Genomic DNA, 288,358 nt, shown 5'->3' with positions numbered 1-288,358 from the left:
CAGTGAGATGCTCAAAACAAGGGAGAGATGGGAGAGGACAGAATCTCTGAAGAGATCTCTTCCCAGAGCCTTACCCGAACTTGATTAAGCAGCTTGACCTTCCTATAGAGGGCACTGTTGATGTCCTGCACATTGAAGAGTGGATCATTCCAAATCTTGGTAAGCAGGTCCTTTGAGAAGTTGCTGACGTAGTACTTACTGAAGTCCCATTTACGCAGGATGCGACTAGGGATGACCCCCTGGGCATTCCCATGGCAGCACTGGCAGAAGTACTTGCCCAGATATTCACAGTACCGAAGCCGCTTGATGTAGTCTGAGGAACAGGGAGGCCAAGGTAGACAGCAACAGGAAAACTAGGCCTCATAGCTAACTCAGAGTGGGGTCTTTGGTGGGAGGGAGGGTGGAAGAAGAACGAAATCACACCCTGAAGGTTTCCACGAATCTAGCCTGTAGGGATTGGGTTAAAATTTCTAGCTTTCTTCTTCATCACAGTCCTTTAAACAACCATGTCTTACAGACTGCTAGGGTTTACCCAGTTCCTCGCCCATTCCTGTCTTTCTTCTTCCCTGGATCCTGGGAGAAGAGCAGGGTGGGCAGAAGATACTCACCAGGGTCTGTTCTGATGCCGCACCCCGCACAGCGGTAATTCTGCTTGGCCACAGCAATTTTTCTCCTGTGGGAAGAAGGAAGGAGTCAGGGCTCTTAGCTAGGGTATCTTGAGTGCCTTCGCAGCAACAGCTGGGAGACACTAGCACTGGGCTTTCACTTGCCAAGAGTAGATTACAGAGAGGAGAATCTGCTTATTGGTGGGTTTGTGACCCAATTACCAGAGGGACTCACAAGGACCCTCCTGGGGAACTTTTAGAAAGGGGTGCCTACAGCCTTCCTATCAGGAAATAGGATCAAAGAGCAATAACACTCAATACTAAATAGTGAAAAAACATAGTAGGGATCATCCAAAACCACTGAAATGAAGATGAAGGTCAAGGTCAATGATCTCATTAAAAGAATTACTCTGGGTAGGAACCAGAGCTAGTGACTAGTGTCCCTCATCGACCTCTTGAAAGAATGAGATTCCAGAGAGGCCAGAATCTTGTCCCATGTAAATAAGGGAATAGATGAAGCCTTTCAGCACTATAGTTGACAGGGCCATATTGAAAAGGGTGAAAGAGCTCTCTGGCAAACAAATCACTGGTGCCTTATGCAACAAGTGGTCGCCGGTCACTTACGTGGGGGCAGGATGGATATTAAAGATGATCTGGGGACGGGGCGGGGCCCACTCCAGATTCCCTCGAACTCTGATGCGTAGCTTGTAGATGTCAGCATGCTGCCCATCATCTGGCGAGATGGGCAATGAATCAGGGATGGGCAGGAGCTGGAAGAGAGGGACAAGAGTGACCCAGAGGGGAGCCACAAAACAAAGTCATCCCTCCCTCGCTGGTTAATCAACAAGAATATATTAAGTCCCTACTACCTGCAAGAAACTGCGCTAGAAAATAGAAAGACAAATATGAAACTGTCCCTGCCCTCTCGGGCTCACAATCTATCCCATATATTTTGCTGGTGAACAAACGCGATGCCTGAAAGAAGCCTCAGTAACAACCACGGCAACTTAAAGTAATCTTAGCTTTCTTTCTGATTCCATCCTGTCCTTGCCCTGAGTCTGACCTAGCCACTCTTTCTGAGCCAAATCACTTGTTCTCGGGCACAATTTCCCAACAATCTCCCAAGAACATCTCTCTGCTACTAAAATTCTGAGATTGTCATTGAGGGGTAACAGCAGCCTAATGAAAGGAGATCTTTAGGGGGCCAATCCAGGTTCCATGACTTGTTTAGGGCCAGATCTAGCTTTAGCCTAGGATCAGGGGTATTAATTTTTTTTATTTTAACTATCATTGTCAAAGGTGATTCCTTCAGTGATCTGTTAAAATTTATGGCCTCCTCCTCAGAAAAATGTTTTTAAATACATAACATAAAATATAAGATCACAGAGGCAACCAATTTTGCTGAAATAGTTATTAAAATATTTTAAAAGAAGTTTACAGATACCAGGTTAAAAACCCCTGGTCTGGAGTACGTAGGAAAGGTAAGTCAATCCTAGGGATGTGAGGGGAAATAGGGATGGGACTGGATTTGCTATGGAATGAACATAAAGCCCAAGACTGACCCCAAACTCAGTTGGCCTCTCTTTGAATGAATTTGAAAAAATGTCCTGCATCTTATTGACACTCTGCTTTTCTTCCTATGAATGAGAGGAGACTAGGATTAGGGTCAAGATTCACCGTGTGGAAACCTATCTAGCATCCCCAAAGCAAAACCCCAAAAGAGAAAAAGTCTATTCTGGGGTGAAGAGTCCATCCCAGCAAGCCGGCCCCCGACTCCCTCACCAACACAGCTGAGGGACAAGAGAGGAGAAGGCAGGAGTTTTACTGCTCAGTCTATGTAGCCTATGAATAGCAGAGTCAGGGACACTGAAGCCACCTTTTTCCATATCAAAGTGATGGAAAAACCCTGGGCAAGGAGCATGGCTCTATACCCCAGGGCCTGGGAGGAGAAAGGAGAAATGTCACTGTGAGGCAGCCTTGTAGAAAGGCCTGAAGCAGTACAGAAAAGGGTGACTGGAGTGGGAGAGGGATCTTTACCTTCTGGGGGGCATCGTGTTCAGGAACCAACCACTCGAACTCTGAGGCCGCTGGGAGCTGCATCCCTTCAAACTGCTTCAGGAGCCCCATGGCCACTGCCTCAGCTGAGGTGGAATGCAGAAAACAGTGCGAGCTGATGGGGAGAACAAGACAGAAAAGAGAAAGGGAAGGCTGAGCCCTCAGGAAGGAGAACGGCCTGGAGGGCCAGACCTCTCACTCCAGCTGCAGTCAATTATTTGGTGTTTTTTTTTAATTTAATTTCTCTTTTTACCCTAACTGGAGGCAAAGAGTTACTTAAGTAAGTTTCAACTGATTTTCTTGAATTCTCATTTTCATATTCAGAAACTAAGATCCCCTACTTCCTCAGTTGCGATCTAATGGATGGGGTGGAAGAAAGCACACTGGCCTTGGCTTCAAATCCCCTTTATCATGTAATCATGTAACTCTTAAGAAGGGCTACCCTTAGTTCAAGTAGGAGCTATACTAAGCCTTTGTGCTCCTCAGAACAGAATCCTAGAATCTTAAGGAAAGAGAAGGGGTGGAGTAATCACTTATATGGTGCCAATTGTGTGTCAGGTACAATGCTAAACTCTCTGCAAATAGTATCTCCTTGGATCCTAGAAGTCTCCACACCCTTCCTCACACCCTGCACCCTGTAGCTGCTGCTTTAATGCCTCCAAGCTCACCATTCTAGAACAGAACCAAGCAGATGCCTGGTCTTAAATCCTGGAGGCAGCCAAGTATCTCCAGTATCTCAAGAAATCTGATTATTTCTCCTTGTGCCTCAGGAGAGGAGATTTTTTTTTTTTTTAAACCAGGGAAAACACTTACAAGGACTCTGAAGAAAGGTGGGATCTGTTGCTGGAGTTTGTGCTCCTCCTGATGTCAGCGTCTGAATGAAAACAAAAGAAAGTAAATGATCTGAAATAAGCAATCACTATAAGCCATCGAGGCACTCTGCAGGGGAAAACTATGCTGCCTTCTATGGGGGTCAAGTGGAGTCACAAAGGGGAGAGAGGTTCAGTGCCGTTCCAGGCATAGCCCATGGCTCAGCGGTCACAGGTGACTCCATCAGGTGAGCATTAGGCTGAGGCAGCACCAAGGGTGACAGAGGTATTAAGGACTCACACAAACACATATTAAAAATTCAGTGGGAAAAAAACAAGAAAAGAGAATAAGCTAAAGAAGCAGCCTAACAGGGATAGTGTCACACCACTGCCAGGTCAAAAGCAGCAAGAAACAATCACATTTAACCAAATTCTGCTCAGAATTGTCCCTGCCCCACCACTGTTCTGGTACTGCCCCAGGGAAGACTGAGATGTCTGTCTCAAGGATCACAGAGGCAGATTAGGACTTTGGGTGTGAGTATGTGTGTATTGGGTGAGATCCTCAAAGAAAAAAAGCTTTGAAACAGGGAGCACAGACATTTCTCTAGGGTTCTATAAATCACCAAAAAAAAAAAAAAAAATACTGAGAAAGAGCTGGAAGGAGGTAAAGTAGTATATGTAGTCCTTTCTAGAGCTCTTAGGGTTAAGTTAGTGAGGAGTTGATAAATTTTTTTTACCCTCATTTTTGGGGGTAAATTTCCAGTATCATCAATTACCCCATATATTTACTATTGAGATCTGAAGGACAGGAAAAGAAGACCAAGCAAAGGCTATTCAGGTAGACTACCCAGAAGCCTCTACTTACATCACTATTTTTGTTCGTTGCAAAAGACAGCTCAAAACTTACCAACCCCTGATGAACTCTTGACTATTCCCCTGTTTTCTATTCCCTTAGCATTATTGTCACTTTATGTTTATTGATGTAGTATCTAAGTGTATACACGTGTAACATGGAGAATTGTTCAAGTTATGGATCTCTGGCAAGAGTTTCAAAAGGCAGATGGCCTTTGGAGCATGTCCTTCACGTATATTAGCCAGATCATTCCCCTCTCCCCTGAAACTGGGGTTAAGTAACTTGCCCAGGGTCACATAGGTAGGAAGTGTTAAGTGTCTGAGACCAGATTTGAACTCTGGTCCTCCTGAATTCAAGGCTGGTAGCTCTATCCACTGCGCCACCTAGCTGCTCCCTAGGCAGATCATTTTTAATCAAGTAATTTCCTGACAAATTCACAGATTCAGAATAGAAAGAGTCCTTAAAAGATGATTTAGTCTGAATCTGACATTTTACAGTAAGAAATTTAAAGTTCAAAAGGTAAACTATCTTCCCTAAGATCAAAAAAGATAATTAAAGAGCCAGGACTCAAAATTAAAGCCTCTGAACCCACATCAATCAATGCTTTCCCCTCTATAGCACACTGAAGGAAATCTAAAGAATCTTTTGTAACACAGAGAGTTGGCCAAGCTTTAAAGTTTTTAGGTCCCCAGGATATAAGAAAAGAAGGGAGATAAGGTAGTGTGGAAGAAATGGAAGAGAGATTGCTGTATTTAAAAAAAAAAAAAAAAAAAAAAAAAAAAGAAAGAAAAAAAAGAAAATGCTCAGGCAATTAGTTCTCTTCAAGGTAAGGAGAAAATGTGACAGTACAAGTAGGAAAGGTGCCTGAAATTTTGAACATCCTTAGTCACAAAATGTTACATCTGTCAAACTTGGATGATTCAATGTGAGTGCTCAAAAGTGCTACTGTGGGGAGCAATGATTCCTCCAGAATAGCTTCTCAAGCAATGAAAGTCAATACCACGCAGGAATTTGGGGATTCTCATTTCCAAACCTCCTCACTTTTTTCTGCCAAGTCAGGTGTAATAAAGAAGAAAACCTAACAGAACTCACAACTGCCTCGACATTCACAGAAGATGATTCCATAGAACAGACTACAACAATTAGCTTAGAAGAAGAGATATTCTTGATATGTGGCTTACTGAATTGGGAGACCCTAATCAAGTGTGAGGGAGAGAGAGGAAGGAAGTTAGAGAAAATTTATAAATTCTCAAGGATTTAAATTCTAAAATAAATTAAATCTTTAAAAAGAATTTTTTCCTCTGAACAATAAGGAAAAGAAATGTAGCTACTAAAAGGGGAATGCAAGGATGTCAGAAGAAACATGGTAAAGCATCTTAGCTGATGACAAGTGTCAGAAAGACCAAATAAGGCCCAGTTTTTCATTAAACCCTAAACAAAGTAAAAAAGAGACTAAAGCTATAATAAAAAGTAAGACCTATTAGATGCAAGGTAAGTTAGTTCTATTCTACTATTTAAGAAAGACTAGACTAATTAAATAGTGATAGATAATATTTAAGGATGAATGAGAAAGATGCCTAACTACTGCATTTCTATATTGCTTCTAACTGCATATAGTAATTTATATAAAAGTAATTTGTGATAGTGCTTAATATGCATTCTTAGCAAAAAAAAAAAAAAGAAAAAAGAAAAAAGAAAGTATTCTTAGCTTTCAATTATAAGGACTCTATGGAAAAATGTGATCTACCTTCAAGTGGTTAGCTCCTGTGAATAACTAGTGGTTTGGCCTAATGGCTTCACTTTTTGCCTGGTAAGAGCCAATCCCTAAGTATATGCAAATTAACATAGGGTACTCAAGTTTGATCTCCCACCATATCACTTTACTATAAACTTTCCACCTAGATAGCACTGTGGTTAAATTATAAATCTGACTTCTCATCTCCAATTTCCCTCCTACATTCACCATTTATTTTGGAATTTTCAGAACAAGAAAGAATCAGAGAACCACAAGATGAATGAAGGAGACTGTGGAGGCAATGAGTTCAATAAGGATCATTTTCTGTGGCTTCCATTTACAGGTTTCTGACTAGTTCCCCAAGAAGCCCTATCATTCTCTAGAACACTGGGATGGAACTACAATAATCAAAGGGCACACATACGTGCTAGAGACATACATAAACACACACAGAGAACATTCTTAACACAGGCTACCTGAAAACAATGAAGCCATGGACACTGACAGTCCGTTCTTTGACGTATGAATCAGGTTAGACCCATCACTACCATCTGTGTAACAACGGTAACAAAATGGTGCACTTCAGTGCTCAGGTCACAGAAAGGAGAAGTAACAGAGTGAAGGCAAGACTGGAGCCCACTATTTTCTGGGTGCTGGGATTTAACTCTTCATTTTTACATCCCCAAATCAAACTCTGATCTTCCCTGGGAGGCTGAGATCAATTCCAGAGAGTAGGCAGCCATCAGAGCTCACAGAATATTTTTATTCCACTTCTCCAAACCCAGCTGAAGGCATGTTTCCTATGGCAAGGTGATAGCTATCACCCCAGTTGACCCACAAATGCTCTATTTTTTTGCCAACTGAAAGAAACTGAGCCTGACCAGCAGCAGCCCCTGGGCAACTGTACCAGATTAGTTCAGTATTCATAAAAAATTCTTCCCTCCAAGGGGACCATCTGTCATCTTACGGTAATTTAAGCCTTGATGTTAGCAGGTAGATTCAAGGTCATAAAGCTATATTCATGTCTGCACTGTGAGAGAAAATACCATGGCACAAAGCTATGACAGCAATTAACAGTTCATGAGACTTAAATGGTTTCATGGGCTTGAAGGAAAAATGGAAGGATCCTTAAGCATCTTCCATGAAAAGAACTAAAAATGGGTTTGTGTGCTTCTATGTATAGGAACTTCCAAGTTACCTAAGATATTTTGAGCACTAAGTCAACTTCCAAGCTGTTTCTACATCTGGAAATCTGCAGCAGGAAATGAGTTCCCTAAACTGGCATGAACAGCATCCCATAGTCTCTGAGAATGATAGCAAACAAGCTATGGTGAAAAATTTTAGACATAGCTAGTTTGCTATAAGGGAATATGTTTGTTTCTTTTTAAAGTAAGTGCCTACCTAGGGTAGGTTTCTGGGGCTTCTGTGGGGAAGAAAACAATGTAAATTTGTGTGTAAATAGTGTAACATTTTTTACCTTGGATCTCAAATTCATCGACTTCGTCAGTGGAGCCAGAGTCAGAAAGTCGTGCTGAATCACGTGAGCTGAACTGGGAGCCACTGGAAGTGACCAGAAAGCCTGTTTTCAAGGTGAGAGAAAGCAGTTAACAGGATTGCCCCAGGCCCTTATGACCCAGCAATGGAAGAAAAAGAACAAGTAAGGCTATGAGGCCCTAAGGATAGGACATGATAGGAACTCAAAAGAGGTATCAAGTGAAACCCTAACTGATGAACAGGAGTAATTTCCAGACTTATTAGGTCCAGTCCAACATCCTGGGTCATGTAGGAACAAAGGAAAGGAGAAAGTGGAGAGGCAGACAGACTAGCCCTGGCAGGAGTATGAGTTCAGGAGGTCCCAAAGAACCAGACTAAAGCAGGGCAAAAAAGGACTGGACCGTGGAGACTCACTTCCATGCTCAGTCTCCTGGTAGGCAGGGAGGAGGTTCTTGGTACGGATCTGCTGTCGCCGAAGACGGATTTTTTGTTTTAGCTCTTGGATCTCTTTATCACTGTCATCCTCTTCTTCCTCATCTAGGTGTTGGTTCATCATATTGCACTTCATTAGTTCAATGGCAGCAATCAGGGACTCTGAGATGCTAAAGTGGGCATTTTCCTAGGACAGGAAGATACCAAGGGAAGGTTACTTGGTGACGAGGCAGAGATGTTGAAGGTGTCATCAATTAAACCTTACAAATTTGGTGTCCTCAGACGTTCACTGCTTCGCCTCCTCACTCTCTGGAGAAGCTACCAGAGGAGGGCTAACTGCCAGAAAACTTCTCTGCCCTCCTGGCTGAGCCACCATGCTTTATCTCATTGCAAAGCAGCTTCCTTTCCTCGGGTTCTCCAATGCCCACCTCTTCTCGCACCCCTTTTGGCAGAAATAAAAGTCATGACCTGAGGTCCTTTCCTTGTCATCTAGGGCCTGCCTACATGCACAGCGGCGTCTTCCCATAGTCTTATACAAACAAGAGTGACTATTGTTGTTCTATGATTTGTATCAATGTACTTAGGAAGAAGCATGTCTGGAAAGAGCATTTTTAAGTGAGAAATCAAGTGACCAGATGGCACATGCAGCTCCTCACAGGGACAACGGATTTCAAAAGAATGGGGACAAACTACTGGGATTCAGGGAAAAAGGCTCCCTTGGCTGTTCCCAGAGCCAGACTTAAGCTACCTTCTGTTTGTGAGGGGTAAAACAGGGAGCTGCGGGTGAGGACCAAAGCCAGCCTTTTCCACCTCCCCGTTAGCCCCCGAGCCTCTTTACCTTCTCCAGGTCTGCACAGCTACCAAAATCCTGTTCGGACAGGTAGCTGATGAGGGATTGTCCTTCTGAAGGCCTTCGGAACATGCCTTCCCCTGAGCATAGGTACTGATTACCATCTGGGAAAGAACAATGCAGAGAGGGGGTCAGCTTTGAATGGGGACATAACTCACTGGGGCCTTCAAAGAAGGAAGCCTCTGTCACAGCAAAGATGCTCCTCCCAGGCTTCCCCAGCCAACAGAACCAAGCTGGAGGGAACATATTTCTATCTCCCGTGGGAACATGCTAATTTAAGGAAGTCCAATTCACCAAAACTCCTGGTAGCTAAGTTTGGTGAGACCACAGAAGCCAATAAGACCTCACAGAGTGCCCCAGAAGCCTGCACCTGCACCAGCAGACTCCTACCCCCAGTTCCTTTGCAAAGAATCAGAAAAAGGCTCTGGGGCTAGCCCTGCTGCCTCTAGGCGCTTCTAGGCAAAGCAGGCCTGCCCTCTCTTCACCAAGGCCTCCACAAGGACATCTTCAAGGTCCCACTGACTCTGTGGGAGATCTCGGCCATCCCATCTAGATCCCCAGATAGCCACACAAGGGCTGACAGAGGGTGAGGAGGAAAATATCAAGGAGGAGAAGAAAGGAAAGTAATAGAACCGTGTGACTTACAGCACCAGAGCTAGGAACAGCGAAAGGGAAAGTTTGTCCTGTACAATATGTACCTTCTACAGAGCTGAGCTATTCTAGAGCACAGGGGTTCGGTGCAAAAGCAGGGCAATGAAGCCAGAAAACAAGATCTCCCCTCACCTCCCCCCACTCACTTACCATACTCCATGTCCACAGAGCTGGGGGTGCTGCCTTCCCTGTTTTGTCCAGAGGAGGAGATAGGTGCATTCAGCTTTGAGCTATCATTTCTGGATTCTGATAGGAGCCAGCACATCAGGGTGGGGGAGGGGGGGAGAGAAAAAGGAGTGAACAGGGGAAAACTTACCCCTTTCAACTTTAGAATGTAAGCCTTTAAGGAGTGTCCACTCCTACTTCTCTTGAGAAAAAAGGGAGACTTCATGCTAACTGGGAACAGTTCAGGAGTGTGGAAAGGAGACATGAAGCCAAGTCAAGTGGGCTCCAACAGTAAGAAGAGAAGGTAGTGGGAGTGGACAAGAATGTGAGAAACAAGCAAATCAAACGAGGTTTATGAATCAGTTGTCTCACTGTCTTTTTCTTCCTCACACAAAGTTTGTTTCTAGGAGATTTCCTGCTAAGGGTCAGAATCATTCATCTCACTAAAATGTCAGAAACGGGGTTACCCAGATAGCCACAAGATTGTCTCAGTATACACAGGAAGAAAAAAAAAAAAGCCTTTTTTTTTGCCCAAGGGGATAAATGATTGCTAGAAAAACCATTCTAATTTATGTCAATTGTCTTCCAATAATGACCACTCCCCCCACCAAAAAAAAAGAAAAAAAGAAAAAAAAAAAAGGCCATCCTCAACATCCTCAACTTAGGACAAATGCCTTCAGAAGTCATCATATTAATGACAAAAAAGGCAAACCTACTCAAAAATATCCCATTTTTCCTGAATGTTAGATAGCAAAATCACAAGAAGGTCTGCACTGGCCACTCAATTTTATTTTATACAATTGGATCTGGACTGAAAATTTAACACATGCAAATTAAACCCATTCCTGGCCTGGGTTACAGAATCAAGCAGCCACCTTAAAGGCAATACCACCAAGTAGTCAAGGAAAAAGCAAGACAGCTATGACTGGAAATACCAAGTGAAAGAGATAGGACTGGTTGTACCCAGTCTTATCAGAGTTGTGACAGAAGCTGGTTATTTCTTGTCCAGGAATAAAAGGGTTATGGGGAGCCTAGGGACTGAATGCCAAGAAAGGAGGTTCTGGTGTTCTACAAAGGTTGTCAGGGACATTGGACCCTGAGATTGGGAGGAATTGAGATTAACAAGTGGTTCATTAGCAAAGTGGGAATTAGCAGTAGAGTGAAACACATTGATTGATTCATTTTATGACTCAATTCTGGGGCTAGCTCACATTCCTTTCTATTCAATTGTGGGTCTAGTCCAATTTCCATCCTATGAGAATATTTTATTCAATTGTGGAGATAGGGAAAAAACCTTATTTTACTGTTTCTACCCATCTCTCATGGTTGAGAATCTAGACTATATCTCCTTCTTAGAGACCCTTAAATTAGAATGACCTAGGTGTACTGATGAAAACCCAGTCAGATCCTAAGATTTATGCAAGGAGTTTTCTCACCATTTTATATATATATATATATAAATATAAAAAACAACTTATATTTCTTATCTGAAAACAGGCCCTGTACTGATTAATCAGTTATTATTTCCATGTTCCCTTGATTGAATATAGACACTTTGTGAGGTTGGACACCTCCTTTGCTGGTTTCAGAGAATTGTGCCTTTCCTCTCTCAACCTGGAAAGTGCCTGAGTTTTTTTCCAATTAGAAATCAGATTATCTACTTTTGTATTCTGATTGCTTTTTTAGATCTTATTTAACTGTTTTTAATGTATTAAAAACATCTATATCTCCCTGTATTTGGATCCAGTGCTAAAGCTGAGAAAGCTATTCATCCTGATTTATGCTCAAAAGCTTAGGCATTTATTTCCTCAGTCATTAAATCTCTCACCCACAACAGTTACTAAGAGAAAAGGTGAATAAGGGGTAAATGATAGCCAACTCTGTTCTTTGACAAAGGACATCAACTTGTCAGCTGTTCTACTAATGGCCGGTTAACTCTCACATGGTCAGCTGAGGCCTTGGTGTACTGTTTCAACTTTGAGCTCTAAATATATTAGTCAGGTTATGTGTGTCCCTGACCCCAAACACCAGAGTAAGGAGAGAATGGCAAAGCCAGTAGTGTGTAATAAAGACATGTTGCTGAGGTCAAGACTAGATAATTATTCATTGGTCTCTTGTGCCCAGGTAGTAATGGAGTGGAACATCCAGTGACCCAGAAATTACAGAATTTTCAGTTGGACTGCATCAACCTACAATGTTGTGGAAAAAATTCCTCTCTGATATCATAAGCAGGTAATAATTGTTACTATCAGAGTAATAATCTGATAGTAACAGAGTAGTAATCCATTCTACAAATGAATAAGCTATTAGAAGTAAGAGTTTCTTTTCTAAGATGAGTTAAAAGTCTGACTTCTTGTAATTTTCATCCTTAATTTTGTTTTCTAGAACAACATAGAAAAAGGGCAATGTCTTCTTTAAATAAAAAGCAACTATCATATTTCCACCTAATCTCTTTCTTCCCCTTTGAATTTGTTTTTTATTTTTTTTAATTAATATATGCCATATGCTCTCCCTCCCTCCCCACCCCTCTCTTTGAGAAGGCAAACAATTTGATATAGGTAATACATGTGTAGTCATGAGAAGATGTTTCCATATTATGACCCCTTTTTTTCAACCATTCTTTTCATTCCTTTCCATCTCTTTTGTCAGTGCCTCCCTTTAAAATGTAGTATCTAAGCTTGAATAGAAATTACTGACACAATTTTAATGTTTATTCAACAACCACTTAAGAAACCATATAAATAAGCCTTATTTCACTGAAAAAATGCAGTTGTTGAAATTAAAAGGAAAAAAAAAAAGATTCCACAGACTATGGACAGTAATGGAAAATGGAAGGGCAAAAGAAGTGGGTGTGGTAAAGAACATGCAGCACACGTTCCTGGGTCATAGGAAGGAAAATACAAACTGGTGTTAATTCAAGAAACAGTATGATTTGGTATTAGCCTGAGAAATTGTGTCACCCAATCCATCATAAAGTCTCTGGATGATATATTTCTCAATTTTAATGGGAAAAGTCACACAGATAATTTGATTTCTCTTCCTAGAAGTTTCCAAGATTCTGAACCACTTAACTTTGGCAGAGATGCTTTAAGGGTCAAGCCAGTTTTGGTATCAAGCCTCCTGGTTTCCCTTACTTCCCTCAAGACTCTACTCCCATCTAACCTTTTGCAAATCATCTTTCCCTATCCTCTGAAGCTATCTATCTTGTACATAAAACAGTGTTTACCCACCATGAGGTACTCTGAAGACAGGGAGTGTGTTTTTTTCTTGTATTCCCCAGAACTTAGACTGAGTGCCTGAAATGTAGTAAATGCTTAATAAAAGTTTTAATAGAACACCAAAGATGCCTCCAAACTAAGCAGATTTGATTTAACACCAGAATGTAAAGGGAGGCTCTGAGTCAAGCCAAATAAATGGTTGCAGTTGAGAAGGAAGAGAAAAAATTAGAACTGGTTCCCAAACCTGCAATAGGATCTTCAACTATAACGGCGATATTCCTGAGGCCTTCTGTAGGCAGAGAGAAAGGAAAGCAGAAAGAATAGAGACAATCATGAGAGTGAGAAAGAGAGCAAGAGAGAGCGAGAGCAAGAGAGCGAGAGAGCGAGAGCGAGAGCGAGAGCGAGAGCGCGCGCGCGCGCGCGAGAGAGAGAGAGAGAGAGAGAGAGAGAGAGAGAGAGAGAGAGAGAGAGAAGGGCGGGACGAGAACGCAGGCAAGCAAGCACTTTTTTTACTTACCATATACCATCTTTCAACATCTCAGGGAAATATCCTACTCTGCCAGTGAAGCCCTCCCTGGCTCCCTTTTCTAATATTGTTTCTGCAATTTTGTGCTCCTCTCTATGGATTCAGAAATAGGGGGCAGAGGAAAGTATATGACTGCAGGCCAACGAGCAAGAGCAAGCCAGGTACCAGGGAGTAGCAGGAATTCTGTTACAGAGGGCCCGACCCAGCTGCTCTTGGGGCTGTCACCAGGGGCTAAGCAGAACAGAGACTTTGTTTTCAGCCTTTTTCTTAGACATCTCCAGATCAGCCAAATTAACAACGTGGTCAAAGGCGATCACTGTATGTGTGGGCAGCTGAGGATGAAGTCCCCAGCTCCTAACCTCCAAGAAACAAACCTTTAAGATCTGTAGGAATATCACCAGAAACCAAATATAGCCCCAGCAGCTGGTCAGGGCTCTCCTCCTGTCCTTTCTTTTCTAAATGGGGACCTTCTCCCCCCAAGGCTAGTTTCAAGCACCAAAGGTTCACATCAGCTTTTTGAGTTTGTGAGAATGCCATTGCAATGAACCCCACTACAGGGCCTCTAGACATCTATACAGCCGGGGGAGGAAGAGGATGGTGCACATGGCAATCCCCATTTCCCTGGTGCCATACGGCCTGTACATGAGGAAGGTCTAGGAAGCCAGTACCCTTGTGCCCCACTGCTACCCAAACAGAACTAATAATGTATCCAGCCCCTTCAGTTCCATTTACTAGGTCACAAAGGTTTCCCCCACTCCTAACATCTTTACCCTCTATTGTCCAGCAACAAACCCCAATGTCTCATTGGACTGTTTTCAAAGCAGCATTCTGTGATAAACTGCCTGAACAAAGGAAATTTTGGAATCAGGAATTTAATGAAATTATTCTTAAAATGCATGGATGTAGTTTCTCTGATTTTAAGAGGCTGGGGAGGGGGTGACTTAAAATTCTAAAGGAATCCTTTTAATTCTAATAGCCATGAACTCTAGCTTCTCTAATACTCAAGATCAAGTGAAGAGAATCAATTTAGAAATAATGATTAAAGAAAGAGAATGATAAATTTCTTTTTCTTTTGCTTTTTTTCTGGGGGGGGAGGGCAACTGGGGTTAAGTGACTTGCCCAGGATCACACACCTTACAAATAAGTGTTAAGTGTCTGAGGCTGCATTTGAATTCAGGTCCTCCTGACTCCAGAGTCAGAGCTCTATCCACTATGCCATCTAGCTGTTCTGGGAACAAACATTTTCAAAGAACCAGATAAGCAGGAAAACCTTCCTTTGCCCAGCAGCACATGGACTTTGTTTACAGAACCATCAGCAATAAGGAGCCCCCTTTCTCATCTCCAGACCCGTGGCTACCACCCATCTCTATGTCACCTCAATCCAAGTGAGCATCCTGAATGAATCACCCTTACCTTGGACTTTCCTAGAAGTTAGATTGGTGTCAGAGTGTGAGCGGGTATGGCTCTTCTTGGCTCCACCAGAGACAGCCAGTGTTTGGCCCTCTGAAAAGCTGGACCTCTGCAGGACCCCCAGCACCTGGCCCTGACCAACTCCCTCTTGCTCGCCCACAGAGGAGGCCCGAGAATTGGCTTTCTGGGAGCTGCTGGAAGAGAATAAGTTAGAACTGCTGCTCTTGGAGTTGCTGCTGTTACTCTGACAGCTGGAGGCACGGGCTCGACTGCCCAAGTTGCCAATGGCTAAGTATTCAGGCCCGTCGTTGACATCACTTTGAGGGTCGTCCTGGCTGCCGGTCCATGGCTCCTCACTGGGGCTGGTCAGGGCACTGGAGCTCATGTCGTTTGAGGAGAGCGGTGAATCCCTGGCCGATGCAGAGGCTGCAGGAGAAGGGAGGCCCTGCAAGGACTGTTCCCCTGCCAGGACCGCTGGCTCTTTGCTTTCTTGAGGTTTCCGAGGAAGGCCAGAGAGGGAGAAGGAAGTGGGTCTTCTGTCTAAGATAACAAAGAAAAGAGGCAAAGGGTAGCTTGGAATCACACGGTAATTATAAAGAATGCTCATACAACCAACAGAACCGGACAATCCACTTGTATTTATATAAGATGCAGTATGCGCCCAACCCTGTGCTAAATATGTAAGCCTGGAGAAGACAGAGCATAGTGAACCTATGGAGCTAGAAGAAACCGTACAGATCACTGAGGAACTCCTCATTATAAAGGGGCACTGGAAGCCCAGCAGGTTTAAGTGCTGTGCCCGGTGCCACATACATCATAAGGGCAGAACAGAATTCATACTTAGATCCTGACTTTGAATCCAGAGCTCTTTCCACTATACCATGGAAGAGAGAAACTTCATAGGATGAAAATCATTTTTAAAAAATCCTTCTTAGGCATGCAAGCAATAAAGCCAGGAAGATTTTAAAAGAAAACTTTCTTTTCGCTATTTTTCTCTATCCTGCTTATCTTGGGCTGCTCTGGAAGATGGAGCTTTAAACACCCTAATCACAAGTCACACACTCTCCCCCATTTTATGTCCCCCAGAGTAGGGGGAGCTGGGATCACTCCCTCCCCCCTCCTCACCTGTGATGGCGATGGGGGTAGATTGGTAGGGGCCAGAGAAGGAGCCAAAGTAACATTGCTGGGTATACTTGGCAGGAGGGGTGTTGGATGAGCCAGGCAGTGCTGTCAGACTCTGGCTTTTGGTCATCAGCAGGGGGGTCTCGTGCTTCCTGGCAAACTGAAAGGAAATAAGAGTCCTAAAGGATGAGGACCACGCACAGACCCAGCAGCTGGCTGCTGCTGCAACCTGAGCTTGTCATCAAGCCCCTCCATTCAGCAGGCTGGGGAACCATAAGCTTTCTAGTGGTCAGGTCAGGAGTGTCAGATCAAGAGGGAGGCCAAGGCCCTGATTAACTAGAGCCAGCCTAATGTTCTCAATCCTCAAAGGGTAAAACTTATCATGTGTAACACCAGGTTATGCAAGGAACCAGTGGCCCCCCTCCTTCATTCCTACTATGGATGCAGTACTAATTCCACCTAGGCTTTAGCAGTACTTTGTTCAGAGGGGAGACTTTATAGCATCCTAATGTTTCTTCTTAAATAGAAATCAATCCTTCAAAATGCAAAGAGAGACGCCAAACTAATCCCACCCATAAAGCCTACCTGATGACATTTCTATTTTCCAAAACAGAGTGGGGGAGAGAATGGAGTTTTACCATTGGGCCCCACCTCCTGAACCCCTCAATGAAAGCAGGCGGCAGTAGTACCCCCACAGCCTCTCACCATGGAGGCATCGATCTGAGCCAGGAGCCGAGGATTATTCTGTTCTACTGCCTCCAGGCACTGCAGCATGGCTGCCACATGAGCACTGCTCAGCAGGAAAGCAGCATCTGCAGAGAAAGGCAGCCCACATTTAGGAAACATCTTTGGTCGCCCCACTTCCTTGTGAGCAGGGAAGAGGGGCAGGAAGCCACTAACTAGACAGGAAAAGACTATGGAACAAAGTCAACTTGTAAAGTGATAGCGGGGAATCAAGAACAGATGCATGAAAGACTAGTAATCAGAGGGATGTGTGCATGAAAGAGAGAGAGGGAGGAGAGAGAGATAGAGAAGGAGAGACAGAAAGAGAGAAAGACAGAGAGACAGAGACAGAAAGTGAGAAGGCATAAGGGCAAAACACTGGCCCTGTTGTATAAGATGTGGAGCAAAGAAAGAGGGAGAGCTGGCCACCCTGCTCTGACATGGAGACAGGGGAAGCACTATCTTGGAGATGACAAAGTGCACTTTGCAAGGCTCAGCGAGGGGCCCAGGAAGGAAAGGCTCTCTGGCTTCTGCCTACCTGTGTAGAATTTCCTGATGTACTGTCTGTCCTCCAGCAAGGGCCGCAGCTGAGCAGACAGGCAGTGGAACTGCAGGCTGTGCTGCAGCCACAGCTCTGCAACGGCCTGGTCCCTCACACCGTCTGGGTTTGGCTGGCCATTCTCATACAGGCTGATAAACTGAGAGACAGACAGCAGGCATGTGTATGTGTTAGGGCTGAAAGCCTTATCTATCATCACAGAAAGGCCAAGGGCCATCAGAACCCAAATGAGGGAGAAAGGGCATGGCCCTCCCCCCTTGTCCTTGGATCAATGAACAGGGGAGGGAGTAAGGAGGACCATTGGGAGTCCTTCTGGCTCTACCATTTTCAGTTTGTGAAATCTCCTAATGGGGAGGCCCCTCTACCATTGCTCTGAAATTTCTAGTCTCCAGGGAAGCACTCATCCGGGACTGCCCAGCCAGAACCTATCAGAGCTAAGACTTGAACGTGAGCCTTCCTGATTCTGAGATCAGCTTCTCCACTGGATCTTTCTTTTTGCACCTAACAGGTGCTTAATAAAATGTCTGCTGATTTGCACTGACTGACTTGCCAATGCCATGGATCTGGGAGCAATAACCAATGTCAGAACCCAAAGAAATATTACGAGGCTGGAAGAATGGGCAAAATTGAAAGCTGGGATGGCTGAGACAGGAACATCTCTGATAAATGACAGATTACAGTCAGCAAAAACGACCAGAGAAGGGAAAAGCAGTTAAGACTAGATAACCAGTTCCAGAAGAGAAAAGGCTTATAATTGTACCTATGTAGCTTGGCAGCATACCCCCTCTCCCATTTTGCCCCTGAGAAAAGTCTAAGTCAGTGGACTAACTCACATGGTTGACAGTGCTGGATAGCCCCTGCAAAGAAAGAACACCCTAGGAGGATGTTTCAGAAATATTAGGAGAAAGAGATAATGGAATTCCAGTCAGGAGCACCAGAGCTTAAGAGCACAAGAGCAGGGGGCAGCTAGGTGGCACAGTAGATAGAGCATCAGCCTTGAATTCAGGAGGACCCAAGTTCAAATCTGGTCTCAGACACTTAACACTTCCTAGCTGTGTGACCCTGGGCAAGTCACTTAACCACAGCCTCAGGGGAAAAAAAAAGAGCACAAGAGCAGATAGGGTTCTGGCTTCTCTTCAAAAGGATCAGGGCCATGTTTAACTTTGGACCAAGGAAAATGTTAGGGATTTCATCTCTGCTTCATCTCTGCTATTATTCTACTACTATAATCAGCAGCTTATGCTCAAATAAATGGGCCGGAGGATAATGACACAGTCACAGCCAAGTATATAGCCCACCTGGGACTAGGCAAAGGGAACCTCTAAGAACCTGCCATTTCCTCTCTTCCTAGTGCCACTTTCCCTTAGAGCCAAATTCTACTCTAATGCTTTTCTTGTCCCTTCTTTCCTGATGTTTCAGACAAGCTGCTGCCAGCAGCCCTGCATTCCACAATGTATACTCTCTACGCACAAACTATGTTCTAACATAGGACACAGGGCCACAGTTTTCAAGCTAAAAGGGATCATTTAATCCCACTCTTTGTTTCAGAGAAAAGAAGACTTTTTTTTCCCCATAGCTCTCTATAATTATTCATAATTGACTGCACTTGAATGATTCACAGGACCACAGGTTTGGAGTCATCAGAAAAACGAGAGGTCACACATGTGAAACCTTTCACTTGTACTGCTCAAAATTAAAACAGCCACTCTCCCCCTGTTTTCCTAACCCAGTTTTTCTCTAGGAAATAGGCACCATCTCACCCTATTTAGTTAATAAGAACTCTGCCCCCAACATACCTCCTTCTTTACACACATCCACTCACTCCCCTACTTAGGGCAAACCTGAATAATAATATTTTACCTCCAGCATGCCCAAACATCTCCCTCAAACCCATGTCTTACCTTTTCCACATGAAGGGCCGAATGAGGGCTGAGCCACCGAATGTCCTTCACAAATTGCCAGTAATCATTCTGTTGGCAGCATACCTGTCCAGGGAACACACACAGTAAGTATAACCTTCATTTGTATCACTAAGGACACCTTGTGTTACACCTTAGGTACATATATCTGCTTTTAAAAGGTTATTCTCAGATGTGATGGCCAGCACCAGACTAAAAGCCAAAGAAAGATGAGATTCAGTGAATCCAAGCCACCAAAGGCAGTACAAAATTTTTCTTGGGTCTGGGAGAATTGCCTTTATGGGTCAGCAGTCCAAAATCCAATAATCTTGTTATGGGAAAGGAATATGTTGTCCCTGGTGCCTTCTCCCTACTTGGCAGCATGCAGTCAGGTTTCTGGCATTTGTCCCTGGCCAGAAGCGGACAGGCGGAGACCTACCTTGGGAATTTGTTCCCTTTCCCTGCACTGCTGCCAGATGACTTTGAATAACATAACTTGGCTCCTTTGTGCTATGGTTTCTTCTTTTAAGAAGAGGAAAAAAATATGTTAGGAAATCCTGCTTATTCTATCTTGACTAATTCCCTCTGGTACCTCTGCCTAGGATACTTCTCATCTATGTTACTGAGGACAGTTTGTTTTGTTTTGTTTTTTAATTTTTTTTTTTTTTGCTCATTTATTGACCATGAAAATATTCTCAAAATTTAACATTCAATGCTGCCACCTACACAGGTAAAGCATAAAATGAACATTCATATGAGTTTCATAAGTTGTGTCTAGGAAAACATTTGAAATTATTAAAAACTCTGTCATGACATGGTCAAACAAGGAAAAATTCTGGTTAATCAAATCTGAAATTGAATGACATTTTTTAAACAAAGGATTAAAATACATTACACCATAAAACCTTTCATAGTTAAAATCACAACACAAACCACTTCAAGATATTACTATGCCTTGGAGTTATTTTTTTTTCATTTTTAAAAATTTATTAAAGCTTTTTATTTACAAACATATGCATGGGTAATTTTTCAGCATTGATCTTTGCAAAACTTTCTGTTCCAAATCTTTCCCTACTTTCTCCCCTAGATGGCAGGTAGTCCAATACATGTTAAATATATTAAAATACATGTTAAACATGTATTGATCAATCTCCCATCTAGGGGAGGGAATGGGAAGAAGGAGGGAAAAATTGGAACAAAAGGTTTGGCAATTGTCAGTGCTGAAAAATTACCCATGCATATAACTTGTAAATAAAAAGCTATAATAAAAAAAGAAATAAAAGAAAAAATATATATGTTAAATATTTATATATTTATTTATACAATTATCTTGCTGCACAAGAAAAATCAGATCTAGAAAGAAAAAAAAAAACGTGAGAAGGAAAACAAAATGAAGCAAACATCAACAGAAAGCATGAAAAAGCTATGTTGTGATCCACACTCAGTTCCCATAGTCCTCTCTCTGGATGTAGATGGCTCTCTTCATCACTGAACAATTGGAACTGATTTGAATCACCTCATTGTTGAAGAGAGCCAAGACAGTTTCTTTGGAAGAAAGAAAAGGAAAAGGAGGAAAAAGAAACCAAGGATTCTAAGATTGACCTTTAAGCAATTAGTGCTTCTCCCGAAAGACTCCTCTCTCCCCTTGAGAGTACAATGGAAGCTCAAGCAGGATGTATCACTGCTTTCCTTCCCTCTCCAGGCTAAAAGCTTAATGCCCAGAACAGTTTTCTGATGATATAGCAACTTGAAGAAATTTGAAAGCCTTAGTATTGAGTGAGATAAAAGGGGGAAACAAAACTTCTCCCCTCCTCTCCCCTAGATAGCAGGTAATCCAATACATATTAAATATGTTAAAATATATGGGGAACAAAACTCTTGATAAGAGAACTTGAAAAGGAATATGAAACATCAGTAAGCTGGCCTATATCTTGCAGAAAAAGTTTCCCTTCTTGGACTATACTTGTTATATTTTGTGTCTAAAAAGATGACATACTTTTGCTCCTTTTACCACCACAATGATTTTAGGGAAAAAAATTTTTTTTTAATGAAATGACATCTGTTTCTCAATGTGTAGACAAAGTGACTTCAAACATATTATTAACAACGGTAAAAAGCAATGCTAATGTTCTACATTACCCACGTCATTTTCAATAGATCTTTTCATACGTAGTACTTTACTAGTAAACATTAATCTCTTGGGATGTCTCCTTCCCCTGCTTCAAATGGTGAAAGAGGAGGCAGAAAGAGGAGAAGATGGTCTTCTTTTAGGGATCCATTGCAGTTGTGCCTCTCACTCACAGTGGCACTCCTCACAGACTTGCTGGGTATTCTAATTATTCCCCTGGGAAACACCCACATGGCTTTTATTAGGCTTGACTGAGTGAGCCAGCAACTGACCTGCTGGCCTATGAGAGCATCCATGAGTCACTACTGCAGCCAGATGGACAAACTCCTTCCCTTGAATAGTGTGACTACCCTTCTAGTTTCTTGTACTTAGTTCATCACTCTCTTGAGCCCAAACACACCCTGCCACGGAGCCTCCTCTGCAGCAATTTCTGAACCCCAGGTGTCCTGCTTCCAAGAAGCTGACAAGCACTACAACTTCCATCACAACTTCAAGGATTGTGGGATTTGTAAATGACAGATGTTAAACATACACTGAGTCCAAACCTTCTTACTGTACAAAAGGAAACTGCAACTGAGAGAGAGGATGGCTCTCCCTCACCTCTGCCAAAGGTCACACAAGTCAGGATGAGAGTCCAGATGCAAACCGAGGTCTTACTTCTCTGTGTCCAGGTTTCTCCCGGCCCTCAAGCTTCTTCTATTACACCTCCCTAGGTTCCTTCCCTCCATTACACCTCAGAGAAGAACTGATCGCTTTCACCTGACCAAACCAGACATGCAATTTCCATGGAAAGGCACTTATTCTTTTAGATCTCCACAAGATGTCCTTGGCATCTTTGTTAATGATGTCATAGTAGTCTTTCAATTTCCAGTGAGAACATCTACACACATATATCACATTTACTTATTTTGAAATAATTTGTAAATGAGGGCAAGTAATTTAAAAAGTACTGAAGTAAATAATTTTGTAAAATGAAATCTTTATTTTATCCTCTAATCTGAGAGCTATGTGAATTAAAATGGGCTTTAAGTCCAATGAACTGGGTATCATGTCACTACTTGAGAGGAGAAAGGCAAAGGGAGATCTAGCAAGAATTAACCAAAGGAGTCTGGATCCTGCTTTTTGAGTGCTACACTACTGGCTCTCTCTCTCTCTCGCTCTATTTTTTTTTTCTTTTTTTACTTCCTTTCTTTCTTTTTTCTTTTTCTTTTTTTTTTTTTTTTTTTTTTTTGGCTGAGGCAATTGGGGCTAAATGACTTGCCCAGTGTTAACATAGCTAGGAAGCATTAAGTGTCTGAGACTAGATTTGAACTCAGGTCCTCCTGACTTCACGGCTGGTGCTTTATCCACTGTGCCACTTGGCTGCCTCTACATTGTTGACTCTCAGTAGTAAAACATAGACTCTGAATCAAAAGATCTGGATCAAATGTTAATTCTGGCTCTAGCACTCACTGTGTGACCTTGGACACTCCACCTAATCTCTCTGGACTTCAGTTTACTTACCTATAATGAATGTATCAAACTAGATCATGTCTGAAATCTAGTCCCTCCAGACTTTTACCTGTGCTAGATAGTCTAGGGCCCCTTGTTCTTAAGAAAGACCTGTCCTAAATAAAATTGTTAAGTAAAAAACAACGTGGTATATCTCAAGATTTCATGATAATCACAGCAACCACTTAAAATGTTTCTTGAGAAGTAGTTTATAGAGAGAGCTTAAAGCACCTATGGAAGTTGTTTAGTTCAGAAACAGCAGAGAAATACCTAAGATTCCTCTCTCTCTAGCCTTTATTTGCTTATCTGTGAAGTCAGGAGATAAATATTATGTTATCATGTGATGGTAGTGAAAAGTCAGAAAATTCAACATTTAACTGCAACAATATGTTCTGAGGGATTTACACAAAGCATTTCAATTTCTTTGCCCTCTACCCCTAAATATTTCCCTTAACTACTGATGCTTTTCTCTGAAATTCAACCATTAGAAAGCCACCCACCTGTTTCCGAAGTTCTGATACTAATTAAAATGCAAAGAACCCTGGAAATTAAAGGACCTAAAATGCAAATTATTTCAACCGATCTTTTAAAAAATGATAGTTAATGAAAATTGAGTGGGGAATAAGGAAATTGAGTGGGGAATGGCTGATTAAGTTATGGTATATGATGTAACAGAATATTATTGATCTATAAGAAATGATGATCAGGATGATTTCAGAAAAGCCTAGAAAGACTTTATATGAACAGATGCCAAGTGAAGTGAGTAGAATCAAAAGAACATTGTATATACAACAAGTTTATGTGATGATCACGTGATCATTTGGCTCTTTTCAATGATGATTCAAGGCAATCCCAATAAATTTGTGATGGAGCCATTTACATCCAGAGAGAGAACTACAGAAACTGAACATGGATCAAAGCATAGTATTTCCATCTTTTTTTGTTGATGGTAGTCTGTATTTGCTTGGTTTTTCTTTCTTGTGTTTTTTCCCTTTTGATCTGATTTTTCTTGTGTAACATGACAAATATGGAAATATGTTCATGAGAATTGCATATGTTTAAGCTATACTGGATTGCTTGTTGTCTTTGGAAGGTGAGAGAGGGAGAAAAATTTGGAACACCAAGTTTTGCAAAGGTAAATGTTGAAAATTATCTTTGCATGTATTTGTAAAAATTAAATATTATTAAAATTTTTTAAAAATAAAAACAAAAAATAAGTAATAAATAAATGATATTTAAGAACAAGTTTTAATAGAGAAGAGTGCAGGCCTTGTGGCCTCTCAGATAGCAATATAAAACCATCATGTTCTAGAGTGAAGATGGAGATTGGGAGAAAGGAGAAAGAAGAATCTTAAGAAATGGAAGGACATCAAAGGCTACTATTTCTTAGAAGGATATGGAGGTATGTGTGTAGGAGGAAGAACAAGGTGTACTTTGTTCTCAGATCTGGACTTGGGATTTCATTGGTATTAGGGAAGTAAGGAAACTTTCTCTCCCAATGCAAATTTATGCCTATTCAACAACTTACAAATCTTATTGAGTTGCTTAGGCACTGAAAGATTCAGTGATTTAAATATAGATTCTCCTCTCAGGCCTCTATCCACTTCATCTTGGGGGGGGCCTCCCTTTCACTTTACAAATTTTGCCTAGGACTGGTCCCCCTGAGAAGAACGGTATATAAACAAGGCTTTCTGCCAAGCATGATAGAGAAATCACTATATTATCTAACTTCAAAATTTGAGGTGTGAATAAAAGAAAATGAACTCAGTGACAGTTTATCTTTAGGGGAAAAAAGTGGAACTGAAAACTTTTCTCCAAAAATCAACTGAAAATTGATAAACTGATAAAGAAAAGTGTAAGGGCCCTTTACATGGGCGGCGCCACAGCGCAACGGGAGATTGAGTAACCCAGGAAGTATTCTCTGTGGATATTAGGACTGCCCTGTGGGTAGGATCTTGGCCACATTGAGATAGCTTCATAATGGGTGACTCTCTTGCTGATTGTCTGTGTGTGTGACCTCACAGGCCCTTTATAAGCCCACTGCAGGCAGCAGTCGCTCTCTTTAACCTGGCGCTCTTTAACCTGGTTCCCTAACCTGGGGTAGCCAAGCCAAGCTGATGGATAGCTGAGAGGTAAGGAGTTTGGTAATGAACACGTGGGTCTTCTGACCAGGTGTTCACTAGGGAACCAACAAGTCAGGGCATTATGTGAGTGGGTATAATAAAGGCTTTTAAGATTACACATAGTTGTTCTTGAGCGTGCTACTGGTTATTAAACTACAGATTCAAGAGATTGTGGCCAGAGACCTTTGAAGGCCTCAGAGGCGGCGAGCCGGGTAGAGCTGACACTGCAAAGGTCAGTGGTCAAAAGTACTCTGTTGGGCCTAGGACAGACTAGTAATTGTAACTGCCAGGAGGGCATGTTACAGAAAAGTTTCCTGAGATCTTATGCACAGCAACAAGAAGATTATATGCTGATTAATTCTTATGGATGTGGCTCTCTTCAACAATGAGATGATTCAAACCAGTTTCAATGATCTTAAGATGAAGAGAACCATCTATAACCAGAAAGAGGACTGTGGGAACTGAGTGTAGATCACAACATAACATTCTCACTTTTTTTGTTGTTTGCTTGCATTTCATTTTCTTTCTCACTTTTTTTCCTGTTTGATTTTTCTTATGCAACAAGAAATATATATGTATGTATGCATATATTGGATTTAACATGTATTTCTACCATGTTTAACATATATTACAGTACTTGCCATCTGGGGGGAGGTGAGGAAATTGGAAGTCAAGGTTTTTGCAAGGATTAATGTTATCCACGCATGTTTTGAAAATTTAAAAAAAAAAAAAAAAAAAAAAAAAAAAAAAAGATCCTTGGAAAGTTAAACTATATTGTAACTATGCCAAAGGACCCAATAACATTTCTAAGAACTCTCTGAGGGTAATCTCCAGAGCAACCCTTTGGATTCTAATTACAGCATTTTCAGTCCATACTCTAGCTGCCTTGCCAGAAGAAATGCCAACAATTCACAGAGCTAATTTTTCCCTTTACTAGCTGGAAAACAATGTAGGTTCCTCAATTTGGAGAAGAAACTCAATATTCCAATTGACTAAGAATCAAGGAAAGAATCTAGGATTCTAAGATAAGAAGGCATTCTCAAATAATATTAAATCAACTCATCATTCAGTTCAATAAGATTGGTTCGAGGGCAAAAAAGGGAAAAATTTTTCAAATTGGATACAACCATAATCTAATCAGGATTTTGTCCAAGTCAAGGGCCAACTCTACCATATTTTTGTTTTGTATTTTTATTGTAGCAATCTCTTTGCTATGTATTTTTTAGGGAAAAAAAATACAGCTTTGAATTGAAGGATCTCCTGAACATAATTAACTAATTTCCTGGTACCCAGATTCATTGGCTTGTTTGGCCCTTTTCTCCCAACTCACTTATAATGTAACTCATTTTCCCTTCTTCCCAATGATTACTTTTGTGTAGCTCATAAACAAGAAGGGTCTTGGCGTACCTGGTCATGGATGAGCCCATGGTAAAGGATGCCCTTCATATCTCTGCAAAGTCGCTCCAAGCCTCCATATTTGGACCAGACATTGGGATTGTTGGCCGACACCAAACCCTCCACAGTAGTCTTCAAATTACTCAGTAACTGCCAGTGTTCCCTCCTGCAATGACATCAAACATACTATAAGTAAGCTTCAACATGCCATTAGCTTGTTACTTCAAGGCCAACAATGGACCAGGGTGCCTCATCTTGTCCCATATCCTGTTACTATTTCTGCTGCTAATGTGGTAGGGCCATGCTTCAACATGATTAGGTTTGTATCAAACCCTAGGACAGTGGTCCTCAAACTTTTTATATAGGGGGCCAGTTCACTGTCCTTCAGACTGGTGGAGGGCCGGACTACAGGAAAAACAAAAGCTCACACTCTGGCCCCTCAGCCCATTTGTCATAACCCGACGGGTCACATAAATGTCCTCAGTGGGCCACATCTGGCCTGTGGGCTGTAGTTTGAGAACCCCTGCCCTAGGAGGATGACTATAATGGTAAATTCATGTCTGCAAGGGCTTCAAGCTTTCTAAAAACATTCATATTCTGATGATCCTGACAATAACCTAACCACATGGGTGATTCAAAAGATGGACATTTATCAGGCATTTGTTAAAAGCAAGACACTAGAAATTCAAAGAGAGATACAGATAAAGCTGTTGCTCTCAAGAAGTTTATTATCTGACAATAATACAAGTACACAAAAATTATGACAGGGAACGACAAGAATACAAAGAATAAGTCCAAGAAAATTGATGATAAAAAATGTGAGAAGAGCCCACTTTTACCTTGAAGGCCAAGGCAGGCTTCAGAAAAAACAGTGCCAGTGACAGGCCTTGGGGGGGGACTTGAGTAAACAAACGAGAGTTTAGACAGGAGAGGAAAAAAATACATTCCAGGTGCAAGAGATACTGGGAGCAAAGAGATAGGAGGGTGCACATGTGACTCAGATGTAAGGTATGTAATGTTCATAAGGCTGACTAGGATGGGTCGTGAAGGGCCTTAATGGTCTGGAGCAGGAAGTTATACTTTATTTGATAAGTTACAGCCCTATATCAATAATAGGTCTTGGCATTCAACAACAAATCTCTAATAGAGGCAACTACACATCATTTGAAATAATTAGGGTCACAAATACTTCCTCAGACTCAAAGAAAATAAGCTAACACCTGCTGTGTTTCCCACTGAGGCAGTTAGGTAGATAAAGCACCAGGGGAGTCAAGAAGACTTATCTTCCTGAGTTCAGACATTAGCTGTGTGACCCTGGACAAATCGCTTCACCCAGTCTGCCTCAGTTTCCTGCCTCAGAGTTTTGCCAAGAAGACCCCAAATGGGGCCACAAAGACTTGGGCAAAACTAAAACAAAGGCAGAAGTTTGCAGTGCTGTGCTATAATGCGGTAGAGGATACAAAAATTCAGCAAATGATTATTTATGCCCCTATGTGTTTACCTTAGTTAGACTAGCAAGAATAAAACCGTAATTCTCTCTTCTCAAGGGGCTTAAAAGGTAGTTGGGGAAATACACTTTGACCTGTCTGGAATGCCCATATCTTCCACAGGTCCTCCTGAGGATCTTCCCAAGGACCTGAAGAAGCAGGTTATCCAGTGGTGACCCCTCCATACCACGCCTCCTTTCCTAATGCTTCCTCAATGAGAGCTGTAATTACTGCTACTGTAGAAGTCATCCAAGCCTAAGCCCACCAAACTACCTATGGATCTTGAATTTTTAGGGACAGATCTGTAATCAGGGAGCATCCTCCAAAGATTGACTTTCATGATCTTTCTCCTAGGGCACAGTTAGAACCATTAAAAGTACATTCATAGTTCCTTTTTTTTAACCTATACCTTTTCTTTTGTTAATCTGTCTGACCCATAAAACTTCCTCCCCAGCCCAATAAGTAGTTTCGATTTATTTTCTAAAATATTACAGTTTAATGTGCCAGCCAATGAGACAACTCTGTTCTGGACCCTCAGCAAGACATATTCCATGCCAGTGACAAACATCTGTTTTATGCCTTTCCTGTTATTAACAATCAGAGATCCTCAAAAAGAATTCTCTCTGTGGTTGCACATGTCAAGGAAATTGAGAGACTACTTGTGGGGGGGAAGGCCTTTGAAACTATTTCCCTTTATCAAGTCAAGTCAAATGTCTTGTGGCAATTAACATGTAATAAATTGGGACCATGTTAAAACAGAGGCAAGGATGGAATATAATTAAGATCAGTCAACAAGCATTCATTAAGGCTTACTGGCATACTTCAAGCATTAAAGAATTCTGAAGAAAGGAGAGCAACATATTCCAGAGCAGGGCTTCTCAAATTTTTTGTATTTGTGATCCATTTTTGCCTCCAAATTTTTATATGACCCCTGTAAAATCTGAGCTGAGGTGTTTCTGTTAAGTATTCATGCATGTGCAGCACAAAGTGCCCAGTGTTCATAAGCAAGACTTGCATGATGCATCATGGGCAAACACAGACACACACACCTCAAATTCATTATGCATTTGATTTGTAGTTACTTTTTGGCCATAAAGTTCTGAACCCTTTACTGTTGCCAATTCTTTCATGACCCCCATATTTAGTTATAAGACCCCATGGGGGTCACAATTTACAGAAAAAAAAGAAAAAAATTAGCCTCTGTCCTGAAGGAGCTAATATTCAAAAGTAGGAAAAATGTACATAACTAGGTAAATTAAAAATATAGAGAGTAAATGAAGATTGCCGACAGAAGGTATTAGCAGTTAGAGAAATTTGGAAAGGTCTTCTGGAGAGGGTAAGATTTGAGCAAAGTGTTGAAGGAAGCTAAGAAATGGAGGGGAAATGGAGCATTCTGAACATGGAGTGAAGAGACAGAGTCAGGAAGACAGGAAGAGCATTCTGTGTATGGGGGATGTAGAAGACCCTTACCCAAAATGACTACTCAGAAATCACTCAAAATAGAAAGCAGAAAGGTCATTTATTATAACTCCAGAGGATGAGCTGTTCTATCAGGAGATAAGAAAGAGAAAGCTCATGGTAAGAGGGCTAAAGAAGGAGTAAAGATACACAACTTTTATAAGAGATTACATCACAAGTAAGAGAGCATTGAGAAGCATGGGGGTTATTGCTATCTGGAGAGACTGGAATGGAAGGTTTCTGTTTTCCCAAGATCACCTAAAAATCAGGCCTTCAGGCTCAGATATAGCTGGCCAAGGCTCAAGTACATATGAGCCTGCACATATTATACAGGTCATAGGGGGAACACTATTTCTGTGTTCCATTTTCATTATTTCTATGAAAATAAAATACAGAAAAAGAATTCACACATTCCTGTAAGTTCTTGACCTTAACTCTCTATTCCACACATGTGTGAGGAACAGCAAGCAGGCCAGTGTTGGGTCATAAAAGGTTATAGAGGGGAGCAAAGGCTGGGCAGGAAGGAAGCAGTTATATTATGAAGAAGCTTTAAACTAGCCAAACACAGGGCTGGAGCAAAAAAGGATTTAATGGATCTCAATAAGCAGTAAAGTTGGAGGAAGGTTGGAGTCCAGAACTTGGGAGACAAAGGGGCCAGTTTGAAGGCTATTACAATAGTCCAGAGGAGAGGCAATGAGGGTCCAAACTAGGCTGGTGGCTATGAGGAGAGATAAAGAAGCATCTGAAAGATTCTTAGAAGGTATCAGTGACAAGGCCTGTCAAAGGATGCATGTGTGGGGACAGCAAAATGTTCAGACTCCGAGACTTCAAGTCAAGGAACTCTGAAAGTTATAGGAAAGTTGGGAAGGGAAGGGGAAAATAATGAGGGTTTTTTTGGACATGTTGAACTGTTATCCAATCAAAATAGCCACAAGGTAGTTGGATATGCCAAAATGGACCTGAGGGGAGAGCTAGAGCTGAATATATAGGCCTGGGAATCATCTTCATTGAGATAACAATTAAATCCATGGGACCTGATCATGGAACATCACCAAATGAGATAATATGGGGGATAGGGAGAAGTGGGGAAGAGGAGAGAAGCTATAACATGGGACTGGCTTTAACATTTTGGAAGAAGATCCTGCAAAGGAAAGTGTATCAGACAGATTTAAAAAAAAAACAAACCACACACACAAAAAAAAACAAAAAAAAAAAGAAGAAAGCTATCACAAAACCTAGAGGGGAGAGAGCATCCAGTAAAAAGTGGTCAATACAATTCTCAGATGATGAAATTGAAACTATTTCCACTCATATGAGAGAGTGTTCCAAATCACTACTGATCAGAGAAATGCACATTAAGACAACTCTGAGATACCACTACACACCTGTCAGATTGGCTAAAATGACAGGAACAAATAATGATGAATGTTGGAGGGGATGTGGGAAAACTGGGACACTGATACATTGTTGGTGGAGTTGTGAAAGAATCCAGCCATTCTGGAGAGCAATTTGGAACTATACCCAAAAAGTTGTCAAACTGTGCATACCTTTTGACCCAGCATTGCTGTTATTGGGATTATATCCCAAAGAAATACTAAAGAGTGGAAAGGGACCTGTATGTGCCAAAATGTTTGTGGCAGCTCTTTTTGTAGTAGCTAGAAACTGGAAGTTGAATGGATGTCCATCAATTGGAGAATGGTTGGGTAAATTGTGGTATATGAAGGTTATGGAATATTATTGCTCTGTAAGAAATGACCAGCAGGAAGAATACAGAGAGGCTTGGAGAGACTTAAATCAACTGTTGCTGAGTGAAATGAGCAGAACCAGAAGATCACTATACACTTCAACAACAATACTGTATGAAGATGTATTCTGATGGAAGTGGAAATCTTCAACATAAAGAGGATCCAACTCACTTCCAGTTGATCAATGATGGACAGAAATAACTATACCCAGAGAAGGAACACTGGGAAGCGAATGTAAATTGTTAGCACTACTGTCTATCTACCCAGGTTACTTATACCTTCGGAAGCTAATAATTAATGTGCAACAAGAAAATGGTATTTACACACATATATTGTATCTAGGTTATATTGTAACACATGTAAAATGTATGGGATTACCTGCCATCGGGGGGAGTGAGTGGAGGGAGGGAGGGGATAATTTGGAAAAATGAATTAAAAAAAAAAAAAAAGTGGTCAATAGTATAAAATGCTGCGAAGAAGTGGGGAAGGATGAAGACTGAGAACAAATCACTAGATTTGGTGATGAAGATCATTAATAACTTTGGAAAGGACAGCTGAATAAGCCAGACTGCAGAGGGTTTAGAGGGGAATGAAAGGAGAGTGAAACACCCAGTGTAGATACCTTTCTAGGAGTCAAACTATAAGCTGCAAGGCTGGTCTGAGCAAATTAGGCCTTTTCCTCAGAAGGACAAAAAGAACTTCAAGACAAAACAAACATACAAAAGGCTGCTGGAATAAGACAGATAGTCTTCACCCAAGGAATCTTCTTATTTTCTCTGTACATTTTCATCTAGTTTACTCATATAGTCACCTGACAGAAGTGATAGAGTCAAAATGTGGAATGGGACGTATTTTTGCACATGACCAAGGTGAGTGTTTGTTTTGCCTACTATTCATATTTAGTACAAAGTTTTGCTCCACTTCACTAATCCATTTTGGGTAAGGGAAGTGGGAAAGGAAAGAAAATGTTCATTGAAAAAAAATATTAAATTTAATTTTTAAAAAGTGCATGGGGTTTTCTTACCTGAAATTGGTTTTTTTTCCCCCTTTTGTATATGAAAAGTAGTGCTACCCCAACACATTAAGTCCTCTTGGATCCTGCCTCAAGTTTTGGGAAGGACAGGTTTTCTTGGGACTACCATGTGGATTTGGGGTAGTCTGGTGAAGTTAAGTACATGTATCTTCTGTGTAAGGGTGGTCTTCCAGTGGTTTGTATACTGTTACAAATTTTAAAAATGGAGGCTGTGCTTCTAAGTTCCTTATGATCTACAAAAAAGATCAACTCAAGGCTTTTCTTATGAAATTTATTTCAAAAAAGAGAACCATTAGATTTTTCTGACAATAAAAGAGAAATCTGGAATACTTCTTCCCCAAGGGAAGTATTCCTATAATGCCTATCAAATTTCTTTTTAAATGAGCCACAAGAAGTAACAACATGATTTTTAAAATATTAGTCCACACTTCTTAAAAATCCCATATCAAACATTCTCATCCTCATCCATCCTCCCTTCTTCCCTCTCTCTCTCTTTCTCTTTCCCCCACTTTCTTTCCCTCTTGCTCTTTCTCATAGAACATAAGTGCTTCCCAGTAAATATCTCATCTGGTACACAAATTGTTTCATAAATTTAGATTCTGGGAATGCAGTGTGAGTTCACATTTGATGCTGAGCCATTATTTTAACAAGAAAAAATTGTGCACAAGAAAAAGTTTCAACTTATAAAAGATCAAGTTGGAAATACTGGAAAGAAAGGGGAAAAAAAATTTCTCAGCAGTAGATTTCTCTAGAAAGGAAAGGTAGACAAGGAGAGGAGCAATATAGGACAAAGGGAGAATGAGTAAGTTTGTTCTTAAAGCAACTCTCACTTCCTCCTTTGTGGCATCTGGAAGAGATATTCATTCTGACTGGTGATATGGGCACACTATGACTTCATTATTTGCTAATGCTGACAGACCCTGAGAAAACTGGGCTGGCAGGTTCTTCTGCATTGTGATAAGAGCTGGAAGAAGGGGCAGTGATTCTCAAGTAAGTACCTGAAGCCTTGGCCAGATCCCAGAGGCTCAGGTGAACCTCTTCACTACAGCACCATTAACACCATGTGCCACTTGTATCCTCACTCCATTCCAGATTTATGGCACTCAAGCTGCCAGGCAAAGCCCTTGTCACTAATAGTCCCATAGTCCCAAGGCCATTTTGCCTAGAAGCAGAGAAGCCCCCAAGCCTTGTCTTCTTATAACCATCTATTTTCTTATTAATCAAACGACCCCCAAGCTCTTTCTAAAGCATTTTACAAGATTATGGAGACTATCTTTGCAGGCCTGCTTCTGTGTCACAATTCAAAGAATAGTGGTGATGGGCTAGCAACTCTAATGCTTAAGGTTTTTCCTTTAGCATACCCCTGCACTCTGCAAGGACTTACATCAGACTTGTTTCCTTATGTATCTCTTTGGATTATGGTCTTTATTTACAGTCAATTAAGTAAAAATTACTCAAATCCTAATACTAAAAACTAAAATAGGTTAGAACCAAACTTATTAAGTCAAGAGCACTAAAGAGGATTTATTACCTGAGAAGATGGAATATTTTTAAAAGTTATGTTATTTAATTTAATTGTTATGAAAATCTACCTAACAGATTAAATTCATCTACTGGCCCTAGTTCTGCAAATCTCTTCTGGCATGGTACAGAATCATCCTGTCAAAATGTCTGAAGTCAGTGATTGTGTTCATCTATTACATTTCCTTTTATTTGCTCTTTTCTGCTTCAGCCTAAACAAATCCAGATAATTTTAATGCTAAACATTCTTCTGTTTGATGGTTCTCTCACCATCCTATCCTGCCTGGTTCTCTCTAACTTTGGATATATCAACTCAGTCACTATCTATACCTTTAAAAATATACTGTACACTTCTGGCAGTAAAAAAACCCAAAAAACAACTAAAAATACATCAATTGGGGAATGACCAAAGTATGGCCTGTGAAGATAATAGATTATTATTACACTGTAAAAAAGGATATAAGGAATTTAAAGAAACTTATATGAAGTAATGAAGGATAATAATGGAAGAAAAAAACAATATACAAATTTAAAATAATAATGAAGACAACTGAATTCAAATTAAATTACATGGACCAATCTAAGAACAGATGATAAAAACATATTTCTTTCTTCTCAAGAAAGGTGGTGAATTTGGAATGTAGGTAACTATATATTATCAAGCTAACTAAATACTTCTGTTTTGTTGGAATTTTCCATCATTATAAAGGATACATCTTTGGGAGTCATTATGTGGGGAAATTACTATCATATAAAACACAAAAAGGCCAAATCACCCAAAAACATCTAAGGGAATGGCTATGAAGAAAATTCCTAAACAGAAACAAATAAACAAGCAAAAAAAGGAGAGATCACAAAAGATAAAAACATTCTCGACTACACAAAATTTTAAAGTTTTTGCAAGCATCAAGTCATCAAATCAACAAGAACTCTAAAAGAAACAACAGAATGGAAAAAAAATATTTGCAGCAAATATCACAATAAAAGCATGTTCTCCAAAACATTAAACAGACTGATACAAATATATATCAAGAATTATTCCCCAAAGGATAAATAATCAAAGAATTTTGATGAGGTCCTTGGAAGCCAGACTACTCCCTGAAGCAAGCAGGGAAGAGTACTGATACGATTATCTTGCCCTTAGTTGGCCTTTTGTTCTAAAGTAAGGCTTTTGTTCCTGGCAAGGACAAAATCATTAGAAAGCCAAGTGACTTTAACCAAGGAGATTTTATTTTCCTTTAAAAGAACCTACAACACTTCACTAACTCAACTAACTTCTTTATGGGATTAGTTTACTTGCCAAGTGTCACAAGAAATAACTGTTTTTAGGTGTTCAATCAGTGTAATCCCCTGCTAAATTTCTTTTGTAGGAATTTAGCCAGTCTTGGGACATCCAGGGATTAGTTCAGGATTTACCATACCTTAATGGCATCTTCCCTCTGGGTAAATGTGAATTCTTCTAGGGATCTTAGCTCTTAGTTACTAAAACCCCTTTTCTTTGCTAAAAACTCCATATGAATTTAGCCCACTAAATCTTTGCCTCATGATTTGGAGAAGATCTAAGCCTACAAATTCTTACAAGACAACAGGGACACTTGCCTGAGATTTCCATATACTTTTGGGATCTAAAACCCTCTTTCCTCAACATTTGGTGGCAAATCAAATATGAATATCAATATCAATATGAATAAATAGTTCTCTAAAAAAGAATAGAATTGCAAATGCTAATTGATCAAATAAAATCATGCCCCAACTCATTAACAAGAAGAAAAATGCAAATTAAAATACAAGTATTCTTGATGAAGAGAGCCCCAAAACTCCTTGAAGGACAAATTCTCCTTGAACCCTACCACTATAAAGACCCCAGCTGAAAACAAACAGTTTCATTCTGTTATCTAGGTGGGGCTGGTTGAGTTCTGGATTGGAGAATTCCAACCCTATTCATGGAAGATTTTCTATTCAATTCCAGTTCAAGCTGAAACTCAGCTTGTAGATAAAAAGAGCCAACTTGGACCTCACTCCTTGCATAGGAGCTAATATGCCATGACAAGGAAACTCCCTGGCATATTAGAAAACTCTGCCCACTGGAATATTCTCTTTCAGCATTACCCTCTCTTTATCCTCATGAATTTCCCCAACGAGACTTTATACCTCTCGGCTGGGACCTTACTTTATATTTCTCTGTCAGGACACTAAGGAATTCAGCCTTTCTATTCATGCATAGCAAAGGCTGACTTCCCAATGCCAATAATAAACTTCTTTTACCAGTCTAGCTTTTCAGGTTTGTAAATTCCTTTATGAAAGACCTCTGCACTGCCAGAAGGTTCCCAAAACTCCCTACCCATGTGCTGAATCCTAAGGGAATTTAAGGGAGCCAAACCTCTTCATTTGGTTCCCTGAACCTGCCACTAGCCTTATCATTTAACTCCCTGACCACCAGGAACCCTAATCTCATCATTCTCACATCATAAAACTACGCTTAAAGGTTCAATTGCTCCAGATTTCAATTCAATTTGGAGTTAGAGAAGAAAAGGGAATAAAATGTCCATATTCTTTGACTAAGTAATAAGGGACAAACATTGCCCAAAGAAGTTAAGAAACAAAGGTCCAATAGCAGCATTCAGTGATATCAAAAAACTAGAAATAAAGGAGGTTATCACTGACAAAGAAAAAATATGGTATGAGAAATTTTTAACAGATATTTCCTTCAGTAAGAAAATAAAAACACGAGGAATTCAGAAACCTAGGAGATAATTTATTTGAACTATACAAAGTGAAATAAACTCAACTATAAATAATGTATGTAAATGAAAAGATTTTTCAAAGGAACCTCAACTTCCAATTAAAAAAAAGGAAAAAAATTCAATGAAAATCCTGTAGGCAGTAATAGATTACCATAAGTATACATTCAGGAATGGTCTTTGTATCAGGGGATTTTGTTTAATTATTATTATTATTATTATTATTTTGGTCTTTCAGAATGCTTTTTAGAGGAAGTGGAAAATGAAAGCATTCATTTATTACAAGTGCTAATATGGGGCTAAACACTGTGGGATGCAAATTCAAAAGTAAACCAGTACCTTACCCTAGAGGAGTTTCTATGCTAACAGGGTAACAAAAGGAGCAGCAAAGGGTGCAGGAGTGATTTCTAGAAGAAGCCGCAGGGATGGTCTATGGGAAGTATAGGAGTGGAGGTAAGGGGAATATATCTGGCAAGATAAGTTAGCTAGGACAGAATATTAAACATGGCTTTGATCAATATGTGTGGTACAGAAATGGTGAGGGGTAACCATAGGAAAAAAAAAAAAGCTGGAGAGATCTCTAGAAGCAAAGCAAAAGTTTATTGCACATTCTGGAGAGAAGGACGTCCCACCCTTCGAGCAGACAAAGGAAGAGAGGAAGCGCCTCCTGTGGGCAGGACAGCACCTTTAATCCCTAATGCAAAACACCCCCTCCCACCACTGACCCTCATCCTCATAGGCTGAGAGTCTCACATTCTAAACTCGAGAACTACCCACGAAATTGAACTTGACCAATAAGTACATAGTTGCCCATATTTGACTGAAATAGGGAGAAAATTGTGTCATGGGAGGATAGGAGGAAGGGGACTCAATTATGCCCTTGATTCAATCCTCAAAGTCCTTCAGGCCTACTCAAACTCTGAAATAGATGAAGCCTTACTCGATTTTCACACCTGTCTGGAAAGATCTCACCTCCTCTCATTCAATACAATGATCCTTGACAATTTCAAAAAACTTATATACATGCCACACAGCCCTGGAGGCAGAACTAATGAATTAAGTACAGACTAAGGGGTATCTCTTTTTTCAACCCCCACCCCACTTCCTCAACATGGCTAATATGGAAATGCTTTGCATGACTTCATATATATATTTCATGCTTCCTCAATGGATGGGAGAAGAGAATTTGAAAATTAAAATTAAAAATGTAAAAATAAAAGAAATATTAAACATGGCTTGGACAAGATATATAACTGCAGTATAAAAATTACAAAATGTTAAAATATAAAGGGTAGAACAAATTCAACACTGACATTTCTCCAGGAGGGAGGTCAAAAAGGATTTTAAAATAGCAGACTTTAAAGGAATCTACCAGATCTCCTTTAGGCAATGTTTTGTTGTTGTGGTTGTTGTTGTTTTAATTTTGCCCCCTACCCTGCTTTGCCTTCAGAGTTCACTAGAAAGAAATCTGGTAAAGTTTTCACTGCTGGGTTGGATGCTATTTTATCTCAACTGTAAGATATAGATATCAATAGGTATGTAGATATAGACATGACATAATTCCTTTTTTTTTTTTTTTTTTTTTGAGGCTGGAGTTAAGTGACTTGCCCAGGGTCACACAGCTAGGAAGTGTTAAGTGTCTGAGACCAGATTTGAACTCTGGTCCTCCTGACCTCAGGGCTAGTGTTCTATCTACTGCGCCACCTAGCTGCCCCGACATAATTTCTTAAGATCCAAATGAACCTTAAACCCAAACCACATGGGTTTTCATAGATTGGTCAACAATAAAGTTCATAGTTCTTTTCAAGAAAGAAGGACAAATACTCATCCTATACAGTAATAGGAGGGGAAAGAGGAAAGGAAAGGGGGAGGCTAATAGAAGGAAGGGAAGCAGTAAAAAAGAAAGGAAAGGGGGAGGCTAATAGAAGGAAGGGAAGCAGTAAAAAGGAAAAAAGATAAGAAGGGGGGTTGAAAAAAGGGATGATAGACTGGGGAAGGTGGTGGTCATAAGCAATACACTGGGAGAAAGGAGAGAGAAAAGCATAATTTGGGAAAAATAGATAGCAAGAAATACAGAATTAGTAATTAGAATTAGGAAATACCGAATTAGTAACTGTGTCAATTGAATGGGATGAACTCTAAATAGAATCTGATAGCTGACTGGATTAAAAGTCAGAACCCTACAATATGTTGTTTACAAGAAACACATTTGAAACAGCGATACATACAGAGTAGAGGTAAAAGGCTGGAACAGAATCTATTATGCTTCAGCTAAAGTTAAAAAAAATCAGGGAGAGCAAACCTGATCTCAGATCAAGCAAAAGCAAAAATAGTTCTAATTAAAAGAGATATAGAAGGAAACTATATCTTACTAAAGGCTCTCATAGATAATGAAAAAATATCAATATTAATCATATATTCACTAAATGGGACTGATTAGATGAACTTTTCTCAATATTGAGACTAAGTCACATGATCCCTATTCCCAGGTCTTGAACCCTAGGTTGCAGGAAGTCACATGATCTTAAACGTCAGATCCTCAAGAAGTTCCACCCACAGGAAGTGATATGAGTCACAGGAAGCAGACAACATTGGTCAAGGATCCTTTTAGTCTATCCAATGAAAAGGCTTAGTTCTTTTGCTTTTAAAATACAGGGCAAGGAAAAAGCTGGCCAGGTTCACAAGCACATGTTGGGAACACTCCCAGGTGTGCTAGGGCCTCTCCCTGCAGGGACTAAATAAATGCTTTCTCTTTGTACCTGATGATGTCTCTGATTAGTTAATGTGGGAAAGGGAGTTTTGCACCTGTCCCACAAAACACAAAGTGGTGTAGCATCCTAATTCTTAGAGAAGTTAAATGAGTTGCAAGAAGAAACAGCAAAACTATACTAGTGGAGGATCCCAACCTCCCTCTTCTTTTTTTTTTTTTTTAATTTTAATTTTATTTTATAATTATAACATTTTTTTGACAGTACATATGCATGGGTAATTTTTTACAACATTATCCCTTGCACTTACTTCTATTCAGATTTTTTCCCTTCCTCCCCCAACCCCCTCCCCCAGATGGCAAGCAGTCTTATATATGTTAAATATATTACAGTATATTCTAGATACAATATATGTGTGTAGAACTGAATTTTTTGTTGCACAGGAAGAATTGGATTCAGAAGGTAAAAATAACAGTTTACATTCATTTCCCAGTGTTCCTTTTCTGGATGTAGCTGATTCTGTCCATCATTAATCAATTGGAATTGGATTAGCTCTTCTCTATGTTGAAGAAATCCACTTCCATCAGCATACATCCTCATACAGTATCATTGTTGAAGTGTATAATGATCTTCTGGTTCTGCTCGTTTCACTCAGCATCAGTTGATGTAAATCTCTCCAAGCCTCTCTGTATTTCTCCTGTTGGTCATTTCTTATAGAACAATAATATTCCATAACATTCATATACCATAGTTTACCCAACCATTCTCCAACTGATGGACATCCATTCATCTTCCAGCTTCTAGCCACTATGAAAAGGGCTGCCACAAACATTTTGGTACATACAGGTCCCTTTCCCTTCTTTAGTAGTTCCTTGGGGTATAAGCCCAGTAGTAGTATGGCTGGGTCAAAGGGTATGCACATTTTGATAACTTTTTGGGCATAATTCCAGATTGCTCTCCAGAATGGTTGGATTCTTTCACAACTCCACCAACAACGCATCAGTGTCCCAATTTTCCCACAGCCCCTCCAACATTCATCGTTATTTGTTCCTGTCATCTTAGCCAATCTGACAGGTGTGTAATGATACCTCAGAGTTGTCTTAATTTGCATTTCTCTGATCAATAATGATTTGGAACACTCTTTCATATGAGTGGAAATAGTTTTAATTTCATCATCTGAAAATTGTCTGTTTATATCCTTTGACCATTTATCAATTGGAGAATGGCTTGATTTCTTATAAAGTCATATATTTTGGAGATGAAGCCTTTATCAGAACCTTTAACTGTAAAAATTTTTTCCCAATTTGTTACTTCCCTTCTAATCTTGTTTGCATTAGTTTTGTTTGTGTAGAAACTTTTTAATTTGGTGTAATCAAAATGTTCTATTTTGTGATCAATAATGGTCTCTAGTTCTCCCTTGGACACAAACTCCTTCCTCCTCCACAAGTCTGAGAGGTAAACCATCCCATGTTCCTCCAATTTATTTATGATTTCATTCTTTATGCCTAAATCTTGGACCCATTTTGATCTAATCTTAGTATGTGGTGTTAAATGTGGGTCCATGCCTAGTTTCTGCCATACTAATTTCCAGTTTTCCCAGCAGTTTTTGTCAAATAATGAATTCTTATCCCAAAATTTGGGATCTTTGGGTTTGTCAAACACTAGATTGCTATTTTTATTCACTATCTTGCCCTGTGAACCTAACCTATGCCACTGATCAACTAGTCTATTTCTTAGCCAATACCAAATGGTTTTGGTGACTGTTGCTTTATAATATCGCTTTAAATCAGGTACACTTAGACCACCTTCCTCTGACTTTTTTTTCATTAGTTCCCTTGCAATTCTCGACCTTTTATTCTTCCATATGAATTTTGTTGTTATTTTTTCTAGGTCATTAAAATAGTTTCTTGGTAGTCTGATTGGTATAGCACTAAATAAATAGATTAGTTTGGGGAGTATTGTCATCTTTATTATATTCGCTCGGCCTATCCAAGAACACTGAATGTCTTTCCAATTATTTAAATCTGACTTTATTTTTGTAGCAAGTGTTTTGTAATTTTGCTCATATAATTCCTGACTCTCCTTTGGTAGATATATTCCCAAATATTTTATACTATTGACTGTTATTTTGAATGGACCAACCTCCCTCTTCTAGAACTAGATAAATCTACCCACAAAATAAACAATAAAGAAGTTAAGGTTAATAGAAGTTTAGAAAAATTAGGTATGATAGACCGTTAGATAAATACACTTTTTTCTCAGCAGTACATGACATTTATACAAAACCGACCATGTATTAGGGCACAAAAACAGCACAATAAAATGCAAAAAGAGTAGCAGTAGTAAATACATCTTTTTAAAGGAAACTTTATATGACTAGATACTGACATCAATAAAATAGAGAAAGAGAAGAACAATGAATTGAGCATGCAACTAAAAAAGCTAGAAAAAGAATTAACCTCCCCCCCCCATTAAATACCCTATTAGAAATTTTGAAAATCAAAGGAGAGATTAATAAAATTGAAAGTAAGAAAACGATTAAACTAATAAAACTAAGAGTTGATGTTATGAAAAAAAAACCTAACAAAATAAACTTTTGGTTAATTTGATTAGAAAAAGGAAAGAAAACCAAATTACCAGTAAAAAAAATGAAAAGGATATGCTTACCACCAATGAAGAGGAAATTAAAGCAATAATTGGAATCTATTTTGCCCAAGTGTCTGCCAATGAACTTGATAATCCAAGTGAAATGGATGAATACTTAACAAAAATAAATTGCCCATGCTGAGTGAAATGAGCAGATCATTATATACTTCAACAACAATACTATATGATGATCAATTCTGACAGACGTGGCTCTCTTCAAAAATGATATGAACCAAAGCAGTTCCAATAGAGCAATAATGAACTGAACCAGCTACACTCAGAGAAAGAACTCTGGGAGATGACTATGAACCACTACATAGAATTCCCAATCCCTCTAATTTTGTCCGCTTGCATTTTGGATTTCCTTCACAGGCTAATTGTACACTATTTCAAAGTCCGATTCTTTTTGTACAGCAAAATAACTGTTTGGACATATATACATATACTGTATTTAACTTATTTAACATGTATTGGACAACCTGTCATCTGGGGGAATGGGTAGGGGGAAATTGGGAAAAGTTGGAACAAAAGGTTTTCAGTTGTCAATACTGAAAAATTACCCATGCATATATTGTAAATAAAAATCTATAATAAAAAATATAAATTTTAAAAAATGTATGTAATTGAAACAAATATTTCCATAACAAAGTACAATAAAAAAGATGATTGCATATAAAAAAATAGATTGCCCAGATTAACATATGAAAAAATAAATTGCTTAAATATCCCATTTTAGAAAAAGAAATTGAACAAGCTACTAATGAACTGCCTAGGAAAAAATTTCAGGGCTAGATGGATTTATTATAATATATATAATTATTATTTAAAATATTTTAATATATAATATAATAAATATAATAAAGTTACAATTCTAACTAAATTAATCTACTTATTTAGTGCCATACCAATCAAACTGCCAAGAAATTATAGTTAGAAAAAATAATAACAAAATTCATTTGGAAAAACAAAAACATCAAGAATTTCAAGGGAATCAATGAAAAAAAATGCAAATAAAAGTGGCTTAACTGGACCAGACCTAAAACTATTATAAAGCAACTATATTATAAAAAGGCAGTCATCAAAACTTATTTAGTACTGGCTAAGAAATAGAGTGGTAGATCAGTAGAATAGGTTAAATTCACAAGACACAACAGTCAAGGACTACAGAAATCTAGTGTTTGATAAAACCAACGACTCTACTCTAGAGTAAGAACTTAGTATTTGGCAAAAATTACTGAGAAAACTGGAAAATAGTATGGTAGAAACTTGGCATTGACCATTATCTAATAACCCCATACTGAGATAAGGTCAAAATGAGTTCATGATATAGACATAAAGGGTGATACAATAAGCAAATTAAGAGAAAAAAGGATAGTTTACCTCTCGGATCTGTAGAAAAGGAAGGAATTTGTGGCCAAAGAATTAGCTTTTTTATGGAATGCAAAATGGATAATTTTGATTACATTAAATTAGAAAGTTTTTTACAAACAAGATCTATGCAACCAAGATTAGAAGGGAAGTAGAAAGCTGCGGAAAAAAATTTATACCAGTGTATCTGAGGCATCTCTTTTTGTAAAGTGGCAAGAAACTGGAAACTGAGGGGATGCCCATTAGTTGGGGAATGGCTAAATAAGTTTGGTATATAAATGTTAAGGAATATTATTGCTCTGTAAGAAACGACCAGCAGGATGATTTCAGAGAGGCCTGGAGAGCCTTACATGAACTGATGCTAAGTGAAATGAGCAGAAGCAGGAAATCATCATACACAGCAATAATAATACTATGTGATGATCAATTCTGAAGGAATAGCTCTTTTCAACAATGAGATGATTCAGGCCATTTTCAATAGATTTGTGATGGGAGAGATCTATCTGCAGTCAGAGAGAGAACTATGGAGACTGAATATAGATTATTTGCTTGGGTTTTTTTTTTCTCATCTTTTTTTTCCTTTTACTTCTTCTTGATCTGATTTTTCTTATGCAGCATGACAAATATGGAAATAGGTTTAAAAGAACTTCATATGTTTAACCAATATTGGATTGCTTGCTGTCTATGGGAGGGGGTGAGAGAGAAGGAGGGAAAAAAATTGGAACATAAAAGTTTTGAAATGTTGAAAATCAGCTTTGCATGTATTTGGAAAAATAAAAAGCATTTTTAAAAAAAGAATGAAGAAAAAACAACAAGAAGTTCAACTGTGGCGAAAGAAAATGGTCTAGATAATTCTTTTATCTTTTGTTTCTGATCTAGGACACCAAAGAATAAGGACATTTTTTTTTTTTTTAATTTTTTTGCTGAGGTAATTAGGATTAAGTGGCACAGCTAGGAAATGTTAAGTGTCTGAAAACAAATTTGAACTTGGGTCCTCCTGAATTCAAGACTGGTACTCTATCCACTGCTCTGCCCTGAATAAGAATATATATAATATATATATATATATATATGTTTTTTTTAATTTTTAATTTTTTTTCTTTTCTAAGGCTGGGGTTAAGTGACTTGCCCAGGGATCACACAGCTAGGAAGTGTTAAGTGTCTGAGACCAGATTTGAACTCGGGTCTTCCTGAATTCAGGGCTGGTGCTCTAGCCACTGAGCCACTTAGCTGCCCTCAGGATATTTTTTAACAAGTCAGTTTGAGAGCTTTCCTTGAAACACCAAAATACAAATGACGTTCAATTATGGAGGGCTGGGAGCAAATGGAAGCTCCATAAAGAATTTTTAATAGTAAACAAGGGGATATAACCCCAGCCTCAAAAAAAAAAAAAAAAAAAAAAAAAAAAAGTAAACAAGGAAGGCTTTTGATTCAGACACCTAAAGATAAATTTGGGAAAGACAATAATGGTTTTCAATTTCTGAAGGCACTGAAAGTAGAAATAGAAGTAGAAAAACAAGCTAAAAACTGCTGTGTAACTGTTAAATGCAGTGAAAGATAAGACTTAAGCAATGCATTCCATTTCAATTAGGCCAAGCATTAAAATTTTGGAGAAAATGCACAACTAATTGACTTAAATGCCTCATGGCATCACTTTCAGTTATTTGTGCCTGGTGATAGCTTGGCAATGACCTTGATGTCTTTGATGTCTGACCATAATCTAAGCGCTCATATCTGCTTCAGAGAAATTATTCTCATCTTCACATTCCTCCAGGGAAGTCTTCACATGCTTGGGGTAGACATCCCCCTAACTCAGTGACAGATTTGAGGATTGTCAATTACCCTCAACCCTACTCAGCCCGCCTGCCAAGATGGTTTTACCAGGGTGTGACTGCTAAGCATCCTACAGTTTCTTGGAGTCACAGGCGAGAATTGGGTGCCAAATAGATATCAAAAGTAGATAAACAGTCCTGAAGAGGGCTCAGCAAATCATCATACCAGAGATGCTAGTTCTCCCTCCTCCACCCAATGTCTGACCAACCCATGAGCAAATAATATTTCTCCTATTTTTAGGTCTACATTTTTGCAGAGAGTGCTTTATAAAATTCTTGGGTGTGACTTAGTAGAATGCCCCCCAAATATTTTAAAGCTTCTATAGATACTTTGAATGGAATTTCTAAATATACCTACTGGGTTTTATTGGTAATATAAAAGAAATGCTCATAATTAACATGGATTTACTTCATATCCTATTGCATTGTTCAATTTAAAGTTTCAATTAATTTTTAATTGACTGGTAAATTAAGTAAACTTTCCTAACTACAAATGGCAATAATTTTATCAGTTTCTCTTTACCATAGCTAGCATTCTAGTACTATGCTAAATAATAATGGGCATCCTGACTTTACTCCTGATGTTCCTGAAGGGGGGCTCTAACTTTTCTCCATTATATATGTTTGCTCTTAATTTTAGCTAAGACTCTATTTGAATTATGAAAGAGATTAGGAGATTCTCTTTTTTTCCAATATTTTAAACAATTTGTATGATGTTAGAATTTACTGTTCTTTGACTAGAATTGAATGTTTGATAGAATTCACTTGCTAATCGACTCAGACTTGGAATTTTTTTCTTTGGGAATTCATTATTTTAGTCCCAAATTATATCAGTAGTAGTAAATGATGTAACTGATGTAGTCTACAATCAGGTTGAAGGGAAATGAGATAATATTTGTAAAGCACTATGAAAATAATAGCTAGTATTACTATTATTACAAATAGCAAAATAAGAATATGAAAATAATCCTCTCTCCCCTGCCCCCAAACAAAGGATTAAGACTCTCCAAATCAGTGGAACCGAGTTGCAGATATACTGAAGCTTGCCTAGAAACAATCTGGACAATGAAGATATTTCTATGTTATATAAGAGTGATGCTTCTGGGGAAAGATATGGGATTGTAGTGGGAAAGTATTCTTTAGAGAAACTGTAATTTTAGAAAGTGAAATAAAGATGAAATCACAAGAAGGAAGAATAACTTAGGAGAATTGAATCCTTATACAGTCACTCAGAAAATGGCAAAGAAATTTACTTCTACCCTAAGCTATGACCTGGCTCTTGGTCATTCTCTATTATTTGGAGGGTAATAGTTTACAGCTTTTTTTTTTTTTTTTTTTTTGCGACTAAAAATAATTACAGTGTAAATAACTGGTCAATCATCTTTAGACTGCTGAATCCTGGAGCAGAATACTCAAGAGCTGAGAAAAGATAGGCAAGAGAAAGTAAATTAGACTAAGAAAAAGCTGAAGCTAAAAAGGAAGTCAGTCACTCACTCTGCAGTCTCAGGTATACTAAACAGTAACATCACTATTCATTGACTGTACACCAATGTGGATGCTATACCAGAAAAAAGCAGAACATCTACTCTCCACCCACTTACTGTGGTCTAAGAGGGGACAGAAACTCTAAACTCCTTGAAAGAGAGATTCTCCTTCACCTTCTCTAAGATATCACCCCAGGAAACCAAGATAAAATGGTTTATCTAGGTGGGCTAATTTAGTCCAGAGCTGGAGAATTCCAACCCTACTGAATTAAAGAAAGACTCATTCAATTCTATTCAATTCCAGCTCAAGCTGAAACCCAGCCCCCAACAAGAACTGACCTCAGCTTGTAGCTAAGGCTTCTATTATAAAAGAGCCAATTTTAAATTTATTCCTTGCAGAGGACCTAACATGCCATGCTATGCCAAGGAAATCTCTGCCTGCTGGAATGAAATTCTCTTTCAGCGTTACCCTCTCTTAACTCTCTCACCTAAGACTTTATACCTCTCTGTTGGGATTTCTCTACTACAAACTTTACTTCTCTGCCAGGACTCCTCCACTACTTTGCTCTCCTGTCCGGACCTTGCCACTAAGGAATTCAGCCTTTCTATTCATGCATAGCAAAGGCTGACTTCCCAATGCCAATAATAAACTTTTTTTTTATCAGTCTAGCTTTTGGGGTTTGTAAATTCCTTTACAAAGGACCTCTGCGCCTCCAGAAAGGAAGGTTCCCACAACTCCCTACCTTGCACCTAATCCCAAGGGGATTTAGGGGAGCCAAATCTCTTCATTTGGTTCCCTGAACCCCAAACCTTCCACTAACCTCATCATTTAACTCCCTGACCACCAGGAACCCTAATCTCCCCTGAATCTAATCTCATCACTATGGCTCTCCTTCAAATTACAATTAAATTTCCTTGAGAAAGCCATCTACAACAGGCACTTCTACCTCCTTTCCTCATTCTCTACAATCAGACTGCAGCACAACTGGACCTGCTCTCTTCAAAGTCACCACACGAAATGTCTTCTACGTGACCCTTCTGAACTCTGAGGCGGCCTGACCATCCACCATCCTCGACTCCTTGATCATCTCCTTCTCCTGGGTTTTCTTAACAAGGCTTATCAGTGTGACCTATCATCTGGGTCTTACCACTAATCATGGATACCTCACAAAATTCTGCCCCAGGCCCTCTTCAGCCTTCTCATCACCTCTCAAAGTTCAATTACCATCCTAATGAGATAATTAGACTGTGAGCTCCTAGACAGCAGGGGATGCCTTGCTTGGCACCCAGAGCTTAGCACAAGGCTTGGCACTTAGTAGGTTCTTGATGAATGCTTGTTGAATGACTATTTTAGTATGCATAGTTCAAAAGTCTTTCAAAGACAGTAAAAAGAATGGGAAAAGCAGAAGAGCAGTTCATTCAGCAGTCTACGAGTGGAGGGTAGATTTTTATAGAGCAGGAAAGAGTTCTTAATCTTCTTAGAGAAGTTAGTGGAAATAAAGTGTTTATATATATATATATATATATATATATATATATATATATATATATTCCCCGCCCCCTCTAAATTCACAGACCCCTTAACATTCACAGACTTTTTGGGGATTCACATTTCTATGTTTAAAAGAATATCTGTTTTAGAAGGGAAAAGTAGGATTTTTTAATTTACTGGATTAAGTAACTCTATTCTATTTAAATCAATCATTCAATTAATAATCATTTATTAAGCTCCTATCAAGTATTTGGAAGGCAACAAGCAAACAACTTCCTATAAATAAGATAATATGCAGAATAAATTAGATTATCAACAGAAGGAAGGTTCTAGCAATTAAGGAGGCTGAGAAAGGCTTCTTGGAGAAGGTAGGATTTTAGCTGGGATTTGAAGGATGCCAGGTCAGAAGAAAACTATAGAGATAAACTGATAGATAGCTAGTGAAAACATAGCTGGATGGAGTGGCTTGTGAGAGGAACAGATTCTGAGGTTTCTGCCAACTCTGAGATTTCGTGAATTATGGTTTAAAAACAAGAGCTATGTATGTTTACAGTCATAGTTTCAGTTCCTGAATAAGTAATTTCCCAATTAAGTAACAAACACAGGCAGCTAGGGCCTGGAGTCAGGAAAACTCATTTTCCAGAATTCAAATTGGGCCTCAGATACTAACTGTATGTGACCCTGGGCAAGTCATTTACCCCCATTTGCCTCAGTTTCCACATCTGTAAAATGGGATGGAGAGGGAAATGGCAAGCCACTCCAGTGTCTGTGCCAAGAAAACCCAGATGGGGCTGTGAAAAGTCAGCCATGATTGAACACAACTACCACGGTAACATACTAATTAGATGGGTCTTTAATTTGGAGATGACTACTTAGAACCCCAACTTTCCAGTACTCCAGTCAGTAAATGAAGTGAATTATTTATGATTGAAATTTTTTCTGATAATGATAAGTCAAGGTCAAGGTACATTGCTCAGGCTTCTTAGATTCACAACAGCCCAGAGTAAAGTCAGAGAATACCAATCATGAATAACTCTCTGGGCAATTAGAATCAAATTGTGTCCTCAACAGGAACTACTTTTATGTTTTATTGTAAAGCTATGTTCTCCCAAATTATTTAAAAGTCTGTCCTTTTGTCCTATAGTAGGCAGTCTCCTTCCTGCTGGTCAGACATCATGTTGCCACTAAATTTCTTGAGTTCTTTATCTATGTATGCATGATTTGATTTCACTGGTATTCTTTAGGAGATGTAAAATCTATTACAGTACCACTTCACTCAAAGTGGTCGCTGATGCAAGCAAGCCAAGATGTGAAAGAAATGGCATCCCCTCTCAGTTTCTTTCATCCTAAATTATATAGGAGACTTTTTTTTTTTTAAATCCTTAACTGGTCACATTATACAGTGATAAAACTTCCATAATCCAAATCATATATAGATTTTAGATTAAGTGTGAAGTCCTTAGAACTGAAATGACATTACACAGGAATCACGTTCAGATATCCAGAGAAAACTGCTCACACCCCAAGAATTTTCTAAAAATTATCAAACAAATATAGAAATGAATATTGAAATAAACTTAGTATTCCCATAAACCAGTGAGGAGAAATTATTGGGGCAGCCAGAGAATGAGAAAGGAAGAGTGACCCTAGTCTACTATCTTTTTCCCATCTCCTCATCTGGTGAAGGACATTGGCCTTGCTAGCTTCAAAGGTTTTGAGTATGGTGAACTTCCCACTAGTCCCCTAGTATCACTGTCATATCAGCTGATGACAATATCGGAAAGCCAAGAACAAAGTAGATATAGATCCTCAATTTTACAAAGTGTTTAGAAATCCATGCCTAAGGGTGATTTTTTTAAATACTCATAAAAGAAAAGAAAGGATTTCCAAAAACTAGAAATTGTGAGCTACCTCCTTTGTCATGAAGTCTGAAACTACTTTCCCTTGAAGTCTGGTATAGATTTTAGAGGAAAGTATCACAGACTTTGGGGGGGATATTTTGTACCAATTGTATTTTATTGTACCATCTTGATAAATGCTTGTTTCTAAAAGTTACTTAAGACAGCTGAATAAAATGATTTTCTTTCCCTCTCCACAATTGAGATTAAGTGACTTGCCCAAGGTCACACAGTTAGTTTTAAGTGAGGCCAGATTTGAAGCCAGGTCCTCCTGGTGCTCTATTTAACTGCATCAACTAGCTGCCCCTGAAGAAAATGATTTTCAATTGATAATTTTGGGGAGAAGCATGGGAGGAGGGGAGGATTGACCTGATAAAATTAGAGAAGCTAATTCCTCGGGGCAATTACCCCTAGAAAAAGAGAAGAAGATAGTCTTATTCTGTCTGGGGAAACAAGACTTATCTGTGAAAGTGGGAGTTAGTCTAAGGACCCTGAAAGCTTATTAGGGTCATTAGGGCAAAGACATAGTTTTAAACAATACTACCTGTCTGTTCAGGAACTCTCCTAAGGAGAGCTGTGAGTATCATTTATCCCAGAATTTGGACTGAATGATAACTACTCAGATTAGAAATAGCAAAGGATTCTAAAAATAATAGGAGAGAGAAATCCATTACTAACTGTATAATCTGATAGCATTCAAGAGTTAAAAGTTAGGTTAATGTTAGGCTTACAATGCAATAAGTCATCATCTCAAAGTCACCAATCCAGAAAAGAAAGGCAGTAAGGAAATGCAAGGCAGGAATGAGTCACATAGGAGCCATCCTCCTAGCAGTACCCTGCAATGCCAAACTCCTCCCTGTTCCTAGGAATCTTGTGGCTCTCATAGGAATTTTATCAAAAACGTGTTGTCTTTCACACACAAAAATAAAAGCTACCAACCCATCATATAAGTGAATTAGCTGGGGTTTTGTTTTGTTTTGGCCCTGCTTGTACTAGATTTGTCCTGACTCATTTTTTTAAACTAAGTTTTCCCTTATGACTATGGGCAAACTTTTATTTGCAAGATAGGCAGATTTAACTAGAGAGGCAGTCTTTGGCCAGGACACCAGGTAGTTCTGAAATCTTTTTGGTCTCAAGATCACCTCTAACACTTTAAAAAATTATAGGGACTCCCTCCCAGCAAATCTTTACTTAAAGTGGGCTATTCCTAGAAATATTTACTTATTTGACATTAAAATAACATAGCATTATTATGAAAATAGTTTTGATTTCAAAGGTCTCCTAAAAGAATCTCAGGGACACTCCCCCTCCCAGGGCTGTGGAAGTTGTGGGTGAGTGGGAGAGATGGAGGTCCAGGACCATATCTGGAAAACCCTCATAGAATATAGTTAACTGAATGGATCAAAGCTTGCTCTCTTTGCTCTAAAAGAACTATTCACCTGAAAAGCCATGTATTAGCAATGATTTCAGTTGGATCTTCATTCTTTTATTATGACAACTACTCTGATGAAACTAGCATTGGAGTTTCTTGGCTAGGAGAAAAGCAACATGGGCAGAGAACCATGGGGAGAAAGACAACTGGCAATAACCCCATTGTCCTGAGCAGACAAGTTAGAGATTCAATACCTCCTATTCTTATTTCTCTAATAAAGCCTACATAACTACTAAATTGGATGTCCAAAGAAGGATGGTGAATATATTTTAATGGAGTAAAAAAATGGTAACTTGACTAATGTGCAGACCTAAGAGACCAGAATAATGATTGACAGATCAAGAGGAACTGAGATTTGGGTTTTCCCCGTAAAACATTTCAAGCATTTCACAGACACCTGGAGAAAAACAGAATAGCCTCAATATACAAAGGCAGCAACTCAACCACAGAAAAAAGAACTAAAATGTTCAGGAGTCATACAGGGTCCTTCTCTCACCAGTCCCCAAGCTAGCCCATTAAAAATAGATTTTTGAATGGAAATTGAAAGTTCTGGCAACCAAAACCCTGCATGAACGCACAACCAGGTGGCTGCTGGTTACTTTGGTGAGCTATTAAGCTTAAAACTGTACTTTGGGGACACGTTGTACCTGCACCGAGAGTTTAAATTGGTTTCTGATGGAAACATCAAGAGTCACAGACACACAAAATGCTCCTTTCCCTGCAGATTTTTTTTCTCCACATACTTTCCTCTCTGAGGCTTGGCGGAATAAGCAACACTGCTAATAGAAGCCTAATTTATAAAAGACAACACAAGACATTCATGGTCCATACTTCTATTTAGTCCCAGAACATTTCACAAGCTTACTTCTCATTAAGAATCACAACTGTCAGTGATCACTGCCCACACCGAAAATGCAGGACGTCTCTGTATGGGAAAGGAGCCCCCGCCCCAATCCCTCAGTAGCTGGCTGAGTCTCTGGGCCTCATCCATAAAATGAAGGATCAGATTTAGTAACCGATCCTGCCCGTCTGTAGGACCATTAACACAGTTTATTCACTGCTGCTCACTTATTTACAGAGTCTGTGGAAGAACTTCCGAAACTACTTCCACAAACAATACGCGGGCAATTATCCCACATTCAAAGAAGCCCAGGGATCCTGAAAAGCAGGTTGCTGGCTGAAGAGGCTTGACAGGCCCGGACCCCGGAAACCAGCAGCTGCGCTCCTCAGTGACAAACCTCAGCTCCCGCCGCTGACCGCTTCTCCAGCATCGCCCCCTCCCCTTCCCTTCCTGGGCCTCTTCCCCGCCTGCCGCACATTCCTCCGGTTACCTCCCCGGGAGCTCTGCCCTTTGCACCCAGAAAGTCCTCCATCCCACTCCGTCTATTGCCGAGGTAGCCGAGCTCAGGGTGGCTTTCACGACAGTCCGGCTCAGCCCTACTGTCATCGGTCAGCTGAGACAGCCAAACCTTAGAATGAGGGATGCTCTTCCCCAGGACTCTCCCGGAGCTACCTCCCGCCCCCACCCCATCTACCTTTTCCTCCTTTTCCTCCCAAACCTCCTTCGGGCAGCGCAATCCACCCCTATACCTTCTCCCCCACCCCCACCCCGGCTCCGCGGGTCTCCGCTCTACAGCATAGACCCCTGCCTTTGGCCGCCTCTGCCTGGCCCCTTCCTCCTCCCACCTGCTCTCCTCCTGCAGCGTCTCTCCGCAGCAGCTGATCTCCATTCCGGGGCCCTCGGGCCGCATCTGGCTGAGGCGTGGCCCCCTGCCCGCCCTCCGCCTCGCCTAGCTCTTAGTCCTGCAGAGCTCAGAAGATACTGCCGCTCCGAGGAAGGCCGGGCTTGCGGGAGAACCGGCGTCCAGCCCGCCGAGGTGGTGCTGACGCCGCGGCCGCTGTGTTGGTGGCTGACTGCGGTGCCCCGGCTTCCGTCACCGAGAACTACAACTCCCGGCACACCGCGCTGAAAAACTACCGCTCCCGGCATGCACTCCGGTAACGACTGGCCCGGGCCGCCAGCTGCGCAACCTGCTCCCTGCTTCTCTCCCTTATCGCTCGGTTCCCGGCATTCCGGACGGCGTCCATTCCGGGCCTTACACTAGGCTTAGACGAAAGTAGGCACAGATCCGTGGGCGCGCATCACCCTGTGACACCCTTCTCCCCGTCCGCGCTGTCTGCGCTGCTGCCTCACGGATGGGCGATCTCCCCGGCAGCGCCAGGCGCAGTCCGTTCTGGCCACCCGGGGAGTCCCTCCGAAGAGAACTTGCTCTGGCGCTGTGACCGCCGTGGGGTGGGGGTGGGGGGGCAGCACTCCCAGCCGTGGCGTGCCCTTCTCCTCTTACGGAGCCGCACGGTATCTCCGAGGAAGCCGAGGGCAGAGAGGGCAGGAGGCCCACAGACGCGCAGGGAAGAGAGCAACGTTTCAGTCCCTCCACTGAAACTGACCAGTTGTTCGGAGGAGATCGAGGCACAGGGATGCAACCTAAAAAAGGGATCGATTCTAGCTAAAGGCTAGGCCCTGGGCGTCCCGGAGCCTAGCAGGGCTGACGGGAGATACACGTCCCGCGACAGACTAATTAAAGGCTTCAGCCCAGCCGTGACGCAGCACAGATCAGGAGCCCAAAGAGAATAATAGGCTTGAATGGGGAAAAATCTTCATTAAGCCCTTATTAATTCGAAACGTTATGCTAAGAGCTAGAGGATGCCACGGTGCAAAGAGCGCCGGGCCTGGAAGATTCCAGTTCCTGAGTTCAAATGTGACCCAGATACTTTCTAGCCGTGTGACCCTGAGCAAGTCAATAACCCTAAATGCTTCCGTTAGCTATCTGTGGAACGAGTGGAGAAAACCCCCACAAGGGCGATAGGGCGACTGAGAAAACTGAACAAAAAAGCCAAGTACTGTAAATACAAATAAGAGAAAAGGAGCCTCTGCCCTTACATTTTAATTAGAAAATAGCATCCAAAGAGAAGTATTTGGCAATTCTCAAGGTTGATGAATGGAGCTACTAGGAGGACCTGGGAGATTGATCCACTTTCCAGTAGTATTGGCAGTATTGCTTTCCTCTCTGAGTTAACTTAACTCTTAGTGATCTTTTTTTTTTCCCCTGAGGCAGTTGGGGTTAAGTGACTTGCCCAGGGTCACACAGCCTGGAAGTGTTAAGTGTCAGATCAGATTTGAACTCGTGTCCTCCTGAATTCAGGGCCAGTGCTCTATTACATATCAATCATTCTACCATTCCTCCCTCTCCCTACACCCTCTCTCCCAGCAACTATCCTTCAGAATATTTAATCCTTTTAACTGAGGAGCTAACCCCTCCAGCCAAGCTGGAGCTGACTCCAGCCAAGATTCACTCTGTATCTCAGCTATCTTCATATCTGCCAGGTGGTTGGGCTATGGTATTCTCACCTCCCCATACCTTCCAAAATTGGAACCATGATCCAGGAAAAAGAGGAAAGGAGGAGAGAAGGAATGTACTAAATCCTGAATTACCTCTCCATTCCTTCCAAAATTGGAACTATAGTCCAATAAAGCAAGGAAAGGAAGAACAGTACTAAATCCTGAATTTAAGAGATGGAAATGAGGCATAAGAGACAGTTTGTGTGAAGGCAGAGATACAGGAGAGAGTATAGGGGAGAGACTGAACAGGCTTGAGAATATTTATAAGAAGCTGATTTGGCTGGAACAGCTAATAAAGAAGTGTGGTGTGAAACAAATCAGAAAAGTTAGGCCAGAACATGTTTATGGAGGGCTCTAAAGGCCAGGCTGGACAATTTGTTTTATTCTGGAAGCAAAATGCTATCACTGAAGATTCTGAGTACAAGATTAACATGGTCATTGCTGCTATTTGAAGGATTTAATTCTGCAGCTGTGTGAGGGATATTTGGAGAAGGAAGAAATTGGAAGCAGGGATAGTAATTATGAGGCTTTAGCCCCAGCAAAAAATGATGAGGGTTGCATAAGAGATTGTATAGCCTTAACAACTGGTGAAAATATGAGAAGCAAAATTGTGGACAAGGAGAATGGTGGAATCCACAGAAATAAGGAAATTCAGAAGAGGGGCAGGGTTGGGGGAATGCTAATGAGTTCTTTTCTGGATGTTAAACTTGAGATGCCAATGGATCTTCCAAATGGCAGGATTCAGTAGACAGATGACAGAATATCCATTAAAATACAAAGTCCTTGAGAATAGAGATTACTCATTCTGTATATTTGTATCCCCAGTGTTTATCACACTTTACCATACTGGCTTATAGTGGGTGCTTAATATTCAACAAAGCTAACCAAAAAGATAAGGCAGTACAGAGAGAATCAAGTAATGTCACTAAAACTAAAGGAGGATAAAATAGGTGGGCAGTCAGAAGCTGCTGAGGGGTCAAGGAGGATGAGAGCTGAGTAAACCAGGGCCGCTGCAGTCTCAATAAAATACAAGTCACTTGGGGGCTAGTCCAGTGGTTTAGACTTGTAAATGGAACTAAATGAGTCACTTATAGAATGTGTATTATTTTACAAGAGGAAGTTTCCTCAACAATAGAAAAGGCATGCAGCAATGAAGCACTGATTCATTTGGTCGCAGCTCCCTCCACAGGAAGAAGGAAACCGTAATCAGCTATTTCTTAGAGCAGCAGGAAGTGCACAGAGCCTGAGGAGCTCTAACAGCTTTTTCACAAGATTATTTTATTTTCACAACATTATTTTATTGATAGAAATAATAATTGCAGCATTCATATTGTCCTTTGAAATTTCTAAAGCATCTTATAAATATTATCTATTTTATCCTCCAAGTTAGATGTTTTATTATTTCCATTTTGCAGATAAGGAAACTAAAGCAGACAGACCAAATGAAATGCCCAGAGTCACACAACTACTCAGTAGCTGAGGCTACATTTGAATTCAGGTCTTCCTGATTCCAGATATAGTGCTTCATTCATTGAGCTTTAGTATTGTGAATTGCATTGAGGATTATTTCATTAGTTTTTAGGGGAAAAAACGATCCCAGGCTAAATGAAAATCCCAGTCTTAGTAGATATTGCTTCTGTTAAAAAGGGAGATATATGTGAGATGAAGGGTCCAAGATTATGCCTAGATTACAAATCTAAGGCATTGAAAGGACTTATGTTCAATAGAAAGAGGAAAGTTTGCTAGAAAGAAGGCTTGTTGTGCCACAATTCCCTTTTAATGTGCTGACCTAGTTTCCCTAATTGTCCTATTCAGTTACTCTGCTTCTTAATGCCCTCTTAATGTTTGATGGGATAAAGGTCTTTATCCATTTTAGACATCATTAGAATATCAGGAGCCTCTCCAGTACCTCCCATTATATCATCTTAGGTGCCTCCCCCCATTAGGCCATCCCTATCCAGGTACCTCCCCCATTATGTCATTGTTCTTGTTACCCTATAAAAGAATCTTGAATCTGACATTCCAGGCTGGATTCTTTGAGACTATAGTCTCATTCAGCCCTGGGACCAAACCATGGATCCATTTGGTCCCAGTAAATCTCTCCATTAAATAAATTATTAAATTATTCTCTAATCTCTGTCTTGCTTAGTTTCTCCAGTATTACATTTTGGAGGCCCCAACAAGATGTTAGAAAATGATCAGGATTAGAGATAAGAGACTTTCCTTTCTCTGCCTTGAGTCTGAGTGACTGGGGATCTGAATTCTTGGCCTGGAGAGGCTGCCCCCCCCCTCGAATTTTTTTTCCCCGAGCCTCTGGGAAAGAAAGCAGCTTCCAGCCACAACAGCCTGATGGTGGACACCCCCATTTTTGACACAGGAGAGTAAGTCTGTCTGGGTACCTATTCTATTCTGTTCTGTTCTGATTCCTAGAATTATGAAATGCCGACAGGCATAAATTCTGGGAGTAGGGTCTTCTGGACGCAGGAGACCCTACCTGGGTGTCTAAGACACATCTGTGTGCCAGTTGGCAAAACTCTGGGCATTCCAGAGTATAAATCTGGGTGTTTTTTTTTTAAAGACACCATCAGGTTAAAAAAACAAAAAACGGCTCCATTTGGATTATGGGAGGGAAGACTGGAGGCAACAACTTCCCTCAGGGCTATTCTTTCCAGATAGCCCCTGGTCTGAGTTAAATGTTGTGACTGTGCAATCTATGTGTGTTCTGTGTTCTGTATAATTTGTATGTTTTGCTAATTTAAGAGCTCTAAGTTTAAGAACAAATTTAGGAATTGGTTATTTCAATTTTGCAACTCTACTTCGTATTATTCTGAACTCCAGCTGGAGAAAACATTTGATTACGAATTTTAGGATGATTCTAAATTTGGGAAATAATTTTACTATTGCCTTTGCATGCCAGATTTTTTCTTCTGAGTATTCTTTCAGGCAGTTTTAAAATTGGGAAATAATTTGTTGCCTATGCAGGTTAGACTTAGTAATCTTTAAATATAACATCTTAAAAGAATAATAGCTTGTTAAAGAAGTTCTGTTAACTTGACTGAAAGGGGTCACATGTCTCTAATTAGGTAAACTATGTAGCAAAAAGGATATGACTTTTCTGAAGGCTCCAACTCTGATCAAGTTGGAGCTTAGGAGAAGTCCATTGGGAATAATGACCACATGAGGTCAGAAGGAGAAAAAGAAAAACTATGCTATTTCATTATTTTAAATTTGATAGAAAAGCAGTTTTATATTATTGGGAATTTAAAGCTGTATTTAGTTCAGAGTTTGTTACCTATAACATTGTAAGTTATACTTTAAACCCCACTGATTTCTGCTACTTTAAAGGTTGGGTGGGGTAGGGATCTTTTGTCTTCAAAGGTGAATATTTGAAATCGACCCCCACTGCTCTCTGCTACTTCAGCTATGGAAGTTAACCTGGGCTACAGTTTAGTTTGCCTTCCCTTCCCCCTGCCTCTTTGGAGGTGGAGTGGGGGAAGGGCAGCCATGTGGAATCCTTTCCTCCCCTTTCCCTCTAAACTGTTCCAGACTTTTAAAAAATTTTTATCAAGTTGTAGCTAATGGTTCTTGGCTAAAAGTAGCAAACTGATTTGTATAAATATAAGGTTATGTAAATATTTGTTTAGGATTTATCTGAAACTTTGGTTAATGGGATTTGTTACTGGAGGTTAAATTTCTTGAGTTTGTAATTAATGTCACTGCATTTTTTCCTCCTGTAACTTATTCCTATAATCAGAGCAGTGGTCAATAAGAAATTGTTAATGCAATTCAATTATGTCATACCTTGCTATTTCCAATCTGGTTATATGTTATACCTGGTTATCTGTAATCATTATACCCTAAATACTTGAGCAAATAAGTATTTAGTCTGGTCATCTATTAGTTACTAGATATTGTGTCTGAATATTCTTTTTTTTTTTTTTTTTTAAGGTTTATAACTAATGAGAGGCCACAATTTATAGCAGTCCTTGTGGACCACTCTTTCTATTTCAGACTGCTCTAACTTTTCTTTGTTAGATTTGGTTTTGTTTCTAGATTTGGTCAAATTACAGATATATTGACTTGCTTCTGGGATCTAGATCCGAGCTTTGATTGTCAGCATACCACCCTATATCCATCCCCCTCCCTGGACTGAGCATCTCCGCCCATCTTCAGCAGGAAGTAGTTTTTGAGAAAACCATCGACCCTGCTCCTGATGTAATTTGGACTGATAGGGAGGAGTGGGAAAGTGGCTGAATTGTTAAAATTTTAACTATTACTGTGTTTAGGACTTGGGATGGAAATTGTTAAACTTGTGTAACTATTGCTGTTATGTTTGAGGGATTTTTTAGTCTGTTATGTATAGGTATTTTGATTCACTCTTGGGATTTATATGTGGAATGGTTATTTGATAATTCCTTTCCATGAGGAAAAAAAAAAGGGAGAAAGACATAGGAAATTGGGGAAACTAGTGTATTTTCTTAGGCACTTCTGCCCTACCCACTATCTTACTAGTTCAGATTTAATTGGATGTCCTTTAAGTAGTCCTTTTCATTTTTTTTTTTTTTTTTTTTTTTTTTTTACTGCTTAAATTTACTGGATTTGCTGGTTATGCTTTAACTTTGAAATCCCTTATTCTGTTGAATTGCCCTGGAAGACTCAGTCTTGGGGATTATTTTTATTTATTTATCTATCTATCTATCTATTTATTCTAAGACTGGGGGTTAAGTGACTTTCCCAGGGTCACACAGCTAGGAAGTGTTATTTGGGGATTATTTTAAGAAACAACCAGTAATCAGACACCTGTCTTGAGACAGTCTCTCTGATCTGTTTCTCCACTCCTGTTACCCCAGGTCCTTAATTAGAATTTCAGCACACTTACTTACCTTTACTTAAAAGGACCTTGCAGGTTGGTATAAGGCCTCTAAAAGTTTGGGATTTGCCTGCCTTGGCCAACTGCATAATCTGCTCAGAAATCTGATCCTTTCTGCAGCCCTGTCTGTTCCTCTGGGCAGGACAGATGGAGCTACTTCAAGCCTCACCCTTCTCCCCTGGAATGGGTTGCCTTTCTTAGAATGGGCAGCACAACTGTCTTGAGCCCTGCTGCTCTGCAAGCAGAGGCTGAGTCAAATGCACAAATGAAAACAGACCTAACTCACAGTGAACTGTCCATGTGCTCCCCAACTACAGAGGACCTGACATGATTGCAATGAAGAGCTTTGTGTATTGCTCATTAATTCTGGGGTTATCAGGGACAGACTTGTCCTTGCCAGAAGTCCTTGCATTGTTCTAGCTTTATTTTGGTTTTTATTTGGTTTATTTACTTAAGATAGCATTGGTCAAAATTGTGGTGCTAAGACCTTCTAGAGGAAGGTAATTCAATGATTTGAATAATCTTAAGAGGGGGAATGTGGAAGGTTGTGCCACAATTCCCTTTTAATGTCCTGACCCAGTTTCCCTAATTGTCCTATTCAGTTACTCTGCTTCAGGCTATAGTCATTCTCTCTTAATGTTTGATGAGATAAAGGTCTTTATCCATTTTAGACATCATTAGAATATCAGGAGCCTCTCCAGTACCTCCCATTATATCATCTTAGGTGCCTCCCCCCATTAGGCCATCCCTATCCAGGTACCTCCCCCATTATGTCATTGTTCTTGTTACCCTATAAAAGAATCTTGAATCTGACATTCCAGGCTGGATTCTTTGAGACTATAGTCTCATTCAGCCCTGGAACCAAACCATGGATCCATTTGGTCCTAGTAAATCTCTCCATTAAATAAATTATTAAATTGTTCTCTAATCTCTATCTTGCTCAATTTCTCTAGTATTACAAGCTTAGGGGCAAAGATAATTAATCCAGATTTAGACATGTTGATTTTAAGATGAGACGTCAATCTTTTTTTTTTTTTTTTTTTTTTAATTGAAGCTTTTTCTTTTCAAAACATGTGCTAGGATAATTTTGCAATTGCCTATGAAAAATCTTGTGTTCCAATTTCCCCTTCCCTTTCCCTCCACCCCCTCCCCCTAGACGGCAAATAATCGAACATAGGGATATCAATCTTGAAAAGTTTAATAAGCAATTGGGGATACAGGACTGAAGTTCAGGGGAGAGACAGGCTAGACATATAGATCTGGAATTTATCTGCCTAGTAGAAAAAAAGGGAAAATGGTTATTTTGTGCTTCTGTGGATTCTTGATGTTTCAATAAGAAACCAAATATATATATAGGTACAGAATGTCCCAAATGTCTTTAGTACAGTTTTAAGCTTACGTAAGGTAGGTAACCAGAAGCTGTCAGTTGTATAAGTAAATGCAGAGATTTGATTGTCAGAACTTTTAGTTTCCATTCTAAAATCCATTCTTAATGTGCTAGTCTAGAGATTGTTAAGAGAGGGGGACATGTATGACTCTTGAACATTCTACTACTTTTTTCTGTGGGTTGAGTTGCTCCTTTTGTATATTAAGGCCATCTGTTGTTTTTTTTTTTCTGTTTTGTTTGTAAAATGCTTAAAATGTTTTACAAGGAAAAAAAAAATCTCAATTTCTCTTAATTTGTCAGTCATCATTATTCTGATCTTCTACTCCAGGTCAGGCACAAAGTCAAGTTACTAGTTTTTTACTCCAAAATATATTCTCTATATTTCTCTGAACAGCCAAGCTTAGTGATTATATGTTTTATTAAACCCAGGAGAGCTTTGAGATTACTAAGATAAAGTAAAGGGAAAAGAAAAGACGGCCAAGGGCAGATCTTTGAAGGACACTCACAGTGAGGGGGCATGATGTAGATGATGAATTGGCAAAGGAAACTGATAAAAGAGCAGTCAGACAGTACTCTTAGAAAAACTTGAGAGAGGGAGTATTCAAGAAAAGAGGGTGATCATCATTTTCAAATGCAGCAGATAGGTTGAGAAGAAATAGGACCAAGATTATGTGAACTATAGATTTAAGAAAATAAAGATTAAGTTAAAATTAAGTAAGAGTAATTTAAAAGTTAAGATGAGGGTTTGATATAGAATTTATTTTTTTCAGGCTAATCAAAAAAGCAAACATACCAATTATAATCTTGCACAAGGCAAAAAAAAAAAAAGTTTGACATAATTTGAAAAGATAAGCAAGAAAATTACATATATAAATATATATAAAGATGCACACATCTATATGTGTATTTCAGCTGTATATGGTCCTTTCCAAAAATAGACTATGTTCTAGGACATTTTAAAAAAATTATATATAAATGCAGGAAAGCAGAAATATTAAGGATTTCTTTTATTGACCACAATAAAATCAAGATGATAGTCAATAAAAAACTTCTTAAGAAGGGATTTGAACATAAAGGAAAACTACATCACTTAATCCTAAAAAACTGGTGGGGTCAAAAAACAAATCATAAAAATGATTAATTCAGTAAGAAAAATGACAACAGTGAATCTCTATGCCAAAATTTTTGGAATGAACCACAGCAATTTGAAGGGTAAAATATATATCTCCAAACACTTTTATTAACAAATGAGAGGGGGAAAAACCAGATCAATGATTTGGACATGCAAGTAAAACTACTGGAAAAGCAATTCATCTGGAGAAGTTAGATGTTATGGATAGACCTCTAGCCCTAAAGTCAGAAAGACTTTAGTTAAAATCCAGCCTCAGATACTTAACACTTCTTAGCTATGTGACCCTGGGTAAGTCACTTAACCCCAACTGCCTCACCAAAAATAAAGATTAAAAAAAAAAAAGAAAAAAGAAATTCAACTCATTAAAACACAACAACTAGATCCCAAAATAGAAATTCTAAAATATAAAGTTTTTAATATCAAAAATGAAAAAGAACTCATCACAGATAAAGAAGTAAAGGAAATATTTAGAAGTGATTTTACTTAGTTATATGCCAACAAGAAAAAATTACATAAACTGAATACTTAAAAATGTAAAATACTTAGCTTATTTGAACAAGAATCAAGAATTTAAATACCAATCTAAAGGAAAAAAATTGAATTATTCATAAATATAGAAAAACATCCCCATGATTAGATGGATTTATAAGTAAATTCTATTAAGCATTCAGGAATTATTAGTCTCAATATTAAATAAGCAGTTTGTAAAAATAAGAAAGGAAGAAATACTCCCAAATTTCTTTTATATTAAAAATACAGTCTTGATGCTTAAATCAAGGTGAGATAAAACAGAGAAAAAACTATAGGCCAATATGAATGCAAACATAAAATATTAAATATTGATAAAACCATTAAACAATAATTAAATTGCTAGAAAAGAGGTTTTAGTGACATATTAAGAAGATCATATACTTTGATCAAAGTGGATTTATACCAGGAATGGAGGATTAGTTCAAAACTAGGAAAATTATAAACACATCAGATCATATTAATAACAAAAAAATCACAATTAGATGAACAGATTACAAAATAGTTTGACAAAATCTAATACCTATTTTTGTTAAAAAAATGCTAAAAAGACTAATAATAATTGGTATCCTTAATATGGTAATCGGCTTGCATCTAAAACCAAGAATAAATATTATTTATTATGAAGAAATACTAGAGACCTTTCCAGTAAGATGAGAACTACGACAAAGGGTGCACTGCTAAAATTTTGACTTGAGATAGTCCTAATAATACTAGTGATAGCAATAAAATAATTTTATGGGATAAGCATAGGTAATAAGGAAATATGATCACTTTTTGCAGGTGATATTGTTAGAGATCATTAAAAATTCAATTAAAATGAATACAAGAAATTAATAACTTCAATAAAGGAATAGTATTCAAAGTTAGGCAGACTCAGTGACCCCAGGGTTCCTACTCCTATTTGTCAATCAGTGTTGAGGCTCTGATGGTTAAACTGTCAAACTAGTCTATAGTTTTTGTAGTCAGATAGTACCTGGTCGCCCTATTGGTCACTGTTAACTAGCATGTACCAGCAATTGGGGAAGAGTTAGATAAAATGTGGATCTATCAAATTGTCTCTATCTCAATCTCTTGCTGATCTCTACTGATCAGCCTACCAATATGTTGCTGCCTTGATATTTTTTCAATAAAATCCTTTTAATTATTTCTCCTTAATTTTATTTAATTAATTGGGGCAAAAAAACTGAACACAATTTTTTTCTTTTAACAACAGAATATAAAAATAAAACCTCTCAAATCATCAAGTTTTCTACATATCACCAACAAACCCCAGCAGAGATAAAAAAAAAGAAATCCTATTTGAAATTACTACAGAATATATAAAATATATAGGTGCAAATACTTACTAGCCAGGATCTTTGTCAAGAAAACTTCAAATGGGGTCACAAAGAGACTGAGCAATGTAAAATATCTAGTAGACCAAATACAAAGACACAAAGGAATCATATAAATACAATTACAAAATATTATTTACAGGAATAAAGGAAAATTTAAATAATTAGAGATTTATGGTTGAGTCATACTATCATAACACAAATGATAATGCAAAAATTAATTTATAAATTTAATGCCATGACAATCAACTTATCAAAATGTTACTTTATAGAAATAGGATAACAAATCATTTGGAGGAGCAAAGAACCAAGGTTCTCAAGAGAAAATGTGAAAAAAGTAGAAATTAAATAAGCATATTAGTATTACAGGTTGAGCTATACTTAAAAGCAATAATATTTAAACAATTTGGTACTGGCTAAAAACAAAATAAAAATTATATTTCCTCTGTGAAACAGATTAAGTACAAAAGAATCAGGAATAAAATAATAAACGTGATAGCATAAAAGCTAAACTAAAAACTACTAAGATTCACTATTCAACAAAAATTGATAAGAAAATTGAAAAGCATTTGGAAAGGAATTAGATTTAAATCAACATTTGACACCTTATGCTACAAAAAACTCCAAAGGAATACACAATCTAAACATTAAGGATAATATAAAGAGGAAGATAAAAGGAGATACCTTTTACAACTATGAATAAGGGAAATGTTCTTAACTATAATAAGGATAGAGAGAATAACAGGAGAGAGTTAACTTTGATTACATAAATCAAATTATACAAATCTTTTGCTAAAACAAAAACATGAAATTAGAATTACAGGAAAAACAATTAGGGGGAAATTTTTGTAGCAAATTTCTCAGAAAAAAATCTGATAACTATGATGTGAAAAAAATTAAACACACATATGGAATGGATACAAATGAATATTTATGTGCCAAGCAAGTACAGTGCCACATATTAAAATGGGCAAGAAATATATAGAAGATTCATAAGTTTCTTGTGCAATCTCCATTTTCTGACTTCCTTTGCTTTAGAAAATGTAGGTTAAAAAAAAAAAGGATTTAAAAAATGTGAATACTAAACAACAAATTCTGCAAGCAGCTAGGAAAGAAAACTTCAGCTTTGAAGTAACAAATTCAAACAGGGCTGAAAAGCATTGATTAAGCATTTCCTATCTGTCATGAACTCCTCTAAGCACTGGAAATAAAAATGGAAAATGTAAACACATATAGTCTCTACTCTCAAGAATCTTAACTTTCTGCTAGGCAGAGATTTCACATATGCAGGAAATGGTGTAATATCCAAGATGAACATTTTGGTTAGAAGTTACCAGGACATTGGGTGAAGCCATAAGAGAGTGAGTACATTGACATACTTTCTAGTAACAATGACAGAACTGATTTGATTATGATTCTAGAAGTAGAAAGGAGATTGGGCAAGATGGAAGGTAAAGGTCCCTGGGAGGTGATAAAAAAAAAAATAAAAATAAAAAACCAAATACCAACAAGGGCCACAGATCCAAAGTTTAAATCTTCAAGGTTATAGATTCTGTAGATGGTCAGGCATATGCTAAGGCAATTGGGGTTAAGTCATATAGCTAGGAAGTGTTAAGTGTCTGAAGTCAACTTTGAATTCAGGTCCTCCTGACTTCAGGGCTGGTGCTCTATCTACTGTGCCACCTAGCTGCCCCCAGCCAAACTTAAATAAACCTAAATTGAGGCAAAAAACAAAACAAAATAAAACAATGAATTGTGTACAAAACTTAAAAAAAACCCCTCAACTTAGAAAAGCAACAAACTATCGTTACAAAATGGAAATTCTGAAAATTAAAGAAATAAAATGAAAAATTAAAAACCTGCTAGACTAATAAAAATTGTCTTAATGACTAATAAAATATGAAAAGTTATGTTATAGTTAATTTGATTAAAAAAAGAATAAAATCAAATAATGAAATTAAACCAAAATAAATAACAAACATGGAAGAATCACAACTAATGACAAGGACACAAAAAATAATGTCTGAAAATATTTTGTCCATTTAAATATGAAAATTTAATGTAAAAATTTAAACAAAATTGATGAATATTTTTAAAAGCATGATATAAAACATCCAGAAAAGTAAAGATTGGAAAAAAACAACTTGAGAACTAGCCATAAATGAACTCTCAAAGAAAAATTCCAGGTGTAAATTGATTCAAATACAAATACAAAAATTAAAAATTAAAACAATTAATTCCCACATTATGAAACTTATTTGGAAACACTTCATATAAAAGCACTTTAATAAATTCCTTTGATTAGATAAATATGGTCCTGACTCTCAAATCAGGGAAATATGAATTGAAATAAAAAACTTAGATCGATACCTCTAGTGAATATTGAGGCAAAAAATTGAATAAAATATTAACAAAATGGCTAAAGCAGTCTATAAGACCATTCCTCATGATTAGGTTGGATTTATGCCTGAAATATAGGATTGAACATTAAGACAACTAGACACGTAATAGATGATTACTAATAAAATTATTACTAATATATTATTACTAATAATAATCACATGATTATACCAACATATACAAAAAAGGCTTTTGACAAAATACAAGATCATTTGTGTTAAAATTCATACACAAAAACATAAGAATAAAGAAGTTTTTCCTTAATGTGTTAAACAATCTCTATGGAAAACCAAGAATAAACCTTAACTGTCATAAATTCTAGAAACCTTTTCAATAACTCTATTTGTAAAGGCTAAAGATTGTCACTATTCCTTAATAGTTCTAGAAATATTAGTTAATAAAGTATTAAGATAACAAAAAGAAACTTAGAACATAATCATAGGTAAGGAGGAAACAAAATTATTACTACTGTAAATGATATGATGATCTACTTAGGGAACCCCAGAAATTCAACTGAAAATTAATCAAAATAATGAATAACTTCAGAAAAGTAATAGATCCGAGATAAACTCATAAACTCATTAGCTTTTCCTTATATTAGTAATAAAAACTCAGCAGGAAGATCTAAAAAAAATTGTATTCAAATTACTATGGCATGTATATAAAATATCTGGGAAATTAAATTGCTAAGTCATACAAAAATCATATGAATAAAATCACAAAATATTTTAGAGAAATAAAACTTAAATAATTGAAGATATATTTATTTCCACTATCTAAAAAATAATTATGCTCCCTAAAATAGTCTATAGATTTGGTATTATGCCAATCAAACCAAGAGGTTACTGATAGTCCTAGACCAAAGAATAATAAAATTCAGTTACAAGAGCCAAAGTTCAATATTCTCAAGAGGAAGAATGAAAAACGGGAATTAAGTAAACTTGCTAGTACCAGGTATGCTTAAAAACATACTTGTTACTGGTTAAACAAAAACAACAGAAAATTCATTGATAAAACAGATTAGGTGTCTAAAATTCAGAAACAATGGAACAGTAGGACAGAGTTTTAATCTATCCAAGGACAGAAACTGAGAACTTCAATAATTCAACAAAATATTCTGGGAAAATTAAAAATTAGTTTTAAAGTAGTAAGATTTCAATCACAACACCATACAATATGCTACAATAAACTCCATATATCTTGTGCAAGACTTAAGACACAAAAGGTTATATTCTCAACAAATTAGAAGGTAAAAGAAGATACCTTTCACAGCTATGAAAAAAGTCTTCTTGACTAAAGAAGAGATAGACATATAGGAGATAAGAATAGTAAAATTGAAAAGCCATTATAATGCAATTAGAATTAAAATTAAGAGGGAAAACAGTTAATTGAGAAAAAATCTTTGTAGCAAATTGATGTTTGATATTCAATTTACACAGGAAATTGATATATATGCATTAAATATAAGCAAGAATATATGTATGTATGTATGTTTGTATGTATATGAACCAGAATCAATCCCCAATAGATAAACTGACAAAAGTATAAGTAGGCAACTCTTTCTATTCTCCCAAAGTCACTAAACTAGATAATAAATTTTATCTTGTTAAATATAATACATTTTATTAATTTAGATTTGTTTTTATATTACTTACATTTCTCCCAATATTCCTCCTATCTCCTCCTTAAAACCATCCCACATTAAAAAAAAAAAAAAAAAAAAAAAAAAAAAAAAAGAATATTTCTAAAGAAAAAAGACAAGAAAAAACATTGAAAAAGCCTGGAAATATAATCAATGTTCTATACCTATGGCCCTCCCATATCTGCAAAGGAGTTAGAGGAGGTATTTTCTCATCTCTTCTTTAGGGCTATGCTTGTTCTTGATAACTGTGCAACCTTTACTTTCAATTGTTTAGCTAAGTGCAGATAATTAATCAATGTTTATTGATTGGCTGCAGCTATTCTTTCCATTGACATTGTTGTTATTGTGGGTGTGTACTCTTTTTGAAAATTTTTTTTTGCTGAGGCAGTTGGGGTCAAGTGACTTGCCTACGGTTACACAGCTAGGAAGTGTTAAGTGTCTGAGAGCAAATTTGAAATCAGTTCCTCCTGATTTCAGGGCTGATACTCTGTGCCATTTAGCTGCTTGCTATGATCTATTTCTAATCTACCTTTCTATCCTAGTTCTCAAAATCTTCAGATGGCTAGATGGCTCAGTGTATGAGGGAAACTCCTCTTCCTGAGTGTAAATCTGGTCTCAGACACTTCCTAGCTGTGTGACCTTGGGCAAGTCACTTAACCCTGCTTGCTCCTCTGTAAAATGAGCTGGGAAAGGAAAGGGCAAACCACCCCAATATATCTTTGCCAAGAAAATCCAAACTAGCATCACAAAAAGTTGGACATATCTGAACAATAAAAACAATAAAGATGTTTTTATTCTTTTCCCACTTTTTTTTTTTAATGCTCTTGTTTATCAAAGATGTATTCTGGAATTTGGGATATTACCTCAAATTAAAGAAAATTTATAACTAATTCTGTTTGACATGAATTTTACTTAACCCTACATATGTTGGATGGTTAAGTATAATAGTCACAAAACTAAAAAAACTTGCCTATCCTGTGAATTATCTTCACATTATCTTCAAAACATGACATGCCTTTAATGTACAAAGAACTTCATGAAACTAGCAGTTCTTGTGGAAATTGCATAAATGTGTCTCCCAAGGTTTTGCCAACTGAAATGCTTATTTAGTGTGTCATAATTTTCCATGGCAAAGATTTTTCTACCATAAGAAAAAAGAAAACAAAACAAAAACCAACCAAACAAAAAAAGAACTAATTCATTCTTATATCTGGGTTGCCTTCTATCCTTTCCATCCCCAAATGCTGTTCATTGTATAGAAGAGATAATCATACATATTCTTCTATCATTTAGTAATTATCTTGTCTGGCAGAATATAAATTCCTTGAGGATAGGGATTTCTTCACTGTTTTTGTTTTAGTATCTAATGCTTAGCACAGTGCCTGGCATACAGTAGGTTCTTATTAAATAATATTTTTTTGTTGAATGATGAGATCAAAATTTCTTTCAAAAAGAACTTGGAAAGAGATTAAAATGTAATCAAACATAATAATCTAAAGTAATATCGACATAACAGACATGGGACCTCTGTTCTGCATGAGGATCTACAAAGAATTTGTCAATCTACATTGTTTAGATAAGAATGATTACTTGATCAACAAGAATTTTCTATTGGTTTATCAGGCATATCACCATACAGGTAAGATATATTAAGCTATTATGGACTGAACATATCCTTAAATTCCTGTAACTCTCTTTGGATCTATCTAGTGAAAAAATTTTTGTGAACCTTAATGTATCACACAAATGTAAATCACAACAAGCATTCTTTCACAAAGTAATTTTCTTTTTTTCTTTTGGCTTTTCTAATGAGAAAAAATAATGATGCTCTAATTTACTGAAATCAGTAAGCATCTAATTCTCTTGGCAATTATATTTTTCCTTATAAATTTATAAAATGTCATTCTGATTTTTATGAATTGGTTTCTTGTGAGTTGGATTTGTGTGAATCAATTATACATACCTTGAGCACCACTTTAGACTCCTCCCTGTTATGATTCTTACTAGGTGCTAAGTCACTGAAATGAACAGAAACAAGTTATCTAATTTAGCATGGTTCAGTGTGACTGATCTGATCCTACAAGGAGATGTTATGGGCCAGAACTTGAAAGAAGGTACTAAGTGGAATTGAGGAGACAATGGCTAAATCTAGTTTAGCATTGATTTAATTCTACAACAATTAATGGTTTCCTAGTGATGTAATGATTGATGTATATACTCAGTGTACAGCAAGCATATAAGCAAGAAGCTCTCAGGGCCAGACCCACAAACCCACTCTTGGAGGCGAAGACAGATTCATTCCATTTTCCACATGTTTGCTGGTTGGAGGCTGAAGCTGGCAAGATTTGAAAGGCCTCCAGAAAACTAGCTGAGCCCCAAGTGAAGGAGATAAGATTTTGGAAGAGACAATAAAGGATTTGGACTTTTAATACCTGGCTGCACTTGTGATTACACTGAACTGAAACTAAGGCTGCTCCCAGAAGCTGCCCTAGGAACCTGCACCCAGAGAACATTACACTTTAGAGAAGAACACTACACCTCCCCCTACCAAATTTTCCTATGCTACAACTATCATAAGACAACAGTAATGATGATGAGCTATAATTAATTGCACTCCAGATTTATTACTTTATTCATAAGTAGTTAGTTCCTTAAGCCAAAAGGGAGCTGACACTGTAGGAAACGTTATTATTTTTTTTCAAACAAAATTCCCAGCAATAGTGCACCACTGAGAATAAAGAAAAAAGCACAGGCATAGCTAACACGTGCCCTGTTGATATTCTGGTGCTACCAAATCTAGCCATCTTCATTTGACACTACTGGGATTTTCAGATATCTATGTATTTCATAAGTAGATGTACCAGTTATTGCAAAAACAATCTATTGTAGGTGTGGACAATGGGAGATTTCTGTATGAACAAAATGCCAGTTTCCCTCCTCCCCCCTTTTACCTCAGGTACAAATGTTTGAGATTGTGATTTTCTTTTTTGACTCCAACTGCAATTTGGTTTGCTTGAATTTTACATACATACATATCTGTGTGTATATGAATATTTATGTGCGTGCATATGCATATATATATGTTTTAATCAGCTAAAATCTGCCTTCTCTCTCTCACACTCTTGAGAAAAATTTAAAAAAAATCTGTTATAAGCATGTATAATCAAACAAAACACATTTCTACACTGGCCACTGTCAAAAAAAAAAAAAAAGCTCTCATTTTGCATTCAGTCTTGTGCCTTTGCCTTTTTATCAGGATGTGTGAGACATGTTCCATCAGCAATCCTCTGGAATTGTAACAACTACATTTAGAATTGGGAAGAAATTTGAGCACATAAGAGCTATCATTTAAGATGCTATTTTGCAAAATGTTATAAGAATTCCATCAATTTATTATCCTCATTGATAATCACATCATCATTATTTTAATTATGGGGTCCCTAGAAGGAAAAGGGAAACGCTTGAAATTCATATCCCAAGGCTAATTAGAGGAAAACTGAAACTAAAACATTTGAATTTGCTTACCTTTCTCCCAAGAGACAATAAAGTCATTAAGACAGTCACTATTGCTGTGCGACATGCTACGAAATGGTCAGATGTAGGGTGGTCCAGAAATTCGAAGCTGTCACTACAACACAGGTGGTAGACGCTGAATAGTTGCAGGGAAACAACCCTGCAAGGAGAGAGAGGAGGGGAGAGGTGTGCTGGTCAGAGGTCTTTCTCTCAATCCTTTGAACTAGCTTAACCCGAGTCCCACCGTGGTCTAGCTCGGCACCTAGAAGCGGCTGCAATGCAATGCAGAGGTGCAGGCGTCTGGTTGCAGATGCCATTGACTAGGGAGGTCTTGCTGCAGCTGGAGGTACTAAAAGGAAATGAAAGCAACATTACACCAATAGTGCATGCAGTTCTAGGTGGGAAGACGCGGCCTTCCCCCGTTGGGGAGATCAGACGTCAACTCCTACGAGCTGAGGAACGACCTCCATATGACTTTTGGGATATTATCAGCAGCAGAAGCGCTTGCTATTTTTCCTACTGGCCAGTGGGGAGCGCCAGAAAAAAAAACCCGGAAACGGAGCCTCTCTTGCCCTGATTTCTTCTCGATGGTTTCCTCTCTTACGACTCCTCCCACCCCGCCACCCCGCCCCACCACCACTCCCCTACGCCGGGTGGGAGGGTAAGGACGCCACCGCGCTTGCGCGCTTCTTCTGCTTTACTTGTTTCAGTCTGTGGGAGGTGGCCGGATCGAGACGCAGGCCTTCCCCAGTGGCAAGTTCCTGTGAAGACACTTCAGAGCGATGAACGGGTTTGGCGTCGGGATGGCGGCCGCAGTGGCCACTCCGCCGCCGTTGAAGACCAGCAGCCACGAAAACCTCGATAAGATTGATATGTCTCTGGGTGAGGGGTCGGGCCGGACCAAATCGCGGGGCCGAGGGGGAAGCGGGTATTGACTGGGTGGAACCAAGTGCCCCAGTTTATGGGGGAAGGGGCGGTTGGATTGCCGGGTCGAACCAAGTACCGGGTTTGTGTAGAGCCGACGGGTCGGACCAAATGCAAGGTTAAAGTGGGGGAGACGGGTCGGGCCAGGGGATGATACCAAGTGTGGGTCGAAGGCGTGCGGACTTGTCCCGCTGGAGAGGTGCGGGGGTGGGGGGTGGGGAGTGAGTAGAAGACGCTGGAAAAGCAGCCGAACCTGAGGCTTTGGAGGGAAGGGGAGGGGCCACCCCCAGGGTGAACCTCCCCCAGCTTCCAGGGAAGCTTCCCCCCCTCCACCCTCCGCCCCTTTTCTCCCTCGCCCACTTTGTTTTGTGGGGTCACCTGGTGGTTTTTATCTAAACAAGGGACAGTTGCGGGTCGAGGGGGGCAGTTGAAGGGGTCCCTAGGAGCTGTGGGTCCGAGTGGAGCAGGAGCCCTTGCCTCAGAGGAGCCTTTCTCCTAGTCGGCGTTTTGACTCCACAAGTCCGGATGGAGTTATTGCTGTTCTGCCCCCCAACCCCCACCCTGAGCTGGAGGTGGCGGGGGTGGGATCTGGTACACTGAGAATTATCAGACCCCAAACGGAGGCGGGATACCTAAAACTTGGTTGTGTTGAATTGGAGAGTCGTTACAGAGACCCAGTTGTGTGGGTGCTGGGTTGGTAGTTGGTCCGGGGCTCTGGGTTTCGGGGGTGGGGGTGGAAAGGTATGCTTGCATTACTAGGGGAGGCTAATGCAAAGAGTATTTGTACTTGTGAAGTACAGAAAAACACGAGTTGGAATCTTTATTATTATTTTTTTAATGAATATATTAACATGTATAATTTTTTTATCCATATGTTGAGGTAATGGAATTACTGTAGCTCAAAAATAATTCGATTAGTAAAGCTAATCCTGTTTTTTAAAGTTTTGATCATTTGAGCCAACTAGATTATTATTATTTTTTGGCTGGATCATTTGGAGTTAAATGACTTGCCCAGGGTCACACAGCTAGGAAATGTTAAGTGTCTCAGGTCAGATTCGAGCTCAGTTCTTCCTGACTAAGGGGCTGGTGCTCTATCCACTGCACCACATAGTTGTCCCCAACTAAATTCTTTTTTAAGTCTAAATTGAAGACTGAGAATTCATACTATTGCTAGAGAAGAAATAGTTATCTTGTGAAGGGAATGTAGTGCTTCGACTCTACAGAAGTACTTTGACTTTCAGGAAAGGCATTTAAAATCTCAGCCTTAGTTTCCTCAAATTCAAAAAATCTCAACTTATACAAGAAGTCTTCCTATCCCCCTTAATGCTTGTGCCTTCCCTTTGTTGGTTATTTCTAATTTGTCCTGTAAAGGTATTGTTTTTATATGGTTGTTCTGGTGTTGTGTTCCTGATTAGCCAGAGTTTCTTTACAAGAGGGACTTTTTTTTTTTTTTTTTTTTTGGAGGGGGAGCTTTTGTATCCACCATTGCTTAGCACAAAGCTTGGCATATAATAGGTGCTTAATATATGCTTAATTTGATTCTTACATTCATTCATCTAGCTATAAGTCCATGATCCCATTATCTTTATTTTGCGGTCAGCCAACAAATGTACCAGTCCCTATCTAAGGGAATAAAAATAAGAGCAAAAAAACAAGACATAATTTGTTCTCTTGGAATCCCAAGTCTATGACAAGAAACCAAGTGAAAATAAATGTGTACAATGAATGTTTATGCAGAAGATAAATTGTAAATGATTTCCAAATTGGGGGAAGGCAGTAGTACTAAGGGGGATTCGAAAAAGGTTTTTCCTCTGAAACTACTCACTTCAGAGTATAAGAGAATTTTATGTTTGGCAGGGATTTGAATCTAGGTTCTCTCACACAGTAGGCTCTTTGCAATACACTGCTTTTGGCATATACTGTCACTGCTTTTCATGTGTACTATGCTTCACAGTGGCAGTTGTGAAGAAAGCTATTTGTAAATCTTTATATGTAATTTGTTCTGTAGAATCCTTAGAGGTGCCTTGGTAAGCTAATTCTTTAGATTCAGATTTAGATTTAGATTCAGGATGGTTTTAAGAATAGTTCTACAGTTTTTGTTATATTGAAAACATTTATTGAAATCAAATTGAATTTTAAAAACAACCTATATTTGTCAAGCTTACATACAGGCTTAAGGACAATATTTTTATAATTGTTCCAAGTCCAATAACACAATGAATTTCCCACAATAGTTATATTTTTTCTGATTATTTAAATTTTATTTTATTTATTATTATTATTATTTTGCTGAGGCAGTTGGGGTTAAGTGACTTGCCCAGGGTCACCCAGCTAGGAAGTCTTAAGTGTCTGAGGTCACATTTGAACTCAGGTCCTCCTGACTTCAAAAGTAAACACTTTTTTTTTTTTTTTTTTAACAACCATCCCTTTTACTTCTTGAATGCTTTTGTGTTATTTCATAAGTAATTAGGGAAAAATTGAAAAGTAATTACTGTTTAGTCCAGCATTGTGAAGCTAAGCTGTAGCTATAGCTCAGTCTTGCCTTCTCATTTTTCTTGCAGACTATATCATGAATGAACACTATAAAGTGTTCGTTGTATAGAATTATTTTTAGAAAAGATTTTATTGGTATTGATAAAGGTTTTTATTGGTAAAATTTATTTTTCACTCTAAATTTTTTTTTAACTTTGTATCCAGAAAGTAAATTCCTTGGTACAGCTAGATGGCTCAGTGAATAGAACATGGAACCTGAGGTCAGGAGTCAGGCCGAAAATATTTAACACTAGCTAGCTGTATGACCCTTGGCAAGTCACTTAAACCCAATTGCTTTGCTATTAAAAAAAAAATCCTTTTTTATGTTGTAGAATTGAGTTAGTTTGGGAACTTAGTTGATGGATAAACAGTGGTCAGAATTTTAAAATTTATCATTTTGTTCTGTATCTTATTATTGATCTGTAGTTTATTGTAGATTATTATCTGTAGATATTGTAGATTATTCTGTATCTTATTATTGATCCTTGTGCTGAAAATAATAGAATTGCTGTAACCCAACACCAATTTGATGAGTAAAGTTACTCCCTTTATAAGAATTTTGGTCATTGATTAAATTTAGTATTATGGAGTCCAAACTGATGACAGACTTACTGAGTAAGAATTAGTAGTATCTTGTGAAGAAAAACCAGTGCTTCCATTTAGTGGTGGTAGTTTACTTAACAATCCTAATGAATTGGAATCCTGTAACTGAGTTGGAAAAGATCTGAGGCTATTTAGGCTAACCCTTACTAAATCAATAATCTCCTAAAACATCCTTGATGAAATCATCCAGACTTCAAAACCTACCCAGATGAAAAATTAATGGTCCCTGATTAAATTGAAAATTACTCTTGGTGAAATTATTTGGTAATCTCCTAACTTACTCAGACTTTTAGCTTTTTATGGATTTATTTCTTAATAATTCTGAGAGGAATTATTGTTACCTTTTATATCAGAGAAAGTTGAGGTTCTGTTTAAGTGATTACCCAAAGTGAGTATATGACGGAAAGAAGTCTCTGACTTTTTTTTTTTTTTGATTGAATAGTATGCCTAGTTTTTAACAAAGTGATTTGATTAACAGTGGCTTTCATTCTAGACACAATGTAGTGAAATGTAGGCTAGATAAATTTTATGTTAAGATTAAAAGTTATTCTTACTAGATATGCCCTTGTGATAATTTTAAAAGTTATCTTTTTCTATATTTTATTGAGAATGTATTAACTAAGAGAATACATATCATCTGAGTCCTCTTATGTTTCTGTGAGTTTCTTTTATTGGATGTTTCAAAAAATTATGGTGCTATAGAGAAAAAGGCATTAATAATAATTTGCTAATCCCATTCATGGAGGCAGCCAAATAGCTTTGTGGATAGAAAACTGGGCCTGGAATCAGGAAAAATTGAGTTCAAATCTGGTCGACATTTCTCTGTGGTCTTGGACAAGTCACTTAACAGTATGGTCCATGGAATCACAAAGAGTGGGGCATAACTGAATAATAGCAACAAAGTTAAATTTACAGATGAGGCTGTTGTTTATCCTTTGTTTTACAAGAAGATGATGACATCAAGAAGGTGATGCTATGACTTACAAGTGAATTGGATTTAACTAAGGAGGGCTGTGTAAAAGTCACCAGCCTCACTTTCTCCTCCAGAGCCATCTGGGTCCAGTGGCAAGATACAGATGACGACCAGAGATGTCTGTGGATGCAGTGGGAGATTTTGTTTGGTCTTTACCAAGTCTGAGTTTGTTTGAGGCAGCACCCATTCAGTAATTAAGGATAGGTGAGAAAGGAGGCAGAGTATGACATTTTTTACCCTAGACATAGATGAGGCAAAACTAAGTGGATTCTCCAATCTAATTATTATCCCTTATAGGTATGTGTAAAGTTTTATACTTGGGTTGAAAAAAATCAGCTTTTGTAAGTATATAAGAAGAGGTTAGATAATAACAATTTATTTGGAAAATATGTGGGGATTTTGCTGGAAGTTTGATGAGAATCAATATTCTGTCCTTGGACACTTATATGGAATATTTCTCCCTTCAATTTTTAGAAGAACTTAGGGAAGAAAACAGAAAAAAACAAGAGTATCTGGGAGGGCTTTGAGATTCCAATGATTTAATAGGATCCTGTGCAATAGCTATAGATGTTTAGCTTCGAAAGAAAACAGAAGAACATAAACTGCTTTATGCTAAGAAGAGGAATTATATTTTTTCTGGGCCCAAGAGAGCCCTAGAACACTATGTGCAAATTACAAAAGGGAGGCACAATTATTTCTGATACAAACTTCTTAATAGAACTGTCCCCAAATTGGAATGAGCTCCAAAGGTAGTGGGATTGTATATTATTATAGAGAGAATTAAATTTTTGTTTTTGTTCTTGATTTGCTATGTTGAAGTTAGTAATTTCTCACTGGAAAATGTGGGAAAGTTGTGGAGATCTTATTTATAGTTACTGGTAACAATCTTCCACAGCTGTAGTTTGAAGTTTTTTTTAGTCCACCAAGTGGATTAATTAGAGCATTGTGCTGCTATTAGAAGAACTAGTTATGATTTTCCATGCAAGGGCCAGTTGGAAATGGCTTTTTAAGAGTAGGCTTAAGATTGTTATGAACATGGAGTGTGTTTTTTTACACTTAAATTGTATATTTTACTCTTCAAGCACAATTTGATAATTTAAGTCTAAATTGTGAAATTTGGGTAGGCAACCAATTTAAGTTGTAGGTAGTTTGCAAGACAATATGGATGATGAAATTTGTAAGATAGTCATTTCTAACCTTTGTGAATGTTTGGAATTAAGAACAATATACTTCACTTGGATTTTGCCAATAAAGATTTCATTAAATTATTTAATATCCATATTCATAAAAAAGAACCATATTAGCAGCTTAAGGTTCTATTAAAAAAGTGTTAATCTTACTTAACAAGGCAGAAAGCCTATTTTACATTAGGCCCTGTCTAAGTGTTTGCAAATATCTCATTTAATCCTTAAAACCAATCCAGGAGGTAAACACTATTATTGATTTCCAATTTCCAGTTAAGGTAATCATAAAAACAGATTAATTGTTTGAGAGTGAATTTGCTCCATCCACTGCACCATCTAGTTGCCTAAGGAGAATAGTTAGAGATAAGAAAGAGCAGTTTTTGAAAGATGACTGTTTAGTCACTAGCTCTAGTGTAAGGTGAATATATGAAAGAGATATACTATGTATAATAGGAATACAGATGATCAGAAAATCTTTGTCATTGATTTCAGTATCCTTTGCCTACCAAAACCTTTTTTTGAACTATAAGAAAGCAGTGAAATAGAAGCATTTTTCCATCTTCTTTTTCTCTTCCCTTACTGTCTCTTCAAATTTTCATCTCAAAATAGTTTTATTTAAGACCCAGCTAATGATCTTAAAGTAATTAGCCAATAAATTAAAACTTATATGATTTCTGTACTTCCTCACACACAGATGATATCATCAAATTGAACAAGAAGGAAGAAAGAAAGCAGAATTTTCCAAAATTAAATAGACGACTTAAACATACTGGTGCCCGGCAATTCAGGATGAGAGTAGCCAGATGGGGACTACAGCAGCAGACTGGTAAGTCTTGAAAAGAAACTGATTTTTTTTTTTTTTTTTTTTACAAATTCTAAAATCTGAATTCCTTTAACCTTTAAAAAGTTGTTGAGATGTACTTTGCCTTTTAACTCAGTTGCCACTACTAATATGCTCCAAGATAATGACAGGCCCTACTTGCACAAAAATATAGCACCACAAATAAAAGTTGAGGGAGGTTAACTGATAGAGAAATGGTCAAATAAACTTTTAAGTCATAAACATGGTATTGTTCCATAAGAAACTATGAACAGGGACAGCTAGGTGGCAGTGGATAGAGCACCAGCCCTGAAATCAGGAGGACCTGAGTTCAGATCTGGCCTCAGATATGTAACACTTTCCACTTGTGTGATCCTGGGCGGGCAAGTCACAACCACAATTACCTCAGCAAAGAAAGAAAGAAACTATAAACATAAAGAATTTGTCAAATCATACCAAGAAAACAGTATATATAGTGTTTATAATAATGTATATGGAAAGAGCAAAAAACCCAAAACTTTGTTTTAACGAAATAAATTTATTTAACAAAATAAATAATATAATAAGTAGTTAAAATAAAAATTCACACAAGTACTTTATAATCATCAGGCTCAAAAAGTGAGAAAATACAATTCTTTTTGCAAATGTGGTGTGGAGCATGGTATTTATCCAACTTAGTTGATATGTTGCTGAACTTTTTTTTCCCCTCTTTTTTCATTCTTTAGAAAAAAACTTGGACCATTTGGTAGATTCTGGGAAGAAGGATGTATTTGGAAACGTGATGCAGATTTTTAATTTTTTTTGAAATTGTTAATTATTATATTAGTTTCTTTTCTAAAAGTTTTTCTGTACAGCAAAGAAAATGAAAACAGCTTTTCTAAAGGGTACAGAAATTAACTGGAGTTCATCCTTTCAATTTATTGGGAGAAGAGAATGATAACCAAATCACAGAATTTAGTGCCAGAAAGGATTTTCAAGACCATTTCATTTTGTAAATGAGGAAATTTTAGCCTAGAAAAGTGATTATCGACGGCACATAACTAGTAATTGTCATAGCTGGGACAGAATCTCAAGCTTCTGACTCTTAATGCTCGGTACTTTTTGCTATATTACACTTCTGAGTAGGGAAGATTTCCTGAGTTTTATTGCTTTTAAATGAGAGAGCACTTTAAAGTTCTCAGCAGCACAGTGCTCAACAGACAAGCTTTAATAAATGCTTGTTCCTTTTTATTTTTTTTATGTAAAGCAACTGCAAAACTTAAAGGGTAAAAAGTAGTTACAATATGCATGGGAAAATGATAAAAATGAAAAAGGGTAAATTAGTGTATTTAGGGACATGTGACTAGGTAACACTAAAGTTTTTTTAGATAGGTCATTATGTCAACATATTATTTTTGACCATTGCACATAGCCTATTGGTCAGCTGTGTCAAACTCAAAGCCTGCAAAACTTCTAATGAAGCTGAAACCAGATTTAAAATGTGATTGGAAAATGTTTAGCAAAGTAGAGAATCTCTTACTATATGAATTTGATACTTTTGGTGTAGATATCTTTGTTGGATGACAAATAAGTTAACTTTTTCTGGTGTTTTAGAATGAATAGTAATTAAAATCACCAAAAGAAATTTCTAATGTGGTGCTTAGTTAAAGTGACAATGTTCCCAGAGTGTCCTTATTTATTCCTTAAGGTTTAAGCTCTGAACCTAGAGTTGAGAAGTCACTAAGGAGATCACATTATTTCCAAGGTTGCTGGGCAACAGAAAATTCCTTTCAGACTGGTAGAACAATTATAAAAATGTAGGTTTTGTTTGAATTGTTACTTTTAAAAAGAAAATCATACTCTTACCTCCTTCTAGCCATTCTTAGATGATGTTCATATACTTGAAAAAAATTTTTGTATTATAATTATTTTGTATATATTGACTAACAAGTCAATATGACTTGAAAGAGACTTGGTGATTTTAGTAGGCTTTGCTTTTCCTGTTTTTATGCTACAGTGAAATTTGCAGATTGAACCTTTGAGTTTTTCAGTAGCTTGATGATCTAATGGGTAACTCAATTGTCAAGAAAGAAGAAATAGAAAATAGCTGGTATATTAAGAATGAATCAGTTAAAAAAAAAAAAGCCAACTAACCAAAATCTTGTTAATATTATCAGAAGAATTTATTATAAAAATCTTTGCAAATCTTTTCCATTTTTAAAATCTTAACTATTGTCTTTTAATTGCATCCAAGCTTCCTTAAAATGTTTTTGTTTTTTAAGTTCTCTTTTTATTGAATGAATAAAAAAGTACAAAGAGGGATAGGTGCTCCCCTCAAGAAAAATTGTGGGGTTTTTAAAACATGTTTTAAAAATATTATCCACTCCTTACCTCTCTCTTCTTATCCTAACTTATAACAACAAAGTACAATTAGTTGGATAAAAAAATCCTTAGAATTCATAATTCCAACGCCTAATTTTATAGCACTTAAGTATTGCTGCTTTATTTAAATATATACTATTGCTTTATTGGCGAGTCAAGTTATACAGAATGCCAACATAAAATCAATTACTGAATAAAATAAATAAAAATCAATTTGATTTTTCTCAATTTGCTCAAACCTGATCTATTAATCAAGGTGAGGATTTTTTAAAAAGAAGGAAATGGATGGATACTCATCAACTCAAATTATATTCATTGCCTAAAAGTGATTAAAAAAAAAAAAAGAAATCAATTTTCCAAAAACAGACCAAATGAGCCTAGTACTATAAAAAATAATTGATTTCCTTGGCAAGGTGAGAAATGATAATGAAGGACAATGTTGATTTCAAATTTTTAACTTTTTACAGAAGATAGCTTAAGTTTTAGAAACCAGCTCATAAAAGTGAAAAGCAGTAGAAGAAAAAATATGTTAATTATATTCATTATGCATATGCTAAAGTATATATCTGAAAGTTTCTGCACCTATGAGAAACAATGACTTAAATAATTTTTAAAATCTTAGGAAGACTTATACAAACTGATTGGGAGAGGGGAGGAAACTAAGAGAACATAATATCTAACAACCACAATAATGTAAAGAAGAAATAACAATGAAAAAAATCAAGAGACTTATCATTGCAGTAATCTATTCCATTTTCTATATAATATTTCTGTTGATACCTCCTCTTAATCTCATCTCTGGGCCAATCATAATTCTTTTGTTGTTGTTATTGTTGCTAATTGTTTTGTTTTGTTTTTTTAATTTTATAATTATACATTTTTTGGACAGTATATATACAAGAGTAATTTTTTTATAACATTATTCCTTGTATTCATTTTTCCAGATTTTCCCCTCCCTCCCCTAGATGACAGGCAATCTCATACATTTTACATGTGTTACAGTATAACCTAGATACAATATATGTGTGTAAATCCAATTTTCTTGTTGCACGTTAAGTATTAGATTCCGAAGGCATAAGTAACCTGGGTAGAGACAGTAGTGCTAATAATTTACATTAATTTCCCAGTGTTCCTTCTCTGGGTGTAGTTGTTTCTGTTCATCATTGATCAACTGGAAGTGAGTTGGATCTTCTTTATGTTGAAGATATCCACTTCCATCAGAATACATCTTCATAAAGCATTGTTGTTGAAGTGTACAGCGATCTTCTGGTTCTGTTCATTTCACTCAGCATCAGTTCATGTAAGTCTCTCCAAACCTTTCTGAATTCATCCTGTTGGTCATTTCTTACAGAGCAATAATATTCCATATCCTTCATATACCATAATTTACCCAACCATTCTCCAATTGATGGACAACCATTCATCTTCCAGTTTCTAGCCACTACAAAAAGGGCTGCCACAAACATTTTGGCACATATATGTCCCTTTCCCCTCTTTAGTATTTCTTTGGGATATAAGCCCAGTAGTAGCACTGCTGGATCAAAGGGTATACACAGTTTGATAACTTTTTGGGCATAGTTCCAAATTGCTCTCCAGAATGGTTGGATTCTTTCACAGCTCCACCAACAATGTCCCAGTTTTCCCACATCCCCTCCAATATTCATCATTATCTTTTCCTGTCATCTTAGCCAATCTGACAGGTGTGTAGTGGTATCTCAGAGTTGTCTTAATTTGCATTTCTCTGATCAGTAGTGATTTGGAACCAATCATAATTCTTTCCCTTTTTTCTTATTTTATTTTTTAAATTAAGAACTGTCTGGCAGTCATCACAAACATGATTATTCTTATAAAATAGGAACAGCAAAAGAGAATTGCAAAAGAAACTGAATCAGGCGTAGCTAGATGGCGCAGTGGATAGAATACCAGCCCTGAAGTCAGCAGGAGGACCTGAGTTCAACTCTGTCCTTAAACACTCCTACCTGTGTGATGCCTCAGCAAAGAAAAAAAAAAAAGCTGAATCAAATTATGTGTAACTTTATAAAGTAAAGAACAAGCTAAATAATTCAAATGTTCTCCCATATGCCTATGTGTATTTCTGCATGCCCCCTTCCCTCTGTTTTATAAGTGGTTTATCATTTATTCAGGTGTTTTTTTTTGGGGGGGGGTGTTGAGCATTGCTGTTCTTCCCCCATAACAAAGAAGAAATTCAATGTCCCTTCCTTGTAACAAATAATATGGAAAAGCAAACCGTATTCATACATTGAGTGTTAGAAAATACATGTTGCATTCTAAATCTTTTGCCCATTACTTTTCTCAAGAGATGGAGATACAAATCATAAGTCTTTTAGAGTCATGGTGGTTTATTGAATTCATCATCATTCTTTTAATTCTTTCAAAACTGCTTTCTTTCAGGGGCATTTAGGTGGCAGAGTGGATAGAGCACCAGCCCTGAAGTCAGGAGGGATCTGAGTTCAAATTTGGCCTCAGACATATAACATTTCCTGCAGTGTGACCCTGGGCAAGTCACTTAACCCCAATTGCCTCAGCAAAAAAAACAAAATCAAAATTTCCTTTCTTTTACAATGGTGTTACTATATATAAATTGTTTTTTTCTGGTTTTGCTTATTCGTTTGGCATTAGTTTGTATAAATTTTCTCAGTTTTCTCATGATCTCTCCTTTTTATTGTTCCTTATAAAATAATATTACATTACATTAATATATGTAATAATTTAGACAATCAGTGGTTAGACCCCTTTGTTTTCGCACAAAAATGCTGCTATCATTTTGGGGAGATGGATATCATTCCACCTCTTATCTTTGATATCTTTGAGATATAATACTAGTAGTGGTGTGGCTGGGTCAAAGCCTATTCATAATTTACTTTTGACAAGTTTTGCTCCATTAACCGGATCATTTCATAGGTCCACCAGTAGTAAATTATCTGTGTCTTTCTAATAAACCTAGTTTAAAAAAAAAAAATCAAAAATCATTCTTTTAACATTATTTGTAGCCACTATAACCAGTCATTTTGCTTGTGAGCCTTGACCTGGAAATGATATTCTCTGTGGCTCAGTCAGAATTAGAATGAAATAACTTCTATGATTTGCACATACTACATTCGAAAATATGTATAAGCACCTACTGGATTCAAAATATCTAGGGTATATCTCAAAAAATAATACTGCCCTCAGTTTTTAAGAATATAATATTCTCTTGGGATGGTTATGACATGTACATCAGTAAGTATAATGAAAAGTAAGAAATTACAGGGGCAAAAGAAAGTATAAGGGCCTTGAGGGTGGGTACTATCTTTTTTTTTTTTTTTTTTTTAACATTTCATCTTAATATAAAACCTTACATGTGAGAAAACAATGATAATGTGTTGGAACGGAGAGATCCAGTCATTGCATGCTAAAAAATTTTGAAAAGGGAAATAAAATAATGCTTTCTCTCTGAGTTAATTGGGGAAGGCTATATGGAGGAAGTAGTCTTTGAGTTGAGTCTTAGGTGAAGATGGGATACAGCCTCCTGTATATTTTTTCTTCTATAATTGACATTTTTTTTGCTTTCATTTCATTTCATCTCATTAGGTTTTGGTAAAAATGGTTTGGGCCGAAGAGGAAGAACGGGTCCTGGAAAAAGACGTTCATATGGAGTTATCACTGGTCTGGCAGCTCGGAAAGCAAATGGGGTTCGTAAAGGAATCAACCCTATTAATCGACCACCTTTAAGTGAGAAGGTAGGGTGATGGTACTACTTTTAAAATAATAATGTCTCTCTTACACATACATTTGTCCTTATTCCTTTCCCATTTTGATTTGGAATTGATGTATACAAAACTAATATCTTAGTCCATATTAAAGTGCTTCAAAAGAAATATTGTTTTTGTTAATGTCAATAATGTGCACATAGTAGATAACCTTAGGATATATGTGTTTAAAATATTTAATATCTGGTGGCTATTTAGTGAGGAGTCTTTTTGAATTTGAAGAAGTTTAATCTTTAGATTCTTGGAATCCTTAGTTCATGTCTGGGATTATGTTTTAAGTTTTTTCCAACTTAGGAGAACCTGTTATATCTTGTGCTTCGACGATATGATACAGGTTCAAGAAGTTAAGTTCACGTCCTTACCAGGATTAGCATTGTGCCTAACATTTTTAATTTTTTTTTTTTTAATTAATTTATTTTTTTAAACATTTTTGACAGTACATATACATGATTACTTTTTTTTTTTTTATATATATATATATATATATTTTATAATATTATCCCTTGTATTCATTTTTCCAAATTACCCCCCTCCCTCTATTCCCTCCCCCCGACGACAGGCAATACCATACATTTTACATGTGTTACAATATAGTCTAGGTACAATACATGTGTGCGAATATCATTTTCTTGTTGCACAATAAACATTAGAATCCGAAGGTACATGCAACCTGGGCAGACAGATATTAGTGCTAACAATTTTCATTCCCCTCCCAGTGTTTCTTCTCTGGGTGCAGCTACCCCTGTCCATCATTGATCAACTGGAAGTGAGTTGGATCTTCTTTATGTTGAAGATTTCCACTTCCATCAGAATACATCCCCATACAGTATTGTTGTTGAAGTGTACAGTGATCTTCTGGTTCTGCTCATTTCACTCAGCATCAGTTGATTTAAGTCTCTCCAGGCCTCTCTATATTCCTCCTGCTGGTACATTTTTAATTTTTTACGGTATTGTTACATGTGCATCTACTTATAAAAATACCAAATAAGTACTCTCCCAGAAACTATTCACCAGTCTTTAAAACTAGAGATATCTTTTTAATGCAAACCTTAACTAATTTTTTTTTTTAACATTGGCCCTTTAAGTCTGTTTTTCAAAATTATTATAATGGATAAAAAAGATTATAGGAGTGCTCAAAATAATTTAAAAGAACACTTTCCCCCCACAATTTAATTTACCAGCTGTTTAAGTGCTTACAAATGTAATGTTTCTTAAAATAAATTATCAAAGAAACCCATTAACAACATTTTCTTTTCAAGTGTTGTTTTCCTGAAGGCTATAAATTAAAATACACACTGACAAAAAGGAAATCTTATTTAAACTTTTTGTTAACATTCATTTCCACTCTTCCAGTTAGTATTTTAGTGTAGTTTGACCCGAATGACTCTGGAGAGGAAAGTGGCATCACATTCCTGATGTCATGGTCATCTTCAAGAATGAAAGTCAAACAACAAGAAGCAATTTTACTGTTATAAAAATGAATGATTTAATTCACCCATGAATTAAATGAAAATAAAATTAATCTACTCTCTTGATCAACCTCACTTTTCCTCACTCTAAGCAACTGGGCAAATGGCTCTATTCAGTACTCTGTTTAGAATAGTGCTTTATCTGTAGTAGGTTTAAAACTGAAAAAGGTGAAAAACATACTTGCATTTCTAGTAAGCCAGTCTTAAAATAATAATTTTTTAATAGCTTTTTATTTACAAAACATGCATGGATAATTTTTCATCATAGATCCTTGCAAAACCTTCTGTTGCAACTTTTCCCCTCCTTCTTTCCACTCCCTCCCTCCCTTAGATAGCAGACAGAATAACTACATTCTTTATCTGGTCCATCATAGGATTTATTTTTATTTATTTATTTATTTATTTATTTATCTATTTACCTATTTATTTATTTATTTATTTATTTATTCCATCATAGGATTTAGAACTGGGACTAATCAGTTATAGAGGTTAGAATTTGTATTATTAGAATGCCTTCAGTTTTAATGAGTTTGGAATACTTTAGAATAAGAAGGAACTTTAAAGGCCCTGTTTGTTTTTTCGGCTTTTAAAACAAATTTAAATAAATGTTGTATTTTTCTTACCTTTGATATTTTATTTTACCTGCTTGATGTATCTATATAATGACTTTTGTCATCCTAATGTTTTGAATTATGGATTTTTTGGTATCATTTTTCTGATAAGTAAACATACTTTTCTTTTGAAGGAATTTTTTTTCATTTACTATTTGCAGTAGTAACAAAAACTTGTAGTTATCTAATTGAAACTTATTGTTCTAAAGACAAAAACTTATCTAGAAAAGAAATTCTCTGCTTGAGTCAGTCAAAAAAATCTTTGCTAGGCACTGTGAGATAGGAGATATTCATTTTTCTCAAGGAATATAAAATCAAGTAATTGTGTAATATAGCCTACTGGAAGAGAGATCAGTGAAGTTCTCTTAATTCCCTTGATCTTACCATCACTCCTAAGTATTTAATTACCATGTTTTAAGAACCCTGTAATTCTTTTATCCAGCCATATTCTTTTACCAGGCATTTCTCCTTATGCCTATATATTCTATTCTCCTAATTCTTCACTCTCTTGAACTACTCTTGAATCTTTTGAGCTCATGTCATGTTAGCAATCATAGAATTATCAAATCCCATCTTGGATTACTAGAAGATTCTTTGTTTCTATTCACAGGTTACTGAACATTGCTGGAGTTATGTCACACAATCACACTAACTGGGTTCATTGCAAATGTTATCTGATTTCCTTGTGCTCTTAATGCTGCAAGTCAGTCCTATTCCCTAGTCGATTTTCTCTCTTACCTTAGCACTTCAAAGCTTTCTTTTCTCTCTCCACTTCCCCTTCTCTTTACCCTCTGAACTTAGTATCTTGCTCATACTTAACAGCCATTCACTTCAAGATCTTGCTCTCTTCAATCCTTTTGTCTCACATTTCCTTATTGGCTCTTCCTTTAATCTGTGATGAAGAATTGGTCTTGACCTTTATCCTATGACAAGGTCAATTCATTATTATATTCCCTTAGTCCCAGGGCCCCCTCCCTCCTGCCCCCATCATGTGCAATAAATTGTTAATACTATCATTCCCTTTTCTCTTCTTCAAATGACTATCTCTTTTTCTACCATGTACAAAAATGTCCATATCTCCTATAGCCTTAAAAAATGCTTACTAGATGCTATTGTCCTATATCTCTCATCCCTCAGTTAAATGCCTTGAAAAATGTATCTATATCTTCCCCTCTTATTCCTAAACCCTTTTAGTTTAGCTTCTGACTTCATTGGGACTTAAAACTGTTTTTTCCAAAGTTATCAGCAATCTCGTTATTACCAGATTTAATGGCCTCTTCTCAACCTTCATCCTTGATTTCTGTGCATAATTTTATCCTCTTGATCACCTTGTCCTAGGTACTGTCTCCTTTTTGGGTTTTCTCATTTCTCCTTTTCATCTTCTTCACATTCTACTCCGGCTCTTTATTCGGATCTTGCTCATTAGTAAGGGCTCTCTACTGGCCTTTTCATTCCTATCTTTTCTCTGCTGTTTGTTGATCTTATCAGCTCCTTTACTTTCAGTTATCTTTATGTAGATAACGTGGTTGTTTATGTCCAGCCCTAGTTTCTTTTCTGAGTTTTAGTCTCACATCATGAATAGCTTATTTGACATTTTAAGCTGAGTGTCCCACAGACATTTCAAATGTAAAATGCCCCAAAGTGAACTTCTCTCTAAACCCATCACAATTCTTCTTGTGTGATCTTTTGTGTCTTCAGTCTTTTACCCCCTACATATACAGTTTTCAAACTTTGCCATTCCATCCATAATATCCCATGTCATGTCCTTTCCACTCACAAAGACACTACTCTACTTTTTTTAATGGAAACCTTTTAATTGGGTCTTCCTTCCTTAGGTTTCTCTCTAATCTAAACCATCTTATACATAGCTATAAAAATGATTTTCCTAATATATGTCTCTGACTATGTCATTCCCACTCCTCTCACTTTAATAAATTCCATTGGCTAGGTTCAAATATAAACTTCTTTCTTTGGCATATAAAGCTTTTTACAGCCTGGCCTCTTGCTGTGTTATCAATCTTACATTTTGCTCTCTCCATGCATTTGACAGTCTAGTCATATGGGCACACTTGCTCTTACTTTTGGGCAGTGTTCTGTCTTTCATGGTCATACACATTCCTTTGCATTGATTGTTCTTTTTGTTGGAAATACTGCTTCTTTTCACTTTCACCTTTTAGATACCATGTCTCTTCTTCAAAACTTAGCTGAAGCGTCATATTGTGCAACTTTTTCTTTTGGTTTCTTCCATTTGCTTAGTAACTTCCCTTTAAAAGTTACCTCATATTTATTTTATGAATCTTGACAATATCTTTCATGCTTTATTCCCTGTTATGATGTATATTCAGTATTTACTATTCTTAACATAGTGGTAACACTAAATAAATTTGCTAAGTAATTGAACTTAGCCCGATAAATTGGCTTAGTATAGTTGGAGAAGGGAATATTCTTGTCATAGAGAACATGGAGGCATGCATGAGTTTTGTGTATTAATAGAAAGATAAGAGACTAGTCATACAGCATATGCTGTGAAATACAATTAAAAAGGTACTACAGGCTCCTGATTTTGCTGCTCATGGTCCCAAATTTAATAAGTAGTAAAACTGGGCTTCCAATTCAACTCAGTTGAGACAAATTTCTGTATGGCCTTGGGAATGAGAAGGGGCATTAAAATTTGATAATTGCCATGTATAGTAAAGCACTTTTAAAAACATAGATGACAAGATGCAAAAGCAAAGGAAACCTCGCTTGGTAGCATTATTAAAGGATTAATCAAAATGAGGGGAGTCAGGAGTTAAGGGCAACTTTTAAATATAATTTTTTTTTTTAACTTAGAAGTATTCTTAATATTGTATTATTTCTGTGTGACTTCCTACATTATTTCATACATGAATATAACTTTGTTGTTTTTTTTCAAATTTAAGTAAAATAGATTTGATAAGTATTTTATTTGATAAGTTTTTAGAAACTTAAGTGTATTTAAAAATCTTAAGTATAAAATTAGTCAAATGCAAGCATTGGTCCAGTTGCTATCTGTGATATGTTAGAACTATGCGTTGCCCTTCATTAAGGATTCTTCATCCAGAACCCAGGAACTTACTACTTTTTTGTTGCTGTTGTTTGTTTGAGGTTTTTGTTTTTGTTTTGTTTTAGTATTTTGGTAACTTTCAATGTTTAGTTTCCTTTGTGATCCTATGAATTTTTGGTTTTTGCATTTAAAAACATGATAGAGGCCCACAGACATTACCAGATTGTCAAAGGGGACTTCATGACACAAAACTCATGTTCTAAAGAATGCATAATATAAAAGACATAAAGAAGCAAGCTAAATAGAGGGATTAATAACACTTTTATTTATGCCATGGGAAGTAAATGTTTTCTTTCTGACAGTTTTTAGGCATTTAATTTAATTAAACTTTAAGCATACTATAAACTTATTAAGAATTTAGGTTTTTTTTTTTTTTTTTTTTTTTTACCTGAAGAACAATCTTTACATACAGTATTTTCATTTTTTAAGATGTGTTTACATTTTTGTTTTTGCTAAGAGTGTTGGTTTTAGCTAATGTTGCCCCATACTACCTTCAGTTAAACATTTCTCAGCAATAGCTCATACTTTTATTCATTCCATTTGACATTCATTCAGCATTTATTTCAGCATCTTTGGACAGAGTTCTGTCTAAGGCCCTGGAAGTACTACAAATGTTAGGTGAAAAGGGGAGCTCTGTCTAGAGAGAAAAAAAAGGCAGAAAATATAAATAATTGTGTCCCATTATGATTTATATAATGATTACTTCACTTTTAACTTATATTAAATCTTATGCTCTTTTTATTATTCCCAGTGAAGAATACCTTCTATCTTATGGGTAAGAAACCATGTTAATCAGACTGTTGTTGTTATTTTTAAAGAACATGCAGCGATATTATCCAATGTTAAAAAGGAAGACAAACCTTCAGAGACAAAATGACATGCAGAGGAAGCCAATCCCAGTTCTCAGGAGGCCTAACCAGTTAAGCAGAAGGTGAGAGGTTTGAAGTAGACCATTTAATGTGCTCAATAAATGAAGATAATGCCATTGACCTACTAGTCAGTGTGCATGTGTTTTCATTGTGATTTTTTTTCCCTGGGAATATTGATAGATTTGTGTTAATCTGCACTCTTCCTAATGATTAAGCATTTGATAATGATAAGTATTTTCAAGACCACTAGCTGGGTGGTTTTGAATATGAATATCAAGCTAGCAGATATTTCATAATGAGATTGTTTTATCTAAACTTTAACATTCCTTAGTTCTAATGCATTTAATCTCCTAAAATTTGTGTTTTAAAGTATCATTCACCTTCCCTAAATATCTTGCCACTTAAAACTATAATCACAAAATCTATTATTCAGAAATGGGGTGAAAGGATTGATTTAGGCTGGAATCATTCTTCATAAAGCTGGACATAAAAGTTTTGGTTGACCTGAAGTTGTATTAGTTGACTGAATCTAATCATCATTGACTCATAGATTTATACCTCTAAGAAATCTTAGAGATCTAAGACAGTGCCCTATTTTATATATGAAAAAACTGAAACAGCTAAAATCCACAAAGATTAGAGTAGAGTGAATTTGAGCTGACACCCTGTGATTCCAAATCAACTTTTATTTCCACTTGACCACAGTAGTAGCTTTAAATTTAAATTTGTTCTTTTGACCATTTGCTCTCTGTAGAAACAAGGTGAAGAGGAGAAAAAGTCCAAATGTTCACTTGTTTGCAAATACTGTCTATTGAATCTTTATAGAAGTTAACCAGAATATCTTGGATTGTATAATTTGTTTTAATACATTGCTGCTAAAGTTGCAAGACAACCCAATTTGGCCCTCCTGGAGCTGTATGTGGAAGCCTATCCTTTTGTTTTGTGCACTTGAACATTTTTTCATCAGGATAAGGTTTTGTAATACCAAACCTCTTTGGAAACTAGATTTAAAAAAAAAAAATTGATATCTTTAAATAGTTAAAACAATGACAATAATTTCTGGATCTGTCTCCTCCTCCCAGGAGCTCTCCTGTACAATAAAGAAAAACATTTGCGCAAAAGCAGTGGGACACAGTGACTAGTTTGATAGCATATAAGGTATTACAAATTTGAAAATTTAAAAGGAATTTAGTGACCAACTAGTCCTATCCATACAAAAAAGGAACTCCTTTTGTAAAATATTCAACTAATTTTATTCCATGCCTTCATCCCTAGTCTACAGCAAGTTGAAATTATTACAAAAGAGAAACTTTTGAAATAAGACATTGTCAGATAAAGTAATAACTTACATTTATATAGCATCTAAATATTGACAAAGCACTTCAGTACAAATATTTTTATCCTCCTTTGATAGCTAAGGAAATTTGAGTATCAGAAAAGTTACATGACTTGCCCCAAATTAGCAAGTGAAGAGCTAGAGACAGATCCTAGTTTTCTGCCTCCTAGTTCCAGAAATGTTACATTTTTGGCCTGTTTTTCCTTACAACCACATACTACAAAGATTGTATATATATGAACATAGGATGAGTATTCCTCTATGTGGGTACTCATCTTCAAGATTTCTCTTTATATCTCTAGCACCTAACACAGCCGTGCACAAATTATTTGCATAGGCAGTGGCTTTTCATGATTTGTGCATGGCTGTGTTAATATTGGTTGTCCTTTAGCATTTTCTGGATTGGATCATTGACATTTAGAGGGAATGAACTCTCTTAGGTTAGCATAAATTCTAATCTACAACCTTGTTAAATTATAGGAAGAATCCTAGCTGTATAGTTGGTAAGCACTCTGCCGTTGTTCCCAATATAAAGTGAGTCATTGCATGTGTTTAGGACTTTTCAGAACATTTCCACATAAAGTATCTCATTTGATTATATTTAGCATGTGACACAATATGTTTAAAGTGAGAATGGTTAAGTAAGTTGTAAGGCCAGTGGATTTGAGAATTCAGTTTTCTACTTGCATGGAAAGATGAAAAAAATTCATTTATCCAGATGCAAATTGATATTCCCTGCTTGTCAATTTTTTTTTTTTAACTTCTTATTTTCAGAGCCAAGTAATCTTAAGTTTATAGCTGAGTCGGTAAACTGCTGTACTTTAGTACTTCTAAATTGAAGTTATTAGTTTTTGAATCATGATTTGAATTGTTTTGAAATTCATCTTGAAGTATATAAAGAAATATTTCAGGTTCATCTTTAGAGAACTATTTTGGTTTTGGTCTTTTTCTTTTGAACATCATTTGTTGAAGTTTTCACCTAAAAGTGTCTTAAGAACTTCATGGTAATGTGTTGTTGTTTTGTTTTGTTTTGTTTTGTTTTCTTTAAATAAATGTTACAGGAATAACGTCCCAGTAAATTTCACCAGGAGCGGGACTAAATTAAGTCAACAAAAAGATACACGCCAGGCAACCTTTCTTTTCAGAAGAGGCCTAAAGGTATGAATTAAGCTTGTCAATTTGAAGAGAAGACTATAAGCCACCAGTTATGCCAATTGTCATTTGGGTGTGTGATTTCATGTTGTAGTTGGAATAGTGCAAAAGAAGTGCTCTGGGAGTGGGAGAGCAGCACTCTCCACAAACATTTGTTCTTATCTGCCCTGCTTGCTTTGCTCTTAAAAAATTTCTTTTTCTGAAAACCTTTATTTCATTTTAATTTGTTTGCTAAGGGTGTAATAACACAAGTCCTCAGATCAAGAGGTCATGCTTAGAATCTACATTGCTTGAAATAGCTGAAGTTTTTTGGCTTGTTAATGATACTCTCTTCTTCCCTTCCCCACCCCCTATATTTATTCCATCACTGTGTTTTATACAAGAATAGTTGCTTTGCTTATTTTTTCAGGTTCAGGCCCAGGTGCACCCAGGACAACAGTTAGACAAACCAGCAGCAAAGAGAACTCGTCAGTAAGTTAGAATTTTACTTTAAAAATACATCAACTTAGCCACCAGAATGAGCTATATAGTGGTATTAAAGGAAATTAAAATGAAATGAAAGAACATTGGATAGTAGGTCTGTAATAGCTCCTGCTTAGTTTTTTGTTCTTCCCTACTCTCTTTTAAAATCTTTAGATTATATTCACTTAGAAAAGAAGCTGTAAAGATTGTAGACTAGAGTGATAGCTTCATTAGTCAAGTGTGTACAGAACTAAAACAGATTTTATAGATGAACCCATTTTTAGTTACTGTCAATAGGGATATACTACCATTTCTGTGCTGATAAAAAGACAATTCTACTTGTATTCTATTACTTAGAACATTACTTATGTATTTTATTACCATTATTACATAATTTAGTGGGAGTTCTTGGCCTCCAAAGTAAGGATTTCATGATGGTTTTGAATCAGTTTGATGGCATAATAGTAGACAATGGAATATAAAGGAGGACTCCTGGATTATAATCCCACTGCTCACACTGACTAGCAGTATGATTTTGAATAAATCATTTAAATTCCTTTTTTTTTTTTTTTTTTTTTTTTTTTTTAGAGATTTTCTTGTCTCAATAAAATAGGAATGAAAATTGTACTTGTCTGTCCTGTTTTCAAAATAGGTTCTTCCAAAGACATTGTATGGTGTCTCATTTCTTTTTATTTTGAGATAGGATTCTGAGATAATCTGACATAGTATGGTAGGGTTTTTAAAGTTGCTGCTGGGTGTTTCGCTAAACCTCATTAAAGCAACATTTTCCTCCTAGCCAGGGAAAATGGTACTTTATTGAAGCAATTTGAATTACAGTAATGAATTTGTCTTTAAGAAAGTCTAAAGTAACTCCTGCTAGCTTGTTTAATACATGTAGTTAGTTTTTTACTTTTCAATTGCATATTTACTTTATTGAAATTACAGTTTTGTACCAACTATTACATGAACAGATGATGTGTCATTTTCTAGTATATAGAGTTGGGGAGATAAAAACAGAATCAGACTTACACATTTAAATAATAGCTTATCCACATGTATATGTTTGTATATGTATGTGTACATGCAGTTAGTTAAGTGTAATCAAGTTTGTAAAATTGGAATGGCATGTGAAAATTGGTAATCCAGATTCTGATTAGTATTCTAATTAATTGTGTATGTATATCCATAAAATTGGAAACTAGAGGGGACAGCTAGGTGGCGCAGTGGATAGAGCACCAGTCCTGAATTCAGGAGAACCTGAGTTCAAATCTGGTTTCAGACACTTAACTCTTCTTGGCTATGTGACATTGGGCAAGTTACTTAATTTGCCCCAAGGAAAAAAAAATTGGAAACTCAAGTATATAAGATAATCACTAATATGAAATTCTTTTACATAATTAAATAAGACTGTTTTGGGAAATATAGGTAGATTATAGTCTTATATGATGTAATCCTCAGTCTTCAGAATTATTACTGGCTGATAGTAAATTACTTTTACAGAAGTCCCCTTCTGAAAAATTTTAGTATGGTAACTATCAAAGTGCATGATGTTCAGTGAGTACCTTTTCTTAATAGGGAGAGGATATATCATTGTTGCATGGAATAAGGGAGAGGGTACTTCATGAAAGAAGAGGAATTGCAAATGGGCCTTGAAAGAAGATTAAGATAGTATTTTTAAGGCATATTTAGTTAAAGAGTGATGAAAAGACTAATATGGCTAAAATACTGGGGAGAAAGAGATTGCAAATAATTTTATAATATTATTGTTAAATATATGTTACATATATGTAATATATATAATGATTATAGTAATAACTAGAAGTTGTAGAGATAAAATGAGATTGGTATTTCATCCAGCAAGTTAAAGGGAATTGTAGCTTTTTTAAAGTGGGACACTGTTTTGGAACAAATGTTATTTTAGGAAGATTGGTGGGATGGCAGAATGCTGTATGAATTGGAGTACGGTGGAGATTGAAGATATGAAGAATAATTATAGGAAGCCCTTGTAAGTAGTCCATGGCATTATAAATAGGAAAGAAAGAATTATAAAGAAAAAATTGATAAGATTTTAGTGGCAGATTATACATAGAGGAAGGTAGAGGTAAAAATGGAGAACCCTAAATCTACTTTGGGTTACTGGAAAAACTAGTGCAATTGAAAGACTGAAATTCACAAAATTAAAGTAATGTGGGAGTATTAATTTTCATATGGATTCCATAATTTCAATGAGGTATTTTCATGTATTTTAACTAGATGGCGAACTTCTACCACAAATGGAGGAATTTTGACTGTATCTATTGACAATCCTGGAGCACTTCATCCTTCAGTGTAAGTAAATTTTCTTCCCTTTATTTATTTATTTGGCTAGTAGAACTGTTTCATATTTAAGCCTGTAGAAGGTGAAATGCTTTTTAAAATGGAATCTTACCATTTAGTTTGCATAATCGTTTCACTTCATTTTTTAGTAAGTTATTTTTAGAGATTCAATGTTCTCAGTATTTAGGTTTCAGCAGAGGTGATCTGTGAGACCTAAATTGGTATCAGAATAGTAGTCAAACATTCTAATCCTAATATCACCTTGAATAGTTAGTTCTTCATTTTGTCTTTTTTGTATTCACAGATAATTAGAGTTTAGTAAAGCTTTTAACTGGAGTATTTTGTTTTTGATTGTTCACCTTAATGATTTAAAGTTGTCTCTTCAGTTTTCAGAACACATTGTCACTTCTTGTGAACTTACATGCCAGTGTTGTTTCAGCACTGTTATGAAATTCTTCAGGACCCTGAAAAGGGTACTTAATCTTATAATCTTTAAAGCTTGGACCACTTTCTAATCAGAGTAGCTTATTTACTCTATTCAGAAAATAATTAAAATATTTTCTTCTCCTTGTTTAGATATGTAGACTATATAGGTCTATTAAAAAAACTCAAGCAACCTATAAAATAAGAAATCCTCAGCTTGATAGTTTGAAACAAGTCAATTAAAATGCATCTTACTTTAGGATTCTTAAGATATGGAGCTTTTTTAAATATCTGCCTTTTGGCATAGAAATAAGAAGTAAAACAAACTGGCATGGACATGAATTCCTAATTGAAAGTTTTGTCCTAAGGAAGGCAAAGGTAAGCAGAAAGTTGTAGTTTTCTATTTTTTTGAAAATTTTATGAGTGAATCCTCACTGATTTAATCTTGAGAACATTAAATCACTTAGGGTGTTTTAATTTTTTCTAGTGTGGCTTCACTGGTTTGGAAACTTTCTTCATTTCAGTGTATATTGGCAATTCCATTAATAGAGTTACCTGGGAAACTGTTGGATTAAGTGACTTGCCCATAATCACTTAACTTTTTAACTGAATTGAACTTTTATCCTTCTGAGTCAAAAGCCTGCCATCTTTCCATTATTTCATTCTTCTCCTTATGGGACCATTACTGGGGAGAACTCAACAAGGTTAACTTTAATGGTTCTTGAAAATATTTCTCAAAATATTATTGTAGAAGCTAAACATTGAATATTTAGTCATAGTAATCAGAATTGTAATGAGTAACAAAAAATACTGCAAGTATATTGGAATTTATAACCCAATTAAGACATCTTATATGCAAAATTTTTCTTGTAGTTTTTATTAATGCTGTTGCACTAATTTAATTTTCACTTTGAAAAATGTTTTAATAGAGCTCAGAGACCTCGTTTAACTCGTACTCCTATACCTTCATTTCTGATGAAAAGGGATCACCCTGAAGAGAAAAAGATTCCTAAAGGAGTTCCCTTACAATTTGATATAAACAGTGTTGGAAAACAGGTAAATTTTATTATCTTTCTAGTGTAACAGCAGCAACATTTACAAAGTAAAATACTTTATACTTAGTAGGCATTTAATGTATTTTTTGTGTATTAGTAGCTCTTTTTCCTCTAGATTTTGGGAACATTTTTGTTGTTGTTTCCTTTATTTTTCTAGTTATAATCATTAATTTTTTAAAAATACACATTTTTTCACAAATCATGTTTGAAGAGAAAAATCTGAACAAAAGAAAGAAACCATGAAGGGGGGGGAGTAGAAAAGGGGGTGAAGCAGAAAATATAGCATGTGTTGATTTACATTTATTCTCCAGTTTTCTCTCTGGATGCAGATGGTGTTTTCTATCCAGTTTGCCTTGGATCACTCAACTACTGAGAAGAACCAAGTTTTTTTATAGTTCATCACAATCTTGCTGTTACTGTGTGCAATGTATTCCTGGTTCTGCTTGTTTTGCTCAGCATTAGTTCTTATACATCTCTCCAGGCCTTTCTAAAATCAGCTTGTTCATCATTTTTTATAGAATAATAATATTCCATTACTTTCTTACACCATAACTTCTTCAGCCATTCCCCAATTGATGGGCATGTACACATTTTCTAATTCTTTACTACTACAAAAAGGGCTACTACAAACATGTTTGCACATGTGGGTCCTTTTCTCTTTATGATTTCCCTGGGATACAAACCCAGTAATGGCACTGCTAGGTCAAAAGAATATGCGCTGTTGTATAGCCTTTTAGGCATAGTTCCAGATTGTTCTTCAGAATAGTTGGATTATTTCACAGTTCTACCAAAATGCATTAGAGTCCCAGTTTTTCCACATCCCCTCTAACATTTATCTTTTCCTGATATCTTAGCCAATCTAAGAGATGTAATGTGGTACTTCAGAGTTGTTTTAATTTACACTTCTCTAATCAAGAGTGATTTGAAAGGTTTTCAATTTTGCATTTCATAGTATTTTTGACTTCTTCTTTGGTCATAAATTCTTCCCTTCTCCAAAGATCTGATAGGTAAACTATCCCTTACTCTCCTAATTTGCTTATGGCATCACCCTTATCACCTTTGACCTTATTTTGATGTGAGGTGTGAGATGTAGGTCTATGCCAAGTTTCTGACATTTTTCAGTTTCCCTAGAAATTTTTGTGAAATAGTAAGTTCTTATCTCAGAAGTTGGAGTTTAGGAGTTTATCAGGTACTTAATTACTCTAGTATAAGATTGTGTGTGTGTATGCACGCGCGTGCATGCATGCATGTATGTATATATGTGTGTAGATTATTGTGTCATGTATATCTAACCTATTCCACTGATCCACTACTCTGTTTCTTAGCCAATACCAAATAGTTTTGATTACTACCACTTTATAGAGCTTCAGGTCTAATCCTTGGTGTGTGTTTTTTTTTTTTTTCCCCCATTAATTCCCTTGATATTCCAGATTTTGTTCTATCAGCTCAGCCTACCCATGACAATTGAAAATTTTCCAATTGTTTAGATTAGACTTTATTAGGTATATAGTTGTTTTGGCAGGTAGACACCTAAATATTTCATATTTATTTTGCTGGGCCTTTGGGGTTAAGTGACTTGCCTAGGATCACTCAGCTAGGAAGTGTTAAGTTTCCAACCAGATTTGAACTCTGCTACTCTCTCCACTGCACCACCTTGCTGCCCCTTCTACAGTTATTTTAAATGGAATTTCTTTTTCTGTCTCTTGCTGTTGGACTTTGTCAATAATATATAGAAATGGTGATGGGGTGTATACGAGTTGATTTTATATCCTGAAACTTTGCAAAAACTGTTGTTTCAAATAGGTTTTTGGATGATTCGCTAAGTATATCATCTTAACATTTGCAAAGAGTGAAAGTTTTATCTTTTCATTGCATCTTCCTAATTCCTTTAATTTCTTTTTCTTTTCATATTGCTATAGCTAACATTTCTAGTACAGTGTTGAATAATGGACATCTTTCTTTTCACCTTTGATGTTATTAGGAATACATCTGGCTTCTCTCCATTACAAATAATGCTTGTTGATGATTTTTTAGATAAATGCTGCTTAACATTTTAAGGAGGGGGCAGCTAGGTGGTGCAGTGGATAGAGTATCAGCCCTGAAATCAGGAGGAACTGAGTTAAAATCTGCTCTCAAACACTTAACAACTTCCTAGCTGTGTGACCCTGGGCAAGTCACTTAACGGGGGGGGGGGGGGGCGCACAAAAAAAAAAAAAACATTTTAAGGAAAACTTCCTTTATTCTTTTGCTCTTCAGTGTTTTTTAATAGAAATGGGTGCTGTATTTTGTTCAAACCTTTTTTCTGCATCTATTGAGATTATCATGATTTCTGTTATTCTGGTTATTGTGAAATGGTCAGTTGTGGAAATATTTTTCCTGATATTAAACCAGCCCTGCATTCCTGGTTGAAATCTCACTTTGACATAATATATTATCCTGCTGATAAGTTGTTATTTTTAAATTTCTGCATTAGTATTCATTAGGAAGATTGACCTGTATTTTTTTTTTTTTTTTCCTGTTTTGTCTTTTCTTGGTTTAGGTATCAATGGTGTATTTGTGTTATAGAAACAATAATTCCAAATTCCTTTCCAGTAAGCTTGCATAAATTCATAGTTAAATAATGATGTGTTACTATGCTTTTTTTCTATAGTTCTCTAACATTTATTTCTGTCTTTTGTCTCATTTACTACTTTGTTGAATATGTAAGGTGAAATTGCAGCTTTATTTTGATTTATATTTCTCTCAGAGCATCTTGAACGTGAGTTTTTAAAACTTATTTGACCATTTAACCATTGGAGAATAGTTCTTGGGTAATTGAAATCACCTATTTTTATAATCATTTCTATCCTATGTTAAGAATTCTTCTACAATTGCTGGAAAAACTCAAAAATATTTTAGGAAAAACTAGGATAAACATTTCATACAGTTTACCAAAATAATTAGGAAAAGATAAAACTTAGTTATAATTGTGACGGAACACTATTGTGATAGAAGAAATGATGAGTACGATGGTCTCAGGAAAACCTGGGAAGCCATGTATGAACTGATAAAAAGTAAAATGAGCAGACCCAGACGTATGTGGAACAACAATATTGTAATGTTAATCAATTGTGAAAGACTTAATAACTTTGATCCAAAAAAAATGATCTAACACAGTTCCAAAGGCCTTCTGATAAAAATGCTATTCACTTCCAGAGAGATCTGGGGCAGATTATAGCATATTTTTTAGAGTTTATTGTGGGGGTGGGGGGAACGGGGGAATTTGCAACAGGAATAATGTGGATGCTCAATTTAAAGAAATAGAATTCTAGCTCTGAATAGTATGTAATCTGGTACTAAGTGGGTTTGGGAGTTTTGTTTTTTTATGGTTTGATCATAAAAATTGTGTCATATCTATATATAAGAAACCTGAGGCCTGCAAGATTGCCCTCAAATTTTTACCATTTTGTCACAATTGGAAAGAATTTCTTTCCATTTGGGTAATTTATCTTCTTGGATTTATTAAACACCTAGGACCCCTTAGGTTATTAATATACTTGTATTTCACTCCCTTGTGCCCATGTTCTCAAAGTGACTTCAGGTCTTCTATATTTTTACCCTTTCTTCACCAGTATTTGTTCCACAATTTATTAGTTCTAAAGTGACACCTTCTTTAGATGGAGGTTCCCTTGTGAATTGTGGCACTGCCTCCCCTTTAAACAACTACTTGAAAAATCAGGTAGTAGATCCAGTATGGCTATAGCATATGCAATGGATTTGAGGGATGATTGATTTGGAATCAGGGGAAATAGTTGTTTTTCATCCTAAGCAAAAGATGATAAAAGCCTATATTTGGTAGTTATCAATGGGAATAGCAAAGAGGGGAAAGTTGTAAAAGATATTGTGAACATATTTAAAGGGTCTACTGAAATATGTAGCTGACTTGGAGAATTAATATACCATTTACAGCAATAGGTAAGACACTAATTTTGTCATTATAAATTTGTATTTACAAATTCTCCATCATAATGATAGTCTCTTTGTCCTGAGTCAAATTTTAATTGGATTAAAGTCAAGTTTTAATTTTTTTTTTTTTCCTTTTAGACAGGGATGACTTTAAATGAGCGATTTGGAATCCTGAAGGAACAAAGAATTGCTCTCACTCAGAACAAAGGAAGCCGCTTTGTGACTGTGGGATAGATCCTCTGTCAAAGGGACATTTGAGTGACAGCCACTTGTTTGAAAAGTTGAGTTGACAGAAGAAAGTGTGTCCCAGAAATTCCGTGGAATTTTGTTTCAATACTGACAAATCTAAATAACTCTTATTACTTTTACTTTGGAATAGTACTTTTTTTTTTTTTTTTTTTTTTTTTTTTTTTTTTAATTTATGAAGTAATCCCCTGAGAGAACACCAAGGAAATCCTGATCTATTCTTAAAGGTGTCCTTTTTGGTCTGACAGAAAATTCTACATGGACTTAATTGGGTGATAAAGGGGTAGCATAAAATAATAAAGGGCATTCTTCTTTGGTTCCTCATGTAACATACATACAAATAGAACTGTACAGGTTAACTATTTTTGCGATAGTGCTACTTGGTATCTTTTCTTTACCCATTCAGATTGCATAGACATGTCCATTGTAAATCTCTTTTTAAAAGAGGTATGAGTCTGTAATATTCTATTTCTTTTCTGATTGGCATTTGACGTGGAATGGATTTCATCGGCAGGGGTACCAAAAAATCTATCAAGAAATTCAGAATTTCAGTGTGTTTGCATGTGTGTATCTGAAACTTGTTATTTTCTTCCTTACTCGAAGTTTTTTTTAGGCAGTCAGTCCATAACAGAAGATAAATTTCCCAGTATGCCTTTTTACTTTTCTAGAATAAGTCTGTAGTGACTATATTTTAGCAAGAGATTTGACTCCCGGCATTAGTCTCAGTGTGTTTAAAGGTTGTAAATGCATGTGTGCATAATTACCTATAGTGACCTTGGGGGAGAATACTATAAAAATTTCACTTTTAAGTTTTTATCAAATGAAGGAAATGAAAAAGGAAATAATTCAATTAACGGCCAAAGAGAGAGATGGTGGGACTTGAAGCTTCACTGCTAGGTTGACCTATAGGCCTGAGACCTGTATCCATGACCAGGTATTCAAATCATATATTAAAATAGTTGGCATAAATTGAAAATACCTTGTTAAAAATCTCAGTGGTAAAGTTAACATCTGTAAAGTACTGAGCTCCCCCATCTGGGATGTTAAATTTTACATTCATTAAACACACTGGAAAAAATGTTGAAAGTGACCCCTTTTAAAAAAATAGCTTTGTAAACTTGAACTTGTCAGATAGGAAAAAAAGATAGTAAATAGGGGTTGCGCTGTAACCTTGTTTTATACTTGTGACCAACTTCATTTTAATGGAGTAATGTTGAGACATAGAAAGAAATGGTAATTTTATTTGGATTTTAAAGGGTCTATCTGCCGAGAATATATGCTTGAGAGATCCCTAAATAATTGTGTACCATGAGTGGTATGATGCCAAAATACAGAGGGAACATTTCATTTACAGGTCTTGTCATTTCTAAATCTTGACTTTTTTGATGTGCCACACCATTTTTTTTTTTTTTTTAATGGATAGGGATTTTAGATCACATTAAGACTTTATTTTCCTCCATCCCATCTCCTCAGTTTATTCTCCCTCCATCTCTTGCCCCTCTCTTAAGAAGCTAGTGATAGAAAGCTATTAATGCCATTTTGTTCATATGCCAAAGAAGTCAAGTATGAATGAAAATAACTTCCTGGTTTATACTGATAAAGAATTACAAGGATCACTCATGGAATCTAAAAGTAAATTAAAATTGTTTTCTGGCATTTATGCTTCTAATAGAGACTTGGGACCCATTTCAAATCATTTTCAGAAATACAAAGCTTATAATCAATCTAAGAATAATGGGATTTAAACTGAGGGTAGTCAAGCTTGATTGATGATTTTTCAAAAGAAATAACCAAAACATGAGTACATTTGCTACCATAATCTTTTGTAGAAAAGATTAAATGGAGAATAAAAATTATTTTTATTTTCCTATTATATCCAGCTTGGAAATGATTCTACAAAAGTAATGTAGATTGTGATGTTTTATTTTGAAATCCCTTATTGAATGTTGACATTAAGTATATCAAGCAATAGGACTGGTTTTGGTTTCTCAAGCTTTTGTCTTAATGCTTCCATAACATTATTCCACCTAAAGTTTTCCTTTTAAAAATTCAAATTTGCATTTGCTATAACTAAGTTGAAATTCTTTAGTATTGACTTTTAACAAACATTAGAAAATGGTCAGTTTTGTTAAGGGGAAAAAAAATCCCTTTGTTGGAATTTAAGCAGCTAATTGGTGTTAGTCATCCTGTTTCAGTGTATACAATTTCTATGTTCCAGGATGCAACATAAAATTCTTTTTGCATCAAGATCGATGCAAAACATTGATGCAATGCATCATGAAAAGAAAGTTTGTATTTAATGAGAAGGTGCTTTACACTGTACTTTTTGGTATTTTTTGGAAAAGTTATTACATTTGGAACTATTCTGAAGCTGTTAATTTTTTTTTTAAATAAAATGTTGCAGGTTTCACATGGTCTATTCCTAGTCATAAAGCTTGAAAATAACTTAATCTTTCAAACTATGTGGTCTTAATATGGTTTTTGTGAACAGGAATTGTATTATGGGAGGAGGGCTGCTTTAAATATTTTGACATACTAATTAAAATCAACTTGTGCATCTAGAAGCCCACCCTTTAAGCTGGACACCTTGCAGTAAAATTTTCCCCTTCAAAAAAAATTTCACTTCTGAAGAAGCCACCTTTTTATTTAGGACTGATAAACTATTTCTAGTGTCATTAAAAAAAATCTATTTAGGAATTTAAAAGCGGTTTGGTTTTATTGGATAAATAGCAATCCTCTTGAGTCTAGTCTTTCACATTTTGTGATGCTGATCTGAGCTCCTTAGAAAAGGAAATTTCAGAATCCTTGTTGATTTGCCTTGATTATGGCAGCCTCAGCTTATCTTCATGTCCCTCTATGTAGAAACTTTGTAAAACAGCTGAACTTGTATTGGTGATGGAAGTTGGAGAAAAGTGAGAACTATAGAAAATTCACTTATCTAATGGTCATAATGTTTATAATGTTTACTGTTTTAGGCACTCGGGGAATACAAAGAACATATAAGATAACAGAGGGCATTTCCAGTCTTTAAAACACTTACATTCTAGTGATGAGCAAAAGAAAAACAATTATAAAGTCATGCAAAGTAATGTGTGATTGTTAGAATAGTCTAGGGAGAGGATCACATGATGCCTTTGATTTTAGACAGGAAGACATGATAAAAATCACTGAATTTAGGAATCCTGACAAGTTGTGTGACATGACTTTATGAAAGTCACTCAACGTCTGAACTTCAGCCTATCCTTGAAAAATCCATTAAAAACATTTTTTAGGCAATCTACCATGTGGTGAGGTTGTGAGAGTACAATGATAAATGAAGCAATCCCAGATTTTATTTATTTAAACAAAACCTTCATTTTAAAGGGTTCTCTTTTGAATCAAATAAAATAAATGGTTATATAAGTTACAAAAGTCTCATAAATTTCAAACCAAGCTTCACTATTTTAACCTCATTGAGACATGAAGATGACCCTGGATTCTGTATTAGCATAGCACAGACAGTTATTGGGTTTTACCAAATAGGAATGTTTGAATTGGTGCCTAGCATCTGATGAACAGTCTTACCTAAACAGGAAACACTCCTTGTTCCATAGCAACTCATGAAGACTACCAAAGGATGTATAATTTGGAACAAACTATCTTATTGCAACAAAGTAATCGAGGAAGCTTTTCTTGACCTTCAAATTATTACCCTGATGATGAAATAGCAAAGCAAACATCCAGAAGATGCTGTTTAACTGTGTTGTTTAATTATTGAAAAAAGATCAGATTAAGAACTGGAGAAGACCTTTAGTTAAGTTGATTTTACAGAAATGGAACCTGAAACTCAGAAGTTGTGCCTTGGCACAAAGGGTAGTATGTAGCAGATTGAGGATTCAAAACTCTCTGACCATTAATCTTAACGTCCTTTCTGATATACATCATCCTTAATCATCATGAATTCTTTTAAGACCTTGCTTCCTCACTTTTCCCTTTGCTTTCATATATCCAGTCTCTGATCCTTTTACTACCTTTTACTACTTTCCCTGCCTTGAAAAACTTACACTTGATTTTCAAAAAGCTTTTTTTTTTTCTTACACTAGTAATTTTTGGAAATATTTCTCTCTCTTGCCCTCTAAATTGAGCCCTCCCTTGAATTACCAAAAAAGGTTAATATAAGAACATAGGGACCATATTTGATAATACATTTTTTTTTTCCACATTTTACCTTTTTTGAAAGGAGGGAGAAATAGATTTCATTATCTCAAGGCTTTCTTTAAAATATTTTTTAATCTTTTTATATTAACCTGATTTTTCCCCCTTATATCTTCATTCTATTTATTCTTCCATTTATTGGTGAATTCATGAAAGTGTACATTTGTCTTCATTCCATTAATTTATTCTGTCCCTGTTAGGAGGCAGTTGGTAGCTCTGTGGATAAAGGGGTGGGCCTGGAATCAGAAAGAATTAAAATTCAAATCCTGCCTCATACTAGCTCTGTAACTGTAGGCATTTGTCTTTTATTTTTATTTGTGTGTCTGTGTGTGTATGTATGTCATTTAAACTCTACCTTAATCCACTGAGAAAGGAAATGGCAAACCATCCTGATATATTTGTCACAAAGTCATTCACATATGTTCCCAAACCTATAAGTCTGTCTTCTATCTCTACCTTAACTCTGAAACTACCTCAAGAAAGTTACTAATGATGTTATCAAATTAAATATCCTTTTTATCTCTGCATATCTATTTTATTCTTATCCTTGATTTTTAAAGCTATATTGCCAACCAATGACATACAATCAATTTTTTGATAACTTTAACCTTTTTCACATCTTATTCTACTTGCTCTTTCTCAAATTATCTACTTAAGAGAATGCATTTGTTTCCTATCTTTCTGCTATTTTTTCCCCTAAACCCTTCCAGCATAAGCCTTTGTGACTTTGTAATTTTTTTTGATGACTCCTGAATATTTAATCTCCAGCACTATTCTTCAGTTCTAGTTCTATATTTTGAACTCCACAATGTTGTTCAAATACACATATGTTCTTGACAGTTCCAACTCTGAACGGTTCAAGTAAAGCCTGTTTTTTCATCTAACATCACCTCCCCCTCCTAACTTTGTTATTCTATATCAATATCCTCCAAATCACTGACTTGGGAATTTCCATAATCAAGTTGATCTCTGTTGTAAATCAATCTCTGTAGTCATTTGCTAAGTCATGTGAATGCACTTGTCTCTTTCCAAATCTTTTATTATGCCATGTCTGACATGTCATCATTGAATCATTTTAGAATTGGGAAGTATCATTTTATAGTCATAGCTTCAACTTTATTTGAATAAAGCAGTGCATCAGAGAAAAATAGTTGTCAGAATTAGACATTCAAGTTATATTTTTCCTACAAGGTCTTTATGAATCCATTTTGTATACTATTTCTACTATCTATATGTATATAGTAGTAAATATGTAGTACTTTTCTGTTCGTTACTCTCCATATCTAGATTTCAATTGTTGAACCCTAAAACAATTTTTACTAGCAAAACTTCTGGGGAAAAATTTTGTTTTTGAGGAAATTAGGGTGTGAAAGGTATTCTATTTCAATTTCAAAGTTTTAGTATTAGGTGAATGAAAAGGGCAGAACACTGCTTTTAGTCTTTACCTTTTTTCTTGTCCCAATTCTGCCCATTAAGTAATATATTTTCTCTTGCAAAAAAGTCATCTTTGTTTAATCTTCCCTCAAGGGAAATTCCCATTTAGATCACTGTGGAAATCCCCTTTCCCCCATTTCCTCTTCTGCTCAAATTCTCCAGATTTAAATGTTAACAATAGACTTCAAAATTTGAAATGCCATAAAACGTCCAAATCTGTAATACTAGCATTCTTAAGTGCATCCTTACTCATTTTGAATCTAAAACTGAATTAAAATGTTGTTACAACAAAATATCCTTGGTTGAATTACCTCTTTAGCAGCAGTAATACCTTTTAGGGAGGGAAAGTCCCAGTACTGAGCTATTGATGCATTAAGAGAGTGTTTGACCAAAATGTGGTATAATAAGCCTAGAACAAAATAACTTTCAAATATGTTCTTTTACATATACATCAAGGTTGATTATTAGAAATCCTAATAAAGAGAATGAGATCAATTAATTGGGAATATGATCTTAACTTTTGCTTAAATCACAAAGATGACTATAGTGATTGCTATTATAGTGGAGATAAAAACAATGTTGGTTGATTATCCTTACTTTCGTCCTTACTGATTTTAAATGGCTTTAAGTTCAATGCTATCTATAAAAACATTGAAAAGTCCATGGCACCAGTTAACCATCTTAAATTGTCCTTCCCCTTCCCCCTCTAACTTCTTTCAGGCAACAGAACAGCACTTTAAAAAGATATTAAGGTGGTGGCTGTTGGGTCCTTTGTTCTCTAAAAAGATGCCATATGACATAGAAGTGAATTGGATTTGTGAAGGGGGGCTGTGCAGGGTCACCTGCCTCACTTTCCCCTCCAGAGCTACCTGGGTCCAATGGCCAGATATACGTTAGGATGACAGGAAATGGTCCTGGTTGCAAAAGGACATTGTGGCCTTTTTAAACCAAGGTTTTCAACAGGTCTCAGTTTGACTGTGGCGAAATTCATTGAGGCAATCTCTTCTCTCACCTAATAAAAAAATAAGTAAACAAATGAATTTGGGCGACACCTTCATAAAACTGAACCACTAAAAATTACGACCATTTTCAACTTGACTCAGAGCTGTTCATAAATCTTTTCATTACCAGATCTTCCATTCTTCCACTGAGTTTCCAATAACTGATTTAACCCTATCCATTCCCAGAAGATGAGCACCATTTTTTTTGTGGATGTTACTGAGGCACTTGCAATTTAATTTAGTATTTATTTAGGCTCTTTTATATGTCAGTGACTATGCTAGGCAATGGTGATATGAAGATAAAAACAATTGACCTTGCCATACATCTAGCAAAGATTTTGCATCACCTGTTAATTTATTTTTTCTTCAGCCTCTTGGAGTGAAGATGAGATTATATACCCATTCTGGAGGTTTAAATGCCCCCATACTTAAGAGTAATTGCTAACTACATGCCTTATTTATGTACTCTTTGGTCTCCTTCCCCAAGAATTCCATAACAGACCAACTTCAAGCTCCAGCTCTAAGAACACTTCCCCATTTACTACAGCATCACCTTGACAGGGACTGTGGTTCCCACATCAGTTTCTCATGGGTTGCACACATTAGTTTTTATTTAAAATCTTGAAGTTGAGATTTATTCCACATAACAGTAGGTGGCACTAAATTAATAAAACTATATTATAAAATAATGTGCCATGAGGGCTATATGGCTGAAATTGAAGCGGTAATTTCATTTTTGGCTCAACTCACTTTGCTTTTGCTTGCTGCATGCTACTAGTGTCCAAAATTTTTTCTCCTATCCTGTTTTAAAGAACTCCAAATCCAAAAACTAAGCTTATTTGGATTTAAATAACCAATAAATTTAACAAGTATTGACCACCTCCTCCCTAGCTGTGAATAATTATACTGGTGTAGTGGAGAAGGAAGAACAGACAAGCATACAAGGTAAAGGTTGGGGAATTTGAAGAGGCATGCTGAGAGATCAGAAGGCGTTTTACCTGAACTTCACAGTGTTGTCCCATTTAGTAAAACCAAAAAGGCATCTGTGGTAGAAGTGGAGAAATTAAGATTTAAATCCTTAAGCAATCTGAAGAGTTTAAGAAGAAAAAAAAAAGTGCGATTGAGGAACAAGCGTCAGAACGGCTATTTTCTAAGGGATGGCGGGACAATATTATTTTTTTTAAATCTGAATCTTCCAGCAGCTCCCACAGAGAAGTGCCGTTAAGCTGCCAAATTCTCTACAGATATGCCTCAAGCTACAAATAATAAACAATGCTACTTTGATCTAGCATCCCTCTGCGCTTTCTCCATCCCCAAGCAGTTGTCATTGCTGCTCCACCTACCTTCTTGGAAACTTATTCGCCAACAGTCATTTTCAAAGCTTCCTGCTTCCCGGTGTTTCTCTGTCAGGCACTTGAGTGGGAAACTCCAAGAAATGTTATTTGTCAAGTAAAACGATACCCAATTATTTTTGTAAGGGAAAAGGTGTTTTTCATTCCCTAAAGTCCTGAGGCGGGGAGGAGTGGAGATGTAGATTCTTCATTCTTTGATAGAGGTGGGTTGGGAAAGAAAGTTTCAGGACTAAATAAATAGAAATAGTTATTTAACATCATGATTTAATAGTCATAAGTAGGGGAGTGAGCAGATGAACAGCAACTTTTTTATTTTTTGTTGCTTTCATTTTTTTATTCCTTTATTCTACTTTATGAATCATGTTTGGAGAGGAAAATCGGAACAAAAGGGGAAAACCACGGGAGAGATTTTTTAAAGAAGTGAACATAGCATATGTTGATTTACATTCCATCTCTTTAGTTCTTTTTCTGGATGCAGATGGTATTTTTCTGTCTAAAGTCTATTGGGTTGCCTTATATCCCTGAAGCGTTGAGAAGAACCAAGTCTTTCATAGTAGATCATTGCACGTTCTTGCTGTTGTGTACAATGTTTTCCTGGTTCTGCTTGTTTCGCTTAGCATCAATTCATATAAATCGTTCCAGGCCTTCCTAAAATCAGCTCATTTATAGAACAATTTATCTTCATGTGCCACAGCTAGTTCAGCCATTCCCCAAATGATGGGCATCAATTCATTTTCCAATTCTTCGCTACCACAGAAAGAGGGAACAGCAACTTTTTAACAGTACTCTTTAGACAATACCTATTTTTAATTCCAGAAAATTCCATTGTCCACGACGCTCGACATTTATTTTGTAGTTCCACGTCAAGGTATGGAGCCTCAGAACACACACCGTGACTTGGTTTTCAAGCCTTGCCTAGAGTAAAATCCCCCAAACACAAAGTCCTGCTTGTTGTTTAAAGACCTGTGCTTCCCTCTAGCAATTACCACTGACCCGGAGAAGGACTGTAGGGCAGAACTAGTCTATCGATTAGGCATCCCGGGTCTGGAAGCCTGGAGGGACCCAGGTGGCGTCTCGGAATTTGCACGCCTTAGAGCTGGACAAACCCGGGGTAGTTTAACCTCCCCAGCTTTTTGTACTTATGTATCCGTGGAATTGGGGTGCGGCTTAACATTTCCCTTTCCGCCCTTATAGTCATTTCAATGAAATATTCGCTTAGTCACATTTTGAGCCCTGCTGTGAATTCTAGCTAAGAAATACCCAAGTTCTTCTCTCACAAAAACAAACAAACCAGAACTCAGCCGCAGGAAGCCGCGGAGAACTCGAAATGGTAAACTTCCCCCCCACTTCTCAGCCTTTAGGCTTCGCACGCAGGCGCAGGCGCCGACTTAGCGGAGCGGGGGCTTAAGCCTGCTACCTCTTCCTCCCTCCACCCCCCAGCCTTGAGCCTCTCGCGCATGCGCCCTCTTGGCGGCCGGAGAGGAGTCGGCAGGGAAATGGCGGCCGCGGGGATAGTGGCTGTTACTGCCGCTGCTGAGAACTCGGGGCTAGCGGCATCGGGCGGCAGTTTCTGCGGGATAAACTGCGGCCCAAATCCCGGGACGGGCCCGGGACCAGCCTCGTGGAGCCGTTCCCTCGACCGGGCCTTAGAAGAGGCGGCAGTAACGGGGACACTGAGCCTGAGTGGCCGGAAACTGAGGGAGTTCCCCCGGGGAGCGGCCAACCACGACCTGACGGACACTACTCGGGCCGGTGAGCCGGAGGCTGGGGGCGAGGGTGGGGGGCGCGTCGGGCCGCGCGGAGGGTGACGGGATGGGACGGGGCGCTGCGAGATGGCAGGAGAAGAGGGAAGCGAGAGGATCGCCGGGGAGAGGGCGAGCGTCGCTGGGGGGAGCAGAGGGGAGACCTTGGGGTTCTTGGGCTGAGGGCTTGGGTAACGGGGCCCCGACCTAACAGCCGGAGCCACTCTCCTCTCTAGGGCCAGCGGCGGCTGCGGCAAGCCTGCCCTCTCAGCCCGCGGTCCCCAGGGACTAGAAGGAGCCCGACAGCATCCTTCTGAGTGACAGGAGGATGACTGGGTGTGTGAGGGTAGGACGGGGCGGGGATTGGTGGTTTCCTACCTTCTCTTAGAAAGTTGCTGGCGAACTACCGCTCCCCGAGGTCTACTTTTTTGTTTCCAGACCCCGCCCAGTGGAGTGGCCGCCGCGGGTGTTGGCTTGGGGGAAATTTTGTACTTTAGATTATTTAGACCTGAGGCGCCGGCTGGGATGGAGTACCAGCATTGTTACACACAAACACCCCCGCTAGCTCTCCCTTCCCTGGGAGTCTCTGCGTCCTCACCAGAAGGGATGCGGTTCAGCTGCAGATCTCCGCTCTCCATCAGTTGGGGTCCCTTGAGTTCGATTCGGACTAATTAATACCTTTCATCTCCTGGACCGCTTTGGCAGTCTGGCGAAGTCTATGGACTTCTCAACATAATACTTTTTAAATTCATGAAATAAAGTTAGAAAATAAAAGTTCTGGGACCCTAAGTTAACACCTGTGGGAGACTGTTGTGGCTCGGAACTCTTAATACAGTATGTTACTGTGTTGTTTAATTACTATGAGGTAGTGGTGCTTGAGGCTATTAGATGCATTTAGCTCAAAGAACTAGAGTTTTCCCCTAGCACCTGAATTTCTCCTTTTCTATGATTTCTATATCATATATATATATATATATATATATATATAATTTCTCCTTTTCTATGATTTCTATAATTGTTCTTATCAAAATTCTTGAGAGGCAGTAAGCACGTCCCAAGAGAGGCAGTAAGCACGTCCCAAAAAATAGAAATCAGGCCGGAAGCCAGAAAGATCTGACACATTATTAGTGAATTCATGACCCTGAATGTGTCATTCGTGTTGTGTGTGAGTTGCAGAGAAGGTACTGGCCTACAGTAAAAAAGGGAACTCCTTCTACTAAGGAAATCACAAGCCCGGGCACTGTCACTATTAAGTTTTTAATAACTATGATCTCAGTTCATTCTGGAACTGTTGGCTTTTACTGTTGTGAACTAATTCTTTCATGTTCCATTTACTTTTCACTTTTATCTTAAAAAGAATTAAGAGCCTAAGCAGAGTCCATATTTTGCCAGCTTGATTTTTGTTTGGTGTATTTGTATGCTACATTCTCAAACTTCTCAGACTTAGCATTTTGCTGTAGCTTTTTGGAAAAAGGAAGGGAAAGGCATGTTAGAAATTATGCAGTATTTTTCTTTTGTAGATGTCTTCTGCAATTTCTCAGAAGCTAAATTAATAGAGTAATAGGTGAAACACTAGGTTTTCCTTGTTTAAAATGTAACATTCTCCTAGAATGGATTTTTTTTTTTTAATGTATTCATGGTTTTAAACAAGAGAATACTTGGCCTCTAATTTTGACTTATCATGAATTCCCTGCATAGCTGTATTTGAAGAAATTAAATAGGCTTTATTTCTTGTAAGGTGTTTGTGATTGCAAAAGAATGAATAACATTTTGCTTCTTATTCAAAATGAAAACAATAGTGTGCATGATTTATTAATGAGTCCAATAGTCTACTATTTATATTTGCTTATATCTGAACAAGTTACACAGAAATCTTTTGTTAGATTTTATGCAACTATTGTATTTGATACAAACTCATTTAAAGGTGACAAATGATGTGTACTATCGATGATGAAAATATGAACAAAACAAAACTAATATAATTTAGATTGTGTCCATGGAAATTAGAGGAAAGTCTTTTTGTTTGTTTAAACATTAACTTAGTTATATGATACTCATTTGTAATTTAGAATCTTGATGGTTGTTTCAGTGGTAAGGAATTGTATTGTGCTTTTGTTTTCCCTTTTTATTTTATAATTTGAGTATTTCACATAATATATGTAACTTACTTCTGCTTGCTTCACCCTGTATTATTTTTGGGAGGGGGAATTGGACATTTCTCTAATCAGCAATTTGCATGTAATTTGTATTTTGTAAATGATCAATCTTAAAATTGAATGTTGCTTGCCTTATTAAACCTGAGCAGTTGCTGGTTGTATGTGCCTGTTTATTAAAAGACAGTTTCTAAATCTGTAACTCATGGCTATAATTCTCATATTTTGTTACTAATGATTCAGTAGTGATCCTGATCCTATTATATTCATTGAGCCTGAAGACAAGGAAAATATCACTTGATTTTTTTTTTTTTTAACCTAATTCATTGTCTTGACTATATTAAAGTAGTTATTGGAGGTCTTGAAATTTTAGGAAATGTATTCACTTGGTGAAAATTCACTAGATTCTTAGTCCTTTCTCTTATAGAAGTACATTCATAATCATGCTTAATTTATTACATTTTAAATTTGTAAAAATGTTATTCTATATTTGGGCTTTCTTGTTGACACTTTTAGTCTAACATTTAAAAACAAAACAAAACAAAAAAAAACCAACCTTCCAAAGACTGGTGTTTTTATTTTTACCTAAATTAAAAAAAAAAAAAAAAATCCTACATTTTATGATTTCAGAAGGCATCTTTAGTTGGCTGTTCTGTCTCTTTTGTTAAAAAAAATCATATTCTAGAACAGTTTTACCCTAAACCATACCAAAATTGTGCTTAAACTATTCAAAATTTGGAAATGTTAACTTGAATGCTAGCTTCACAGTCCATTATATTGTATAACATTTATAATCTAGAAATTTTATATTTTAGGAATTTTGATGCATGGACACATAAAGCATGATTTTCTATTGGGAACATTTTAAAATAAAATAGAGAAGGATAAAAACAAAGTGGAAATTATATTTCCAATTCTGATAGTAAGACATAATGGGAAACACTCAACTTGAGAGATAGGTGACATAATTACAACAATGAAGAGAGAAGATTGCTTTAAGAGTTTAAAAAAAAAAAAACCAGCAACCAAATTTATTAATCTTAGGTTAATTTAGTTCATTTAGAGTTACATTTTAGAAGAGAGCATAACATAGTGTGAAGAATTATTGATGTTTCACTAATAAGTTGTGTGACCATGACCAAAACCTTTTAAATTTCTGTGTGTTTTAGTTTCTTCAGCTCTGTTTTATGGGCATTTCTAGTTCTAAGATTATATGAGGAAACAGGCCTTTCTTTTAATGAAAGGAATATGTCTACAAGTCTGATATCCAGAAGACTTAAAGGTTTTTCATAATTCAGATCTTGAAGGAAATGGGTTTTACAGATGATGCCATAAACCATTGTGAATTTGGCACTCGACAGCTATAACTAAAAGGATTTTAGAGACACAGTGGAGGCTTATTGATATTAGAATCCCTTCCCAATTCCCCAATCCCCTACTTCCAATTTAACATTAAAATTGGATTCCAGGGACAGCTAGGTGCCACAATAGAGCACTAGCCCTGGAATCTAGAAGACCTGAGTACAAATCTGGTCTCAGACAATTAACACTTCCTAGCTTTGTGATCCTGGGCAAGTCACTTAACCCCTATTGCCTCAGAAAAAAAAAAAAAAAAAAAAAAAGAATTGGGTTTCGGACCAGGTCCATGCTGAAGTCAAACAAGTATACTTTTGCAACTTACTTCAGTTCTTAATTTGGATATGTTGATTATATCAATTACATTGTAAGAATAAAAGTAAAACTGCAGTTTTTTCTTATGTCTAGTGCTTTACAAGAAGTTTATAATATTTGTTGAATTGATTGATTAGTTATTCTGCTCATTTTTCATTCAATAAGCAAGAACCTCCCTCCCCCTTATTGTGTGCAAAGCTGCTTGGAGGTAATTTACACTTTATTGGGGGGAAATGATTTACACATTTATTGGGCACACAGAACAAGTAAATATATAATATTACTAAGTAAGTTTTTTTTAGTGGGGAGAATTCTAGTTGTTGGGAGGATCAGGATGAACCTCATTTAGTAGCTTGACTATACTTAGACTTGAAAGAAACTAGAAATTGTAATGCGGCCCTCTCATTTTACTTACGAGACAACTGTAGGTAGTAAATAACAGAGGCAAGATTTGAATCTAGATTTTCTGATTCCAAAATCATTACTTTATCTCCAAACTCACCCTATTTTGAATTTCCTAATTACTATGAAGGTTACTATAATTTTTTCAGTCATATTACTTTCTTTGTTTAATATTTAAATATCTTCACAATCTGGTGGTCCCTTCTAATGCTTTCAGTCTTCTTAGATTGATTACTCTCCACTACACATATTACCATTCAATTATTACTCGTTATTTTGCTGACCTTCCTCTTCCATCACTATGTCATTGTACTGGCTATCCTCCATGCTAGAAATGCTCTCTTAACTTATGTTGGCCTCTTAGTTTCTCTGGCTTCCTTTAAGATTCATCTTCTGCCAGTGGCTTTTCCCAGTTTCCTCAGCTGCTACTACTGCCTCTTACTAAAGCTTCCTTTCATCTACTTCATGTATCTTATATTTAGTTGTTTTTGTACTTGTATCCTCAAATACAGGCTCCTTAAAGAAGAAATATTGTTTTGTGTTTATGTTCTGAACCCAGAATTAAATACAATGTCTGTCATATAGTAAGTGCTTAATAAATATGTACTGACTGGTCCAATAATTATGTCAAGATTTTATTTTATTATGCTTCTAGAGAGATTGTGGGTAGATTAGATATTGCTAAAATGAATAAATGGAGAAATATGTTCCTATGGGAAACAATGATGTTTTTAGGTCAGACAATAGAATACTTACTCAATTTAGCAGACTATTTTAGTCAGCAACCTGAATTAGTTGAATGATCAAACTCAAAGTGATTTTGATATAATAGTGATATAACATTGCTAACATAGAGGGAGCTTTCTGGAAAAGTGCCTATCTATAGTTTGTCCTATTTCGTCATTTTAATAACTTGGATACATAAATAGTGTACTTCGCAAGATTGCACATGATACTAAGTTGGAAGAATGAGGTATTAGCTAATTCTTCCATCTTAGTATCATATGCAATTTTGAAATGAATTTGACAAATTTGACCACATAAAGAGAAGAATAGGGTTTTCAGCAACCACATGGGGAAAGTAATAGACTTTGTATCAGTGTGAGAGCTGGAAATCATACCATAAAAGGATTGGTTGAAGGAACTGCTGGGGATATTTAGCTTGGAAAAAGCTTGGGGATATATAGTACACATGATAATTTTTGAGTTTGAAGAGATATCATATGGAAGACATTAGAATTTTTCTTGACTTCAAAGGGCAGAACTAGGTGGGAATTAATATTTTGAGATCTTCAACTTTTTAGACAGTTCAGAAATTTAACTGACTGCTTCTGGAGATGAATTCTCCCTCATTAGAAGTTTTTAAATGAAAGATCATTTGTTCAAATATAGGAATTCTGAGAGTTCGGATTATTTTTCTCTAACTGAATTCTTTTCTTCCCACCCCAACCCCACCCCCGCCATCGTTTTTGTTTCTATTGATAGCATTTCCCTTTTCCTAGTTGCTCCAGTTTAATTTGATGGGTTGATTTATCTATATACATGCCATCATTTGCTAAATCTTACTTTCACAACCACCACTTTGTACTCTTCTAACACCCTATTTTACTGGTCTCCTTGCTCCCAATTCGTCATACTCATAGAAGTGACCTGTGTAATCCAATCTAACCTATCTAATCCAATCCCCTCATTTTTTACAGAAAAGGAAGATGAGTTTCAGGAAGATTAAATGATTTATTTGTTCAAGGTCACTCAGGTGGTTACTGCCAGAGGAGGTATTCAAACTTAGGTTGTCAATTCCAGAGCCATCTTTTATACTGCTCTCATAGTAATCTTCCTATAATTCATGAGTCTGATCATTTAATTGCCTTGCCATGACTTCCTACTACTTATAGCAGTGGTAGGGAAGCTTTCTTTTCTTCCAAGCACTATTTAGATATTGATAACATCATTAGTGGACCATACAAAATTATCAATTGATAGAACTCAAGCAGTGGGAGGTTATTGTACTTAGCTTTCATCTTATCATTGCTTGTGGTTGCCCTTAGCAAATGATTTTGCAGATCTTATACAGACAGGGTATTTCCCATCTCTGGCCTATAGGATCAAACATAGGTTATGCTGTCATTAAAGTTTTTTGTAATCTGATTTCAACCTGTCTTTCTAGCCTCTTTTTATGCTACTTTCCTTTTGTGTACTCTCTTCTGATCAAATTAGAGTATTAGCTGCTTCCTGATTTCTCCCACTTCTCTTCTTGTCTTTGTATATCTGTTCAAATTCCCCAATTCTAAAATGAATTTTTTCACCTACACTTGTTAAAAATTTTCCCTTTGATATGGCTCATTCAGGAAACATTAAGCAACCCCTGCTTTCTGCTAGGTGTAAGGCATACAGAAATAAAAGAGAAGTTTACTATTTAGTGAAATAGAATCAACTCAGATGCCTGTCCTTATCCCTCTAGCTAGAGGTGATTTTATTTTTTTTTATCTTTTTATTTACAAAACATGCAAAGGTAATTTTTCAACATTGATCCTTGCAAAACTTTCTGTTCCAATTTTTTCCCTCCTTCCCCCTACTCTCTCCCCTAGATGGTTAAAATATATGTTAAATCCAATATTTGTATACATACAAGTTATCTTGTTGCACAAGATAAATCAGATCAAGAAGAAAAAAAAAAAAAACCTGAGAAGGAAAACAAAATGCAAGCAAACGTCAACAGAGAGTGAAAATGCTGTGTTGTGGTCCACACTCAGTCCCCATAGTTCTCTCCCTGGGTGTACATGGCTTTCTTCATCACTGAACAATTGGAACTGATTTAAATCATCTCATTGTTGAAGAGAGCCATGTCCATCCAAATTGATCATCATATAATCTTGTTGCCATGATCTCTTTGGGATATAAGCCCAGTAGAAACACTGCTGGGCCAAAGGGTATACACAGTTTGATAACATTTAATTATTATCCAGAATGCTTGGATCCGTTCATAATTCCACCAACAATGAGTGTATCAATATCCCAGTTTTCCCACATCCCCTCCAATATTCCACATTATCTTTTCCTGTTATCTTAGCCAATCTGACAGGTGTGTAGTGATGTCGCAGAGTTATCTTAATTTGCATTTCTTTGATCAATAGTGATTTGGAGCACCTTTTCATGTGACTATAAATAGTTTCATTTTCTTCATCTGAATATGTCTGTTCATATCCTTTGATCATTTATCAATTGGAGAATGGCTTGAATTCTTATAAATTTGAGTTAATTTTCCCTGCATTTTAGAAATGAGACCTTTATCAGAACCTTTGAATGTAAAAATGTTTTCCTAGTTCATTGCTTCCCTTCTAATCTTGTCTCATTAGTTTTGTTTGCACAAAAACTTCTTAACTTAATATAATCAAAATTATCTATTTTGTGATTAATAATGATCTCTAGTTCTTCTTTGGTCACAAATTTCTTCTACCCCCATTGATTGGAAATTGGGAATGAGGGGCTAGCAACAACTTCCTCCTTCTGTCCTGTGACTTAAGAAATGTTCGATGTCAGACACTGTGGACCAGATTTCTTTGGATAACAAACTAAACATTATTCAAGAGTAGCTTGGTGGTATATTGATAATGGACCAAACTCACTATTGTCCACCTGCATCCCTCAAGGATGACAGATTTCCTTGAGGCAGGAATAAAAGAATGATTCCCAGGAGAACTGCTTTTCTAAACTTAAATTATTACAGGCCAGCTGAATCAATTCAGTGTAAAGAGGATCGATTTTTAAAAATTATACAGAATCAATTTAATTTTCTCATTTTACTATTTTCATCCTCTGCTGAAATTCTCCCTAAATGGTCAGACCCTATTGTCAAAGTCATTTCAGTCCTTATGTCCCTTGAGTTCTCTGTAGCTTTTGGCATTCACTAACCTTCACTTTTACAGTGTCCTCGCTTTCATTTTTATGAAAATATCTTCTCCCAGATTCCTGACTGCTCTTTCTTTTTTACTCATTTTTCTTTTCCCTCTCCCTTATTATAAGCATGATCCAACAATCTTTCATTAATTGTCTTTTTCTCTGTCTGCCATCTGGGGGAGGGGGTTGGGGGAGGAAGGGAAAAAATCTGAATAGAAGTAAGTGCAAGGGATAATGTTGTAAAAAATTACCCATGCATATGTCCTATCAAAAAAAAAAGTTATAATTATAAAATAAAACAAAAATTAAATAAAAAATATATTTTTCAATAAAAAAAAATTGTCTTTTTCTCTTTCCCTTTGTTAATCTTTTTCACCGTATCATCTTTTCTAGTGACTCCCAAAGCTATATATCCAGCTCCAGCATTTTCTCAAACTTTATACTTGAATTTCTTCTAATAAAACATTAAGGTCCTACCCTTCCTTAAAAGTTTCCTATTTCGGGGCAGCTAGGTGGTACAGTAGATAGAGCATTAGCCCTGGAGTCAGGAGGACATGAGTTCAAATCTGCCCTCAGCCACTTAACATTTCCTAGCTGTGTGACCTTGGGCAAGTCATTTAACTCTAATTGCCTCAGCAAAAAAAAAAAAAAGTTTCCTATTTTTATTGAGAGTGCCATCAACTTTTCAGTCTCTCAGATTCACAACCTTGAAGTCATCCTTAACTCATCGTTCTCTCTTATCCCCAAGTTGCAGTCAGTTGGTGAGTCTTGTTGATTCTACTTCTATAATATATCTCATTTCTCACATTCTCTCCCTTACATGATCACCATTAGCAGTCCTCTTTTCCCCTCATTACCTTTAACCAGATCTGTAGCAGTACTCTTAATTTTACTTCTGCCTTGTAGTCTCTTTCTTCTTTTAATATATCCTTTGCCGAGCTTCAAAGGAATCACAAATATGAACATGTTAATTTCCATGCTCAAGAGCCTTATTACTCTTATTGGAATTTATATTCTTTACAAACTACTCTATCTCATCTTTCCTAGCTTATTGTACAGTATTGCCTTTGATAAACTATACATTCTGGCCAAATTGGCCTATTTGCTTTCCCTTGAACTCAGAATCTCTGCCACTAACTAGCCATGTGACAAGTTATTTAATCTCAGAACAACCAGGAATATTAACTATTTTTGTATAATGGCATCCTCTTGGCAGTCTAATAAAGTCTCTTCTCAACACTTTTAAATTCATAAAAGTGAAATACATGAGATTATAAAGGAAGTCAATTATATTGATTGAATTATCAAACTAATGGATTATTATTTTTTAATTGATAGAAACCAGGTTAACAAGGAATATTGGTTAATTTTAAAATTACATAATAGTTTATATTTACTTAAGTGCTTTCTCCCATTTGAATTTGGTATCATTCTATGAAGTATTAATATAATTATTAGTTTTCTTCCTTTGAGTGGTAGAACTAGACTGGGAACCTACTCACATCTTTCCAACTCCCAGATCTAGCTCTTTTTACATTACACTGTAATAGTGCCTAGCAAATCGTATAAGTGTACACAAAAGTTGGTTTATTCAAACTATGCTTAGAAATTGAGGCTTTGATATTTAATAATAAAAGCTCACATTTAAATAGAACTTTAAAGATTTATAAGCTGTTTTCCCTCTTAACAGATCTATGATGTAAATATTATCATTACATTTTCAAGATGAGGAAACTGAGGGACAGAGAGGATGTCCGTGGTCACACAGTAAATAAATATCTAGGTTAGTATTTGAAACCAAGTCTTAGGATTCTTAAGTTCAGCACTTTTTCTGCTATATTATTATACCCCAAAGAGAACCTGGTTTCCAATTGCGATTTCAACAAGAGCCATAGCAGGGGCAGCTAGGTGTGGCACAGTGGATAGAGCACCAGCCCTGGAATCAGGAGGACCTGAGTTGAAATTCAATCTGACACTTAACACTTCATGGCTGTGTGACCTTGGGCATGTCACTTAATCCCAGTTGCCTCAGGAAAACAAAGAAACAAACAAAACATCAAGAGCCTTAGCATAATAGCAAAAATAACTTTTATTGAAGGGGATAAGCTCACATGTCCAGGAGAAGAGGGAGAAGCTTCCTTGATTCTAATAAAGCTGATCTCTTTTATTCACAACATTCCCAAGATATGCAACCTAAAGAATGGTAAGATCTCTAGTCTAGTCAGAGTGGGCTGCTAATTAGTTTGAACTCAGATTCTGAGCAGGTGTTACATATATTTCTGCTGGCTAGATTCAAATATTGGTCACTATTTCTTTTTTTTTTTTTTTAATTAATTTTATAATTATAACATTTTTTGACGGACATATGCATAGGTAATTTTTTTTTTACAACATTATCCCTTGCACTCCTTTCTGTTCCGAATTTTCCCCTCCTTCCCTCCATCCCCTCCCCTAGATGGCAGGCATTCCCATACATATTAAATATGTTATAGTATCTTCTAGATGCAATATATGTGTGCAGAACCGAATTTTGTTTTTGTTGTTGTTGCTAAGGAAGAAATGGATTCAGAAGGTAAAAATAACCTGGGAAGAAAAACAAAAATGCAAACAGTTTACACTCAGTTCCCAGTGTTCCTTCTCTGGGTGTAGCTGATTGTCCATCATTGATCAATTGGATCTGAGTTAGATCTTCTCTTTGTTGAAGATATCCACTTCCATCAGAATACATCTTCATATAGTATTGTTGTTGAAGTGTATAATGATCTCCTGGTTCTGCTCATTTCACTCAGCATCAATTGATGTAAGTCTCTCCAAGCCTCTCTGTATTCCTCCTGTTGGTCATTTCTTACAGAACAATAATATTCCATAACATTCATATACCATAATTTATCCAACCATTCTCCAATTGATGGACATCCATTATACAAGTCCCTTTCTCTTCTTTAGTATTTCTTTGGGATATTGGTCACTATTTCAACTAAGACTTAGAGTAACCTTTTGTTCACTCTTTCGCTTCATCTTTCAAATGAAGACATTAAGAATTTCCATTTTTCTGGAAAGATCTGGAAGAGTGAGTAGAAGGGAGAATGAAACTTAAGGTGGCTTAGTGATAGGAAACATTGTGAAATCCTGTCCATAAACTCCTCCAAATACATCAGGAAAATGCATCAGACTGAATCCTGGTGGGAAAATCCTGAAAAAGTTGCAGTGCGCTCTTTGTCCATCCTATTTCTGCAAATGGACATAGATTTGTAGACACTAGGAAGAGCAGGAGCATGTCCACCAGGAGCACTAAGATTGGGATAGGTAAAAACTGGCTTTCCACCACCTAGTTCTAGGTCGTAGGTCTAGGTCCAGGAGAAATGGAAGCATTCCATGGTAGGGAGAACTTGGGCAATATACTGAGAAAGAAGGAAGTTCAGAAGGCAGCAGAAGCAGTTTGACTCAGATTCTGGATTCAAAGCAGGGTCTCAGTGCCATTATCTAGCTTAGCTTTTAGAGAAACAACCAAGGCAGGAATCTCAGAGCAAAGGAGAGGCTGAAATCCTGACATTTGTAAACCTACAGAATTTTCCAACTGGACACATATGGGTGGGATCCTGCCATAGTCCACTCTTAGACAAACCCAAACCAAGGTCAAGAACTTACAGGGCTCAAGGTAGGGGCACACTAGCAAATAGACATTGACTTAGATCAGACCACTCTATGAACAGTGAAATTTTGGAGATCTATATACAGCCTATCCCTGAAATCTTGCGATAAGACAATACTTAATAGCCCAAGAAAAGTAAGAATAGGACTAGCTTAGACCTTTCTTCTAGAAATGCAGTAGAGCCCAACCCTAGGTTAAAAAAAAAAAAAAAAAAAAAAGGCAAAGGGAAAAAAAATAAACCCCACCATAATAAGCTGTTATAGTGCCAATGATACTCAAGACACAAATGTAGAGGAAAAGAAATACCCAAAACATCTACAAGTAATGCCTCAGGAAAATAAAAAAATAAAACCTGGATACAACTTTAACTTGAATTCCTGGAAGATATGTAGCAAGAGCTAAAAGTTTAAAAAATAGCTTTATAAATTAAATGTGAGTGTGTGGGGGGAGGGGAGCTTGGCACGAGGTATAAAATTTTGCCCAAGTAACAAATCCCCTGAGTATTAGAAAGGACTATATAAAAGCCAAAGATTCCATGACACAAAGTCAAAAGGCAGAAAGAAAATGGAAGAAAGTTTAAGATATCTCATGGCAAAAGTAATTCACCTGAAAAACAGATTGAAGAGAAAAAAATTTAAGAATAATTAAACTATCTGGATATTGTAGAGGGCCGGAACTTTGGAAAACTTTTTTTTTTTTTTTAATTGAAGCTTTTTATTTTCAAAACATGCAAGGATAATTTTTCACCATTGACCCTTGTAAAATTTTGTATTCCAATTGCCTCCCCCTCCCCTAATGGCAAGTAAGCCAATGTTATGTTAAACATGGTAAAATATATATGTAAATCCAATATAGGCATATGTATTTATACCATTATCTTGCTGCATAAGAAAAATCAGATCAAAAAGGGAAAAAAAATGAGAGAAAATAAATTCAAACAACAAAAGAAGTATAAATGCTATATTGTAATTTAAACTCAGTTCCCACAGTCATCTCTATCCCAAAGAGATCTTAAAGGGGGGAAAAGGGACCCACATGTACAAAAACGTTTGTGGCAGCCCTTTTTGTAGTGGCAAGAAATTGGAAATTGAATGGATGCCTGGAGAATGGCTGAAAAAGTTACAGTATATTAATGTTATGGAATATTATTGTTCTCTAAGAAATGATCAACAGAATGATTTCAGAGATGGCTAGAGAGACTTAGTCGAACTGATGCTAAGTGAAGTGAGCAGAACCAGGAGATCATTGTACATGGCAACAATAATATTATATGATGATCAATTCTGATGTACATGGCTCTTCAGCAATGATGAGATGATTGAGGTCAGTTCTAATGATCTTGTGATGATGAGAGCCATCTACACCCAGAGAGTGGACTGTGGGAACTGAGTGTGGATTATAACAGCATTTTCCACGTCTTTTTTGTTGTGGTTTGCTTGAATTTTTACTTTCTTTCTCATTTTTGATCTGATTTTTCTTGTACCGCAAGATAATTGTATAAAGCAGCAACTGACATTTGAACCGCACTGTTATCTGAACTGATAAAAAAAGGAAAAATACACACACAGTTGGCTTGTAGTAGTGGTTGTTCATATGTGTCCAACTCTTCATTTGGTGTTTTCTTGGCAAAAAGATACTGGAATGTTTTCATTTCCTTTCTCCAGCTTATTTTATAGATAAGGAAACTGAAGTAAACAGGGCTAAACAGGGCTAAGTGACACAATTGGGTGCAGAAATACATTTCACTCAACAAAGAAATGAGTGAAAAGGGAGAAGGAAGGAGGGGGAATTAGAAGATATATTTTGGGAAATTAATTCTGGGAAAACAAACTCTAAAGTATAAAAGTATATATAACTCTTGGAGGTGACAAGGAATGGGAATCAGAGGGGGAGTGCTCTCAAATTGGAAAATGGATGAATAAAGTTATACATAAATATTTATAAAATGTATATAATAAATTATTATTGTTTTGAGCTCTTTATTAGCATAATGACAAACAGGATTCTAGAGGACTAATGAAGAAATATGCTGCCCACTTCTTGAGAGATAAAACCTTCATGATGCTGAAGAAGAGAAATTTTGTTTTGAACATGGTCAATATGGAAATTTGTTTTGACTATATGTGTTTACAATGTGTGTGTGAGTATGTGTGTGTGTGTGTTTCTCATGTGAGAAGGAGGGGTACAGGAAAGGTGACAAGGCAATCTTGCCTGATTAAAACAAAGTGCTTTTTTTTTTTTTTTTTTTTTTTTTCCCTGAGGCTGGGGTTAAGTGACTTGCCCGGAGTCCCACAGCTAGGAAGTGTTCATGTCTGAGACCAGATTTGAACTCGGGTCCTCCTGAATTCAGGGCTGGTGCTCTATCCACTTCACCACCTAGCTGCCCCTACAAAGTGCTTAAAAAAAAAAAATGACACTATGGGGTAGACATTTACACATGAGCAACTTTTTTTTTTTTTTTTTTTTTTTTTTGGTAATGTAGTAATGCACTTGAGCTACAAGCATTGCTATTATTTTGTAGACTAGCCTCTGATTGTGGCTTTGTAGAGAATGACTTCCGACATGGCCAACATCTGTCTTCCATCACAGCAGCCACCTGTGTCTTAGAAGAGTAACTTAAGTGAGAGGGAAATAAATAGGAAGGTCTCAAATTAGTATAGCATCATTTCCCTGTCCCAGGTCCAGCTCTTCTGGGGATACTCTGAACAAAGCCGACTAAATACAGGAAAGCAGACGTACTCTGTGGCCAGGTTATTATTCTAAGAGGACGCTGCAAAGATCCCATTAGTTCTCTCTTAGCTATATTTCTTGAGGTTTTAGTAACTTCCTAGGGGCCCCTACACCCTTTAACTATCTTTTTCCCAGTGCCAATTTCTCTCCATAGCATTCTCCTTTGCCTCTCTATGTTAATTTATTCCTTCAAACTTAATATCTTAACAATTTATTCCCTAGCCTCTGTCTAGGGCAGGCATGCATTCATGTGAAAGAGTCTAGTAAACAGGATCCATCCCAGATCCCCTTTGGCTTTCTGTTCTTTTTGATTCCTATAGTCTAGCTCCAATTTGGTGTAGTTCAGGCCATATGAATGGATTGTTCAGGAGGGAGCTAATCCCACTTATAACTATGTACAGTTTACTTATGCCTATGGCAGAACACTCATTCCGGTGGCAGAGTACAACAAGCAGGACTTGTGCCATATTCATATCTGCTCACTCTGACTTTTGTCTTCCAGTTCCAACTTAGGTTGCATGGAATATAAGCATTCAGATGATAGAGAACAATAACCAAGACACATCCCCAACCCTCCTTCCACCTTCAGCTCTACCCCACCCTGGTTTCTAACCCCAACTCTTACAATTTAGTCCATACAGCAGGGGCATTTCAATCATAAGGATCTATATTAATTACTTAGTGATACAAAAAGTCTTTACCCACAGACAGCTATTATTATTAAATGAATTTGGCACCACCTCTCTCGTTTTTGGTTTATAGAATCTCCTTTTGTTCCTTGCCTCCTATTTTTGCTAGCATATCTGATTCATGGATTTTGGGAGGTTCAAAATCCTGCTGACTATGCCAGAAATAGTCTTTGGATCACTTGGGTTAAAATTGTAGAATTCACAGAATGACATAGTAGCAAAATAACTTTTATTGAAGGGGATGAGATATTTCCAGTAGCAGAATGAAACCCCAATAAGGACTCTGCAAAATGGACCCCTTTGAATGAACTTTCCAACATCATTAAATAGAGGCTTCTAAGAATCTGAGAAAGATAGGCCCATTTATTCAGAACCCTCCAAGATATGAAACCTAGATAATCAAATGAATAGCTCTCCTGGAAGCTTATTATAAAACAGTCTGGCTGTTGATCTAAGTTCAAACTGTTGGGGTTCCAGACTGGTGTCACAAGGTATCTCAAACAAATTTGCAGGCTCAAACCCATTTCCAAGTCAAGGGGCAAAGTTTATTATAATTGTAACAAAGTGGACTAAATTCCAAAAGAAGTTAGCAAGGAACCAGGAGCAGGAAGATAAATTTACAGGGAAAAATCACTGATATGCTAATTTTATGGCTTAGAGGTAGAGTTGAGGAGTGGTCTGGTTCTGACTTTGTGCCCAGATGCAATCCACATAGTTCTTTAGGTAGAGCTTACAGGGAACATTTGGGAAATGTATTTTTAGTCCTGAAATGTCACTAGGTCATGTAGTGGGCACCCAATTTTGTTCTGTGCCTGTGTCAACTTTAAACATCTCTTTTTTGATGCTCATTAGTTTAGAAAACCATTATCACAGACCAACAGGCTGTTATCAAGACAGCCAACAAAATCTGTGTCCTTAGTATCCTGGTCAGATGAAGTATGTCATTTTTAATTAGATCACCCACAAGGCCAGGTGGACTTAGGAGTTATTATTACATCTTCCTTAGGAACTGCACCACATCAAAGCCATGGTCAGTATTTGGTTAATCAGGTATTTCTTACAATTTTGCTGGCTGAGATCAGTGATCATTATTTTAGTTAATATGCAGAGAGACATGTTGTACATCCAGTATTTTTAAATGAAGGGTTTCACAAACTTTCCAAGTCATACTATTTCTTACATAAATGTATTGGTTTTTTCCAGTTTTTTTAATAGTAAAGAAAAATTATAAATCTGACAAACATTAGACTGTACATTTTTGTAAAATTATAGAAAATTAGCTGCCATATTGTATTTTAGCTAACCCTGGGTATTTTAGAATCTAACTATACAAGTTTTCTGATGGTAGGTCACATGCTTCTGTATCCAAATTCCTTGTACAAGGTGATGAAAATGTTAACTCTCTCACAAACTGTTTGACAATGAAAATCTTTTCAATCTCTTATCTAGGGGAGATTGTATAGTCATTTGTAGAAAGACTTATTCTCTTTTGTTAGTCTGTTAAACAAACTTATAATTCAGAGAAAGAAAGAGAGATAGAAAGAAACATTTATTGTATATCTACTTTCTTTTCTTTTTCTTTTTTTGCTTTTTATTTACAAGATATATGCATGGGTAATTTTTAGCATTGACAATTGCAAAACCTTTTGTTCCAATTTTCCCCTCCTTCCCATCCCCTCCCCTAGATGGCACATAGACCAATATATGTTAAATATGTTAAAGTATAAGCCAAATACAATATTTGTATACATGTCCATACAGTTATTTTGCTGTACAAAAAGTATCGGACTTTGAAATAGTATACAATTAACCTGTGAAGGAAATTTAAAATTTAGGCAGACAAAAATAAAGGGATTGGGAATTCTATGAAGTGGTTCATGTTCATATCCCAGAGTTCTTTCGCTGGGTGTAGCTGGTTCAATTCATTACTGCTCTATTGGAACTGATTTGGTTCATCTCATTGTTGAAGATGGCCACATCCATCAGAATTGATCATCATATAGTATTGTTGAAGTATATAATGATCTTCTGGTCCTACTCATTTCACTCAGCATCAGTTCATGTAAGTCTCTCCAGGCCTTTCTGAAATCATCCTGTTGGTCATTTCTTACAGAACAATTTTCCATAATATTCATATACCAGAATTTATTCAGCCATTCTCCAATTGATGGGCATCCACTCAATTTCCAGTTTCTGGCCACTACAAAGAAGGCTGCCACAAACATTCTTGTACATATAGGTCCCTTTCCCTTTCATTAAGATCTCTTTGGTTTATAAGCTCAGTAGTAACACTGCTAAATCAAAGGGTATGCACAGTCTGGTAACTTTTTGAGCATAGTTCCAAATTGCTCTCAGAATGGCTAGATGTATTCACAATTCCACCAACAATGTATCAGTGTCCCAGTTTTCCCACACCCCCTCCAACATTCCACATTATCTTTCTCTGTCATTCTAGCCAATCTGACAGATGTATAGTGGAATCTCAGAGTTGTCTTAATTTGCATTTCTCTGATTAATAATGACTTGGAGTATCTTTTCATATGGCTAGAAATAGTTTCAATTTCTTCATCTGAGAATTGTCTATTCACACCCTTTGACCATTTATCAATTGAAGAATAGCTTGATTTCCTATAAATTAGAGTCAATTCTCTATATATGTTGGAAATGAGGCGTTTATCAGAACCTTTGACTGTAAAAATGTTTTCCCAGTTTATTGCTTCCTTCTAATCTTGTCCCAGCAACCCTATGAGGTAGATGGTATTGTTATTCCCATATTTGGTTAGGAATAAGCACGAAGACAGAGATCAACTTACTTGAGTAGGATCACACATCTAATAAGTGTTTGAAGCATTGAAATTAGGTGTTCTCTAGGCCCAATGCTTTGTCCACTAATTTCACTAGGCATTCTTTGCTATCTAGCTATCTTAGATCTTATTTCCTGGATTTTGTGTATCTCTTTTCCTAACGTATGTTGTTTCTTCATTTTCTCTGTTACCTGTCTTACTAACTTTTTATTTTTACCATACTATGAAAGGCTCAGTGAACAAAAGTAAAAACTCAAATTAATCAGTTAAGTTCTTTTAAAAGAATTCTTCTGCCTGCCTCCTATTCTTGTGAATGATCAGGAAGTCATCTTTCCCCCCCCCCCCCCCCTTTTACTTAGCAAAGAAATTTGGCTAACGTTGGTGAAAATCCTACATTTTGGTTATTTGCTAATTTCCCTTTTTATCATTCAGCCAATGCAGTTATTGAGGAGGTGTTTAGAATAATTTTTATCACTGTGGAAGACACCATAGGAGATAAAGGGGAAAAAATTTCATAAGATTTGGTATGGATCCAGGACAACTTTTAAATTACATGAGATAATAGCTAAATAAATAAAAATGTAACAATATCTAATGAAATTTTATCATGTACTTGTGTAGTTAAGACATGTAAGTCAATTAGGCTAGAATATTTAGAAAAGGCTTTAGAGAGGAAGTAGTAACTCTATTGGACTGAATCTGCCTTGTGGACATCTTTAATTCATCATGTCCAAAACTGAAGTCATTATCTTTTTTTTTGTGTGTGTGTGTGGGGGAAGCTGGGGTTAAGTGACTTGCCCAAGGTCACACAGCTAGGAAGTGTTAAGTGTCTGAGACCAGATTTGAACTTGGGTCCTCCTGAATTCAAGGAGTCATTATCTTTTTTGCCAAACCTTCCCCTCTTCCTCACTTATTCATTGCTTTCAGGGGTATCATCATCTTCCCAGACTTGAAACTTTAATGTTATTTTCAACTCCCAACTCTAATAATCTCCCAAATCCAATCATTTGCCAACTCTGCTTTCCTTCATAGCAAATGTATGCCCCTTTCTCAGCTTTTAGGAGCTATTTTTTTCTTGAAAAACTTCTTCCTTGGCTTTTGTGTTTCTGTATTTTTTTTTTTTTACCTTTTTCTCTGACAAATCCTTGTTTATTTTTCTTTATTTATTCCTCTTCTTCCTTCTGTCCCAGTAGTATTCCTAAAGAAATAATTAGTTTGTGCTAATTTCTACATTTCCTTGAAGAGGTCACTTTTTTCCATAAGTTCAGTTATCACTTTGATGAGGTATAGATTTGGGGTACCCAAATGAAATTGAGGTCTAGTGGCAGGTTCAGGGTTCAGGGACTCAAATGGAGCTCCCCTGCAACCTCTCAGGATTCAGCGCAAGGATAGAAAGTTAAATGAGGTCTAGTGGCGGCGCAAGAGTCCCCTGTAAAGGAATTAACAGACCCAAAAACCTAGATTGATAAAAGAGGTTTATTATGGGCATTGGAAAGAAGTGTTAAAGTCTGGTTAAAGTCTAGTTAAGGAAATGAGTGAGGGTAAAGAGAGAGGGCACTGGAAACAGTATTCCAGTGGGCAGAGACCCTTGGCATGCCAGGCATAAGGCTGGCATATTTGGAATCTCTGCAAAGAGAGGACTCCAGCTTGGATCTTTTATAATGAGAGATTTAGCTAAAGGGGCCCATGGGTGGAGTCCCAAGTTGGCTCAGATCCAGTGGGGGCTGGGACAAGCCCTGATCTCCTATTGGAATTCAAAGGGGTGCTTTTGACCAGGATTTGTGAATCAAAGGTCCTAGCTTCTTGAATTAATAATGCATCAGCTAGGAGGGACTGGGAATCAGAAAGGAATAAATCATTCTGAAAGGACTAGTTTCTTAAAGGGACCACAACCCTCTTCAACTTCATGTGAATAATTTATAAATTCAAATTGCTAGTCCTACTCTCTATCCTTATCCTATCCTATCCCTGTCTAGTGTATATTTTTATTTAGATGTTTCATTTTCACCTCAAATTCAACATCTGCCAAACTAGAGTCAATATCTTCTCTCTCCAAACTTCCTAATAGCAGTTGAAAGGGAACCATTTATCATTTACCTCCTGTCATAGGCCTAGAATTAGAGAATCTAAAGAGGAACATGATATGTTGGAAATAGAATACCAGACTTAGAGACAGGAGACCTGGGTTCTAGACCTTAGTCAGCCAACAGATCATATAAGCTTGGTTATTTTCTCTTGGTTTTAGTTTCCTCATCTAAAAGTTTTAAGAAGTCATTTAATAGTTATATTTTCATTTACATTCTTTTAAAAAATAATTTATTTTTAATACACATTGCTTAATGAATCATATTAGGAGAGAAAAATAAGAACAAAAAGGAAAAACCATGGGAGGGGGGAAAAATAGCAAAAAGGAAGTGAACATAGCATGTGTTGATTTACATTCAATTTCCATAGTTCTTTTTCTGGATGCTAATGGCATTTTCTATTCAAAGTCTATTGGAATTGCCCATGATCATTGAACCACTGAGAAGAACTCTTTCATAGTTGATCATTGCACATTCTTGCTGTTACAATGTATTCCTGGTTCTGCTTGTTTTGCTCAGGACAAGTTCATGTAAATCTTTCTAAACTCAGCTTGTTCATCATTTTTTATAGAATAATAATACTCCATTATCTACATACATAACAACTTGTTTAGTCATTCCTCAGTTGATGGACATCTACTCATTTTCCAATTCTTTGCTACTACAAAAAGAGCTGCTACAAACACTTTTGCCTGTGTGGGTTCTTTTCCCTTTTTTATGATGTGTTGGGATACAGGCCTAGTAATGGCACTGCTAAGTTAAGAGGTATGCACAGTTTTATAGTCCTTTGGGCATAGTTCCAAATTGTTGTCTAGAATTTCATTCACATTCTAAACTGAACTAGCAAATCATCAGTTTCTTCTTAATTTTACTGTTTGTGTTACCTATGGTTTCATTAGCATAGGATGCTTCCTTAAGAAACTTCTTCCATAAAATAAAAATAAATTCTTCCATAAATTCCTTAAAATAGTCAGGAGCATATATTTAAAACCATCAGTAAGCATCATATGTAATGGGGATAAACTGGAACCTTTCCCAGTAAGATCAGGAGTGAAACAAGGTTGCCCACTATCACCATTACTATTCAATATTGTATTAGAAACGCTAGCCTTGGTAATAAGAGTTGAGAAAGAGATTAAAAGAATTAGAGTAGGTAATGGGGAAACCTAACTATCACTCTTTGCAGATGATATGATGGTATACTTAGAGAACCCCAGAGATTCTATTAAAAAGCTATTAGAAATAATTCACAACTTTAGCAAAGTTGCAGGATATAAAATAAATACACATAAATCCTCAGCATTTTTATACATCACCAACAAAATCCAACAGCAAGAGAAATTCCATTCAAAAAAACCGTCGATAGTATAAAATATTTGGGAACCTATCAACCAAAGGAAAATTATAAAAAACTTGCCACAAAAATAAAGTCAGATTTAAATAATTGGAAAGACATTAAGTGCTCTTGGATAGGCTGAGGGAATATAATCAAGATGACAATACTCTCTAAACTAATCTATTTATTTAGTGCTATACCAATCAGACTCCCAAGAAATTATTTTAATGATCTAGAAAAAATAACAACAAAATTCATATGGAAGAACAAAAGATTGAGAATTTCAACGGAATTAATGAAAAAAAAAATCAAATGAAGGTGGCCTAGCTGTACCTGATCTAAAACTATATTATAAAGCAGCTGTCACCAAAACCATTTGATATTGGCTAAGAAATAGACTTGATCAGTGGAATAGGTAAGGTTCACAGGGCAAGATAGTGAATAAAAATAGCAATCTAGTGTTTGACAAACCCAAAGATCCCAACTTTTGGGATAAGAATTCATTATTTGACAAAAAACTGCTGGGAAAACTGGAAATTAGTATGGCAGAAATTAGGCATGGACCCACACTTAACACCACATACCAAGATAAGGTCAAAATGGGTCCATGATTTAGGCATAAAGAATGAGATCATAAATAAATTAGAGGAACATAGGATAGTTTACCTCTCAGACTTGTGGAGGAGGAAGGGATTTGTGACCAAAGGAGAACTAGAGATCATTATTGATCACAAAATAGAAAATTTTGATTATATCAAATTAAAAAGCTTTTGTACAAACAAAACTAATGCAAACAAGAGTAGAAGGGAAGTAACAAACTAGGAAAATATTTTTACAGTTAAAAGTTCTGATAAAGACCTCATTTCCAAAATATATCGAGAACTGACTCTAATTTGTAAGAAATCAAGCCATTCTCCAATTGATAAATGGTCAAAGGATATGAATAGACAATTTTCAGATGATGAAATTGAAACTATTTCCATTCATATGAAAGAGTGTTCCAAATCACTATTGATTAGAGAAATCCAAATTAAGACAACTGAGATACCACTACACACCTGTCAGATTGGCTAATATGATAGGAAAAAATAATGATGAATGTTGGAGGGGCTGTGGGAAAACTGGAACACTGATGCATTGTTGGTGGAGTTGTGAAAGAATCCAACTATTCTGGAGAGCAATCTGGAATTATGCCCAAAAAGTTATCAAAATGTGCATACCCTTTGATCCATCAGTACTTCTACTGGACTTATATCCCAAGGAAATACTAAAGAAGGGAAAGGGACCTGTATGTGCCAAAATCTTTGTGTCAACCCTTTTTGTAGTGGCTAGAAACTAGAAAATGAATGGCTGCTCATCAATTGGAGAATGGTTGGAGAATTATGGTATATGAATGTTATGGAATATTATTGTTCTGTAAGAAATGACCAGCAGGATGAATACAGAGAGGCTTGGAGAGACTTACATGAACTGATGCTGAGTGAAATGAGCAGAACCAGGAGATCATTATACACTTCAACAATGATACTGTATGAGGATATACTCTGATGGAAGTGGATATCTTCAACAAAAAGAAGATCTAATTCAGTTCCAATTGATCAATGATGGACAGAATCAGCTACATCCAGAGAAGGAACACTGGAAAATGAGTGTAAACTGTTTGCAGTTTTGTTTTTCTTCCCAGGTTATTTTTACCTTCTGAATCCAATTCTTCCTGTGCAACAAGAAATTCAGTTCTGCACACATATATTGTATCTAGGATATACACATTTAATATGTATGGGATTGCCTGCCACCTAGGAGAGGGGGTGGAGGGAAGGAGTGCAAGGGATAATGTAAAAAATTACCATGCATATGTACTGTCAAAAAATATATATAATTATAAAATTAATTTAAAAAAAAACACAAAACTTCTTCCATTAGTAAAGATTGGCACCTTGAGAAGTTAAGGGGCTTGACCAAATCTTTAAAGTATGATTTTTAAATTTGTTAAGCTGTGTTTTCTTTTATTTAATCTATTGTTACTATATGGGCAGCTGTTAACATGTTGAATTTCCTCAGGAATAATAACTGGAGAAAAATCCATAATTACTGCTCCCATGGTGTCTAGTATACAGTAGATGCTAAATGCATGTTAATTGAGTATTTTGGTCACATTTTTATTCCACAGGATTCCCATACAATTAAGTGTATGTTGAAATTGAACTTTTTGGTTTTTGTTGTTATAGCTCTTCATTAAACATGAATTGGAGACTTTAGAAAAAACTTTAAAAATCATTCCTGGCTCCTTATTGCCTGAAGGCAATGCAATTTGTCTTTGCTTTGCTGCTAAGGTTTTTCACAATCTGTCTCTAACCCAGTCTTCCAAGGTTATTTCACATTTCTTTTATGCACTCTACATTCTAGCCAATACATTATTCCCCTTTTTATTTCCCACTTCTTTGTCTTTTCATGGACTCTCTTCCATGCCTGGAATATACTCCTTCCTCCCCTTCTGCCTCTTAGACGTCTTAGTTTCCTTTGAGGTTGAAGTCACAGGCTACCTCCTATAGAAATTTTTTCATGATTGCCTGTAATTATTAATGTTCTCATTCTGCCCAAGTTTTCTGGTATTTACCTAACTTTTCTAAATAGGCAAATAAATAAATGAGATATCATTTATATCCTTCTGTATAATGAGCACATATGCTCATTGAATAAATGAAATAGTCAACTATTCAGTCTACTAAAATGGGTTAAGTGCTTTCCATGAGCTTTCAAGGACCTTACATTCTTATTGAGGAAGACAGCACATAAAAGGAATCTAAAAATCCCCTGAAGGGAATAGCTATCCAGCAGAGGGACATGGTAAAGAAAGTCTGGATTACATCCTCAAGAACAACGGACACTTGGCTGTTTTTTTAAAAGGAAGTTTCTAGGAGGAGCCATCTAATCATAGGAAGAAGCTGTAGGGACAGAGAGTGATGTCATTGTGTGAATTCCAGAGGCTAGAATGAAGAGCTAGGGGAAATCTGGAAAGCTGCTTAGAGAGGAATGAACTTTTGTAGATCATACTCCTTCAATCTTAGTTTGTTTCTTCTGTAAAATGAGGGAATTGAATTGTATTAATCATATGGCCTTTGAGTTCCTTTCCTGAGCTAAATATATGATTTAGTCCAACCCCTTAGTTGGTAAGATAAAGAAACTTCAAGGAACATTTAAGAGGAAGATAACATTACTTGCTTAAAGTAAAATAATCCTACTAATAACATTAAGTAATTAATTTTTTCAGAATGTAATATTTATGTGTAAAAAACTCAAAGCCTAAGAAATACTTTAAGATAAAGGAGATTAAAGGAAATTGTTTTATTAAAAGAAAAAATAAATATTTCTGATCACCCCAAATCAGACTCACTTTCTAGAGGATAACAGAACTTGTCTTTTTCTCCAGATGGATTGTACTTTTACTTTGCATTTCTTTATTTCTGAATTCAGTCTTTGTCCTTTTTATACCAACCACATTCATTTATAAGACTAAACCATTGTTTACTGTTTTTGTTATTGAATGCTATTTATACCCTTTGTTATTTGTTGAGAGCTCTAATAGTCTGTGGTGCTGATTGAAGTGTTCTCTAAGAGGAATATGTCTAATGTATTTAGCGTTAAGATGCCTAATTACAAACTTGAATAGTTTAATTTTTATTCATAATAGATAATTGAATGAAAACACAAATTTGCCTTTGTTTCCAAGGGTGTCATTTATTTTATATGTATTAAAAATTCCTTCGTATGTAATAAAATTATTTAGTTTTTAATCTCTTATTTTTTGCCTGTAGAGTAACTCTTTAAATTTTTTTTCCTTAGAACGCACCTATTTTTTTCTTTGTGATTTTATATTATCGTCTTGCTAGATTTCTTAATTTGCTTGCTTCCCGGTTACAACACTGGTACTACTTCTGGTCTGGTAGGATTTTGGAAGCATCTTTGACAGTGCAGTTCTATTCATCTCTTATGAGTAATAGCACCACATCTTGCATTTCCTTCCCTTGAAATTTCTTTCAGATTTGTCCTTTCCTTTCTATTACTTTTCTCCTAAGTCCTCTTTTTATCCTCTTTATCTCTCGGCAGATGACCTCACCGGGCATTTTCTGACTTGAATCATTTCTTTTCCCTTTCTCCCTACCTTAAATTCTGTATATACAAGACTCTCTACTTTAGTTTTTGTCACTTCTTTATCAAAGCTAATATTTGCTTTTGATTCTGTGCCTTCACACATACTCTAGATCTTACACTTTTGCCTCCTTATTCTCAGTTCCCACATCTAAATGATTGAATAAAGATCTCCTTTTGACATAGTGGAAAGAACATTGGACTTCAAGTCAGGAAACCTGAGTTGATTGGATTCTTATCTAAGATTTCCAGCTCTAAATTGGCAAATCACATAACTCTTTATGAGATATTAGTCTCATCTGTAAAATGAGAGAATGATTGTTATGCTATCTGGCTAACTCTCTTCCTCTCAGAGTTGTGGCACCTACCAGAACCTTATCCTTTGTAAATTCTGTGTCAGATTAATGAGATGATTATTATTATTTTCCTATTCTTTTAGTATAATTCAATTGATATCTTGTTAATATTATTTTATATTCATTTTATGGGCTGTTGCACATGTGGGTAAAATCATTGTTTTATGTTGTTGAATAAAAATAATTAGTATATAAGCTTATCCTCTGTAGATTCACCAAAAGTATTGTTGGTAAAAGGCCAGGAGCCAGGGACAAATGAACATCTTTCCATATGACTTTGCTCTTCTTAACCTTGTTCATCTATTTTGAAAGCTTTTAACTCCATTTAAATTGGAGGTTATGGTTACTATAATTCTAAATTCCTAACTTGTAAGATTTAGACTGAATTTAAATTTCATTTTTTGTTTTTATTTTAAATTTACTTTTTCTAAACTTAACAAGAATTTTTAAACTGAGATGTATTTCTAAATTTCACTTTTTATAATCTTTTTGTTTACACAAAAATACAGAATCTTAGAAGTAATGGGACAAATCAAATAAGAAATTTAATAAGGATAAATGGCAAACTCTATACCTGGGTTTATAGGTACAGATTTATGGGAGATAGGGCCAGGAAAAACAGTATGAAAAGCCCCCTAATATTTTAATGGCCTACAAGCTTGCAAGCTCAATATGAATTAACTGTATGATGTAACTGTGTGATGTGGCAGCTCAAAACAAACAAACAAGTAAAAACAAGTAATTTTGAACCATTTTTTGTGTCTAGAATAAAGGCTTAAGTACTTGCTGTACTACTTCTGGAGTATTGTATTACACAATGAAAAAAGGTTGGTAATGAGAATTTTGAAAGAGCTAGAGTCCATGCCTTTGGGAGGATCAGTGGAAGGAAATAGGGGCTTATCTTCTGGAGAAGATACAAAAAGATAATGGTTTTCTTCAAATATTTGAGGAAGTGGAATGTATATGGAAGAGAAATTTGACTTGTTTTGAAGATAGACCTAACTAAAAGACTAAAGGGCAGGGAAGCAGATTTCAATTCTTTACAAGGAAAATGAGAGTTGAAACCAGAATAGAATAAATTTCCTATTTTGTGAAGTCTTCAAGCAAAGACTGTATAATCACGTGAAGCTATTATAAAATTGATTCCTGCTGCATGTATGACTTGAATTAGATTCTCAATATTTGTGATTCTTATTCTGTGATTTGCTCATGGTCATTTAATGCAATCTATTATTAATGCAGTCTACTACCACTTCTATATGCATAAGTTCTAAAGAGTAGATATAAATAGTATAAAAGCTCTCCCTACTTTGAACTTAGTAATGACTTGCTAGAAAGGAATATTAAATAGCAATAGTTAATAATTATTTTAAGCCTTTTGTTTTATATTCTTAGAAAAATAACTCAGTATGATGAAAAACATTTCCTAAAAGAGAAAGACAGGGAAGGTAAAAATGTTTTGTTTTGTTTTTTTAAATTTCTTTTATTCCTCCCCCCCCACAGGCTGGGGTTAAGTGACTTGCCCAGGGTCACACAGCTAGGAAGTGTTAAGTGTCTGAGATCAGATTTGAACTCCCGTCCTCCTGAATCCAAGGCTGGTGCTTTATCCACTGTGCCACCTAGCTGCCCCAAAAATGTATTTTTAAAAATTATTTTTCTGGGCACCTAGGTGGCACAGTGGATAGAGCACCAGTCCTGAAGTCAGGAGGATCTAAGTTCAAATGTAGCCTCAGACTCTTAACACTTCCTAGCTGTGTGACCTTGGGCAAGTCACATAACCCCAATTGCCTCAGGAAAAATTATATATGTATATGTATATGTGTGTGTATATATATCTTCTCCCCTCTCCCTGCTTAAGATTTTACATCTGAAATACATAGCATATGAGTAATAATTTTTTTCTATCAGCATGCAAGTTAAGATTATATGGTATTACTGCTTTGAAGAAATAATTGTGAATGATGATTAGTGTACAAATTAATTGATGCTTGTATGAAAGTCTTTTAATTATACTGAGATGATTAAGCTAATGGTTAATTCTATACTTGTTTTCCAGCATTCTAAGTAATAATGTTACCTTTTGAAGGAAAAGAGTACATATGTGCCATCCACTAACATTACTTTTATTCACTGTTGAAGAATTCCTTTTGGTTGGTGACAATTAAACTTTTAGTTTTATATAACTTCTTTTAAAAATATTGGCTATTTTAAAATTTCATTGTGAAATGATATATATGTAGAACTATATTTGTTTTGTTTTGTTTTTAATTTAATTACAACTTTTTATTGACAATACATATGCATGGGTAATTTTTTTTTTTTTACAACATTATCCCTTGCACTCTCTTCTGTTCCGACTTTTCACTTCCCTCACTCCACTCCCTCCCCTAGATGGCAGGCAGTCTTAAACATGTTAAATATGTGTGGAACTATATTTGTAAGTTATGACTTGCTCTTTAATGATCTTGAGTTGACTTATTTTTCTCCTAACAGAGGAAATGAAGGTATTTGATTATTACCATTAAAGTTAATGTTTTAAATATCATTATGAATTGTTTTCTGAATTCATTTTGTAATTCCTGATTCAGTTCCCTTTTGAATTAATAATTCAAAAGTTTTGTTTCATGCTGAACATTTTTAATCCTATATCATGATTTTTATAATTTTGCTTTACAACTTTTAAAAGAACTAGGTTTCATCTTGTTACCATTAATCAAAATGAAAACTACCAGAAAGAGTTCAAAGTTCATTACAAATTTTGAGTTGTAGTGACAGAAGTATTTTCATGAGGTAGCATTTAGGCAACAGCCAAGCAGTCAGTTCTCACTTAACATTGATACAAGTTTTTACTTTGAACAAAGGTCAACTCAGTCTCTCTCTTAATCATATTTTCTATTTGAATCGTGGGATTTTAGATAGTGAATTGGAAGGAATTTTAAAGGCCATCTAATCCAACCCCATCATTTTCTAAATGAGGAAATGGATAATCCTTAGAGGTTAAATGACTTGCCAAATATCATACAAGGCTGTAAGGAGAGAGTTGGGACACAAATCCAAGTATCCAAGTTCTAAACCCAGAATTCTTTCCACTGAACTCTGTTGCCATGGAATGTATTACCTTTTCTCCAAAAACTTCTTAGCATTTTTCCATCAGTCATTTTAGACACTTTCTGGGGAGAGGTAAAGAGAATTGGCAAAGTAAGTAGTTGTTTACAACTGCAATCAGAAGTACATGGAACATAAATGATTTGTCCAGTTTCCAGTATAGGTTGTTGGCAAGGCCAAGATCTAGAATATGTCTTCCAATTGCTATTGCAGTACTCTCTCCTTCAGTTAAATTATTTTTAAAATTCTGAATCAGATTACAATTATGAATTTAATTTTCCATTTCTGTAATCTTTCTCATAAATATAGAGTAGTCTTGGAGGCGCATATCAAAAATTTACTAGCCCACATTCATTTTTTAGCATCCTATTCTCCTAAGGATATTCAGAGAAAAGGAAACTAAAAAATTTTAAGATCATACTTTCCAAGTAAGTAATGTTATAATTATACAAATAGTTGCTTTTCAGGAAGCCTTATACTTTTAAAAGTGGGGACAAGGACTTCACTGTGACTACAAGAATGCCCATAGTTATTTGTGTCCCTCCTCTTTTTTCTCTTCAGAGTTTTGGTACTTCCTTTAACCTTATCAGAGCATTAAGATTATTTGAATGATAAAGCTTGAAGGAACTCCAAAGGACCTATGAAGGAAGTTGAGTGTATTTGTCCTTAAGCCTCAGAAAAATCACAACTAGGGGAAGCAATCTTTATAGATCCTTGGAGTAGGAAGAGGTGAAATAAAGTCATTTCTTTCATAGTCATAGTCAAAGTCCTATCCTAATTCAAATCAAAATCAGAACTCCCTGTATTTAGAAGAGTTTGCAGAAACTTCTGTGAAGGGTACCTTTTGCATATGAAGGAGATTTAAATTATTTCCTAATTGTGTTGGCAAAACGCAATTTTTTTTTTAAGAGGATAAAGAATAATTTTGATTTGTATACAAATTCTGCTCCTTAGTAGATCATGACAAACCATTTAACTTCTCTGAATCTTATTTTCTTTGTAAAGTGGAAAAATAATACTTAGACTATTTCCTTCGTTGTATTGTTTTGAAAATCAAATAACATGTTATGTAAAGTGCTTTGTAAACTTTGGGATTAAATGGTAGTTACTGATTTTTTTTCCTATTGACATTATCTTCAGAATAAGGGCAAAGCTCACAAACGGGGAATGTGAAGATTGTTATTGTTAAGTGTGGACTATTTAAAAGGTTCATTTAAAGTGAATGCTTCATAATCTATTGATTAGCATCTCCTTTAATTTTAAATGTCTTTGGATTTTATTAGTAAACGACATTAAAATGTCTGTATTTTTATCTTTTCAATTCATTAAACATCTTATTATTTAGTTGTTTTTCACTTGTATTTGATTCTTATCCATCTTAAAGTTTATGTTCTACTGGGAGATGAAACATGTAGCTAGATATAAGAATTTCATGAGCTTTATTTAAAGCACTACTAATTTTTTGATGTGCTATCTTTTAGGAGTTAATATTTTTAAAATAACCATTTATTTTGTATATAATCTTCATGTGATGGGGCATATTGCCCATAAATACGCTTTTAGTCATAATTTTGCCATTCCTTTATTTTGAAGTTTCCTGTACAGGCTTGGCAGAATTCCAGGATTTAAAAAAAAAAATTCTAGAAATAACTGTCCTTATAGAAAGTGCTATTATCTGTGGGGAATGCATAATGTACTTTATTTGGTAAAGCTGATGTCACTGTGTAAGATGGCCTCAAGGAATCTTTAGAAGAACATAAGACTTTTGACTACTAGCATTTCTTAATAAATACCATACTGTTGATGACATTCACTTATGTTTGTTATGGTATGAAACAAAGTCTTTGTGACTGGTGATAGGTCTTGCTGTCATGATCATATAGAAAAATAAAATTAAAACACTCATTTTCCCCCCTCCCAGTTAGAGCAGCTCTAAGTTAAGTAGAAGAGAAATGTTACACATTCTCTAGAATACACAAATGAGAAGCTAGTTTTTAAGATTTTTACATTCAGGAATACTCTTTTGGTTTTGTTTTTATAACTTGCATATTTAGTCTCAGGTGTGATCTATGTAGATCTGGGATATAGAACTTGTTAGAAATTTGTAAGGTAATTTTTAAATAAATATAGCACAAGCAAAAAAAAAAAAAAAAGACATTTTCCCCTAATTCCAAGTGATTCTCATTTTTTATTTTGATATCTTTTGGTTTTTTATGTTACTATTTCCACATATATCCTTCCTATCACTCCACACCTTTTAATAAAAAAAAGAAAAAGTTCAGAAAAGCTAAGCACAATAGCTACTTAACAGTATATGCAAAGTTCTATACATATAGAATCTGATAGGAAGGGAGGTATATTTTATAAATCTTTTCTTTGCATACAAGCGTGGTCATTATAATTGTGTTGCACTTTTGTATTTTTTTTGTTCTTATTACATTGTTAACATTGCTGATACTTTTTCCTAATTCCACTTATTTCCGTGTGCCTCATTTCCTGTGTTTTTCTGTGCTTCTCAGAATACTTGATAGTTATTATTTCTTACAGTACAATAATATTTCATTAATTTAATGTACTACAGTTTGTAGTTAATGCACATCTATTTAGTTTCTAGTTATTTGCTATCTCAAGAAGTGAAGCTGTTGATATTTTAATGCATATGAAAACTTTTTTTGTATCTTTGACCTAGTTGTGGCATATGCCCAATAATGATTAAAATGTAAACATTTTAATAACTTTCTTAGCATACTTCCAAATTACTTGTCTAAATGGTTGAATAAATTAACAGCCCCAACAAGATTTTAGTATACCTGCCTCTATGTATACCTTCCCCTCCATCATTGACCGTCTTGCCAATGTGCTGGCTTATCAGGTGGTTGACAAAAATAATGTTTTGATTTACATTTCTTCTATTAATCATTTAGATCCCATTTGAATTCAATTCATGTTGCTTAAATTGAGGAGTTGCAATGAAATGAGAATGAGCAAAGTGAAGAATGTCTAGGGCATTTATTCATTATTGTGGAATCTAAGAAATGGTATTTCTCTCCCCCCCCCCCCCCCCCCCCCCGCTGGGGTAAAGTGACTTGCCCAGGGTCACACAGCTAGGAAGTGTTAAGTGTCTGAGACCAAATTTGAACTCGGGTCCTTCTGAATTCAAGGCTGGTGCTCTATCCACTGTGCCACCTAGCTGCCCCAGAAATGGTATTTCTTGATTGTTTTTAATTGCTCCTGAGACACAGAAACATTCATAAATGTTATTGAAGCTTTGAAGATCTGTGCAGTTGGGTGAAGACAAATTAATCTATTGTGGGTTTGAAGAACTTAAAACTTGTCTTTTTTGTTTTTAGCTAATTTAGCCATATTTTATTTATATATATTGTGGCTCACAATGATCTGGCTCCTTTAAATTTGTTACATTGTTGAATCCTTCATTTGGAAGAACTTTTTTTTTTTTTTTTTTTTTTTTGATTCACCCTCTTGTCACAGTCTACTTTATCTTTGATTTTTCCAGATACAACCACAGATGCTATGCCTTTTACCTCTTCCATTACAACATTACTGGCTATTTTAAGTATACTTTTTAGGCATTTAAGTTCCTTTGGTGCATTCTTTCTCTTTTCTACACATGTCTTCCTCTTCCAGTAGTCCCTCCATAAGCTTTTTGCCATTTTTACCTGGAATTCATGGCCCTGGAGCCCAAAGAGAGAACTATTACTACTTGCTCCTACAGAGGTACTCTTACCTCTTTTTGACCTATCTTTATTCTTTTAATTTCTTTTTTACAATGGGGTATGATTTGCAGTTTAAATCTTTATTTGCCTACTACTTAGGATTATGTGCCATTAGTTTAATTCAAAATAATTGTTTAAAGTTCTAGTTACTCCATTTTCTAGCAATTTAAAATAATAGAATTTAAGATCACTTTTGGTGCCAATATGGCAGAGTGAAGAAGGAATCCTCTGCAGCTCTCCCAAATTCTACTCCAAACAACTTGAAAAGCACCTCAGAATTGATTTAGGAACAGGGAATCAATTTATCAGCACAGTAGGAAAGGTCTGTCAAGGCCTAAAGCAAAGCTCCAAGTCTGGAGCACTCTACAGTTAGGCCCAGCCCTCCTGCAAACCATCAACCCCTTAGATAGTTGAGCAGTCTGTGCAGCACAGCAAGACCCCCACTATAGTGACCTCAACCTTACCACAGGCCACCAAAGAAATCTTGATACCAGTAGTGACGCCCCAGCTCAGGGCCAGCCAGCAGCAAAACTCTATTACCACCTAGTAAATGGTTACAACCTAGTAGTAACTAATTGTAACCTAGTAACTAGTTATAACCTAGTAGTAAGACCCCACCCCAAGGCAGGCCAAGTTAACCTTCACACTCAGGCGAGACCAAGAGGAAGGCCCCACTCCTCAATTCAAACCAGAAGGGAAGCCTACCCTTTAGTTAAAGTAAGCAGCTAAGCCCTGAAATCTAATGAAAGTCACTGGTAAGAATCTTGAGACCTAGCATAAAATGTTTGGGACAGTACAGGACCAGATTTCAACCATTACATAAAAACAAGTCACAAAAGAGGGAGGAAAAAAATGAGCAAAATTAAACAAGAAAAAAAGAACTTGACTACAGAAAGTTACTACGGTAACAGGGATAATCAAAATGCAAACTTAGAAGAGGACAGTAGTATCAAAATGGCTAAATGTGAAGCCTCAAAGAAAAATTTAATTTGGTCTCAGACCCAAAAAGAATTCCCAAATATCTTGAAAAGGATTTTATTTATTTATTTATTTTAATATTTTTTATTTACCAGATATATTCATGGGTAATTTTACAATATTGACAATTGCCAAACCTTTTGTTCTAGTTTTTCCCCTTCTTCCCACCCCCCACCAGATGGCAGGTTGACCAATACTTGTTAAATATGTTAGAGTACAAATTAAATACAATATATGTATACATGTCTAAACAGTGTTTTGCTGTACAAAAAGAATTGGATTTTGAAATGATGTAAAATTAGCCAATGAAGGAAATAAAAAATGCAGATGGACAAATTAGAGGGTTTGGGAATTCTATGTAGTGGTTCATAATCATCTCCTAAAATTCTTTTTCTGGGTATTGCTGGTTCAGTTCGTTACTACTCTATTGGAACTGATTTGGTTCATCTCATTGTTGAAAATGGCCACATCCATCAGAATTGATCATCATATAGTATTGTTGTTGAAGTATACAATGCTCTTTGTTGGTGGAGTTGTGAAAGAATCCAACCATTCTGGAGAGCAATCTGGAATTATGCCCCAAAAGTTATCAAAATGTGCATACCCTTTGACCCGGCTTATACCCCAAGGAACTACTAGAGAAGGGAAAGGGTCCTGTATGTGCCAAAATGTTTGTGGCAGCCCTTTTCATAGTGGCTAGAAGCTGGAAGATGAATGGATGTCCATCAATTGGAGAATGGTTGGGTAAACTATGGTATATGAATGTTATGGAATATTATTGTTCTATAAGAAATGACCAACAGGAGAAATACAGAGAGGCTTGGAGAGACGTACATCAACTGATGCTGAGTGAAACGAGCAGAACCAGAAGATCATTATACACTTCAACAATGATACTGTACGAGGATGTATGCTGATGGAAGTGGATTTCTTCAACATAGAGAAGAGCTAATCCAATTCCAATTGATTAATGATGGACAGAACCAGCTACATCCAGAAAAGGAACACTGGGAAATGAATGTAAACTGTTATTTTTACCTTCTGAATCCAATTCTAACTGTGCAACAAAAAATTCGGTTCTATACACATATATTGTATCTAAATTATACTGTAATATATTTAACATATATAAGACTGCTTGCCATCTGGGGGAGGGGGTTGGGGGAGGAAGGGAAAAAATCTGAATAGAAGTAAGTGCAAGGGATAATGTTGTAAAAAATTACCCATGCATATGTACTGTCAAAAAATGTTATAATTATAAAATAAAATAAAAAATTAAAAAAAAAAAAAGTATACAATGCTCATTCCTGCTCATTTCACTCAGCATCAGTTCAGGCCTTTCTCTCCAGGCCTTTCTGAAATCATCCTGTTGGCCATTTCTTACAGAACAATAATATTGAAAAGGGATTTTAAAAGGCAAATTAGAGAAGTAAAAGAAAAAGAAATGAAAGTAATGCGAGAGAATCATTTTTTAAAAAAATTCTCATTGGAAAAATAACTGACCCCCAAAAATAGATCCAGGAGAGAGAGATAATATAAGAATTATTAGACTACCTGAAAGCTTTAAAAAAAAAAAAAAAAGACTTGAAACAACATTTTCCAAGAAATATCCAGAGAGCATAATAGAAATTGAAATAATCTACTGTTCACCCAAAGAGATCCTAAAACAAAAACTCCCAGGGACATTATGGCCAAATTTTTGAGCTCACAGATCAAGGGGAAAGTACTGCAAGCAGTCAAAAAGAAACAATTCAGATATTATGGAACTATAATCAGGATTATATAGAATTTGACAGCTTCCACATTAAAAAACTGAAGGATTTGAAATATTATGTACCTGAAGACAAAAAGGTTAGGATTACAACCAAGAATCAACTGTCCAGCAAAATTGAATATCTTCCAGGAGAAAATAAATTTTTAATGACATAGAGGACTTTCAAGCATTCCTAATTAAAAGACCACAGCTGAATAAAAAAATTTGACCTACAAATACAGAATTCAAGGGAAACATAAGAAGTTAAAAGAAACAAAAAAGAGAAAACAGAAAATCCAGTAAGTTTATCTTTCTATATGACAAGATAGTATGTATAACTCTTAAGAACTTCATTAATACAAGAGCAATTAGAAGGAATATATATCAACAAAGGGTGTGGATATCTTTGTTAGGATGATATCCAGAAAAACAAAATAAAAGGGTGAGAAAAATTGCACTAGAAGGAGAGGGGCAATTGAATAGGGGTAAATTATTCCACATAAAAGAGGAATGAGGGAACTATTGTAAGAGGAGGTGGTGATGGTGGTAGACAAAACTTTAGCTTAAGCTCATCAAAATTGGCTCAAAATGGGAATAACATATATATATATTCAGTTGCATACAGAAATGTATCTTACCCTACAAGGAACTAAAAAGGAATGGAGACAACAAAAGTGGTGGACTAATAAAAGAAAGGGTAGGTTGGAGAAGGGAGTGATCAGAAGTAAAATACTTGTGATACCATAAGCAAATTAAAAGAGCAGGGAATAGTTTATTTATCAGATCTTTGGAAAAGGGAGGAATTTGTGACAAAGAAGAACTAGAGAACATTGTGAAATGCAAAATGGAAAACTTTGATTACATTAAATTTAAAAGTTTTTGCATAATTAAAACCAACACAAACATTATCAAAAGGGAAGTAGAGTGTTGGAGAAAAAATTTTACTGCTAAGATTTCTGATAAAGTTCTCGTTTGTTTTTTTTTCTTTTTTTTTTTCCCCCTTTTTTCAGATTTTAAAATTATTTAATGTTTCCCCAGCTATATTCAAAACCATTTAAAAAAATTTTTTAAGATTTTTGTATTCTAGGTATTCTCCTTTTTTCCCTACCCACAATTAAGAAAACCACATCTGAAGTTATACAGAACATTTCCATAAAAATTAAGTTATTAAGGGGAAGCTAGTTGATACAGTGGATAGAGCACCAGCCCTGAAGTCAGGAGGATTTGAGTTCAAATGTGGCCTGAGACACTTAACACTTCCTATGTGATTTTGGGCAAATTACTTAACCCCCAATTGCCTCAGCAAAAAAAGAAAGAAAAGTCAAGTTATTAAACAAAATATAGATCTCTTACCCTAATGAAAATAAAAGCACTTAAGATAAATAAAGTTTAAAAAAGAGAGTGAGAATGAGAGAAAGGTTGTTTCAATACATATTCAGACACAATCAGTTCCTTCTCTGAGTGTGGATAGGATTTTTCATCATAAGTCTTTCAGAGTAGTTGTGGATGATTGATTGTACTACTAAAAATGAAAAAGTTATTTATAGCTAGTCATCCCAAAACATTTTTGCTATTTGTATACAGTATATTTTACTTTGTGGAGGGCTTTCCAGATTTTTTTCCCTGAGAGCATCTTGCTCATCATTTTCCAAAAAACAATAATATTTCATCAGAAAAACTTGTTTCAAATTTTTTTCACATTTACAATTGTTAATTGTATTTTCCCTCTTTTATTCTTTCTCTCCTTTCACTCTCTCTCTCCTCAAAAGTGTTTTGCTACTGACCACTCCCTCCCCCAATGTGCCCTCTCTTTTATCACCCTTCCACCCTTCCCATATTTCATGATTCTCCTATTTTCCTGCAGGGAAAGATAATTTCTATACCTCTATTGAGTATGTGTGTTATTTCTTATTTGAACCAGTTCTAATGAAAGTAAGATTCACTTGCCCTTTCCTCTTCCTCTTCCCCTTCATTGCAAAAACTTTTTCTTGTCTCTTTTTTTCTTGGCAGATAACTTGCACCATTCCATTTTTCCCTTTCCCTTTCTCCCAGTACATTCCTCTCTCACCTCTTAATTTCATCATTTAAAAAAATATTATTCCTTCATATTCAACTCATCCTGTGCCCTCTTTCTATAAAAACTCCTCCTAACTGCCATATCACTCATTTCTAAGATATATAAAGAACTGTGACAAATTTATAAGAATACAACTCATTCCTCAATTGATAAATGGTCAAAGGAAATGAACAGGCAGTTCATATGATAATGATGAAATTAAAGCCATCTATAGTCATATGAAAAAATGTTCTAAATCACTGTTAGAGAAATTCAAATTAAAATAACTCTGAGGTACCACCTCACACCTCTCAGATTGACTAAGATGCCAGAAAAAGAGGCTTTCAATCAATATTGGTTAGAGAAGTATAAATTAAAATAACTGAGCTACCACTTCAAATCTATCAGAATGACTAATATGACCTCCCCACCCCCTCAAAAAAATAAAATAAATGTTGGGAGAGATGTGGGAAAACTGGGTCACCAGTGCATTGTTGGTGGAGTTGTGAAATGATCCAACTATTCTGAAGAACAAATTTTCAGGATTTCCAAATTGGTATCTAATTGGGATTTTTAATTCATTCTTTTTCTAGCTAAAGTTCCATGCCCAATTCATTGATCTTTTTTCCTACTTGATTGATGTAAGTAGAGATATGAAATTTTCCCTAAATACCACTTTGGTTTCATGCCAAAAATTTTGGTGTGTTGTTTCATTGCTATCATTTTCTTTAATGAAATTATCAATTCTTCCTATGATTTGTTCTTTGACACTTATTTTTTAGTAGATTAATTTTCAATTAGTTTTTAATCTCTTTCCATTGTCCATTATTGAACATAATTTTTATTATGATTTGAAAAGGATGCATTTTCTATTGCCTTTCCAATCCAGAGGTAAAACACCTTTTTTATCACTTTTATTATTGCTAATGTTTAATATTGTATTATAGCAATAAGAAAAAAAATTCTATGAATTTTAATAGGCAAGGAAGAAATAACTCCTTGAAAGTATTAATAACTTTTACAGTATACAAAATAAACCCACACAAATCATCAGTATTTCTGTATATTATCAGCAAAGTTCAGCAGCAATAGAAAGAGAAGTTCCATTTAAAATAACTATAGACAATATAAAATACTTGGGAGTCTGCCTACTGAGACAAATCCAGAAACTATTTGATCACCGTAAAACACTTTTCATGCAAATAAAGTCAGATCTGAACAATTGGAAAAATATTACTTATGATAGGTTGACCCATTATAATAAAAATAACATTTTTACCTAAATTAATCTATGTAGTGCCATACCAATAAATATAAAAAAAAATTATAGAACTAGAAAAAATAACAAAATTCATCTGGAAGAACAAAAGCTCAAGTGTGTTAAGGAAATCATTGGGGAAAAAATGTGCAAGAAGGTGGTCTAGCTGTACCAGATTTCAAGCTGTCTTATAAAACAATAATTATCAAAATTATTTGGTACTGGCTAAGATATAGAGTGGTAGATTATTGGAATAGATTAGGTATAAGGTACATTATAGTAAATGATCACATTAAATTAGTTTATAATAAACCCAAAGGTCTAAGCCTTTGGAACAAAAACTAATGATTTGACAAAAACTGCTGGGAAAATTGGAAAGCCGTATGGTAGAAACTAGGTATAAACCAGCATCTCATACAATATTAGTAAGATTAAAATAGTTAAAATACTTTCACGATTTACATTCAAAGGGTGAAATTATAAGCAAATTAAGAGAACATGGAATTGTTTATTCATCACATTTATGGATAAGGAAAGAATATAGAACACAAGAAGATAATAGAGAACATTATAAAATATCAAATAGATAATTTTGATTTTATAAAATTAAAAAAGTTTTGTACAAACAAAACAAATGTAACCAAAATTATAAGAAAAGGAGAAAACTTGGAGGAAAATTGCAACAAGTATTTCTGATAAAGATCTCATATCTTAAATATATAGGGAACTGAGTTTCTGAGTCATTTATAAAAGTGCAAATTATTTCTCCATTGTTAAATAGTCAAAAGGACATAGACAGTTTTCAGAGAAAGAAATTGAAAATATCCCTAGTTATGTGGGAAAAAATGCTGTCAATCAATATTGATTAGAGAAGTATAAATTAAAATAACTGGGCTACCACTTCAAATCTATCAGAATGACTAATATGACCACACCCCTCCCCCCCCAAAAGGAAAATTTAAGGGGATTTGTGAAATTTGGGTATGCTTTTGCATTGTTGGTGGAGTTGTGAACTGACCTAACCATTCTGGAGAACAATTTGAAACTATGCCCAAAAAGCTTTAAGACTGTATATAGTCTTTGATTTACGCTACCATTGCTAAGTCTGTTTTCCCAAAGACATCCAAAAAAGGGGAAAGGAACTGTTGGTACAAAAAATATTTATAACAGCTCTCGTTGTGATGGCTAAGAATTGGATATTGGAGGAATGACAAGACAAGTTATGGTATGTGATTGTAATAGAATGTTTCTGTGATATATGAAATGACAAGCAGAATGATTTCAGAAAAATCTGAACTGATTTACATGAACTGATGATAGTGAAATGAATAGAATCAGGAGAATATTGTACATCAAAACAACAATATTGTTAAATGAAGAACTATGAGTGACTTAGTTATTCTCAGAAATTCAATGATCTAAGACAATCCTAAAGGATTAATGATATGAAACATACTATTTGTGTTCAGAGAAAGAACTGATGCTGATTGAATACAGACTGAAGCATGACATGTTTTACTTTCTTTCATTTTTTTCTATTATTGAGTCTTGTACAAAATGACTAATGTGGAAATGTTTTACATAGTTGCACATGTATATCCTATATCTGATTACTTACCATCTCAGGGGAGAGGGAGAAAGGGAAGGGTAAGCAGGGAGGGAAAGATAGAACTAATAATTCAAAACCTTTAATAATGATGTTAAAATTTTTTTTCAAATAAAAATTTGAGAGCAATTGTCTTTTGCTTGGTTACTTATGTATACTAAATGAATTTCAATAACTATGCAATGTTGAAATCTTTTTTAAAATTTTTTAAAATTAATTTTTATAATTATAACATTTTCTTTGACAGTACATATGCATAGGTAATTTTTTTTTTTTTTTTTACAACATTATCCCTTGTACTCCCTTCTGTTCCGAGTTTTTCCCCTCCTTCCCTCCACCCCCTCCCCTGGATGGCAGGCATTCCCATACATATTAAATATCTTATAGTATATCCTAGGTACAATATATATGTGCAGAACTGAACGTTGTTGTTGTTGTTGTTGCAAAGGAAGGATTGTATTCACAAGGTAAAAATAATCTGGGAAGAGAAACAAAACAAAACAAAAAAACCAATGCTCACAGTTTACACTCATTTCCCAGTATTCCTTTTCTGGATGTAGCTGATTCTGTCCATCATTGATCAGTTGGAATTGGATTAGCTCTTCTCTATGTTGAAGATATCCACTTCCATCAGAATACATCCTCATACAGTATCATTGTTGAAGTGTATAATGAATCCCCTAGTTCTGCTCGTTTCACTCAGCATCAGTTGATGTAAGTCTCTCCAAGCCTCTCTGTATTCCTCCTGTTGGTCATTTCTTACAGAACAATAATATTCCATAACATTCATATACCATAATTTACCCAATCATTCTCCAATTGATGGACATCCATTCATTTTCCAGTTTCTAGTCACTATGAAAAGGGCTGCCACAAACATTTTGGCACATACAGGTCCCTTTCCCTTCTTTAGTATTTCCTTGGGATATAAGCCCAGTAGTAGCACTGCTGGGTCAAAGGGTATGCACATTTTGATAACTTTTTGGGCATAATTCCAGATTGCTCTCCAGAATGGTTGGATTCTTTCACAACTCCACCAACAATGTATCAATGTCCCAGTTTTCCCACAGCCCCTCCAACATTCATTGTTATTAGTTCCTGTCATCTTAGCCAATCTGACAGGTGTGTAATGATATCTCAGAGTTGTCTTAATTTGCATTTCTCTGATCAATAGTGGCAGTGTTGAAATCTTGATAAAATTATATTCGTCTTGTGAAGACCAGCAAAGTGCCTTGCAAAGAAAAGCAACACTAAGGAGAGGAGATGAATGACACATTGCCATTTGATGGAGACAATGCCAGTTTTTTATTCCTTTTACTGATTGCTTTAAGAAATGTCTAGAGAGCACCAACCCTGGCAACTCCCTTAACCTATCATTTCCCATATTAAAGGGAATTGGAGAATGGTTTTGTTTTTTGGGTTTTTCCCCCTAAATTTTGAGTTTTATGTTACATGAAAAAGGTTGCAGTATCTAAATTTTAATCACTTAGAAGCTATGGTATAGATGTCATGGAATTTTGAATTAGAACAGATCCTAAAGACTAGACTCTTTGAATTTTAGAGCCTAAGAAATAGAGGCACAGGAAATCTAAGGATTTTTCTAAGGAGTTATTTCTTAGTAGTAAATAGTAAAGCTAGTATTAGTATCCTGTTTGTCAAGATCTTCTTACTCTCTGTCAACCCTGTTATTTATAGCTAAAGAACATGAGATCCTAGAAATCTAGAAGTAATTTGATGAAAGTTATACAGCTAGTTATTGGCAGATTGAGGTTAATTGTGAATTCATTGATATAGACATTCTTTCTACTAATTCAAATCACAACTTACCCATACCCACTCTAGCCATATTCTCCTATAATTTTATCATAGGAAGTCCTCCCAACATACAAAGCTTTCTTCAGCTTCCTTTGACATTGAGAGGATACTATTAACAGGACAAAAAATGGCATCAAGATCAACCACCACACTGATGGTAGATTAATTAACTTGAAAAGTCTGCAATCCATTAAAATAGAGTGAAGATTGGTGCATGATTTTTTTGTTTGCTGATGATTATGTACTCAGTGCAGACTTTGAAGCTGAGATGCAACAAAATATGGATCACTTTTCTGCTGCTTGTGCTAATTTTGACTTAACATCAAGAAAACACAGATTCTCTATAAACTAGTACCATACCCATCCATACATGGTACCTTCAACTACGGATGGAGAAATTTTGAACACAATGGATAAGTTCACTTAACTTTGTTAGTAATGCGTTCTAGGGATATGTACATGAATGATGAGGTTAACATACATATTGCCAGAACTAACTGTGTTTGAAAGACTCTTAAGAAAAACATGGAAGAGAAGTATTAGACTGCCTACCAAACTGAAGGTCTACAGAGCTGTTCTACTAACTTTATTGCTGTAATCCAGTGAAATGTGGACAATCTACTATCATCCTGCCAGGAAACTGAATAGCTTCCATGTGAATCATCTTAGGAAGATTCTGAAGATCACTTTCTGAAGCTAAGCTGCTATGCATTCAAACTCTTCTACAGAAAGCACAACTTAGATGGGCTAGCCACATTGTTCAGATGTCAAAAGTACATTTGCCAGAAGACTATTTTACTGAGAATTCAAATAAGGAATTTACTTGTGGGGGGCTCTTGCGGTCCTTGCAGCCAGACAAATGAGGCCTTATTCTGACCAGCAGAACCTCATTGTCTGATAATGTAGAGATCACAAATAATGACGAGACAGGAAGTAGAAATGTTACAGCTAGTGCAAGCAGTCTTATAGGCTTAGTTATATAAACATTGCATAAGCTATCTAAGCCAATCATTTTAAAACTTCTTTGTTCTCTTCTCCCAAAACTGTCATGCCCATCACAGACATGCCTAGTTGTCAGCAGGGGCGAAGCTCCTTCCTCTCAGTGACATCCTGTTCAACCCTTATAGCAACGCCCTCAGTTTACCTGAATTGTATCCTATGCGGTGTCCAAAGATGCCTAAGTGTTGGCAACTCCATACAGTTACTCACATGGTGGTTAGAAGAAGTGATACAAAGATATTCTTAAGATCTTTCTGGAAAACTTTGGAATCAGTTATGTAGCATAGGAGATGCTGGCAAAGGTCTACCCAGCATGGAAGGCTCTGTGCTTAATGAGGAAAATAGAATAACAATAGCTCACAAGAAATGTGAGAAATACAAAATTTGGAAACATTTCTACTCTAAATATTCACATGGACTATTTGTGCCCGACCTGTGGTATAGCCTTCTGAACTCATATTGTTCTAATCAGTTACAGTGGGACACAGTGTATCTTGAGTTGAATATAGTGATAGCATTTTGGTCCTCTTCAAGCACAAATGACCACCAACCAAGAAATGTTAGCTATAATGATAAGAGAAGAAAAAGAAATTGAGAGAATAAGCTTGAGCAAAAAGAAAACAAAGTTACTGCTTTTGTTGATGACAGGATGGTGTCCTTTGAGAAACCTAACAACTAAAAAAAATTAAAATGATTAACTTCAACAAAGTTGTAGAATATGAAATAAGCCCCCATAAGTCATCAGTACTTCAGTATATTACCAACAAACTCTAGCAGGAATAGATTAATTTATTTTAAACTATGTATATCCCTTCTCTCCTGTAAAACCAAAGGAAAAGATTCCTATTTAGAAAAGCAACATTATTGCTTTTGTAAAAATTCTGAAACAAAATAGGTATTTATCAATTGGGCAATAATAAAATAAATTATGTGGTATGAATATAATGGAATATTGACGCTGTAATAACAAATGACATACAAAATGGATTCAGAGAAACCTGGTAAAATGGTTTTTATCAGGACTTGATGGTGAGTGAAATAAGTAGAACCAGCTAACTAATTTGTACAATGTTTATTGTAATGAAAAAGAAAAGAATTTTGAAAGGCTTTAGAACTTACAATAATGCAATGTCCAGTTGGTATACAGAGAGGGCTGATAAAAACCCATACTTCCTTCTTGTTAGTGGTGATAGACAAGAGGTTTAGAATGAGACATTTTGAGACATGGCCAATATATGAATAGGTTTTGTTTGACTATACTTATCTGTCAGTCAGCTAGCACTTATTAAGCGCCTACTAGTGGACAAACTTTACAAATTCATTACAAGGAAGGGCTTTTATTTGGGAATGGGAAGTGGAAAGAGTTGGGGATGAAGCATGGACAGATAGTGATAATGATATTTTTAAAAAGAAAAAATGAATATCCAGGAAGTATAAATACACTCAAAAGAAACAATTAGGACAGTTTTGTTATTATCATGTTAAAATTTATATGCACGTTAAAAAACTGAATATAATAGAAATTCACAATTTCATGTATCATATATGATATTTAAGTTCATAATACAAAAAGTAAAAATTTTAAATAAAGGAAAAGAATAGGGAACAGAGAGCTTCATTATCTGGAGAAATGAAGTTGCAGAGTTTGGGAAGGTAAAAGAAGTGAAATGTTAATTGTAATCAAAATTCCATTGAAGGTGGAGGATGAGAGAGGGGTAAAGCAGTAATTCCTAAACTATATACTTCCTACTATTACTTCTTTTCAATGTAAAAAAAATAAATTTAAAAAATTTAAGTTTATATCAATCAACAAACATTTATTAAGTTCCTACTATGGCCCAGACAGTCGATACTAGGGATACAAAGAATAGAATAATTGCTATTAAGAAGGATACTATATATGTGTGCATATATATGTATATTCATATGTGTACATTCAGAATTTTAAAAAAGAGACTAAGAAAAATAAAAAATAAGAGAATATAAATGCAAAATAGTTTTTCATAAAGAAGGCACTAGCAGTTGGATTGGTCAGGAAAAATTTGATAGGTAGTGCTTGAGCTACCCCCAAAGAAAGAAAGTTATTTAGTGAGGCAGAGATGATAAGAAAATTCCTTTAAGGCATGGGATTGAGCTAGTATCAAAACAAAAGACAAACTATAAAAAGGGGAAGAATGTCTTGTGTGAGCAACAAAGAGGTGAATTCGGTTGGGTGATAGAAGACTCAGGGGGAATAACGCTCAGAGAGGCTCAAAAGATATATTGGAGCCAGGTTATGAAAGGCTTTAAAAGCCAAATAGAAGAGTTATATTTTATCTAATATACAAGATGGAGGTACTGCCTGGATTAATAAAGAATTCTGTCTTTGATGTTTATTTTAAAGTTCAGAAGATTGTTGATTAAAATTGGATTATTAGAAAGTTAAGCTAGGCTTTCTCTTTTTGTAGAACTATATTATAGTGAATATAGAGAGTAAAATTGGGTCTTTAAAAACAGAACTATGTTACTTAGTGATTTTTTTTTAAAAAAGGAAAAAAATAAAAGAATAATGATGAGAAAACCAAATAATAATTATAACCTTGCTTTGTAATGGTCATTGCCCTTTATTGGCTCTTACAAAATAAGAACTAATCAAAGACAAGGGCTAGAATACAATCTTTTATGCCTTAGCTGGAACCAGAAAAGTAGAATTTACACTGATGGTTTTAGAAGATCCATTTGCATTCATAGAGAGAAAATTAAGAGTCATTTGGATCCCTTTTAAAAGATTATTTAATAAATCTCTAACAAGCATTTTGAAATTTTTGTCCAAAAGATCAGAATAATTGTCTCTTCATTATCTTTTCACATTAGCTTACCTTTCATTAAGAGTTGTCTTCCACAGAAAATCTGTGCATTTGTATAATTTTTATTAGAACTCTCATATAGCATAAGTATTCAGCATTTTGGGAAACAAGGAAGATCAATTATTTTGTTATGTTAAGAGGTCCAAAAGGAAACTTATCTTTGTAATAAACACTTTTGAAGAATCTTAATGGGAGAGTTGAGGAATCTTTCCTCTCCCTTTCTACTATTTTCATTACTCTTTCTACCTTCTGAAAGACCAGAATTAAAATGTCAGCTTAGGAGTTGTGCTTATCTGCTACTAGAATATTTTTCTTGTTGCTGAATAGCCCAAGAGGAAGGGAAGGAATAGTAGGGAGAAAAGATGCTTCTATACCTGCAAGCTACTGAGCTTGCAATAGTCACATTTTTCTTGCCTTAAAAGTCATAATTAAAGAGGATATAACAAAAGATTTAAGAAGCAAAATTATCTAACAATGCTTTGAGGCATAATGATGAAAAGCAAAAATGGAGAAAAAGATTCCCATCAAATAAGGATCAAGAAGATGATTTCTGATTTTATTACTGTAAGAAATGTATAATTTTTAAAGTTAGATTTATAGTTAACATCTTAAAGAAGAGTAGAAAGCAATATTTCTAAATGAGGAAATGGACCTGGAGCAGTAGAGTGTACTAGACTTGAGTTCAGGAAGACCTGAATTCAAATCCAGTTTCAGTCACTTAATAACTGTGAGATCCCAGACAAATCATTTATTTCCTATTCTGTCAAAATTGGATAAAAACATCTACATTACAGAGTTATTTGAGGATCAAATGAAATATTTATAAAGTGCTTTTCAAACTTTAAGGTATTATAATAAATACTATTGTTATTCAGAAATAGAGTCAGAGATCTAAGATTGGGTGGAACTTCAAAGGCCATCTGGTCCAAGGAATTTGAGGTCCAGAAAGGGATGAGTAATTTGTCCAAGATAATCCAGGGAGTAAAACAGAGATTGAATTTGAATTCAGGTCTTCTGCAATAGAGCCAAAATAAATCTTTTTTATTTTATCAGTAAAACTTTTTTTTTTTAAATCTTCATTTATATAAAGGAAGAAATAATGGGATATAAGAATTTGTAATCTTTTCCTATATTTCATAATAGCCCATCGTTTACTTATTATTAGTGAAAATTGTTATTATTTATTTATTTATTTTTTACTGTTAAATTGCAATGACAGGGTCCTGGAAAATCTTGGGAGACACTTGGATGTTGATTGGTCAGAGAAAAGGTTAAACCTTTTAAACTGTACCTCTTCTCTGTTGATGAACTTCATTGCTAAGCATCACTAGAGAAAATCATGAAAGCTGATTTCACCCATTAAAATTTTATGATATATAACTTCCGCAATCCCTCTACTAACCTTTAGCCGTTCCATATATCATCCCTCACTGCAATGGTTCAAGTTATTTTTTTCTTACCTCTTATCAATATCTTTATCTTCCAAGCTCCCCTCTCCTTATACCCTCTCCCAATATTACATAACCCCCTACTAAGAAGATTAAAGCTACAAATCCCTTGCCCTTCCCTTCTTCATTTTTCAAATCTGTTTGCTTCTTACTTGGTCATTGAAGAAGAGGAATGCCTATTAGTAACTAAAACTAACTCCTTGTGCCTTTGATTTCATTCCTTCTTGTACAACTTGTTCCAGTGGCTACCACTTCTCAATCATATGTCTTCCTATCTTTCACAGTGGTTCTTTCCCATCTGCCTGTCAATAGGTCTTCCCATCCTAAGAAACAAAAACAAAACCCAAAAAACTCCCTGACCCTTCTAGTCTATCTTTAAATCAGCTAGGGTTTAATAAACTACAATGCTAGGCACTGTGGTAGATAATGAGGATACAAATATAAAACTGAGATGGTTGGCTGCCCTTGAAGAATTTATCTTCTTTTGGAGGTTACTATATGTTTTTAGATAAAAGTTATATACAAAATGAATAAGGGGGCAAAGCATCACATAACTGAGATCAGGAAAGGCCTCTTAAAGCATGGTATTTGGGCCGAGGTTTAAATAGATTAAATAAAGTTCCAGGAGGTGAAAAGGAGAGCAATTTAGGCATGGAAAATGGCTTTCTATTTCACATTTCACAAATAAATAAACTCAAAATAAACTCAAAATTTATGTGCTTTTCCTCAAGACAACCTGAGAGAATTCCAGATAATAAAAGGTGGTGACAATTGATGCCAACTGACAAATGGCAAACAATGAGATTTACAAGTAAAAGAGAGGGGGTAGGTACAGAGAGTCCTTTCAAGATTAAGAAGTGATTTAGATTTAACATCAGAAGGGAACACTGTAGTAGCACACCTTCTCACTCCTACATTTTGCTTAGAATTTAAATCACTTGGAGTATAAAAAAAATTTAACTTTATTCATACTCTCTTTGCTTTCAAATAAAGTTTAAGAAAAGTGGCTTGTTCTTTCACTGTCTTCATCTAGATACTTGATTTTCTTTGTATGTGTCTTTTGTGATCTCAGTGTATTTTATCAGGTCTTTGATAAATGAAGTTCCCAAACAAACCAGTTAGGTAACCAGGAGAAGGTTGGGGAATCTATGTCACTTAGAACATCTTAAAAAGAAGGCTTGAGGAGTTTGTGTTTTTCTTTCAGGAGAGATGAGATTATATCTGCAAATCTTAATGTATCTAGAGTAGCATATCTGAATTTTCCCAACCACATCAAATGTGGTTGGAAAAATAAATTATAGGGTTATGTTGCTGTACTCTATATTCTATTCTTCTTAGAGAACTCTATTTCTTCTTACTAGAAGAAAGGACCGTAGTGCTAAAAAAAAAAAAAAAAAAAAAAAAAAAAATTGCTTAAGAAAGGAATAAAAAAATACAAAAGAGAAAAAAAGGAAAAAAACTAGGACAGAAAAGGAAAAGTGCTGTGGTGATAAAATTAGGAGATTTACTTTGGCTAGTCTAATATGACTGAATGATGTCATCAGAAAGTTCATTAAATATTTATTGAACTGTGTTAGTGTACAATATTATGCTAGGTTATTATGAAGAATGCAGAGAAATATAAAAGTTCCTAGCTCAAGAATCTTAATATTTTTAACTTACTAGTTGGGCAAATAAAGTATATACATGAAAATATTTTCTAAAACTCAAGATAAAAATAAGTGCTAGAGATTATATAGTCAATATAAGAAGACAAGGAGAGATCAGTATTAGTATAACTTATATGCTTCATGGGTCGGAAGAAATTTGAACTTGACCTTAAATGATGAATAGGATTTGTATATGTGGAAGAAGGTGAGGAGAATCGTAAAAAGGTAGTAAGTATAAGGCCTATCCTGGGGACAGTGAGATCAGTTTTGCTGATAGAATTTAAGAGGTATGTCCACTTATTTTCTGAAGTATAATTTGAATCCAAGTTTTTATTCTACAAGTCTTTTTGTTCACTAATTTTGCTTGAGATAGAAGTTAAAGGTAAAAATATAAGTTATCTATTTAAAGATGATACAGCAAAATCTTTATAACAATTCATTTTGTTAATGGCAAGGAACTGGAAATTGAGTAGATGCCCATCAGTTGGGAAATGGCTGAATAAGTTATAGAATGTGAATTAAATGGAATATTATTGTTCTATAAGAAGTGGTGAGTAGGCTGATCTTAGAAAAACCTGGACTTACGTGAACTGATACTACCTGAAGTGAGCAGAAACAAAAGAACATCATACACAGTAACAGCAAGATGAAGTGGTGATCAACTGTGATGGACTTGGCTCTTCTCAATAGACTTGTGATGGAAAGTATCATTCACATCCAGAGAGAACTATGGAGACTGAATGTGAATTGAAGCATAGTATTTTCACCTTTGTTTTTTTATTTGCTTTTTCTTTCTCATGTTCCCCCCCCCTTTTTTGATCTGACTTTTTTTTTTTTTTGCACAATATGACAAATGTAGAAATGTTTAAAAGAATTATATGCATTTATCCTATATCAGATTTCTTGCTGTCTTGGGGAAGGGAAGATAAGGAAGGAGGGAGAAAAAATTTGGAACATAAAATCTTGCAAAAATCTTGAAAACTATCTTCACAGGCATTTGGAATAAATATTGTTGAAGAAAAAAAAATAAAGCAATTGTAAGCTATTGAGATGTAGAAGTTAACCTAGTAAAAGTGAGGCAGAATGATGCTTGGTTGTAGAATTAAAAAGAGATAAGAGGCCCTCTAAATCCATAATCAACTAATTGTTTAGTGGATAATAGCCCACTAAGGGAATATTAAAATGTTAGAAAAAAATTGAGCTGGAGAGACAGAAAGAGGGAATATGTTAATGAAGATGGAATGGAATTTGAGTGATAAGATAGGAAGCTAGAGAAAATCATCAGGAAAACACAGAGAAGAGATTATTTAGGAGAGGTGGTTCATGTCAGAAATTGCAGAGAAGTCAAGAAGCAGGAGGATGGAGAAAAGGTTATTGCATTTTTTTTTAAACTTCTCAATAGTATTTTACTTTTTCCAAGTATATGTAGAGATAGTTTTCCAACATTCATTTTTGTAATATTTTGAATTCCAATCTTTCCCCTTCTTAACAACAAGCAATCTGATATAAATTATACATGTATAGTGATTTCAAACATTTTCATGTTAGTCATGTTATGAAAGAAAAATCAAAACAGAAGGAAAAACTCATGAGAAAGAAAAAGGAAAACCAAAAAATGGTGAAAATAATATGCTTCTATCTCTATTCAATTTTCACAATTTTCTCTGGATGTGGATGGCATTTTACATTCCAAGTATATTGAAATTGCATTATTGTGAAGATCCAAGTCTGCCATAATTGATCATCACATAATCTTGCTGTTGCTATGTACACTGTTCTGTTGATTGTGCTCTCTTCATTCAGCATCAGTTCCTGTAAGTCTTTCTGTGTGTTTATGAAATCAGACTATTCGTCATTTCTTAAAAATCAGTGATATTCCATTCATTCATACACTGTAACTTGTCCAGCCAATTGATGGGCATCAACTCAATTTCCAGTTCTTTAAGATCATTGAATTTGACAGTTAAGAGATCATTGATAATTTTGGAGAAAGTAGTTTCACTTGAATGATGAAATTAGAGAGTAAATTGCAAGCTTTGTTTTGTTCAATTTGATAGCATTTTATTTTTCCAGATACATGCAAAAATAGTTTTCAACATTCTCCATTGTAAAACCCTGTGCTCCAAAATTTTCTCCTTTCCCTTCTTCCTCTCTAAGACACCATGCATTCTAATATAGGTTAAGCATGTGCAATTCTTCTAAAAATATTTCCATATTTTCCATGCTGAACAAGAAAAATCGGATCAAAAAGGGAAAAAACCACAAGAAAGAAAAAAAAATCAAACAGCAAAAAAGTGAAAACCCTATACTTTGATCCACATTCAGTCTCCATAGCTCTCTGGATGCAGATGGTACTTTCCATCATAAGTCTATTAGGATTATCTTGAATTACTTCATTGTTGAAAATAGTCAAATCCATCAATTAATCATCAATAATCGTGTTGTTGCTATATATAATGTTCTCTTGATTCTACTCATTTCACTTAGCATCGATTCATGTTAAGTCTTTCTTTATGAAATCAGTCTATCATTTCTAATAGAACAGTATTACTTTACATTCATATATTGTAACTTATTCAACCGTTCTCCAACTGATGGGTATCCACTCAATTTCCAGTTCTTTGTCACTAGAAAAAGGGCTGCTACAAACATTTTTGCTCATGTGTCTTCTTTCCCTTTTTTTATAATCTCTTTGAGATATAGACTCCTTAAATACACTGCTGGATCAAAGACTATGCACAGTTTGATAGCCCTTTGAGCATAGTTTCAAATTGCTCTCCAGAACAGTTGGATCAGTTCACAACTCCACCAGAAATACATTAGTGTCCCAGTTTTCCCACATTCCCTCCAACATTTATCATTATCTTTTCCTGTTATCTTAGATAGTCTGAGAAGTATATAGTGGTACCTCTGGCTTGTCTTAATTTGCAATTCTCTGGTCAATTGTAATTTAGAGCACTTTTTCTTATGACTAGAAATGGCTTTATAAATGGCAAGATTTCAAGAAGTGAGTAAAAAGAGGAAAACTAACAGTGAAGATAGATAGCTTTCTCTAGGATTTGGCTGTTAAAAGGATAAAAGTGGTTTAGGATAATTGAGAGAACCCTATTTTGCTGTTTTTTAAACTGTGGCTTGTTTTATAGAGAGACTTTTTTTTTTTTTTTTTACTCCTTTCCATAACCTCTTTAAGGAGGTTTTAGATCCCTGGTCAAAGAATATTTACATCACTCTTATTCCAGTCTTACTATCTAATTCCATATTGCTTTGCAAAAATGTTGGAGCAATTCATACTCCAGGTGCCCAGTAAATATACTCTTCATCTTTTATTTTGCCAATTTGATGAGTGTCAAATGGAATCGAAATTGTTTAAACTTAATTTCTCTGATCATTAGAGATCATGGACATTTCTACATGTGGTAATAACTTTTAATTGGTGTTGGTTCTTTTGGTTGTGTGTGATTTTTTTTTTTTTTTTGAGAACTTCTTGCTCTCTTCTTTTGTGCACTTAATCAGTTGAAGAATACTTCAGATAAATCTGAGTTATTTTTCTTCTTAATACTTTTATGAGAAATGTGGATTCAGATATTTATTTTCTTTAAATCACACAACTTGTTAAAAACTTATTGTGAATATGAAAAGGTGCTCTAAGTCACTATTGATCAGAGAAATGCAAATTAAGACAACTTTGTGGTACCACTACACATATCTCAGATTGACTAATATGACAGCGAAAGATAATGATGAATGTTGGAGGGGATGTGGGAAAACTGGGACACTGATACATTATTGGTGGAGTTGTGAACTGATTCAACCATTCTGGAGAGCAATTTGGAACTATGAACAAAGGGCTATCAAACTGTGCATACCTTTTGATCCAGGAGTGCCTCTACTGGGCTTATATCCCAAAGAGATCTTAAAGGAGAGAAAGGGACCCACAGGTGCAAAAGTGTTTATGGCAGCCCTTTTTGTAGTGGCAAGAAACTAGAACCTGAGTAGATGCCCATTAGTTGAAGAATGGCTGAATAAGTTGTGGTGTATGAATGTTATAGAATATTATTGTTCTATAAGAAACGATCAACAGGATGATTTCAGAGAGGCCTGGAGAGACTTACATGAACTGATGCTAAGTGAAATGAACTGAACTAAGAAAACATTGTATAAAGTAACAAGATTACATGATGATCAAAGGATGTGGCTCTTTTCAACAGTGAGATGATTCAGAGCAGTTCTAATGATCTTGTGATGAAGAGAGCCATCTTCACCCAGAGAGAAGATTGTGGGAACTGAGTATGGATCACAACATAGCATTTTCACTTCTTATGTTGTTGTTTGCTTTAATTTTATTTTCTTTCTCATTTTTTCCTTTTTTGATCTAATTTTTCTTGTGCAGCTAGATAATTGTATATTATGTATGCTTATATTGGATTTTACATATATTTTTACCATGTTTAACATATATTGGATTGCTTACCATCTACTTACCATCTAGGAGAGGGGGAGAAATTAGAACACAAGTTTTTGCAAAGGTCAGTGTTAAAAAATTATCCTTGCATGTGTTTTGAAAATAAAAAGCTTAAAAAAAAACTTATTGTGGAAATGAGAAAAATAGAATCCTGTTATTTTTAAAGCTTTTAAAAATACTTAAATTGTTGACTGATTTGTTACTTAGGAATCAGCACTTTTATCCAGCTCTATCATATCTATGTAACATGAATAGATAACTCAGTTTCCACATGTGTAAAATGAAGATGGTGGAATATATGATTTCTAATGTCCCTTCCAGAATTTACATTTTCTTATCTTACATATAATTCTCAGTCATTCAGTGATGTCTCTCCATATTGCTCACTTGCAAATTATGTGAAGTATAGTATAAAATGATGAAAAGAAATAGAATAGGACCAGAGAAGATTAATGAGAATTCAGGGAGGATTTTTAGTTTCCTGATCTAGTCCTATCAAAAATATTTATTAAGAGGAGCAAGATAGCACAGTGGATAGAGCACCGCCTTTCTGGCCTCTGGAGGATGAGTTCAAATGCAGCATTAGGCACTTGACTGTAGCATTGTGACTCTGGAAAAGTCACCTAATTGACTCACCACCACACTCCTCCCAATCCCCATAAATCTCCATTAACGTACAAATGTTATAATGTGAATTTCTGTTTCATCTAAAGTTATAACTGGATTGGAAAACATCTGCTAATACTTGAAAAGAAATTAATTTAGAGTATGACTCAAATTATACCATCTGGGGGAGTGAGGAGTAAATCTGGAGAGCTGTAGGGTGGAAAAATCTATAATCCATATCTCCCTTATTTGGCCTCTACCTACTCCCATTCCCCAACATATTTTCATACATCAGGAAATCCTCCAGGCATAAATTGTAATGGTGTGAAATGAGACCTGCCTACTCTTTGGGTGTAAAGGAAAACATTCCGATGTATTATGCAGATCCTACTTTGACTGCTAGCAGTAAACAATGAGTTATGACAAGAAAAAAAGTCTGATTTCCTCCCTTTTGAAACTTTATTAGGATAGGAATTTGCCATTCAGCTGAAGAAAAAAAGGATTACTAGAAGAGTTCCTTCACAGAGTTTGGACAAATTTTCTTTTTTAAACAACAAAATCATGGTGGTAATAGTAGCAATAATAATAGTAATGTATTAGTGTTCTTTTTCTTGAGAGTTTTTAAGAAGGAATATAATTAAAAAGTTTTCTTCACATATTTATTTTAATAGTTATGAGACAATGAGTCTGAGTTTAAATTCCATATATAATTCATGGAAATTTAAATTATACTGAGGGTTAATCATTTAATTTCTGGTACATTAGAGAATACATTTGAGGATTAATGATTTGAAAGAATATGTCTAAGAAATAATAGAAATGAAATCATGTTAATAAAATAAAGTGTTAATAAAATGAGTTGCTTAATTTGGATTTAATCTCTTATTTAGTCAGAAATGGAGGGGAAAAATAGACCCAGCAGTGACCTTTTCAACTAAAAAGGAAAAAAAAGTTGAAATGGATTAAAAAAAATAATAATAAGATTACAGTGTATTTAGTTCCAAGAAGTTTATGTTAACATATCAGTTATTGCTTCTGTTCTTTAACTTTAGCTTGAAGGTGGGTTAATATCCTTTCATCTATTTTGTTTATAGTATATCAGTGGCACAAAGGAGGATGCATATAAAACTGGAGAGAAGGTTGATTAATTATTGATAATGTTGTCATTCCTCATATTTCTCCCACTTTTTTTCTTGTAGCAGTTTTGTCAGCCAAAATAATAATACTAGTTTAGTATCTGATAAAATTTATAAGTAGTATAGATATCTGTCTTATGGAAAAAGAACCTTACAAGATTTGAAGTAAACAATTCTAAAGCCTTTGAAAGAGGCCCTTAAGAATCTTCACAAGTATTATCTGTACTTTCTAATTAAGCCTGCTTTTTCTCAGGAGTCAGCATTCACTGTTCTATATAAGAATATCTGTTGTATTGTTTTATTTTTATTGCAGCATTATTGCTTTTCATTTATTTTACATTGCAAAATTTAAGAAACATAATGTTAAGAACCTGCTAGACGATTTAACAAAGTAAAAACCGCACAGGTGGAGAGCAGATAGCAAAAACTAAAAAAAAACTTAATGATGTTCCTAAAACAACTGACAACATCTTTTGATTACAAGTTACTTATATACATACACATGGTGATTGTATTCTTTTTCTCATGGTGTTGTATAAACCACAGAAAGTAGAAAGCATTTTATCCTCAGGTAAGGAGAAAGCACAAGAAAAGAGCTGATTTTTAAAAAGTGTGACCTATAACTACTGGCATTTTGAGAAAAATTACAAATAATATTCCTTTTTGGGGGGCAGTTAGACCTTCCAAGAGAAAAAAGGTTACTGAAAAATTTAGTCTAAGTTTCTGAGAGCTATGCTTAAAAACAGGCTATTTTAAATATCCGAATCACGCAAATAGAAAAGGAAAAAAGGAGTCGAAAGTCTTTCTTAAAATGAAAAGAGGAAGAGAGTTTACACTGTGTTAGTAGAGCTGAGACAAGGTGTGACCAGAAACAAGATTTTGGAAATTTTATTAGCCACTCATTAACCACCTATTCTTGAAAGTTGTGCCACCTTTGTCTTACTAACATATAGGAAAAATTTTTTTTTAAGCTTTTCGTTTTCCCTCCCTCCATGCTCTCACCCAAAAAAGAAAAACAAAACTTTTGTAGCAAATAAAGTCACATTCTTCAGCCTCTTTGCTGACCCAAAGGTCAGCATATTGCCAGATGCCTTTTAGATATCTCAAACTGGATGCCATCATACATGGCCTCTCAACTCAACGTGTCCAAAACTGAATTCATTATCTTCCTCCTTAAGAATTTCTCCTCCTACCTTCTCTATTACTCTAGAGGACAATACTTTTCTCCTAGTCCCCAAGGCTTGCAACTTAGGAATCATCTTTGACTTCTCATTCTTTCTCACCCCACCATATGCAAAGTTTTTTGTATCATTACAAAGTCCCTCATATACACAGAATGACTTTCTAATAGCTGTGAAAACCCAGTGGAGGTTTCTATACCATATATTTGTACTCAGAAAGGTAGCATAATGGAGGGAGTGATCCAATACCTAGGCCTGGTGGGGTTTAATTAGCAGTATGATCAAAGGCTAGAGATTCTAGAAGGGAAGATATTGCAGAGCTGAATTGTTTTACCCAGGGATCAAGATGAGGAAAAAAGGGATAGGCAGGGCATGGGTAATGGCTTGAAAGAGAATTGAGGGTTCAAGAGATTAGAAGTCTTAGTGTAGACAAACAGAATTTTGCAAGGGAAAACAGACAGAGAAATGAAAAGCCAATAAATTATTTGGATAAGAGAATTTCAGAATTTTTGAATGTATAAGTGGTACATTTGTGATTGATGGCAAAATTAAGAGTATGACCATTTTGATGTGTGACTGAGGTGAAGTAAAAGATTGTTTATAGGAAATGAGTAAGTCGAGGAACTGAGTGGTTAAGGTTTTTGAAAGAGATAGGATGTATATTGATGTCCCCAAAAACATATTGCCTTATTAGCTATATATACATGTATCTCATTCTGTATTTTCAGATTTTTCACTTCTGAAGTAGGTAGAATACCTTATGAGCCTCCAGAATCATGGTTGGTCATTTTGTGCATCAGAATTCTTTCAAAACTGCTTATCTTTATAGTGTTGATATTAAAATATAATTTATTCATCTAGATCTGCTCACTTGACTACACAAATTTATACAAGGCTTCCCAGATTTCTCTAAAATTATGTTTTTCTTCATTTCTTACAATACAAGAATATTCCCTTACATTCATAAACCATAATTCATTCAGGCATTCCTCAACCGATGAAATGTTAGATTCCAGTTCTTGATCACTACAAAAATAGCTGCTGTAAATATTTTTTTATAATAGGATTTTTTTCATCTTCTTTCTTCTGTATTCAGTCACCCTTTTAGGGATTTATTAAATTGCTTTGTTGTGCTGTTCTTTAGCTTTTTTTCTGTTTTTCTTTTCCTTCTTATATTAGACTTTTTGCATCTGTGAGTTCAGGGTTGGGTTGATCACTTAAAATCATTTAAGTGAAAAAGAAGGTTCTCCTAGAATAGAGGTGTCACATTCATTAATCCTAATATTCTTGAGTCCAGCCCAAAATAAAGCCAAATAAAAATGTAATTGAGATGCAAAACTAAGGTTAATTTGTAATTTGTAATTTTTATTTTTTTCTTTTTATTCATTCACTTATTTATTTATTGATTGATTGATTGATTTAAAAAGCTTGTGTCAAGGGCTGACTTTCAATAGATCGCAGCAAGGGAGCTGCTCTGCTATGTACGAAACCCCGACCCAGAAGCAGGTTGTCTACAAATGATTTAAATTTGTAATTTTTAAAATCATTATGCTGCCTGCAGGGATCCAAGATCTGATGTGTTTATGAGTTTGATTTTCATAACATTGCTCTAGAAGACCTTAAAAATCTGACCATTAAGTGGATATTTTCAACATAAAGAAGATCTAATCCAATTCCAATTGATCTATGATGGACAGAATCAGCTACACCCAGAAAAGGAACTCTGGGAAATGAATGTAAACTGTGAGCTTTTTTTTTTTTTTCTTCCCAGATTATTTTTACCTTCCGAATACAATTCTTCCTTTGCAACAACAACAACAACAACAAAATTCGGTTCTGCACATATATATTGTACCAAGCATATACTATAAGATATTTAATATGTATGGGGATGCTTGCCATCTAGGGGAGGGGGTGGAGGGAAGAAGGGGAAAAATTCAAAACAAAAGGGAGTACAAGGGATAATGTTGGTAAAAAAAAAAATTATCTATGCATATGTACTGTCAAAAATATTAGAATTATAAAATTAACAAAAGAAAAATTGACCATCAAGTACTTTAGGGTATAATGGGAAACATTTCCTACCCCTACCTCCATGCAAGTTTTATTGCTGTTCAGATGTTTTGTGTATGATTCTTTGTGACCTCATTTGGGATTTTCTTGGCAAAAATATTGGAGTGTTGTGCCGTATCCTTCTTCACTCATTTTGCTATTCCATTTCATTCAAGTTAGATTAGTTTTTCTTTTGGTTGTCTCAAAGGACTAAAAGTTGTGGCTTTTGACATAATTTCCTAGTTGCCATGAAGAATTCAAGCCTGATTTGAAGATCTGGCTGGCTGAACACAATGAGTATCTTAAGAGATAGGAGAGCTTCACTTAGTTAATTCAAATGAAAGCATCCTCATATTAAATATCTTTCTTTGCTATAGCTAAAGAAATCTCCTTTTGCTAACAAAACTATTGGATATCATTTCATTCCAGTATTGAACCTAAATCACCAGGGTACTGGCCTAAGTCAATCTTAACTTGATATAAAAGGAATTATAATAGAAATATGAAAAATTTCATATGTGATTCTCATTTTTCTTGTATATATGAATAATTGTGTTTTGAAGTGAGTTCATTTAAAAACACAAATTAAATAGATAAGAATTCCAAAGTAATCACTGTTCTTCAAAGTTCCTTAAGTCTTGCATGAACTGATGCTGAGTGAGATGGGCAGGACCATGAGATCATCGAATACTTCAACAACTATACTATGTGATGAGGCCGTTTTCAACAATGAGACGAACCAAATCAGTTCCAATAGAGCAGTAATGAACTGTACCAGCTACACCCAGCAAAAGAACTCTAGGAGATGATTATGAACCACTAAATAGAATTTCCAGTCCCTTTAATTTTGTCCGCCTGCAATTTGGATTTCCTTTACAGGCTAATTGTACACTATATCAAAGTCTGATTCTTTTTGTACAGCAAAACAACTGTTTGGTCATGTATACATATATTGTATTTAATTTATACTCTAGCATATCTGACATGTGTTGTTGATCAACCTGCCATCTGGGGGAGGGTAGGGAGGGGTTTGGCAATTGTTAGTGTTGTAAAATTACCCATGCATACATCTGGTAGATAAAAATTATTAAATAAAAATAAATTTTAAAAAAAAGTTCCTTAAGTCTGTCAAAATATCTGAAAAAAGTGTGTGTGTGTGTGTGTGTGTGTGTGTGTGTGTGTGTGTGTGTGTAAATTGTTGTGCATCTATATCTACTGTTTTCTTAATGGCTTGGAGACTTTAGAGAAGCATGTTTTTCATGTGGGCTAGGGAAAAGCATTTGCCAAGAGCTTCCTAAAATTGAATGAAAACTTTGGTAGTGACTGATCTCAACTTCAGTGAAATTACCACTTCTTGGTAGAGAGGTGGTAAATTATAGTTGCAGGATAACAATACTAATAGCTAACATTTATATAGTGTGAAAAACCTTTATATCAGTTAATCTCATTTGTTATTCACTATTTTTGAGATAATATTTTTGAGATAATTTACTTCCCATAGAGAATTCCTTAGATACTTCCTGCAAATGGCACCAATTAAAATGTCTAGCAAAAAGTGATGGGAAATCTACTCCTTACATAAAACTAAGTTCATTTGAAAATATAATAATCAAGGCCAATAATTACAAAGTATACTATTATTCATCATATGAAGTTCTTTGTTAAGGAAGCATCAGGGCCAAACAGTTGAGAAACAGGAACTGAGAAGAGTAATTAATGATTTTGTCTGCTGGACACCCAATTCTTAGGTCAAAGTAGAAATAACTGTAGTCTGTTCTTAATTCTATCAGTCTTGGTTTTAGCCTACAAGGGTTACTAAACAGACTTCTCATTAACCTATGAACTCAGTCTAAAAGATAGCTATTTGCTTTATAAAATTTCAAAATGGGGGCAATGACATGATACCTTTATAGATTCCCATCTGTGATTGTGTCAAGGCTAAGCCTATTAGGGAGAATGAAAAACAGGATGAAAACAAGAGGGACAAAGGAAAAGATAAAGGCTTAGTAAAGGACATCATTACAACTAATCCTATAATTTATGTATTATCATTCTTGACCAAAGAGCTTTTAAGAAAACTTTGGACTGACTTGGCAGAATTACCAATTAGTCCCTTCAGATTAATCCCTTTATATATTTTTAAAATGGGGAAACTGAAGCTGAAATTAATTGACTTACTTAGGATAACATAGTTAGGTATCTGAGACAGGATTTGAATTCCCCTTTCCCTGACTCCAAAGTCCATCATTCTGTAACTGCTGCATTACCTAGTCTTTGAGGTATATGTTTTCTAACATGTGATGGCTAAATTGTTTGTTTCCCATTGTGTAATGTTCTCTCTAAAATGTAATGTTTTCTTGTTTCACTCAGTATCAGCGGATGTAAGTCTCTCCAAGCCTCTCTGTATTCCTCCTGTTGGTCATTTCTTGCAGAACAATAATATTCCGTAACATTCATATACCATAATTTACCCAACCATTCTCCAATTGATGGACATCCATTCATTTTCCAGTTTCTAGCCACTACAAAAAGGGTTGCCACAAACATTTTGGCACATACAGGTCCCTTTCCCTTCTTTAGTATTTCCTTTGGATATAAGCCCAGTAGTAGTATGGCTGGGTCAAAGGGTATGCACATTTTGATAACTTTTTGGGCATAATTCCAGATTGCTCTCCAGAATAGTTGGATTCTTTCACAACTCCACCAACAATGCATTAGTGTCCCAGTTTTCCCACAGTGGTATCTCAGAGTTGTCTTAATTTGAATAGTGATTTGCAACACTCTTTCATATGAGTGGAAATAGTTTTAATTTCATCATCTGAAAATTGTCTGTTCATATCCTTTGACCATTTATCAGTTGGAGAATGGCTTAATTTCTTATAAATTAAAGTAATTATACACTTCAACAATGATACTGTATGAGGATATATTCTGATGGAAGTGGATATCTTCAACATAGAGAAGAGCTAATCCAATTCCAATTGATCAGTGATGGACAGAATCAGCTACACCCAGAAAAGGAACTGTGAGCACTTTTTTGTTTGTTTGTTTGTTTTTCTTCCCAGATTATTTTTACCTTGTGAATACAATTCTTCCTTTGCAAAAACAACAACAACAAAATTCAGTTCTGCACATATATATTGTACCAAGCATATACTATAAGATATTTAATATGTATGGGAATGCCTGCCATCTAGGGGAGGGAGTGGAGGGAAGGAAGTGAAAAATTCGAAACAGAAGGGAGTACAAGGGATAGTTGTTTTAAAAAAAAAAATTACCTATGCATATTTACTGTCAAAAAAATGTTATAATTATAAAATTAATTTAAAAAATAAATAAATAAAATTTAATGTTTTCTGTTGAGGTTTTCTTAGGTTCTCTGGAGGCAGCCTTCATTTCAGTTCAGTAATCACCACAAGTGTAGCCAGGTGTCCAAAGTCCAAATCCTTTATTGTCTCTTTCCAAGTCCTATCTCCTTCATTTCTGGGGGCCTTCCAGAGTCTTGGTTTCAGTGGGGAAGCGAAGAAAGAGAGCCTGACACCAAGGTGGTATGAGATGGGATGAATCTGTCTGAGTCCAAGGGCTTGTGCTCCAGATTTCAGCCTCCAGTCTTCTGTCCACTTGTCTCTGAATCTCTGAATCTTCCTGGCTGAGGTTTCTAGCTTATATGCCTCATGCTGAGTACAAACCAATCATTATATCACTAGGAAACCATTATTTGTTGTAGGATTAAATCAGTGCTAAACTAGATTTAACCATTGTCTCCTCACCTCCACTTAGTACCTTGTTTCAAGTTCTGGCCCATAACATCTCCTTGTAAGATTAAATCAATCATACTGAACCATGCTAAATTACATATTGTCTCTCTTAATTCCACTGACTTACCTTGTAAGAATCCTTTGTTTCAAGTTCAGAGTTCTGGCCCATAACACTATTGATTTCCTAAAAATGCAACACATGGAATTTTCTTATGTTAAAGTAATTAAAACCATTTTTATATAAAATTCATAAGTTTTTGTAGATTCTATCAATTGTTTATTGTGTCCTTACTGTTTAAAGTACTGTACATGATGTTTTTAAAGCCCTAATTTTATAATTAATGTTTTAGCAAAATGAGAGTTTGAGAGATTGATTATAAATATTGAGAAATGCATTTTCCTTTCAGATCTATCAAGGAATCGCCTATCAGAAATTCCTGCAGAAACATGCTACTTTGTTTCTCTTGAGAGTCTCAACTTGTATCAAAACTGTATTCGGTATATCCCAGAGGCAATTCTGAATCTACAAGCATTAACATTTTTAAATATCAGGTAAGATTTTTATAAATTGCATCATTTAATACCTTTTGTAGATTTTCGTCATCTTATAATTCTTGTCTTTACTTAAAACTACATATAGTACATTGCATTTTGAGTTTACATCACTTGTGTGTGCATTATCTTGTCTGTTCCAACAGTATTTTCTTATCCTTGTTTTTTTTTTTTTTTTTCTTTTTGTCCAGGCAGTATTTAAATTATAGATTTCAATACTTTTCTCTCTTCACAATTGACATCAAATGCTCTAATTCTCTAAAATGAGCACCATAGCTTTAGGTCTTAAATTAATTTTTTAATAAATTTCATCAACTAGAAAGAGGTTTGAGATTGTAACTCTCTTATCTGTATGTGTAGTTTGTTTCTTATTTAACTTTCTATATAAAGATTAGTGTAAAGAAGAAATTCTGCTAGATAATTAGTTATATAAAGTAGAATCTGTTTTGTGATTGCTAGGCATATAAGAGATAATTAAAATTAACCAATTTTCAACGTCTGGGCTTAGAAATTTTAACTCAAGTTAGAATTACAGATACTTAATATGGATCTTTTTTTTTTTCTTTCTTTTAAAAAATAAGCGAGCCCCCTTGGCACAATGGCTAAAGGAATCATTCTCAAAACCAAGAAAATTTGGGTTCATGTCTTGCCTTAACCCATACTTACTGTGTAATCTTAGACAAATCAAATTCTCAAGAGCTGTAGACAAAGCTTTTAAGACTATACATTGAAGAAAAAATGCTAACTTGGATTGACTAAAGGAATCTTCTTACTGGGTGTTCCCTATACCAGTAAAATAATAGTTTGGGACCCTATTCTTGTTTACAGCACTAAGCATCAGTGATGGCCAATTAAACTTGCTTGGCAAACTATTTGTTTATATAAAGGAATTTCTTTATAGAAAATATCATACCGCTTTTCTTTTTTCTTTTTTTTTTAACTTTATATTATTCTGTAGAGAACCTTACAAATTTCTTTATATTTCTAATTTTTTCTGTCTTAATTAAGATTGTATTATATCTTTGCCAGCATAATGTGGTATACAGAGAGCTCACAGAGTTAGGAAGCCCTGGGCTCCAGTTCTACTTCTGACACATGCTGGGTGACGCTGGTAAAGTCACCTAACCTCCCATTGCCAGATTGCCTCTTACAGGGCAGGCAAGCCAATCTTTGCTAAAGTGGCAAAGGCACTCTTGAGGGAAAAATTGAGAGGCAGCATATGCCAAGATAATAAAATCCTTACCATCATTTACCTTGACTGCCATCTCCTTTTAGATCTTGACAGAGACAACCAGATCCCCAAGCCGAATAGTTTTGGGAATAGTGGTATCTCCCAAACCAGCAGACCTGCTTCCATCTGAAACCTCACGGCCCTCTTTATGGAGAGAAGGCCCTTCTTTCTCATCACTATCTGCAGTAAATGCCAACAAATGCCACCTGCAAGCAGTTGGACACAAGAGTCCTGGAAGTTGCAATATCCACCAGACCACTGCTGGTACTTCTAGTTTAGCTCTACTAGCTATGAACTGCTGCAAGAAAAGGGGCTATTATCCATTCCCACCAACTGCTTTTCACAAGGCTTGCAGGCCAGCTTAGCTAAAGCATCAAGACACCCTGAAGTAGAGACAGGAGGCAGCATGTGCCTGGCAAGTCAGACTGCAACTAGCATCCTGACCACCATCTTCCCCTAGGCCTTGATAGAGACAGTCTAGGAGTCAGAGGGGCACTAGAAAACAAAAAGGAGTGAGTGCTGAACCTGTGGTCAGGAAAAGCTGAATTCTGACCTGGCCTTAAGAAGCTACCATCTATAACCCTGGGAAGTTTTGTCTGCTTCACTTTTCTCAACTATAAAATGGGAACTCATTTGTAAAATGAAGTTATTGTGAGCAGAAAATGAAATAATTTTTGTAAGTATGGGAAGTGATTCCAGTGGAGATACAGCCTAGCAGCTGCTTGTGCAGGTTCATGTATAAAAACCCAGGAAAGGAAATTTTTTTTTTTTTATTAAGCTTTTTATTTTCAAAATATATGAATAGATAGTTTTCAACATTCACCCTTGCAAAACTTTGTGTTCCAATTTTCCTCCCTTTCCCCCACCCCTTCCCTCAGATGGCAAGTAATCCAATATATATTATACTTGTACAATTCTTTTATACATATTTCCATATTTATCATGTTGCACATGAAAAATCAGACCAAAAAGGAAAAAAAATGAAAAATAAAATAAAAGCAAGTAAACAACAACAGATGTGAAAATGTTATATTGTGATCAGCCTCCTCTCTCTGGGTACAGATGGCTCTCTCCATCACAAGGCCATTGGAACTAGCCTGAATCACCTTGCTGTTGAAAAGACCCACATCCATCAGAATTGATCATTGTGTAATCTTGTTGCTATGTACAATGTTCTTATTGGTTCTACTCACTTCCCTTAGCATCAGTTCATATATGTGTCTCCAGGCCTTTCTGAAAATATCCTGCTGATTGTTTCTTATAGAACAATAATAAGAACAGAAAATTCTTGTCAACAGAGTCCTTGGTCATTACTGGAACTACTTCTACTAAATGATGACATTCCAGTCTAAATCTGGATTCCAAATTGACTTTGCTCTTTTTTACAAAACTTATAGGAAATGACTGCAGTTAAACTTAATTACACTTTGGGTATAATATCATATATATATTTGGGTATAATATCATAATTCATCTAGTGACTTTCATTCTTTCTAAATTAAGGACTTCCTCACCTTTCTCATTGATTATTTGATTCAATAGAGTTGTTTTCAAACCTGATAAATATATCAGTATAAAGATTATTTTATTAATTACTGTATAGGAATGATTGAGTCAATCAGTCCCTATCATTACAGGTAATATGGTTAATTGTTGGCTAAACCGAAAAAAAAAAAAAAAAATGTCATAAACAAGCAAGAATGGGCTACCACTTCATTTATAGGACCAGGTTCTGACATGGTTTTTAAAATTAGGGAAACCAGTAGTTAAAAGTTATGTCAGTGAATTTCTCTGAGGAATCTTCAGAATTTAATAATTACCCAGGAAAAACTGAAGACTATTATTTCTAAAATACTCAAATATAATACTGAAAATATTTCCTTTAAAATTACTTGTTTGGTGGCTAAGAAAGAGAGAAGTTGATCAGTGGAGTAGGTTAGGTTCACAGAACAAAATAGCCAATGACTTTAACAATCTAGTATTTGACAAACCCAAAGGCCCCACCTTTTGGGATAAGAATTCACTATTTGACAAAAACTGCTGGGAAAATTGGAAACTGGTATTGGCAGAAAGTAGGCATAGACCCACACCTAACACTGTATACCAAGATAAGTTCTAAATGGGTTCATGATCTAAACATAAACAAATTAGAAGAACATAGGATAGTTTACCTCTCAGATTTGTGGAAGAGGAAGGAATTTGTGATGAAAGAAGAACTAAGGATCATTATTGATCATAAAATAGATAATTTTGATTGTATTAAGTTAAAAGTTTTTGTACAAACAAAACTAATGCAGACAAGAGTAGAAGGGAAGCAATAAACTGGGAAAACATTTTTACCGTCAAAGGATCTGATAAAGGCCTTATTTCTAAAATACAGAGAGAATTGACTCAAATTTATAATAGCTCAAGCCGTTCTCCAATTGATAAATGGTCCAAGGATATGAACAATTTTCAGATGAAGAAATTGAAACTATTTGTAGCCAAATCACTATTGATCAGAGGAATGCAAATTTTTTTTTTTTAATTTTTTTTTTATTATATATATATATATATATATATATATATATATATATATATATATATATATTTTATAATATTATCCCTTGTATTCATTTTTCCAAATTACCCCCCCTCCCTTATTCCCTCCCCCCGACGACAGGCAATACCATACATTTTACATGTGTTACAATATAGTCTAAGTACAATACATGTGTGTGAATATCATTTTCTTGTTGCACAATAAACATTAGAATCCGAAGGTACATGCAACCTGGGCAGACAGATATTAGTGCTAACAATTTACATTCCCCTCCCAGTGTTTCTTCTCTGGGTGTATCTACCTCTGTCCATCATTGATCAACTGGAAGTGAGTTGGATCTTCTTTATGTTGAAGATTTCCACTTCCATCAGAATACATCCTCATACAGTATCGTTGTTGAAGTATACAGTGATCTTCTGGTTCTGCTCTTTTCACTCAGCATCAGTTGATTTAAGTCTCTCCAACCCTCTCTGTATTCCTCCTGCTGGTCATTTCTTACTGAGCAATAATATTCCATAACTTTCATATACCACAATTTACCCAACCATTCTCCAACTGATGGACATCCATTCATCTTCCAGTTTCTAGCCACAACAAAAAGAGCTGCCACAAACATTTTGGCACATATATGTCTCTTTCCGCTCTTTAGTATTTCTTTGGGATATAATCCCAGTAGTAGCGCTGCTGGGTCAAAGGGTATGCACAGTTTGATAACTTTTTGGGCAGAGGAATGCAAATTAAGGCAAACTGTAAGATACCACTACATATCTGTCAGATTGGCTAAGACGACAGGAAAAGATAATGATGAATGTTGGAAGGGATGTGCAAAAACTGGGACACTGATACGTTGTTGGTGAACTGTGAATGGATCCAACCATTCTGGAGAGCAATTTGGAAGCATACTCAAAAAGTTATCAAACTATGCATACCTTTTGATCCAGCAGTGTTACTACCGGGCTTATATCCCAAAGAGATTCTAAAGAAGGGAAAGGGACCCACATGTGCAAAAATGTTTATGGCAACCCTTTTTGTAGTGGCTAGAAAATGGAAACTGAATGGATGATTGTTCAGAGAGGCTTGGAGAGACTTAGATGAACTGATGCTAAGTGAAATGAGCAGAACCAAGAGATCATTATACATGGCAACAGCAAGACTATACAATGATTAATTCTAATGGACATCGCTTTCTTCAATATTGAAATGATTCAAACCCTTCCATTTATGCAGTGATGAAGAGAGCCATCTATACCCAGAGAGGACTGTGGGAACAGAGTGTGGAACAAACATAACATTCTCACTCTGTTATTTGCTTGTATTTTGTTTTCTTTCTCAGTTTTTTTTTCTTCCTTCTTGATCTGATTTTTCTTGTGCAACAAGATAATTGTATAAATATGTATACATAGATTGGATCTAACATGTATTTCAACATATTTAATATGTATTGGACTACCTGACAGCTAGGGGAGGGGGCGTGAGAAAGGAAGGGAAAATTTACAACAAAAGGTTACCCGTGCATATGCTTTGTAAATAAAAAGCTTTAATAAAAAAAATTACTTGTTAAGTGATAAATAGAAATTTTGTGATCCTAGCTAAAATGTTTATAAAGAGTAAACATGAAAGATAATCAGTATAAGTCTCTGATTTGGTTTCATCAGTGTTACTAATATGGTATATTTTGTCTGCTGTTTTTGTAAAGAAAATTTGTAAAAAAGTTGCCTCTGAAATGATCTTTAAAAAAAGTTTACTAAAAATTTCTGAGATGAAAGGAGTAAACAAACAGATATTTTTGATACAGGGGATATCATGAAATGGTGATTTTGAGGAATGTTATATTCAAACAGATGAGTCATTTGGGTTTTCATTTATTTTTGCTCAGTGGAATATTTGAAATGTAGAGCAAAATGCTAGAGATAGTGGAGGAATTAAGTAACACGAGTCTTCAAGTTTAAAATCTATTCAGAATAATAATTCTACAGTTACAGTATAGCAGAAATACTTCTTGTTTGGAAACCTTAGAACTTAGGTTTAAATCCTGACTTTAACATTTAATATTTTAATATGACCTTGAGGATGTCATATATAATCTTTTTGGGCCTCAGTTTCCTCATCTATAAAATGAAGTTTGTGGACTAGATGACCTCTTGCTATGGCAATGCATTGTTTCATTTTCTGGTCCTACTGGTGCTACCTTATGTCTTTATTTCCTCATGAGCTTGGGGCAAAGAACAGAGGAAGAGGGAAGAAAAAGGAAAAAAAAAAGAGAGGAATGGAAGTAATTGTAGAGGAAGTGAGGGTAGTTTTTACCTCTAATTTTTGCCTTTTCTAGTCCATCCATCCAGAATACCAGTACAAAATTATTTTTCATAAAATATTGCTTTCTTTGTCCTACTTACTTGCTCAAAAACCTTAATGGCTCCCCATTATTTATAGGATAAAATTCATATTCCTTTACTCAATATTTAGTATCATTCAGAACTAGGTCCTATTTTACCTTTCCAGTCCTAATAATGGGATACCCATTATTTTCCTCCATGAATTTCATGGTACACCCAAACTGAAGTACTCACTATGTTTATTTAAAATTTTTTTAATTAAAGCTTTTTTTTATTTTTCAAAACATATGCATGGATAATTCTTCAACATTAACTTTTGCAAAACCTTGTGTTCCATTTTCTCCCTCTTTCCCCCAACTCCTCCCCTAGATAGCAAATAGTCCAATATATATTAAACATGGTAGAAATCATGTTAAATCCAATATGTGCATATATATTTATCTTCCTGCACAAGAAAAATCAAACTAGAAAAAAATGAGAAAGAAAATAAAATGCAAACAAACAGCAACAAAAAGAATGAAAATGCTATGTAGTGAACCACACTCAGTTCCCACAGTCCTTTCTCTGGGTGCAGATGGCTTTTTTCATTACAAGACCATTGGAAATGGTTTGAATCCTCTCAGTGTTGAAGAGAGCCACGTCCATCAGAATTGATCATCATATAGTTGTGTACAGTGATCTCCTGGTTCTGCTCATTTCACTCAGCATCAGTTCATGTAAGTCTCTCCAGGTCTTTCTGAAATCAGCCTGCTGATCATTTCTTATAGAGCAGTAATACTTCATAACATTCATATACCATTACTTATTCAGCCATTCTCCAATTGCTGGGCATCCACTCAGTTTCCAGTTTCTTGACACTACATAAAGGGCTGCCACAAACATTTTTGTACATGTGGGTCCCTTTCCTTCTTTTTAAGATCTCTGGGATATAGGCCCAATAGAAACACTGCTTTGGGTATAGTTCCAAATTGCTCTCCAGAATGGGTGGATCCGTTCTCAATTTCACCAACAATGTATTGCTTTCCCATCTCTGTGCTTTTGCTCATTCCATTTTCCCCAGCTTCTCCTCCAGATCTAATATCTGCTTTAAAGCTTTGTTTACTAACTTACCATGGAATTTTCATTTACTCATTGTCCATACTGTTTTATGACTGGGATTCTTCTCTTTAAAAGAAAAAAAATTTTTTTGAGACAAGGGGGGTATCCATCTCTCACCAGAGCCAAAAGTGCTGCAGCATCTCATGGGCCTGATTCTGATAATACAGATAGAAGTTTTAATCTGCTCCATTTTTCTAGCTTGTTTGATTTTTCTTTCCATAGGCATCTGATGGCTCTTTTTTCTTGAAGGTTCACCATATTATTACCATCTTAGCATAAATATTTAATCAGTTTTACCTTTACTGCAGCTCAAACCTGGAACTGAAGGAATATTCCAAGCTAAGTTCACAAATATTTGTAAATCAACTGCATGGGGGTTAAAAATTGGAAAGGCAAAAGGCAGTTCCTGCTCTCAAGAAACTGGTAATCTTTTCTGTGCAACATTACAAATGTGGAAATATGTTTAGAAGAATTGCACATCCTTAACCTGATATTTAGATTACTTGCTATCTAGGAGAAGGGGAAGGAGGGAAGGAAGAGAGAAAAATTTATAACAAGGTGTGAGCAAACAGGAGTGAATCTTGAAAACTATTTTTGCCTGCATTTTGAAAATTTTAAAAGCTATTAATAAAAAATTTTAAATTAGATACGCAAATTTTAAAAAGAAATTGTTAATCTAATGGTTAAGACACAATGACTTCATAGGGAAGACAGAGAGATAAAAGAAGCCTAGAAAAGTCTTTTTGCACAGGATGGGACTGTAGGAAGACTGAAGCTAAGAGGTGTTAATTGTAAAGTGGAGACAAGGAAAGAGAGAGAAAGTCTGGGTTGGGAGACAGCCAGTGAAAATGCCTGATCAGGCATGGAGATGAAGTCCAGGACCACTGCCTCACAGAGTTTTCCTCAGCATCAAGGACAATATATGTGTATTAGCACACACAACTAGATGTGATTCTCTTACACAATCCTATATTGTTTTATTTATTGCATTGTTAATTTCATCTCATTTACATCCTCAGCTATTTCAGGTCAGATTGTCATAATTCTTTATCTTATATAGTACCATCTACATGTAAGAGAATGGATGAATGGTAGAAGCTAAAAAATAGTTGATTTGCTTTTAGAGACAGAACTAGGTAGACAGCTGTTCTTGTTGTGTGAATAAAGGCATAGGAGGTCAAGTAGTAAGTTCTATCTATACAAGTAAGTTTTTTGCAGCCAACATGAAGAGTAGCCTCAAAGACAAATTTAAAAGATTAAATTGAGGGACAGCTAGATAGAGAACCAGCCCTGAAGTCAGGAGGACCTGAATTCAAATCTGTTCTCAGACACTTAACACTTTCTAGGTGTGTGACCCCAGACCAGTCACTTAACCCCAATTGCCTCAGCAAAAAAAAAAAAAAAAAAAAAAAAAAATTAAATTGATATTTGATTGAGTAAGCATCATCAAGATATCAAGCACGTGCATAAAACTGAGGCACTGGATATAAAAAGACAAAAAAATGACAGTTCCTGTGGGATGGTTTTAAAAAGGTTCAAGAGACGATTTCTGAGTAATTTAATCATTTTATAAATAAGACCAGCATATTTATTAATAAATCAATGGTCATTTGAACATCTCTCTTAGACCAAAGATGATCATGGTTGTGGGCTTACAATTTTATACCTTTCAAAGAGTAATTAGTTGTTCCCCAGGGTGGGAATCAATCCTGATTGTTTTAACATTTAATAAGAAAGGGGCAGCTAGGTGATGCTATGGATAGAGCATCAGCCCTGAAGTCAGGAAGACCTGAGTTCAAATGTGCTCATAGACACTTAACACTTCCTGGCTGTGTGATGCTGGGGCAATCATTTAAGCCTAACTGCCTCAGCAAAAAAAAATAAAATAAAATAAGAGAATGAATATTACAATCAGGATCTGAGTGACATCTTGTCATTTTTGGACAAAGAGACTATCTCTATACCCAGACTATCCCTAGCCTTGGGCAATCTACCCAAACCATTCAAACTTGAGTACTCTACTAAAAAAGTTAATCCAATCTTATTATCAGTAGTGTCTTTCAGGAGACTGAACTCTTTAATACTGTGGCTTAATAATAACCAACAAATTATTGGTTATTAATAATAATTTCTCTCAGGAGGCTTATATTTTAGTGAAAGGAGAAAATATATAATATGAATATAGATATGTAAATACAAGATATTTTGAAGATAGAGAATACAAGAACAATTGGGAGGATTAGGGCAGCTTTTCCCTAATAGATGACAGTTGAACTAAACCCTAATGGAAGGTATGAATTTAAAGAGGAGGATGGTGAAGAGTGAGTATATACCTGGCATGGGAGGATGAGGTTTTGAAAAGGGGAGAAAACTGTGCAAAAGCATGGAGCTGGGAAATGGATAATGAATTCTGGGAGCTGCTAAGATGCTAATTTAATTGAAATGGAACATGGAATGACTTATAAAGAGAGTGTGATTAAGGCAGATCAGAACCAGGACTTTTAGCTGAGGATATTTTAAACTGAGGAGTTTCTGTTTTATTTTGAAAGCAATAGAAAGCTATTGCAAATTCTTAAACAAGGAATATCTTCAGACCTTTGCTTTAAGATTATTTTAGCAACTTTATTATACTCTTACGATGATCCAGGCAGGAGTTGAATGAATTCATTCAACAAGTACTTGCTATAAGAGTCTGAACTAGATTGCTAGCTATGTGAATTAAGAGAAGTAGGTGAAAGATACATGGAGTTCAGATTGTATTTGGCAACTGATTGAATATGATGGGGGAAAGAAAGTAAAAAGTTGAGTAGGACTCTAAGGTTGTAAATTTGGATTATTAGAAGAATGTTTTTATTCTTAGTAGAAATGGAGGATAATTGGCAAGTCTGTCTCTCTCTCTCTCTCTCTCTCTCTCTCTCTCTCTCTCTCTCTCTCTCTCTCTCTCTCTCTCTCTCTCTCTCTCTCTCCCTCTCTCTCTCCCTCTCTCCACAATAATGAGTTTTGTGGAGTCTGAGATGCTTGTAAAACATTGAGAAGATATGCAGCAGCTGTTAGGCAATGAAGGGCTGAAGCTCAAAAGCAATAGATATGTAGATTTGTGAGTTATCTGCAGATAGAAAGTATTTGAAACCTTATAAGTTGGTGAGATCACTTAGAATTGCAGAGAGAGAGAGAGAGAGACAGAAAAAGAAAAAGTCTAAAAAATATATATATATAGGAATAGGTACCCACATTTCATGGACCAGATGGATTTACATGTGAATTCTACCAAACATTTAAAGAACAACTAACTCCAATGCTATGTAAACTATTTGAAAAAATAGGGATTGAAGGAGTCCTACCAAATTTCTTCTATAACACAGACATGGTACTGATACCTAAACCAGGTAGATCGAAAACTGAGAAAGAAAACTATAGACCAATTTCCTTAATGAATATTGATGTTAAAATCTTAAATAAGATATTAGCAAATAGACTTCAGAAAATCATCTCCAGGATAATACACTATGAGCAAGTGGGATTTATACCAGGAATGCAGGGCTGGTTTACTATTAGGAAAACTATTAGTATAATTGACCATATTAATAATCAAATTAATAAAAACCATATGATCATCTCAATAGATGCAGAAAAAGCATTTGATAAAATCCAACATCCATTCCTACTAAAAACGCTTGAGAGTATAGGAATAAATGGACTATTCCTTAAAATAATAAGGAGCATATATTTAAAACCTTCAGTAAACATCATATGTAATGGCGATAAACTAGAACCTTTCCCTATAAGATCAGGAGTGAAGCAAGGCTGCCCACTATCACCATTACTTTTCAATATAGTACTAGAAACTCTAGCCTCGGCAATAAGAGCCAAGAAAGAGATTCAAGGAATTAGAGTAGGAAATGTGGAAATCAAATTATCACTTTTCAAAGCAGATGACATGATGGTATACTTAGAGAACCCCAAAGACTCTGCTAAAAAGCTATTAGAAATAATTCAGATTTTTAGCAAAGTTGCACATAAATCCACATAAATCCTCAGCATTTTTATACATTACTAACACAATCCAACAGCAAGAGATACAAAGAGAAATTCCATTCAAAATAACGGTCGATTGTATAAAATATTTGGGAATATATCTATCAAAGGAGAGTCAGGAATTATATGAGCAAAATTACAAAACACTTGCCACAAAAATAAAGTCAGATTTAAATAATTGGAATGACATTCAGTGCTCTTGGATAGGCCAAGCGAATATAATTAAGATGACAATACTCCCTAAACTAATCTATTTATTTAGTGCTATACCAATCAGACTTCCAAGAAACTATTTTAATAACCTAGAAAAAATAACAACAGAATTCATATGGAACAACAAAAGGTCGAGAATTTCAAGGGAAGTAATGAAAAAAAAATTAAGTGAAGGCGGTCTAGCTGTACCTGATCTAGAACTGTATTATAAAGCAACAGTCACCAAAACCATTTGGTATTGGCTAAAAAATAGACTAGTTGATCAGTGGCATAGGTAAGGTTCACAGGGCAAGATAGTGAATAAAAATAGCAATCTAGTGTTTGACAAACCCAAAGATCCCAATTTTTGGGATAAGAATTCATTATTTGACAAAAACTGCTGGGAAAACTGGAAATTAGTATGGCAGAAACTAGGCATGGACCCACATTTAACACCATATACTAAGATTAGATCAAAATGGGTCCAAGATTTAGGCATAAAAGAACGAAATCATAAATAAATTGGAGGAACATGGGATGGTTTACCTCTCAGACTTGTGGAGGAGGAAGGAATTTGTGTCCAAAGGAGAACTAGAGATCATTATTGATCACAAAATAGAACATTTTGATTACACCAAATTAAAAAGTTTCTGCACAAACAAAACTAATGCAAACAAGATTAGAAGGGAAGAATTAGAAGGGAAAACATTTTTACAGTTAAAGGTTCTGATAAAGGCCTCATCTCCAAAATATACAGAGAATTGACTTTAATTTATAAGAAATCAAGCTATTCTCCAATTGATAAATGGTCAAAGGATATGAACAGACAATTTTCAGATGATGAAATTAAAACTATTTCCACTCATATGAAAGAGTGTTCCAAATCACTATTGATCAGAGAAATGCAAATTAAGACAACTCTGAGATATCATTACACACCTGTCAGATTGGCTAAGATGACAGGAACAAATAACGATGAATGTTGGAGGGGCTGTGGGAAAACTGGGACACTGATGCATTGTTGGTGGAGTTGTGAAAGAATCCAACCATTCTGGAGAGCAATCTGGAATTATGCCCCAAAAGTTATCAAAATGTGCATACCCTTTGATCCAGCCATACTACTACTGGGCTTATATCCCAAGGAAATACTAAAGAAGGGAAAGGGACCTATATGTGCCAAAATGTTTGTGGCAGCCCTTTTCATAGTGGCTAGAAGCTGGAAGATGAATGGATGTCCATCAGTTGGAGAATGGTTGGGTAAATTATGGTATATGAATGTTATGGAATATTATTGTTCTGTAAGAAATGACCAACAGGAGAAATACAGAGAGGCTTGGAGAGATGTACATCAACTGATGCTAAGTGAAATGAGCAGAACCAGAAGATCATTATACACTTCAACAATGATACTGTATGAGGATGTATGCTGATGGAAGTGGATATCTTCAACATAGAGAAGAGCTAATCCAATTCCAATTGATCAATGATGGACAGAATCAGCTACAACCAGAAAAGGAACACTGGGAAATGAGTGTAAACTGTTATTTTTACCTTCTGAATCCAATTCTTCCTGTGCAACAAGAAATTCGGTTCTACACACATATATTGTATGTAGAATATATTGTAATATATTTAACATGTATAAGACTGCCTGCCATCTGGGGGAGGGGGTTGGAGGAGGAAGGGAAAAAATCTGAACAGAAGTAAGTGCAAGGGATAATGTTGTAAAAAATTACCCATGCATATGTACTGTCAAAAAAAAAGTTATAATTATAAAATAAAATTAAAATTAAATTTAAAAAAAAAAGAAGTTAATGGGGAGCTTTTTCTAGAAGCTTGGCTTTGAAAAGCAGGAAAGATTATACAGTAGCCTGAGAGGGTTATATAGGCATGAAATTTTCATTCTTATACCCTTGAAACATAGCACAGTGCCTTGTCATGTAATAAAAACATAATGATTTTTTAAAAATTTAATTGACCTTAAATTTGACAAATTCAAATTTAATTTTAAATTTGATTGATTTAACTCAGAATCTGGCCACATTTATAGGCAGTGGGGCACAAACAGTAAAGAGGTTGAAGGTAAGACTATGAAAAGAAATTAAAACTTAGTTAATTAACTGATAATGCATGTATTTTTACTGATAAAGCATTTACTTTTTAAATATTAGTGTCATGTAGAAGCTATGCATCTTATTATTTAGTATATATTGTCGAATTGTGAATGTGAATTATTTTTCCCTCAGTGGTCTTCTCTCAATGCTTCCGTTTTTTCCTCTTCCATTTAGTCGGAATCAGCTTTCAACATTGCCAATACATATGTGTAATCTCCCACTGAAAGTCTTAATTGCCAGTAACAATAAATTGGTCTCTCTTCCTGAAGAAATTGGACATCTTAGAAATTTGACAGAGCTTGTAAGTTAATACTTTACTTTGATTGTGAAATCTACATATGCTGTTCTTTGTATATGAAAATTATTCATCTGGAAAACACATAACCTTTTGAATTTTGCTTTCAGGATTGGTAATAGATTTTTATCTATTGAACCCTTATCTTTAAAATTTTTTTTTTCCTGTGCTCAATGGTGGATTTCTTTAAAATCATAGGCTAGTTCATCAAAAAGCTAATTGGCTCACTCAGATCATAGAATTAATAGATTTAGAACTGGAAGAAAATGTTATCTTTTGTATCCTTCTCATTTTACCATGGAAGAAACTGAGTTCCCAAAGCCATACCAGATAGTACATTAAAAAAAAGAGCATTTGAAACTACTATTGGGTCTTTTCTTCATTAGATCTATGTTCTAACTTAATGGTTTGGATTTTGGGGAGTTATAATTTTATAGGGGTTTTCATTTTCAAACCCTGAATTTGCCATGAATATATCAAATTTTTTTCAAATATGTTCTATTATCACGTAGCTCAGAGGCCCTTATTTTAGCCTATGGTACTCCAGGGAAGGTTATGAACTTCTCAGAACAATGTTTCTAAGTGCATAAAACAAAACATATAGGATTACAAAGGAAAACAATTGTATTGAAATACAGATATCAAACCCTAATTTAGATGAGGTATTTTGGTTAACTATTATGACTGAATGTGATGAGGTCTAGATTTCGGGGTTCCCAGTGAGGGAACCAAATGATGAGGTCTAGATTTTGGGGTTCATGGTTAGGGAACCAAAAGATGAGATTAGGGTTCCTGGTAGTCAGCAAGTTAAATGATGAGGTTAGTGGCAGGTTTGGAGTTCAGGGAACCAAATAAAGGAGTTTGGCTCCTCTAAATCCCCTTAGGATTCAGCACTTGGCAGGGAGTTATGGTAACCCCTTTCTGGCGGCCCAGAGATCTTTTGTAAAGGAATTTACGATCCCAAAAAGCTGGACTGGTAAAAAGTTTATTATTGGTATTGGGAAGTCAGCCTTTGCTATGTATGCATGAATAGAAAGGCTGAATTCCTTAGTGGCAAGGTCTGACCGAGAGATATAAAATTTCTAGCAGAGAAATCCCAATAGAGAAGTATAAAGTCTTGTTAGGGAAATAGATGAGAGAGTTAAGAGAGGGTAACGCTGAAAGAGGATATCATTTCAGCAGGCAGAAGTTGATACTATGCCAGAGATGGCATATTAGGTCCTCTGCAAGGACTGAGCCCCAAGTTGGCTCTTTTTATAATAGAAGTCTTGGCTACAAGCTGGAGTTTGCTCTTGATATGGGGGTTGGTTCAGCTTGAGCTGGAATTTGAATAGAATTGAATGAGTATCTTTAGGTTTGATCTTTAATTCAATGGGAACCTTAATCAGTAGTGAGTGTTATTAATGGGGGTGGTGAATAACAGAATGAAGCTGTTTATCCCGTTTCCTTTGGGCGGGGTTTTTTACAGAGACCAGGATTCAAGGAGAATCTTTCCTTCAAGGAGTTTTAGAGTTTCGGGGTCCCCTCTGGTCAAATGGATAGTTATTATCAACTCAAGACCAGAAGACTTTATTTTTGTCATCTGTAAAGCAGTATAACAGTATTTATATTTAGCTCACAAGGCTATCAAGAGACTCAAATGATATCATGTATGTAAAGCACTTTTCAAACCTTCAAGCTGTACAAAAATATTAGTTGTTTACTTTCTCATAATGTAATTGTAGAAGAAAACAAAAAACTTGTTTCTCACTGAAAAGCAGGACTGTTAGGGGTGCATTGGATTGGAGTCAGCAAGATTTAAGTTCAAATCAGTCCATTTACTAGTTGTATGACTCTGAACAAGTCACTTAAGCCTGTTTGCCTCAGTGTCCTCATCTATAAAATGAGCTGAAGAAGGAAATGGCAAATCACTCCAGCATCTTTGCCAAAAAAATTCCAAATGGGGTCATGAAGTGTCAGGTACAACTGAAATGAATGAACAACAGCAAAAAGCATTCCCAGTTAATTTAATTTTGTTAAGCCATTGGGATTAAGTTTTGCCCGGCTACATTTGAATTCAGCTCCTCCAGACTTCAGGGCTAATACTCCCCATTTAATATGGTTGGATTTTTAGAGTCTTCATTGTATTTTTTTCTATTTATATTCCTTTTAAAGTGTCCATATACTTCCTGAACTGTCATTATAGTCATAAGCTAAAATGAAATTCATTTCACTAGCATTTAAAGAAATGTTGAATATGATGAGCAATATAAGTTACCTCACAATTGGTTCACATTTCTTCAATTGAATTCAGAAAATATGAACACATTTATAGACATTTTTTGATGTTTTCACCTTCTTTGCCATTTATTTGACTTCTAAAAATACTTGAAATTAATACAAGTTTTACAAAAGACCAGGTCATGTGAACTATGTCTGTTTATATTTTTCACAGCTATTATATTTATATTTTTCTGCAGCTAATATCTTATCCCAATTTTTTCTATTTATATATGCTTTTGAGCCCTACTATGACGTTAATGAAAAAACTGCATTATCTTCAATCTTCTTGGAAATAACTCTTAGTTTCAGGGGTTATGGGGCATAATATAGCCCCATAACTTTTTATGGAGTACTTGAGGTTGTTTCATGGAATCCTTATCCTTTAAAAATATACTTACAGATTTAAGTTCACTAAATATTAAAGAGGCCAAGTGAATGATGGACATAAAAATGCTTTTAACTCATGTGGCCCAAATCTTTGACTTCATGTAGAATTTTACAAAACTAAACTGTTTTTGACAAATTTTATTTTAAAAGACTCTTTAGAAAAAGACATTCTGAAACCTCCCCTTAGTAATATCTCTCTCTTTTTTTTTTATAATTTCTTGATTGACATGACTATAACTAACTTTAAGTGCCTTGTGTTGCAGTTAAAGATGATTTCTTCATGTTATATCATATTTGAAATGAAGACGTTAAATCTTATAAATTTAGTAAACATTTGTCCTATGTAGAGTACCGCTACACACTTGAATTCTGTGTACATCCTTTTAAAAAGCTAAATTTGATGGTTAGAAAATCAAACTAGAAATTAAGATGTGTGAGCTTCATTTAGGCCCTTACTATTTAGTGTGATCACATTTGACTTTCTTCTCCAATGTCTATACAGAAAAGTCAGAATAACATCTATTATCTCAATAATATTATAAAAGACACTTTAAAGCAAAAACAAGTTTAATTTACTTAATTATTTAATTCTAATTTAGCCAAATGAACTTCTTGATAATAGGAACCTTTTAAATAGTATCTATATTAACATGTTATTATTTCACTCTTATAGTATTAGGCTGGCATTTCTTTGTGACAATTTGAAGTTTTATTCACCCAAATGACTTGCTTATGCTGTACATAAAATATATGATTGTGGATTTGAAAATGGTTCTATCTACTTTCAAAATAATGTAATATGGATATTTTTTATCAATCTTGAAATCTGCATATGAAGGTATTATTTAGCATTTTGGGGACCATGCCATTGCCTAAATTACTGTAGTTATGTTGAATCTACATTCTAGCTGCTATCCCAATGCTTCATGTTCAGAAATAGAGAGTATTATTAAATATAATGGTAATGGTTGGTATTATCAAAAGTAAATACCAGAGCAAACTGAAAATTAGACAGACTTGATTATGGAAACAAAAATTTTTAGGAATATTAAGGATTTTAGAGGTGATTTATGTCAGTTCATTCATTTTTCATATAGTTAGATGTAAATAAATTGCTAATACTAGAATATTTGTTTACTTTTTATCCTTTTGGCATAGGACGTCAGCTGTAATGAAATTCAGACACTACCTCCCCAAGTTGGCAATTTGGAGTCTTTGCGGGACCTTAACATCAGAAGAAATCATTTAATGCGTTTACCTGAAGGTGAGAAAAAAAAGATTTGTTTTTACTTTAAAAAACAACAACATATATATACATTTATAAGCTTGTAACACTTTATGAAGATACATTATATCTTAAAATCTTTAGCCTTTTTTGGTTAGTTTGTTGTTTGGTAAATTCCTTCTACTGCATCATCTTTGTTTTGGTTTGCCAAAGTTGATGCTCCTTTTTCATTTGCATGAAGAACTACTGAGAAGATTCTGAAAGTTAGAGACCAGTAAAACTCATCTCAGGTAGAAGTTTGATGAAATTTAATAAGTGCAATGATTTCCTAGCATTGAAATTTTATAGAAACGCTTGGGGGAAATGAATGTTACTTTTGATTAAAAAGTTTATGACATAATATACTAAAATTCTTTGAGAAGATATATACTTCATTTCAATATTTATTTTATTATTATTATTAAGTATTTATTTGAATGTGTGTACATGATGTGCCTAGCTCTAGGAACTATAGGTAAAACACAGGGAAGTGTACACAAAAATCTATATATTTATCAAGTTGCAAAACTAATGTGTCAGGTCCCTCTTTGTCATGATAAATGAAATTACAATTTCCAGAATAAATTCTTCATTTTGAAAAATACAAAAGCTAATTGTTTATTTAACTGAAGTTTATTTAAAAAATTTTAAATAATGATGGAATGAAAATTGAAATAGATCCATGGCAGGAGGGGGAGGGGAACAAAAATGATTAAGGTTCATATTTAGTCGTTAGAAACTAAGTCATAGATTGATCTAGAGTCTAGACTCTTATCTTGTATAGAACTTGATTCTTTTATCAGTGATCTTACTCATGGAGGAATTTTATTAGTTAAGAGTATTGATAGACTTTTGGACTTCCTAACTTAAAATTCAAAAAAACTCCCATGTCCAATACATAACCTAATTAAGACTACCCAAAATTCATACAACTCTTCTGTTTTCCCTCTCCTTGCCTACCAATCTTTGTCTTCATCCTATCTCTTGTGGGACTTTAGTTTAATGATCATTATTTTAGGAGCAAGAGGTATTGAAAGCACTCACACTCAGTAATGCTGACCTACTGGTACCCTTGTTCCTTGATCAACAGAAACTCTGATTCCTTCCTTACAGTTTTCTCCTGCAATGCATTTTCTTCAAAGAATAGCTTATTGTTTAAATAAATTTTGGTTCTGCATAATGATTGACTTAAAGCTTTATTTAAGTGCCAATTCTAATTTGGGTAAAAAAATGAATATAGTGTTACAAGAATATATATTCATGGTTATATGGTTTTAGTTTTTTTGGATTTTAGATTGAATTGACTAGCCATTTCCATTTTTCCCCCATACATACAGAGCTTGCCGACTTGCCTTTAATACGGTTAGACTTCTCCTGCAATAAAATTACTTCAATTCCTGTTTGTTATCGGAACCTCAAACACCTACAGATGATCACCCTAGACAACAATCCCCTACAGTCTCCTCCTGCACAGGTGAACCATTGTTAACTGTACAGAGGATAGAATTTGAAATTTAGATTATTTCCATTTAAATTTCTTTTTAAAATGAAGTCTTTAAGAAAAAATGTGTTATTATTTAGAAAATTTGAATAGCTAAAGGTGGGGACAATCTCTTCATTTCACTCTTTTTCCCCCCGTTTCTTTTCTACTTTCTTTTCCCCTTTTCCCAGTTTCCCTTCTTCCTTCTTTTCTACTTTTCTTTCTCTTTTTCACTTGGAATTTTTTTCTTGGAAATGTAATCAAAGTATATTATGAAGGAAGAAAAAATTGTGCTCTTCAATTTTCTGTGTTAAAATGTCCATTTATTTTATCTAGCTATTATTTTTGTAACTATGTTTCAAAAACAATCACTTTCTAATTTAGTAGAGCAAAAGATTGACCCTTTGCTCAACAATAGTGATTAAATATAATTTATTCCATAACTTACAAATAAAATACAATTCTGAATTAATCTTGCATTTGTTGTAGAATTCCATCAGCTCTCATAGTACTTGCCACAATATAATAAAAAGAATTCCAGAATTGAAGTTATGACTGCTATTTACTCTCTGCTCTTACACATTTCTGGCTATTTTTTAAATCATCTGGCAGCTACAAATCTCAGTGAAATATATAGATGGATTGTTTAGAAAAATGTAAATTAAGACAATTCTGAGGTACTACCTCACACCTCTCAGATTGGCTAATATGACAGAAAAAGAAAAAATTAAATTTTGGAGACGATGTGAGAAAATTGTAACACTGGTGTATTTTTAGTGGAATTGTGAACTATTCCAACCACTCTAGAGGATGGAGAAACCATTTGGAACTGTGCCCAGAGAGTTATTAAAAAAAAGAAGGGAAAAGGACCTACATGTACAAAAAGGTTTATAACAGCTCATTTTGTGGTAAGAAAGAATTGGAAAGTGAGGGGAATGCCCATCAGTTGAACAAAGTGTGGTATATGAATGTAATGAAATACTAATGTGCTATAAGAAATGATGTGCAGACAAATTTGAGAAAAACCCGGAAAGATTTACATGAATGCTGAGTAAAACAGACAGAATCAGGAAAACTTTATCCATAGTAATAGCAATATTGTGCAATGATCAACTTTGATAAACTTAGCTTTTCTCAGCAGTATAATAATCTAAGACAATCCAAAAGGCTCATGGTAGAAAATGCTATGTACATCCAGAGAAAGTATTGTGTAGTCTGAAGGTAGATCAAAGTATATTATTATTTCACTTTTTTTTTCTTTCTTGTGATTTTTCCCTTTTGTTCTAATTCTTTCACAACATGAGTAATGTGGAAAAATTTTTTTAAGTGATGTTGAAAACTATCTTGAAAACTATAGAAAAAATAAAATACTTTTAAATGGGGAGAAATTTTTTTTTTGATGTGTGTAATAGTCCCAAAGAATTTAAATTTTCACTTCTAAAAGCATGTAGCTCTTGATATTGGTATCATATACATTATTCTTGTTCTCTAATAATTTTTCTTCAGCATATTAAGATTGAAAATGGCAAGGAACTCTCTTAATATGAGAGAAATTGGAAATGGCCTTAGGTCTAGAAAGGGGGGCGGAGAGGAAATAAGCATTTATTAAGTGTCTTTTGTGTGCCAGATGCTGAACTAAGCACTTTACAAGTTTCTCATTTAATTCTGAGAACAACTCCTGGAGGTAGGTGTTATTTCCCTATTTTAGAGTTGGGTGTAAAGTGAAGCTGACTGAGATCATGATTTGTCTACTGTTCCATAGCTAGTATCTGAGTGTAAATTTAAACTCAAACTGTCTTGACTTCATGACAAGCACTAATTCACCTTCCCACCTGTACCTTTGAAGTTTCAAAAAAAGTGCAAATATAACTTGAGAAGAAATGTTTAATAAACTAGCCATAGAAAATAAGTTAGTACAAGAATAAATACTTAAAAAAATAATTTTCTTTATGAAAATGTCTGGTCCACATAAGTCTATAGTACCATGGAAATTTCCAATGCACAAAGTAGCCACTATGATACTATGCAATTAGCAGAATTGATATCAGTTTAAAACTAGAGATTCCATGATAAGCAGCATGCTCTCAGAAAAATCTGGAAAGTCCTGCATGAACTCATGCACAGTGAAATGTGTTGTATATAGCAATATTGTGGGATAATCAACTGTGAATAACTTTTTCAGCATTACAATGATTCAAGACTACTCTGAAGGTGATAGAAAAAATGCTCTCCATACCCAGAGAAAGAACTGATTATGTCTGAATAAAAATTGAAGCATTTTTTAAACCTTATTTTTCTTGTATTTGTGTGTTTATGGGGGGAATGTTTTCTTCTGCAACATGACTTTTTATGGCAGTGTTTTACTTTACTTCTTATGTATTTTCTTAATAGGGCAGGGAGAGAGAAAAGGAGAGAATCTTGAACTTTGTTTTAAAAACAGTGTAAAAAATTGTTTTACATGTAACTGAGGGAAAATGAAATAAAAACTGGAGATTCAAATACTACTGATGATGGATAGATATTTAATATTGTTTTATTTTCTACATTTATAAATCAAAGTTAGTAGAACTGGTTAATTGTTGAAACATACTTGATACAATAATATGTAATGTGAGAACCAAATGTATATATATACACACACATATACCAGTTTTCCATTAAAAGCATACCACCCACCAAATAATATTTTTAACACTAAAATTCATTTTTTATAATGCCACTTTCCCCCCTCCTTGTTTTAAATAAGGCAAACTGTAATAAATTAGTACTTTGGATAGGATGTGACTATGTTCATTGTTCTTTTTTTTGCTCTAGATATGTATAAAAGGCAAAATTCACATATTTAAATACCTGAACATACAAGCATGCAAGATTGCTCCAGATTTACCAGATTATGATAGGAGGCCTATGGGATTTGGCTCCTGGTAAGATTTTTCTTTAATTTGTTGTGACCTACCACTTTTCACTACAGAGTAATAAAAATCAGATCCAACTATATATGACTTAAAGCACTTTGCCTTTGCCTCTTTAAATTGTCTAAATTAAACATATTTCTTTAGATTGTCTAAATTGATAAAAATCTAGTATAGGAAAATTAAAACAAAGAAAGACTGAATAGTTTGCTAACCTGCAAATGATAACCTGTCTCAACACTTTCCTTATCAGAAAGCATTCAAGTTCAATTGGATGTGGACTGTTTTGGGAACTGATCAAAGGCAGCTATCAAATAGTACAAAGAGAATTGGTCATTTATTAGGAAAGATCAGTGATCTAACAACCTCAGATATCTGGAATAATTCAGTAAGCCAGAAAGGAAGCCAAAAAAACTACTAAGAAGACTTGTGTGTCAAATTTGCAAGAGATTCTTATTTCTTTACTCAGAGCTTTCTTTCTCTTATATTGTATCTAAAGACAGTTCTAATATTTCAAGTATACCAGTAACATCAAATTTTTTAAAAATAAATTATTAGAATATTATTATTAGCTGGCTACCGCCAGCTGGCCACATGGAAGAAGACAGAAAAACTGACTATCAAATAAAAATTTTTACCTCCTTTCTCTTTTTAATCTACCTTTTTAAAAAAAATACTCTGTCTTTTATTCTCTATCATTTTGCTACCTCTTTTCTTTGTTATAGATGTGTTCAGATTCCCACTAGAGCGATGACCTCTTGAAAAAAGAAAAACATTTATCTTTGACCCTGTTACTCCTTCATTTCTTTCCTCCTTTTTTATCTCCATACTTCTTTTAAGTTACAAAACATACCAAACATATATTTAATAATAATAATATTTAATAACAAAGAAATCTTCCATCTCTTAACAGCACTCAAAAATGGCAACAAGGATCATCTTCATGATTTAGTAATTTTATACTTTCAACTATTTGCAGTGATATGAAACTTTTTTTTGTTGTTTAGATGATGTTTAGATAACATAAAAGAGAAAGATTCCAGCCATGGAATCTATGAAAAGATGGTAGAATTCGGAGTGAAAAGAAAAATTTCAGTAGTAAACTTTTTATGACCAGAGATCAGGGGATAAATACTAGCATCATTATATAGGAATCACTCTTAAAATTAACTTTATAGAAGTCCTGTAACATTAGTAGCAGCTAAAAACTTGGCACCATTAACCATTATGAATCCAGATAGTTCTGTTTACATAGAACTATGCCATAGTTCAGTGTGATGCTCAAGATAAGAAGAATACCTATAAAGCTAGTGTCCCAAAAGATGATAATTACCTGGCACCAGGATCACTTCCTGTTTGAATAAAGAGCTGTAATGAGACAGAATTGAAGATGGTCCCTTTGTACTGAAATACAGGAAGTTTCTTTATAGGTTTTTCCTTCTGGTTTTGAAGCTTTGAGCACTGTAACCAACAGCAACAAAAAAGTGAGTCATAATATAAAACCATAAAAGGTCTTCATTAGGACATCTGAGCCAATATCCCATCCAGGATCTGCTAAGTGATAGAAAAGAATACAAGGGGGGAAAGGATAAGATGCAAGACAATACAAAATAATTATAAGCAAAATACTTTTCCTGATCTAGAAGCAGAAATTAAAAAGGAAAAAAAGAAAAACTAGAGCAAAGAGCTGGAAATTAAGGAGGTGTCCATCAGTTGGAAAATGGCTTTAAAAATTATGGAATAAAGGCTATGCAACTGTCAAAGTTAAAAAATAATGCATGCATATTTTTTGAAAATAAAAAGTTTTAATTAAAAAAAAAATATATATATATATATATATATGCATATATATATATATATATATAGTATATAGCATTAGCCCTGAAGTCAGGAGGACTTGAGTTCAGATCTGATCTCAACCACATAACATGTCCTAGCTGTGTGACCCCAGGCAAGTCACTTAACACCAATTGCCTTAGAAAAAAAGTTATGGTATATGAATATAAGGAAATATTCTTTGTGTGACAAAATCATAAAAACTGATTTCACAGAATACAGAGCAATATACATGCAGAGTGAAATAACCAGAACCAGGCAAACCATATATTAATGAATAACATCTTTTAAAGAGAAACAGCTTTGTAAGACTTAAGAACTCTGATCAAGGCATTGTACAGCTATTTTTCTAGAGCATTCTACCCACCTTCTAATGGATAGATGATAGACCTAAAGCATAAACCAAGACTTGTAGCTCAGACATGGCTACTTTGTATATTTGTTTTACTTGACTTATTTATTGAAGGGGGTGGTCTTTTGCCTCCTCTCTTTTTGACTGAGTGAAAGAGATTTTTTATTACCATCTGGAAAAATAGCATGTACACAGTAGATAAAGAAGATATACAGAGTAATTTTCAGTAGTATTGGGGAGAGAGCAATTCATTTTCATCCATTTAATGAATACTTACTTTCAGACATTGTTTATACTGGCTGGAGATACAAATACAAAAATGTAAATATTTATCTTCAGATTACTATGCCTTATTGAGGTAACTAGCTTTTATACAGATATGTACATGCAAAATATGTAAAGTAAATTCAAAGTAATTTCACGGGAGGGAGAAGAAAACACTCTTGATAAAATCAGACAGTAACCTGTTTATGAAGTGGCACTTGATCTTTGAAGGAAGTGAGGTATTTTTGCTGAGGCAATTGGGGTTAAACCTGCCCAGGTTCAAGCAGCTAGGAAGTATTAAGTGTCTGAGGTCACATTTGAACTCAGTTCCCCCTGACCTCAGGGCTGGTGCTTTATCCACTACACCACCTAGCTGCCTCAAGTGAGGTATTTTTTGAAGTAGTCGTGCAAAGCATTCCAAGCATGGAAGATATCCTGGGCAAAGGCATGAAGGTATGAAATGCAATGATATGTATGTGGAAACATAAGTAAGCTAGTAACAATAAAATAGTTTTATTTACTGAAGTGTAGGATGCATGGAGTGGTAGAGTAATATTGTGATCAGTTAAGAAAGACAGGTGGAAACCAAATTATGAAATACTTTAAAGAACTTTTGATTTAATTTGATTTTTAAAAAATATTTAAAAATTATTTTATCTTGAAGCAATGATGAATGGTCAAGTAACATAGTAAGTATTGTGATTTAGGAATTCCAATTTAGCTACAATGTAAGACATGAGTAGAAGAAGATAAGAGACTGGAGGCATGGAGATCAATGAGGAGCTTTTTTTTTTTTTCATATATCTAATCAGGTATGGTTGTGATCTTTTTTATTAATTTTTTAAATTAATTTTATAATTATAACTTTTTTTTTTGACAGTACATATGCATGGGTAATTTTTTACAACATCATCCCTTGCACTCACTTTTGTTCCGAATTTTCCCCTCCTTCCCTCTACCCCCTCCTCTAGATGATAGGCAATCCCATACATGTTAAATATGTTATAGTATAACCTAGATACAATATATGTGTGCAGAACCGAATTTCTTGTTGCACAGGAAGAATTTGATTCAGAAGGTAAAAATAACCTGGGAAGAAAAACAAAAATGCAAACAGTTTACACTCATTTCCTAGTGTTCCTTCTCTGGGTGTAGCTGATTCTGTCCATCATTGATCAATTGGATCTGAGTTAGATCTTTTCTTTGTTGAAGATATCCACTTCCATCAGAATACATCTTCATACAGTATTGTTATTGAAGTGTATAATGATCTCCTGGTTCTGCTCATTTTAGTCAGCATCAGTTCATGTAAGTCTCTCCAAGCATCTCTGTATTCATCCTGCTGGTCATTTCTTACAGAACAATAATATTCTATAACATTCATATACCACAATTTACCCAACCATTCTCCAATTGATGGGCATCCATTCATTTTCCAGTTTCTAGCCACTACAAACAGGGCTACCACAAACATTTTGGCACATATAGGTCCCTTTCCCTTCTTTAGTATTTCTTTGGTATATAAGCCCAGTAGTAGCACTGCTGGTTCAAAGAGTATGCACAGTTTAATAACTTATTGGGCATAATTCTAGATTGCTCCAATGAGGAGCATTTACAGTAGGCAGTAGAGAGAAAGGGATGGATGCCAGAGATATTGTGGAAATACAATCTGCAAGATTTGTCACCTGACTAGTTGTTCTTACTCTTTCATTAGAGAGAGAGAGAGAGAGAGAGAGGGAGAGAGAGAGAGAGAGAGAGAGAGAGAGAGAGAGAGAGAGAGAGAGAGAGAGAGAGAGAGAGAGAGAGAGAGAGAAGAAAATCTGTGTGTGTAAGAAGTCAAGATGATTCCTAGCTTTGTCAGTCTAAACAACTGGGAGGATTATGTTTCCCTCTATAATAATAGGAAGGGGGAAGCTGATGATTTCTGATTTGGACATGTTGAGTTTTGGATGTCTACTGAATATCATTTCAAGATACATGAAATACAGTTGGAGATGCAAGACTGGGAATCATCAGAGAGGATGGGCAGAATTAAAGATTTGAGAATCATTAGTGTATGAATGATAATTAAATCCTTGGGAGCTGATGAGGGAAGTATTATGGAGGGAGAAGAATAGAGGGCCCAGCAGAGGGATACCTATGGTTAGAAGATATGATACGGATGAGGATGCAGCAAAGGGGACTTAGCAGGAATGGTCAGATAGGAGAATTAAGACAGAGTGGTATCCTTAAAACTTAGGAGAAGAGAGTGATTGACAGTGTCAGGCTGCAGAGAGATCAAGAATAGGATTGAGAAAAGGCCCTTAGATTTGGCAACTAAGTGATCATAGATAACTTAGACAGAACAGTTTGGGTGGAATGATGAGACTGGAAGCCAGATTGTAAAGGGTTAAGAATATAGTGAGAGAAAAAAATGGAGACTTATAGATTTTTTTTTTCCTTAGGAGGTTAGCTATAAAGAACTGAAGAGATATAGGATGACAATAAGTACGGGAGAATCAAGTGAGGTTTTTTTCAGGATAAGGGAGATATCAACATAGATATGGACAATAGAGAACCAGTAGACAGAGACTGAAAATAGGTGATAAAATGGGGATGACAGAGGGCATAGTCTGCTAAAGAAGATGAGATTGAAAGGAATTGTGTAATCAGATAAAAAGATAAGTCTTAGTAAAGAATAAGACCACCTCATCATGCCATACAGAGGTAAAGGAAGAAATAGTAGCAGAAGCCACTTTAGTGATAGAGGAATAAGAGGGAATTCAGGAGAGAAAGGCCTCAATTTTTTATGTCAAATGTAAAGCAAGGTTCTCGAGTCAGTGGGGGAAAGGGAATCATGGAAGGTTTGAGAAGGAAAGAAAAGCTTTGAAAGAGTTGCTGTGGAAAGTAGGAAAGTGAGTTATGCATAGTAATATTGCCTATAAGACATGAGACCCAATCGAAGATGAGTAACATTAACATGTATGCCCTATAAACATACAAATTTGAATGAACTATATCACCTCAAGTTCAGTGGTCCTTAAACAGATTCATCTTTTTTCTAAAACTTTTTCTTCTTCATGACTTCCTTATTTTTGTTCATTGTACCAAGTCCCAATCATACTTAACAAGCTCAGTTAAACTCCTTCCTTTTTCTACTCATTCTATTCTCAGTCATTCAAGATTTCTTAAGTTTCAGGGATAACACAATGTTAAATGATGCATAAAACATATTCCTACCAAAAGTGCTTATTATTGTCATTTAGGATACTCAAATGGAAAAAAGGATTCCTTGTAGAGAGTGAAATGTTATAGCAGCTTTTATTTGTAGATGACATTGTATTGATTGTATCAAATCCCTGAACATATTATGGTCTTTTCAATTAGATCTGCAACCACTGGAAAAAGCTATCTCCTAATAGTCCATAAAATAAAGCCAAACAAATGACTATAATATATATTTGTCTAGATAGTCTATAGAGTTAGTCCATGAAGATATATATTTTGGGCAGATGCAATAAATAAATTTACCAAAATTGAATAGAAGAAAATGGGATGGATTGCTTTTGAGAAATGATAGCGCTCTATAAACAACATTCCCAATATGTTTCCTATTGTTCTAATTCACCATTAAGCAAATTCTGGAATTCCACAAGATATATAATTAAATTTGAAAATCACCTAAAGGATGGCTTCTTGAACAAGTTATTAAGCAAGAACAATAGAGCATAAATAAAATAGAATCTACACTTATTATCCCTTTGGGTTATAAATACCTATTTGATTACTTTTATGTATTCTGTTATGCAGTTTCACTTTCTTATAAAAACATGAATACATTTTCCATTTAGACTTATACATTAAGGATATGTTTATCCAACTCATAAATATTATGAAATTGCATTTAGTTTGCTTTCTTTTAAAATAAGCATAAAGTTGCTTATTTTTCTGAAATATCATGTATCTTACAAATACACCTGTATTTTTGTTCCCCTCTCACCCCACACTCCTTCCTCATTTTTAACATTTTTAGTATTTAACATTAACATATCATATGTCTTTCCTGAATTGTCAGATGCAACCTTCATAATAATCACCTGCCATCTTGACAATGTCAGATAGTTGTCATTGTTGATACAATTACATCACCAGGTTATTGATTGGACAGTTGTTAATTATTATTGATTTTTCTAGTCAGTCTCAACTTAAGGAAAATGAGCTGTTTAGAACATAAAGTTTTAATGTAAAATGGACTTTTCCTTTTTTCATGCATGTGACAATTTTAAACTTTGTGGGCTTGTATTCAAAGAATTTGGTAAGTAAATTTCTGGCTATCTTTTAAAACTAATTTATACTTAAAGTAATACAACAAATTAAATATTTTTTGTTACTTACATTTAAATAATTTCAACACATACAGTGATAGCTTTCAGCATTTACCTCTAAGTCTCCCCTCAGGATTTTTTATTTATCCATTTATTCTCCTTCATTTTCCTCACATCCATTATAACTAGTTTAGTATATATTGGTTTTCTGGTTCTGTTTTTTCTTTCCACTTGGCAATATTTCATGATAGTTTTTCCAAACTGTATTTCTCATTCTTGTTCATCTTAATTACATATACAATATACTTGAATATTCTTCAATTGTAGGATAGTTAAGTTGTTTCCAGTTTTTTGCAATTACAAATGAAAATTTTGAAGAAGTAACTATTTTTAAATCTTTGCTCTCAGGGTGCTTTCCTAGTGAGGTTTTTAACCAGCATTTATTAAGTATCAACATTATCTCTTCTGCCCCCCCCCATTTATTTATTTTTATTAAAGCTTTTTATTTACAAAACATATGCATGGGTAATTTTTCAACATTGGCCCTTGCAAAACTTTTTGTTCCAAATTTTTCCCTCCTTCCCTCAATCCCTCCCCTAGATGGCAGGTAGTCTAATACATTCAATATTATTTTGAATATACATACAAAATACAAAAGATGCTGCTTTCAAGATTATTTTTTTGAAAAATTATTTTAGAAATAGACTGATGTATTAATCAAGAAATGAGAGATTTTTACTACTTTTTCATGATAGAAAAAGAGGAAGAAGATTTTTCTCACTAATTTATTTTAAAATGTAAAGAACCATAAGTGATACATTGGACATATATTAATTTTTTATTATATAAGCAAATTTGAAAAATAATTTTGATTTTCCTATTATTCATGAATATTAAGTCCTAGTGAAAATGACACAGTTGCCTAATTCCAAACTGCTTACTAATACACTATGAAAAAAACTAGTATAAATTTCATTCTCTCTCCACTCTCCTTCTTCCCCCTCCCTACTCACACTCTGTTTATTACAGAAGCAGCATGAATTAGTAGGCCAGAAGCATGGTCTCACAGTCAATAAGAACTGGATTCAATTCCCACCTCTGTCATATATTGGCTTTTTGACACGTGTCAGTGTCTCTAAAGACTCTAAATTATAATGAAGTTGCTGATCTTCACTAGTAGAGGGAGTTTACTCACCTGAAAGTTGCTTAACCAAAGAAATTCCAGATCTTATTCCTATTGAGAAATTTTCATATTCAACTCAAAAGATATATAAATAATTTGATTATCATATGAAAAATTAAATTTTATATTATAAATTTGTATTTGAGACTGTACTATAGATAAGAAAGTTACAAACATTTTACTAATTCCATATACATAATGTATCAATCAGTAAATATTTATTAAGTATCCACTATGAAGCAAGAACTGTATTAGTAAAGTCTTTGTTCTCATTTCATTGTGAGATAGGTACATAAGTAATTAGATATAAAATATATGTAAAATAAATAATAATAGCTAATAATAACTAACATTTATATAATAGTTATTATGTTCCAGACACTGTTCTAAGTGTGCTGTAATTTGATTTTATTAAATTTGATCCTCACAACAACCTTGGGATGTAGATGGTATTATTATGCATATTTTACTGATGAGATTAAGTGACTTGGCCAGAGTCACACAACTAGCCAGGGTGAAGCTCAGGTCTTCTTGATTCTAGGTTTGGCATTCTGTTCACTGTACCACTGAGCTTTCTAATATAGAGAATACAAAAGGTGCTGTAAGTATAAATATTATAAATAAATTGAACTACTTCTTGCCAAGATAGCTGCCTCAATGAAAGAAGACAGCACAGCTTTCACACACCTCCAACAAAACCTAAAAATAGCATTAGACTAAATATTAAGTAATCTTGTGAGAGACCACATTATGACATCATCTACCCCAGAGTTTAAAAAAAAAAAAAAAAAAAAAGCCAGCCAGAAGCCCATAGGCAATATTAAAGAGTATTCACTAAAAAAGGGAGTACTGGTATAGACAGAATATGTATAAAACAGAAGTTTCATGACATGACTTAAGAGTGATTCACTACATAGGTGTAGGGAGCTTCCATCAAAAAAAGCCTCAAACATGATTGCAAGTAATGGTATACTGGAGTTGCTTCATATCTTGGTAGCTAATTGTTAAATTATCTGTGTGACCAAACACCTTAGAAATCTATAAATACATTTGTTGTTGATTGTCTAGACCTAATAATTAGAAAATATTGATAATGCAGATTAAACTTAAAAGTGTGTCATGAATACAATTTTGAGAGGTTTTTTGAGAGCCAGTTGTTAAACATTTTCCAACTCATCCCAGTCCACAGCAGTAAATCCACAGCCCAAACATGGCAATACTCTTGACCCTACAGAGCCAGGGATTCTGAAGTCTCTAGCTCTTTATCCTGATGCTAAAGAAGCCTACATATATAGTGCTCTGAAGATCTAAATGACCCTAAAATATCCCAGCACTCACCTTGGGAAGTGAAGGTCAACATGTAATCTAGGTGACCCACATGAAGACCAAGTCAAGCTGAATACTCAACTCCATTCTGAAACAGTAGAGGTTAGAGCCTAGCCATAAATATAAAGCCTCAGTTCAGTGACTGAAAGTGAAGATATGAGAAGAAAACAAAGTATTATAAAAAATTACAGTGGATATAGACCTTCCGAAAATCCAACCTAGAAGACAACTTTTAAGTACTTTGAAAGGAAAAAAAGAAATGACTTTTCCACTTTAATTACATGATGAATACTTCAAAGATATAAAGCAAGAGATAAAAAATGAAATAAAAGATCTAGAGGAAAGAATTGGAAAGCAAATAAATAGTTTAGAAGAGAAAATAGTGTGTTTGCCATATAGGGAAGGTGGTGAAAGGATGGGAAGGGAAGGAAAAATTTTGGAACACAAAGTTTTGCAAAGATGAATGTTGAAAATTATCTGTGCATATGTTTTGAAAATAAAAAGCTTTAACAAAGCTTTTTAATTAAAAAAGAGAAATGGTAGCAACAAAATAAAATTAATTTTTAGACCATAGACCAATCAAATTGGTGAGTCATGAATAAAATAAAAAAAAAAAAAAAAAAAAAAAAAAAAAAGAATGTATATCCTACCAAAAATAACCTCTTTGGAAAATATATCAAAAAGAAGTAATTGGGCAATTACTGAATTTCTTTAAAACCATAATTATTTTTAAAATTTGAATGCTATATTTTAATCAATGATAAATAAAAACTATCTATTAAAACTAGAGGACAAAGTAAAAGTGGGAAAAAAATACTAATCATCTCCTGAAAGAAATATCAAAAGGAAGAACCTGTCCAAATATAAGAGTTCAAATACCACACTCAAAAATATATGAAACCTGACCATTTCTATTGTGACAGAAAATCTTGAAATACTCTACTCCAAAAGGCAAAAGATATAGATTTAAAATCAAGAACAGTTTAATTTACAAAGCTGAATGTAATCTAGCATGAAAAAAAGTTAATCTTTAATGGGATAGAGGATCTTCAAAAATTTCTTCTTTGTAGTGAAAACGAGTCAAGCAAAATCTAGAAAGGTGAATGAACAATTGGAAAGGGTTGCATAATAATAAAGTGCTGACACACCAATGGTATGGTTAAGAGAGCGATTAATAAGAGAGGAAAATAGTTTCATTCTAAACAAATATTGATCCTGAAGGAGGAATTGAAAAGAAAAGAAGTAAAAACTGAAAGCCCATCATTTGATGAATAATTTGAAATTGTGTTATGTAAATAATGGAGTATTTTTTTTTAATTTAGAATTTTTTTTCTACAGTATATATGCATGAGTAATTTTTTTTATAATATTATCCCTTGTATTCATTTTTCCAAATTGTCCCCCCCCCTTCCTCTACTCCCTCCCCTTGATGACCGGCAATCCCATACATTTTACATGTGTTACAATATAACCTAGATACAATATATGTGTGTAAATACCATTTTCTTGTTGCACATTAAGTATTAGATTCCAAAGGTATAAGTAACCTGGGTAGATAGACAGTAGTGCTAACAATTTACGTTCACTTCCCAGTGTTCCCTCTCTGGTGTAGTTATTTCTGTCCATCATTGATCAACTGGAATAATGGAGTATTCTTATAAAAAGTGCTGAAAGAGACAAATTTTGGAGAGCCTTGGAAAGAAGACTTGTATGAAATGATAATGCAGAGGGAAATGGAACTAAATGAGTAATTTATATTTAAAATTCATTGTAAAGAAAATCACTTTGAAAGGACTTAAGAAGGTTTTGATGACCAGTCACATGGAGATCTCTATAATAGTTTTTTAATGAAGCATGTTAGGTTCTTAAAGACAGGTCATAGTTCAGAAAGAAAAATATATTTTTGCACATTATCCCTGTGTAAATTTGTTTTATCAATGCTTGTTACAAGAATTTATTCCCCATTTTTAATTTGGGCAACACAGGAATTGTTGGGGAATGATGCCAAAAAGAAAGCATTCCTCACCCCCCAAAATAGGTCATTGGAACATTTTTTTTTTTATTCACAGATGATGACAGAAAGAAGAAACAAAATAGCTTTGGAAAACATATTTTGCAACAAAAAAAGCTACCAATCACTAAATTCCATATTCTTTGCCTTTCTCACTTATAAATCACTTCTGATTAGAGAATTATAAATTAAAACAAGTCAGGTAATGCCTCATACCTGTTAGTTTGACTAATAAGACAGAAAAGAAAAATAACAAATGTTGGAGGGAATGTAGGAAAATTGGGAAATTGTTGGTAGAATTGTAAACTTATCCAATCATTATAGAAAGCAAATTGAAACTGTGACTAAAGGACTATAAATCTGCATACCCCATGACCCAGCAATTCTGCTACTAGGTCTGTATCCCAATGAGATTAGGAGAAAAAAGACAAAAACCTATTTGTACAAAGTACTTATGACACCTTTTTTTTTTTTTTTTTTTTTTGATGGTGTGAAAGAATTGGAAATTGAGAAGTATCCATCAATTGGGAATGGCTGGACAAGTTGTTGTATGTGGCTGTGATAGAATACTATTGTGCTACAATAAATAGGGAATGGAATGCTTTCAGAAAAAACTGGAAAGATTTAGATGAATTGACACAAAGTGAGCAGAGTATTGCACCTTGTAACAGCAATATTGTAACAATGATCAACTGTTGAATGACTGTTGTTTTCAGCAATACCATAATCCAAGACAATTCTGAAAAACTTAAGATGAAAAATGTTATTCACCTCCAGGATAAGAACTAATAAGAGTCTGAATGTAAGATAAAAGTATACTATTTTTTACTCTTATTTTTTCCATAATTTTTTTGGGGGGAGGGTTTCTGTGTTTTACAATATGATTAATATAGAAACATGTTTTGCATGATTTCACATATACTCTATCAAGTTGCCTTTTTTCTGAGGGAGGGAGAAAAGTGAGAAAGGGAGAGAATGTGGAATTCAAAAAAGTTTTTAAAAGGAATGTTAAAAATTGTTTTTGCATATAATTGGGAAAATATTCAAAAAATGAAACATGTTTACATTTATTATATATTTCTTTAAAAGCCAGTGATATGGAATGGAATTTTAAAAAATATTTTATTTATATTTTCATTCTCACTTCTTTTTTTACATTCAACTTTGTACATGGAAATGTTAAATTTCTGTTACTATGAGAATTTTTAAAAAATGTTTTTAAGATAATAGGAAATTAAATAAAGGGAAATTGGTGAGAGAGAAGGCATCTATAGCTGGCCTCAAGTAGAAGATCTCATGTAGACAATGACATGAAGGAAGCTCCAAAGAAATATTGGAATTCCAAGAATTATAAAGTCAAAGTGAATGTTTATTCAGTTATACAGTTATTTTGTACAAGCCACTACATTCAGATACTGTTTATTATTATTATTATTATATTGTTGTTTATTGATGCTGTCATTTCATTTTGACTTTGCTTTACTAATGTATATGAATTGAAACTTATTTCTTCTCAGCCATGAAGAATTGTACTCAAGCCGTCCATATGGAGCCCTTGATTCTGGTTTTAATAGTGTGGACAGCGGTGATAAGAGGTGGTCAGGGAATGAAGTAAGTAATTTAAAAATATTCGAAATAGGAGAATAAGGAAGAAAAAAATGGGACGTTTTCTAATTAAGAGAGCCTATATGTCTCAATTTATGTTGAAGAATATTTTTAAAAATAACTTTATTTTAACATGGTAATTTTATGTCTTTTTTCAGTATATAGTTATGATTTTTTTCATTTTAGCATAATGGACTAGTTGATATTGTGGCACATTTGTACAGATAACCTAATTTTAATTAACAGAGTATATGGCAATCCTCAAAATATCAGAACCCAACTTAAACTTCTTTTTGTGTGGGGAAAAAAACTCCATTAAATACAAATAAAATGCTTATTATCTTTTCACTATAGCATTAATTCTAACACAATTAATGACAGCAAGCATTAGGGAGATATGCCAGAATTCACTAGTCAAATAATTAAGAAAGGAGAGAAATCATTTATTGCCTACACTTTTCCAGACACTGTGCTAAGCGCTTTGTAAATATTGCCTCCTTTGACCTTCTTGGGAAGTAGCTGGTATCATTTGCCCCATTTTAAAGTTGTTGTTGTCATTTCTCTTTTATTCACAATGAGGACCATGACATTCAAGTGGATTGGATTAAGTGAGTAAGAGTTGTGCAGACTCACCACTTCCTCCTTCAGAATCATCTGGTGTAGTGTTCTGATCGTCTCTCAGACAGATTCTTCTTCCTGTAGAGAACCGTTGTCTCCAGGCAGTTGCTGTTAACTCTTGTCCAGAGAAGTGACTTCCCTTCCTGCAGAGAGCCCCGTCAGGCCTGATGTAATGCAGAGACTTCTCCTCTTCCTGAAGTGCTGTCCTCCAGCCCTTGTCCTTCCCCAGTCCAGACTGCTTTCCAAGCTCAATGTTGCCTCTTTTTATCCTCCCAGAGAATGGGTGTGGGATAATGCAAGGGCTCCTGGGAAGAACCACTTCAACCAATGAGCTTGCTCCTTCTAGGATTCCTAAGGTGTAAACTCCCTTTACAAGTCTGAGCCAGAGAACTGTCAAGTCAACCTGAGTTCTCACCTTATAATTGTCCAGACAACCTGAGTTCTCACCTAGTAATCCTAACAATCTGGACCCAGTGTGGTCAGATATAGATCAGGACTACAACTGTGACCAATTGAGGCTTGGCCTGGGAACTCTCATTGTCTATCAATAAGAGCCAGAATGATTTGGGTTTAAGATGTGGTCCTTAAGATAGAACTCTAGCTGGTAAACCCCAAGATACCTTTAGAGGTTTCAGCAATCAAAATTAATATTCCTTTGGGCAGAGCATCCAAATGTAACCAGTAAAGGTATTATATTCCCTATGTAGACAAAGGGAACAGAAGGGGGAAAAAAAGCTTGTAATGCCCAGCTGGTCAGCTCCAGTTAAGTAAGTTGAGGCAGATAGAGACTAACTTACCTAAAGTTACAAAGCTAATTAAATCTACAGTGCCAAATCTGAACTCTGATAGTCCTCAATCCTGGCCCACCTTTCTATCCACCAAATTATGTACCCTCCTTTGATTGATTAGCTGGTAGTGCCCTTTACATTCCTCAACAGGGTAATGTGGGTCAATGTAGAGAGTCACAGTCAGTGGGAGAACTCTGGGTGAGGTATAAGACTCTTCAGCCCAGAGGGAACCTGCTAACAATGTCTGGTTTGGCTCCCCATCTCCTCTAAGAGCTCTCAGCCTTCCTGAGAAGTGTTCTACTTGAAACAAGGGATACTTACAATAAAGAAGCATTTACATATCAATAGCAGGGTGCTTATAGTTAGCACTTGTGCAGTGTGATGTGATGATATGATGGTTCTACAATTGGCACATGCTTAGTGTGTTGTGGTGATGTAATCCTACTTAAGGTATTTAAGGGCCACTCCTCCACTAAGACCAAGGCTTGTCTAGAGATCCTCCAGAGAGCTAGTTGAGACGATATATTTTGACACTCCAATTTGGGGGCTCTAGAAAACATACTACAAGGTCAGAATCTTTGAGACTTATGTTATTCTTTAGGTTCTTATTGCCAAAATACTGAAGGTTTCTGGGAAGGTTACCTAGGATCCTTTGGGAAAAAACTTTATTGGTTCCTTTTAGAGATAGGAACAGGACATCTAAATTTTCAAATCAATCAAACAATTATTTGTTTTATTTATTTAGCAGGTATTGTATGAAGAGCACTAACAATTTGAGGGAGATCAAAAGTAGACTACAGAGTCTTATAGAAGACTTCCCTTTTCTATTTCCTTTTCTTTCCTGTTTTTCTTTTCCTGCTCCTCCTTTGGGCCTCCCTTCTCCCTTTCCTTACTATATACTTTTGACTACCTCTAGCAGAGCAAATTATCAAAATCCCTACTTTCTCAGCAGAACTTTTTTTCTAGACCACCTACTAATCCAGATTTCATTTGTTCTTATTTCTGGTTCCTCAGAACAAAAGAGGGAAAAGAGTTGAGTAAAACAGTGCCCAGGAACTACTCTGGAACCATTGAAGAAAAGGCATTTGTAGCTGTTTTCTTACTCAAGGGGAAAGCATTATAAACTGCTAGGACAGGGGTTTCATATTTGTTCCATATGTGGCATATCTTGAACTAGGTAAAAATGTAATTGGGAAACATTTAAGAAAATAAAATACAGTACAACTTACGTAAGGTTTGTTTATGGTATTCTGCAGGATTACATTTTTGTTTGAGTTGACACCATTAGTATAAAGGACTGAGTAGAGTACAACTATTTTCTGAAATTAGTAAGACAAGATGATTTAGAATAGAATTTCTAGATGATAGTTAACTATTTAGGAAGAGGGGGAAAAAAGTAAAATGGAATGAGTATCTGTTTCTAACTGGTGAGATTAAAAAAGGAATCTACCTTATAACTACCTATTTTCAAGAACCAACATTCTAGATAAATTTTCATATATTTTTTCAGTATTACCTAATTGAGGTGGGTTAGGGTCAAAAAAATGATGTGATTTAGGAGAGCAATTTCTAGTTCCAAATAATGTGTGTAGAGGTTTAACACCAAATGTTGAAAGGCACCAAATGTTGGGATTTGGTCATGTGAAGAGTTCACAATGGCCATTCGCTTTGGCAAAAGGTAAGTTTATTTAGGATAAGTTACAGAAAAAATGAAGAAATACAGTAGACAGCATGAAAGGTAAATATGAAATAGAGTTGGGAAAGGGTATAGTTAGCAAGGAAAGGGGATTTTAACAATTAATGAGAAAAAGGACAAGTTCCCTTGTGAAACTCACAATTAACCAGGAGAATAGAAACCCAATGAGACTGGAGTATGCCCTTAGCTGACAGGCTAAATCTATAGAGGAGTTTAATACTCTAAAGGAGTTAGCTATACTAAGGAGAAAAGAATAGAGACAATGGGGGGGGGGGACGACTGAGAGAAGACACATCATTTGGCATGGGGAAGGGGGAAGGAGAAAGGGATTTGACATAATTCAAATTTCAGACTGGACAATTCCACAGAGGGTGGGTCTATAAGATTAAACTGATCCCCATCAATGCCCTTCCCTGCTTACCTCTGGGTCTTTCTCTACCAACCCCACTTACCTCATCATAATGATTAATATTGTAATGGTTTTGATTTCCGTTTTTCAAAGTAAGTCTTTTGGATTTCAGTTTTTTTTATTTTCTATTCAACCACCATTTATTATGCTATTTCTGTTTAAAAAAAAAAAATGTTTCTAAGCTGCTAACTAGTGATTTAAAATGAACACAACACGTACCTGAATTGGTCTTTGTCTCTATTTCTTCATATATTTGACTGTTATATATCAAATTTTCCATTCAGATTTAGACATTATTTCATGTTTTATATGTTTTTATTGACTAAAATTAGAGATAATATTTCTTTATTGCCTTTAATATTTTATAAAGCCCACAGATGAATTTTCAGATTTACCTTTGAGAGTAGCAGAGATTACTAAAGAACAAAGACTACGAAGAGAAAGTCAGTACCAAGAAAATCGAGGCAGCATGGTGGTAACAAATGGTGGAGGTAAATATACATTAATGACATCTAAATTGTTCAGTTTTATTTCTCCACAGTTTTCTTGCATCTCTTTCCTTTTATTCTCTTTCTTATAGTTCCTTCTCTGTTCCTGCAACCTTTTTCCTTTTTTTAATTTTTAGATTATATATGTACATTCTCTTTTAACATATCTCCATATGAGTCATATTGGGACAGAAAAATCAGAACAAAAGAAAAACCATGAGGAAAAAAAAAAAAGCAAGGAAAAAAAAGGCAAAAAAAAGTATGCTTTCATCTGCATTGATGTCCATAGTTATTTCTCTGGATGCAGATGACATTTTCCTTCTAAAGTTTATTGGAATTACTTTGGATCACTGAATTGCTAAGAAGAGCCAATCTATCATAGTTGATTATTATATAATCGTTATGTATTTTTTTGAATGCAGGAAAGATTTTATTTTATATTCTTACATAATTAGATGCCTAGATTAGTAGATCACAAAGGCAGTATTTTAGTTCCTATTCTGAAATGAAAGATCCTCCCTTGATTACCATTAATTGATTGTAGCTGGAGTTTCAGGTTGTGAATCTCCACCCCTCATTATATAGCCAGTCCCTCCCTGCCCCCAAGAAACTTACGTTCTTAAGTTCTATCATCCTACAATCTTGCTATTACTGTGTATGTTTTCATGGTTCTACTTGATTCAGTCAGCATCAGTTCATGTAAATCTTTTCAGGATTTTCTGAAATCAGTCTGTTTCTTATTTCTTATAGCATAATAATATTCTATTCATAAACGGCAACTTATTCATCATTTCCCTAATTGAAGGGCATCCATCATTTTTCAGTTCTTTGCTACCACAAAAAGAGCTGCTACAAACATTTTTGTACATGTGGGTCTTTTTCTCATTTTTATGATTTCTTTGGGGTACAGATCTTGTAGTGGCACTGCTGGATCAAAGGTTTCTATATAGTTTGATAGTCCTTTGTGCAAAATTCCAAATTACTCTCCAGAATGGTTGGATCATTTCACAATTCCAATAACGATGGATTAATGTCCCAGTTTTCCTATGTCCCCTCCAACATTTATCATTTTTTCCTATCATCTTAGCCAATCTGATAAGTATGAGGGGGTATGCATTTCTTTAGTCAATAGTGATTTTGAGCATTTTTTTCATATGGCTATAGATCAGACATTTTATTTTCATTTTTGATTTCAGAAATTTGTTTTTACATCTAGAGAAGGAACACTGGGAATTGAATATAAAATATTAGCACTACTGTCTATCTACCCAGGTTACTTATACCTTCGGAATCCAATACTTAATGAGCAACAAGAAAATTGGATTTACACATATATATTGTATATAGGTTATACTGTAACACATGTAAAATGTATGAGATTGCCTGTTATCTAGGGGAGGGAGAAGAGGGAGGGAGGGGAAAATCTGGAAAAATGAGTACAAGGGACAATGTTATAAAAAAATTACTCATGCATATATACTGTCAAAAAAATTTATAATTATAAAATTAATTAAAAATAAATAAAATTTAAAAAAAGAAAGAAATTTGTTTTACATATGAAATGGATTCCATGTACAATATCGCCATGATACAATTTTAATTTTTGTTTCTTTCAATATTAAAATACTTTTAATTATTTTTTAAAAGCTTTTATTGTTTGGGGGATAAATCTTAAATGAAAATAAAAACAAAAACTTTTGTGTTGTTGCTATAAAGATTTTAATCTCTTTTTAGATTGCATGCAAGTTGCATCAAAACCCTAGGCAAATATAACTATATGGACATGTATACATATATTGTATTTAACATATACTTTAACATATTTAACATGTATTGGTCAACCTGCCATCTGGGGGAGGGAGTGGGGGGAAGGAGAGGACAAATTGGAACAAAAGGTTTTACAACTGTCAATGCTGAAAAATAACTCCTGCATATATCTTATAAATAAAAAGCTATAATAAAAACAAACAAATCAAAAAACCCTAGGCAAGTGGCAGCAATTTTTGGCCCGTATTTAGAAAGTTATTTTGTTATATTTGAGCTTAATTATTGTCTTTTCTCCAAAATTATGCCCTATCGGAGCATTTGGGGAATGAGTCTTTACAGTGAGTATTTCTAAAAAAGGCTTCATTTCTCAAATATTTAGAGAACTGAGTCAAATGTATAAGAATACAGAACATTTGAATTTCAATCTTATTTACTTTATTAGCTAAAAAGTGACATTGCTCTGGTCCAAAGATTAGTCAAAAAGAATTTCTGACTCCTACTAAACTCCCAAGTAATCCTCATGGTAGCCATGTTTTTACCATTTTATTCAGTATCATTTATCTAGAAGTTTGTTATAGTAATCTTGCCACCAATAAAGTTTTGTCTAACTCTGCTGAGACTTACACCTAAAATATTATTTGGCCTTATCAAGGTAAAAAAAAAGATTGAATTAGAGTTGCTTCAGAATATTTGCTATATGTATAAGGTTGAAAGAATGAAAAACAAGTTAATACTCATTCTTTTACCCCATTCAATTTCTTCTCACTCTCTACCCTCTTTTTGCAGTTTACTGGCCCAAAGGAAATAGGAAAAAATATATAATTGTCAATTATCTAGTATACTTTTAATTCTCGAGGAGACATAAGCTATGAGGTGAACCCTAAGCACTTACTTTTTAAGCTGGTACTTTAAAACAAATTCTAAACAAAATAATATCTTTCACTCATAAGTGAGCTGGCTCTCTCTTGAGTATAAATAGCTTTATGTAAAACTGAGGAATTGTTGAAAGAATGAAACATAATTGAAAGAATGATAAAACTCATGACAGTAACTTTGCTACTAATTGTTATATTCTTTCATAAGAGGGAAAGAAACTAAAATAAATTTTTCTGATAGTGAATGTAGACCAGATCACAGACACATATATAACTTGATCTCCTTTTAAAACGGATCGTATCAGTGAAAGAGTATGGTGGGGTCAGAAAGGAGTCTGGAGGAGTTATTCAAATAAATGTAAATATGATACTTAATAGCCTCTATTTCTCCCTGCTTATCTAATCTGAATGCTTTTTCTGGTGTGCATATGTGTTTCTAACTATGTCAAGGGGAACATGAACTGGATCAGATTGACTATATCGACAGCTGTGCTACAGAAGAAGAAGAGGAAGAGATGAGACAGCCCAAGTGCCTGGATTCAGGCAGCCTCAGCTCACAATTCACATCATATATTGAACAGCGGCGAATTTCTCATGAGGTGTGATGCAAATATTTAAACTTGTTTCTATTACTTGTTAGAGTCTTCAGGACAGTATGAAATTCTGTGGTCTCAGGATAATTATTGATAATGAGGCTCCATCCTTCAGATATTAATATTTTTTTGTGAAGAATTAATTTTCAAATTTCTGTTTCTGCAAGTATATTTTATTCATTTATTTGTTTGTTTTGCTGTGGCAATTGGGGTTAAGTGATTTGCCCTGGGTCACACAGCTAGGAAGTGTTGTGTCTGAGGCCAAATTTGAACTCAGGTCTTCCTGACTTTAGGGCTGGTGCTCTATCCACTGCAAGTATATTTTAAAGGCACTTATTCAATCCAGATTTGGAATCTTAACTGTCAATCAAGGAAAATTATTTCATAGTTAAGAAGGGGTAATAAACAAGATTCCCAAAGTAAGCTGTACCTTTTAGGATTGTTTTTTGTTGCTGCTGTTGTTTTTAATAATGAAGCAACTAAAAAAACAATTAATGCTTTTCTCCCCTCTTTCTAACTCTGATCTATATATTTACATGATCAGTAATTTCAAATAGAACCAAATAACTAATAGAACAAGTAGAACTATCCTCTGGCAGCAGTCATTCAGGTCAGTAAACATTTATTAGACACCAGCCAGCTACTGTGCTAAGCAGTGGGGATATAAAAGGAGGCAAAAGACAGTCTCTTCCATGAAGGAGCTTGCAATCAAAATGCAACATAAAATAAGATTAAAATTTAAAGCTTTTTAAATGTAATTACACAGAATGTAAATTAATTGCCAGTAAAATTAACTATTTGAATATTCCTCCATAAGGGGTACAGAATGGTCTTAGTAACAAACGGAACATTCAGCACACTGCCATCTGCAAAATGTCTTTTTCAGATTCCAAGAGTGCAGAATAGAAGCAAGATACCATAGTATTTCTATTAAAAAATAACAAAGAAGTTGAATCTACTTGCAAGTAGAATGTTGATTTCTAGAAATATTCTAAGACTATACTTCAGACCTGTTTGGAATGTTATAATATACTTAGTTTCTTAGAAACAAAAGTGTATTCTTGGGATTATCATTATTCTTATAAAAAAGAAAAAGGGTCTTTGACTTTTCCATTTGAATGCTTCTGTACATAATACTTTTTTGTTGAGGCTTATAAGATATCTTATATGTAAAAGCTGAATTGTGTTGTATTAATCAAAAGTGGTACAACTTGGAGATAACACTGGACCAGCTGAATGACCAACATTTATGACTCAAGCTACAAGAGTGAAGGGCAGCTAATTTGCTGTATGATTTACAATGACATGTTATGATCTTAACAACAAATTCTTTTATTGGTCTCTAATTACTTTGTGGGTATGTTAAAGGTTCATTGTTAAATTTAATATTACTTTCAATAATGAAAATGCCTATTAGAGCATTACTTAAACTCTAATACAATAACCTCAAGTAACATAATTTAAAAATAATTTATATCTTTTTAATCCCAGTCAGTATATATTCAATTTTTTTATTCTGTACCTTTTAAAATTTTTGTGCTTATTTGAAAATTTAATCCCTCCAAAAATAAAATATAGTTTTACCATACTTGACTTAAAATTCAGTGAGAAAATATTCTTCTGACAGCTTCTCTAATGTTGGCAAAATATTTGTATAACATTTATTGTTTAATCAAAAACTAGTTGATGGATGAATGAAGCTTGCACTGTGACATGTAAACAGTATAAGCAGTATGAGAATATCCTATGCTCTGATGTCTAAATCAGTGAGGGTACAGTAACATCTCTCTTTTTTCCCTATCTTTATGCTGCCATGTTGTCTCTTTCATATCTTATTACTTCAAAATATCAAATAAGGACATTCTCCACCAAAGCAGAGGACAGCTTATTCCATCTTTACTGTAAATAGTCTTCCCAATTTAATAGCTAATTTTTTTTACCACAAACTTTCCTGCAATGAACCTCTCTAAACTTATAGAAGCTATGTGAATCAGATGTCAACTCACATTTGCTGTGCACCAAAGTTCCAGCTTTCAATTCCCCTCCTAACAAAAAAATAAAGGAAAGAACTTGGAAACAACTACATAAAAGCAAGAGAAATATGAGATAAAATGGCAGGGGAATGGGAGTAGTTATTCTCCAACAGAAGGCACTAAGATTAAGGGAGACTAGAAAGGGCTTCTTAGAGAAAGTTAGATTTTATCTGAAACTTAAAAGAAGCCAGGGAAACTAAAGGGCAGAGATGAAGGGGGAGAGCATTCTGGGCATTAGGGAGAGCCAGAAAAAAATTGCTCATAATTGGAAGGTGGAATATCATATGCAAAGAGTTGGACAGGGTCACTTGATTATAGATTATGGAGAATATGTAAGGAGTAAGACTTGGAAAGATAGAAAGGGAAGAGATGATGAAGGACTTTGAAGAGGATTTTTTTATTTGATCCTAGAAGTAACAAGAGTGCTTTTGGAGTTCATAGTATGAAAGGGTGGCGAACCTAATATGCACTTTAGAAAGATGAATTGGATAGCTGAATGGAGGATGGACTGGAATAGGAGGGAATCCTGTAGCATGGAGGCCAGCTATTGTGCTATGTCATTAGTCTAGGCATGAGAAGGTTTTGCCAGCAGGGTAGGAGTGTCAGAGGAGAGAAGAGGGCATACAAGATGTTATGATAGTAAATTCAACAAGATTTGACAACAGATTGGATATAAAGAAATGGTGAGGGATAATGAAGAGTTGAGGATGACACCTAGCTTGTGAACCTGTATTACTGGGTAAATGGCAGTTATCTGTATAGTAAAAGGGAAATTAGGAAGATGAGAGGGTCAGAAGAAAATATAATGAGCTTAGTTTTGTATATATTGAGTTTGAGATTTTAGATCAAAAGAGAAATTAGGAAAAGATTGTTAGATTTGAGGATCACAGGCACAGAGATGGTTATTGAATTCATGGGAGCTAGCAAGAATATCACATGAAAATATAGAAGAAGGATCAGGATAGAATCCTTTGAGTTATCCACTGCTAAAAAAATATAACCTGGATGAAGATCCAGAAAAGGAAACTGAGATGGAGAGTGTATTAAGAAGAGGCTAATTAACAGTGTCAGAAGCTCTAGAGAATTTCAGAAGAAAGAGGATTGAGAAAAACTCATTTAGGTTGACAATTTAACAATCATCAGTAATTTTGGAGACAGTAGCTTTGGTTGAATTTATGAGGTGTAATGCAGACTGCAAAGAAATAAGAGAAAGAAAAGGAAAGGGAAGTACCTATTGTAAATAGCCTTCTCAAGGACTATTTTAACCACAAAAAGAGAGTAGTAGTATGAAGGAACAATTCAAAGGAGAGAAAAGACATACAGCCTGCCACCAGCTGATATACAGAGCCCTTCTAACTTTATAAAAGTAATCACACCCCTTGATCCACTGATATGGTCTTTGAGAAGCCAGTCACCTATCTCTATACTGTAATAAGCTATCAAAGCAGAACTTTAGTAAAGGATACAACTATTTTAATCCTGTAAAAAGTAATCTTTTTCTCACCTGTGTTTGTGAATTTGCCAACGATATTTCTGTTTTGCTAAGTATATTATGATACAGAACTATGAAAGCATAGTAATGATCCCTCTTTCTTTTTTGGTTACACATAGAAAATTAATATTAGGAAATTAATACCCTGTGATAAAACTTATTGATGATTTCAGTGCAGGAAATTTTAAGGAAACAGATATCTTTTGTAAATCTCATGCTTAAGCTATGATACCTTAATTTTAATTAACAAATTAGTTTCTGACAAACTCCTTGACCAAAATGCATTGTATTTGATTTTTCTTGCATAGCATTGTACAAAAAATAAGAATTATATTTGATAGCATCTTGGTGTTAACAGACAGCTTTATAACTACACATCTATCTATCAACAGCAACAATTTATGATAAGGATATAGTAGAGAAAAGCAATTGATCTAATGAGCTCTCCATTACTAGACATTAGTGCTTTTTGACCAACAGGTATAATGTAAATGAAATTCATCTATTGTTTACAAGATGAACAAAATGACCTCTAAGGCCCTTTTCTCTTTTTAGATCTATGTTATTAAAATCTATGTTTATATAATCTATGCAGAGTAAAGTAAGATTTTATGAAGTACTAGAAGTGTTGTGGGTAGGTGAATATGTTTGCTCCTATATGACTGCTTGCTCTAAATTCCTACTCATAGTCTTCACTGTGGTGTGAAGGTGACTCTAGGTTCAGCCTAGTGGGAAAACTTCAATTATGGATTTATTGACAAATGTTATATCTCTGTCTAGTGATTAGTGTAGTTAAATCAGAGGCTTACTACCAGTTTGGCCATAGGACAATAATTATTTCTTCAAGGCTATCTATGTTTACTAAGTGTAGAAGAAAAAAATCACAGATCCTAGAAATATTGTAGTATATATACTCGTTACCTTCCACTAATGTCCCAATATGATGGGTCATTGAGGCATGGAGAATTTATGGAATTCTTGAAGGTTATCATTCTCATTATTATCATCACCAACTACATTTCTGTGGTACTTGTAAGATTTGTGGAGTGCATTATCTCATTTGATTCTAACAATAACTTTTTGAAGTAGATGTAGTATTATCGCCATTTCACAGATGGATAAGGAAGCTGAAACTTGGAAGAGAGGTTAAATGACTTGGCCAGCATCATATAACTACTAAGTATCTGAGGCCTGTTTCTAATAAAAATCTTCCTGATTCCAAATCCAGCACTATTCACCAGTCCAAAATGATTTTCCAAAAAAGTACAAGCTCTGCATTATGCTACCAAGTAAAAAGGGATTCATATAGTGAATGTCACCTATTTTGTCCAAGGATCAGTCTTTGCCTGGAAAGTTCCATCACTACAAAATTCACCAGCAGATAGTAAATTTTTTATCCCCAGCAACTCAGGAAAAAAGACCTTTACTACTTCTGTGATCTAAGACATATCACTTAATCTCTGTCTACTCAATTTACTCAACAGTAAAACTGGGGTAATAGCAGTACTTATTTCCCCAAGTTGCTGTGAGGAGCAAATTAAATATTTCAGCACTTTATCTCAGTATCTGGCATATAACAGGTTCTTGTTCCCTTCTTCCTGCTGTTCCCCTAAGGTATGAAGAGTTTGTAATCCTAATTAATGTAAGGAACACATGAATCAATGGTCCTTGAAGTATTATAAGAGGTACTATGGCTAAACAATACCTTGACATAGTGGATAGAAAATGGCAATACAATCACAAGTCCAGTCCAAAGAAAAAAGATCTTAGATCAGAATGCTATAAAACCAATATGATAACATATAATCTACAGATTCTGCCAAGATATTTATAGTCTAAGAGACCAAATCTCTGATTGACGGTTTAGTATAAAATTGAACAGTATAAAATACAGTTCTCTTCAACAGTGAGTTGATTCAGAGCAGTTCCAGTTGTCCAGTAATGAAGAGAGCCATCTACACTCAGAGAGAGAACTATGGGAACTGAGTATGGACCACAACATAGAATTTTTATTCTTTCTATTAATTGTTTGCTTGCATTTTTGTTTTTCTTCTTAGGTATTTTTACTTTATTTCTAGATCCAATTTTTCTTGTGCAGCAAGATAATTATATAAATATGTATACATATATTAGATTTAACATATAATTTAACAAACATGTATTGGACTACCTGCCATCTAGGAGAGGGGCTAGGGGGAAGGAGGGGAAAATTTGGAATAGAAGGTTTTGCAAGGGTCAATGTTGAAAAAATTACCCATGCATATGTTTTGTAAATTAAAAAATATAATAATAAAAAGTTGAACTACATGATTCATAGTTCATAATTTTGGTTTTATTTATATATATATATATTAAATTTGGTGTTTCATCTTTATTTGGTTTAGAATTCACCGGTAAAAGCAGTGCCTATTAGAGATTTTCAAAGAGTAGAAGAAACAAGAAGATACCCTCATCAAAACAGGTATGAAAAATCAGATCATGTTATTCATAATCATTTACTCTGGAATTAAAATTCAGGGACAAGAACTTCAAGGAATTGAATTAGAAAACACCCAGATTCTAGATTTTTAGAGAGCAATACAACAAAGGAAAAGATGTCTTTCCTGACTGAAAAATTTTGAATAAAGTGACTCAGTTGCATAATATAATTTACAGTGTAATTAACCCAGTAATTTTTGTAAGGGCTGATTATTTTTTTTCTTAGATTAAAATTATGTATATAAAACTGAAGTTGAATCTGAAATCTTTCAGCAAATAGATGATCTATACCACTTATTCAAGACATATTAAAATAAACTTTTCTAAATCCCAAATTAAAATTTATAGTCAGCTTTTTATTGCATAATTAATTTGAAGTCTATTGTAGATTAGCCTTGTGAAATGTTTAAGTGAAATGTGACTCTTATAAAATTTTACTGAAAGCTTAAAAGCATAATTATGAAAGTATCTGGCTTAAAATTAGAAAGAGCTTATTAATTTGTAGGCTAGGAAGATGAGGGAAAGCAAATACAATGCATTGTCATTTTACACTCAAGGAAACTGACACACAAAATATTAATCATCTACTCATAGTGTTTTTCACCAATGACCTTTACACTGAAAGTTCTTCCAAAATTTGCTTCTTACAGCTTAAAAAGTTACCCCTTAAAACTGAGTTGAATTTATAAAAAATAAGAGCCATGCCCCAATTGATAAATTATCAAAAGATATGATCTGTGTCCAAAGGATTATAAATTCATATATATTATTTGACCTAACAAACACCACCACTAAGCATAAATACCAAAAGAGATTTCAAAATGACCTATATGTACAAAAAATATTCATAGCAACTTTCTTCTTAGGGCAAAAAAACTGGAAATCAAGGGAGTTCCCATCAATTGGGGAATAGTTCAGTAAAATGTGTTAATGTGTTTGTGAGGGAATATTATTGTTCTATGATGAGCAGGATGCTCTCACCAAAAACAAAAACAAAATAAACAAACAAACAAAAAAACATCTCTGCAAAATCCTCCACAAATTTAAGCAAAATGAAATGTACTTTATACAAAGTAATATGTTCTGGGATGACCAGCTGTAAATAACTTTGCTATTCTCAGTATACAATGATCTATGATTACTTTGAAGGACAGAGATTGAAATATGAAAGATGAAACATGAAAAATCCTATCCATACCCAGAGAAGGAACCGATTGTGTCTGAATATAGAATGCAGCATTCTTTCTTTTTCTCACTCTTTTTTAATCTTTATTTATCTTGAGGGTTTTTATTTTCATTGGGGTGGGAGATCTATGTTTTGTTTCACAATGTGACTTTATGAAAATGTTTTGCATAACTTCACATGTGGTCTCTTTAATTGTAAATGGGAATAAGAGAGAGAAACTAGAACTCAAAAAAAAAAATATATATATATATTTAAAAAGCTACCCCTCATCTCAGAATTCCAAAAATTCATTGTTTAAGCTGAATAGAGGAAGAAAGCGTCATACTCTTTGGTTTTTTATTTTCCTATCCTTTCGGATAAGAGTAAAGACCAAACCAGTCTTTTCATTGGGATAAAGACCTCTTAGATAACTAACCTCACTCTATCAGTGCAAGTCAATACCTTTTCTGTAACTTGTTAAATTGCCTGGCAACCTGATAGCTTAAATTACTATCATAGGAGCACACAGCCAGAAGAAAATGAATAGAACATTATTGCCTTAAAATTAAAATTAAAAGAAGTATTTCCTTAAAAGATCAAGGTCTCATTTCCAAGATATGTAAGAAACTTATTCAAATGTTTAAGAATAAGTTATTCCCACTTGATAAATGGTCAAAGGATATGAGTGATGAATAGATAATACCATGTCAGTGTAATGAAATATTATTGCACTATAAGAAATAACAAGCCGAGGGGCGGAGCCAAGATGGCGGAGAAGAAACACACGACTCAGTGAACGTCCTCACTCCCTCACAACCAATTAGATAAATTAAGTCTCAAAATTAGCTCAGGACTGATAGATACCACAAGGACTGGAAGCACGACTTACCAGCTGAAGAGAATCTGGAGTTTCAACAGACAAGGTCAGTTCTCAGGGGAGGAATAAGAAAGACCAGCACAGACGGTGGGGTAGGGGCACACTGCGCCCATTGCGCTGGGAAGGGCTCTGGGATCAGAGAAGCCACTGAGGTAAAGGAATCTGGCACAGGCTGTTAGCTCTTCTCTGCTAATTATTTAGCAGTTCAGAAGAGAAAGCCAAAATATTTTAAAACTCAAATTAGATTTTCCCCGACCCGGGGGGAGACTCAGCAAATCTCTTGGCACCAGGGGGTGTGGCCTCAGCTACCACCTGAGAATAGTTAAGAGATTGACAAGTGGGTGGATACGGCCCAAGGCAACACACACTGCCTAGCTTAGCTGGAGGGAGTGGAACTCAGCTCCAGGAAGTCCCAGAGAAGCGGGACTGCAGTTTCTGGCAGACACTTCCAGTTTGAGCGCAGGGGCTTCTCACGTCACCTGCTGCAGACATCCACTCCCCACCCGGACACATAGGCTGGGCTTCCTGCTGTCTTCACTATTCTAAGCCCTCGAAGCACAGCAGTGCTAATCACCTCTGAGGCACTCCCAGGGAGGGGGTGGGGAACTCTCTCCCAGAGCTCTCTCTTAGCTCCGGCGCAGGGGCCGCTGCATCCATCCAGTCTGGGAGGAAGCTGGTAAAGAAGTAAATAATTTCCTACCCCAGGAACAGACCCCAAAAGATTTTTTTAAGTATGAGCAAAAAAGCTAGAAAAACCATAGATTCCTTCTATACAGAGAAAGAGCGGGTATCCAACCCCGAGGAAGTTGACAGCAGAGAATCAACAGACAACCTAAAGGGGAACGATTCCTGCCCCCCATCACATAACTCTCTCCTAGAAGAAGCTCTTAAAAAATTGAGGGAGATCGAAGAAAAATGGGGAAAAGAAAGGGAAGCTATGATAGAGAATAACAACGTCCTGAAATTGGAGTTGGAAAAAATAAAGAATTCACAGGAGATGCAGGGAAACAAAATTTATGAATTAGAAAAGGTTAAAAAAACACAGGAAAGTAGGATTTCTGAATTGGAAAAGATAAAAAAGTCTCAAGAAAATAGAATTTCTGAATTGGAAAAAGAAAATAATTCTCAAAAAAAAAATTAGGGAAATGGAAAAAAACTCAATAGAGCAAAATAATTCATTTAAAAACGAAATTGGGCATTTACAAAAAGAACTAAAAACTGTGAAAGAAGAAAATAACTCCTTAAAAGTCAGGATGGAACAAATAGAAATGAATGATTCACAGAGAACCCAAGAATCAGTCAAACAAAACAAAAAAAATGAGAAGCTGGAGAACAACGTCAAATACTTACTGGGAAAATCTATAGACCTGGAAAATAGATCTAGGAGAGATAATCTGTGGATTATTGGACTTCCAGAAAACTATGACCAAAAAAAGAGCCTAGATTCTATTTTACAGGAAATTATCAAAGAGAACTGTCCAGAGATAATAGAAACAGAAGGGAAAGTAGATGTGGAAAGAATTCATCGAACTCCTTCTGAAATAGACCCTAAAAAAAGAAATAACAAGCCGAACTAGTGATAGGAATCACTAAAAAAGAACAAGAGGTCTCTGTAAGCGTGTGTGTGTGTGTGTGTGTGTGTGTGTGTGTGTGTGTGTGTGTGTGTGTGTATACAGAAGATAATAGAAGTACTTATAGAAAGAAACACGGAGAAGCAACTTTGAATTCCAGCCATTTAAAAAAATAAATTTTGAAAGAGCATACTTTTTTTCAATAAAGTTATATGATGTCCATTAAAATATCTTTCACATTTGACTTTCCCATAAGAATTATTTGCTATAGCTTTTCATTGGATCTTTTGATCATTCATCAATCTGTTGCAAATTTCAGAAGTTAAATAGAATAGGTACGTGGAAACCAGTTGGTCTGTTCCTGCTCAAGCATCATCCAAAAGAGAAAATTGCGTTTTCCATCAGCATATGTTTTTGATTTTTTGGATAAATCCAGTGGTATTTGTAAGGCAAAGGCTTTTGGCAGGTAGTCATACAGAATATTTAAATTTTCAAGCTTCCACCTCACACCTCTCAGATTGGCTAAAATGACAGGAAAAGATAATGATAAATGTTGGAAGCAATGTGGGAAAACTAAGACACTGATACATTGTTGGTGGAGTTGTGAACTGATCCAACCATTTTGAAGAGCAATTTGAAATTATGCCCAAAGGACTATCAAACTGTGCATACCCTTTGATCCAACATGCCATGACTGGGTCTGTATCCCAAGGAAATCTTAAAGGAGGGAAAAGGACCCACATGTGCAAAAGTGTTTGTAGCAGCTCTTTTTGTGGTGGCAAAGAATTGGAAAATGAGTAGATGCCTGTCGATAAGGAAATGGCTGAATAAGTTGTGGAATATAAAGATAATGGAATATCATTCTATAAAAAATGATGAACAAACTGATTTTAGAAAGATTTACAGGAACCGATGCTGGGTGAAACAAGCAGTAACAGGAATACATTGTACACATATAACAAGAATGTGCGATAATCAACTATGAAAGATTTGGTTCTTCTCAGTAGTTCAGTGATCCAAAGCAATCCCAATAGACTTTGGACAAGAAGTGCCATCTGCATCCAGAAAAAGAACTAAGGAGACTGAATGTAAATCAACACATACTATGTTCACTTTTTTTAAAAAATCTCTCCCATGTTTTTTTTTTTTTTCCTTTTGCTCTGATTTTTCTCTCCTAACATGATTCATAAAGCAATGTGTATTAAAAACAAATAAACTTACCACAATAAAAAAAAGAGATAGAGTTTTAAAAATAAATAAATAAATTTTTAAGGTTTCACAGAATATACAATTCCTTATATTCCCTTAGAGACATGACTCTTACTCTAATGAAATTTATAATCTAGATGAAAATATATAAATACTACCAAAAAAAATTTTTTTAAATGACGTATTTACTACCAAACCAGTGACATAGATAGATGCCATGAATTTCATAAAGAGTTCATGAAATAGAGGAAGTTGGGACTGAAATATATTTCTTTCTGTTGTTACATTATATTGTCTATAAACAGTTTGGAGAAATAAGCCTTATTAGAGTTCAGAGGTAGGAAATTAGTATGGTCTTGAAACCCTCATAGAAAGGATGGAACTTGAAACTGGGACTTTGGAGGGAATTATGTTTAACTTGGAACAAGTAGCACTGAGCACACTGGACTGGGAGGTTCACTGAAAGTTTTTGAGGGATAGTAGATGATAATATTAACTGGATAGGACTAATTCAAGACAGTCTTAAAACCAAACTAAGATATTGAAATCATATCATGTATGTATTGAGAGATCTATTAGAATCTTTGAGCTAGGGAGGGACTTGATAACTTTGATTTCTAATGGTTTAGGGTGATTTAGTTACAATTTTGACAATCAGGTCCTGAATAGATGATAAAAACTAAAAAAGTTAATATTCTGAAAATTTTTGTTTTCAGAAAAACTAATAAATTCTAAGCTTATAGAAAAAGGTGGTAATGCATAATAAACCACTTACATAAGACTGCAATATGTAAGTAAGAATTTTTTATGTACCAAGTTGCTTCCCTTTGTTAAACATAAACATCAACCTAATTTTCTTATTCTGCTGTTAATTGTGCTTTATATGTGACAAAAGTTTTTTTGTTGAAAACCAATTAATAAAAGTCATAAATTTATCTTGAGGACCAGATTTATATCTGTAAATTGATCTTATACATAAAAGAAATCTTGATTTATATGTATCTCTGTAGTGTGTTTAATAAAGAAAATAATAGCTATCTTTGACAAAATAAATGTGATCAAGTTTGGGAAAGTTACCTTAAATAACTGTAGTTATCTGTGGTTAACTATATTTGTCTCAATGATATAAATATTTGTTAGCAAACAGTACATAAATCAGTGATATCAAATAACATGAAACATGAGTTAGTAGCATCATTATTTTAGCTTAGTTTAATTATGAGCTCAGGTTTACAAAATGTAGTTACTCTTACAATACTGGTCACATTGTTTTAGTTTACTGATAACTTGTCTAGTGAAAGGTTGTCTTTGCAATGTTTTAAAATTATACATGTCACTTGAATCTCTATTTATTTACCAAAAAGTGTTTCTTTCTTTTGATCAGGATTCCAGTTGAAGCATCTTATCTTCTATCACTATCACAGAGTCACAGTCAGGTAATTTGCTAAATGTAGAGCTTTATTCTCCGGGGGAAAAAAACTATTTTCTTTTATATTATTAAACCAATTATCATTGGTTTTGGATATATCACCCTATTTTCTAATAGTGAGTTCACACAAGTTATAAAATATGATGCTCAAACACTAAAGTTAATTAGGCATCTACAATTTCGAGTTTATTTCAAAACTGAAAACTAGCCTTTTCCTCTCAGGTTATTTCAATCTAAATCAACAAAATACAAACTATAGAAAAGATTAGAAATATGCCTAACTTTGGGCTGTTCTTTATCTCCTGTTGTGAATTTAATCTTAAAATTATACCCATTTGTTCTGATAAAGGTCTCATTTCCAAAATATATAGAGAACTGACTCTAATTTATAAGAAATCAAACCATTCTCCAATTGATAAATGGTCAAAGGATATGAACAGACAACTCTCCGATGATGAAATTGAAATTATATCCACTCATATGAAAGAATGTTCCAAATCACTACTGATCAGAGAAATGCAAATTAAGACAACTCTGAGACACCACTACATACTTGTTAGATTGGCTAAGATGACAGGAACAAATAATGATAAATGTTGGAAGGGATGTGGGAAAACTGGGACACTAATATATTGTTGGTGGAGCTGTGAAAGAATCCAACCATTCTGGAGGGCAATTTGGAACTATGCCCAAAACGTTATCAAACTGTGCATACCCTTTGACCCAGCATTGCTGCTATTGGGCTTATATCCCAAAGAAATACTAAAGAAGGGAAAGGGACCTGTGTGGGCCAAAATGTTTGTGGCAGCCCTTTTTGTAGTGGCTAGCAACTGGAAGATGAATGGATGTCCATTAATTGGAGAATGGTTGGGTAAATTATGGTATATGAAGGTTATGGAATATTATTGTTCTATAAGAAATGACCAGCAGGATGAATTCAGAAAGGTTTGGAGAGACTTACATGAACTGATGCTGAGTGAAATGAACAGACCCAGAAGATCACTGTACACTTCAACAACAATGCTGTATGAAGATATATTCTGATGGAAGTGGATATCTTCAACATAAAGAAGATCCAACCCATTTCCAGTTGATCAATGATGGACAGAAACAGCTACACCCAGAGAAGGAACACTGGGAAATGAATGTAAATTGTTAGCACTACTGTCTATCTACCCAGGTTACTTATACCTTTGGAATCTAGTACTTAAAGTGCAACAAGAAAATTGGATTTACACACATATATTGTATCTAAGTTATATTGTAACACATGTAAAATGTATGGGATTGTCTGTCATCTAGGGGAGGGAGTAGAGGGAGAGAGGGGAAAATTTGGGAAAATGAATTCAAGGGATAATGTTATAAAAAAAATTACTCATACATATATATTGTCAAAAAATGTTATAATTGTAAAATTTTTTAAAATAATAATAATTAAAATTATACCCATTTGCTTATGGGGAATAACTGCTTTTCTGGCTTTCACAGACAGATACAGAATTTCATCGGAAACGAGAGCAGTTAGTAGAACGTACACGGAAAGAAGCACAACTTGCTGCCCTACAATATGAAGAGGAGAAAATAAGGACCAAACAAATACAGAGAGATGCTGTTTTGGATTTTGTCAAGGTGAGATCTTTCAACCACTGTTCAAAATTTTACCTAGAAGTTCAAAAATATTTATATTTCTGCTACTATTATTATGGACTGTCTTATGTTGGTATTTTATTGATTGAATTTATTTCATTTTGATTTTTACCCCCAATTAGATGTAATTACTGACTGAAAATATGGATTGCTAGCAATTTTTGGTTCTCTTAAAAAGAATTTGAAAATGTAGCATCACTTTGACTTTTTATTTTCTTCCCTTAATTTTTTTTGTTGGTTGGTTTATTTGCTTATTTTGTAGATTTATTTATTGGCTTTTAGCATTTTAAAAGATTTTTGAGTTGCAGATTCTCTCTCTCCATCCAGCCCCTTTCCTACTCGCTGAGAGGATAAACAATATGTTACTCATTATTTATGTGAAATGGAAAATACATCCATATTAGCCATGTCACACCAAAAATCAACCATGTCACAATTTATTTTAAAAAAATAAAGTATGTTGTAAAATTATACTTCACTTTGCACTCAGTTTATCATTTATTTCCATGGTAGATAGCAGTTTTCATCATGAGTCCTTCCAAATTATCCTGGATCATTCCATTGATCAGAGTCTTAAATCTTTCACAGTCAATGTTGATTGATTATTGATATATGCTTTTATTGTGTATAATAATATTTTATTTCACACTTTATTTTAAAGTTCTACTCACTTTACATTTCATCAGTTCATATCAGTCCCAGGTTTTTCTGGAAACCATCTTCCTTATTAGTTCTTATATCAATAGTATTTCATCATAATGATATATCACAACGTTTTCAACCATTCCCCAAATCATGGATATCTCTTCAATTTCCAAGTCTTTGCACTACAAAAAGAGCTACTATAGATCTTTTTATACATGTAGGTCATTTCCTTTTTCTTTTATTTATTTGGGTTATATAGATTTTAGTAGTGGTATTGTTGAGTCAGAGGGTATCAGTTTTATATCTTTGGGCATAGTTCCAAATTGTTCTCCAGATTGGTTGGATGTGATTGACAAGCTTCATCATCCATCCTCCGAAGCCATGGTTGATTATTGCATTGGCTGTAGTTTTCAATTCCCAAAGTACGGTTTTTTTATTTGTTTGTTTTTTTTTTCTTTTTGCAATTTTTATAGTCAGTAATTACTCTTTCTCTTCATTTCATACAGCATCATGTTATTCAAGTTTTCTCTGAAATCATCCATTCAATCATTTCTTCTAGTGAAATAGTTTTCCATTGCCATTCCCTCCTTAGTTTCTAATTCTTTCCTGCAACAGAAAGCGTTGTTATCAATATTTTCTATATATAGATTATTTTCTTCTTTTTTAATATCTTTGGAGTATAGACCTAGTAATGATGTTACTCAGTGAAAATTATGTACAGTTTAATGAATTTGGATGTTTCAATAATTCTAAACTGTTCTGCAGAAACATCTCACCCATCTACCCATAATGGGCTTGTCCCTACATATCCCCTCCAGTAGGTCCCACGTTCAGTTTTTCTTATCTTTGTCAATATAATAGATAGAAAGTACTACTATTGAGTTGTTTTGATTTGCATTTATCTTATATGGAGCATTTTTTTCATACAGTTGTCAGCAATGCGAATTTCTCCCGAGAACTGCCAGTTAATATTCTTTGACAGTTTACTTATTGAGAATGGTTCTGGATATTTGAATTAATTACCTATATATCTTAGATATAAAACTTGTATTAGAGAAATTTGCTGCAAAGATATTTTTCCAGCTTACTGTTTCCATTCCAATTTTAATGGCCTTGATTTTGTTTCTACTAAACAAAATGCTTGCATAATTGAAATTGATCACTTTAGTTCTTTTGATGCTATCTATCCTTTATTAGTTCAAAAGCTTTTCCCCTGTCCATAATTGGCAAAGGTATTTCCTTCCCTGTTCTTCTCATTTATGATATGACCTTTCTTCTCTAGGACATGTTTCCATTTAGAACCCATTGGAGTGTATGATATAAATGTTGATCTAAATCTTATTTCTACAAACTACTTTCTAGTTTTCCCAAAAGCTTTTGTTGAATAATTATTCCTTATCCAACTAATTGATTTGACTGAGCACTTTTTCTATCCCTTAATTACTATCAAATTGTCTTTATTTAAAAAAAACTTTATTTAAAACTTTATTTTTTATTCTGAATTTAATGAACAACAACAAAAAAAGGTAGCTTGATGATACAATATATAGTGTAGTAGGCCTGAAATTAGGAACATGTAAGTTCAAATTTGGCTTAAAACCCTAGCCAAGTCACTTAATTTCTCTGTTTCTTCAACAAGAAATGGGAATAACAGAACTTACTTCATAGGGTTGTGAGGATCAAATGACATAATATTTTAACCTGCTTAGCACACTGCCTGGCACTTACTTGGCATTATATATGTGCTTTTTCCACCCACTCCAACAAAGTATAAAAGAAGAGAATTATGTATGACTCTCTATCATTTACAACTAGGTGTTTTGGGGTTTTTTTAAGTATATAACATGTTATTTCAGAGATGTCTTGCTTTGTTGTCTTTCTTTTTGAGCTTCCTTCCATTCACTTCTGCGAATTTTTAAAAATACTTCAATGACAGGGCAGCTAGGTGGGTGCAGAGGATAGAGTATCAGCTCTGAAATCAGGAGGACCAAGTTCAAATCTGTCGCAGACACTTAACACTTCCTGTCTGTGTGACCCTGGGCAAGTCACTTAACCCTAATTGCTCAGCAAAAAAAAAGTTAAAAAAAATTTTTAAATACTTCAATGACTCTTTTGATTTTGGTGACCCTATTGATAACTTCTTCCAAATGGGAAAAAATCCCAAAAAACATAGTCCTTGTATGAAACAAGCACAGTCAAGCAAAACCAAGTATTTTCCACATCTAAAAATATATATCTAATTTTGCTCCTTGTGACCTCTCTCAAGAATGTATTGTAGCATATCAGATAGTTTTAATTGTTTTGTGGTTTACTTTTAGGTCATAGTATAACTAGACACTTCCCACTTTTTTCATCATTTCACTTGAGATTTTTGACTTTTGTAACTCTAAAAATTAATTTTTGGAAACAGCTAGGTGGCACCATCTCTGGAGTTGAGTGTCTGAGTTCAAATGTGGCCTTAGACACTTAACACATATGACTTGTGTCACTTATGAGCAAGTCACTTAACCCTGATTGCCTTTCAAAAAATGAAAAATAAAAGTAATTTTTGGTATTTTGATTAGTATAGTATTAATTAAATTTAGGCAATATTATAATTTTTATGGTATTGGCATAGACCATGAACAATTAATTGGTTTTGTTGTTGTTTAGTCTTTTCTGTCATGTCTGATTCTTAGTGACCCCAGTTTCGAGTTTTCATGGCAAAAATACTTGAGTGGTTTTTCATATCCTTCTCCAGATTATTTTATAGATAAGGAAACTGAGGCAAACAGAGTTAAGTGACTTGTCCACAGTCACACAGATAGTGACTGAAACAGAATTTGAACTCATAAAAATGAGTCTTATCTTATCCACTGTGCCATCTAGGTGCCCTGAACAATTAATATCTTCATTTATATAAGTCTAACCTTACTTCTGTAAAGTGTTTTACAGTTATATTCATATAGATTCTTTAAATGCCTTCATAGGTGGTCTCATATATTTTACATATTGTATGATTATCGTAAATGAAATTTTCTAATAAACAGAAAACTAATGATTTATATTTTATATTTTGCTACTTTGAAGGAATTGTTTCAATTAATGTTTTGTTTATCTATAGGATTCTTTAGGTAGAATATTATCTATCTGGGACATCCCTGAAATCATTTATGTTAGGATTCTTACAAGGTGCTAAGTAAGTGGAATTGAGGAGACAGTGGTTAAGTCTAGTTTACCATTTATTTAATCCTACAACAAATAATGGTTTCCTAGTGATATAATGCTTGGTGTATACTCAGTGTGGGGCATAAAAGGAGGAACTGTCAGGACCAGAAAGGACAAGTGCACTAGAAGCTCTCAGTGCCTCAGCCAGGATTCAGTCGAGGAGATTCAGAAGCCAGAGAAGGCCTCTAAGAAAGCTAACCAGGCCCCAGGAAGGAGACAAGACTTTGAAGGAGACAATAAAGGATTTGGACTTTAATACCTGGCTGCATTTGGAGTGATTACTCTGAACTGAAACTAAGGCTGCCCCCGAAAGCCCCTCAAGAAACCTACTTCCAGAGAACAATATATTTTAAAGAAGAATATTACACATTTACAAAATTCCTGTGTTTGGAATTTAAAGCATTTTGTAATTATACTCTAAACTACCTTTCTAAACTTATTCTACTGGATTTATTACTTCTTTTCATAGACTTTATGCCTAACTAAATTTGTCTTGCTGTTCCTCACATCCTACTCTTAGAGATTAGCATCTGTAAACCTTTGCACAGACTTAACCCTTTGCCTGATATATGTCCCCTCCTCACCTCCATCTTTTAGGATCTCGTTTCCTTTAATTCAGACTCTACCATTTTGCTAGATGGGACTTTTCCTGATCTCTCAACTGCTTGGGTCTACCTTCTCTTACTTACCTTATGTTTATTTTATATATAATTTAAGCTTACATATGTAAATGTTGTCTCATTTCTTGAATTTTGATTGTGAGTTTGTATTGCTATTGCCCAGTATAGTGTTTAGAGTAATTGATTTTGTCATATGTAAAATGAGAAGATTGGACCAGATAACAACTCAAGTTCTTTATGGGTCAAAGAGACTGTAATTCCGTGATTTCATCAAGATAGGAAATTCATAGGGAGAACATTCCTTCCATCAACAAATCTCAGCAAATACTCTACAACTTAGAGGCTTACTTTGTAAAGCCATTGGCAAATTAAGTCAGTGCTATCCGATTGAAATAGAAAGGTATCCCTGCCAGCAGCATGTTGACTTAGAAAACTGCATATTGACATCATCTATGTTGTATTAAAATTTTAATTTATGTTATTAAGCTTTTCCCATTTACATTACATTCTTTGGGTTAGGTGACTTACCCAGAACCACACAGTCAGTATGTGGCGAAGTAGAAATTGAACCCTGACTGGCACTAGCTCTCTATTGGCTGTTCCATGTGCCTAATACCTTATGTATAATATGCATTTAGTATGTACTTTTGAGTGAAAGAATGTATGATTAAGTGTGAAGATTAAAATAGGAGGAACCAGCAATAACTTATAAAGTGAAATCCTTAATGCAGTTAGAAATAAAAGGCTAAATTAGACTTGCTTTTGTGGGGACAACAATAAGATAATTGCTTTGAGGGAGCAAAAGTGGCAAAGGAGCAAAGGCAAATCTGACTAAATTTATGAATGTATTTGTTCATCTATTTTTAATTTTATATATGGAAATATAATAGTACTGTTGGACTTCCCCTTTTTCATTTATAAGACCTTAAGGACAAGGGCCATCGGCCTTTTACATAGTAAGTTTTAATAAATGATTAAAAAAAATAAACTTGTAGTTTCACTGTATAAGAAAATTTCCATCAGAAAACTCCCCTATTAAGATTTTTTTGTGTGTGTGTATGTGTGTGTGTGTACACCCCATGATAAGTGCTTTGTAATGAAGATCAAAATTTCTCTTTTATTATTTATTTAATGCTAACAAGTTCTTTGTTTATTTCTAGCAAAAAGCATCACAGAGTCCACAGAAACAAAGCCTTCCTGATAGTGAGGTAAGAGAGTTAGTTTGTATCATGACATTATCTTTGGAATTTAATATTATTTCTCAGATGGTGGAGTGTAATGTTATTAACAGTTTTTTCTCATCAAAATAGTCATTTTTCCTTTATCTCAAAATTTGACTTGTTTTGCACACCTCCTACTTCATGATTTTTTTTTTTAATCACATACTGTCTTTTCCATTTGTAAGTTAGTGTTTCACTATTGAATAGACTGTGTGCTTTATATATTAACGTGTACAATTAGGAAATTGTTAAGAAATTACTCAGTTGTTTTGAACGAATTTTTTTTCTGACTGCAAGTTAAAACATGCATCTATTTTACAAGTAATTCATTCCCTCTAACAATGACATCTTGTCATTCTCACTATATGATCCTCATCCTCTAGAAAATTTTTCAGAAAATGTGTCGTGATACAAGTTCCAGTTTGTATTTTACTCTTCTAAAGTAACTTATTTATGTGATGAATGTGTTATGTTGTTAAATGCTTGTTGAATATTGGCAATTAGATAAGCTTAAATGTAGAATGTATTTTAAAATTATACTTATGACTTCATAGAGAATTTGTTTTACAGTCAAATAATTATCCATTTCACATAGTATTGTGTGTAGAGGACCATCCTTGATATCTGCAAGACCTGGAATCAAATCTTGCTTTTGGCACATATTAGATGCATATTATAAATGTATATCAGTAGAAGAAGTTCCATAGACTAATAATGAATTAGTGGTCCAGATCAAAAATAAGTTGTTATTGTTGCTGCTACTGTTGTAGACGTTTTAATTGTATAGCTGAACATTATTTCAGTTGATGCTTTATATTCAGGTCTTTGAGTTGTCTGAGCATCTAAAAGAGAACATAGAGTAATAACTCTAATAGAACTTTTGAAGCTCTTATAATTCATATTCTCTCTTCCCTTCTAAATATTTTTTTCTTTCTTAATAGCATATTCATAGATTATTTGAATTTTCTAAAAAGTTAAACTGCTTCTGGATAAAATCAAAAGAAGAAAATATTTGGAATTTTAATTTTGAAGAGTTTTAATACTTGATGCCTGTAGTCCTGGGTTTTGTTTTGTTTTTTGAGAAGCCTAATTGACAAGCAACTGAACTCACTATGAGTGGGCCAAGATTTCTTTCTGGTTTTGCCTTTTCCTCCTTAAATGGGTATGAAAATGTCACTATAGTGCTTTATGCTTTTGCTTTCTCATCTGCATAGTGTGAACTACCTTACTTGTTTCTTGCTCACAATGGATTTTAGGTAGCATATAAGGTTTTTTCATATAGTAACATTCATCCAGTAAAATCCAAGTATTCATGACACAGTAAGCATTTAACAAATTTTTGATGATTAGTTAAGAACAGAATTCAAAGGCCCTATGGATGTGATACTTTGCTAATAATCTTCTTGTAATATCTTATGTTAAAATCTTCCAGCGTGTATATATTTGTTTATTATATCCTCTGCCTTTGCTGTATATTGTTGACAGTACTTCATTTTTCTCCCACTTCCCTAGTGTCCCTTTCCATCCAGAAGGTCTCAACACACTGATGATAGTGCCTTGTTAGTGGTAAGAACCTTGCACGAAATACAATTTTTACACTGCTAAGTCTAGAAAACATAGATTGTCGTGAATTTATATACTTCTCTCAGAAATGTTCCAAATAACATAAAACATGATGGACCTTCAAAGTAATTTTTTCCCTCAAAGAGCTATAACTTCACTTTTTTCATATTCAATTTGATTTATTCTATCATGTACTTCAGTCATGGGGAAAATAACCTTTTTTCACTCTTTCTAAAAGCTAACAATTTAAATTAGGAACTGAGTAATTTCATTCTTGAATGTTGTTAGGAAATAGATTTGGTTTCTATGTATGCATATTCTTACCTTATTAATTGTTTGATCATTAATTTTTGATCCAAAAACCCAACTGCTTTGACTAAATTATCTTTCTGACACATAGTTAATCATAAAATTAGTTATCTATTAACTGGTTCTTAAAAACCTGAGCTATGCTGATAATAATTCTCTTGTTTTATAACTCTTAATATGTGGTTTAGAAATCCAGTTTAGCTTTTAAATGTTTTTGAAGATTAATGTTTCCTTCTGCCATCTGTTTTATCATAAGAAAATAGTCTTGTCTTTATTAAAGTTATGAAATCATCATTTTTCTGAACCCTATGAGGAGGAATATATTACAAAATAACTATCATGTTTTATGTTATTTTTTGCACTAGCTTTTAAATTTAGCACTTTAGAAATCTGGTGACTGTAGCAGTTCCTTATCTTCTTTTACTTTTCAAAGTAATTTTCAACTTCTTGGCCTGCATGAATTGATTGCATGCTTAAATTTGAAATTATTATTACATTTCTCTACCATTGTCAAGATTTCTATGTGTTCTGCAACCATTGCCCATTTCAATTTGAGAAAAATGAAGAAGTTTAGCTGTAATAAATTTGTACTGTACTAGTAATAACATAAATCTAAAAATTGGTAGGACAAAAAAAGTAGAAGAATAATGGAGCAAGGGAACCCGGAATGGAGGACTTAACTCTGAAAGAAGAAAAGTTGAGTCTAGATCAAAGAAGAGAGATTATAGAACAGCTTGAATCTGTTTTGGAAGCTGTTGCAATAATCGAGGTGTGTGAGAAAGAATACCTGAAATAGCATGGTGACATACAAATTAAAGAGGGAAGGATGAATATGAAATATTTTTTGAGGAAAAAATGGGATTTGATGATATTAAATGGTATGAAGGCAAAAGATAAACCAAGGTGACGTTCCAAATTGTATAACATGTAGATATGGAGTAAATGGATGAGCTCACTGAAAGAGTGAGTATATGGAGCGAAGAAAAAGAAAAGCCTTGAGGTTCTCACTCACAGTTAAGAAGTTTAAAAAAAAAAAAAAAGAGTGGTAATTAAAGGAAATGGAAAAAAGAATTGTCATAAAGATAAGAGAAACCATCAAAATACAGTAATACAGAAGCATTGAATAATAAATCTGGAAAGAATCACAAAAATAATATATTTCAGCTTCTTCTTATAAATGACAGAACTGAAGTCTAGAGATACTGGGACTTCCTCATGGTTCTACAGCCAATTAGTGGTATAATTAAAACAAGAACTCAGGTCTCCCAAATGTACACTTTAGTGCATTCTACTAATAAAAATTAAACACTTTTATGTAACATAACTTTAAAAACGCTTTTCTTATAACAACTCTATAAAGTAAGCAGTGCATATATTATTTTCCTCATTTTACAATGAAGCCAAGAGAGAGAGAAAAGAAGATAATAATAATAAGTGATGCCTGTATAATATTGTAATGTTTGCACCCTATATTTTTTCACTTGATATTATGACTAATACCAAAGAAGTTAGAAACATACATTTCCGAACAGAATGATATTTGAAATGGGTAGGAAAGAATAACATGGATAAAAAGAATTAAGGGATAATATGAAATTATTTAGTTGCTTTTAAGTTTGACCCCAAAACAAAGGATATGATTACTGAGCTTTACTGTGAGTGATTTTTAGATGATGGGGTAGGTGCCTTGACTTGCTTAAAATATGTTTGCTTTTTATTTAGCTAAGTGGTACAGTAAATAAATCTCAGAGTCAGCAGTCAGGAAGACCTGAGTTTAAATCTAGTTTCAGATATTTACTAGTAGCTGTTATAATCTTTGTCTGCCTCTATTTCCCTATCTTTAAAGAGAGGTTTTTATTATTGTAATTACCTCTTTCTCACATTGTCCCACAACTTTTCTTTCATTTCTTAGCACAAACTACTTTCTTCCTTTGTCTCCAGCTCTATCCTAGGTAGTGCTAACTTTGAGGGACATCTTTTTTTTTTTTTAAAGGCTCCATCCTTAAAAACAGCCAGAGACACTCCCAATAAGGCATTTGCACCATATTTAAATTTATTCTCCATTCTGTCCATCTCTAGCATCAATTTGTTAATATTCTTATGCTCCACAACATTTAGTTTCTTACTATTCAGGGTTGAAGCAATAGTTTTATTGATATGCTCAACTGCTTTTGAGACATCTTTCCTCATGTAAAGGATCTTATCATTAAGTCGGAGCTCCAGGATTTCATAAATGTTGGTAGAAGCACCACTGGGTCCAGGAGAGTAGAAGACATCCTTTTATAATAAAGAAAACAACTTCAACAGTGTACTTTTCATGAGAGATGAAAGTAGGCATAATAATAACACCTATCTTGTAGGGTTTGGGGAGGATCAAGTGAAATAATTGTTTGTAAAACCTTTAGCACACTGCCTCACACACAGTAAGTCTTTCATAAATGCTAGCTGTTTTATCATCATCATTATTACTTTGTATTATTATTGTAGATTTTTCTCCACCCCAATTTATTCTCTAATAAAATGTTTGAAAGCAAAATTGTGGAATATAAAATTAAATGGATGGTTAGCAAATATCTAAAAAGTAAATAGGAATTCACAAAAACCCAACATAACTTTTTTAAAAACAATCTTGTGCTAGATTAATTTCATTTTCTTTTTCTGATAAAATTATTTGAATATCATCAAGGAAACATTGTAAATTACCCAAATTTTAACAAAATATTAGCCAAAGTCATTTATACTATTCTTGTAGACAAATGAGATTTAGTGCAGATGATAACACAGTGAGACAGACTTACAATTGGCTCTTCCTACCCACCTTTCCATTTTTATTTTATATTCTTCTCTTTCACACATTTTGTTTTCCTGTCAAATTTGCCTACTAACTTTCTTATGCATAGCATTCTATCTCCTTTTCCATGTGTTTGTATAAGTGGTGCCCCATATCTAGAATGTTATTCTTCTTCACTTCTACATCATAGAATTCCTATCTTCCTTTAAAGTAGAGGTGATTACAGTGATAAAAACCTCTCTTTAAGTACTACCTAATAGTAGAAATCAAGCCAACAAGGATGTATTAAACACCTACTATGTGCTGGGCACTAGACTACCAAGTGGAGAGGTAGGTTAAGAGATTTCTGTATATCTCATTTTCAAAATAGGAAGTAAAAGCCAATTTTACTTCTGACATTAGCTCAGAGAAGAGGTTGGGCAAAATAACAGTCCTGGAGAAGTTTGTTAAATATCTCTTAGTAATATATTCCTGGGAATGAAAAAACAAAAATTTCTGAACTATGTTAATTACTTAATTAAAAATAGAAAAGGTATCCCTCTCTACTGCCACATTGCTGACCTTGTAGGCAATGATGAAGTCATTCTGTCAGTTCCAGCCTTTAGGATGATGATCAGTGCTACTAACAAGCTGGCAGTATAGGAGTTCATGATTCTACTTGTTGAAACAGCAAACTTCAAGGAGGTCAAACTTATTGGGACTGAGGTCTTCAGAAATCTAAAGAATATGAAATATGGACAAGAGATACTAATGTAGGTCATGAGAATGGCTTTTCTCCTTACATTCTGGAGAATAAAGAAGCTCTGGAGCTGCTAAAGAATGTTATTGGTAAGGCTGGCTAATAAAAGTGTAAATCCCATGGATGTTGCTGCATTAGAATTCTTCCATTCTGGGAAATGTGATTTGGATTTCAAGTCTTCTAATGACCCCAGCAAATACATCTCCCTTATATACTTAAGAATCTCTATAATACCTTCATCAAGGACTATCCACTAGTCTCTATTGACAATCCCTTTGACCAGGATTATTGGGAAACTTGGAAAAATTTTACCGCTACTGCAGACATTCAATATGTCTGCATACAGATGAGATGGGATGGGAAGGGATGATCTCACTCCCAAAAACATTGAAAAAGTCTGAAACTGCCTTTTACTCAAAGTGAACCAAATTGACTCAATGACCAGATCTTTCCACACATGCAAACTTACCCAGTCTAATGGATGGGGAATATTGGTTTCTCATCATTCTGAGAAAACTGAAAATACCTTCATTGCAGACTTGGTGGTGTTCTCTGCACTGGGCAGATCAAGCACAAGTGCCCTCATGCCTATCTGAGTGCCTGACTAAGAATTATCAGATTCTTTGTATTTAACTTAGTGGCCAAGAAGGCACTACAAGTAGTAGATACTAGTCATCTGAATAGAAGTCTGTTCCCATCCTAAGATAGCAGCTCCAAGTCCCAAACTGGGGGGAGGCAGGGAAGGAAGGGAGAGAGAGAGAAAAAGAGAGGGAGAGGGGGAAAGAGAGAGTGTGTGTGTTTATGGGGGGGGGGAAGAAGGAGGGAGAGAGAATGAGTAAAAATGAAATAGGAATTAAAAGAAGGGAGAAATCAGTGTGGACTGAATTTGTAGAAAGTTTTGTAGAGGGAGGGAACTTTTGAGTTAAGAATGTTGAGAATTTAAGAGATGGAGGAAAGAGAACATTTGAAGAATAGGAAAAAAAAAGTGGAAATAGTGGGATGTAACTCCCTTCTCACCCCCATCTCTGTGTGATGTTCTCACTGTTTTGTTAAAACTGCCTCATCAGACTGTACCTGCTTATTGGCATTTTGTTGGAAAACCTGTTTTGTGATCTTTTTACAAGGCTAGAATAATCACCCCAATATGTTGAAGTGTGGAGACATATACTCATATTTTGATCCCTGATGTGATTACAGGTCAGATACTTAGTGATTTTTTACAAGCAGAATAAAAATATTCAATAACCTTTCCCAAAAAAAAAGTATTCTTCAGATGTCACTTCCTACATGAGACCTTTTCTGATCCCTTTCAATTATCATTACTCTCCCTCTTCAAATTATTGTGTAAATACATTATATTTATTTGTTGGAGAACTCTCCAAATCATATATCCTTTAACATGGGGATTTGTACTGGATTAATTTCAGAGTCTTCAGGAACTTGGATGGAAAAATAAAAATTTACATCTCTGTTTTCAATAACCACCAACTGAAATTTAGGGTTAACAAATGATTTAATGTTTGCTTTGCAGACTTTAAAGAATTATATAAATGCTAGATATTTTAATTAGCATATTTAAAGTAGAAGATAAGAAACATGTAAAGAAGAGATTAAAAATTCTGGAGAAGGATGAAATAATTATGTGACAAGGAGATGAAATAGTTCAAGGTTGGTTTTCTTCTGAGTGATAAGAAGAATGAGAGAACAGATTTGAGCTATTGATGGTAGAGATGAGGATGCATGAAGGAACTTATACTGGATTATCCTAGTCTTCTCTATAGTATGAAATTTGGTTCTCCATCAGAGAAAAATGTTATGAGAAGATAGAGTTGGTGTGGTGGAATAAGTTAAGTAAGCAAGGAAGGGATTTGTAATATATTTGAGATAAATGGTGATTGAATTGAATTAAGGGAACAGAAAAATAAAAGTATTAAAATAAATTTGCCAACATTACCCATCACTGTGGGGAGTACTGGCTTGCTAGCTGTAATAATTCTCTAAGACAGTAATAAAAATAAAAGATACCTTTTCCCCTGAGCAGACCTGTTGATATTTAAATCAGCATTGGTTTCAAGGAAGGACCTGGTAATAATCAAATAATATGTGTTTGTGGGAAGAAACATGACTGAATTATTTAGCACATTCTCATGTCTAACAGGAAATGCTGAACTTAGACCTCCAGTCGTTGAACTTTAGAACATAGAAAGTTTTATAGAATCTCTTTTTTAAAGTAATATGAATAGTGTAGCTGATCAAGTGATCCATGAATCATTCTGAAAAGAGCTGTAGTTCATAGAAATTAAAATCATTTTCTTTTTTCCTCAGTTTATATGCTGCTTTTATTCTCATCTTTTCCTGTCCCTAATTTATTTTTTCTTGCTTTGATGAAACTGGAGCTATTTCAGCTTGGAAAAAAGGAGATTTAAGGTGACACCAGGATTGTCTTCAAGTATCTGAAAGACTTAGGTAGAAGAAGTCAATTTATATTACACACAGCAAGCAGAACTGGTTACAGTGGTTGGAAACTGGTTTTAGCTCCATAGAATGAAAAACTTCTTTAAAATTATAGTGATAAAAGGAAGTGGGTTGCCAAGGTGTAAAGAGTGACTGAAGATCCTCAAGTGAGTCATTTTAAAAGTATGTTGTAGAGATCATTCCTGTTAAGGTAGGAGTTCATATGTGACTCTGAACCAGGTCATTTAACTCTGATTCTCACAAAAAAAGAATAATAAAAAAAAATAATAGTTTCCTTACATCTGAAGTTCTGTGATTCCTTGCATGATCATGCCTCATCCTTGAAGTATTCAAGCAGAGGCTGAAAGACAGTCTCTAATAAAGGAAAAGGGACTTTTACATTGAGAGGGAAATTAGACTTGACCAGTAAGTGACCTTCAAACTTAAAAGTGATTTGTGAAGTAGTATAGACAAATCTTCACAAAATAGTATAGAATTTAAGCTGAGTCTTAAAGGGTTTTAATAAATAAAAGTAAGGGGAGAACATTTCACATGGGATAAGTAAGGAAAAGCACAGAATTAAGAAAACACCAAAATCCTGGTGTTTTTCACAGAAATAAAATGATTGAATAAGATCTTGAACACTAGATTAAGATGTTTGGATTTTATCTTGTAGACAATAGAATTGCATGACCAGTTTTGAGTAGAGTAATAATTTAATAGAGAGGCAATATGTCATAATGGATAGAATTAAAGCTTCAGAATCTTGTGTTCCAATAATTTATCTGACACATTATTTAATCTTGGGCAAATCACTTCTCAATGCCCCATGCACATCTCTAAAAGATGGTACTAACTCTCACTGGTAGAGCATAACCATAGAGAATCCAATGAACCAATGAAATCTTAAGTCTTTTTTTCTTTAATGAGACACTTCTCTGCACAGTGGCTAAAAAGTTGACCTTAGTGTCAGGCAGACCTAGATTCAAACCCTAATTAATCCACATGTGACCTTGGTTGAGTATTTCTTCTCAGTGCCCTGGTACTAATTTAAAACCATACATTACAAAGCAACTGATGATCTGCATTGGTTTTTTTGTTTTTTGTTTTTTTTTTAGGCTGGGGTTAAGTGACTTGCCCAGGGTCACACAGCTAGAAAGTGTTAAGTGTCTGAGATCAGATTTGAACTCAGGTCCTCCTGAATTCAGGGCTGGTGCTCTATCCACTGCGCCACCTACCTGCCCCCTATGATGATCTGCATTGTTAAGAGTGAATTTCCCTACTACAGCTTCCTTATACTAATAAAATTACAAGTCTATACCCAAAAATATCTACTCTCTATACTCAAAAATATATAATCAGTTTTATTTTGTTTTGTTTTTAAAAGATTAATCTATTAATAGATTTTTGCTAACCTATTGTAAAACTCCATCTGGTGACTCAGTAAAGAATCTCTTATCAGGAAAACTATGATTCTTGCTACAAATAGTTATGATTTTGTCTAGTTAAATAAACATATAATTATAGGAGGCATTTATATAGTGTTGTTACGTTATTAATGTCTAAACACACATTACACTCTGGTTCCATAAATTTTTAGGCATTTTAAGATACATTTGTTGTTGTTCTTTGAGGGCATCATTCAACAGATTTTTTTTTTCCTCTACATCTTTCCTCATGCCATTCTCTGACTAGAATGTCCCTTACTCTCATCATCAGCTGTTGAAATTGTATCTCTTCTATAAGAACCTGCTTAAATGCCCATCCCTTCTCCTTGATGGTCTTCCCTGAACACCTCAACTAAAAATGATTCCTCTTTTTCTATAATGCTTAGTCATACCATTCATGTAAACTACCTTTTGTTGTGGATATTTATATAATAACTAAGAATGTAATGTCCAAAAGTTAAGAACTATATTCTTTATCTGGTTGTTTTATATATAGACACTCAAATATTTTTTGACTGAATCATAATTTTTATAAAAATATTTTATTTGATTGTCAAATGGATTTTAAACCCAGAGCTAGGCATATACTCTTCTCAGCGTTGTGTGGGGCAAAAGACCACCAACTTAAATAAATCAGAGGCATCTCAAGGTAGAAAATAAAGGAGTTTTAATTTTGCCAAGTTTCCTGAAAATTGGGAGTCTCAACACCACTCTTGAGTGATCTGGCAGTGAGAAGAGGCAAGGTACAGAAAGCAGACAGATTAATCTTGGGTAACACTCCCCATAAACTGGACCTCTGTCCTGAGCAGTCAGAACAAACGACCTCACATTTTAAGTCATAAATGAGGAAAAACTTCTAATCCTTTTTTTTTTTCTTTTTTCTGAGACTTGCCCAGGGTCACACAGCTAGGAAGTCTTAAGTGTCTGAGATCTGATTAGAACTCGCGTCCTCCTGAATTCAAGGCTAGTGCTCTATCCACTGCGCCACCTAGCTGCCCCAAAAACCTTCTAATCCAACCATGTCTTTAGGATTACTAAATTACTTTACATGGGAGTTTTAATACGAGGTGGCCATAATTTAGTTTCAAGTTTAAAAAAAAAAAAAAAGGATTATATGATTTCATTCTTTGTGAACCAGTTGATTTCTGGAGGAACAAAACCTGGCTCTGGGGCACAGCCGACCTTCACTCAATTTTTAGAACATTGTCTCCATCTTGGGAGATAGCTTTCACAATTCACTTTATTCAACATATAATCTGGGACCAATGTCAAGGACTATTATTTCCAGTTGAATGTATAGAATGCCTTTGCATCCTGAAAACAGCTTCCACCTGTAGAAGGAGGCCCTTCAGGTAATCCAATTTATAAAAAATGTAAAATTATAAATCAGTTATTCCACCATCACATTTAATGCCATAATCTCTAAGTCATTCTCTCTGTCATTCCGTCCCACTAGCAAACTGGTTATTTTATTTACAAACTGTATTAACATCATAATGTAATACAGGGAACCCATTCACCTTTCCTGCCCTCTCCTTTTTTTTTTTTTTTTTTTTTTTTTAAATCCTTGACCTTGGCTGTGTGCCTTTCTTTGTGTTAGGTTGGCAGTAATGCCAGCATAAATAAAAGGAATTCAACTATGCTCAAAATAGGTAAACAGCAAACTGTTGTTGTTGGAGTTGGCATTATTTCCTCATTTCTATTTCTTGTTACCCTACCATATTATTTTGTTTTGTTTTGCATTTATTTCCCAAAAACAAAACAAAAAAAAAAACCACAACATGGAACAAGATTGCAAAGGAAACATTATTTGGACAGTGTGATGGAGCTTATAAGAGTCTCATTTAAAAAAAAAATGAGTTATTTTCTTATTTATCTGCATATTTTGAACAAGAGGCAAGAATATCACTTTTTTTTCTCTGAGGGTATGAAAGGAAACAAGTACATTTAAATATCCCATGTAGATTACTAGTGGCATTACTATACCTGAGAGTGGCTATCTTAAATGTATAATCCTGGTTTAGATATTTTTAGTTGAAATTTGAGTTCATTATTTTTTTAAAAGTTTTTTTATTATTTAAGCTAATATTAAGCCTGTAAAAAAAATTTTGTCTCCAGTTTCAAATTCCATTTTTAAAATGCTTTTCATATATCTTATTATAGCATAAATTTGAACATGTGTTAGTTCCTGTTTCTCAGTATCTATAGATGTACACATTCATCAGAAATTCTCAGCAATTAGAAATTCTCAGCAATTAATAATACATAATGTGAATTTGAACTGTTTTTATTTTCAATGACTAATGAGCAGTTTTCAATTTAAGAGAGTTTTAAAGTTATGTAGAAAAATGTCTTTATCAGTATGTGTGTGTGTGTGTGTGTGTGTGTGTGTGTGTGTGTGTGTGTGTGTGTGTGTGTGTGTAAGCATGTGCATGTGTACTCCTGTGTTTCTGGAGCTCATAGCACACACTTTGCCTTTTATAAAATCATTTTAGTTTTTTTAACATAAGAAGCTGGTCAAGTATGACATTATGTGTCATTCCAGTAATGTATTCCAATAAGTAAAGTCTGTCTAATTGTTTACGAAATTGTCCCTATACTATCTTCTGACATAGAATCATATCTTTATTAGATTCAAATATAATTTACTTTAAACTGAATTTTTATTTAATCATTTTTTTCTGTGCCACGTATACTACTCAGCTAAAATAAGTTTTTTGATTAAATCACTAAATAAATTTCCACAGTTATGTTAAAAGCTTTTATGCTCTTGTCAGTATTTCTGTTCATTTGATAAATGTTTTTTTCATGAAACTCATTTTAGGTTTATTAATTACTGAAGTGTTATAGAATTAGGGAGATAAAAAAATCTTATATTGAATGTTGTTTGATTTTTTAACAAATATTCTCTTCCTGCCCTGTCATCATCTAAATAATACATAAAAATATGTAAATGACCTCTTCTTTTCTAATCTTGCTTATTTTACTAACATAAACGCTGCCTTTTTATCTTTCTTTGCCTTTTTGGAATTCAGTCGATGTCAGGGTTGACTCAAGTGGGCTGTGCTACTACCCCGCCTCATTCTTCTGCCTTCAGACCTCTTAAGGTATCTCTTGTTACTGTAATTCACTAGAAAATGAGGGGAGGGGAGGTATTTTCCCCCCACATCTGTCCTAAATTTGCCAATGCATTAGTGGAGGAAGAATTTTGATTAAGTTTAATTTCTTTGTTTCTTTAAAAGTTTGTATTGATTTTTTTGGTTTTTTTTTTTTTTTAATATCATTATAGTTATATCAAATATCCCTCTCCCTCCCTCTCTCAGAGAGCCATGTCAGATGACAGAGAATTTTTTTAGAAAGGGGAAAAATGTCAAGACAACTGCTTGATAACCTGAAAAAATTTTTAAAAATATGTGCAATGTGAGGCACACTGGATCACACAGCTAAGAGTCTGAAGCCAAATTTGAACTCAGGAAGTCTTCCTTACTCCTTGGGAATTCTTGTTCAAGTTAGGAAAATGAAATAGGCAGACTTTCATAGCATTGTATAACAGACCACATTTTTATAGTCATTCACACACAGTTGACAGAAGTGGGGGAAAAAAAAGTTCAAGGTCTCACTGCTTATTGTTTGTTGATTATAAAAAAGCATTGATGAGGGTAATAGGGAACCTCAAAATGATGAGGTATATACCTCAATAGGATTAATTAAGGTCTAGTGGCAGGATTCGGGGTACAGGGAGTCATATGGAGCTCCCCTGCAATCCCTTAGGATTCGGCTCAAGGATACAAAGTTAAGTCAGGTCTAGTGGTGGCAAGAGTCCCCTGTAAATGAATTTACAGGCCAAAAACCTAGATGGGTAAAAAGATGTTTATTGCCAGGTTTGGAAACAAAGTTGAGGTCTGGTTAGGTAAAAGGCATTAGATAGAGGAAGATATACGCCGAAAGCGGCGGGGACAGAGAGTCTCTGATGCAAACATCTTGGCTGGTATCTTTCAAATCTCTGACCAAAGATGATTCTAGCTTTGCTCTTTTTTATCTGCTTGAAGAAGCAATGGGCGGTTAATTCCTTGAAGGCCAGATCCGGTGGGGGGGCTGGGTACAAGCCCAAACTAGTTTGACTAGATCTTGTATCACACTGGCTCATATACAATCTTTTCCCCTAGGAATATCTTGTCCCAATTATTTACATCAACTAAGATAGTATTTTCTCTTTTGTATTTCCTGATACCTTTCTTATCACATTCTCTACTAGATTTTCATTCATGTCTTCCCTCCTCTTAGAGTTTAGATACCAAAGCTTGACTGTTCTAGGCTCTCTTTTTAGATTATCACATCTGCCACCATCAGAGGCAGTTAGGTAGTAATAATAGGTAGAATTATGGACTTGGAGTGAGTAAGAAAGGTCTGAATTCAAATCCTACATAAGATACTTCCTGGCTATCCGAACTTGGGAAAGTCCTTCCCAACATAGTTTTGCTTTTGGAGGGGTTGGTTGTCTTAAGCCATGATTTAGCTGTGTTGGCTCTCTTAACTTAAGTTTTTAATGGTCTTTTGTATTTGTCCTTAGTTGGATTCACTCTCTGTCATCTTTTGAATATAACTGTTTAAAATCTGAATTCATCTGAGAGCTTATGTTTATTTAGTTGTCTTTTTCCTTTTCTTTCTCATTAATATCATTTACAATTTCCTTGTTAAACTTTTCTTCTGTTTTAGAATCACTGCATGTAGCATCTACCTATTTTTCTCTAAACTTCTAAAAATCTCTTTTAAATCCTAGAGTATACATTAGACTGCTACAAAAACAACAACATTATTACATAGCTTCTACTTCCCTGAGTTTTTATAAAGATCAAATGAGATATTATTTATCAAGCACTTATCACTTAAATGCTTTTCCTTCCTTCCTGCTTTAAGATTTGCAAAGTATTTTATAGATTCCTCATTTGATGCTCAGAACAACCCTAGGAGGTAGGTGCTATTATCAACCCTGTTTTATAAATTGAGATTAAGTGACTTCCCCAGGGTCAAACAGTTACTAAATGTCTGCCACCAACCTGATTCTAAGTCGAGCATTCTGTTACTGTGCTCCATCTTATTGCCTTGGTATGCCTTATCAGTTACAAACTGCTTTCTCCCAAGGTTTCACTTAGTTTCACTTTATTTTTGTCAGTTAGAATCTGTGGATCCAGATTCATTATTCCTTCTTATTCTCTAAAACCTGAGCTCATCAATAGGACAGGCTTACAGTGCCTTAGCATCAAAGATTCTAAAATATAATTTGAAACACTTAAAAAGTTACCCCTGAGGCAGATTAAACCTAATACCTCCAGATGCCTCTTTCCAAGTCTCAGATTCATGAAATCTTCCTTCCTTCTCTTGACTAGCCTTAGAGCAAAACCATCACAAATTCTTTTCCCTGCTCTGAGTACTTATTCCAGAAAAATACTGCTGTAAAATGGAATTTTGTTCAATGCCTTTCTTTCCCCGTGTACTTCTTGTATTCTACATACTATTGTTTTGATAGGGGGGGAAAGAAAGGGGAGATTTCCCCAATATTAGGAAAAGGCTCATGAAGCAGAGCTTTTCCTATTTCCATGGAACACATATTTTTCTCTCCACTTTATGCAAATCAAAACTTTAACCTCTAAAGAAAATTATAATTCATAATATCTTAATTCCAGTTCTCATATAAGAACCAAAAGGTCATATTCTTCTTGTATATTCCCCAAAGTAACCATGAGTATGAGTAATTACTTCCTATTAAATAATAATTTTTGACATTTGTTTATTTATCCACAGAATGATGAAAGACCTACCATCTCACCAGGTTCACCTACAACCCAAACAGGTAATTAGTAACAGGCTACAGTTAATTAGCCTCAGATTAGTTTATTCCCCCACACAGTAAGAACATTTTGGGTAATTGTTTTTCAGAGGACAAATATTTCTATGCTGTGGCTTCTTTATCTGAAATAGAAATTCAGAAAGAACAATATGGGCATCATTATGTCTCTTTGATAGTCAGATAGACATGTTATTCACCTAATTTTTGTTATCGACTTCTGGACAAAAAGTGGGCCGGCTAAAAGTTGTAAATAAATTCATGCACTGTCATTCCAAACGACACTTTCAGAGAGAATAAAATATTTTTATAAGTAAAAATATTCTGCATGTAGGCCTTCCTACATTAACTGTTTCCTTTGGTTATACTTTTTGTGATGTGAAAAACTAGTTATATCATGCTGTTTTCTTATTTTGATACTTCTTCAATTGTTCCTCCAAACTTTTTTTGATGTATAATTTCTATTACATTTTAAGTTATTTCATTCTCAATTTTCTTTTGCCTTTCCATGCTCTCTCAGTACATCTTTGCCCTCCCTATTCTCCTGCTGCTTCTACCTTTAGAAATCAACCTCAACGACCAGAAAGTTTCCTTTTCCGAGCAGCTGTCAGAGATGAAACAAATAAAGGTATGTGGTAGTATCAGAAAAGATAACTTTACTGTAGAGTAAGACTAATGTCTTCAGTCTACCACATTATCTTGACAGAAGTATGAAACATATCCTTATCTGTGATTTTACTGCCATAAGACCCATCAAGAATAAACTAGAATACTATTTTCATTAAAAATTGTACTTTTTTTCCACCTTAATCATTCAGTAAAGCAAGAAATAGTGATAATAGAAATGGATGTAATGAAGAAATAGAATAATCTTTTTGCGTTACATAGAATGGTTTACTTCCTTTTCTGAATTCCCTTTGGGATTATTATATTTGATCTGTATTGATGCAATCTGATTTATTCATTTTTTAAAAAATGAAATAATAATAAAATAAATCTACTCAAAGCTTTCTTTCTATTACTTATTAATTAAGGCCTGGAGATCCTTTCATTGTTCTGAAGAAGAAACATTAGTATGATTTTTTTTTAATCTAATCATAAAGTTAACCACATATAGAAATCATACTACTTATTTGTATATACACAGCATGGGTGTTCATCTTTATAAAGAGCTTAAAATTTACCTGACACAAGCTTCCTATATTCATGTTTTTTTTTTTTTAATAGGTCACTCCTCACCCCTTCTTTCTTCTGCAACTTCAGCCAGTGAATCTGCAGATCCCAGATCAAGACAGAATCCCAGACAACGTGAGGAAGAGTTGGAGTTAATTGATCAATTACGAAAGGTGTGTATTCCTGTTACCTTTGAGTAATACTGTTTCGGTGATACCACTGTGGTAAAGAATCAAGGCATCATTCATTAATCCTGACAACAAAGAGTCGTTTACTAAGAACATTAAATACCACACTCCATATATGTCAACTTTATCTTGATTGTAAAGTGGAAAATAAATTCTTCTTTGACTCATTCTTCACTCTTAGGATATTTTTTTAGCTTCTGAATCATTACCACCAAGGGGAACATATTTTTAGAGACTTCAGAACATGATCCAATGTAGTGAATAGATTTAAAATCTGATAGGACTTCAAAGTGTTTTTCCTTTCTTCTTCACTAAAGAAAAAAAGAATGTAACGTGAGGTAATATAAATAGAGATTGTCATGAGCAATTTTTTTTATTTTGGTTTATTGAAAGGGGATCAGATCTCCCACAGAGAATAAGTATGATTAGTTGTATAATTTACATTAGGACCATCTCTTTTTAGTCTGACTGCCTTATACACTCCAGAAGATAGAGATCCCCAACATAGATATTCTTATCCTTGGGATAGAGAGAGAATATAAACATACTACTTTAGTAATTTTTTTTCCTTCAATTTTTGGATGATTTCATATGAAAATGACTTTTGTAGTCCTCTTGAGTCTTTTCCTTCCTTGAAATGTTTCATATTTTAATATATCATATAATATGTGTAGCCTTTTCTTTTACCCAGAATATTGAATTCCGGCTGAAAGTTTCTCTGCCTTGTGATCTTGGAGCAGCTCTTACTGATGGTGTTGTTCTTTGTCATTTGGCCAACCATGTGCGTCCACGATCTGTTCCCAGTATTCATGTTCCCTCACCTGCTGTAGTAAGTATAAAAAGATCAGAGAATATTTGGTTAACTAACAGATTTATTCAGCTCTTTTTAATAGCCCATATAAATGATGCTTTTTACATGTTTATATTTTAGTTACATTTAAATTTTCATATCTTGTTTACCTATTATTGTAATAGTAACAGATTTATATTGCACCCTAAGATTTACCAAGCACTTTCCTCTATAATAAACCTGTGAGATAGGTAATACAAATATTGTCTCCATTTTACAAATGATAACATTTAAAACTAAAAAGATTAAATTATGTGCTCATAATCACATAGCTAGGAATTACTGGAATTAAATTTTAAATCCAAGTCTCCTGAAACCAAGGATTCTTTCATATATACTACACACTTACATTTTCATTAAATAGACTATTCTTCTGTTTTCATTTGTCCTTAAAATGCATATAGGCTAGGGGCAGCTTGGTGGTGCAGTGGATAGAGCACCAGCCTTGAAGTTAGGAGGACCCGAGTTCAAATCTGTCTCAGACACTTAAAACTTCCTCCTGTATGACCCTGGGCAAGTCACGTAACCCTAGTTGACTCAGCCCCCCCCCCAAAAAAAAAAATGCACATAGGCCTATGGATTCTATCTTTGTCATGTTCTTATCCCAGCCTCTTCAAGGGCAATCCTTGCCTCTTTCCTAGGACTTTTGGATTCTTCTGATCAGAAGAAACTATGTCTGTGTGTTTTCAGCCTTGAGTTTGACTTCTTTGTCTGAAAAAAGAATTAGATATAAGATACTAAGAAGATTGAAGATCTTGGACTAACTTCTAAGAGATTTGGAGAGGACCCTCGTACTGTAATAAAATACAAAATAGGGCCATCCAGGTCTATCTATGCAATCCATCAATTTGATTCCAGGAAGCAGGACCTACTCTTTTCTTGCTCAGCTTAGAAAGTATATCCAGGTAGGTAGAAAGAAAACAAAAAGAATCCATTTGTAGCATAGCAACAAACCCAGTGGCCTAAAATTTTTACTCTTTTTTCTGTAGTTTAAGTTAAGTTAAAGTTAATGTTGTTGGAGGAAGCTACTGAGTATTCTCTACTTTGTAGACCTTCCAGTTTCTCTTAAGCTGAATTAAGAAACTATCATTTCCATATTACTGCCATTATAACACTTGCAAACTAATATAGTGTTAGATTTTTTTTTTTGTTTATTTGTTTTGTTTTGTTTTTTGCTGAGGCAATTGGGGTTAAGTGACTTGTCCAGAGGTCACACAGCTAGAAGTGTTAAGTGTCTGAGGTTAAATTTGAACTCAGGTCCTTCTGACTTCAGGGCTGGTGCTCTATCTACTGCTCCACCTAACTCCCTCCTACAGTTAGATTTTAAGAGAATAATGTAAACTTGGCCAGAGGAGAGATAAGTTTTGTTTTCTTCAACCACTATATAAGCATTTTCCTTTAAAGCATATACAATGAGTATGGAAAAAGTTAAGTATTTCAGTAACAAATGAAAATGTGTTCTTAAACTAGAGAATAGCTAATATTTGTCATTTAAAATTTAATTGGCAGGATGGGACAATGTGTACAATAAACTTAGTATTTAAGGAAAGAACATTAATTCCAGTAATGCTTGCATTTAACAATGTCTTAGAAAAGAGATCTTTTATGAAATGGCATGTTTGTGGCTTCCCAAGAACAATTGGGCCTGTTCACCATAAAATAAAAAATTTTTAAGGAAAATTTCAGGTTAAGTATAATCCTGTAGAGTTAAACACAACTGTATATTATAAAACTCTTAACTAAATTAAAACGTGAGGGAGGGAAGAGAGACTTAAAATTTAATCAAATACCAATTAATCAGAATGTTAATTAAAAAATAAGAAAGCCTATTAAGTGAAAAGTAGAAGTCTTTATGAATTGTCAGCTATTTTGAAAAAAACAATGTATCATAACCAGGTTCTTACTATATGGAGTTTGTATATAAATACTTACTCTTTCCTGTTCACCATTTTACATTCATTTAAATTCAATTCAATTAAATCTGAAGGAATTGATCCCATAGGCTTACTTAGTGCTTTTTTTTCCCTCAGACAACATTTAGTTCAATATTTATTAAGTACTTATTCTGCCTATACTGTGCTAGGCATTGCAAAGAACCAAATAATTGTGTACTTGTTTTATTCTCCTTAAAGAAATTTTTGTGATTAAAATATAAATTTTTAAAATCTAGCAATTTCTTGTTAACATTATATTTAATATATATGTGAACCTAATATACATACACATATACACGCACAGAGGACGTGGCCATTTGGAGATTTTTTTTTTCTTGCCTGTACAAGTTTGTAACAGCAATTTTATTTTTCTTTTCAGTGAGAGATATGGGAGAAAACAAATCTTTATTGATTTACAAAAACTAAAATCCAAAGCAACACTCTCTTCCTCCCCAAAATAGAGATTCTTATGTGATATTTTATTGTGGTTTTTTTGTTTTGTTTTTTTTTTTTGACAGAGAACTACATCAGAATTCCAAATGACATATTACCTATTTTCTGTGGAATGATCTTCTACAAACATAAAAATAACTTAAGACAGTTTTTAATAAATATAAATGTTGAGGTTACTGAGTACATTCAGACTCATCCCCATACCAGACCAACAAAATGATGGGGTGAGGGGTGAGACTCCAAAAGTACACTGGGGTTATGGGACAGCGGTTCAAGTTGTGTCAAAAGAATTAGTAAGTTTAGACAGCCTCTAAACCAGGGGGCAAAGCTTTCATTATGCTGCTAAAAGAGTGGACTAAATTCATAAAAGTTTTTAGAAAGGAAAAGGGCTTTTAAGCAGTTAACAAGGGGAAGCACAAGTTCTCTAGAAGTAACCAAGAGGAAGATGCCATTAAGACTGGCAAGTGGGGAATTACAGAGCTACCCCTGGAAGACGTTTGGGATCCTGATAGACATTAGTTATTGTGATTCTTAGCAAGCAGATTAATCCCAAAAAGGAATCACCAGGGGAGGGAGATTATGCCATTGACTAGGCTAATCTTAAAAGGTATTTATAGTTGATCAAGAATTCATTATGTGGGAAATGAATGTAAACTGTTATTTTTACCTTCTGAATCCAATTCTTCCTGTGCAACAAAAAATTCGGTTCTACACACATATATTGTATCTAGAATATACTGTAATATATTTAACATATATAAGACTGCTTGCCATCTGGGGGAGGGGGTTGGGGGAGGAAGGGAAAAAATCTGAATAGAAGTAAGTGCAAGGGATAATGTTGTAAAAAATTACCCATGCATATTTACTGTCAAAAAAATGTTATAATTATAAAATAAAATAAAAAATTAAAAAAAAAAAAAAAAAAAGAATTCATTATGGACAGATCTCTTATGGGGAAATATAACTTCGAGGATTTGACATCATAATTTGGCTTTCTGATTAGATACAATAAGTAATTGTGGGATTATGATGGTTTTGTCAGTGCCAAGAATTCAACTAAGAATTCTACCAGAGACCTCCAACCTGAATAAGGTTCATTAAAAGAAAGGGCCCACATAACATGGAGGTGGTCCTATCAGTGCTCCTCCCTGCTTGCCTCAAGAAGTAGCCAGGCTTCCAGACGGTATATAGTAATTTAAGTTTGTTTTTTGGGTTGTTTTTTTTTTCTGCCAACACTCATCTAGCTACCCAAGATCTCATTCAGATCTTTTAATTTTGGAAATTCAGTGTGAACATAGGTTTATTTCTTTCCCATATTTTAAGAAATACTGGAGTTAGTTTTGAACCCGATTTAGGATTTTTATTGTGTTGTCAAGTGGAAAACCTGCAAAAATATTTTTTCCTATTGTGTGGGATGGGTGCAAGATCCCCTTCCCCAAATTAATTAATCAGAGACATCTTCAGGTACAAAAGGAAAGCATTTATTTAGTCCCTGCAGGGAGAGGCCTAGGCACACCTGGGAGACATCTTAGATTCCCAACATGTGCTCCACCTGACAAGCCAGAAAGCAGTAAAACTGGCTAAATATCAAAAAACCCAAGGCTTTTCATTGGATAGACTAAAAGGAAGTAACCCTCATTGACCCATGGTCACCAATTCTCCTGTGGGTCATGTCACTTCCTGCCACTGACTTGGGTCTTGGCCTTCAGAGACATCTAGGCAACCTGCAACCTGGGCCCAAGGCCTGATCTTCTGGCTCTGCAGCACCCTGGGAATAAGGATCACATGACTGAGAAAGCTTCACCTGGTCTCACTCATTATTTCATTCCATTTGGATTCTTCAAGCCTTTAGCAATCCCATAAGTAGTATTCCAGACCTGACATCTGAGCCTTTTTTTCTTTTGTTCTTTTTTCATCACCATCCTATTCTTCATTCCTATACCCTTCAACTCTCTCACCCCAGAATTTCAACCAAATATTCTACAGTCTTCCACTGTGGCCTGTGGAATTGATGAGGTTTGGGGGATAAAGAAGCACTGAACCCCCAGAAATATATTGATATTTCAGGAACTTCTGTACAGGCTGCCAAAATGATGGGGAGAAGAAGTTTGATTTAAAGTATATTGGAATCTCAGGCCAGGCTGTTTCAAAAGAATTTGTAGACTTAAATCTTCAAATCAAGAGGCAAACATTTTATTATGTTCCTAACATCCATTTGGAGTTTTAACAATTAACAAAAGGCAAGACAAGAGCTATGTTCCTTGGTGAAACTCACAATTAACCAAGGGAAAGATGTCATAAAGATGGAAGTTGCCATTAATGGCAAGTTCCAAACGAACCCTTGACTCCATAAACCAGGCTAAATCTCTTAAAAAGAAAAGGGGAAAAAAAAAAAAAAAAAAAAAAAAAAGGTAGGTTAGCAGAGGTTTTACACCATTGACTGGTAGGCCAACTCTAAAAAGAATTTAGCACCCAAAACAGAAATTAGAACCTCAGGGGTTGGAATCATTACTTGGTTTTCTGCTTAGATGCAGTAATTGTGAGGTTTTGATGATTTATGTAAGGAACAAAAAAGGTCATTTTAAGAACAAAAGGTTCACTTAAGAGATAAGAGTATCAGTTCTCCCTCCCTCTCCCCCTCCCCTTCTCCCTCTCCCTCTTCCTCTCCCTCTCCCTCTCCCTTCAAATACCCTAACCACTGAGGTCCTCAACCTACTCTCTCCTCCCAAGCAACTCTTCCACCCTACCTCAGCCACACTTAGAGATGTCACATATGTTAAGTGTCTCTATGTTCTCATTCTCTTTGTAATCCTTGTCCTCCAAGCTTGGATCACTCTCCCTCTTCTCTGACTGTTGATCTCCCTGATTTTTTAACTAAAATCCCATTTTTATACATTATGCCTTTCCCAGTCCTTAATTATAGTGACTTTTCTCTTCATTATTTCCTATTTATCCTATATCTCAATAGTTTTTATACATTTATTTACTGTTGTCTCTCCCATTAAATTGTAAGATAGTTGAAGGCATTTTTTTTTGCTTTTTGTTTCCCTAGTGCTTAGCATGGGGAATATTTTAGTATTTATATTAATTATAATTACTTTATAATTATGTAATTTATAATTAAAATTATAACATATATTTGATTTATATTATATTAATTAATAAATATTAATATTGATTGATTCATTAATTTATCAAGAATGCCCAAGGTGCCCAGATCATACATTTTCTGGCAGATTTTTCTTTCTCCTTATACAAGACTAACTGAGGAAAGAAAAAACTAATTTTCTTTACCAGAGTTAACAATTCAGAGTTCTTATATTAAATCTGAAAAGGAAACCTTCTTTCTTAAAACAGATCCTCACCTCTCCAGATATCTTGATTGCTTTTTTTTTTTTACATTAAAGAATAGGCTCCCAGATTTCTTTTTTCCTCTCTCCCCCCACCACCATGTAGGTATTGAGATTTTTCTTCCTTCCATCCATTATGTTTCCATCTCTCCTGAAATCTTTTCATATACTCATCTTCTGATCAATATCTCCATCTTCTAGGCCAGGGCTTTCACACCCTGGGTATATAGATATATAAAATAGGTAAATAATCAAACATTTAGTAATAAAAAATCATAATTTCATGACCCTCACATTCAACTACAAGATCCCCTATGGGGTCGTGATTTACACTTTAAGAAGCCAGTTTCTAAATAAAGTTCTGCCTAAGGAAGAGGTATGATGTGCTCTACTCTTTGGAAGTAGCCAATATATTGACTCTCTGTACCTATCAACTCCCTTAGGAGGACTTAATCTAGATAAGGATGAAATATGTCCCTTTTCTACTCAAAGTCTCTTCTCCAAGTGAAAATTTTTAGCCAACTAGAGCTGTTTCTATTTTCATACTTAGAAAGTATACTGAAGTAAAGATTATTTGTATTCTAAGCACCTATAACACATAGTAATATGCATTATAAATTCGTTCTTGATTGATTTTCCTTCCATCTTCTAAAATAATAATAGTATTTTTTATGTCTGAAAAGAATCCCTTTTTCCTTATAATGAAGGAAGTGAATTCTAAATCCATTAAAAAAAATTTTTTTTTTAAAAAGGAGTATTTTTTGTTTGCACTATTGTCTTTCTACCCAGGTTACTTATACCTTCGGAATCCAATTCTTACTGTGTAACAAGAAATATGGTTTTACACACATATATTGTATCTAGGATATACTGTAACATTTATTATATATGGGATTGCCTGTCATCTAGGGGAGGGGAATAGAGGGAGGGAGGGGAAAATTTAGAAAAGTGAATACAAGGGATAATGTTGTAAAAAAAATTAAGCATGCATATGTACTGTCAAAAAATTATAATTATAAAATTAATAATTTTTTTAAAAAGCAGTATTTTTGTAAGAGTATATAAAAGCAGATTTCATTTATTTATTTGCTTTTGGACCAATTCAAGTCTGGATATTAATGACACAGTTCCAGGCATAAGGTCACAATGTAGTAGTACCATGGAAAGAGTACTTATTCTTGATTCAGAGGATTTGGGTTCAAATCAAGTCTCTCAAGTTCTTCCAGTCTCTCTGTTTTCTCATCTGTAAAACTGGAGGATTAGATGAGGTCACCTCTTCAGCTTTGATTCTTCCAGGTCTTTAGTATAGATTTAGCCTCTCGAGTCTCAACATTACTGACTTTTTTCTGCTTAATTTTGTGAACTACCTATTGGTGGTTCAGCCCCACAATTACTTGTGGGTACCAAGTTGAAAGAGATAAATAAATTCCATATTTGAAGAAACCCTTAATACCTACACTTAAAAGCTTGTTTCTATATAATATGACTGACTCTTGACTATTAAATCATAGGCCTGTGTACAGTCATACAGGATTAGAACTAAAGAACTGGTCATTTGAATTTCCTAGTTACTCAAAGTGAAAACTTATAGACTAGAAGAATGTGTCTAATGGAAAACTCATTAGATCAAAAAGTTTTTCCAGAACTTAGAACACTGAAATTAGAATCACAGGTACAAACTGAGGCCTGAGATTTATGCAAGGAAACAAATTTGCTAAGAAAACATTTCTCCTTAAACATGAGACATTTTGGAAAATTATTTTTTTCTGCTGTAAGCTTTTAAAATTTATTTCCACTTAGAAAAAGCATCCAGATTCTTTAATCTACTCCGAAGCAAATATTTTTGCTTAGCTAATAATTACTTTTTAATTATTTTTTATTATAGCTTTTAATAATATGCATGGGTAATTTTTCAGCATTGACCCTTGCAAAACCTTTTGTTCCAACTTTAACCCTCCTTCGCCCCATCCCCTCCCCTAGATGGCAGGTAATCCAATGCATGTTAAATATGTTAAAATATATGTTAAATATAATACATGTATTCATATTTATACAGTTATCTTGCTGTATAAGAAAAATCAGATTTAGAAATAAGGTAAAAATAACCTGAGAAGAAATACAATAATGCAAGCAGATAAAAACAAAAGGAGTGGAAATGCTATGTTGTGGTTCACACTCATTTCCCACAGTTCTTTCACTGGGTGTAGCTGGTTCTCTTCATTATTGAATAAATGGAACTGATTTGGTTCATCTCATTGTTGAAGAGGGCCACAACCATCAGGATTGATCATATAGTATTATTGTTGAAGTGTAAAATGATTTTCTGGTTCTGCTCATTTCACTCAGCAGCAGTTCATGTAAGTCTCTCCAGGCCTTTCTGAAATCATCCTGCTGGTCATTTCTTACAAAACAATTAAATATGGATGGGCATCCACTCAGTTTCCAGTTTCTAGCTACTACAAAGAGGGCTGCCACAAACATTCTTGCACATACAGGTCCCTTTCCCTTTTTTAAGATCTCTTTGGGATATAATCCCAGTAGCAACACTGCTGAATCAAAGGGTATACACAGTTTGATAACTTTTTGAACATAGTTCCAAATTGCTCTCCAGAATGGTTGGATCTGTGCAGTATGTAAATATGGGTATACGTATGTACATAAAAGCATATTATATGTGTATCTATTTAGTTAATAATTCCCTTTTTTAGTACTTCCCTTACACAAAGTTCCCAGCTAGAACTATTTTACTGTGTTGTTATTGTGTATATGTGTCTATCCTATCTTTTCAATAAGCCTTTTCCAACCTTTCTTAATTCTAGTGCCTTTTCTTTGTTAATCATTTCCTATTTATATTGTACATAGTTTGCTTTGAATATAGTTGTTTGCATGTTGTCTCTCCCATTACATTGTAAGCTCTTTGAGGGAAAGGACTGTCTTTTACGTCTTTTTCTATCCCCAACCTGACACATAATATGCAATTAATATATGTGTATATGATGCAATGACATTTTAAAAATAAAACTGGTGATTGCTACATAATAATAAACCAGTTCTGTCTAGAGAGTTTGTGTAAGGCAAATACTAAAAGGAACAATTGTGTGTGTGTGTGTGTGTGTGTGTGTGTGTGTGTGTGTGTGTGTGTGTGTGTGTGTGTGTGTGTGTGTGTGTGTGTGTCTTCTCTCTTTGCAGCCTAAATTGACAATGGCTAAGTGCAGGAGAAACGTGGAGAATTTCTTAGAGGCTTGCAGAAAAATTGGTGTGCCTCAGGTAAATATACTTGCTGTTCTTTTATTGTCTATTTGAAGTTATATACTATTTGATAAAAAAGCTCCTAAGAATACAAATTTCTGTTGATCTCTTGATCCAATTCTGAACCAAGTTCTTGACTTGGTCTTATATAGTTAATTTCTTAGCAGTTTATGCAGCTTGTTTTTGATTACCAGAACCTAGAAAGATTAAGCATATAGACTTTTAATCCAAATAATGTATGTTGAAAAAACTATTTAATTGACATTTCTGTTCATATCTGTGATCAAAAATGATGTTACAATTTTTAAATAATGTTATGAAAATAATTATTTCAAATACTAAAAAAAATTTATCAATAGTCCTCACTACAGTCTCCAGCTTTATATTATTTTACTTAAAATCTGTATTCATAAATTGATAAGTCTTAAAGTCTATGGCATCTGTCTATATGATATAACTTAGATGATGCTTGTCATATACTTTATTGGCTGTCCCATTATTGTCACTTTATGCATACTTAGCACTTAGAAGGTGCCTTTTTTTTTTTTTTTAATAGACAGTTCTCACTTTATGTGGACTCTTAACTGGATTCTTCTGCAGACCTCTGTATAAAGCAATTTTTGCATAATGTGAATTTGCTAATGGCCATGGGAAAGGGGGGGATGCAAGAAAGGAGAAAGGAAAGGGCTCTTGCACCCATGAAGGGGACACAGATAGTTCCATGACATAGGGGGTCAGAGGCCAGAGAAATGAGAGCAGGAGAAGGAACACACTGAGGCATGGGGGCAGACAGTTGGTATCCATCACAGAAAGATAGAATTCATAAATGCAGGGTCTAGACAGGTGGGTAGAGCAGGACAAAAGTCTCCTCTTTCTTTAGAGCTCTCAAGCCAAGTTCCCTATCTTCTGTTTTGACTTGAAGAGTAATTTTGTTTTTAGACTGGGGGCGTTTTAGTGGAGAGAAAGGAGACCTTAGGGCCCTTTCTTTATGTAAAACTGAATTTGCATAGTGCTAATGTAGCATCATTAATGCCACATTATGCAAACATAGCAGCAAATAAAGGGAAACCAATCTATGTTCTTAGGTAGGTTTCCCATACTTAGTTTATTTCTTATAGCATTCTGACATGCTGGTTGAAACAATTAAAGCCTGTACCATGTTTATCAAAAACAGAAATTTATTCACTGTCCCTTTCAGTTAACTATTTAACTCTATAATAAAACAGTTAAATGTAGAAACATTGGAAAACATTAATTAAAATTATGAGTGCATAAAGAATAAGATTTAAGAAATACACACTTTAAAATTTTTTAAACAAATATACACTTTGAAATGTATTAATAGAACTAATAGAATATAATTAGCAATGCTGATCTTCCTATTTTTGCCTTTTACATCTTCAAGGAAAGAAACTCTTAATTATTTTTTGTCAACTCTATGATTTGGTACCAAAACCCCAAGCTTGTTCATTGGATTCAGTATTTCATAGTTCTGTTTCTTCCTTTGGAGTTAATAATCCTAATAAGTTCAAATCCTCAGAGTATATTTTTGTCTCTACTTCTCCCGAGATCATGAAAATTATCTCAGATATCCCTTTTATGGCAGAACTTTTCCACCACTACTATCCAACAAAAACCAGAAAAGACAAAAACCAGTATTTAGGGTATCTCCATCTTAAGTAGTGAGAGAAATCCCATAATTTTCACAAGTCAAAAATTTCCCTACCAATTTTAGTTTATTACAATGCCTTCTTTTCCATATCTATCTCAACATTTTGAGTTCTCTACCTGGAGTTTGAATAAAGTAATATTTATATTCAATGATCCCCATAAGAAACCTTTTTTTTTAACTTATCCAAGTAAAAATGATAATATACACTTAACAAAAAACTATTAAAGTAATCAGTGACTGCCAGAATTTTAAAAAATATATATCTATATATTCATAGTACCTGACTCATAGGCACTAAATAATTGGTGATTAAGTAGTTCCAACAAACTGAAAATAAATTAACTTAATTTCATGCAATATTTGCTACTACTATAAAAATAATCACTTGTCTTGACAAACGAAAATTTGAATTCTAAGGCTGTATTTTTTAGTCCTAAGGAACTTATAAAATAAATGCTAATTTTTGTTTTCCTTAACATGCTTTTTATTTTGAAGAGTTGATTTTAAAATACTTTCTAATTTAATAGTTTAGGTGTTTTTTTTTAACATTTTATTTAAATTAAATTAATTCCTATTAATAAGTTTTTTTTTAATCATTTTTATTTATAATTAAATTAATTCCTATTAATAAGTTTCTATATTTTGACCAGTGGATCTCTCTCTCTCTCTCTCTCTCTCTCTCTCTCTCTCTCTCTCTCTCTCTCTCTCTCTCGATCTCTGGATCTCTCTCTCGATCTCTGGATCTCTCTCTCTCTCTCTCTGGATCTCTCTCTCAGAAAAGCTCTCATTAAGAAAATTATTTTTTAGAATGTACTTTAATGTTTCTTTCTTCTTGTTGTTACTCTCCTGTTTTTGACAGTTGTTATTAACAATATTTCTTTGTTACTGTTAGTTTGTAAAAGGGAAAACATGCTGATAAAGCCAAGTATTCTCAGCTGCTTCTAGAAGAGTTTTATTGTATATTGATATTAGTCATCATAATTCATCAAAACATATGTCATTAAATGATCAAGGATTCCCAGCCACAAATCTTTCTCAATTAAATGGGAGTTGAGCTTTTGGCAAAGTTGGATGCTTTGTCAGTTATCTTTTGAAAGGACTGAATTTCCAAGTCAGTTTGAATATATTTTAGTCATCCAAACTCAAAGTAATTCTTTTGAGTTGATATGAATACATTAAAGGAAATAGAATTACGGCTCTCATCAAACTTATTCACATCCCGAGTTGAACCCAGATAAAATCTGTCCAGATAAACACCATAAGTTAGGAGAACAAAATAGATTCCAATTCTTTGCCTTCATCTTGACTTTGAAATAAAGGAAAAAGTACAAAAGAGGATCTGTCATTTGTGTAGCCTCTTTATCTCAACTTTGTGCTTATTTTCAGATGAACTGTTTGTTAAACAGCAATAAAAACAGATGCCTTATACTAATTCTTACTCTGAAGAAGAGCTCTTTAAAGATAGTGGAATAAGCCAATATAAAAACTCTCACCTACTTAATAAATTAGATCTCCCAGAGCTCTTTATTCTCTTAAAACTTGACTCCTTTTCCTGCCCCTGTGGCTTTCAACCTTAGCACCAAAGAACTGTTTACTATTATTGATGTTGGAAGAATGATCATGGTCTACAGAGTTATAGATCTGTTTTTTGTATTTTAAAACAGGTAAATAATTTATTGTAAATCTATAAGAATACATCATCATTTATGTCTTCATGTTCCCTGTTCTCTCATTGGTTGGTCTTTCTGAAATATAAAGATACTGAATCTTACAATAGTAAGAAATCTTGTCATATTAAATCATATATGTTTTTACTTGTTCCCAATTCTGCTTCATTTGACTTGACTAGAAAGTAAACCTCCATTTGGTTTAATATATTAAAGTTTTCAAGTTGATGTAGATGTAGATGTAGATATCTATGTAATTGTGTGTATGTATATTCTATATAAATATATTCTATATAAGAAGTTTTATGTCAATTGTCAATTCCCAAGAAAATTTGTCATGTTTAACCCATTAACTTTATTAATTTAATTTAATATCTTAAATTATTCATCTGTAAGAAAAATTGGTTTAGTCACATGTGACCTTTAGGGTCCCATAGATAGCTTTCTAGTTCTAGTGTTCTGTGAGTGTCTGATTCTAGATATGTGCTTTTAGTTATAATAGCCCTGATTCTTCCAGTGAGGAAGTAAATTGATTTTTGGCCATGTGCTACTGGCTCGCACATGTTTAGTAAATTACATAAAGGGGTTAATACCATGGATTTTGTAATACTTTGAAGAGGAAACATGGCATGACAGATAAAACTAAGTAACTAAGTAAAATGAGTTCAAATCGTGCTTCTGAGGTAGATAATATATTATTTGTCCTTAGTATTTATATCACATGATTGTTATGAAGTTAAAATTAGATAATGTATGTAAAGTGATTTGCAAACACTATACACTCATGGGGGAGTTGGAGGGGGGTGTATGATATGTGTATATATATGTATGTATATTGGGGTAAAGAGGAATATAGAAATCCCAGTGAAGAAACTCCCTCCACTAAAATAAATCAGCAAGTATTCTTCAATGTATGGTTCTAGAAAGTTTCCCAGAGAACTGAGAGTTATATGCCCAGTATATATCAGAGCCCAACTGAGCCAAATCTTTCTTACTGCTTCTGTCTATTCCATGAATAAAACACCACATCTCAGCTCCAGGCATATTCTCTAGATGTCCTGCATCCCAGTAACATTCTCTGTTCTCTGTTCCAACTGCTGACACCCCTGGTTTCCTGTAAATCCCAGATAAAATCCCATCTTTTACAGGAAGGCTTTCCTCTTTAATTCCAATGATTTTTCTTTATTATTTACTTTCTTTTTGTTGTGTATATAGTTTATTTTGTAGCAATTCTTTTGCATATTGCATTCCCCCACCTCTCACCCTTCCATTAGATTCTAAGCTCCTTGAGAGTCTTGCCTCTTTTTGTATCCCCAGCACTTAGCGTAGTGCCTGGCACTTAATAGATGCTTGATAAATGTTTATTGAATAATAATATCTGCTACTCCATGCTATATCTCAAAGCACTTATATAAATGTCAGTTTGATTTGATTTGATCTCCATGTCTCTTGATTGCCTTATTGTCTCATACCTAAGTTGTCCTCTAGGGCTTTAGTTTTTCCTTCTCCAGAATACCTTACCTACTGTCCCATCTATTTGTTAATTCCTTCCAGAAACTACTTCTTATAATGAAAGGAAAAAAACAAACAAACAAACAAAAAAAAAACAAGAAAGGCTAGCTACTTTAAAGTCTTCTATAGGCCCCAATAGACTCAAACCTCATTTAGTGTAAAAGGATTATATATAGTTTGCAAATTGTATCCTTCATGTCTGTAAGTCTGCAGTAAGCCATGTTTACTCTGTTCATTTATAAAATCAGGCCTGAGCAGTTACAGAGATTTTTTAAAATGCTTATTTTTTAATCTTTTCATTTGCATGCAACTATAAAAAAATTGTTATTACATGTATGTTTGAAGGTATAACTGATATGGTTTCATGATTTAATTCTGCACTAAAGTCTGTATTTCTGATCCACTGACTTTGTTTTTCTGTCTGTTTTCCTTTCCTGCTCACACTTTGGACAGGACAATCTTTGTTCCCCTTCAGACATCCTTCAGCTAAACCTCAGCGTTAAAAGGACTGTTGAAACACTTCTTTCTCTTGGGGCACATTCAGAAGAATCCTCTTTTATCTCCTTATCTGCCCAGCTTCTGGGCTTTGTGGCATTTTACTGTACTTTAATGCTCTCGCTCTGTATGTTCTACAACTGGATTTTTCCCTCTAGCTAAAAAATAGTCTTCCAGTAAGTGTCTGGCACATTCCATGTTCATATCTGCTGAATAGGAATTAGAGAATATCTTTTTTTATAGTGAATATCTCCATTTTCCTGACCCCATGTCCTTTGTTCAGTATTAGAAGTGCCATAGACACTTTTATGATATAAATCTTTAGCTCATTTTTAGACTAAAAGATTTAAAAGATCTTAACTTTCAAAAGACAGGCACCAATCATGTTTACAGGCAACCTATGTAACCCATGGCAATAAAATGTTTTTCCTTGTAAGACATCATTGTCATAGCATACTAACCACCAGTAAATGTCATGACACCATTTCCTAAATTATATCTAGCTGATTTCTAGCTTTCTCCTGATCCAAGTCAACAAAACTACTTTATTGGGTTTTCACACCTAAAAATTAAGACAACTCTTCTATTTGTATCTTCAGATAATACATATTATTTGTTGTCTCTGTATTTAGCAGACAGCAAGATTTAGTTTTGGCAAAAATTCAAATAAATATTTATATTTTTCTATATATTTTCTTTCTATGCATACCACCATTTTAAGCCCATAGTATAAATTCAAAATAAGAGGCAATAGGCAAGACAATTTAACTGAGTCTATTTTCTTCTGCATTGGGCTTAAGAAAGTGAAAATATTTGGACATTTTGCTGATCCAGACTTGCTCTATTCATTATCCTGGACCAAGCTCTATTTCTGCCTCCTTGGAATACAGACAAGAGCTTATGACATTTGTGAAAAACATTAGAGCTCTTTGTAAGTATCATGTGAGGCAGATGTTATCCCATTGCGCATCCTCATTATAGAGGAGAATGGCATGTAAGTTCTTTTCCTTTTAGGCAGCAGACTCTGCTTTAAGTGGGAAGTAGGGAATTTGAATTCATCCTTCAAAAATATTTAACATTTGTCCTTTAAGCTGTACTGATGAAAATATTAAAAGCACTACCTCATAACTAAGCTTAGATCATAGCTATAATAGAATGCATTCCTGAACATTTACTTCAGTCACTCTCATGAGCTCTTTTATTAAAACTTAGACCATATGAGAATGAAGGAGAGAAAATATTTCAATGAAGAAAAGATAGCTGTTTTTTTGAATACATGGCACTCTTGTTTGAGATTTGACATTGCCTTTCCTCCTTGTTAGATAGGACAGTTATTGAATGAAGGAATTTGAGAGCTCTGCTTGTATTGTTGACAACCAACCACAGAAATGTATTTGGCTATTTAGGGTACTTCTGTAAATAATGAAGACGGTGCCTTCCTTCCTATTTTTAAAAGCATTTTATGACTTAAGATATTAGGTGACTGAGACATTGATAATCCTAGCAGTTTTTTCTCTCCTTAAAAAACGAAAAAAACCCATAATTGTAATTATTTGTTTTATTGCATTTTGAATGTAATTTTGGCCCTAAGGGCATTGGAGGAAAAAAGTGCATCATCTGAACACATAAATGTAAACTTTCAGCACTGATTCTATAGGAGAGGGGCCCCCAAGATGATTGACTCCATTGAGAAAGGTGCCTTCCTACTTGGGAAAAATGTCTGATCTGAGAAGAAAACCCTATAGAGAAACTTGTCTTAGATTTTAATTCATCTATTTATAGATGTATACAAATCTTCTAATTTTACAACACTACCAAATATTAGGTATCTGTTTTGCCACCCCAAAAAAAGCCTACATAATTTAAATAGCACAAGTATTAACTGCCATGGAAATAAATGTTATAATTTTAATTACAACTGTTTATTAAGTACAACTTTTGCAAAAATTCTTACTTGAGAAATGAGTGCCTGTGAAAATTAAACAAATGAATGCACAAGAAAACTACCTTTTTTTCATTTATAAATGCACTTACATTGTCAGTGGAGCCAGATATTTTCCTTGTGTTCTTTTCAGTATTGTGTACACCCCATATTCTTGCTCAAGCAATTTAGGCATATAGTTAAACTTTCTTGATTAGGATTCCTCTAGTTTGTGAGGAGAGGTACGAAAGTACTGAGAGAACTTTTCCATTGAATTCTAGATCTATAGGGAAAGAGCTTGTTAATTACAGGTATTTTGGAAACAGAACTGAACAAGGTATTTAAACTCTTAAGCCTTCCTCAGGTATACATATACAAATAAACTATTGACCTATTAACCTCAAATTATTTTTTAGAAATTTGTTATCCATGTCCCTCATAAGATAATGTTTTGTTAATTTAGTTCTAATGACTATACACATAATTATCACTACAAAAATATATTTAGAACAATAACAAAAAGCTTCTATATAATTCAAACTTTTCCATAATTCAGCTTAAATCTCCCGCATTCCCCATTTCCCCATTAATCTTAAAAAGAATTTATCATAAATGAATAAATGAATGAGTTTAAGGCCCAAGAGCTAAAACTCTTACCTCTTTCATTTCTCAAAGTAGCAAATCCCAAATTTCCAAATAGGCAGATGAGAAATGGTCTACCTCATGCTCATTGCTCCCTGATTTGTCAGAATTGTTGTGTGAGCATCTCTGATACAACTGACACATAGTTTCCAAAGCATCCCCTTGTAGTGCATTGAGACACTGTGATGTAGTGGGAGGATTCCTGCCTCTGGAACCAGAGGACCAGAGTTCTGCCTCTGCTGATCACCACCTATGTGACCTTGGGCAAGTCACTTAAGTCTCCCTGAGCCTCAGTTTTCTCATCTGTAAAATGAGGAGTTGGATTAGAGGACCTCTAAGGTCCCTTCCTAGTCGAGGCTTTGATTGAATGGTCTCTTCTAAGGTCTTAGCAAATTGTCAGCTTAAGTTGATTTTCTCTTTCAGGTATCTACTGTTATATTTGGATCTTTGTCATTAAAAAAACAACAAAAAAAACAGTAGTATTGTTTCTTCCATTTCCACTATCCTCTGCTCTGTAATAATTTTCTTAGAAAAAAGTATGTGAGTTGTTGGTTTTCAGTCCTCTCTAGATGTACTCTATGCATTAAGTTTTGCTGTTTAATAAAATTACTGTTATTGGAACATAGTATGTAATGGTGAATCTGTATTTAGTCTGTATAGTTATCCCTCTTAATCTATTAGAATAAATTAATTATGATGAATACTTAGTTGTAAAATATACTTCATGCATTTGATTTTGTGTATTTTAGTTGATTTTTTTTCTTAACATTCCACCTTTCATTGGTAAGTGGGCAGGGTTATTCCATTTTGTTTTATTTTCTAACCTCATTCCATTTTCTTTTCATTCACTTTCTTTTTCTGTTATGTTATCCCCTTTCAGGAGCGATTATGTTTGCCTCTCCATATTTTAGAAGAAAAAGGTTTGACCCAGGTAGCAGTGACCGTCCAGGCCCTCCTTGAACTTGCCCCACCCAAGCAACAGCAACACCAGTTGTCTGCTGTGTAAAGACTCCCAAGACCCTGAGGGTTTGTCTTGGCCAAGCAGAAGAGAGAGGTGATGGGACGACCACTGCAGGCATCTGTTGTTTTTTAAAAAGTGTTTATGGGTGTGTCTTCTTAGAAGGGAATATCTCCAGAATTCCTTACTGGAATGTTTTGTTTCATTTCTCCATTTTAGGGGAGATTATGCCATTTGATTTTGAGGAATACTCTGGCCTCCCTTAAAGTACACTTTATTTGGTCCTGTGAAAAGATTATTGTTGAACTAGAATTACCAGCCCAAACACACTATTCAACTTTGTCTTAATGTACAATGGGTTACTTTAAGATAGCCAGTAGAATTTCCTCACAGGAACAGAGTTTGATCCCATTAAGATGCAATCATGGTAACTTGTTATCCTCTTCCATAAGTCTTACAAAAAGAATAAGTATTAACTTTCTATTTTAGTGTTCCATCATTTGTCTCTTTCAATAAGGTCACACATGAGAATTAAAATTAGACTAAAGGTCATATTATGGCATATCAAAGCCAAAACAAAACAAAAAAAATAATCCAGTGTAATTCATGATAAATATACACAGATGAGTCCATCCCAAAGAATCTGCATATAATAAATACAGAAGGTAAATTATAACTTCTCCTAAGCCCTGTGAACCAGATTTGCCCACCTCTTGACTTCATGTCCATTTGTTGTTCAGACTTTGTAGGAAAAAAGTTCTGACTCTCATTTGCCTAGAGTCTTTGATCCTTTTTTTCCTAAGCACCCAGATGATGTAGATCTTGGCAAACAGCTTCTTAATTCTTTAAAAAGACTTTATACAGAAAGGTTATTACACTATTATTCCCATCCCCATTTTCTCTCAGAGCCATCATCTTTTCATTACAATTACCACAGCATTAGATGACAGAAAGCAAGGCAAACTTTATTCCTCAAGTCTTCAACATAACAGAATGCCTTGAAAAAACAAACAAAAAAGAAAAACTAAAGAAAAAGTCTTTAGTTCCTTGTAAGTCCAAGCTTGTGCTCATTTCCATAATTGAATTTAGTTATGGCCATCTTAAAAGGATGGACTGGGAAATCTACTGAGAAACAGCATGTTACATAAAAAGATCAGTGAACTTGAAGGCCCAGGTTTGAGTCCCGGGCCTTCCACTAGCATTGTGGCCATGACCAAAACATTCACCTTGCTGAGTCTCAGTTTCCTCATCCGTAAAAGGGAGGAATTGGATTAGATAATATCTGTTTTCTTCTCATACTAACATTCACTGAGCCTGCTTACCTGTCCTCATGATAGCACCTTATTTTGAAATCTGTCACTGAAGAAGAAACCAGAGAACCTTCAGCTAGAGGCTTTAGTTTGACCCGTTTTCCATTTTTTACATTAACTTCACTGCCAACTCTCTCCAAAGTTAGATCTTTTATCATTAGCTTTCTCTAAATTGAGTGAATAGGATTGGGAAGGGATAAGAAGCCATTGGTCAGGATCTTCAGTGCCAGCATGAGATTTCACTTAAAGGGCACGGACCTCTTTGGGTCTGCCTCTGCTCTCATTCTGCAGGAGACTTAGCTTTGTGTTTCTCCACATGCTCTCCAAGGGCCTCGCCATTGCCCTTGGGGCAGTTGTCACTCTCTGATCCTCTGTCATCACTCATATCCTATATAATGTCTTGATGCCATTCCTTATGCATGAAAGTATTCTTGACAGTATGTCATATGGTGGTCTCCCCAGCATTCCCAGGATCAGAAATTCTGGGTCTGAGACCTGGCTGTGCCGTCACTTGTGTGACCTCCAACAAGCCACCTTGCCCTGAATCTCAACAGCCCTCTGCAAACTACAAATTGAACCAGCTGACTCCTAGGATCCCCTCCAGCTCCAAATAGGATAGAAATTTGAAGCTCAACAATGTGGTCTAGACCAGGTTTAAAATGAAATAACTTCACATTCTGTGATATGGTAGAGTCTAATTCTGAGTTCAAAGCTACACCTAATTGGTCGGGGATAAGAGCAGCAGTGCAAGTAGCTGGGATACCCTGGGATGTTCTTAGGGATAGATAATAGTGGAGCAAGTATGGTTGGAGCCAGACCCTATCACTTCCAGGAATCCATACAAAGTCACCAACTGTGTGACTTAAAATTTAGCATGATGCTTGTGTGAATTTTGTTTGTCTGCTAACAAACTCACAACCAGATATAAAGAGAACTGTAGTACTTAAATTTTAATTTTAATTAAAATTTAAATAAAAATGTTTAAATGCAGACAACACTGGAACCTAAAAATCTATATGGTCAATACCCTCAGTTGTCATACCCTCAGACTCACAGTAAGGAGTAACCTTACTAAAGTAGAAGCAATGCTGTTTGGCATTTAAAGAGCTGGGTTCAAATTTTGGCTCACTACTCTACCACCTCTGTGACTTTTGAAAATTCACTTCACTCCTCATCTGGAAGATGAGCATCTTCATCTATAAAATAAAGGGATGGTTCTTTCCAACTCTAAATGCTGTGCTCCTGGTTGAAAAGAGGTACCTCAAACAATGTCTCAACTAACATAAAATAGACATTAACTTATTGCAGCTTTTCATTGCATTTAAAGTGAGGTGGGAATTTTTTCTGGCTCCCTCAAATTTTTTGGTTGTAATCATGAAAAGAAAAATGTCAAATGTGTATTGAATTATATTTTTGTGTCAAAAGCAAGAGTCAATCATGTTTTTGTTTTCTTATTACAGCATTTTGGTGCATACAGTTTAATCTGACTTGGAGGGGGACTTCATATTCAGAAGAAATAGGAATATATTTATCATTTCCCTTACAGCTTATTATTTTTAAAAAGCACAACTAATTAAATAACTCATCATCTCTGTTACTTTTAGAAGCCCCAGAGTTTCTGGCAATATGTGCTTATCCTGATGAATGCTAATGGTTCTATAAAAAATGAACTTTTAAAACAGCTATAGGAATGAAAGAAAATGTGGACATTTGAAAGTTTTTTTTATATTACAATGAAAGAGCTTAATAAAGCATTTTCATTAGGTCATTTCAGAAAATGATGTAAACGTGTAATTAGTAAAGGAATTTTAAAAACATTGTCATATATTTGTATGTCTGTAAATACATTCCATCATTTCTAAGAAGTATAAATATGTCAATATCATGTATGTTATTTTAAATTACCTATATGTTGCCATTAGTGTAAACTAGCACATTGATATTAAAATAAAAACTTGAAACACTTAAGTAGCATGAAATAAAGATTGATTTGAAAACATACCATACATAAAGCATAACTTCCTTCACATAGATGAGTGGCAAAAAATGTTTTAAATTCTAGAAATCCCACAAGGCCTTAATGTTAAGATTTAACATTCAAAACAGAATCCTTTATAGAGAATACTGTTATTGGTGCATATGAATGAAGCATGGCCAAATTATTTGCATTGATAAACCAAGGAGAGACTATTGCCAGGACATTACTGTGTCAGTGTTCTCTGATGACTGAATGTCCCCACACGATCAAATCAAGACCTCCTAATCAGCCCTGAAATCTCCTTCCTTTGGCTAGCCACTTAAAGGTTATGACTTAAGGATTCTGTTTGTCAAAATATCTCAAATGTTGATTTAATCAAAGCATCTTTTCTCTCCTATATGACTTATTTTTTTAAACCATTTTTAAAATTTTTTCTCTCTTTTTTGCAATAAAGGAGTGTTCAGAAGCTACTTTACAAAGAGAATAACCTTTTTAGGTCTCTAGATTTCTTCCATTTGGTTTAGAAGTACATACCCAGGATTCAGCAGCAATGCATCTTCCAGAAGAATATAGTCTCATATAAGCAATACCTCTTCCAGAAGGTTGTATATATTTTGTATTACATATGGCCATAGGAAAATATTCCATTGCCCAGAATATTATGAGCTGAGAACACATGCCATAAATGCACCAAGTAGAGGCTGCTGAGAGGAAATTGGAAAAGGCTTGAACAACATTATATCAATAAGGAGGAGTAAAGAAATTTCACTTATCAGCAAGAGCTGCCTGAAGCTCAATGGGAGCAGCTTTCTGGGTAGGAGGTTGCATTATTAAAGAAGCAATATTAAACTTCTACCACATTTTACCACTTCCACTCTGTTTAACTCTCAAAGTGTTTGAAATGTTCTCTCTGTCACTCCTCACCAACACAGCACTACACAAATACAAATTATCCCTTATGCCAAACACATACAGTTGTCAAGCAAAGCAAAGTTATTGACCATATCTGAGAATGCATTTCTGGTTCTATCCCTCTAGTCTGTCACCTTTCTACCAAAAGAAAGAACAGAAATCATAAATGCTTGTAGCTTCAAAGTTTCCCTTTTCATTATATATAAACTGTTATGAATCTTGTTCACCTCACTGCATCAGTTCATACAAGTTTTTGTGCATTCCTTGGAATATCTTTTTCCTCATTTCTTGTGGCACAATACAATTACATCGAATTTATAAGCTGTTCAGCCATTCCCCAGTTGATAATTTTCTTTCTTTCCAGTTCTTTGCCAAGGAAAAAATGCTGTTTTAAGTATTCTCATATAAAGAAGTTCTTTCCCTCTTTCCCTGAACTCCCAGAATTATATAATAGTATCAGCAGAGGATTTGTAGAGTTTAGTGATCTAGTGATTTGGGAAAGTTTCTTACTTCCACCCCCCTAATGGTTGAGCCATTTCATATCACCAACAATGCATTAGTTCGCCTGTGATCTCATGCCTCCAACAACTGCTATTTGTCAAAATAATGGATATGATTGAACCTGAGTTGCTTTTCATTTTATTACTAATGATTTTGATTATATTTTCCATATATTTGTGGATAGATTACATTTCTTTATTTGTGAACTTCCTCTCCTTTCACCAACTGCTAGTGATGATCAGTCACTCAGTAAACATTGAGCATGTGCCTGGTAGGTGCCAGGCACTATATTAAATGTTAGGGATACAAAGAACAGCAAAAGATAGTTCACAATCGACTAGGACAGACAGCATAGTGTAAATAAAGGGGGTGACATATGAGACTGGGAAGGTGGTGAATTCCACAAAGTGTCACTTGGCTGCCTCCTTATATGGAGAGCTTCTACAAGAAGTTCTGTGATTTCCATACTCTCCAATAAGAGGAAAGGAAACTAGCTGAAGAGATATTATCTAATTTTCAGTGTATTTTTGCCTCTAATATGAACAAATCAACTGGTGATGGTTGTTTGGATGATGATGGAGAAAATGCTATTGTGCATTAAACTTGAAAATGTCAGGAGTACATTCTTTTTCAGAGCTAGTTTACATCATTCTTTAGCACACCACTGTATATAAATAGCAATTCTATGTCTCGGATATTAGATTTGCTGTGAAGATCTTTTTCAAAATTGTTAATCATTTAACTGTAACTGCATATAGCTTATATAAAAACTTTAATAGAAGAATTTTTTTATTCACTATAATTGTAAAAGAGATGCCTCCTTTGTCCTCCCCTACCCCTTTTTTGATTTGACTTTTATTTAGTTCATTATTTCTTACAGTTTATGACAAAATGTTTAAATAAACACCTTGTCATATACCACAAGAAAATCCAAATGAACTAATTTTTGGCAGGTTGCTTTCCAGTTTTCCCAACAATTTTTATCAAATAGAGATTCCTTACTTCAACAATTGGTATACTTGGGTTATTATGCTTTATTGCTTTTAGGTTTTCCTTAATCAGTTCCACTGTATATTTTTATTTTTTAGCTAGTACCAGATTGATAATTGCTATATAGCATCTAATTATTACTAGGTCTCTGCTCCTTTTTTCGTTATTTTTTCCTGAGATTCTTTTTTTTTTGCTCTCCAAAGATGCCTCTTGCTCTCCAAACTCCTCAGTAATTTGATTGGTATGTATGTTATTTTTTTTGCTTTTTTTTTTTTTTTTTTTTTTTTTTGCTGAGGCAATTGGGGATAAGTGACTTGCCCAGGGTCACACAGCTAGGAAGTGTTAAGTGTCTGAGGCAGATTTGAACTCGGGTCCTCCTGACTTCAGGGCTGGTGCTCTATCCCCTATACCACTTAGCTGCCCCAATATCACCATTTTTATTGTAGCTAACAAACACAATTCTCAGCACTGAGTGCTTAGTGAATACTTGATTTTAGAAAACGTTTAACTGCGGCTCCTTCAACTTGTGGAATATCCAGAAAGCTTTTTTGCATCGTTTTGGACAGTATCCATTCAAAACCAGAGGTCATGAGCCCTTATAGACATTTTACCAGACTAACCAGAGGACATACTAATTCAAAGCAAAAAAGATAGTAGCTAAGTAAAATACAAGGAAAACTCCACCCCAACTGTCCCCTTGCCCCTATGCTGAGCAATGTATTCTCCCATGGGTTTATTTTACCACAGATAGGAGAGTACACGGGATCCAGATAACATATTCCTGGAATGGTGTTCCACTGGAAGTGCCTCTGATGTTGAGATGTTTCCTTTAGAGCCAAGGATCATATCTTCGGATCCAGTCCATGTCCTCATGCTATGGGCCTTAATTCTAGGTCCTTCACTGGGTCTGTTTTTTTCTGTTGCATTGTTATTTGCTGGTGCTTAGGTTAGGATGACCTTATTGTTGTGGGAAAGGAGATTATAGCTACACTTTCTACTTTTGTGAGCCAACCATAGAAACCTTTAGGCATTTAATTGTCCTTTTAGTTTCTGTTCTATATCTAACTCTTTGAATTTTATTCTGGAGTTATAGAAAATTACTTTTAGTCTCATTATACCCTGAATAATTTGAATCACCTTTTGGAAATTTCTATAAGAGACTTTGGGAGGTCATGTGGTAGTTGTACAAGATTTTTTCTGAACCCTGTAATCTTAAAATGGATATGCCACAAATCTATAGTAGTTAAAAATAAAATCACTGTATTAGGAGAAATGTTAATGAAAGCCACCCTGAAGTTTCATCCCATACCCAGTAAATTACCAATGATGATAAAAGATGGTAATAATGCTGAAAGGGTTATGGGAAAGAGCATTACTATACTGGTTGTGAAACCATAGATTGATGATTCCCAACAATTCGGGGAAATAATTTTGAATTACATAAGCAAAGGGTTGAATTGTTCATACTTTGAGATGTTACCAGGTATAAATCTGAAGGAGGTCAAAAATAGGCTTTGTATGTACCAAAATATTTGTAGCACTATTTTATGTGTATATACAGAGGGTAACAGTTATGTGCCTTTCTATCAGTTGGGAACTGGTTGAACAAATTGTGGTGCATGAATATCATGATGTATCCTAGAAAGGATGGCTACGAAGAGCACAGAAAAATAGAGATGTATAACTAATAGTAATGAAGCACAAGGTTCTGAGAGAGAGAGAGCAGTTCAGAATGTGAAAACAAAAGAGCATTCTTCTAACCACAGAGAGTCCTTTATTTCATCAAAGGATACACAGGCAGATCAAAGTGATCTAGAGGGGCTGTGAGGGAAATGACATCACCTAAAAGTCAGAGGTGAAGAGGGGAGTCTAGCGAGTTAGGGAAGAATTCGAAAGGATCCTAGTCAAGAACTACTATGGGCATTGTCTACCTCAGCAGCTATTTGAGCTAGGAAATACAAGACAAGGGATATGCTAACCAACACAGCATAACAAGGATACGTTCATCTTGTGCAGTTCTAATGCATCTGCTCAGAGGAAGGAAAAGGGCCTTCCTCCAATAGGGTCCTTACTGATGATTGGTGGGTTGGGCAAGCCTTGGTCAATGCTGACATCAGCCTGTCTGAGATAGGGCTGACAATGGGACTCGGTTAGAGTTCACAAGGCTCTGGTGTAATGTAAGCACAAGCAAGAGGCTTGAAACCAAACATGAATGAGCAGATGATTGATGATTCCCAGGCCCCTCTCACAAAATGCAAGAAAGCAACCAAGGAAGGCACAATTAATGATACAAATTACTCCAAGAAAGAAGGGGGGGAAAACTGTAGAAACCCCCATCATCACCAGCACCTTAACTAAACAGGACCATTTCTAAGAGACTTCTTTCTAAAAATATACGAGGTGAAAGTGGAAATTTAAAGGAAATAATAATAATAATGAAAGAATAGAAGAAACATGATCCATGCCACATTCCATACCACTGTGAATCAATGCTTTTTGTGGGACTAAATTGCAGAATGAGAAGATGCATAAGAAGGGAGAAGGGAAGAAAAAAATAGATGTATGTTATTTAAGCCAATAGTAAACAATGAAGAGAAAATAACCATTGTGTAATCTAAAAAGGAATAGGATCTACAAGAGGCTGGGTGAGGTGACAAAGAGAAGTGAAACTGGGGGGGAAAAAATCGAGATTCAGTATGGGACAGGATCCCACTGAAAAATGCTCCCATGGGGGAGGGAAGGGGACAGATCCTATAATGGAATTTAAGAATCTTATAATAGGTAAAATTTGCAAGGCTGTGTTGCTACCTCTGAAAGAGTATTGTTCTCCCACAGATCACATCTTGCATCAGGAGAAGAATCAGATTCTGGGAACAGAAGGAGAAGGCTTGGACCTAGAAAGGATATTTTATGATAAAAATGGGGGAAATCATCATGTATAGGGCAAAGAGTAGTAATGAACTATGGAATATCATTCATAGAGTAATGGTTCTAACCCCTTTACAGGAATTAGAGTGAGGTACAACAGAAGTGGAGAGAGGGTAAGAGTTACAAGGCAATGACCTGTGGAGAAGAGGGAACCTAAAATACTCAGAAAGTTTCAGGGCCATGGGAGAATACAAAGACAAAAGAAGGAATAAATAAATCATAGAACCAAAGTCTAAAGTAGGCAGAAAGGGAAGAGAAATGAGTGAAAAATTCTTTTTAGAGAAGGGTGAAGAAAATAACATTAAAAGCTAGCAAGTCAAGTTGAAGGGGAAGAGACAAAAGGAGAAGGGCTTTACTTGAGTACACAACAGAGAAATAGAAGAATTAGCTAACTAGACAAAGGGTTTGAAAAAGGAGTAAGGTGCAAAACTGGGGAAAGGAGTGACAACCCAACCTAGGCCTAAGGCTCCCAACGCCAATATATGGAATGTTCAACAAAACAGTCTCTCTCCCCATCTCCCCTTCTTTCTCCCTCCTTTCATCTCTGTCTCTCTCTCTCTTTCTCTCTCTCCCCTTCCCTTCCTCTTCTTTTTTCTCTTTCTGTCTCTCCTTCCCTCCTCCTCTTTTCCTCCCTCCCTTCTTCCCTCTCTTTCTTCCCCTTTCCTTCTCTGTCTCTGTTTTCCTCTTCTATAATTTCATTTTCTTTCCAGTTCCAAATTCTTTCTTCCCTCCCTTCCTCCATTTAGTACATTCATTAAGAAAGCAAGTAAAACAAATTCATTACAAATATGTATGGTCTAGCCATGTCAAAAAAAAAAAAAAAAAAAAAGATATGCTTCAATCTGCATTCTGAATCTATCAGGTGGACTCATCACCGCATTCCGGAGGTGGGTAGCATTTAAAGAAAATCCAAATGCTTATTTGAACTTTAGGTTTTTGGAGAACCTGTATTTTCTGCTTGGTTAGTCTGATGGCCCCCATTTACAGCCCACAAGTCCATATCCTTGAATTAGTTTCTATAACAGGTTACAGTTCTGAAAGACCTAAAGGGAGCCATCTAGCAGTCTCTTTCCCTAACCCATTACCACATGGGGTCCAAAAAGCCCAGACTGAATAGAGGCTTTGGAAAGCACCTGGGCATGGACTGACCAAATGATCCCTAGGTTTCTGGAGCTGAGTTCCCTGAAAAAGCTTTTTTTCCTGCTCCTGATCACTAGTGACTTAGAACAAAAGACACACAGAGTCATTCCATTTTTCTTCTAGAGCTCTCTTTCATGAGTTGAGTGATACAAGATGGTCTTTCTAATAAGGTGGGTAGAGTACAAGATACTTCAATTATTAAATAGAAATGTACCATGGCCTAGATGTATTGGGTGTCCTTCACAAGCAGGTTATAATTTAGTGAGTCTAAGGCCTTTAGTCCAAGCCCTAATTCCCAGCCTTCTCTGCTAGTCCAATGGACTCCTAACTATGAAGTCCTGGTTCCTAAGGAATATGTATAAACAATTAGATTTTTACTTTAATTAAAAGATATAACCCCAGCAGATAATGGTCCCGGAAATCCTCCCAGGGGGTGCACTATAGGCCACATAGCCTGTGAAAAAACCTTAATGGGGAAAATACAATTTTCATGTGATTAGTCATTTCACTAAAATAATTAAGGCCCTTCACCATGAACGCCTAATTTCATACCTCTCAGACTCCTTTGGGCACCAACCTCATTTATGAAATGAAAAGACAGCCTTCTCCTTGCCAATGCAACCCTCTCTACATCTTCTCCATTCCTTCTATCATCCCCACTCTCTTATCTTTAGGTTCTCTTTATCTAGTGATTGCTCCCTTGCTGTCTACTGAGAGGAATTATTAATCATTGGGGACATCTAGATATTTTTTTTTCCTTTCTTACATCTTCTCTACTAGGCCAACCCAACATCTATAGGACATTGTTGATGGATGAGATTGTCCAAATCTCAAAGGCCTTTAGATGCTAGGTGGGAGTTGTTGCCCCACCCCCACAAAGAATTTAATCTAAGGTGAATCAAAATGAAGTATGTTACCCAAGTCTTGAGAGGTGATGGGCTGATGGTGCTGAGTATATTTATGGACGTGGCCAATGCAGAAATTCATTTTGCTTGACTATGGCCCATTGGGACTTGAGATCTGAGCAGGGGTGGACCCCCTTTTATCTAGATTACCTTAGGCAGGGGTAGCCTGGATAAGAGATAATTCTACCAAGATTAAATGGTCACATCTGAGACCCTTGTAGGAAAAAACCCATAGTAATTTCTCATTACTAGTTAATGGATCAGAGTTGATTGCCAACCTCAGCAAATCCCATTCTTTCAAGGGCATATAAGCATTGAGTGAATTCCATGAGAGGTCTTTGTTATCTGAGTTTGTCATTGACCCCTTTATTAAATGCTACCATGATTAATAAAAAAATTTCCCAGAAAGTCTAACATGCCTCTGGCTCTTACTGGTTGAGCAATAATGGGCCCCAGCTGAAGCCTGAGTTTGTATTGTTTGAGTTTCATTGGCTCAAAGTATAACTAGCAATTGTTTCTATTCTGGCCAGAAGCCCTGGTGATCTTCCCCTTCACTATGGCTCATCCTGCTTATCCAAACTGTTGCACATCCTATTGCTTTGCAGTATCTCTTGCATATTATCTTTTCTCCTTTGATACTCCCCTAACTCTGATGTAGGCTTTCATTACCTTACTGCCCAAGTTGATGGGCCTACCTGTCCCTCCTTATTCAAGTCTCCTCCTCTCAGCATCATATATTCCCAAAACTCAGTTCTGATCATGTAACTCTTCTATGTAATCAACCCTAGTGGCTCCCTACTGCTTCCAGGATCAATAATAAAATCTCCTGTTTGGTTTTTGAAGTCCTTAACCTGACCTACTATCTTGCCAACCTAATTATACCTTATTCCCTTCTCTACATATTCTAAAATCCATTGAATCTGGCTTTCTTGCTGTACCCAACATTTCATATCTCAACTATATATTTTCACTGGCTATTTGCTCTTACCTGGAATTTTTTTTCTCATCTCAAACTCCTGACTTCAAGTGCCAACTAAAATCCCATCTTCTCCAAGAAGCCAATCTTGATCTCCTTTAATCCCATTGCCTTTGAATAGTCTCTCCATCCCCACTGTCACCCCAATCCACCCCAGCAGATTTTAAATTTATTGATGGCACAAACTTTTGTAATCTCATTAGTGTCTTTCTCATGTTTTTGTCAAGTTATTTCAGTCATCTCTGATTCTGTGACCCCGTTTTAGCGTTTTCTTAGCAGACACTGGAGTGCTTTTGCTTTTTCCTTCTCCAGCTCATTTTACAGATGAAGAAACTGAGACATACAGGATTAAGTGACCAGGCCAGGGTTGCATTGCCAAGTCATTGTTTGAGGCAGGATTTGGAAGGAAATTGAGTCTTCTTGATTCCCAGAGCATTACTGTACCACCTAGCTGTCCTTCACATAATGGGTGCTTAATAAATGCTAGATCCAAACTCATAGAAACTAATTCCTGGGTAGCAGCTAGGGGGCCTGGTCAGAACAGAACTGAATGACCAAGACCACGCTCCCTTCTGATAAAAACCGGTGGGGGATGATATGGTTGTAAGGCAGCTCGTTAGAGACACTATGTCCTCTGCAGGAATTGAATAAACAGATTGATGCCCTTTTAACAAAGGCAAAATGGAATGGCTCCATTGCCAATTTGGACATGGGAGTCATAATGTCAAACTGTATTGAGAATCCGCCTAACATACGGACAGGGATTTACTTCTCTGCCCAATAGGCTTCTCATACCAACTAAAGCATTCACCTAACCCACATGCCCTCAACTTACCTTACAAGGTAATAGTTATCCTGCCTCAGGGCAAACTTCCAATACTATACTTTGGTTGTATATCCTCTAAGTAAACTTGACCTACTTTTGTTAAGTTTGGAATGACCTACAAATACAGCATCTCATTCCAGTTTGGAAGCTAAGCTGCCAGAAGAACAGCCTGAGCCAATCCTGGACAGGACCCTGGATAGGGTCAGGGCTGGAGAAGATGAGAACTGGAGTCAGGAAAGGGGAATTGTTCTTCCAGTAATCCAAGATTCAGCATCATGGGTAAGAGGAGAGACAGAAGGTATGGCAGGATGCTGATGACTCTAGGCAGAGTCACAGGGAGGTTCTTTGAAGGCAGGTTGATCCCCAAGATTTGGGCACTTCTCTTGCCTGCCATGTAGTTATACGTAGGCCATTGGAAACTTGTCTTGCCCTAAGCATGAACAGGAGGTGGTATGTTTCAGACCCGGGAGGCTTGTCCTGAATGCAATTGTGGGCAAAGCTGGTGGTGGTGTGGGCCCTGAGTTGTCCAGGAAGCTAAACCAGGGGTGATATATAACAACTAGTTAGATCTAGGAGAAGTATCCTGCTTCTTTTCAGTGGAGAAGTGGGGGATTCTAGATGCAGAATATTGCATACATCAAGAGACAAAGTTACTGAGTCAATTGATTTTGTTTTTGTTGATGGCTCATGGTGAGGCTGGGGATTGAGGGATGGGTTGGAGGTGGAGTGTCCAGAAAAAAACTGTGATTGAAAACAAAAACAAAAGGCATAAATAAAATTTGTTTGATGCAATAAATTACTTGTGTTTTGCCTTCTTGCCATCATTAAGCTTACTACTCTCTCGCTGGGAAGAACTGAAACAAGCCACCAGAAGTATAAGCAAGAATCTGCAGAATGACAGTACATATTTCCAATGTCAGAAAATCCTATTCTCCATTATGATAAAACCTCAAACCTTCCAAAGGATATTAGTGATTTTCAAGCTTCCCTCTGGAAAGCTAACAATTTTCTAGGTAAACAGTTAAAAAAAAGTTAGAGATGAGAGTGGAGTGGGATGGGTGAGAGGAACCACTTGCTAACCAGTGGCAATAAGGAAGATTATAGATATGATATGAATAAGGCAAGTTTAGGTTTTTAAAAAATGATATTTACATCAGAAAAGGTCCTTTGCAAAATATTACTCACTGCTCTATTGCAGGCCCCAGCTTTTTCCTCAATCATATATTAATCCTCTCTGCTTTTCCAGAATTAGAGATCTCATCAGAACATATTATGATAACTATACTTTAAAAAAAAAAAAAACTCAAAGAAGATAGCAAATTAAGTCAGGAAGCTGTTTGAGCTCTCCCAGTTTCCCTCAAAAACCACATGGAGCCAAGTCTCTGAACAGAGTCTGATTGAATGAAACCCCTCTCCAACTTGAGAGACTGAAAAACTTCAAGAAAGGTTAGTATCACTGGAGTGAAAAAGGTGTTTCAGTTCAGCTCAAATGGAGTCTGATAAAGCCGGTGAGAGAGTCTTAACCACAGTAAAGCAGCAACTGAGACCTTCAGTCCTAGCTCAATAGAGGAGCAAATCAGGGGGGCAGCCCCTAGTCTTAGCTCAGAAGGCAAATTCTGGGAAAGCAGGTTGTTTCCCAAAAAGTAGAAAAAGCTGCCCCTGCAAACACAAGGAGTCCCTGTGCTCAAAGTCAAGGCTCAGAGTCGCACAGGAAGCTTGGGACCAACCACACCAGCTTTACTCTAGGAACAGAGCTCAACCATTAAAAAAAAAAAAAAAAAAAAAAAAAAAAAAAAAAAGAGGAAATACCAAAAGAAAAGAAAATGAGCAAGAAACCTTGACCATAAAAAGTTAACTATGATGACAGGGAAGACCAAAATACCCACTCAGACGAGGACAAAATGTCCACAGAGGAAATCTCAAAGAGTGATATGAATTGGTCTCAAGCCCAAAGAGGCTTTTTGGAAGGGCTCATAAAAGAATTTAAAAAGCAAATAAGAGAGGTAGAAGAAAAAAATGAGAAAAGAAATGAGAGTTTTGCAAGAGAAAATTAACAGCTTGGAAAAGGAAGGTAAAAAAATGGCCAAAGAAAACAACTCCTTAAAAAAATACAGATGGCCAAATGAAAAAAAAAAAAAAAAAAAAAATCCACTGAAGAAAACAACTTTCAAAAGTGGAATTAACCAAATGGAAAAAGAGATACAAAAGCTAAATGAAAATCACACATTAAAAACTAGAATGGGGCAAATGGAAGCTAATGACTATGAGACAGCAAGCATCAGTCAAACTAAAAAGAATGAAAAAATGGAAGAAAATAAATGTGAAATATTTCATTGGGAAAACAGCTGAACTGGAAAAAAAATCCAGAAGAGACAATTTAAAAATGATTGGCCGATCTGAAGGCCACCAAAAAAAGACCCTGGATCAAGAGATTAAGAAAAACTGTTCTGATATTGTAGAAACATAGGGGGAAATACTTATTGAAAGAATCCATTGATCCCTTTTGGAAAGAGATCCCACAAGGAAAACCCACAGGAACATTATTGCAAAACTCCAGAACTACAATTTCAAGGAAAAAATATTGTTAGCTATCAGACAAAAACAATTCAAATATCAAGGAGCAACAGTCAAGATTACTCCGGAGGTGGCAGCTTCTATAATAAAGAAAGGGCCTGGAATAACATATTCTAGAAGGCAAAGGATTTGGGGTTACAGCCAAGAATTAACTACTTAGAGAGACTCAGGATCACCTTTCAGGGGAAGAGATGGATCTTTAAGATTGAAGAGACTTTCAATCATTTCTGTTAAAAAAAAACAAACAAACAAAAAAAAAAAACAGAACTAAACAGAAAATCTGATCTACAAATTCAGGACTCAAGAGAAGCATAGAACGAAGGTAAATAGGGGGAAATATATATTATTATTGTTTTATTATAGCTTCTTATTGACAGAACATATGCATGGGTAATTTTTCAACATTGACTCTTGCAAACATTTCTGTTAGAACTTTTCCCTTCCTTCCTTCCACCCTCTCCCCTAGATGGCAGGCAGTCTCATACATGTTAAACATGTTAAAGTAGAAAATATATATTATTTAAGGTTAAGCTGTTTATATCCCTTGATGGGAAAATGATATCTGTAACTCTTGAGAATTTTGTCTGGGGCAGACAAAGGGGGACATCACATGGACCGAGGGCATATTTGTGAATGAATTTTGATGTGATGATATCAAAGAAAAAGACATTAAGGAATGGGTAAAAATCTGCATGGAAGAAGAAAAGGTAGGTATAAATGGAACAAATTGGATCATATGAAAAGGTACAAAGGCTCTATTGCAATCCAGGGAAAAGGGAAGGAGGATGAGCATTGTCTGAAGCTTGATCTCATCAGGGAATAACAATCATCCAGTTGGATATAGAAATTTATGTAATCCTATAAAGAAGTAGATCAAAAAAGGAAAAGAAAGGGAGGGGATGGAGAAAAGGGAGGGCAGAAACATTAACGGAAAAGGTAAGAGAAGAGGGGAAAGGGTGATAAAAGATAAAACAAAAACCAAAAAAACAAATACCATCTCTTTTATTTGCCATGGGACAATACCATGCTGTCCCTTCCTGGCCATTAAGCAAAGAATCCACATCAGTCAGTGAGGGGGCCATAGACCAAATCAACCCAATGTGATGATGTAGTTTCAACTTCATCATCCCTTGAGTTGGTGGGAGGGAGGTGATGCATTTGGCTACAGCCCACGTGTCCTTGACCATCTCTAGGAAGGACAAATGGTCAGAATGGAGGCCACTGAGACAGCCCCCATGAACGAAGGGTCTCTTTTAGTGCATCATCATTAAACAATTTCGCTGTAATGCGTACAGAAATTGTTTTTTCTAGTTGTACTGGTATTAAGAGAGAGACGTCTTTCTAGAGCTCCTAGAAAAGGTCCTTCTTGATATAAGGTCAGCTTATATCAGGCACTAAATCGACCAAGAAATCCAAATTTTGTCCTAATATCCCTGGGTTTAGGAAAAAAAGATCATTTTGTTTGAGCACTGAACTTCAAAATCTAACATTATCAAGGATCCCTGTTCAGTTCTTGCCCTCCTCAGGAGGCTGTTTAAATAAAAAATAACACCCAGATGGTGAGGTTTTAGCCCCTTTTAATTCCTCCTTTCTACTTCTTAAGAGTTTACTGGTGCTCTTGAGTTCAGGGAAGTTCAGGGAGCAGAGAGAGGAGGAAGAACTACAAGACTTCCATAGAGGAAGGTTCAGGGGAAGGGGAATAAGGAGAAGAGTGATTTAACAAAGATGCTACAGTACACTCTATACCATTATTTAAGGGTTAAACTATTTACATCCCTATTTGGAAAAAACAATATCTCTAGCTCTTGAGAATAATATCTGTAACTATGTCAATGGGATAAATAGAGAGGGAACATTACATGGATAAAGGAGGTGATGGTCAACAGACTCTCATGTGATGATATCAAAGAAAAAGACATTAAGGGGTGAAAAAAGGTCTGTACTGGAAGAAGAGGAGGGGGAACTTCACAAGATAACTAAATGTGTACCCCTGGTATATTTGTGAGCTAAGTTTATTTTTGTTATGTATCGCTAAGTTAAACAACTGGAAGAATTTTTCTTCACTATAAGTGAATTGGAATAAAATTTGACACAGACAATATTAACTCCAGTAATTTTAGTGCATCATCATTAAACAATTTCGCTGTAATGGGCACAGAAATTGTTTTTTTTAGTTGTAC

At 35.2% G+C, this 288,358-nt stretch overlaps 3 protein-coding genes and 1 pseudogene across 17 annotated transcripts in view; 3 read left to right on the top strand and 1 right to left on the bottom strand.

Moving 5' to 3' along the window:
• Positions 1-71,509, bottom strand: part of RUBCN (rubicon autophagy regulator) — a 76,790-nt gene extending 5,281 nt beyond the window's left edge. Inside the window, exons 1-19 of one of the 7 annotated variants that reach the window (XM_074301504.1) lie at positions 71,309-71,509; positions 63,754-63,818; positions 26,255-26,408; positions 19,109-19,192; positions 17,187-17,346; positions 16,631-16,737; positions 15,929-16,085; positions 14,807-15,343; positions 13,112-13,156; positions 9,635-9,730; positions 8,822-8,937; positions 7,966-8,170; positions 7,535-7,636; positions 6,534-6,608; positions 3,474-3,534; positions 2,643-2,775; positions 1,230-1,375; positions 609-673; positions 75-313 (exon numbers count right to left, since the gene is read on the bottom strand). In XM_074301504.1, coding sequence (XP_074157605.1) covers positions 75-313; positions 609-673; positions 1,230-1,375; positions 2,643-2,775; positions 3,474-3,534; positions 6,534-6,608; positions 7,535-7,636; positions 7,966-8,170; positions 8,822-8,937; positions 9,635-9,730; positions 13,112-13,156; positions 14,807-15,343; positions 15,929-16,085; positions 16,631-16,737; positions 17,187-17,346; positions 19,109-19,192; positions 26,255-26,293 — 2,367 coding nt within the window. In that variant the 5' untranslated portion in view covers positions 26,294-26,408; positions 63,754-63,818; positions 71,309-71,509. Of the gene's footprint in view, positions 1-74; positions 314-608; positions 674-1,229; positions 1,376-2,642; positions 2,776-3,473; positions 3,535-6,533; positions 6,609-7,534; positions 7,637-7,965; positions 8,171-8,821; positions 8,938-9,634; positions 9,731-13,111; positions 13,157-14,806; positions 15,344-15,928; positions 16,086-16,630; positions 16,738-17,186; positions 17,347-19,108; positions 19,193-26,254; positions 26,409-52,773; positions 53,363-63,753; positions 63,819-71,308 lie in introns of those variants that run through there. The other 6 variants (XM_074301499.1, XM_074301500.1, XM_074301501.1 and 3 more) reach the window with 6 other exon arrangements.
• A 458-nt stretch (positions 71,510-71,967) lies between these two features.
• On the top strand, positions 71,968-101,554 carry FYTTD1 (forty-two-three domain containing 1). Of its 2 annotated transcripts, none has more exons than XM_074301498.1 (9): positions 71,968-72,178; positions 78,207-78,338; positions 84,285-84,433; positions 90,447-90,559; positions 92,895-92,991; positions 93,401-93,456; positions 95,701-95,775; positions 97,116-97,242; positions 101,325-101,554. In XM_074301498.1, the coding sequence occupies exons 1-9, from the start codon at positions 72,079-72,081 to the stop codon at positions 101,418-101,420; spliced, it is 945 nt and encodes a 314-aa protein (XP_074157599.1). In that variant the 5' UTR covers positions 71,968-72,078; the 3' UTR covers positions 101,421-101,554. The 2 variants fall into 2 exon arrangements, with proteins under 2 accessions (XP_074157599.1, XP_074157597.1); XM_074301496.1 differs by having other exon boundaries at positions 71,971-72,178; positions 93,395-93,456.
• Positions 101,555-110,875: 9,321 nt separating this feature from the next.
• LRCH3 (leucine rich repeats and calponin homology domain containing 3) lies at positions 110,876-274,445 on the top strand. 8 transcript variants are annotated; one of them, XM_074301491.1, is made up of 22 exons: positions 110,876-111,165; positions 173,928-174,072; positions 187,792-187,918; positions 191,720-191,825; positions 193,163-193,299; positions 196,120-196,229; positions 209,011-209,104; positions 212,980-213,100; positions 216,190-216,338; positions 222,242-222,318; positions 228,542-228,593; positions 230,075-230,215; positions 235,866-235,913; positions 237,438-237,491; positions 248,265-248,336; positions 251,032-251,080; positions 251,595-251,702; positions 252,302-252,420; positions 253,127-253,264; positions 262,212-262,289; positions 271,061-271,234; positions 273,909-274,445. In XM_074301491.1, exons 1-21 carry the CDS (start codon positions 110,910-110,912, stop codon positions 271,184-271,186), a joined length of 2,307 nt encoding a protein of 768 aa, XP_074157592.1. In that variant the 5' UTR covers positions 110,876-110,909; the 3' UTR covers positions 271,187-271,234; positions 273,909-274,445. The 8 variants fall into 8 exon arrangements, with proteins under 8 accessions (XP_074157592.1, XP_074157589.1, XP_074157590.1 ...); XM_074301488.1 differs by lacking the exons at positions 271,061-271,234; positions 273,909-274,445 and adding an exon at positions 267,576-268,047; XM_074301490.1 differs by lacking the exon at positions 273,909-274,445 and having other exon boundaries at positions 110,877-111,165; positions 271,061-271,536.
• On the top strand, positions 240,967-241,931 carry LOC141559650 (alpha-enolase pseudogene; annotated as a pseudogene).
• Positions 274,446-288,358: the final 13,913 nt, after the last annotated feature.

Source organism: Sminthopsis crassicaudata, chromosome 3, assembly GCF_048593235.1.
Source record: "Sminthopsis crassicaudata isolate SCR6 chromosome 3, ASM4859323v1, whole genome shotgun sequence".
NCBI lineage: Eukaryota > Metazoa > Chordata > Mammalia > Dasyuromorphia > Dasyuridae > Sminthopsis > Sminthopsis crassicaudata.
Note: the sequence above shows the minus strand (reverse complement) of the source record. Positions and strands in the feature narration are given on the sequence as shown.

What these genes read in the sequence shown, in the direction of transcription:
- LRCH3 (XM_074301488.1), top strand. Translation starts at nt 110,910, where the DNA reads ATGGCGGCCGCGGGGATAGTGGCTGTTACTGCCGCTGCTGAGAACTCG. An exon ending in TTCACCTACAACCCAAACAG is followed by an intron (nt 251,081 to 251,594) that starts GTAATTAGTAAC and finishes ATGCTCTCTCAG; the next exon opens with TACATCTTTGCCCTCCCTAT. An exon ending in GAAAAATTGGTGTGCCTCAG is followed by an intron (nt 262,290 to 267,575) that starts GTAAATATACTT and finishes CACTTTGGACAG; the next exon opens with GACAATCTTTGTTCCCCTTC.
- FYTTD1 (XM_074301496.1), top strand. Translation starts at nt 72,079, where the DNA reads ATGAACGGGTTTGGCGTCGGGATGGCGGCCGCAGTGGCCACTCCGCCG. An exon ending in TTTTCAGAAGAGGCCTAAAG is followed by an intron (nt 92,992 to 93,394) that starts GTATGAATTAAG and finishes TTATTTTTTCAG; the next exon opens with GTTCAGGCCCAGGTGCACCC. An exon ending in GCAGCAAAGAGAACTCGTCA is followed by an intron (nt 93,457 to 95,700) that starts GTAAGTTAGAAT and finishes TATTTTAACTAG; the next exon opens with ATGGCGAACTTCTACCACAA.